At 45.5% G+C, this 263,508-nt stretch overlaps 1 protein-coding gene across 6 annotated transcripts; it reads left to right on the forward strand.

The window, feature by feature from the left end:
* The first annotated feature begins 49,485 nt into the window (after positions 1–49,485).
* ANKRD17 (ankyrin repeat domain 17) lies at positions 49,486–229,640 on the forward strand. 6 transcript variants are annotated; one of them, XM_073590404.1, is made up of 34 exons: positions 49,486–50,086; positions 111,663–111,816; positions 122,007–122,163; positions 123,644–123,791; positions 138,006–138,153; positions 138,247–138,480; positions 138,656–138,750; positions 138,827–139,064; positions 140,244–140,435; positions 141,917–142,026; positions 142,107–142,194; positions 142,964–143,091; positions 143,627–143,770; positions 143,910–144,012; positions 160,013–160,771; positions 168,482–168,627; positions 170,120–170,231; positions 170,489–170,634; positions 181,099–181,241; positions 183,845–184,058; positions 184,880–185,055; positions 189,162–189,324; positions 190,896–190,991; positions 191,548–191,664; positions 191,893–192,064; positions 192,382–192,814; positions 211,343–211,495; positions 212,606–212,755; positions 222,688–224,342; positions 224,501–224,686; positions 224,791–225,039; positions 228,466–228,647; positions 228,729–228,890; positions 229,013–229,640. In XM_073590404.1, the coding sequence occupies exons 1-34, from the start codon at positions 49,736–49,738 to the stop codon at positions 229,070–229,072; spliced, it is 7,764 nt and encodes a 2,587-aa protein (XP_073446505.1). In that variant the 5' UTR covers positions 49,486–49,735; the 3' UTR covers positions 229,073–229,640. The 6 variants fall into 6 exon arrangements, with proteins under 6 accessions (XP_073446505.1, XP_073446495.1, XP_073446514.1 ...); XM_073590394.1 differs by having other exon boundaries at positions 49,487–50,086; positions 168,479–168,627; XM_073590413.1 differs by having other exon boundaries at positions 49,487–50,086; positions 122,049–122,163; positions 168,479–168,627.
* Positions 229,641–263,508: the final 33,868 nt, after the last annotated feature.

The raw sequence follows: 263,508 nt of genomic DNA on the forward strand, positions 1-263,508 counted from the left end.
GAGACCCCAGGCAGCACCCCAGCCACCACCCCTGGTAAGCAATAAGAAGATGCATGGATTATAAGAAGCACCACCATTTTATTTAAAAAAAAATTTTTTAATTTTTTTCTCCATAAAATTTGGGGTGCGTCTTATAATCCGGAGCGTAATATAAAGCGAAAAATACGGTATATTATATTATATGTATTCATATATTATATATATATATACACAGTACAGACCAAAAGTTTGGACACACCTTCTCATTCAAAGAGTTTTCTTTATTTTCATGACTATGAGGCTGTGTGCCAACGTTGCGTTTTTTACGCATTTCCGCAGCACTTTTAGACGCGCGTTTCTGCTGCGGAAACGCTTAAGAAAAGCATCCCATGGAAACATAATGGAATCCGCACATGTTGTGCTAATGGTGCGTCTCAAGAGTCCAAAAGGGATTGACTATATGCAAAATTGTTACTGAAGAAACATGGAATCTTTTTAATGGAAAAATAAAAGTTATATTTTACTCTACCATTGGACTGATGGCTGGAGAAACAATACTATTTATTTATTTTATATATATATATATATATATATATATATATATACACACACAGTTGTGGCCAAAAGTATTGACACCCCTGCAATTCTGTCAGATAATACTCAGTTTCTTCCTGAAAATGATTGCAAACACAAATTCTTTGGTATTATTATCTTCATTTAATTTGTCTTAAATGAAAAAACACAAAGAGAATTGTCCGAAAGCCAAATTGGATATAATTACACACCAAACATAAAAAACAGGGTGGACAAAAGTATTGGCACTGTTCGAAAAATCATGTGATGCTTCTCTAATTTGTGTAATTAACAGCACCTGTAACTAACCTGTGGCACCTAACAGGTGTTGGCAATAACTAAATCACACTTGCAGCCAGTTGACATGGATTAAAGTTGACTCAACCTCTGTCCTGTGTCCTTGTGTGTACCACATTAAGCATGGAGAAAAGAAAGAAGACCAAAGAACTGTCTGAGGACTTGAGAAACCAAATTGTGAGGAAGCATGAGCAATCTCAAGGCTACAAGTCCATCTCCAAAGACCTGAATGTTCCTGTGTCTACCGTGCGCAGTGTCATCAAGAAGTTTACGCCCATGGCACTGTGGCTAACCTCCCTAGATGTGGACAGAAAAGAAAAATTGACAAGAGATTTCAACGCAAGATTGTGCGGATGTTGGATAAAGAACCTCGACTAACATCCAAACAAGTTCAAGCTGCCCTGCAGTCCGAGGGTACAACAGTGTCAACCCGTACTATCCGTCGGCATCTTAATGAAAAGGGACTGTATGGTAGGAGACCCATGAAGACCCCACTTCTTACCCCGAGATATAAAAAAGCCAGGCTGGAGTTTGCCAAAACTTACCTGAAAAAGCCTAAAACGTTTTGGAAGAATGTTCTCTGGTCAGATGAGACAAAAGTAGAGCTTTTTGGGCAAAGGCATCAACATAGAGTTTACAGGAGAAAAAAAGAGGCATTCAAAGAAAAGAACACGGTCCCTATAGTCAAACATGGTGGAGGTTCCCTGATGTTTTGGGGTTGCTTTGCTGCCTCTGGCACTGGACTGGTTGACCATGTGCATGGCATTATGAAGTCAGAAGACTACCAACAAATTTTGCAGCATAATGTAGGGCCCAGTGTGAGAAAGCTGGGTCTCCCTCAGAGGTCATGGGTCTTCCAGCAGGACAATGACCCAAAACACACTTCAAAAAGCACTAGAAAATGGTTTGAGAGAAAGCACTGGAGACTTCTAAGGTGGCCAGCAATGAGTCCAGACCTGAATCCCATAGAACACCTGTGGAGAGATCTAAAAATGGCAGTTTGGAGAAGGCACCCTTCAAATATCAGGGACCTGGAGCAGTTTGCCAAAGAAAAATGTTCTAAAATTCCAGCAGAGCATTGTAAGAAACTCATTGATGGTTACCGGAAGCGGTTGGTCGCAGTTATTTTGGCTAAAGGTTGTGCAACCAAGTATTAGGCTGAGGGCGCCAATACTTTTGTCTGGCCCATTTTTGGAGTTTTGTGTGAAATGATCAATGTTTTGCTTTTTGCTTCATTCTCTTTTGTGTTTTTTCATTTAAGACAAATTAAATGAAGATAATAATACCAAAGAATTTGAGTTTGCAATCATTTTCAGGAAGAAACTAAGTATTATCTGTCAGAATTGCAGGGGTGTCAATACTTTTGGCCACAACTGTATATATATATATATATATATATATATACAGTGGGGAAAAAAAAGTATTTAGTCAGTCAGCAATAGTGCAAGTTCCACCACTTAAAAAGATGAGAGGCGTCTGTAATTTACATCATAGGTAGACCTCAACTATGGGAGACAAACTGAGAAAAAAAAATCCAGAAAATCACATTGTCTGTTTTTTTTTTCATTTTATTTGCATATTATGGTGGAAAATAAGTATTTGGTCAGAAACAAAATTTCATCTCAATACTTTGTGATATATCCTTTGTTGGCAATGACAGAGGTCAAACGTTTTCTGTAAGTCTTCACAAGGTTGCCACACACTGTTGTTGGTATGTTGGCCCATTCCTCCATGCAGATCTCCTCTAGAGCAGTGATGTTTTTGGCTTTTCGCTTGGCAACACGGACTTTCAACTCCCTCCAAAGGTTTTCTATAGGGTTGAGATCTGGAGACTGGCTAGGCCACTCCAGGACCTTGAAATGCTTCTTACGAAGCCACTCCTTCGTTGCCCTGGCGGTGTGCTTTGGATCATTGTCATGTTGAAAGACCCAGCCACGTTTCATCTTCAATGCCCTTGCTGATGGAAGGAGGTTTGCACTCAAAATCTCACGATACATGGCCCCATTCATTCTTTCATGTACCCGGATCAGTCGTCCTGGCCCCTTTGCAGAGAAACAGCCCCAAAGCATGATGTTTCCACCACCATGCTTTACAGTAGGTATGGTGTTTGATGGATGCAACTCAGTATTCTTTTTCCTCCAAACACGACAAGTTGTGTTTCTACCAAACAGTTCCAGTTTGGTTTCATCAGACCATAGGACATTCTCCCAAAACTCCTCTGGATCATCCAAATGCGCTCTAGCAAACTTCAGATGGGCCCGGACATGTACAGGCTTAAGCAGTGGGACACGTCTGGCACTGCAGGATCTGAGTCCATGGTGGCGTAGTGTGTTACTTATGGTAGGCCTTGTTACATTGGTCCCAGCTCTCTGCAGTTCATTCACTAGGTCCCCCCGCGTGGTTCTGGGATTTTTGCTCACCGTTCTTGTGATCATTCTGACCCCACGGGGTGGGATTTTGCGTGGAGCACCAGATCGAGGGAGATTATCAGTGGTCTTGTATGTCTTCCATTTTCTAATTATTGCTCCCACAGTTGATTTCTTCACTCCAAGCTGGTTGGCTATTGCAGATTCAGTCTTCCCAGCCTGGTGCAGGGCTACAATTTTGTTTCTGGTGTCCTTTGACAGCTCTTTGGTCTTCACCATAGTGGAGTTTGGAGTCAGACTGTTTGAGGGTGTGCACAGGTGTCTTTTTATACTGATAACAAGTTTAAACAGGTGCCATTACTACAGGTAATGAGTGGAGGAAAGAGGAGACTCTTAAAGAAGAAGTTACAGGTCTGTGAGAGCCAGAAATCTTGATTGCTTGTTTCTGACCAAATACTTATTTTCCACCATAATATGCAAATAAAATGAAAAAAAAACAGACAATGTGATTTTCTGGATTTTTTTTTCTCAGTTTGCCTCCCATAGTTGAGGTCTACCTTTGATGTAAATTACAGACATCTCTCATCTTTTTAAGTGGTGGAACTTGCACTATTGCTGACTGACTAAATACTTTTTTTCCCCACTGTATATATATTACATATATATTACAGTACAGTATATATAATATATATATATATATATATATATATATATATATATATATATATATATAAAACTGAATGTGTGTGTGTGTGTATCACCAACCAATCACGAAGCATCTTTCATTTCACCAGAGCTGTTCAAAAGAAGCTGAGCTGTGATTGGTTGCTATGAGCAACAGTTTTACTTGCAACCAATCACTAAGCATCTCTCATTTCACCAGAGCTGGTTAAAAGAAGCTGAGCTGTGATTGGTTGCTATGAGCAATTTTTCCCACTTGACAATACCTCAGCAGACACCGACATGGTGGGAGAAATCTAACATCTTCGGGAACATAAGCTCCCAGCCATTGTCTGCCCTTCTGAAAGGAGCAGAGAGCACATGACAGAAATGAATCCCCCCCCTTCCGTGCCTATATACCCATCTCACATCCTCCATCCCAGAGGCACATCTTCCCTCTTAAAGGGATCATTGGTATGGAATTCAGAGCAAATCCATACAGCGCTTTGGTTTTGACCCCAGGCCTCTCTTAAAGGGATCCCCGAAATGGAAGTTAGGACCGTTCCACTCAGCTCTGTGGTTCTGACCCCAGGGTCTCTTAAAGGGATCATTGGTATGGAAGTTAGGGCAAATCCACTCTGCACTTTGGTACTGACCCCAGGCCTCTCTTAAAGGGATCCATGGTATGGAAGTCAGGGCAATTGCCTTCAAATGCTCTGTTACTGACCCCAGGCTCTCTTAAAGGGATCTCCTGTATGGAAGTTAGGGCAAATCCCTCAGCGTTCTGATTCAGACCCCAGGGTTCTATTAACCCCTTTCTGTCATGTGACGTACTATCCCGTCCATGTGCCCTAGGACTTAATTCCCAGGGACGGGATAGTACGTCACAGCGATCAGCGGCGCCCACGTGGTGAGCGCTGCTGATCGCGGCCGAGTATCAGCTGATAATCACAGCTGACATCAGGCACAATGTGTCAGGGGCGGTCACGGACCACCCTGACACGTTAACCCCTTGCACACAGCGATAAAACACGATTGCGGTGTACCGGGGGTTAAAGCGAAGCATCGGCAGAGAGGGGGCTCTCTCCGTGCTTCCCTGAGTCCCCCACAGCAACGCAATGTGCAGCGCTGCTGCGGGGGGCTCCATCCCTGCAGGTCCCCAAATCCAAGATGGCAACGGTGACCTTCGGGGGCCTACAGGTAGCTGGCTTCCTCATGCCTGCAAAGCGCAGGCAAGGAGGAAGCCTTGTGCAGTGCCTGTCACAGTGATCTGTGATGTGACAGATCAGCGATCTGTCACAGGACAGTGATGTCCCACCTGGGACAATGTAATAAAGTTAAAAAAAAAAGAAAGTGTAAAAATAATTTTTAAAAAATCGCTAATTAAAAAAAAAAAAATATTCCCTAATAAATTCATTTTTTGGAAAAAAAAATAAAATAAATAAAAGTACACATATTTGGTATCGCTGCGTCCGTAACGACCCCCCCTATAAAACTGTTCCATTAGTTAACCCCTTTAGCGAACCCCTTAAAAAATAAAAATAAAAGCAGAAGCAAAAAAATAATGATTTATTATCATACCGCCGAACAAAAAGTGCAATAACGCGCGATCAAAAAGACGCATATAAATATGCATGGTACTGCTGAAAACATCATCTTGTCCCGCAAAAAACGAGCTGCCATACAGCATCGTCAGCGAAAAAATAAAAAAGTTATAGCTCGCAGAATAAAGCGATGCAAAAATAATTATTTTTTATATAAAATTGTTTTCATTGCATAAAAGCGCCAAAACATAAAAAAAGACCTAAATGAGGTATCGCTGTAACCGCACTGACCCGAAGAATAAAAGGGCTTTATCAATTTTACTGCACGCGGAACGGTGTAAACGCACCCCCCAAAAGAAATTTATGAAACGCTGGTTTTTGTTCATTCGACGTCCCAAAAATCGGAATAAAAAGCAATCAAAAGATGTCACGTGCCCGAACATGATACCAATAAAAGCGTCAACTCGTCCCGCAAAAAATAATACCTCACATGACTCAGTGGGTCAAAATATGGAAAAATTATAGCTCTCAATATGTGGTGATGCAAAAACTATTTGTACAATAAAAAGCGTCTTTTAGCGTGTGACAGCTGCCAAACATAAAAACCACCATAAATAGTAAATCAAACCCCCCGTTATCACCCTCTCAGTTAGGGAAAAATAATAACATAAAAAAATGTATTTATTTCCATTTTCCCATTAGGGTTAGGACTAGGGTTAGGGCTAGGGCTGAGATTAGGGGTGTGTTGGGGTTAGGGTTGGAGTTAGAATTGGGGGGGTTTCCACTGTTTGGACACATCAGGTGCTCTCCAAATGCAACATGGTGTCTGATCTCAATTCCAGCCAATTCTGCGTTGAAAAAGTCAAACGGTGCTCCTTCCCTTCCACGCTCTGCCATGCGCCCAAACAGTGGTTTACCCCCACATATGGGGTATCAGCCTATTCAGAACAAATTGCAAAACAACTTTTGGGGTCCAGTTTTTCTTGTTACCCTTAGGAAATTAAAAAATTGGGGGCAAAAATATCATTTTTGTGGAAAAAAATATGATTTTTTTATTTTCACGCCTGGGCGTTATAAACTTCTGTGAAGCACTTGGGGGTTCAAAGTGCTCAACACACATCTAGATAAGTTTCTTGGGGGTCTAGTTTCCAAAAAGGGGTCACTTGTGGAGAGTTTCAACAGTTTAGGCACATCACTGGCTCTCCAAATGCGACATGACACCCGCAGACCATTCCATCAAAGTCTGCATTCCAAAACGTCACTACTTCCCTTCCAAGCCCTGACGTGTGCCCATACAGTAGTTTTCTCCCACATATGGGGTATTAGCGTACTCAAGACAATTGGACAACAACTTTTGTGGTCCAATTTGTTCTGTTACCCTTGGGAAAATAAAAAAAATTGGGGACTAAATGATCATGTTTGTGGAAAAAATACGATTTTTTTATTTTCATGTCGGGCATTATAAACTTCTGTGAAGCCCTTGGGGGTTCAAAGTGCTCATCACACATCTAGATAAGTTCCTTAGGGGGTCTAGTTTCCAAAATGGTGTCACTTATGGGGGGTTTCCACTGTTTAGGTACATTCGGGGCTCTCCAAAGGCAACATGACATCCGCAGAGCATTCCATCAAAGTCTGCATTCCAAAACGTCACTACTTCCCTTCCGAGCCCCGACGTGTGCCCATACAGTAGTTTTCTCCCACTTTTCGGGTATCAGCGTACTCAGGACAAATTGGATAACAACTTTTGGGGTCCAATTTCTCCTGGTACCCTTGGGAAAATAAAAAAAATGGGGACTAAAAGATCATGTTTGTTGAAAAAATACGATTTTTTTATTTTCACGCCCGGTCGTTATAAACTTCTGTGAAGTACTGGGGGGTTCAAAGTGCTCACCACATATCTAGATAAGTTCCTTAGGGGGTCTAGTTTCCAAAATGGGGCCACTTGTGGGGGTTTCCACTGTTTAGGTACATCAGGGGCTCTCCAAAAGCAACATGACACCCGCAGACCATAACATCAAAGTCTTCATTCCAAAAAGGCACTACTTCCCTTCCGAGCCCCGACATGTGCCCATACAGTAGTTTTATCCTACATATGGGGTATCAGCGTACTCAGGACAAATTGGACAACAACTTTTGGGGTCCAATTTTTCCTGGTACCCTTGGGAAAATAAAAAAATTGGAGACTAAAAGATCATGTTTGTGGAAAAAATACGATTTTTTTATTTTCATGCCCGGGCGTTGTAAACTTCTGTGAAGCACTGGGGGGTTCAAAGTGCTCACCACACATCTAGATAAGTTCCTTGGGGGGTCTAGTTTCCAAAATGGTATAATTTGTGGGGGGTTTTCACTGTTTTGGTACATCAGGTGCGTTCCAAACGCGACATGGTGTCCGATCTCAATTCCAGCCAAAAACGTCAAATGGCGCTGCTTCCCTTCCGAGCTCTGCCATGCGCCCAAATAGTGGTTTAACCCCACATGTGGGGTATCAGCGTACTCAGGACAAATTGCACAATAACTTTAGGGTCCTGTTACCCTTGGAAAAATAAGAATTGAGGGTGAAAAGATCATTTTTGTGGAAAAAATATGATTTTTTAATTGTACCTCTGTACGTTATAAACTTCTGTGAAGCCCTTGTTGGTTCAAAGTTCTCACCACATATCTAGATAAGTTCCTTGGGGGGTCTAGTTTCCAAAATGGGGTCACTAGTGGGGGGTTTCCACTGTTTAGGTACATCAGGGGCTCTCCAAACGTGACATGGCGTCCGATCTGAATTCTAGCCAATTTTGCATTGAAAAAGTCAAATGGCGCTCCTTCCCTTCTGAGCTCTGCCATGCGCCAAAACAGTGGTTCCCCCCCACATATCAGGTATCAGCGTACTCAGGACAAACTGCACAATAACTTTTGCAGTCCAACTTCTCCTGTTACCCTTGGTAAAATAAAAAAAAATGAACCTGAAGTATTTTATTTGTGAAAAAAAGTTAAAATGTTTATTTTTTTTTAAATATTCAAAAAATTCCTGTGACGCACCTGAAGGGTTAATAAACTTCTTGATTGTGGTTTTGAGCACCATGAGGGGTGCAGTTTTTAGAATGGTGTCACCTTTGGGTATTTTCTATCATATAGCCCCTCAAAGTGGCTTCAAATGTGATGTGGTCCGTAAAAATAAAATGGTGTTGCATAAATGAGAAATCGCTGGTCAACTTTTAACCCTTATAACTTCCTAAGAAAAAAAAATTTGAGTTCCAAAATTGTGCTGATGTAAAGTAAACATGTGGGAAATGTTACTTATTAAGTTTCTTGTGTGCCGTATCTCTGTGATTTAACGGCATAAAAATTAAAAGTTGGAAAACTGTGAAATTTTCAAAATTTTCGCCAAATTTCATTTTTTCACAAATAAACGCAAGTTATATGAATGAAATTTTACCACTAGCATGAAGTACAATATGTCACGAGAAAACAATGTCAGAATCATCAGGATCCATGGAAGCGTTCCAGAGTTATTACCTCATAAAGGGACAGTGGTCAGAATTGTAAAAATTGGCCCGGTCATGAACGTGCAAACCACCCTTGGGGGTTAATGCCGACTTTTATTCCCCATTGAATTGCATTCGAGTCGGTTTTCGGATGAAACTCCGACTTTTTTTGCCCTAGGCGGACCAGTTTCATCTGAAACAAATTTTGTTTCATGAAACCCGATCTGACCAAAGTCGCCCAACTCTAGTCACCACCCATCTTGAAAAGTTTTCCCCCTCCCATATACTAATGTGCAATAGCTAGTGTTGAGCATTCCGATACCGCAAGTATCGGGTATCGGCCGATACTTGCTGTATCGGAATTCCGATACCGACTTCCGATATTTTTTCAATATCGGAATTCGGCATCGGAATCGGAAGTTCAGTTGATTGACGGCCTGACGTCATCATGATGCGCGGTGTGTGCGCATCATGATGCGCCGTCATTTCGGGCCTTCCGGGGGTCTCTGCCGGCCTGCCGGGGGGCTGTGCCGGCCTGCCGGGGGGCTGTGTGGACTGCCCGGGGTCTGTACCGGCCTGCCGGGGGGCTGTGCCGGCCTGCCGGTGGTCTGTGCACCCTGTGGGGGTCTGTACCGGCCTGCCGGGGGGCTGTGCCGGCCTGCCGGGGGGCTGTGCTGATGTCCGGGGGTCTGTGCAAGCATCGTCCGATGGGACTACAAGTCCCATCGGGCGATGCCTGCTACCATGACAGTGATTGACACATTAGCCAATGATGGGACAGTAGTAGTCCCATCATCCGGCTAATGTGTTAAATGTTAAAAAAAAAAAAAAAATACTACATACATACTACATGCATGCTACATACATACTACATGCTACATACATACTACATATATACTACATACATACTACATACATGCTACATACATACTACATGCATGCTACATACATACTACATGCTACATACATACTACATGCATGCTACATACATACTACATATAAACTACATACATACTACATACATGCTACATACATACTGCATGCTACATACATACTACATACATACTACATGCATGCTACATACATACTACATGCTACATACATACTACATATATACTACATACATACTACATACATGCTACATACATACTGCATGCTACATACATACTACATACATACTACATACATACTACATGCATGCTACATACATACTACATGCATGCTACATGCATGCTACATACATACTACATGCTACATACATACCACATACATACTACATACATACTACATACTACATATATACTACATGCATGCTACATACATACTACATGCTACATACATACCACATACATACTACATACATACTACATACATACTACATGCTACATACATACTACATATATACTACATGCATGCTACATACATACTACATGCTACATACATACCACATACATACTACATACATACTACATACATACTACATGCTACATACATACTACATATATACTACATGCATGCTACATACATACTACATGCTACATACATACCACATACATACTACATACATGCTACATATATACTACATGCATGCTACATACATACTACATATATACTACATGCATGCTACATACATACTACATGCTACATGCATGCTACATACATACTACATACATACTACATGCTACATACATACCACATATATACTACATACATACAATACATTCATACAATACATACATAGACATACAGTACATATAACATAGAGTAACATACTTACCAATACTTGTCACATTGTTCCCCGAAGCCATTGTCTTTTCCGGAATAAATATTAACATAACAAACCACAAAAATACTCACCCACGATCCGAAGCAGTCCACGAGTGTGTCCCACGACGATCTTGGGTAGAGAACTGCAGCATCAGATGATGCTGCCGTTCTCTACGGGCTGCAGGAATCCAATGACGGAAGGTAGGTATCCTTCCGCACTGTATTCCTCCGCCACTTAAAAAAAAAAAAGTCCCTAGTCTCACTTTATGCCATTGCTGCGTGGGAAATTCCCACACAGCAATGGCATAAAGTGAGACTAGGGACTTTTTTTTTTAAGTGGCGGAGGAATACAGTGCGGAAGGATACCTACCTTCCGTCATTGGATTCCTGCAGCCCGTAGAGAACGGCAGCAACAGCTGATGCTGCAGTTCTCTACCCAAGATCGTCGTGGGACACACTCGTGGACTGCTTCGGATCGTGGGTGAGTATTTTTGTGGTTTGTTATGTTAATATTTATTCCGGAAAAGACAATGGCTTCGGGGAACAATGTGACAAGTATTGGTAAGTATGTTACTCTATGTTATATGTACTGTATGTCTATGTATGTATTGTATGAATGTATTGTATGTATGTAGTATATATGTGGTATGTATGTAGCATGTAGTATGTATGTAGTATGTATGTAGCATGCATGTAGCATGCAGTATGTATGTAGCATGCATGTAGTATATATGTAGTATGTATGTGGTATGTATGTAGCATGTAGTATGTATGTAGCATGCATGTAGTATGTATGTAGCATGCATGTAGTATATATGTAGTATGTATGTAGCATGTAGTATGTAGCATGCATGTAGTATATATGTAGTATGTATGTAGCATGTAGTATGTATGTAGCATGCATGTAGTATATATGTAGTATGTATGTAGCATGTAGTATGTATGTAGCATGCATGTAGTATGTATGTAGCATGCATGTAGTATGTATATGGTATGTATGTAGCATGTAGTATGTATGTAGCATGCATGTAGTATATATGTGTTATGTATGTAGCATGCATGTAGCATGCATGTAGTATGTATGTAGTATGTATGTAGTATATATGTAGTATGTATGTAGCATGTAGTATGTATGTAGTATGTATGTAGCATGCATGTAGCATGCAGTATGTATGTAGCATGCATGTAGTATATATGTAGTATGTATGTAGCATGTAGTATGTAGCATGCATGTAGTACAGTGGGGCAAAAAAGTATTTAGTCAGTCAGCAATAGTGCAAGTTCCACCACTTAAAAAGATGAGAGGCGTCTGTAATTTACATCATAGGTAGACCTCAACTATGGGAGACAAACTGAGAACAAAAAATCCAGAAAATCACATTGTCTGTTTTTTTTTCATTTTATTTGCATATTATGGTGGAAAATAAGTATTTGGTCAGAAACAAGCAATCAAGATTTCTGGCTCTCACAGACCTGTAACTTCTTCTTTAAGAGTCTCCTCTTTCCTCCACTCATTACCTGTAGTAATGGCACCTGTTTAAACTTGTTATCAGTATAAAAAAACACCTGTGCACACCCTCAAACAGTCTGACTCCAAACTCCACTATGGTGAAGACCAAAGAGCTGTCAAAGGACACCAGAAACAAAATTGTAGCCCTGCACCAGGCTGGGAAGACTGAATCTGCAATAGCCAACCAGCTTGGAGTGAAGAAATCAACTGTGGGAGCAATAATTAGAAAATGGAAGACATACAAGACCACTGATAATCTCCCTCGATCTGGTGCTCCACGCAAAATCCCACCCCGTGGGGTCAGAATGATCACAAGAACGGTGAGCAAAAATCCCAGAACCACGCGGGGGGACCTAGTGAATGAACTGCAGAGAGCTGGGACCAATGTAACAAGGCCTACCATAAGTAACACACTACGCCACCATGGACTCAGATCCTGCAGTGCCAGACGTGTCCCACTGCTTAAGCCTGTACATGTCCGGGCCCGTCTGAAGTTTGCTAGAGAGCATTTGGATGATCCAGAGGAGTTTTGGGAGAATGTCCTATGGTCTGATGAAACCAAACTGGAACTGTTTGGTAGAAACACAACTTGACGTGTTTGGAGGAAAAAGAATACTGAGTTGCATCCATCAAACACCATACCTACTGTAAAGCATGGTGGTGGAAACATCATGCTTTGGGGCTGTTTCTCTGCAAAGGGGCCAGGACGACTGATCCGGGTACATGAAAGAATGAATGGGGCCATGTATCGTGAGATTTTGAGTGCAAACCTCCTTCCATCAGCAAGGGCATTGAAGATGAAACGTGGCTGGGTCTTTCAGCATGACAATGATCCAAAGCACACTGCCAGGGCAACGAAGGAGTGGCTTCGTAAGAAGCATTTCAAGGTCCTGGAGTGGCCTAGCCAGTCTCCAGATCCCAACCCTATAGAAAACCTTTGGAGGGAGTTGAAAGTCTGTGTTGCCAAGCGAAAAGCCAAAAACATCACTGCTCTAGAGGAGATCTGCATGGAGGAATGGGCCAACATACCAACAACAGTGTGTGGCAACCTTGTGAAGACTTACAGAAAACGTTTGACCTCTGTCATTGCCAACAAAGGATATATCACAAAGTATTGAGAAGAAATTTTGTTTCTGACCAAATACTTATTTTCCACCATAATATGCAAATAAAATGAAAAAAAAACAGACAATGTGATTTTCTGGATTTTTTTTTCTCAGTTTGTCTCCCATAGTTGAGGTCTACCTATGATGTAAATTACAGACGCCTCTCATCTTTTTAAGTGGTGGAACTTGCACTATTGCTGACTGACTAAATACTTTTTTTCCCCACTGTATATATGTAGTATGTAGCATGTAGTATGTATGTAGCATGCATGTAGTATATATGTGTTATGTATGTAGCATGTAGCATGCATGTAGCATGCATGTAGTATGTATGTAGTATATATGTGGTATGTATGTAGCATGCAGTATGTATGTAGCATGCATGTAGTATATATGTAGTATGTATGTTGCATGTAGTATTTATGTAGTATGAATGTAGCATGTATGTAGTATGTAGTATGAATGTAGCATGTATGTAGTATGCATGTTGTATGTATGTAGCATGTAGTTTTTTTTTTTTTTTTTTTTTTTTTTACATTTAACACATTAGCCGGATGATGGGACTACCACTGTCCCATCATTGGCTAATGTGTCAATCACTGTCATGGTAGCAGGCATCGCCCGATGGGACTTGTAGTCCCATCGGACGATGCCTGCACAGACCCCCGGAGCCTGCACAGACCACCGGCAGGCCGGCACAGCCCCCCGGCAGGCCGGCACAGCCCCCCGGCAGGCCGGCACAGCCCCCCGGAGCCTGCACAGCCCCCCGGCAGGCCGGCACAGCCCCCCGGCAGGCCGGCACAGCCCCCCGGAGCCTGCACAGACCCCCTGGCAGGCCGGCACAGCCCCCCGAAAGGCCCGTACAGACCCCAGAGAGGCTGTACAAGGGCAGGAAAGGGTTTTTCTTATTCCGATACCGGAAGTCCCATAGACTTGAATGGGACTTCCGGTATCGGAATCGGCGATACCGATACTTTTTTTAAAGATCGGCCGATACCATCCGATACGATACTTTGAAGTATCGGACGGTATCGGTCAACTCTAGCAATAGCACAAAAAGAGGACTTGAAAATCCTCCAAAAATACGGCAAAAAAGGCAGAGATGCTTACCTGCCAAGGCTTCCAAACAAATGCACTACCAGGATGCAGCGGACCCATACAGTTAAGGTGGTGGCAACACAGGTGCAAGAATACCGATGAGACAACCGCTCACAATCCTACCAATCCATGGAGGGGGCAGCTGCTTCTTATATAAATGCACAATAAAGACTTGTACGTGGTGCTGTTCACACTTTGTATACTAGTTTTCTGACTGAGCACTCCGCCCTTCATCAAGTGGTGATTTTAATCGCATTCAATCACATGTTTGGTTCCTATCATCCTATATATACAGGCTTTATCATGTTACTAGCCAGAGGTCAGTTCACACCAGGCAGTCAGTATAGGGACCCATTCAATCTGAGATCACCTTGTCGCTGGTGAATGGGCTCACATCTTTTGGCCAAATTTTGTGCTAAGTATCTCATATGTTTTTCAAGATTACAAAAGCCATTATGCTATTCATATTTCACTTATTTCATATTTGATATGCCTTACAAAAGCCATTATGAAATGTATTACTAAAGCCATTTTGCTATTCGTATTTCACATATTTCATATTTGTTGTGCTACCATTTTCTAATTTAACACACTATGGCAATGCCACCTTAACTATATGGGTCCTGTTATGAATGGGTCACCGAGGAGGATGTCAGGAACAGGCTACGCCATCAGAAGAACAGAGAGGTTGGTAACTAAGCGGATTGCAGACCCCTGATCCTATCCGTACAACTAGCAGTAGCTGTGGAGCGTTCCTACGATGCCCTAGACGCTTCATCACAGCCGGAGGACTAACTGAGCCTAAAGACAGAAAGATGATATCTAAACTGCCCCGGAGCAGATTCCCAAAGGAATAGACAGCCCTCAAATATATATTGTCGGTGAGACAAGATGAGACTCAAACAAAGGCAGAGAACAGACTGAGCAAATGGTGGGGCCCAAGCTGGCTAGACAGGACAGAAAAGATACTGTCTGCAATCACGCACAAACCCCTGAAAAAGTCCAACACTACTGATATACAAAAAACCTGAGATCACACGATCTCACCCCCACTAGATCAGCACTCTGGTATAAACTGGCAGCAAAGCAAAAAGATACTAACATAACAGGGGACTGTACAAGCTGCAACACATGAAGCAGGGCCCAGCGCTGCCCCCAGCAGGGAGCACGCTGAACCCTAGCAGCAAAACAGAAAGCAAAAAAAAGACACAACCAGATTATATGCAAAGGATTAGCAAAAGAATCAATAAGCTGAACCATGCAGATCAGGCAGGGGACAAAAGAGCTCCAAATGCACACTGAGGAAATCACCAGCAACTTCCAAGAGCAGCCAGCTCAATTATATGCTCCCAGCCAGTAATCCCAGGTTTCCAATTATCGTCGTCAGGTGGGGCATTTCCATCCACCTGGCCAGCTCCACTACTCTCAGCAACTACCAAAGGGAGCAGAGGGAGTGTCGGCTCAGAACTCCAAGCAAGAGAATTCACAACAGGGTCCACTGCATCCTGGTAGTGCATTTCTTTGGAGGTCTTGGCAGGTAAGCATCTCTGCCTTTTTTGTCATATACTAATGTGCCACAAACAGGAAGTTGATATCACCAACCATTCCCATTTTATTTATGTGTATCCATATAAATGGCCCACACTGTATGTGTGTATATATATATGTTGTATATTATATGTGAATATATATATATATATTATATACACAACAGTTCAAAAGTTTAAGGTCACTTAGAAATTTCCTTATTTTTGAAAAAAAGCACAGAAGAACATTTGTGAGATGCAGAACAACTGAAAAGATGCTGGAAGAGTGCCTGACGCCATCTGTCAAGCATGGTGGAGGTAATGTGATGGTCTGGGATTGCTTTGGTGCTGTTAAAGTGGGAGATTTGTACAAGGTAAAAGGGATTTTGAATAAGGAAGGCTATCACTCCATTTTGCAATGCCATGCCATACCCTGTGGACAATGCTTGATTGAAGCCAATTTCATCCTACAACAGGACAATGACCCAAAGCACACCTCCAAATTATGCAAGAACTATTTAGGGAAGAAGCAGGCAGCTGGTATTCTGTTACCACGGCTGATCAGGAGATAAATCTCCAGAAGTGGACCCTCTGGACCGTGGCAGCGAGGGGCCCCGGGCGAGCTGCCAGGTGGAGTCGACCCCTATACAGGGATCGTTAGGCGCAGGCCCAGGGGTTCGGGTACCACGATAGCCGATACCAAGAGGGGCGGCTCAGGACGGACTGGAGTAGGAGTGCGGGACTGAAGCGTAGACAACAGAGTGAGATCACTGGAGACTAGACCGCAGTAGGACTGCAGGACTGGAGCATAGACAACAGGATGGAGCAGGAACATGGGAGGCAGGACTGGAGTAGGACTGGAGTGTGGATAGCTGAATGGAGCAGGCATACCGGAGGCAGGACTGGAGTAGGACTGAAGGACTGGCGTGTGGATAGCTGAATGGAGCAGGAACACCGGAGGCAGGACTGGAGTAGGACTGAAGGACTGAAGTGTGGATAGCAGGGTGGAGCAGGAACACCGGAGGCAGGACTGGAGTAGGACTGAAGGACTGGAGTGTGGATAGCAGGGTGGAGCAGGAACACTGGAGGCAGGACTGGAGTAGGGCTGAAGGACTGGAGTGAGGATAGCAGGGTGGAGCAGGAACACCGGAGGCAGAACTGGAGTATAGATAGCTGGACCCATGGAGCACCGGACTGCGGGGCTACTGCAGGGACCACGGAAGGCAGGACTGCGAGACTGCAGAGAGCACACGAGGAAACAGGGCCCAGTGTGCTAGCAAACACAACGTTCAGTCGCCTCCCTCAGGGGAGAGCAGCCTGATATGGCCCTGCCATTGGTCCGTAGGTGCTTCCGGGTCAGGGCATTGCCAGAGCACAAGTAACAGGATGGAGGCGCGACCGCTGCCTATGGCGCATGCGCTTTGCCTGTAGAGACCCCGTCGGCCGCGAGCCTGTCAGAAGGGACCGCCGTCGGTGTCGGGCGGCGGGGGGCTGCGGCGTGGGAGCAGAGGCCGGGTGAGTATGCAGAGGCAGCATGACATATTCTATCTGTAATGGAGTGGTCAGCGCTGTCACCAGATCTCAACCCCATTGAGCTGTTGTGGGAGCAGCTTGACAGTATGGTACGGAAAAAGTGCCCATCAAGCCAAACCAACTTGTGGGAGCGGCTTCTGGAAGCATGGGGCGAAATTTCTCCAGAATACCTCAGCAAATTAACTGCTAGAATGCCAAAGGTCTGCAATGCTGTAATTGCTGAAAAGGGAGCATTCTTTGATGAAAGCAAAGTTTGAAAGAGAAAATTACTGTCAAATAAAAATCTTTTTTTCGAACTTTGTCAATATCTGGACTAGATTTTAAATTCATTTGGCAACTCATTTGATTACTAAAAGTATGAGTTTTCATGGAAAACACAAAATTGTCTCTGTGACCCCAACATTTTTAACGGTAGTGTATATATATATATATATATATATATATATATATATATATTGTAGGGATTCGACTCGCTCAGGTGCAGCGGGAGACAATCATGAGGCAGGTTCTTCCCAAAGTTCATGAGGTTTATTTGCTCCATAAACCATAAATCAGCCTATCACCAAAATAGCCTCTAGCTTAGGCACAAAAGAACATAAACGTCCGTGGCTTCAGACTCGGACCGAGAGTCTCAGCACATGCTGGGAGGTGTAGTCCTCCCCATATACAACTAAAATACCCAGCTCAGGGCAATGTCCAGAGCAGCGCTCTATCTGCAGCCGCAGACACAGGAAGGCTTCTCCTTCCTTGGAACACAGACCACTCTCTGTAGTGTCCCACCTGGACACATGGAAGTCTGTCCACACTCTGCCAGACTTCCTCCACAGTCTCACATGTGCCAAACACCTCAATTACATAGCCCTGTAACCACACCCAAAGGGGATCACATGGCTATGACATCACCAAAGGTTGTATAGACACACAGGCTTCCCTGACACAGTGTAACAGAAAGATCAGCAGTACCTCTGCTGATCAATACACCCTGGAGCCTGCATCCCAAGGCCACCCACCTTGAGACCCACAATGGTCATTTAGGACCCTGCTCCTGTTACCACACTGAATGTGCCTGTACACCCGTCCTGGGACACCCACACAGCGCCCCCTAGCCGACACAGTGGTAACTACACCACATACCTCCCCCCTCTGTTCAAACTTGTGGGGTTGAACACATGACATCACCCAGGTATCTTGAGACCTGGCACCCATGTCACCTTGCCCTACAAGTCGAGAGGACCATCTCCGTCTGTTTCGGTAGTCAAACTGCCTCATATTCACGTTAGGCCTCCCCCGCCCCCAGCGGTCAGTATCTCGGCCTTGGGCTTTGGCCTTCCCGTCAACGTCCGTCAGTGTGATCAGACACTCTTTAGTCTCCACCTGTTTGCAGTGCGCTCCGTCACCCGACCTTTCTCTCACCGGCCGGCTCTCCCAGTTCACACTGTCATGAGTCCCACGTCCAGCTGGGCCAACTGGCTGGTCTGAGTCTGACCCTCTGTCACTATGTCCACCACCGGGTCTCATGCCTATGTTACTACGATTAGAACGGCCACTTGCGGACTCTCGACGTTCTTGCCTTCGACTACCTGTCCTTTCATTCCTTGGAGGATCCCTTCGGGTCCTTACACCTTGGGTTGGAGGTGGACGCCACCTGACGTTCTCTATCTGCTCATTCATCTGCAGTCGATCCTGTCTTAGCTGCTCAATCTCCTTCAGGTACGCTACCCGATATTCCAGGAGCATGCGAAGCTTCCCAATGCTTTCCACCAAACCAACCACAATGAAAGGAACCATGTCATCTTCAATAACGACTTGGATTTCACCAGGAGGTGGGATCCTCACTCTCTTCACACAGGATCGATTCACCATCTCCTGCATCACCTTTCCAAGTCTGCCAACGACTTTCCCCACCAGATTTCTGGGTACCGGAATTATGTCTTCCACAAAGCCCAGCCGACTTTGTGCTTCCCTTGCAAGCTCCAGACGTCGAGCGGCTTTCCTATTACGCTCCACGAGCATCTGTTTCGTGCGGAGACATTGTAGGTGCATCTCCTTCAGGACAGCCACCCTTCTCTCTGTGTCTTCCGTTTCTGCCAGTATCACCAACTGGTCTGTTTCTGGTGCCCAGCTCACACTATAGGCCTTTACTGCCTTTTTAAAGGTCTCATGCACACCTTCGCTGGCACACGCTTCTCGCACGTCTTCGGGTACCTCCATCACGCACTTGAAGGTCATGGACTTGCTCTCATCCTGGACAGATGGCTCTGGGTTCCCCACGGACACTTCCCTCAAGGTATCTGCCAAGACCGGGTGACTGTCTTGTGCAGCTCTTGGTTCACCATCTTCCTGAGATTTACAGTCTTCAGGACCCTTTTCCAAGATGGGCTTTGGCAGTTCTGCCTTGCTATCAGTCGGGCACGGCCGCTGTACGTCTTCACCCATCCACTTCTTCTGCAGAAGACCTTTTACTACTCCACTGAGTTCTTGCAGAACTTTATCTCGCTCCTCTGCCAGGTAGCGACGCTGATCCTCTCTCCTGAGAATCTCCTGTTGATGCTTCTCTTGGGCCTCTCTGAGCACCTCCATATCTTCCAACAGGGTCTTGTTCATGGTTTTACATGCTGACAGGTGACCTCTGAGCTCAGAGACTTCCTTCTCCAGCTCATCCACTCTGTGCTCAGCTGCTTGCCTTAGGACTCTTTCCCGTTCGACATGTTCTGTTACAGTCTCCTTTATCAGCTGTATCTCACGATCTTGTTCTCTTTTGGCCAGCACGTGTCTCACCACTACCTCTTTAATTATATCATCAAAGGGTACCACTGGGTCAGTCACCCCAGTCGAGTGAACCCTCCAGTTACCGTCCAGCACCAATGTGTCTAGTCCAGTAGTCTCATCTCCCAGCCAACCATCTGTCTTATCACGAGACGTCAGGTCTGTCAGTTGGGCAGATGTACTTCTTCCTCTGGTCAGTTCTACCTCTGACCTGTCCATGTCAGGAGCCGTCACTGTCTCAGTGTCCGCTGGCCCCACAGTCGAAGCATCTCCATCATCCGACCAAATGTCATCAAACAAAAGAAAGTCCCGGCCCCTCTCCCAGGCATAGACTAAGTCCCGTGGTATCCCTCTACCTTGGCACTCACCACCTTTGGTCCCCTCAAACACTACTGTGTCTACTGCGTAGTTCACCGTGACCCCGTGTTTACAGTGAACCCTGACGTTTTTCTCGGTCAGAGAGAAAACGAGAGGAGTTCCTGTCAGAGTCACCTGACTCTCTGAGTCCAGCCGACCAAAGGCTCCTTCCCGGTGCAGCATCACTGTACACATCTGTGGCCCATCATTACTACCTGGAAAGGATATTCCACATTCTGAAAAAGACCTGCACATACACTGCGGTACTCCAGACATACCTACTGAGTCACCTAGTGCTGTCACTTCTTCAAACTTGGCCCCTTTCTGGACCACCACCCCGCTTTGGGTTGCCACTCCAATTTGGGTCACCGCCCCCTTTTGGGACTCCACCCCCTTTTGGGTTACTACTCCAATTTGGGTCACCTCCCCCTTTTGTGACTCCACCCCTTTTTGGGTTACCACTCTAATTTGGGTCACCGCCCCCTTTTGGGACTCCACCCCTTTTTTGGTTACCACTCCCTTTTGGGTCACCGCCCCCTTTTGGGATTTCCCCATGTCCGTTCTGCAGAACTTCTTATGCCACAGTTCACACAGTACAGTTTGTCTCTCACGATACCACACAAGTCTTTGCTGGCACCACCACAGCTCCTGCTGTCACTGATCACCGGCACCTCCGGCTGCTGTTCACACACATACACAGCGGCTGGTGTCACTGCAGCTCCTGCTGCGCCATCTTCGTGGACCCGCCGATCCACCGGAAGCCGCTTGTCACCTTCGTAACCCCGCCGGGTTACTGGAAGCCGCTTGTCACCCTCAAAGATAAAAAAGCCACAAAAGTGCGCCCATAGGGCCTTACCAGTGCAGGTATAATGGGTTATGCAGCAATAATACAGGGTACTCACCCTTAATAGTTGTGTAAAGCCACAACTGCTGTATCCGCTTAGTCACATGCAATAAAGCTGCAGCAGGATGGTGTAGACAGACAGCGTCTGCTACCAATGCTCCCAGGGCAGATCCCTTAAAGAAAACACCAGGTCCCTGTGCTGCGAGACCTTCGTGACCCCACTGAGCCACAGCAAGCACCTTCAGGTTTTGCAGAGGAAAAGAAAAAAAAAAAAGAAAAAAAAAACACATGCACAGTCTCTCACATGTCCTGTTCGTGTGCCACTCAGGACGTACCGTCTCCACCTGAGACCGTCCAACACACAGGGCACACCGGGTGCTATTCAGGGAGCCGACCCTCCTCCCAGGGTCTCCCAACACACCAGCCTCACCAGGTCCAGGGGCTCAGCGGGTGCTCTTCAGGACATCCGTCTCCGCCTGAGACTGCCCAACACACGCCTCACCAGGTCCAAGGTCATAGCACGTGTTCCAGGGATCCGATTCCTCTCCCAGAACCTCCCAACACTGACCCTCCAGGACCTTGCTCACTGAACCCTCCAGGAACACAGTCTCTCACTGACCCTGGTCAGTGCAACACAGACTCCTGTCTGTTACCTGTGTCGGCCACACAGGTTCCTGGACGCCTCTTCTCCTCCAGAGGTATCCCACAAATTTTAATACAGTCACTTTCTCTGACCTCGGTCAGTATTACTCACGGTTGTCAGACCGTCTGCTCTCCTGGCTCAGAATCGCCAGCGCTGCCACACGTGCTTCTGGGAGTCGCTGCCCGCATTCTCCACCAATTGTAGGGATTCGACTCGCTCAGGTGCAGCGGGAGACAATCATGAGGCAGGTTCTTCCCAAAGTTCATGAGGTTTATTTGCTCCATAAACCATAAATCAGCCTATCACCAAAATAGCCTCTAGCTTAGGCACAAAAGAACATAAACGTCCGTGGCTTCAGACTCGGACCGAGAGTCTCAGCACATGCTGGGAGGTGTAGTCCTCCCCATATACAACTAATATACCCAGCTCAGGGCAATGTCCAGAGCAGCGCTCTATCTGCAGCCGCAGACACAGGAAGGCTTCTCCTTCCTTGGAACACAGACCACTCTCTGTAGTGTCCCACCTGGACACATGGAAGTCTGTCCACACTCTGCCAGACTTCCTCCACAGTCTCACATGTGCCAAACACCTCAATTACATAGCCCTGTAACCACACCCAAAGGGGATCACATGGCTATGACATCACCAAAGGTTGTATAGACACACAGGCTTCCCTGACACAGTGTAACAGAAAGATCAGCAGTACCTCTGCTGATCAATACACCCTGGAGCCTGCATCCCAAGGCCACCCACCTTGAGACCCACAATGGTCATTTAGGACCCTGCTCCTGTTACCACACTGAATGTGCCTGTACACCCGTCCTGGGACACCCACACAGCGCCCCCTAGCCGACACAGTGGTAACTACACCACAATATATATATATATACACTCACTGGCCACTTTATTAGGTACACCTGTCCAACTGTGTGTTAAGACTTAATTTCTAATCAGCCAATCACATGGCGGCAACTCAGTGCATTTAGGCATGTAGACATGGTCAAGACAATCTCCTGCAGTTCAAACCGAGCATCAGTATGGGGAAGAAAGGTGATTTGAGTGCCTTTGAACGTGGCATGATTGTTGGTGCCAGAAGGGCTGGTCTGAGTATTTCAGAAACTGCTGATCTACTGGGATTTTCACGCACAACCATCTCTAGGGTTTACAGAGAATGGTCCGAAAAAGAAAAAAAATCCAGTGAGCGGCAGTTCTGTGGCCGGAAATGCCTTGTTGATGCCAGAGGTCAGAGGAGAATGGGCAGACTGGTTCGAGCTGATAGAAAGGCAACAGTGACTCAAATTGCCACCCGTTACAACCAAGGTAGGCAGAAGAGCATCTCTGAACGCACAGTGCGTCGAACTTTGAGGCAGATGGGCTACAGCAGCAGAAGACCACACTGGGTACCACTCCTCTCAGCTAAGAACAGGAAACTGAGGCTACAATTTGCACAAGCTCATCGAAATTGGACAGTAGAAGATTGGAAAAACGTTGCCTGGTCTGATGAGTCTCAATTTCTGCTGCGACATTCGGATGGTAGGGTCAGAATTTGGCGTAAACAACATGAAAGCATGGATCCATCCTGCCTTGTATCAACGGTTCAGGCTGGTGGTGGTGGTGTCATGGTGTGGGGAATTTTTTCTGGGCACTCTTTGGGCCCCTTGGTACCAATTGAGCATCGTTGCAACGCCACAGCCTACCTGAGTATTGTTGCTGACCATGTCCATCCCTTTATGACCACAATGTACCCAACATCTGATGGCTACTTTCAGCAGGATAATGCGCCATGTCATAAAGCTCGAATCATCTCAGATTGGTTTCTTGAACATGACAATGAGTTTACTGTACTCAAATGGCCTCCTCAGTCACCAGATCTCAATCCAATAGAGCATCTTTGGGATGTGGTGGAACGGGAGATTCGCATCAGGGATGTGCAGCCGACAAATCTGCGCCAACTGTGTGATGCCATCATGTCAATATGGTCCAAAATCTCTGAGGAATGCTTCCAGCACCTTGTTGAATCTCTGCCACGAAGAATTGAGGCAGTTCTGAAGGCAAAAGGGGGTCCAACCCCTTACTAGCATGGTGTACCTAATAAAGTGGCCAGTGAGTGTATATGTCACTGACATCTATATATATTTATATATGTTTTCTATGTGTATATATCTAGTGTTTTGTGAGCTGTCAGTGTGATTTTACAGTAGCCGAAAATGAATTGCCGGCTTTTCAATGGGCTCTGATGCATAAAAATCGGACAGCACTCGCATGACTTTCATTGGTGAGTCTAGGCCGATATACGATGCAAATCGCAGCACGGCCGAGAAAAAAAATGGTGATGGGAGCTTCCCCATAGATTAACAGCGGTCCGAGTGCTATGCAATTTTTTTATCGCATAGCACTCATCCGCATTCCTCGCTAGTTTGATTCCAGCCTAATGGTATAAATATCCAAATGGCCCCTGACAGAAAAAAGTTCCATCCCAGCTATAGGGTTCTGAAAAACATGATAGATGGTGAAATCACCACCCAAATTCTGTATATCTGATAATATTACTCATTTAGATTTTTTGTTAGACTGTAGGAAGCATCCACCTACTCTTACCTATATACAGTTGAAACCAGAAGTTTACATACACTATATACAGTAAAAAGACACATAAGCATGCTTTTCTCAATATCTGTCATGAAATCAGAATAAATCTTTCCCGTTTTAGGTCAATTAGGATTTCCATAATTATTAATATTTCCCAAATGCCAGAATAATGAGAGAGAGAGAATGTTTTAAGGCATTTTTATTACTTACTGCAAAAGTAAAAGGTTAACATGCATTTCATTACTTCTCGTTTCAACTGTATTAGATTAGTGCTTCCCATGCTTTTATTTTTGTTTCCAGATCCATTTTCTCTCATACACCTTTCCCTTCTTGATATTTCCACCCTAATCTTTGTTATGTCTCTCTAAATAATAGAGCTTCCCTTCTTTCATCTCCACTAGTTAAAACCTGCTTTCTTGTTCCCATGCTCTCACATATTCATTTCTTACACACCCACTAAATACAGATTTATCCATTAAAACTTTTGCTTATACCTTCGCATTTTCTTTAACTTTTCCTGCAAATAGTCATTGATAAGCCGATCTACAAGTTCTTGTAACAGTGAGTACTTGTATGCATTGAGATCACATGTATACACAGGGCGTATCTTGAAGTTACTGGTCCATGAGACATCAACATTTATACCACAAAAGTGGCGTACAACACAACACAAGAATACTCCAGTAACATGTCTGTTGATGAATTGGGCTTAGTGAGCAAATTCAATGGAAGAGAGGGACCAGACCAGCCAAGCTGCTTGTTACCACTGTCCCCCAGATACTATCACACCTCTGTGACTGCCCAAGGACAAAAAAATCTGGGGACCTATTGTGGTGCAAGTGCCCTCTCATTGCATACAAGTCTGCCATGCCTTGTGGTTCAAGTTTAATTTGCCACCACAAAACGATTCTCAGCAGGCTTTCACACTCATCTCAAAAAAGGTATGGATGTGTCATCTTACTAAAGTTTGACTTTTATCCCTAACTGGCCTCACATTAACCCTTTAAAAGACCAAGTCTCTTTGTACGTTAATGACCAAGCCTCCTTTTTCAAATGTGACTTGTGCTACTTTATGTGGTAATAATCCTGGAAAGCTTCCACATATCCTAGTGATTCTGATACTGTTTTTTGTGACACATTGTACTTTGTGATAGTAATACATTTTCAAAGTGCAAAATTGTTTGCAATAGATTGCAGACGCCATGTCCCACAAGGAATTTACCTATGGATGTAGTGAACATCTTCAACACATTAGTGCTTCACAAAATTGCATAATTAGGGGCAGTGATAACGAAATATTACGATTTTTCAATGAAAATGTTGCTGAAGGCCCTCTTTTTATTAAGGATAACAAGACAAAATGGACCACATAATTTGTTGTGCAATTTGTTCTGAATACAGGATACTCCATATGTTATTATCAAGGAGGAACAAAGCGTTCAACTGTTGCCACAATAGTATGAAGATAGTATTTATTAACAAAACGTCACAAATAATCCATTTATATTATAAATATCACATTAAAAAAATTGAATGTATGGTCTTTTTCAACAAATACAATGTGACTAAATCCATAGTTATAAATAAATGACCAATGAATACAAGCAGGGATATAAAGATTACATTGGAGGAATGACAAATGTTGCAAACAATTAACCATATGTATTTTCAATATTGGGTGCATATGCCATGAGGTATAGTGGAAAAGTCCTCAATCAAGTGACTATCTAATGCCCATTATACACTATACCGCTCCATGCAAACAGTATCAAAAGGAATCTGTCACCCCATTTTCGGCCTATAAGATGCGGCCACCACCATCAGGGGCTTATTTACAGCATTCTGTAATGCTGTAGATAAGCCCCGATGTAACTTGAAAGATAAAAACAAGTTAGATTATACATACCGGGGGCGGGTCGGGTGCGGTGGGTGTTGCGGTCTGGCGCCTCCCATCTTCTAGAGTTGACGTCCTCCTCCTTACTTCTGCCGCGGCTCTTGCGCTGGCGTACTTTCTCTGCCCTGTTGAGGGCAGAGTAAAGTACTGCAGGGCGCAGGCGCAGGGAAAGGTCTGAGAGGTACGGCGCCTGTGCACTACAGTACTTTACTCTGCCCTCAACAGGGCAGAGAAAGTACGCCAGCGCAAGAGCCGCGGCAGAAGTAAGGAGGAGGACGTCATCTCTAGAAGATGGGAGGCGCCGGACCGGACGGCGACACCCATTGGACCGAATTGGATCCCCGGGTGAGTATAATCTAACTTGTTTTTCTTATCTTTCAGGTTACATCGGGGGCTTATCTACAGCATTACAGAATGCTGTAGATAAGCCCCTGATGGCTGTGGCCGCATCTTATAGGCCGAAAATGGGGTGACATATTCTCTTTAAAACATGCATAATAAGGTAAAGAAAGTGATAAGTAATTACCCATAAGTGTCAAACTCCCATCTTGACCCAGGTCACATACCCCGACACGCGTTTTTCGTTCAAAGAATACCGCTTCCATAGGGGGCGTGGCCTAATCAAAGTCTCAGTCCGGTTTAAATAGTGATCAATTCCGGTCACATGACCGCAGTCATTATGAAAAGTGCGCATGCGTGAAACATGGAATTACATCATCCCTGCAATTCAAACCTCAGTTTCAGCATCAAGAATACCGGTGACGTGAAGGGGCTGGCGCCTAGCACACCACAACGCAACACAGGTCCGAAGCCAACCAAGGCATGAAACGAACGACTAGTATATCCGCATTTGTAAACAACTAAGTATAAAAAAGTGACTATGTGGAACGAAATAATTAGACAAATAAACTATAATTAAGTATTTTTCCATAAAGTGCATTGTGCAATGTAGTGAATAAAGGATATTTACCCACAATCTTGGATAACATATAGCGCAAATACATTACAAGAATATTACATGATCAATAATGTTACCATGACATAAGCCAAGAACAAAGAAAAATATACAAAATATGCATTGAATACTATCAACTGAACAATTGGAGACACTTACTGGGAAACCATAAAATATGAGATCACAAAGAGAAACCCATCACTAGATAGCCACAAAACCCAAAATTATATATATAGTAAATATCATATATGACCAGTTACATTATTATGACAGTATCAATTATTCATTGTATGATGCGGATCTTGTTAATTCTTCTCAATAATGTTTCTTCCCTCTCATATTGATCTTCTAATCAAGAAATCCCTACAACCATACAAATACGCATCCATCGCACGCTAAAAAAAACAAAGACTAAGACAAAGATTAGTACTTGATGGAGACAATACTCTTAAAATTAAAAAATGAAGAGCCCTAGGGTAAAATAAAAAATTATACAAAGGAAGTAAATCCCTGTGCCTCATTGAGCCCCATAGGAGACATCGTGCCCAGTGTGGTAATCCATCGGCATTCCCTCTGTGCAATTTGTTGTGCAATTTCTCCTGAGTAAGCTGATACCCCATATGTAGTTGAAAACTCCTTTTGAGGCACAGTACAAAGCTCAGAAGGAAAGAAACGCCATATTACAGTGCATATTTTGCTGCACTTGTGTGAGGGTGCCATAGAATCATAGAATCGTAGAGTTGGAAGGGACCTCTTGGGCCATCTGGTCCAACCCCCTGCTCAAAGCAGGATTCACTAAATCATCCCAGATAGATGTCTGTCCAGCCTCTGTTTGAAGACTTCTGTTGAAGGAGAACCCACCACCTCTCATGGCAGCCTGTTCCACTCATTGATCACTCTGTCAAAAAGTTTTTTCTAATATCTACTCTGTGTCTCCTCCCATTCAGTTTCATCCCATTGCTTCTAGTCTTTCCTTGTGCAAATGAGAATAAAGATGATCCTTCTACAATGTGACAGCCCTTGAGATATTTGTAGACAGCTATTAAGTCTCCTCTCAGTCTTCTCTTGTGCAAACTAAACATTCCCAAATCCTGCAACCTTTCCTCATAAGACAGGGTTTGCAGACTGGTCACCATTCTGGTCGCTCTTTTCTGAACTTGCTCCAGTTTGTTGATGTCTTTTTTAAAATGTGGTGCCCAAAACTGGACACAATATTCCAGTACTGTATTCCATGTTGCATGTATTCCATGTACATGTATTCTAGTATTCCATGTTGCATTGACAAAGCCCTTGAGGTGCAGAACCCCCATAAGTGACCCCATTTTACAAACTAAACCTCTCAATGAATTCTTCTAGGGGTGCAGTGTTTATATTGACACCACAGGTGTGTCACAAACTTTTATACCACTGAGCAGTGAAAATAAAATAATTTACATTTTTACCACCAAAATTTTGTGTTAGTCCCAAGTTTTACATTTTCATACTGAGAAATGGGTAAAAATGGCATTAAACTTTATCCCACAATTTCTACTGAACATGTCAATACACTATATGTGGCTGTACAGTACTGCTTAGCTATACGGAGATCCTGGAGCGACGGAGCTCTATTTGCCTCCTGGAGTGCAGACTTTCCTAGAATAGTTTGTGGACGCCATATAGAGCCCCTAATTGCTAGAAGATCAGAATCTCCCCTCAGGTGACCCCATTTTGGAAATTATAAGCTTTTGGGAATTTATCTACAGGTGTAGTGATGATTTTGACTCCATGGGTGTTTTCCAGAAACAAGCAGCAGTGGATGTTGCTGAGTGAAAATTGCAAACTGCTGTTGTAGTCTAGTGACCAGAAAAACCATTACTAATGTATGTTATATGTCATATGGTGTGTTCTCTATTCCTTACATGATTACACTTGTGACACCGGCTCCCGTCTTGCCTTGGGAGGAGGTAAATTAGTTAATACTATGCTTCTCTCTCCTGCCTTGTTTTTGTATTACAACTTGTAGTACTATGCTGATCTCTTCTGCCTTAGTTTGGCATTGCAACTTGTTTTTCTGATTGGAAAATAAGTGGCAGTTGGAGGTGGGGTGTGTAGGACTGAAAAGGTCCAGTTACGGGCAGTTTTGGTGGCGAGAGGAGGTAGAAAATTGGGGCTCCTCGATTGGGACAAGCGGGGAGTTCAAATAGCACCCTTTTTGGAGTGCCCTGCATTTACAGCCACAGAGTGTTGGGACAAGAGAAAGAACTGCAAAACGGCGCAGCAGATTTCCGATACTTCAATCCGATTAAGGTCGGCTGATCCTCCCCCTTCACGCAGCACAGTTAGTCAAATGAAACATTATCGCCATCCTCCCAAGGCCGGGACTGAGAAAAGGCTTTGACTGACGCAATGTGTAAGGGAAATTTTATCTGCTACCCATGACTGTTATATTTAAAAAATATAAGAATTGTTACCAGTCTTCGGTAAAGTTCATCTTTCAAGTTTGCACGAGACCCCCGGTGTGTGCTTCTTTTCTTTTTCTATGCGTCATGGTGGTACAAAGAGGTAAATTACCTTGAATAGAGGTGGTCAAAGTCTGATCCCAGAGGACCTGCCACCCCCTTACGTACGTTTCCGATGAATGCTCCTTCATCAGGGGGCGTCCCCTGGCCCAGGCCCTCTGGGATCAGACTTTGACCATCTCTATTCAAGGTAATTTACCTCTTTGTACCGCCATGATTCAGTTATGGTCATTATGAATGTGATCAATGCATCATATTTTTCTACATAGGCAATTATTTATAGTTTTGCACTATCAATATTTAGTTTTTGTACACCTATATATAATTGCTACTATATGCCTTTGTCTGATCCCCATGTGGACCTAGCTTGCCCTTGTTTGTGAGGGTTTATTAACACCCATGTGTTTTACTTACATTTTTTATCTGCTCCCCATGTTTAAATAAAGTTTTGTACTATTTTTCATATCATTTCTGTCAATTGTTCTTTGTTGGAATTTCTTTCCTTCCCCCCTCTATATCACGTATTGTGACAATTGGCTCTGATTATATGTCCATCTCTGTACATATGATCAATTTTTTGATCATTTTGAATTAGAATTCTAATTCATGCCATTCATTTTTTCCACACATTAATGCACTGATACTTAGAGGTCTGTCATAATTTGCTACAGTCCTGAGGAAGCTGGTATAATATACGATGGCGTCGTACTCTCGTGGTCCTGAAGATGGTGGCGACTCCTCAGGATCCTGAAGCAGGTCTTGGGTCCAGGAGATGCAGCAATGAAGAGGGAAACGTCTTTTACCTCAGCGGTGAGTGTCCCAACACTATGGAGACTTGCAGCACTGCCCAAACACAGTTCACAATGGGCAGCCCATTCGCTGTGTCGACTCGACACACGCCTAAGTCCAGCTCACAGACCTTGTCTCTCACGGTCAGTGCAGTCGGCAGGGGCAGCTATGGCAGCTGTGTCAGCGAGGGCCGAGATGTCAGCGTGGACAGTGGGATGTCTCAGCGGTACTCAGTCGGTAGTCTCCTGTCAAAGCGCTCTGCCGTCGCAGGCTCTGCTCTACTCTGCCCAGTCGCCTCTCAGCTGATTTTACCCCACAGGTCTCTTGCGCGCTTGACGTTCCCGCCCAAACTCTTTAAGTACATTCATTCCTAGTTTGACAGAATGTCCATTAATTGGTCTCGTAACACCACATCAGTCAACCCTATTCCCAAGCCGTCTTATCTGACTATGGCAGTGTGAATTTCTTGCAACACGTTCGTATACTGGGTCACCATCTCCCCTTCTCTTTGACCCCGACTTACATCCGTGGGGTCCCCGTGAGACTCCTCCAGTATTTGAAATACTTTGTCAAGGGTATCTCGTTCCCGGGGGGGTCACAACATTACTGAATCTCTCGCCTCGCCATCATGGCAACCTCTGCCTGCAAGGCGGAGATCATAGGGTGCATTCTTATCATTCCTTTTATACGCTCAGTCCAGCTCCATAACATGGTGTTATTTCCATTAAATTTCGGAAGGTTATTTAACATTGTTCCCAGAGAGATACTGGATCTAGGGCCCTCCCCAGATGTTTGGTCTGCCATGTCCGTATGTTTAGACTGCATCCTGCCGACTACGCCAAGCAGCGGAGAGCATAGGATAAATGTGAGCCGAGCCTCTCTGCGATCTTTGAGAGGCAGAATGAAAAAATCAACAGCAGGTGAAGAATTGGTTTTATTTATTTTTTACAATGTTCCTCATGCGGTATAAGTAATTAGGTGACTTTATTCTTCGGGTCAGTGTGATTACAGCAATACCAGATTTATTCTGTTTTTTTTATGTTTGGCTGCTGTCACACACTGAAGATGCTTTTTATTGCAAAAACTAGTTTTTGCATCACATTTTGAGAGCTATAATTTTTCCATATTTTGGCCGACAGAGTCATGTTATGGCTTGTTTTTTGTGAGATGAGTTGACGTTTTTATTGGTACCATTTTCAAGCACATGACATTTATTGACTGCTTTCTCTCCCGATTTTTGGGAGACAGAATGAACAAAAAACAGCAATTCAGGAATTGCGTTTTGTTTTTTTTATATCCGTTCCGCATGTGGTAAAATTGATAAGGCAGTTTATTCTTTGGGTCAGTACGATTACAGCGATACCCAATTTATGTAATTTTTTTAGGTTTAGCGCTTTTACCCAATGAAAACTATTTTATAGAAAAAATAGAATTAGACTTCCCGGTAATTCGGTTTCTAGAAACCTTCCACGACAGAATAGGAGGTTGTCTCCACGCCCTATTGGGGGACAGGAAGCACAAGAGGTTAAAAGGTCCCTCCCACTCACCAGTGACTTATAACTTACACCATAGCACCGGTTACCTTAAGATTCTCAGAATTTATCCAAGAATACAGGGAGGGAATTAGTGCTGTCGTGGAAGGTTTCTAGAAACCGAATTACCGGTAAGTCTAATTCTATTTTCTCTAGCAACCTTCCACAACAGCATAGGAGGAATACCAACCTATACTGCACTGGGGGGGACAATGGCCTGAAGAACTTTTCACCCAAAGACTAAATCCCTGTTGGACAAGAGGTCCAACCTATAATGTTTATTAAAAGTATGCTAGGAGGACCAAGTTGCAGCCCTGCAGATCTGCTCGGAGGAAGCGCCTGCCCTTTCCGCCCATGAAGCTGAAGTAGATCGTGCCGAATGAGCCTTAACACCTGCAGGGGGTGTCATATTCTGCGCCAGATATGCCTCGGAGATGGCCCTCTTGATCCAGTTTGCGATAGTATTTTTTGTCACCTTCTTTCTCTTATTTCTGCCTGATGAATGGATGAACAAATTCTGGTCGATTCTCCAGGGTTAGGTGAAGTTTAGGTAATGCAGAATTATACGCCTTACGTCCCGCATGTGTAATGTTTCCTCTCTAGGGTTTGCTGGGTTTTGGCAGAAAGAGGGGAGGATAATATCCTGTGATCTATGAAAGTCGGACACGACTTTTGAAAGGAAAGCTGGATCAAGCCGTAGGACTTAGGTCCCTGTCACACATAGCAACGCACCAGCGATCCCGACAACGATATGACCTTGTCAGGATCGCTGGTGTGTCGCTACATGATCACTGGTGAGCTGCCAAACAGGCAGATCTCAGCAGCGATCAGGACAGCGACGACGCGAATAACAAGCGAGGGCATCGCTTACTCACCCGCTGCGTACCTTAGATACCAGTGTGCTGCTGCAGGGAGCTGGTAACCAAGGTAAACAGCGGGTTTCTAATCGCCGCACGGCCCTTAGAAACCCGCTGTTTACCTTGGTTACCAGCTCCCTGTACAAGCGCACTGGTATCTAAGGTACACAGCGGGTAACTAAGTGACGTGCACGCTTAGTAACAAGCGGTTTACCTTGGATACCAGGCTCCAGCTTGCAGATCACTGGTCTCCCGCCTGCCACACGCAGCGATGCGTGCTGGCAAGCGGGAGACAAATGATCAAAAAAATGGCCAGGGAATTCGAGCACGATGAGCGATACCCGGTAGGGGGGCCAGTCACTGATAACTGTCACACACAGCAATATCGCTGGTGAGATCGCTGTTGCGTCACAAAACTTGTGACTCAGCAGCGATCTCGCTGTGTCTGACGGGGGCTTAACGCATCAACCCTAATCGTTAGGTAGGGTTCTCTAACTGACAGAGCCTGTAGTTCTCCTATACGCCTTGCTGAGGTTATTGCTACAAGGAAGGCAGCTTTGCAGGAGAAGAGCTGAGGAGTACAAAACGTTAGAGGTTCAAAGGGGGATTGTGTAAGCCCTTTAAGCACTACATTCAGGTCCCATGGGGGAACAATACCTTGTTTCCTTGGATGTAGTCTGGTAGCTGATGTCATGAACCTCTTTATCCAACGGTGGTTGGCTAAGTCCTGGTCAAACATTGAGCTTAAAGCAGCAACCTGTACCTTGAGGGTGCTAGGCCTCAGTCCTAATTCAAGCCCCTTCTGTAAAAAAATCCAAGATACGAGAAATATTGGGATGTGCTGGGTCAGGAGGATTCGGAAAACACCATGACGAGAATTTTTTCCACACTTTACCATATATGGCATTGGTGACCGGCTTCCTAGATTTGTGCAGGGTCGCAATTACAGCATCTGATAGGCCCCTGGATTTTAGGATCTGGGCCTTAGTAAACAGGCGGCTAGCTTCAATCCCCGAAGATTCGGGTGGTGTAGGGGACCCTGTAGGAGGAGGTCGTCTTCTATGGGCAAGTGAACTGGTAAGTCTATCTGAAGCTCTGTTATCTGGGAAAACCAGCTCCTCTTTTGCCAAACCGCAGCCACCAGGATGGTCGGAGTTCCCGCTACTCTGATCTTCTTCAGAGTCATGGCCAAGATTGGAATCGGGGGAAAGGCATATACCAGACGGAAATCCTATATGTAGGCGAAGGCATCTATTCCCAGAGTTCAGGGAGAAGTATTTCTTTACCTGAGAATTTTGGCCAGATGCTAGCAGGTCGACCTCTGGGAGGCCCCACCTGCTCACTAGTCCTTGAAAAATTCTTCCGTTCAGATGCCACACGCAGGGCTGAATACATTGTCTGCTCAGGAAGTCTGCCTGAAGATTGGAGGTTCCCTTTAGGTGGACCGCCGTCAATGAAAGCAAGTGCCTTTCGGCCCAGAGAAATATTCATCCTGAAATGGTCTTTAGGCCGTTGAATTTCGTGCCTCCTGGTGTTTGAGGTGGGCTACCGCAGTCATATTGTCAGAGGAAATTTTGACATGATGACCCTGGACCAAATCTGTTGCTGTCAGGAGGGCCTGCTCCACGGCCTTTAGCTCTCTGAAGTTGGATGATCTTGAACTTATTTCCCGACTCCATAGCCCCTGGAATGGGATCCGGGATACTATTGCTCCCCAGCCTTTTATGCTGGTGTCTGTCGTCACTGTGACTAGGGGGAACTGAGAACAACTCATGCCTTTGCTCAGATTCTTGGGGGTCTATCCACCAAGCCAAAGAGGCTCCTACTCTTCCTGGAGTCAGAACTCTTCTGTTCAAAGAGCGATGGTGTCCGTTCCAGTTCCCCAGGATGTGTAACTGAAGCACCCTGGAATGAGCCTGCGCCCAAGACACTGATTGCATGCAGGACGTCATTGACCCCAGAACTGACATGGCTGACCGGAGGGTCGGGGACCTCTGCTTTCTGAAGTCCAAGATTTTTGAAATTATAGAATTCTGGTGATCTGCACTCTTGAGTCTAACCGCACTCCCAGAAATCTTCTCCTTTGAGAGGGTTTGATCTGGGATTTTTTTTATATTCGGAATCCAGCCTAAAGACTGAAGAATGTCCAGAGCCTGAGCTACCTGGTTCTCCATTGCCTAGTAGGGGGTACCTATTATCAGCAGGTCGTATAAGTAAGGTATGATGCAGATGCCCTGATTTCGAATATGGGACACGGTTTCCGCCATTACCCTCGAGAACACTCGTGGGGCAGACAATATGCCAAAGGGGAGCACGTTGTATTGGTAGTGCTTAGTCTCTAGACCCTCTTGAACTGCAAACCTTAGATACCTTCTGTGGCGAGGATAAAAAGGGATATGAAAATATGCATCCTTGAGGTCTATGGTGGCCATGAAGGAGTGAGGGCCTATCAAAAGAATGGTGGTTTTTACCAATTCCATTTTGAACCTGCAGTATGGGATGTGTCGATTGAGGTCCTTTAGATTTATTATTATTCTTGTCTCTCCTGTGGGCTTTTTCACCAGAAATAGCCTGGAATAATGACCCTTTCCGTGTTCTTCCACAGGAACTTGGGAAATGGTGTTTGCTTGTAATACGGCCTGTATGCCCGACTTTAGCACTGTCTGAGCTCTCCCGAGATGGCAGGGAGGTGACTCTCAGACCCCGGGGGGGGGGGGGGAACTCGAACTCTAAGAGAAGGAGCCTCTTTGATGACTTTGAGGACCCAAAGGTAGTTGGACACCGACTGCCAGGTGTAGAAGAAGTTTGAGAGTCTCCTGTTATGATTGGGTCACCGAGGAGGATAGCAGGCCCAGGCTAAGCCACAGAAAACCAGAGAGGTTGGTAACTAAGCAGATTGCAGACCTCTGATCCTATCCACACAACTAGCAGTAGCCGTTGAGCCTGCCTACGATGATCCTAGACGCCTCGGCACAGCCGGAGAGCTAACTAAGCCTAAAGCAAGAAAGGGGAAATCTAAACTGGCCCAGAGCAGACCCCAGACGAGATGAAAACACAAACGCAGGCAGGAAAAAAGACTGAGCAAATGATGGGGCCCACACTGACTAGACAGGACAGGAAAGGAAAGGCACTGTCTGCAATCACGCAAAAAACCCTGCAAAAAAGTCCAACACGTCTGATGCAAAAAATACTGAAGTCGCACGACTTCACCCACTATATCAGCACTCTGGTATATTCTGAAAGCAGAGCAAAAAGAGGCCAATCTAATAAGGGACATAAACAAATTGACACAAGCAGTAACATATAGATGGTGATTCAGCACAGCCCCAGCAGGAGCTGGCTGACCCACACAAAACTGAGATAGACAAAACCAGATCAAATGTAAACAGAATAGCAAATGAACACTTAGCTGAACATGCAGGGAGTGAGCTGGAAACTAAGACTTCAGGAGGTAGGAAAAAAATCACAAGCAGGGATAGAGGGAGTCGATTGTCTTAAATCCCAATCTGAAACCCCAGATCTCCAATCATCGTCCTCATCAGGTAGCAAGCCACTGTTAATCAGATCAGCTCCATTACCTCCAGTAACCATCAGAGGGAGTCCAGAAAGAGAACTCGCAACCTGTCAAGGTCCATGCTGGATCAGGACAGATAAATGCACAAAGTAACCTTTTTTTTCCTTGAGCTGTGTGCTCGGAGTTGGTTTTTGCCCCCGGTGGCCAATTAGGATTATTGCACTGTGGTGTCGTTTTTTCTAAGTTTTCCCCCTGGTGGTGGTGAGCGTCATTGCATTCTAGTTTCTTTTGTTTAGTGCAAATGGTTATAATGCAGGTGTGATTGCTGGCTCTGCTATAAAAGAGTCACAGGTGTTGCAATCAGTGTTGGTGATAGTGTTCATTTCAACCATCCTTGGTGGAGGAAGGAGCTGGAGAGCAGCTCTGACAGAGCCTGGTGTGAAAGGAGTCATAGGGGATTTCCTTAGCTCTAACAGAGCTTGGTGGCAGCGATCAGGAGGAGAGCTGCATGCTGGTAGTGGACTCTGTTGCCAGGAGCAAGTGCAACAGAGTAAAGCTAAGTTGTGTTTCCCCATTTGTGTTCTTTCCTTAGTGTGTATTAGTACAGCAGTGGGGCCAGTGCCTGCGCCACCCAGCTCCCTAGCAAGGGATAGGTGTAGGGTGTGCTAGGTCGACAGGTTCGTGATCGGTGCCCGGTTCGGAACCGGCATAGGGAACGTTAGGAGCGTTAGGGACACTGACTCAGGGGAGTGCAGGAGGTCTCCACGTCCCCTTTCCCTATCGCAGGGCCCACCGTTGTAACTGTTTCCCTACCCCTTGTCTTGTTTTAGTTACCGGCCTGCGAGCTGTGTCACACAGGACAGTATCACGTGCCGCGTCGTTGTTTTAGTTACCGGCCTGCGAGTCGTGTCACACAGGACGGGGCCTCGTGACATTTATCACCAACCTAACTTTTTTTTCTGCTGAGCCATGGACCCAGTTCAGCCCTTTGCCCAATTGCTGCAGACCCTAATTAATGAGATTAGGGGGCTGCACGGAGGGTTGGTGCGGCAGCTGCGGCTGTTGGTGGGCTTTGGGGGCTTGGTCCAGGAACAGGCACAGTCAGAACCCAAGATATCCCTCCCTGACAGATTTTCTGGAGGGAGAGATCAATTCTTGGTATTTCAGCAAGCCTGCAAATTGTATTTCAGGCTGTGCCCTCGTTCATCAGGGAGTGAAGAGCAACGGGTGGGAATCATTATGTCCCTTCTTAAAGGGGATCCCCAATCCTGGGCGTTCTCCCTACCGGACGATTCTCCATCTTTAGAGTCCGTGGACAAGTTCTTTGCGGCTTTGGCGCTTGTGTATGGGGATCCTGATGGCGTCGCCCTGGCGGAATCTCGACTCCGTAGGTGTAAACAGAGAGCCCGGGTTGCTGAGGAGTACTGCTCAGAGTTTAGGAGGTGGGCCACTGACACTCAGTGGAATGACGCTGCACTTAAGAGTCAATTTGTGCAGGGTCTGTCTCCAAAGTTGCAGGATACTCTGGTGCAGTACGCCGCCCCCAGGTCGCTGAAGGCCGCCATGTCCCTTGCCATCCGGGTAGATAGACGCCTCAGGGAGAGACATATACAAAAAGTGACCCCTGATGTCCTCGCTAGGGAGGAGGACCCACCAGTGCAGCCGGAGGAACCCAGACAGCCCGGTGTTGTTAATACAAAAAAGAGGGTGCCTGCGGCTCGTCGTGGTGGGGGGGTATGCTTTTCCTGTGGGAAGCCTGGCCATTTTATGAGAGCCTGCCCAGCTCATGCCAAGTCTCCTGACGAACCTATGCAAGTAGGAGGAGCTAGTTTGCGTACAGAGCTGCCTACGGTTCGGGGAGTGGTGTCGGCATGTTTGTACTGTGGGCAGACTGGTCACGTCCTGAAGGCTTGCCCATTGCGCGCCAAATTATCTGTGCCATCTGAGAAGTCGCATTCCCCTGGTCGCTTGGAGGGAGGCGACCAGGGAGTATACATTTCCTCCATTTTGCCCTCCCAAAGTACCATGTCAGCAGAGGTCTTGGCTGGCGGCATACCAGAGGTAAAAGATTGGCGGGCAAGGGAAGTAGCCAGCTGGGGGCACTCGTGTGAGGGCTGCTGCCTAGGAACTACTGTCTCTGCCATCTCTCTTCAACCTACCCCTTTCTCTCCAGTGAGAGCAGCAGATGTGCTGCAGAAGAGTAGGAGCAAGTCTCAACCCTCGCCATTAGCCAACCCTGGGAGGAGCAGACCTCGTGGTGGAAGGGGTTGGAGGGTGGTGTACCCCGTGGGGAATTGCAGGGGTGTGAGTGTGGTGACACAGGGGGACGCCTCTGTTGTCAATCCCAGTAAGAGTTCTCCAAGTGGTGACAAACGAACGAATGGCAATAAACGTTCAGGTCCGGACCTGTCTGTGAACGAGCATGTATGGGTGGCCACCAAAAAACATCCAGTGGAAGTGTGTTGTGGAGTCCTACAAGCTCATACCAAACATACACATACACAACCCGTTCCCCAGGTCAGAGCTTCGGAGATGTGTGTTGCCTCCAGAACATACGTTGCCAACACCAGCGGGCATGTTTGTCATAAACCTGAGGTGCAGGTAGTTGCTGGGGTGAACTCTGGATCTGGGCGTCCCCGCTGTAGGTGGTTCCCTGATGGGGAGCGGTCTTGAGGGTCCAGAGGCCCCTCATTAAGGGCAGGGTACTGTCATGGTCCATGCTGGTTTTTGCCCCTGGTGGCCATTAGGATTATTGCACTGTGGTGTCGTTTGTTCTAAGTTTTCCCCCCCGGTGGTGGTGAGCGTCATTGCATGCTAGTTTCTTTTGTTTAGTGCACATGGTCATAATGCAGGTGTGATTGCTGGCTCTGCTATAAGAGTCACAGGTGTTGCAATCAGTGTTGGTCATAGTGTTCATTTCAACCATCCTTGGTGGAGGAAGGAGCTGGAGAGCACCTCTGACAGAGCCTGGTGTGAAAGAAGTCATAGGGGATTTCTTTAGCTCTGACAGAGCTTGGTGGCAGCGATCAGGAGAGCTGCATGCTGGTAGTGGACTCTGTTGCCATGAGCAAGTGCAACAGAGTAAAGCTAAGTTGTGTTTCCCCGTTTGTGTTTTCTCCTTAGTGTGTAATAGTACAGCGGTGGGGCCAATGCTTGCGCCACCCAGCTCCCTAGCAAGGGATAGGTGTAGGGTGTGCTAGGGCGACAGGTTCGTGATCGGCGCCCGGAGCGGAACCAGCATAGGGAACGTTAGGAGCATTAGGGACACTGACTCAGGGGAGTGCAGGAGGTCTCCACATCCCCTTTCCCTATCGCAGGGCCCACCGTTGTAACTGTTTCCCTACCCCTTGTCTTGTTGTTTTAGTTACCGGCCTGCGAGCCGTGTCACACAGGACAGTATCACGTGCCGCGTCCTGTTGTTTTAGTTACCGGCCTGCGAGCCGAGTCACACAGGACGGGTCCACGTGACACAACCCCTCCGTCAATTTGACTAACTCCACTACCTTCAGTAATAACAAGAGGGAGGTCAGAAAGCGAATTCACAACAGTCTCCCCCCCACAGGGTCGGAGTCATTGTTTCTCTTGTTGCTGCTGCTGGGGGACAAGGATATTCTTACCCGTCCCCTTAGCATAGCTCCATCTTCCTGTTTTCCCCTTCTCTTTAGACTGGGAAGTCTGATTCTGGGGGGCTCGAAAAACCTTCTTCCTGGGGGTCTTTTGTTCAGGAAGAGCCTTCTTTTTATCCGTGGCCTTTTCAAGAATTTCGTCTAGGGCTGGTCCGAAGACATGTTCACCCATGAAGGGGATGGAGCAGAGCCTGACTTTAGAGGTAACGTCCCCACTCCACATCTTAAGCCAGAGCGCTCATCTGGCAGAATTAGCTTGAACAAGAGACCTGGCTGGAGCACGAATTATCTCCATGGATGCGTCAGCCAGGAACCCTGTACATTTCTGGAGTATGGGAAAGGAATCAAGAAGCTCACCCCTTGAGGTCCCCTGGGAAATATGGTTCTCAAGCTCATCAAGCCACCTGAAGAGGGATCTGGAGACACAAGTTGAGGCGATACCCGACTTTAACACCGAGGCAGAGGTCTCCCAAGCCTTCCTTAGAAGGCTCTCTATTTTACGGTCCATCGGATCCTTAAGCTGGGATGCATCATCAAAGGGAACGACTGTCTTCTTTACTACCCTTACTACCCTTGCCACCTGGATATCCACCTTCGGGATGTCCCATTTATATGCATCGCCCTCCAGGGGGAACCTGTGCCTAAGCTCCGATGGAGAGAAGTAGCGCTTCTCTGCTTATTCCCATTCTTGGGAAATCAAATTCACAATGTTTTTCTGCACAGGGAACCCCGCCTGTTTAGCCCCCTCCAGTCCTCCGAACACTCTATCTTGGGGAGACTCAGGCACCGGCTCGTCTTCTAGCCCCATAGTGGCACGAACTGCACTAAACAGCTCCTCCACATATTCTGGGGAAAAAAGTTATCTTCTGGCCTCAGGGATTTTAGGGGCTACTGTCTCTTCCCATCTTTCAGAGCCTGAATCATATGAGTGTTCTGACTCAGACGCCAAGTCTTCCAGCTGAAATCTCCGTTTTTTTGAGGGAGATGGACCCATTGATGAAGGAGGAGGAGTAGGGGGAGGGGAAAGGGTGGCAAAAGAGGTCTGAACCTCCTGTTTCACCAAGCTGCGGATCTCATCAATCAAGGAGGGGTGCTCGTCTCTGACCACTCTATCCGTGCATGCCTGGCACAACTTCTTTCTCCATGATGTAGGAAGCCTTTTATTACAAATGGCTCATTTGACCACTTTTTTGGTGGTGCCTTTATGGGAAGACTTGTCTCCCTATAAGAGAGGAGAGAAGTAGCTGGGAATTAGTAACCCCCTTCCTCAGGCCACCGCCATCAGGACCCATCCCAATAACACTCACTGTGGCTGGGGCAACGCTGGGCTCTGCAGATGCAGGGCAAGAACTCTCCATGCTGACAGGGGATTTCGTCTTACCTATCGGTGTCTTCCGGCGGGTTTATGAGTTAAACCTGCCCTCAGCGCTCATTCCGTTTTCCCCCCTCCCTGGGTCCGGAGCAGGCACAGGGTCTTCCGGTGTGCTCTGCATGCTGTCAGCTCTCCCGGAGCCTCCATAGGCTGAAACCAGAAGTCCCTGAGTTCCAGGGTGGAACGCATACCCCGAAAGTGGCCGCGCGTCTGTGACGTCACTTCCGGGACGCCGACAACACACACGGGAGGATCACTGGGCCGTGTTAACCCCCGAGGGGGCACGGGTGGGCCAGGAGGGTCCCGATTTCTTTGAAGACGGGAGCAGCACGGAGGAGGGGAGGCAGAGCCACCGACCACCACTGCCTGGCATTCCAAAACACGACAGGTACACTGCAGCAGCTGTCCATGGAGCATACCCCTAACCTCTACATGCCCCATGGGGGACAGGAAAAACACTGGTGAGTGGGAGGTGGGAGGGACCTTTTAACCTCTTGTGCTTCATGTCCCCCAATAGGGCGTGGAGGCAACCTCCGATGCTGTCGTGGAAGGTTGCTAGAGAAAAAAATTTTTTTACATTGCTTTATTCTGAGAGCTATAACTTTTCTTATTTTTCCGCTCTGTTTTTTGCAAGACAAGATGACGTTTTCAGTGGTACCATTATTATTTACATTTGTCTTTTTTATCACGTTTTATTGCACTTTTTGTTCAGCGGTATGATGATAAAGCATTGTTTTTTGCTCTTTTTTTTACAGCGTTTACTGAAGGGGTTAACTAGTGGGCCAGTTTTATAGAGCGGGTCATTACGGACGCGGTGATACCAAATATGTGCACTTTTATTATTTTTTTATTTACATAAATAAATGTATTTATTGGAAAAATATTTTTTTTTTTTGTATTTTTACACTTTCTAATATTTCTTTTTACACTGTTCCAGGATGGGACATCACTGTATTACATCATATCGCTGATCTGGTGTTCTGCAATGTATCTGAACTGTAGAATATCGAAGCAGGGAAGGAGACGTCTTAGGTCCTGCTCAGAGTAGGCACTGAGAAGCCACCTTAGGCCGGGGTCATACTTGCGAGTGTGGTGCGAGAAACTCATATGAGTCACTTGCATCAATACCTGGCACTTGGACCGGAGTGTGCTGCTGCATGTTTTTCTATGCAGCCGCACACTCCGGTCTGAGTGCCAGCGGCAGTGCCGGGTATTGAAGCGAGTTTCTCGCATCACACACGCAAGTGTGACCCCGGCCTTGCCTGAAGGACCCCACGGACATCTTGCGGCCGGGGGTCTCCATGGAGACCATCAGGACAACGCGTTGTCCTGATGAAAGCGCGCAGGGAGCCCACTCCCTGCATGATCCTCCTTGATGTACAGAGGCATCAGAGGGGTTAAATGACAGTGATCGGTGCTAGCACCGATCGCGGCCGTTGCTGCGAGGTGTCTGCTCTCACATAGAGCATAACCCATGAGGGTTAAGCCCCTGCAATGACCCCACATACACAATATTTTGTACAGAACAACAAATAACAGGATTAAAGTGGTGCACAATATACCACAATATAAACATGATTGCATTTTTGCGCTACGCCAGTCAAGCTGGCTTCATCAGGATTGATTGCTCCTGAAGAAGCCAGCTTGACTGGCGTAACGCGTTGGGCATTTCTCCTGAGCCCCTGCCTCTCCACTCACCCTGCATGAGCATCCTTGGTCATTTATCCATGCAGGTATTTGCCTCTGTGACACAGGTTGTATGCGGTGTTTTGCCTCCTCCATTCTAGGGGAATCTCTCATTTCATTTCAACAGCAGAATAGCACCTGCTGCATCCATTATGTAGTCTCTGCAGTGTTTGGTTTTATGGGAATTAGGCTGTATACTTTAAGTACACTTATATTGTGGTATATTGTGCACCACTTTAACCCTGTTATTTTTTGATCTGTACAAAATATTGTGTATGTGGGGTCATTGCAGGGGCTTAACCCTCATGGGTTATGGTATAAACATGATTGCATTTTTGCAATTTTAATTGTTTTTAATGTTTTTTGTGTGTTCGGGTGTTCCAATAAAGAATCTGTTATTATTTCTTCGGTGATCCCTGCTATGTACATGCCTCTTTTTCTCTATATGGTTTCATGGCTTTTTAGCATGTAACCGGTGATCCTGTGCAGTGGTGTCCTCTACTGTTTGTTCATGCTCTCACATAGAGCTCATAGAGCTGAAACTCATACCCGATCACTGCGGTGCTCAGTGTGAGACTGGGTAATCGGTGCGCCGTACCTGTACTGCTCTTTGCGGGAGCGCAGCAGTACATGTACAGCGCATGTTGGGAAGTGGTTAAAGGGGTGGTCTGGTCAAAACCGATAAGTCTGCAGAGGTAAAGTTACCCTTGCTTTTTGATATGGATCCTATCTGGGAATGGGTTATGTTCTTTGTATGCCTGAATTATATCTGAAATAAGGGGTCACACTTAGGTAGTTTGTGAATATATATATCTAATATATAAAGCTCAAAGTGTGTATATATGTGTGTATGTGTGTGTGTCAGTGTATGTATCACGAAGTTGGCGAAATGCCTCCCGTTCGTATTTCACTACAGGCCAAATCACAATGTTTCCTCCCTTGCCGTTATCACCACATCATTGAAGGATTGTAATTCCTGAAGCCCCTGTCTCTGTTTATGTGTCAGATTATCAAACTGACGGTACGTGGGCAATCTTTTAAGATCTTCCGTCACCATTTTGGTGAATACTTCTACCGCCGGGCAGAGGGACAAGGGGGGAAACCTTGTTGACTTTGGAAGTATTGTTTTTGGCAACCCACCTTGTTTTGTGGGATTCTGTTCCTCAAGTAACTCGTCCAGTATCCCAATGGCCTCTCTCTCTCGACGTTTTCACATGGGGCTGCTTATATGCGGGACAATGGAGGCTATATGGTTAGCCAGGTCCTATTTTAGCTCCATGGGATTCTTTACACAATGGGACCTTGTTGTATGACTCTTAAAGTTATGGGGGATTGCTAATTGGGGAAAGTCACTTTGACTGTTACCTTTGGTTAAGGGGGTTTTACACTAAGCAATATCGCTAGCAATATCGCTAAAACGTCACTGGTTTTGTGACGTTATAGCGATATTGCTAGCGATATCGCTATGTGTGATACTTACCAGCGACCGGCTCCCCCGCTGTCCATCGCTGATCGCGCGAGAATGTCCGGCTCCATTTCTCGTCGGGCGCTTCCTGCTGAGACTTCCTGCTGTGACGTCCAGCGACGCGTGGAGGCGGGCGGGAGGACGCAGGATTGCTGTGTGTGAATGGTAAGTATCGTGCGCTGCGTCGCTGCTGCATCGCTGTGAGATCTTTCTGTATGAAAGCTCACTAGCGATCATTTAGCGATGCACCAGCGATCCTGACCGGGTCGGATCGCTGGTTGGATCGCTGGTGCATCGCTAAATGTAAAAGGGTCTTTAGCCTGGCGCCACACATTTCCCGGTTTTGGTGTCTAATTGAATGCATTGTCTATATATGTGCTATATTTTTATCTTTTGTATGTAGCAATAAAGATTATATATTTTATCTAAAACTCCTGTGGTTCTCTGGTTTTCTACTCCAAATTAAATGTGAAAAAACGTGGATACTTTACTGATCCTCAGGTGGTAACATTTCAACGGTGACCCGTCTTTATCAAAGACGGGTCATCGTTGAAACGTTGCCACCTGAGGATCAGTAAAGTATCCACTTTTTTCACATTTAATTTGGAGTGCTGCCTATTTTTTTACTTTTATTAACTTGGCTGATTGGACACTGCTGAATAGGTTTTGCACCAATTGTATAATTTTTGTAGTGCTACCCTTTTTTTGATATATATATATATATATATATATACACACAGTCATATGTTAAAGTTTGGGCACCCCTATTAATGTTAACCTTTTTTCTTTATAACAATTTTGGCTTTTGCAACAGCTATTTCAGTTTCATATATCTAATAACTGATGGACTCAGTTATATTTCTGGATTCAAATGAGGTTTATTGTACTAACAGAAAATGTGCAATCTGCATTTAAACAAAATTTGACCGGTGCAAAAGTATGGGCACCTCAACATAAAAGTGACATATTTCGTAGATCCTCCTTTTGCAAAAATAACAGCCTCTAGTCGCTTCCTGTAGCTATTAATGAGTTCCTGGATCCTGGATGAAGGTATTTGTGACCATTCCTGTTTACAAAACAATTCCAGTTCAGTTAAATTTTATGGTCGCCCAGCATGGACAGCCCGCTTCAAATCATCCCACAGATGTTCAATGATATTCAGGTCTGGGGACTGGGATGGCCATTCCAGAACATTGTAATTGTTACTCTGAATGAATGCCTGAGTAGATTTGGAGCAGTGTTTTGGATCATTGTCTTGCTGAAATATCCATCCCCTGCGTAACTTCAACTTCGTCACTGATTCTTGCACATTATTATCAAGAATCTGCTGATACTGAGTTGAATCCATGCGACCCTCAACTTTAACAAGATTCCCGGTGCCGGCATTGGCCACACAGCCCCAAAGCATGATGGAACCTCCACCAAATTTTACTGTGGGTAGCAAGTGTTTTTCCTTACTGGGAAATTAACTGAATGGATGCTTTGAGCACTTATTTAATTCTTTATTAATAGGTATTTCTCATTGTGAGTTTATAATGGGTATTTATATTACTTTTTATGTGTGACCCACTTAGAGTAAAATATTGTATTATTTTCTGAATTTAATTTTATTATTCTGTAATTTTGGTCTGTTGTTCCCCCTTGAGGTATGTTTATGTGCATCATGGATATGTGGCCTTTTTATATATTTTTTCTTAATTTTTTCAATAAATATTAATTTTTAGTCTATTTATGGTTCGCTTCATTTTGGTGGTAGTATAATTACTGCCCCTTTGATCTGCATTTTGTTTTGTATCCTCATTAACTGTCGGCAAGCGCAGAAACCATCCACTAACCTTTCCTTCCATGCTTTGACTTTTCACATCCAAAAATTCTAACTTTGGACCCCCCAAATTGGATGTGAATTTCATATTTTCAGCACTCTTAATTGCGGGGTTTCGCCAATTTCATACCCGGGAACGGAGGGTATGTACGAGTTATACATGACCCGGTCATTGGGCGTGGCCTCACTCTCCACACACTAGTATACAGCAAGGCCACGCCCTCTGGACTGACACGCCCACTGGCCGTTCGCATCACTGGTTGGGTGCGGCCTCGGCTCTATACAAGTGTATGGAGCGAGGCTGTGCTCACTAACCGGGGGTATTTATAACTCCTACATACCCTCTATTCCGGGTCTGAAATCACCGCAGTGGACCGGTGCATGCGCAGGGGGGATTTACAAGGATTTACAAGCCTTATTGCTTTTGACTGAACAACCCCTTTAAGGCCTCTGTTACAGTATTCTAGCAACCTGTATCCGGTCCAATGGGCGTCACTGGTCTTGCTTTGGCACCCAAGTCATCCACACATCCCCAATCGCGCTCCTGCACAAGCGTACCTCGCTGAGGGCAGAGCAAAGTCCTGTAATGTGCATGGGCCTGGGGAGGCCAAAAGGCGCTGATAATCAGGAACTAAAGCTGGCCATTACAGTAGTTCACTGACCTCAGCAGGGCAGAGTGAACACCACATGTGCACAGGAGCGCGATTCGGGTACACCGTGTGAATGACGTAGGTAGTGTCATCCACGTGAAGCAAGCAGGAGGACGGCTTTGCCACGAGGTGGCTTATCGGTTTTGACCGGACAACCCCTTTAACTATTTCATGTCTGACATTGCTGTAATGGAAGCTTTAGGCTGAGTTCACATGTAGCAAAAACAAAGCATCCTATGGCATTCCGCACATGCTGTGCTAATGCTGCGTATTTTTCCGCGGCGGAATTGCATCGCGGAAAAATAAGCAGCATGTTCACTCTTTGTGCGGAATCGCGGGAAAATCCGCACACATAGGAATGCATTGTTCCGCTTACTTTGCATGTGGCTATAATAATAATAATCTTTATTTTTATATAGCGCTAACATATTCTGCAGCGCTTTACAGTTTGCACACATCACTCTCCCCGATGGGGCTCACAATCTAAATTCCCTATCAGTATGTCTTTGGAATGTGGGAGGAAACTGGAGGAAACCCACGCAAACATGGGGAGAACATACAAACTCCTTGCAGATGTTGTCCTTGGTGGGATTCGAACCCAGGACTGCAGCGCTGCGGCGCTAACCACTGAGCCACCCTGCTGCCCCACCATGTGAAAAGTAAGCAGAACATTTGCGGATGGTACCCAGGGCCTGGAGGAGATTCACCTCCAGGCTCTGGGTACCATATCCCTGTTAAAAAAAAAGAATTAAAATAAAAAATCATGTTATTCTCACCTTCCAGCGTCCCGCGCAGTGTCAGCAGGCCTCAGCGATGCTCCGGGGATCTTCCGGTCCCAGCGATGCCTTGCGACAATGACCTTTGATGACGTTGCGGTCTCGCGATACTGCAACGTCATCAAAGGTCATTGCCGTAAGGCATCGCTGGGACCGGAAGTTGCCGGGAGCATTGCGATGATCGGGAACGCTGCGCGGGATGTCGGAAGGTGAGAATAACATGATTTTTTATTTTTTTTATTATTTTTAACATTATATCTTTTTACTACTACTCAATGGTAAAAAGTTGGTCACACTCGTCAAACACTATATATGACGAGTGTTTGATGCTACAGATCGCCTGGAAAATGCTAGCATTCTGAAAGCGAATTATGCTTGCAAAACACTAGTTTTTCTGCGGGAAATACGTGGGAATTTAAAATGCGGATTTCTCGCATCTTTCCCGCGGAATGGAATTACGGAATTCCCGCGGAAATGTCTGTGGGAATTCCACACGTGTGCAGATAGCCTTATTTTCGAAGTCTGGGTTCACATGACGTTTTTTCCTACGTTCAGTGGCCCCGTCAAGGCTTATGTTTGAACCCCCCCTCGGCAATACGTGATCTTGGTGTGTGCGCCGACAGGGCCGATGACTATAACGGTGCAGCCGGAGTCACCGCGTGTCCTGTCATGCATCATTTTCTGCCGTACTACTGGAGGTAGGCTCCAAAACACAGCCTCCAACAGGAGCATACGGCTGAAAATGATGCATGACAGGACCCGCGGTCACTCCGGCTGCACCGTTAGGCTGGACTCACACACGAGGAACGGATCCGATAAAAAAACGCATGATGGGAGCAGCACCATAGAATATCATTGGGACGAATGCAATGCAATTTTTTATCGCATTGCATTCGTCCGATTTAATCGCTAGTGTGACTCCGGCCTTATAGTCGGCACACACCCCCGAATCCTGTTTTACAGGGGCGTTGAGATGTAAGCCCCAACGGGACCACTGAACATGGGCTAAAACACTACATGAACGCCCCACCTTAAAGGCCCTGAGATGATTAGGCAGGGGTTATCAAACAACGGACAACCCCTTTAACTCCTTCACAAAAAACTATACGGGAAAGTTTCCCAGAATTTTACTACCCTAGCAACCAATAACAGAGTTGCTTTCATTTTCCCCAAGTTTCAGAGATAAAAGCTGAGCTCTGACTGGTTGTTTGGTGCACCACCAGGGTCCTCATCCTACTGGCACACAGGTATAGCTGCCAGCCTCAGGTGGCACACGTCCCCCCGATTCTCCTCACCTGACCCCAAATGCGCGCACTCCACACCTCCCACCACAGCCAGCGCGTTCACTAGGCTGTCACGTGACCTAAAGAGGCGGAGCTTGGGGCTGGTGGTGGCGAAACGGGAGGCAGAGGACGGTGCACGGGACACGCAGTGTGCGGCGCCAGTGTAAATATACAGACACACAGAGGGAACGTGTAATAAATGCAGCCCCTGCGGTGAAGCAGCGTCCAGCGAGCACAGCAGCGGGGGAGGTCGGCCGCCCACCCACCTCTGTATAACCCGCCCTCATCGCGGGGCCGGTGTGTGAGGACACGGTGACGTCACAGCTCTCGCGAGATCCTGGCCCGAGAGGCAGCGCAGTGTCTGAGAGGAGGAGGCCAGGGAGACATGATGATGATGGAGCCGCCGTTACCGCCAGCCCAGGAGCCGCAGCAGAGCAGCGGAGAGGAGGAGAGCTCCGGCCGCCGGGCCGCCACTGACACCCCCGCCGACCTCAGCAAGTCGGCCCGAGGCCTGGTCAGGATGTGCGACCTGCTGCTGATGAAGAAGCAACAGCGCCAGCGGAGACAGCAAGGGGCCCCGCCGGCCTCACCCACCGGCGCCGGGCCCCCCGCCAGGAGCCGCCGGCAGAAGCGGAGCCGCAGCAGCCGCACCGCCAGCAGCAGCGACAGCGACAAGAGCAGCGACAGCGGCAGCAGCAGCCAGGACGACGACGACGAGGAGGAGGAGGTGTCCGAGGTGGGAGCCTGGGGAGTAGGGGGATGTGTGAGGGTCGCGCCTGGCCATGGCCCTGCTGCTGGGCCAGTTACACCCAGTGGTCAGCCTCTGCCCAGCCTGCCCTGGGTGATAACAGCGAGCGCTAGGCCGGTGTAGATGGGGAGATGACGGTGAGCTCATGCCAGCGGTCAGCCTACCCTGGGTGATAACAGCGAGCGCTAGGCCGGTGTAGATGACGGTGAGCACATGCCAGCGGTCAGCCTACCCTGGGTGATAACAGCGAGCGCTAGGCCGGTGTAGATGGGGAGATGACGGTGAGCACATGCCAGCGGTCAGCCTGCCCTGGGTGATAACAGCGAGCGCTAGGCCGGTGTAGATGGGGAGATGACGGTGAGCACATGCCAGCGGTCAGCCTGCCCTGGGTGATAACAGCGAGCGCTAGGCCGGTGTAGATGGGGAGATGACGGTGAGCTCATGCCAGCGGTCAGCCTACCCTGGGTGATAACAGCGAGCGCTAGGCCGGTGTAGATGACGGTGAGCTCATGCCAGCGGTCAGCCTGCCCTGGGTGATAACAGCGAGCACTAGGCCGGTGTAGATGGGGAGATGACGGTCAGCACATGCCAGCGGTCAGCCTACCCTGGGTGATAACAGCGAGCGCTAGGCCGGTGTAGATGACGGTGAGCACATGCCAGCGGTCAGCCTACCCTGGGTGATAACAGCGAGCGCTAGGCCGGTGTAGATGGGGAGATGACGGTGAGCACATGCCAGCGGTCAGCCTGCCCTGGGTGATAACAGCGAGCGCTAGGCCGGTGTAGATGGGGAGATGACGGTGAGCACATGCCAGCGGTCAGCCTGCCCTGGGTGATAACAGCGAGCGCTAGGCCGGTGTAGATGGGGAGATGACGGTGAGCTCATGCCAGCGGTCAGCCTACCCTGGGTGATAACAGCGAGCGCTAGGCCGGTGTAGATGACGGTGAGCTCATGCCAGCGGTCAGCCTGCCCTGGGTGATAACAGCGAGCACTAGGCCGGTGTAGATGGGGAGATGACGGTCAGCACATGCCAGCGGTCAGCCTACCCTGGGTGATAACAGCGAGCGCTAGGCCGGTGTAGATGGGGAGATGACGGTGAGCACATGCCAGCGGCCAGCCTGCCCTGGGTGATAACAGCGAGCGCTAGGCCGGTGTAGATGACGGTGAGCACATGCCAGCGGCCAGCCTGCCCTGGGTGATAACAGCGAGCGCTAGGCCGGTGTAGATGGGGAGATGACGGTGAGCTCATGCCAGCGGCCAGCCTGCCCTGGGTGATAACAGCGAGCGCTAGGCCGGTGTAGATGGGGAGATGGCGGTGAGCTCATGCCAGCGGTCAGCCTGCCCTGGGTGATAACAGCGAGCGCTAGGCCGGTGTAGATGGGGAGATGACGGTGAGCACATGCCAGCGGCCAGCCTGCCCTGGGTGATAACAGCGAGCGCTAGGCCGGTGTAGATGACGGTGAGCACATGCCAGCGGTCAGCCTGCCCTGGGTGATAACAGCGAGCGCTAGGCCGGTGTAGATGGGGAGATGACTGTGAGCTCATGCCAGCGGCCAGCCTGCCCTGGGTGATAACAGCGAGCACTAGGCCGGTGTAGATGGGGAGATGACGGTCAGCCTGCCCTGGGTGATAACAGCGAGTGCTAGGCCGGTGTAGATGGGGAGATGACGGTCAGCACATGCCAGCGGTCAGCCTGCCCTGGGTGATAACAGCGAGTGCTAGGCCGGTGTAGATGGGGAGATGACGGTCAGCACATGCCAGCGGTCAGCCTGCCCTGGGTGATAACAGCGAATACTAGACCGCTAGGCTGGTGTAGATGAGACAAGCCTGGGATGGGGAGATGATGGTGAGCACATGCCAGCGGTCAGCCTGCCCTGGGTGATAACAGCGAATACTAGACCGCTAGGCCGGTGTAGATGAGACAAGCCTGGGATGGGGAGATGATGGTGAGCACATGCCAGTGGTCAGCCTGCCCTGGGTGATAACAGCGAGCACTAGGCCGATGTAGATGGGAAGGTATGAGAGCCAGCCATATGGGGAGATGACTGTGAGCACATGCCAGTGGTCAGCCGCTCGGTTATCGGCTCATTGGATCGTTCGTGAGCGCTGTTAGATAATGGTCAGGGACTACTCTCTCCGTGTAAGCGGGATCTGCCGATAACGGCCATGTTGTATGGTCCATGGGATTGGGACGTAGAGGCGCACCCAGCCACTTGGCGCTGGTGTATGTGTAGGACAGGGCCTGCGTAAATGGGCTTTAGTCCTCTCGTATCTCTGTGAAACACTGAGTACGGCCACAATGCTCACACAGGTCTCCTGGCCCAATATTAGCAGCTCCCACACATGAGGCTGTACAGATTGGGTGAGGAGACCACCGGTGGCGGTTCATGCATCGCAGTCTGCACACAGATCGTGTGTCACCGACATCTGATGTTGGCCTTGAGGGCAGATCCATTGCCCATAACAAGCACAGGTTGACGCTGGAGCAAGTCATTTGGCACTGCCTTGATAGTGTGCGATCATCAGCCCTAGAATTTATCAGATTTGTGGGATCCTGGTCTGGTATCCATGTTTGTACCCCATGACAGCCAAACCAAGGTCCCGTGAACTTCCTCAGCTGGCAAACTGGGCGCCTCCGGTGTGGCAAATGCCGCTGATATTTGTTAGCATTCTGGTGGGGGATCAACGCTACTGAGGTAGGTGAATAGTGTGTTTTTTTTTTTTTTTTTTTTTTTGTTTAAATCCCTTACACCCCTCATTGCGCAGGGGCAAATGACTTCTCATTAAGGGTTAGTGGAAATCTCCTTGAATGCGGCGGCTGTTAGTCTGTGTGCAGCATCCATGATCACTGTGCGATTGTGTGATTGCTTATTCTCCTCCCTCACATATTTCTAATCTCTTGCTGGCAGCACATCTTTATAGAAAGGTAGGTGCTGCCGTACAGCGGCCACTTTACATCTTGAAAGATGTAATCCATGACAAAAGTATTTGTCATTAGATAGCCGGACATTTGTACACAGGACAAAAAACTGTAGCGAACGTTCATTCTGCCATCATCCCATGTAACGGGCCCTCAAGGGGTCTTCACCACTAAATAAATGTTTTGGTTTTTTTTTCCCCACAGGATAGGCGGTGAGCGTCTGCAGTGCTTGAGATCGGTGATAGTTTGCCCTCCTCCAGTAATACATTTACCACCTTTAACAGGAAGGTGCAGCATTCAGATACTGGTGCACCCGCTAACGTTTTCCTAGGTGTAAGGCTATGTGCCCACATTGCAGAAATACTGCGGAATTGTCCGCAGCATTTCCGCAACTCCCTGCCACGGGTAAAATGCATGTGGAATTCACATGTGTTTTCCTGCTAAACACAAGCGTTTTTAGCTTGCAGAATGCTTGCGCTTTTTCCAAGCGATTTGAAGGATCGCTTGGAAAAGTGATTGACAGGTTGGTCACACTTATCAAGCATAGTGCTTGACAAGTGTGACCAAATATATATATATATATATATATATATATATATATATATTATATTATATTTTTGCCCTCTGTCGGCCCCCAGAGTCCTCCCGCTCGTCAGTCTCCTCTCCTCCAGACCCTGGGAGCGCTACTTCTCTTACCTGCTTCAAGGTTTCCAACTGCCGAAGTGGTTGAAAGTAAGAAACGACTAAACATGCACTGCAGCAGTGTCGGTTTTACATAGCTGTACATTATTTTCATTTTTTGCTGCATACGATAACTTCAAGTGGCTTTCAGGCATAATCCATCTGGATAAGACATTGTGTGCAGACACCCTAATAAGTGTGAGTTCTGTTAATTGTAATGACCGCATTTTGAGAGAGTTCGAACTGACTTCTGTCTCATTACACCCCCCCCCCCCCACCTTCCATTCGGTATGTTTTATCTCCTCAACTTGCTGACAGTGTGATCCCCATTGGCCGGTCTGGCATCTTGGTACAGGGATGACACCGGTTTGCTTCTGTGTGTAGTTGATGTGATGTGATTTAAGGCTTCAGCATTGATGTGTGTGTGTGTGTGTACTTCTCATAACTGAGGGTTTCCACTCGTGTGTGGTTTTTTTTTTTTTTGTTTTTTTTTTAATACATTCTTGGATTCTTTCTGGATTATACTCTTCTCAACACTGAAATTGCAACAGCAAAAAAGAAAAATTGTGCAATTATGGAAATCACAGGATGGATAGACATGTTACTGACATGGAAATGATTTAAAAAAAAAAAATGGGTGGAAAAAACAATATTAAACAAACATGCACATGTTGTCTGTATGAATGTTCCGTCATGCTGAATGCGCTTGGTACTCAAATCACCAAGACCCATTGTTGTCAGCTCTTTCCAATTGCCAACCAGTGATGTCCCAGTTGTGTTTGCTGGGAGACTAGTCTAGAGACACACCAGGCCATGGTAGCAAGTTTCTGCCACCCCGGCTGCTAAGGATTCTTTTGCATTTACCGTGTTTTTGCTGGCCGTTTTTTTGCGCCCCCAATAGATTTCTATGGGGCCGCAAAATAACTTGCATTTTTTTGCGCAGAATGCGCAGTGCAAATGTGCATTAAAAAAAGCATGTGTTTTCTTGTTTTTTGCGCATGGTTTTTACAAAAAAAGCATGCGTTTTTAAACGCTGACGTGCGCATGACCGTGCGCACGTCAGCGCTTCCATACACTTTAATGTGTTTTTGGGTGAATTCCGTGCGCATGCGTGTTTTTTTTTTTTTTTTTTTTTTTTTAGACAGGTCGGACGCACCAAAAATGCAACAGGTTGCATTTTGTGCGCCTGGGCGCACACTAGAAAACGCTTGCGCATACAAACAATGCGCACCCATGTTAAATATAGGGAAAAACGCATGCGGATGTATGTGCAAAAACGTAGCGCAAAAAAATGCAAGTGTGAAACCAGCCTTACGGACACGACCCCCATTGAAAATCAACGAGGCCGCAAAAATAAACAGAAGTTTGTTTTTGCGGTGCACCGTCACTTCCGGTTTTGCAGAACGACGGTTTTTTCCCAATACTTCTTCCATAGTATTGGAAGCCTGAAAAACGGTGATCCGCAAGTTTTTTGCGGTCCGTTATTGCGGCAGACCGTGAAAATTGTGGCGATACGGCTCGCAAAAAACAGGCCACAAAAAAAACGGTAAGTGTAAAAAGAAGCTTACTGTTGCAGGAGCGACATTTGGCCTGGTATTTTAATTCTGTATAACCGTTCCTGGAACACTTTCATGTTTTCTCGTGAAGGCCTCTTCAAGGTGTTGCCTATGTGGTCTGTAGACCAATATCTGTCCATTATGTCCAATACAAAAGTGGGATACATGATTGAAGAGGATAGACCTCCATTGTTACCTTACTCTGCACATAGATGGCCTTTGAGAGCGACTTTTCCTTCTTGGTGGTGGAATTAAAAGGTGAGTAGTGTAAAATGTGTTTTGATTCTTTAGTGATTATAGAAGATAAGCTGCTGTCAGAAGTCTGCCAGTGGCTTTCTTTGCTTTCCCTATTTAGAACACACGAGTTTCTCTCAAGTCTGACCCTGGCTTAATAGAGGATGCTAGGCCCTCATTATGGCTTACAAATCCTTATGACAGGTACTGACTTATGAGTAAGGCCACGGCGACACGTTCAGTATTTGGTCAGTTTTTTATATCAGTATTTGCTCCATGCCTGGCTTTGGATTACAGAGGAAAAGTATAATAGAAACACGTCACCTCTTCTGCATTTATCACCCACTCCTGGTTTTGGATTACAGATACTTGGGGGTAAAAAACTTACCAAATACTGATAACGTGCATCTGTCCGCTTGTTGATCTGCCATATATCCACAAAATTCGACCGGGAGAGGGGGGGCTTTATGGGCCAACTATGGATATTTGTAACCACACCATGCTGGTAAAGGAAAAAACTATGTGTATACACTGTGTGTGTATGTGTGTGTGTGTATATATATATATATACATACATACATACATACATACATACATACATACATACATACATACATACATGCACGCACAGCTCTGGCAAAAATTAAGAGACCGCTGCAAAATTTTTCATTTTGTATGATTTTACTCTATTTTTCAGAAAATGAAAAATGGTCAAAAGAACAAAAAATGCAGTGCTTGCAAACCTCAAATGCTTAATAAAACAAGCTCAATCATTTAGAAACAACAATACTAATGTTTTAACTCGGGAAGAGTTCAGAAATCAATATTTTGTGTAATTACCATGATTTTTAATCACAGATTTCATACATCTTGGCATGCTTTCCACCAGTCGTTCACGCTGCTTTTGGATGACCTTATGCCACTCCTGCTACAAAAATTTAAGCAGTTCCTCTTTGATGGCTTGTGACTATCCATCTTCTGCTTGATTACATTCCAGAGGTTTTCAATGGGGTTCAGGTCTAGAGATTGGGCTGGCCATGACATGGATTTGATTTGGTGGTCCTTCATCCACACATTGACCTAGCTGTGTGGTATGGCGCATTATCCTGCTGGAATAACCAGTCCTCAGAGTTGGGGAACATTGCCTGAGCAGAAGGAATCAACTGTTTTCCAGGATAACCTTGTATGCGGCTTGATTCATACGTCATTTGCAAAGATTAACCTGCTCAATTCCATCTTGCTGAAGCATCCCCATATCACCGATCTTCCACCAAATTTCACAGTGGATGTATGACACTGTGGCTTGTACACCTCTCCAGGTCTCTCTCTAACCATTAGATGACCAGGTGTTGGGCAAAGCTGAAAATTACTCATCAGAGAAGATTACCTTACTCCAGTCCTCTATGGTCAAATCCTTATGGTCTTTGGCAAACTTCAGCCTGGATCTTCTTTGCTTCTCATTGATGAAAGGCTTTTTCCTAGCTTTACATGACTTGAGCACTGCCTCTAGGAGCCTGTTACGAACTATTCTTGCCTTACACTTCACCCCAGCTGCCATTTGCCATTCCTTTTGTAGGTCACTTGATATCGTCCTGCAGTTGTAAGTGACATTGGAATAAGATGATGGTCATCCTGGTCAGTGGAGAGTAGTTTTCGCCTTCTGCCGGTCTGTAGCTTTGTGTCCCCAATATCTGCTGCTTGACCTTATTGTAACTGACTGCTGTCTTAGAGATTTAAGAATGGAGGGAACATGGCGCTCACTGTATCCCTCTGCTAGTAAAGCCAGAATTAAGCCCTTCTTTTCCTCACTCAAGACTTTTTTTCTTTTCAACTCCTTTGGCATGGTTGTTATTTCATTCCTATTACGTTTGGGATATTACTAACACTTGTTTTGCCATCCAGCTTGTTCACAATCCTCTGCAATTGGACACCACTGCAGGATTTTTAATACTTTCCTTCATTAAATAAGATTTGGTTCAGGTGATCACCTAATCAGAAGCACATTAAGTAGAATGAGGTGTACTCTGGTTGGAATTCAACTGACACTGGAATGGAATGGCTGTCAGACATGGAGAGAAGCTGATTTTTATGAAACTGCAGTGGTCTCTTAATTTTTGCCAGAGTTGTAGATGTGTGTATTTTTGCTGTGTCCAAAATGCTGCATTGTAATTACCACAATTGTTCATCATTACATGCGGATTCACTGCATGTAATGACATTCAATTGGTCAAAATCCGCAGCAGAGGCTAGCGTTTCCGCTATGGAAATTGACATGCCGTGGCTTGTAAACCTTCACTACTGGGGATTTTATGCAGTGTTAAATAGACGCACAGTTGACTTGTTGTTTCTGTAAATCCTATCCACTGTGCTTGTAATGCAGAACACAGTGTTTTGGGTGCAGCTCAAATGCGCGGCTATTCCTGTATGTGGGCATGCAGCCTAACCCACCATGTGCAGAAACCCTTACTTGGGACAGTCTGGGTCTTGATAGGGTCCTGGTTTAGTAGTAACTAGGTGATTTGAGGTATGTTCTTACTAAACACTGGTATAATAATAAAACTGCATAGAGTGATCCATGTCCATTATTACTCAAACGTCACCACTGAGCAGTTATCAGCAGTGTTTCGTGTGCCACCAAATGGTGCTATGTGTTTTAGGAGATTTATCCTTCCCTGGAGGTAATTCCTGAAGGAGATGTATCCTCCGTAATACAGCATCCAATAGAGCATGCAACTTTTTTATATTCTGTGGGCTTCATACAGAATCTGTAACCTTTGCAGGAATTGGAGGCATCTGGAAATACAGCAGGGTCTCATGGGAATCTGTAAGTGCCCTATTATGGCTGGTACAGCTTGGAGGTTACAGCTGGAATACATTCATCTGTGTGAGGCCTAGACTGCATGCACACATCTGTATTTTTGCACACCAATGGTTTGTATGGAAAAAACATTGCAGAATGTACTAATCTGGCCCAATTTACAGGTTGCTCCTGCATTCGTCTGCTATGTGTCTGAGCACATGGACCTATGGATGTAACTTGGCTGAGTTGTAGTACGACCATCAGAAACACGCCGACTAGTTGTTACGATGCACATTGGCTGATCGATAGATGAAGTACACAAAAGAAAAATAGAACAGATCACTTCATAAATGTAGCTTTGTGGCTTAATAATTATTCCTGTTAGAATGAGAGCTGTTCTGATCGTTTTGACTGATGACCTGACCATATAATGTCTAAAGCAGCGTAAGGCTATGTGCCCACGTAGCGGTTTAATCCGGACACTGAAAACCGGACTCGTTCCCAGAAATCGCGCGGTTTTTTACAGTGATTTTGCCGCGATTTTCGCGTGCGATATTCAAGCACTTTCCAAGCGATTTGAAGCATCGCTTGTAAAGTGATTGACAGGTTGGTCACACTCGTCAAACATAGTTTGACAAGTGTGACCAGGTTTTTACTATTGAGGCCGCCTATGCGGCCTCAATAGTAAAACATAGAATGTAAAAAATCGGGGTATATTTACCTTCCGACGTCCCGCGCAGTCTCAGCGACGCTCCCGTTCCCAGCGATGCCTTGCCTGTGATGACGTTGGTCTTGCGTTGCTATAGCGATCTCACGAGACTACGTCATCACAGGACCTTGCCGCAAGGCATTACTGGGAATGCTGTGGCCCGGGAATGCAGCGGGGGACGTCGGAAGGTAAATATACCCTCTTTTTTATTTTTATTTATTTTTTTTTTTTCTTACAGGGGTATGGTACCCAGGGCCTGGAGGACAGTCTCCTCTCCTCCACACCGTGGGTACCAACCGCACATGAGACGCTTAACTTTGCACATGGTGGGCATAGCCACATGCGGGAAGTAAGAGATTCTCATGCATTCCTATGGGTGCGGAATCGCGGCAATTCTTTGCGATTCCGCACAAAAGAATGAGCATGCTGCGATTTTTTTATTTATTTATTTTTTTTCCCCGCGATGCGATTCTGCCGCGGAAAAAAGCGCAGCATTAGCACAACATGTGCGGAATGCCATAGGAATGCATGGGGTGCGTTCTGTACACGATTTTTAAACGTTTTCGCACCGAAAATCGCGGCATAAACGCTTAAAAATCGCATCGTGGACACACAGCCTAAACGCCTGATCTGACCAGCTAAAGATCAGAGGTCTGTGTCTTATTCTTGTTACTTGGGCATGCTGAACTAGTTTCATTTTTTTTTTTTTTTTCAGCTAATAACAGGACCAACAATTACAATGTGGGCTTATGTGTATGAATTCAACAAAGCTTTAGTGTCACTTTAACCTATGCAAAACTGGCATATAATGTGGAAATTGGCACAAGTAGCTTAATGGGAACATGTGACCATGAAAATGCAGTACAATCTGTACGCACCATGTTAGGGCAGTTTCACACGTCAGTGTCTCCGGTACGTGTAGTGACAGTTTTTTCACATACCGTAGACACATTCGAATGAATGTGTCTATGCAGATGTCAGTGTGTTTTCACGGACCGTGTGTCCATGTGCAAAACACACTGACATGTCCGTTTTTGTGCAACAGCATGGATCACACGGATCCATACAAGTCAATGGGTCCGTGTAAACACGTACCGCACACGGATGCTGTCCGTGTGCGATCCATGTGCGTTTTTAAAAGTCAAAGGGTTAACATTGAAAATTTACAAAAACACAGACAGCACACGGACTTACGGATAGCACACGGATGGCATACGTATGCACACGGACAGCTCCGGTACCAGAATTATCTGGACGTGTGAAACTGCCCTTATAGAGCAGGGGGGCTGAGTAGATTGAGATCTAGTTTTGTGAGAGGAGTGAACATAACCCCTTGTGTACATCAAATAAACCTCTGCACTTTCTGGGATTTTCGGTCCCATCAGTGGATGACAGCCACCCCTGTGTGCACACTTATACAGTCACTGGTAGGACCATCCACTGGACCTAAAATCCCAGAAAGAACAGCGGATTTATTGATTAAAACACGAGTGATACTGAATCTCTTCTCACAAAACTATCCATCTAGTCTGCTCCTCCTGCTCTATAACAGTGCCTGCAGATCGGACTGCATTTCATGGGGACAGGGTCCCTTAAATGCATCAATGGGACAAAATTCTTATGTCTTTTATGCCAAATTGCTCTGTGTACAATGTGGTTAGGTATGGCCTCCATACATATAAGTCAGCCTACCACCTGATGTGGTTGTACTATCCAAACTCTCCCCTAATTGATTTGAACTTGTAAAACCCTATATTTTTTTTTTTTTTTTTTGGCTTTCGTAGAACTTGAATGCTTGTCGAAATACTCCTGTGTATGGGGGAACTGGGAGTAATTGCTGTCTGTCTATTGTCAACCTTATGACATATTTAGTAATGGGCAAAATATTAACTTATGAGGCTATGTTCGCATGTTGCGTTTTTGCTGCGTTTTTTCCCTAAGGCAGTACCTGCTCTCTTGGCAGTAAGAAACTTACTTCAAAAAAGCAGGTTCTGCTTAATTTTTTTTTTTTTTCCCTGCGTTTGTCAGGGTACATTTGGCACTTGTGCATGCTGATGAAGTTTGGTGCGTATAAAAAAAAAAAAAAAAAAAAAAAAAAAAAAAAAATCTGATTCTACTTCATCAGGTTTTGGCACGAATAACGCAGCAAAACCTGATCCTTGCGTTTTTGCTCTACCCATCGCTTTCAATGGGTGAAAGTGACTTGCTGCATTTGGCGAAAACCAAAGTATTGCATAAAATCCTGGTGACAAAAAACCAAGCTGTGTGCATGCGATTTCTGAAGTCTCATAGGCAGCTGAAAATTTGCATAAAATTTTTTGAAAAAAAGCTTAAAAAAATGCCTAGTGTGAACTTAGCTTAAAGCTACAAAGCGGCTTCTTAACTTGCAGCTAACCCTGATGGCCTGTGGCTGCAGGCCTAAATCTGACAATTGGGCCAAGTTTCTACAATGTTAAATGTGAACAAGCCTGAAACATTTCTAAATGCGGTTTTTTTTTTGTTTTTTTTTTCTTGCATCTCAATTGTGTAGTGGACCTATGGAATCCATAGCCCACCCATGCCTGATGTGAGAGTGCACACATACTGGGGGTGCCATGGTCATGTGATTGGCTATAATTTACATTTAGGTTGCACTCTGGATAGATATCCCAGTGTGGTTAGAAGTGGAGTCGCTTGCTGAGATGTTCGGCTTTAAAAGGAATCTGTCACCAGGTTTTTGCTACCTCATCTGAGAGCAGCATAATGTAGGAAGAGACCAACCATGTATCATTTAGGCTGTGTTCACACACAGCGGTTTTTTTTAGCGGTTTTTACCTCGGTTTTCACTATAAAACCACTATAAAACCGCTAAAAATAAGCTGCACAGTCATTTCTATGCATTTTGCACTTTGTGTGCACATTGATGCGTTTTTTACCGCAAAAAAACGCATCGCGGTAAAAACCGCAGCATGCACATTAGTTTTGCGTTTTTTCCCGTGGTTTAGGCTTCTCCCATGCTTTTAGAAACCGCTGCGGTAAAAAACGCATCAAAAACGCGCAAAAAATGCACAAAAACCGCCGCGGAAAAATAGGTGCGGTTTCTGGGAAGGGATTCAGGTTTTTGTGCAGAAATTTTCTGCAACGTGTGCACATGCCCTTAGTTTACTGAGTGCAGCAAATGTGACAGAGTTTTTAGATGAAGCGTGAAGCAGAGCCTAGAAAATATACAAAAAGTTTCCCTCTATCGTGCTAAAGCATGTCAGTGTGAAATATATGAAATACAATAGCTACACGGCCTCTGAATACTAAAAAAAAAAAGCTTTCCACACAATTTGGCCAAGTTATGTCTGCCCATGACTGATGGGTCCCTATCCAGTGTGAATACCTCTCTACGGCCGGGGTCACGCTTGTGAGTGTGATGCGAGAAACTCGCGCACCAATACCTGGCACTGCTTGTTACTGCAGCTGTCCATGCAGACTGCACAGATCAGTAGTCCATACAATGTTTGCTGGTGGAGTACCATGTGACCAGACCTGTCCAATAGAAGAGCTGCAGTCCCATGTGAGGTTTTCAATTGGACAAGGCTGATGGACAGGTGTGGTCACATGTTCTTCCAGCCGCAGCCATTGTATGGCCTGTAGAACTGTGCAGTCTGCGAGGGAAGCTGCAGCTACAAGAGCGGGAGGAGAACTTGTCTTGCCTATATATTGTACAGAAAATCATGTGCCCAACCTCGTTATCCGATTCTGCAATCTGCTAATGCGCAACAGCGAGGCTATAGGAGGCAAACAAGGCAGAATTTGGTGAAATCCATGTGCAGGAATGCCCCATTTCCATGCATTTAAGTTGTTCAAGTGGACCTCCCCTCTTTAAGTTCCTTTTGAGTTGAATGTCTCTCTTCTCATAAAAAATTGTGGGAGCATTATGTGGTATTCTGACACTTGCAGAGGAGTTTTAAGGCTGTAAGCTATAGTTTTAGAATCTCATGGTGAAATGTATTCTGCATTAGCTGATTGTGATTTTTCTTTATGACCAAACGACCCTTTAACCCCTTCATGACCTTTGACGCCACGTAGGCGTCATGAAAAGTCGTGCCACAACGACCCATGACGCCTATGTGGCGTCATGACTTTAAAGCCCCCCTGCGGGTCGGGTGACCTAGGTCACTGAAAGGTCACCCGACCCGCAGATACAGGGGGCTTTGTTCTTCGCCACAGGGGCGTGGCTTCGCCCCCACGTGGCTACGATCGCTCTGATTGGCTGTTAAAAGTGAAACAGCCAATCAGAGCGATAGTAATATTTCATCAATGAAAATTGATGAAATATTACAATCCAGCCATGGCCGCCGCTGTCATCTGCCCCCTCCCATTCCCTCTGCTCCCCGCCAGATTCCGATAACCCCCTCACCCCCTCTCACCTCCCCCGGCACCTTCTAAGTCCCCCTGTCGCTCCCGGTGTCCGGCGGGTCCGGTTCATGGGCGCCGCCATCTTAGAAAATGGCGGGCGCATGCGCAGTGCGCCTGCCCGAATCTGCCGGCTGCAGATTCCATTCTTTCATTTTGATCACTCTCACAGTGATCAAAATGAAAGAAAAAGTAAATAAACCCCCCGATTATCACCCCCATAGGTAGGCACAACTAATAAAATAAAGAAAATATTTTTATTTTTATTTTTCCATTAGGGTGAGGGTTGGAAAGAGGGTGAGGGTTGGAAAGAGGGTGAGGGTTGGGGCTGTGGTTAGGGGTGTGTTGGGGTTAGGGTTGGAGTTAGAATTGAGGGGTTTCCACTGTTTAGGCACATCAGGGGGTCGCCAAACGCGATATGGTGCAACCATTGATTCCAGCCAATTTTGCGTTCAAAAAGTCAAACGGTGCTCCCTCCCTTCCAAGCCCTGACGTGTGCCCAAACAGTGGTTTACCCCAACATATGAGGTATCAGCGTACTCAGGAAAAAAATTGCACAACAACTTTTGGGGACTAATTTCTCGTGTTACCCTTGGGAAAATAAAAAATTGGGGGCTAAAAAATTAATTTTGTGGAAAAAAATGATTTTTTCATTTTCACGTCTCTGCATTATAAACTTCTGTGAAGCACTTGGGGGTTCAAAGTGCTCACAACACATCTTACATACGTTCCTTGGAAGGTCTAGTTTCCAAAATGGGGTCACTTGTGGGGGGTTTCCACTGTTTAGGCACATCAGGGGCTCTGCAAAAGTAATGACGACCGCAGACTATTCCATCAAAGTCTGCATTTCAAAACGTCACTACTTCCATTCCGAGCCTTGACGTGTGCCCAAACAATGGTTCCCCCCCACATATGGGGTACCAGCGTACTCAGGACAAACTGGACAACAACTTTTGGGGTTCAATTTCTCCTGTTACCCTTGTGAAAATAAAAAATTGCGGGCTAAAAAATCATTTTTTGAGGAAAAAAAGATTTTTTATTTTCACGGTTCTGCGTTATAAACTTCTGTGAAGCACTTGGGGGTTCAAAGTGCTGCTCACCACACATCTAGATAAGTTCCTTGGTGGTCTAGTTTCCAAAATGGGGTCACTTGTGGGGGGTTTCCACTGTTTAGGCACATCAGAGGCTCTGCAAACGTAACATGATGCCCGCAGACCATTCGATCAAGTCGGTATTTCAAAACGTCCGAGCCCCGACGTGTGCCCAAACAATGGTCCCTCCCCACATATGGGGTATCAGCGTACTCAGGACAAACTGGACAACAACTTTTGGGGTCCAATTTCTCCTGTTACCCTTGTGAAAAAAAAATTGCGTGCTAAAATTCATTTTTTTTTTTTTTGAGGGAAAAAAAATGATTTTTTATTTTCACGGTACTGCATTATAAACTTCTGTGAAGCACTTGGGGGTTCAAGGTGCTCCCCACACATCTAGATAAGTTCCTTGGGGGGTCTAGTTTCCAAAATGGGGTCACTTGTGGGGGGTTTCTACTGTTTAGGCACACAGGGGCTCAGCAAATGTAACATGACGCCCGCAGACCATTCATAGAATCATAGAATCATAGAATCGTAGAGTTGGAAGGGACCTCCTGGGTCATCTGGTCCAACCCCCTGCTCAAAGCAGGATTCGCTAAATCATCCCAGTCAGATGTCTGTCCAGCCTCTGTTTGAAGACTTCCATTGAAGGAGAACTCACCACTTCTCGTGGCAGCCTGTTCCACTCATTGATCACTCTAACTGTCAAAAAGTTTTTTCTAATATCTAATCTGTGTCTCCTCCCATTCAGTTTCATCCCATTGCTTCTAGTCTTTCCTTGTGCAAATGAGAATAAAGTTGAGCCTTCTACAATGTGACAGCCCTTTAGATATTTGTAGACAGCAATTAAGTCTCCTCTCAGTCTTCTCTTTTGCAAACTAAACATTCCCAAATCCTGCAACCTTTCCTCATAAGACAGGGTTTGCAGACCGGTCACCATTCTGGTCGCTCTTTTCTGAACTTGCTCCAGTTTGTTGATGTCTTTTTTAAAATGTGGGGCCCAAAACTGGACACAATATTCCAGATGAGGTCTGACCAAAGAGGAGTAGAGGGAAATAATGACTTCACGTGATCTAGACTGTATGCTTCTGTTAATACATCCTAGAACTGCATTTGCCTTTTTTGCTGCTGCATCACACTGTTGACTCATATTCAGTCTGTGATCTATTAGTATACCAAAGTCTTTTTCACATGTGCTGTCACTTAGCCCTATTCCTCCCATTCTATATATGCTTTTTTCATTTTTATTGCCCAGATTCCATCAAAGTCAGCATTTCAAAATGTCACTACTTCCCTGCTGAGCCCCAACGTGTGCCCAAACAGTGGTTCCCCCCCACATATTGGGGTACCAGCGTACTCGGGACAAACTGGGCAACAACTTTTGGGGTCCAATTTATCCTAGTACCCTTGTGAAAATAAAAAATTGCCAACTAAAAAAATTTTTTTTAGGAAAAAAGATTTTTTATTTTCACTGCTCTGCATTATAAACTTCTGTGAATCACCTGGGGGTTCAAAGTGCTCACTATGCATCTAGATAAGTTCCTTAAGGGGTCTAGTTTCCAAAATGGGGTCATTTGTGGGGGAGCTCCAAAGTTTAGGCACACAGGGGCTCTCCAAACACGACATGGTGTCCGCTAACGATTGGAGCTAATTTTCATTTCAAAAAGTCAAATGGCGCTCATTCCCTTCTGCGCCCTGCCGTGCACCCAAACAGTGCCCCCCCCCCCACATGGGGTACCAGCATACTCAGGACAATCTGGACAACAACTTTTTTGGTTCAATTTCTCCTGTTACCCTTGTGAAAATAAAAAATAGCATGCTAAAAAATCATTTTTGAGGAAAAAAAATGATTTTTTATTTTCACTGCTCTGTTATAAACTTTTGTGAAGCACTTGGGGGTTCAAAGTGCTCACTACACATCTAGATAAGTTCCTTAAGGGGTCTAGTTTCCAAAATGGTATCACTTGTGGGGGAGCTCCAATGTTTAGGCACACAGGGGATCTCCAAACGCGACATGGTGTCCGATAACGATTGGAGCTAATTTTCCATTCAAAAAGTCAAATGGCGCTCCTTCCCTTCCGGGCCCTGCCGTGCACCCAAACAGTGGTTTATGACCACATATGAGGTATCGGTGTACTCTGGAGAAATTGCCCAACAAATTTTATGATCCATTTTATCCTGTTGCCCATGTGAAAATGAAAAAACTGAGGCTAAAAGATAATTTTTGTGAAAAAAAGTACTTTTTTTTTTTTTTTTTTTTTTACGGATCAATTTGAGAAGCACCTGGGGGTTCAAAGTGATCACTATGCATCTAGATAAGTTCCTTGGGGGGGTCTAGTTTCCAAAATGGGGTCACTTGTGGGGGAGCTCCAGTGTTTAGGCACACAGCGACTCTCCAAACGCGACATGGCAAGCGTTAAATATTCCAGCATATTTTCCATTCAAAAAGTCAAATGGCACTCCTTCCCTTCTGAGCCCTGCCGTGCGCCCAAACAGTGGTTTTTGACCACATATGAGGTGTCGGTGTACTCAGGGGAAATTGCCCAACAAATTTTAGGATCCATTTTATCCTGTTGCCCATGTGAAAATGAAAAAATTGATGCTGAAAGAAAATTTTTGTTGGAAAAATTAAAATGTCCTTTTTTTCCTTCCATGTTGCTTTAGTTCCTGTGAAACACCTAAAGGGTTAATAATCTTCTTGAATGTAGTTTTGAGTAGCTTGAGGGGTGCAGTTTTTAGAATGGTGTCACTTGGGTATTTTCTGCCATATAGACCCCTCAAAGTGACTTCAAATGTGAGGTGGTCCCTAAAAAAAAAATGGTTTTGTAAATTTTGTTGTAAAAATGAGAAATCACTGGTCAACTTTTAACCCTTATAACTTCCTAACAAAAAAATATTTTGCTTCCAAAATTGTGCTGATGTAAAGTAGACATGTGGGAAATGTTATTTAGTAACCACTTTGTGTCACATAACTCTCTAGTTTAACAGAATAAAAATTCAAAATTTGAAAATTGCGAAATTTTCAAAATTTTCGCCAAATTTCTGATTTTTTTCACAAATAAACGCAAAAATTATCGATCTAAATTTAACACTAACATGAAACCCAATATGTCACGAAAAAACAATCTCAGAATCGCTAGGATGCGTTGAAACGTTCCAGAGTTATTACCTCATAAAGGGACACTGGTCAGAATTGCAAAAAATGGCCAGGTCATTAAGGTCAAAATAGGCTGGGTCATGAAGGGGTTAAAGAAAGCTGCAATAGTTTACATTGCAGCTGTCCTTAACCCCTCCATGGCCGGAACGGTTTCGATTTTTCGTTTTTCGCTCCCCTTCTTTCCAGAGCCTAACCTTTTTTTATTTTTCTGTCAATATGGCCATGTGAAGGCTTAATTATGGCAGGACGAGTTGTACTTTTGAACAAACGCGCTTTTTTTTTTTGCTAGGTTCACTGCATGCTTAAAATTGACCTGCCATTATGATTCTCCAGGTGATTACGAACTCCTAGACACAAAACATGTCTAGTGTCTAGGTTCTCTTTTATCTAAGTGGTGGGAAAAAAAAAAAAAAAAACTTTGTTAAAAAAATGCGCAATTTTCCGATACCCGTAGCGTCTCCATTTTTCGTGATCTCGGGCTGACGTTTTTAATACCACTTTTGTGCAAATACATTCTTTTGTTTGCTTGTTACATTTTAATGCAATGTCGCGGCAACTCAAAAAAACGTAATTCTGGTGTTTTTAATTTTTTATCTTGCTATGCCGTTAATCCTTTTTTTTTTTTTTTTTTTGATAGGGCGATTCTGAATGCGGCGATACCAAATGTGTGTGTAAATTTTTATTTTGGGGCGAAAGGAGGGTGATTTGAACTTTTTGATTTTATTTTTTTTTTTATTTTTTTTACTTTGGCATGCTTCAATATCCTCCATAGGAGGCTAGAAGCATGCACAACTCGATCGGCTCTGCTACATATGGGCGATTCCGCTCGCGGGCACATGTCAGCTGTTTATAACAGCTGACATGTCGCGGCTTTGAGGTGGGCTCACCGCCGGAGCCCACCTCAAAGCAGGGGATACCGACCACTAACATACTATCCCGTCAGCGGACAGAAAGGGGTTAAAGGGTTGTCTCTCAGTATTTGTGACCCATCCATGTCAGCTTCTATTTGTTTTGTAAACATTGCATGAGGTGGGAAAGTGCAGGCCCAGTGCTACAGCTCAGCTGCGATGGTGGCCATTTGGCATTGGAATGGAAAGAATTAGAACTTTTTTTTTTTTTTTTAATATGAGAAAATCACTGGTAAAAAAACTGATATTTTTTTTTACTTGTACATGAAGAAAAGGATGTCTGAACGAGGCCTTAGTCAGCGATTGGTAAAACCATTCCACTCAGAACTAACAGGCTTTCACCAGATATGTCACGAGTATCTTTTTTTTAATATTTTACCCATGCAGATGCAAAATTTTGAAAAGCGTTTCCCAAAAAAATTTTAATTATGCAAATTGTCTCTTCAGAGAGGAAGAAGAATAGAACTCTAGTGCCACCTATTGGAAGTAGCATCCAAAAAAAGATTTAATATGCTCCTGGCCACATCTGTACCAAAATTCAAGTTGGAATCTCCACAGGATTATACTGCAAAAAAATAACAATGTGCAGTGTCAACTTGAAATTCTGATCAGCTCAACCTTTGGTCTCAAAGCGTAGGGTCTATATTTTCCCCGCCAAAAAAAAGTTTAAAGATATGTCTTGATCATAGATTAGAGCAAATTTGTTTGGGTCCCTGCTTATTCGACAAGCTATAGTGCTTACTGTATAAGCTGCATTGGGAACCCGGATACCTGGAGCGCGCCAGCTGATCGGCGCCGCAGCTGCATGTGTTGCAGCTGTGTCAGTGCATATGCATGTAGAGCCCAACACTCTACTATCTATAAGACTCAAAAGAAAGAAACCGCACCCTAAGAATTCGATGCATAAAAAATATGAAAGTTTTATTAGATTAATTCTAAAAACAGTCAACATGTATAAAGGAATGTGACAGTGGTAAACCAAGAAGATGGAACCAACTGAAGACTCAGGAAATGTAGCTGGTTGTGTATAACAATATATAACACAAAAGTGCTAGTGCATGAATGAAAATCACAGAGCCCATAAAACGGACCACAATATTAGTCATGCTACACAGGGCATATTAACGATGTCAAAGCAGGCTGTATGCCAAAACAGTCAATATATAAGTAAAGATGTGTGCACATAATAAGTAGTTACCCAGCAACATACCTGAGACCCAGTGGTGCCACCACCCCAACGTGCGTTTTGGCGCCGTGCCTTCTATTGTCTGTTTTGGCATACAGCCAGTTTTTGTAAAACTGCACTGTAAAGCCTAATACTGTCCCTTGCTACATCTGTGTCCTATATCTACACTAAGCAGAGAGGAAATTAAAAAAACAACTCTTGAACCAGGAGGAACAGGTCCAAGTGGAGGAGAAAGTGGATATGGCTGTATAGGTGGAAGGGTCGGAGGAGGTAGCCAACTGTGTGTGTTGTGTGTTGTGTGTGTTTTTTTTTTTTTTTTTTTTATATTTCTATTTGGGGAGGAGGCCCCCCAAGTCAGACTCATTACGAGTGTAAGAAACACGATTCCGGCATCTAAGTAGGAAAGGGTTCTCTACCGTTGGATCAGTCTGAATGTGGAATGCCCGACCACAAGAGGCAGTAATGGCACACTATAACAGCTTTAAAAAAAAAAAAAAAAGGGGTTGGATGATCTCCTCAACATACATAATTTTGCAGGTTCTAGTTAATTGGGTGACAAAATGAACAATTGGTGGAGAAAGGTTGAACTTGATGGACCTAGGGTCTATATGCATCTAAGAGTTGGAGACTGGCTGGGTGCGACTATTAAAGTTGTCTAGTAGTCATACAAAGATATGGATAAGTCCTGTGGGATCCACCCCTGGTTCATTTAAAAGGAATGTTAGATTCCCCACGTTGGATGTGGACAGGAGGATGCACCTTTCTGTGGTGACACCCTCTTTCATGCTAAGCACATTCTGACAGTACACTTGCCGCAGGGCAGACAAGCACCTCCAAGGCCTAAAGGGCAAGCTCAGGCCATGTGTCCAGTTTGTAGACCCAGAAGTTAAATGGAGTAGACCCATCTGTTAGTACTTGGAGATGTGGGAACACATAGTCTTCTACCATGTTGTAATACCGCCTCCTGCTAATACAGACTATCAGAAGGTGGTTTCGGATGTTGTGGTGTGTTCATAAGTTTTTCAACCTTTCGGCCATATTAACCCTGCCTTTCCGAGGTGCTGGCGGTACCCCTGCTGTGTTGGCGACTTCATCCTTAGCCTCTTCCTTGTTCCACTGAGCGCCTGCTGTCAGGTGGGAAAGTCCTTAGTAGTTTTTCTACCAGAGTGTGCTTGTATTCACTCGTTTTGCTGTCCATATCTGGTGACGGAAGTTATGATGGTACGTTGTACTTGTAGCGGGGATCCATCACGGTGGCCACCCAGTAATCTGCAGTAGTAGTAAAACGGGTAACTCAGCGGTCATTCCACAGGCACTGCAGCATGTATGCCAGGCTGCCTAGAGACGGCAAGCTGTCCTTAGTGGGAAATATATTGTCTAGTACTCTATCCCGCCCCCCCTCCCATCCACGCTGCTGCTCCTCATACAGTCTCTCCAGCATGTTCAAGGTATAGTTCCACCTTGTTGGTACTTCGCATATTAGCCGGTCACCGGGAAGGCAGAAATGACGCTACAGGGTGAGAATGCTGAAAGTGCGCAAACACTGCCCCACACTTTCAGCAGGAGCTCCGAAATATGTGGGTGGTTTTTCAGGAAGCTCTCTCCAACCAAGTTTATTACATGCGCAAGGCAAAGGATGTGCTTCAAATTGACTGAGATTTAGCCCGTTATCACACACCACCAGGCCGTGCTTGTGGTTCAATTGTACCAACCACTCATTCGTCTGCTGTTTGATCCTAATCCACAGCTCCTGCCCATTGTGGTATTTGTCCCCCAAACAAAGGAGTAGTTTCCCCCTGGCTGTGCTGAAGTTGGTGGTGCAGATCTTCTTGTGACCGAATGAGGAGGCAGTGGAGCAAGAAGAGTAGGAGGAGGAGGCAACCTGGACAGAAGCGTTCAGCAATACTAGGTGGTGGTAGGACATGAGGTAGAACACCTCTACTTTGCCCCAGCCACCACTTCATTTACCAGTGTTCAGTTAGGGAGATGTAACCTCCATGACCATGCTTATTGGTTCACATAACAGTGGTTATGTGGACCTTGCCACTGATAGTTTTGCACACTTGATTTGGTCCGCAACATGTTTATGCAGGGCACGGATGGCCCGGTTGGGAACAGTGTACTGTGGGACAGCCACCACCATCATTTTTTTAATTTATTTATTTTTTAAACTGTCCATCTCCACCAGCAGTAATGGCAGCATTGCAAATGACAGTAATTTAGAAATGTCACTCAGGACCATGGCTCATGGGTGGGTAGCTTGGTATCTCCTCTTCCTTTCAAGGATTTGGTAGATGGAAAGCTAAACTCTTTCATGGACATGTGGAGATACTCCATGGTGGTGGTGATGCTATCACATCCTCTCTGCGGGGAGGCAGGTGGCCCTGTTGATCGTGAATGGGAGGAAGAGGCTGAGGACTGCAGCTGAAGAGGGAGCAGGAGGAGGCTCAGATCTGTCATGCTTTTTAAGATGTGTACTCCAGTGCCTCTTGTGCTTGGAATTCAGATGCCACGTCATACAGGTGGTGCTCAGGTTCAGAACATTTATGTCTCGCTTCAGGGTCTGACGGCACACAGTGCAAACCATCTATCGTTTGACAGCACATTCCCTGAAGAAATGCTACTCCAATGAGATCTTTTGAGCGGTTTTTGATGTGCTTATATCAGCGGCGCAGTGGGCAGTAACAGCCGATGTACAGGCTAGGGGCTGCCTACTGTGCCTTTGCAATCTGCTCCTGCTTTTGCTGTTCTCTTGTGGCAGTATCGCCACAACCTCTTCCTCTGAACTGCGCATGTCACAAGGATGGTCTCTGATCCATGTAGAGTATAGGACCTCCTCATTCTTCGCATCATCTTCGGACTCCTCAACCATGCCCTCCTTGCCAGTCTTCACACTGCATAAAGACATTGCAGTTGGCAACTGAGCTTCGTCATCATCTGACATGTGCTGTGGTGGTACACTAACCGTGTGCATTAGCCCTTCCAAGTATTCATCAAACCTAAGAAGGGGTTGGTCATCAGTGCACTCAATATCTTCCTCTTCTGAGGCAGGTGGATGGTCACAGAACCCCAGCCAGCAGAGTCCTCAAAAAGCAAAGAGACGTATGCATGACTTGAGGCCCAGACTGCGTGGCTGATTTGCAAGGGGGGAGGTGGAAGCTGGATGACCATGGTCATCCGTTGCCAATGGTGCACTTATTGTACTGGACCGGGTGGAAGATAATGCCACTCTCAGCCATACCCCTTTTCAACATCTTGTGGCTTCACCATTCATGCTTTGGTGTTCGGGCCTACAAAAGGACGCATAACATTCTGTCGCCTGCGTGCACCAGAGGAAGGTGTTGTATTTGGGACGTAGAAGATACAGAATGACCACATCCTCTCGCCGCATCCGTTACACCACCATCTAAAGCTACACCAGCACTACCACGTCACTTACTTGATGCTCTCCTCATTTTTGGAAGTTTATTTTGTATACACTACTTGCAAACAGATGGCGGAGGAGTAGATATATTTGCAGTGGTCCTGAAAATTGATTTCTTTGGCCTAGAAATGGCAACAAGTTGGCCGATTCCAATTTATTTATTTTCTAGACTATAAATAGACACCAGTCAAGAAAAATTAATTTTTGGGCCTAGAAATGGCAACTACATGGATATGATATATTGATTTGCAAAACTACTAGAAAAAAAACACAGCGGTCTTCAAAAATTATTTGGCTTACTAATGGCAATAAGATATGGGTGTAGAGTACACGCAGCAGAGTTTCACAGGACTAGCAAAGGACTACCACAGACATAGGTTGCAGAGTGCATACAGCTACTTAACCCCTTCATGACCAAGCCTATTTTGACCTTAATGACCAGGCCATTTTTTGCAATTCTGACCAGAGTCCCTTTATGAGGTAATAACTCAGGAATGCTTCAATGTATCGTAGCGATTCTGAGATTGTTTTTTTGTGACATATTGGGCTTCATGTTGGTGGTAAATTTAGGTCGAAAATTTTTGCGTTTATTTGTGAAAAAATCAGAAATTTGGTGAAAATTTCGCAATTTTCAAATTTTGAATTTTTATTCTGTTAAACCAGAGAGTTATGTGACACAAAGTAGTTACTAAATAACATTTCCCACATGTCTACTTTACATCAGCACAATTTTGGAAACAAAATATTTTTTTGTTAGGAAGTTATAAAGGTTAAAAGTTGACCAGCGATTTCTCATTTTTACAATAAAATTTACAAAACCATTTTTTTAGGGACCACCTCACATTTGAAGTCACTTTGAGGGGTCTATATGGCAGAAAATACCCAAGTGACACCATTCTAAAAACTGCACCCCTCAAGCTACTCAAAACTACATTCAAGAAGATTATTATCCCTTCAGGTGTTTCACAGGAACTAAAGCAACGTGGAAAGAAAAAAATGGACATTTTAATTTTTCCAACAAAAAATTTTCTTTTAGCCTCAGTTTTTTCATTTTCACATGGGCAACAGGATAAAATGGATCCTAAAATTTGTTGGGCAATTTCTCCTGAGTACACCGATACCTCATATGTGGTCATAAACCACTGTTTGAGCGCACGGCAGGGTCCGGAAGGGAAGGAGCACCATTTGACTCTTTGAATGGAAAATTAGCTCCAATCGTTATCAGACACCATGCCTAAACATTGGAGCTCCCCCCACAAATGACCCCATTTTGGAAACTAGACCCCCTAAGGAACTTATCTAGACCCATAGTGAGCACTTTGAACCCCCAAGTGCTTCACAAAAGTTTATAACGCAGAGCCGTGAAAATAAAATTTTTTTTTTCCTCAAATTATTTTTTAGTGCGCAAATTTTTATTTCCACAAGGGTACCAGGATAAATTAGACCCCAAAAGTTGTTGTCCAGTTTGTCCTGAGTATGCTGGTACCCCATATGTGGGGGGGGGACCACTGTTTGGGCACACGTCCGGGCTCGGAAGGGAAGTAGTGACATTTTGAGATGCTGACTTTGATGGAATGGTCTGCGGGCATCATGTTACATTTGCAGAGCCCCTGATGTACCTAAACTGTGGAACCCCCCCCACAAGTGACCCCATTTTGGAAACTAGACCCCCCCCCCAAGGAACTTATCTAGATGCCTGGTGAGCACTTTGAACTCCCAAGTGCTTCACTGAAGTTTATAACGTAGAGACGTGAAAATAATAAAAAAAAATTTTACACAAATATTTTTTTAGCCCCCAATTTTTTATTTTCCCAAGGGTACCAGCAGACATTAGACCCCCAAAGTTGTTGTGCAATTTTTCCTGAGTACGCATATGTTGGGGTAAACCACTGTTTGGGCACTCATCGGGGCTTGGAAGGGAGGGAGCACCGTTTAACTTTTTGAACGCAAAATTGGCTGGAATCAATGGTTGCACCATGTCGCGTTTGGAGACCCCCTGATGTGTCTAAACAGTGGAAACCCCACAATACTAACTTCAACCCTAACCCCAACACATCCCTAACACACCCCTAACCCTAATTCCAAGCCTAACCCTAATTCCAAGCCTAACCCTAATGGAAAAATAAAAATTTCTTTATTTTATTAGTTGATCCTGCCCATGGGGGGGTGATAAACGGGGGGTTTATTTACTTTTCATTCTATTTTGATCACTGTGAGTTTACCACAGTGATCAAAATTAATGAAAGGAAATTGCAGCTGGCGGGCGCACTGCGCATGCGCCTGCCATTTTCCAATATGGCGGTGCCCATGGTCCAGGACCGCGGGACACCGGGAGCCATAACAGCACTCTGTGAATACCGGGGGGTGGGAGGAGGGGCGATCGGAAGCCGGGGGGAGCGGAGGGAAGGCGGGGGGGGGGGGGAGATGATGACAGCGGCGGCACATCGCCGCTGTCATTCAGTGGCAGGGGGCAGATCGCCCCGTTAACGGGTGGGGGTGTCGGGTTGCTGTCACCAGCCATGTCCGATGCTACAGCAGCGTTGGACACGACTGGATTGTAATATTTCATCAATTTTCATTGATGAAATATTACTATTGCTCTGATTGGCTGTTAAAAGTGAAACAGCCAATCAGAGCGATCGTAGTCACTTGGGGGGTGAAGCCACGCCCCCTACGGTGAAGAACAATGCCCCCTGTATCTGCGGGTCGGGTGACCTTTCAGTGACCTAGGTCACCCGACCCGCGGGGGGGCTTTAAAGTCATGACGCCACATAGGCGTCACTGGTCAGATTGGCACCAGTTTTCATGACGCCTATCTGGCGTCATTGGTCGTGAGGGGGTTAAAAGGACAATACTCCCACAGGTATGGGTGCAGAGTACACAGCGTTGGTCTTTGCAGAGTGCGCAGTCACTGTCCCTCGCTCCAGCTGCCTCCTATACCTACACTGAGAACATAATGACAATACTCCGCATCCTACCTTTATGCAGACCTGTTCACGTGTTGCGCCAGCCATTCAGCCATGCCATTACTTGGCATGCCTGTGATTGCTCCAGGAGCGCCCACAGTCTAAGGCCGGGTTCACACTTGCGTTTGGGTTGAGTGCGTACGGCTGTATACTTATTCCCTTAAGCTCCGCCTACTTACACACTTCCCTTAAGCTCCGCCTACTTCCTCATGCATCTTGCATATCTATCTGTAACATTGGGTACGTAGGGACATGCGTTGTATGCGGATGCATCCGCGTGCGTCGTTTTGACGTGCCCACTGACCGCACAGAAAAGCAACAGGATGCATGCGGAAGTAGGCGGCGCTTAAGGGAGGAAGTGCGCAGCCCTACACGCTCTACCCAAATGTAAGTGTGAACTTGGCCTTATAAAGCTTGTTGAAAGGCTGCACACAGCCATTCAACAAGCTTTTAAACTGGCAAACCCGAACAGGAAACTGGACATTCAGTAAAAAGTTTGGGTTCACTCATACCTACTTGTGACATATCAAACTAATGCTAGCCCAAGATATGATAAAAATGTAAGGTCCTACAAACCTAAAATTCAAACTTTTTCCAAACTTTAGAAATTCATAATAAAAAATAATGAAGATAAATTTAAAACTTTTGATTTTTAATTCACTAAAGTAGCACTTCAAAAGACACCAAAGAAAATAAGGTAAAAAAAAATCAGATTTGGATCGCGTGAAAACCAGTGACCTGTACATGCTTATTGTAAGCCAAAAAATGTTAATGTGGTCTAAAATGGTATGCACCATGTTACAGATGTCTTTTTGTTTTTTAGTTAAAGGGTTTTTCAGGACGTCCCTCCTGACAGCACCATGGAGGTTGTCCTTCCATCCTTATAGGGACAGGAAATGCACGAGAGTTTAAAAGGTCCACTCCCAGTGTTTTTCCTGTCCCTGTAAGGAAGGACGCGAGAGACTCCATGGAAAGTCAGCAGCTCCGCTTCCAGCGTTACCTGGTGGGCTCGGGATCGGAGGTCCAAACTCTGCCTTCCCCCTGTCAAGAGGTCTGGGGCCGACACCCTTCCAAGGGGGGTTCCTCTGCCAGCTCCACCGCTGGCCGCCGCATCACTTCCGGGCGCCACAGGACGACAACTTCCAGTTGCGTTGGAACGCATGAGAACCGGACGTGAGGAAGACGGTGATGTCAGACGCGGCAGAAGCCGGCATGCCGCCGAAGAATGGGGACCACACTGCCCAATCATGGGAAAGTAGGATACATATAAACTGCCTTAGCCCCCCGGGAAAAAGCTCTGTATGACAGCAATGGAGGACGCAGTAAGGTCCAGTGATCACCCTGAACCACCAATGTCTGTAAGTCTGTTAATGGGGGCACGACTTGTGGGACACAAGACAGGAGAATATTAAAAAATTTCCTGTGCTTTACATTAGGGGGAAGCAGCACCAACTACCCTGGCAGAGGCATTTAAGAAATCGGGCAAATCCTTGGGGAAATCCAAGAAGTGCGCCATCTGTTCTATCAGTCTACCAGAGTCTTGGCAAAACTCCTATGCGAGGGATGCACCCTTAATGTTATCAGAGGCGAACAGGCTTCTCTTTGCTGAGATGAGCACCATGGTCAGAGAGGAGGTTCAGGCCTCCTTCTCAGGGCTCCTATCTGCCCATTCATCCCATCAGGCCCGTCCTAAGAGACCAAAATGGGAGCCTGAGCAATCCTCGACTGAGGAAGTCCAATCATTACGTTTGGACCTGGAGGAAGAGGGCTGAGATCACCTCAGAACCTCCTGAGGTGGGGAAAAGATATCTCTTTTCCTTAGAAAACACGGACGAACTGCTAAGTGCAGTAAGAAGCACAATGCATATCGAGAGAACCCCAAAGACTCAGTCTGTCCAGGATAAAATGTTTGGGGGACTAAGAGCACGGATTCGTCAGGTTTTTCCAGTTAACGATCACATCCGTACAATGATTTTGGGGGAATGGGAAGACGCTGAGAAACGGCTAGTCGTCCCTCGAGACTTCAGGCGCCGGCTACCGTTAGATCCAGAGGACATTAGCACTTGGAACGAGGTTCCTAAGATTGACCTTCCAGTGGCCAGAGTGTCGAGAAAGACTTCAATTCCCTTTGAAGACTCTTCTAGCCTCAAGGAGCCCATGGACCGGAAGACCGATGGACTTTGTCCAATGCGGCTCATAGAGCCATATGGATGAAGACCTGGTCGGGTGACTATCAGTCAAAAAACAAATTGTGCCATACCCTTCTCAGGTGGTAAGGTGTTTGGACCAGTCTTAGACAAGATTCTGGAGAATGCCACTGACAAGGGTTTCCGGAGGAAAAAACAGATATTTTCCCTTTCAAAGATCCTGTTCTTCCCAAAGGCAGCAATACAGGGGGAAAGGGAAATCAGTTTGCTGGGAAAACCCAAAAGGGGGAAAGAGTAGAGCCCCTCTATATCGCTCCGGACCAAGTTCAAGGAGTAGAAGACAATGACGCCAGACCTGTGTTGGGTCGCCTCAGACAGTTTTCAGATGCATGGGGGGCTCATCTCTCAGAATCTGTGGATCCTAAACAGTCTCCCAGGGTTATATCCTTGAATTTACCAGTTCCCCTCTGTCACGATTCGTAATCACAAATCCCCGGTCCAAAGCTATCATAGACCCTACTTGGTCAGACGTAAAGGATCTGTTAAGATCAAACGTGGTGGTCCCGGGCCCTCAAACAGAAATGGGTCAGGGCCATTATTCAACCCTTTTCACGGTAAAAAAAACCTTCAGGGGAGAGTCGGTGGTCTTTTCAGAATGGAGTCCCTAAAAACCACCATTCCTCTGATAGGCCCATCGTGCACATTACGGCATTCTGTTCTATTAAGTGCGTACTATTATGTTCCCACTCGCCCTCATTTTCAGAAGTTTCTTCGGTTTGCACTAAATATAAGATACGTACTACCATTTTCAGTTCCAGGCTCTTCCTTTTTGGTCTAGCTTTAGCACCTCGGGTCTGTATGAAGCTGGTCGCCGAGATCGTGGCACATTTAAGACAGAGGAGTGATCATCGTTGTCATACTTGGACGATTTCCTCTTAATATCCCGCTCAGTGTCCAAATTAAAAAGACAGCTTGACTTGGTGATCTCCACGCTTCAAAGTCTGGGTTGGATCCTGGACAGGGAAAAATCAGACCTACGACCTGGGACCATGAAAAAATTCCTGGGAGTCATCTTAGATTCCAGGGAAAGAATTTCGCTATTACCAGAGGAGAAGAAGAAATCCGTCAGGAACAAAATTTCAGTTGCTGCGAGATCGAGTCTCCATAACAACCGCAATGAAGGTCCTGGGTACATTGACAGCATGCATACCGTGTGTAATGTGGAGCCAGGCCCACATAAGGGGACTGCAGAGGGCAGTCCTTTCATAATGGGACAGGTGGCAGACCTCCCTGGACAAAGAAATTAGTCTTGCTCCGGCTCTGAAATCATCACTGAGATCGTGGACCAGTCGCCGGAACATCAGTCAAGGAGTACCTTGGATCCTATCACCATGCGTGACTATCGTCAGATGCCAGCGGAGGAGGATGGTTGGAAAACATCAGTTCACAATCCTCAAACTACAGAGAATTATGCGCTATGTGGTTGACTCTAAAAAGTCAGTCACGTTTACAAGATCAACATATAAAAATCATGTCGGACAATATAACCGCTGTGTCGTTTCTACACCACAAGGGAGGCCTAAGACACAGGACTCTTCAAGCCGATTATTTAAGCAGACAGGAGGTCCGAGCCACCGAGTGGGAGCTGAAGAAAAAAATATTCATGGACTTGTGTCATCGGCGGGAAACCCCCCAGCTGGACCTCTTCGCATCAAGAAGGAGTGCCAAACTATGAAGGTTCTACTCCCTCCAATGGACCACCCCGAGGGATCGATGCCTTGGACCAGAGATTGGAAGGAGGTTTGCTATACGCCTTTCTCGGGCCGTAAGCCCGTTAGATGTGCAATCTACAATAAGATTTGGAAGAAGTTCTGCTCGGAATGTGGTAGTTCCCTTCCCCCCCATAAACCCGTCCTATCCAAACATTCCCCAAATCCTTGACTTCCTCCAAGCAGGATTTAACAAGGGACTGAGTCCAAGCACATTAAAAGTTCAAATAGAGGCCTTAAATAATTTCTTTGATTCCTCCTTGGCCTCTCACCCGTGGATAGCGTGTTTTTCAAAAGCCATCCAGACTGATCATACCACAGCTCCTTTTGTTCTTGAGACAACGCCTCTGAATGCCCCACAGAGGATGGGGAAACGGTCAGTATTAAGAGTTTTCTTTTACTTTTTTTTTTTTTTTTTTTATTGTAGCACGGGCATTGTTTGCGGCTGCAAATCATATCAGGGGTCTGATCACCCAAAGTTACACAATTGTAAGGACATTATGATGCAGCTTGTTTGGGTGATCAGACCATGGCATATCAGTCCCCAGACAGAGGCCAAAAGAACATACGACTAAATGGGGGTTATGGGAACATCTGGAAATGCTCTTGTTTGATTAACCCCTTTGGGACTGGTCTTTCCTCCAACTCACCCACTCCACACACCCTTCCATTCTTATTTTTTCTTTCCCTTCTCCATTGGAGACATGTCCTGCCTAGATCTGTTTTGCATATTAAACTTGCCAGTGTAAATCAACGCCTTTTGTGGGGAAAAAAAATTTCATGCATGTCTTTTCCGGCTTTCACGGTTTCATTTGCTTTTTGCACGAAAAAAAAACTGATGTGTAAAGCCAGCCTAAAAGGAAGGTAAATTAAGAATTTTAGGCCGGTTTCACATTAGCGCTTTTTAAGCGCACGCACCGCCGGGGGTAGCTCCGCCCCCGAGCCGGCTCTCTGCCCGGCGTGCCCGCCCCTTGCTTGTAGCGCCGCCTACTAGTGGACAGCAGCGCCTGCAATCGGCGCACCCTATCTTTAGCATAGGGTGCGCAGATCGTGCGCAGGCCGTGCGCTAGTTGCGCTTTGACCTGCGCTGCGTACTTTTGACGGTGCGCCGTGCGCGCCAAAATCCAAAAAGTTTGATTTTGGCGCGCACGGCACACCGTCAAAAGTGCGCAGCGCAGGTCAAAGCGCAACTAGCGCACGGCCTGCTCACGATCTGCGCACCCTATGCTAAAGATAGGGTGCGCCGATCGCAGGCGCCGCTGTCCGCTAGTAGGCGGCGCTACAAGCAAGGGGCGGGCACGCCGGGCAGAGAGCCGGCTCGGGGGCGGAGCTACCCCCGGCCGTGCGTGCGCTTAAAAAGCGCTAATGTGAAACCGGCCTTACAAATTTTTTTTTTTTTTTTTTTTTTTTTTTTTTGCTGAAGCAGGTGTGTACGAACAGTAGGGTCACACCATTTAAAAAGTTTTTCTGCCAGAAAATCTGCCTTGGAAACATGGAGAGGTATTTGCTGCTCGGAGGCCCTGTTACACATACAGCGGCTGGCGAAAGTATTCACCCCCATGGCATTCTCAGTTGGATTAAGGTCTGGGCTTTGACTAGGCCACTGCAAAACACGTCTTTGTTTCTTCTTAAATCACTCGAGTCTTTCTTTAGCCATATGCTTTTTGTCTTGTTGGAAGGTGAACCTCCGTCCCAGTCTGAAATCACTTACAGATTTTGCTCAAGAATATATTTGTGATTCACACAATCTGTCTTCCCTTGACTCGGACTGTTTTCCCTGTCTCTGCTCCCAAAAGACATTCCCACAGCATTATGCTGCCACCACCACATTTCACTGTGGGGATGGTGTCCTTGGGGTGATGAGCTGTGTTGGTTTTGCGCCAGACATAGCATTTACCTTGGTGGCTAAAAAGTTCCATTTTGCCTCATCTGACCATACATTTTCTCCATACATTTGGCGAGTCTCTCGCATGTCTTTTGTCAAACTCTCAAGATGAACTTTACAATTTTTGTGTATAATTGCAGGCTTTTTTTCTGCCCACTCTTCCAAAAAGGCCAAAAGCCACCTCTATAGAGTGTACGGCTTATTGTGGTCTTATAGACAGACACTCCAGTCTCAGCTCTTTCAGGGTTACCTTTTGGTCTCTGTGCTGCCTTGCCTGGGCTGAGAGTTTTGATGGGCGACTCTCTCTTGGCAGGTTTGTTGTGGTACCATGTTCTTTACATTTGATGGTAATGGATTTGATGGTGCTCTGGGTGATCATCTAAGATTGGGATATTTTTTTGAGCCAACCCTGACTTTGACTTCTCAACAACTTTGTCCCTGACTTGTTTGGAGATCTCCTTGGTCTTCATGGTGTTTGGTTAGTGGTGCCTCTAGCCTAATGGTGTTGCATCCTTTGTGGCCTTTCAGAAAAGGTGTGTGTGTATATACTGACAGTCCATGTGACTCTTAGATTGCATGTAGGTGGACTTCCTTTCATTAAGCATGTGACTTAGGAAAATAATTGCTTGCACCATAAATTTTTAGGGGCTCTGTAGCAAAAAAAAGTGAATACATATGCACATGTCAATTTTTAGTTGATCTCATAAACTTTATGCCTTTACTTTTCTCACTTCACCAACTTAGACTAGTGTTAATGTAACACACGTCAGATTTTAAAAGTTTACGGTAAACACATTTAAACTAAATGGGTTAAAACTTTCCCAAGCTACAGTAAATCATATTTAACCCCTTCCCGACATTTGACGTACTATCCCGTCCACGGTACCCAGGCCCCTATGACCGGGGATGGAATAGTACATCATAGCGATCAGAGGCGCCCCCCTTGGGGAGCGCTGCTGATCACGGCTGGGTGTCAGCTGATTATCACAGCTGACATCCGGCACTGTCAGGGGTGGTCACGGACCGCCCCCGGCACGTTATCCCCTGGCACACTGCGATCGAACACAATCGCAGTGTACTGGGGGTTTAGGGAAGCATCGGAAGGTAGGGGGCTCCCTCCGTGCTTCCCTGAGACCCCCACAGCAGCGCAATGTGCAGCGCTGCTGTGGGGGCCTCCTTCCCTGCAGGTCCCCAGATCCAATATGGCGGCGGGGGCCTGCAGGGAGCCGGCTTCCTCACTGCCTGCAAAGCACAGGCATTAGGAAGCCTTTTGAAGCCTGTGACAGGTCGCTGATCTGTCACATAACAGTGATGTCCCCCCTGGGCCAGTATAATAAAATTAAAAAAACAAGTGTATAAATAATTTATAAACAATCGCTAAATAAATTTAAAAAATGCAATAGAGTATCAGGAGGACATCACTTAATATAAAGTAGGGATACTCCTGCGATCAGCATAAACAAACTGTGAAAATAGTAGAAAAAGCTATTGACCAGACAAAGCAGGGATCACCATAATATAAATTTTATTAAGGACACATGAACAACATCAGATAAAACCAATTAAATGTCATACAAGTGACAATGCAAAAAACGCACACAAAGGGCTCATAATAGAGCCAAACAAAGCACCCCCCTAGTGAGCAAAAATACCTGGCTTTATGGTTGCATAAATGTAGACAATGAGTAATAACCAATACGTAAATTATATGGTCAAATAGATGAACAGTAAAGGTAGCTAGATCCAAATAGCTGAGAGGTAATATAATCGGGAGCACCTAATAAATTATAACTTTGCCCACTGAGCTAAATACGCCATAATAGTCACAGATAAAGGATAATAATATTGAAAGAGCATACGTGGAAGTTATACAGAACCTCAATGAACATAGTTGCATGGGTGCATTTAAATGCTCCAAAACACTACCAAAAATTTGGTTAGATTACGCAAAATATAAGACACAAATATCAATGTCTATACAATAAATTAACCACTTGCACATAATATGCTCTAGCCAAACAGAGGTCAGTGCAGAGGATATTGTAAACAGCTAAAGAGGTAGACAGGTTCAATAGACACCATACCAAAATAAAGCTGAGAATGGTCATAAATTCTCAAATGGATAATAGAGACTAAATCCTGCCCGCCCTGGTCTAATCAGTTACGCTCACATGGGGGAGCTTGTGGAGTGCCCGACGCGTGTCGCCACTGCAAGGTGGCTTCGTCAGGGGCTTCGTCTACATTAAAAAATGACTTAAATGAGGTATCGCTGTAACCGTACTGACCCGAAGACTAAAATCGCCTTATCAATTTTACAGCACGTAGAACTGTGTAAACTCGCCCCTCATAAGAAATTCTTGAAATGCTGGTTCATTCTGCGTCCCAAAAATCGGAATAAAAAGCGATCAAAAAATGTCACGTGCCCGAAAATGGTACCAATAAAAACGTCAACTCGTCCCTCAAAAAATAAGACCTCGCATGACTTGGTTGGTCAAAATATGGAAAAATTATAACTCTCAAAATGTGGTGATGCAAAAACTATTTTTACAATAAAAAGCGTCTTTTAGCTGCCAAAAATAAAAAACCCGCTATAAATAGTAAATCAAACCCCCCTTTATCACGACCTTAGTTAGGGAAAAATAATAAAATAAAAAAATGCATTTATTTCCATTTTCCCGCTAGGGTTAGGGCTGAGATTAGGGTAAGGGGTGTGTTGGTTAGGGTTGGAGTTAGAATTGGGGAGTTCCACTGTTTGGGCACATCAGGTGCTCTCCAAACGCAACATGGCATCTGATCTCAATTCCAGCCTATTCTGCATTGAAAAAGTCAAATGGTGGTCCTTCCCTTCCAAGCTCTGCCATGCGCCCAAACAGTGTTTTACCCCCACATATGGGGTATCAGCCTACGCAGGACAAATTGCAAAACAACTTTTGGGGTCCAATTTCTCCTGTTACCCTTAGAAAAATAAAAAATTGGGGACAAAAATATCATTTTTATGGGAAAAAATATGATTTTTTATTTTCACGCCCGGGCGTTATAAACTTCTGTGAAGCACTTGGGGATTCAAAGTGCCCACCACACATCTAGATAAGTTCCGTGGGGGGGGGGGGGGGGGGGGTATAGTTTCCAAAATGGGGTCACTTGTGGGGGGTTTCAACAGTTTAGGCACATCAGAGGCTCTCCAAATGCGACATGACACCCGCAGACCATTCCATCAAAGTCTGCATTCCAAAACGTCACTACTTCCCTTCCTAGCCCCGACGTGTCCCCATACAGTAGTTTCTGGTATGGGGTATCAGCATACGCAAGACAAATTGGACAACAACTTTTGGGGTCCAATTTCTCCTGTTACCCTTGGGAAAATGAAAAAATTGGGGACTAAAAGATCATGTTTGTGGGAAAAAAAACATTTTTTTTTATTTTCACGCCCGGGCGTGTTAAACTTCTGTGAAGCCCTTGGGGGTTCAAAGTGCTCACCACACATCTAGATAAGTTCCTTGGGGGGTCTTGTTTCCAAAATGGTGTCATTTGTGGGGGGTTTCCACTGTTTAGGCACATCAGGGGCTTTCCAAACGCGGCATGGCGTCCAATCCCAATGCCAGCCAAAAAAGTCAAATGGCGCTGCTTCCCTTCCGAACTCTGTCAAATAGTGGTTTACCCCCACATGTAGGTATCCGGGTACTCAGGACAAATTGCACAATAACTTTTAGGATCCTTTTACCCATGGGAAAGTAAAGATTGGGAGTGGAAAGATCATTTTTGTGGCAAAAATATGATTTTTTTTTAAATTTTACGGCTGTACGTTATAAACTTCTGTGAAGCCCTTGTGGAATCAAAGTTCTCACCACATATCTAGATAAGTTCCTTGGGGGTCTAGTTTCCAAAATGGGGTTACATGTGGGGGGGGGGTTCCCACTGTTTAGGTACATCAGGGGCTCTCCAAACGTGACATGGCGTCCGATCTCAATTATTCCAGCCAATTTTGCATTGAAAAAGGTCAAACGGCACTCCTTCCCTTCTGAGCTCTGCCATGCGCCGAAACAGTGGTTTCCCTTCCCCCCCCCCACAGGTATCAGTGTACTCTGGAGAAATTGCACAACACAATAACTTTTGCAGTCCAATGTTTCCTGTTACCTTTGATAAAATAAAGAAAAATTGGACCTGAAGTAATATTTTTTGGGAAAAAAAGTTAAATGTTAATTTTTTTTTTTTAAACATTAAAAAAAATTCCTGTGAAGCACCTGAAGGGTTAATAAACTTCTTGAATATGGTTTTGAGCACCTTGAGGGGTGCAGTTTTTAGAATGGTGTCATTTTTGGGTATTTTCTATCATATAGACTCCTCAAAGTGGCTTCAAATGTGATGTGGTGCCTAAAAATAAAATGGTGTTGCAAAAATGAGAAATCGCTGGTCAATTTTTAAACCTTCTAACTTCCTAACAAAATAAATTTTTTGTTCCAAAATTGTGCTGATGTAAAGTAAACGTGGGAAATGTTACTTATTACGTTTGTGTGCCGTATCTCTGTGATTTAAGGGCATAAAATTCAAAGTTGAAAAATTGCGAAAGTTTCAATTTTCGCCAAATGTCCGTTTTTTTTTTTCACAAACGCAAGTTATTTGAATGAAATTTTACCACGAAGTCCTGTTTCACACTTCAGTTTTTTGTGTCAGTTAAAATCCGCCAAAAAGGCGGAAAGCGGATCCGTTCCTAACTGATGCCACCGGATCCGTTTTTTTTTTTTTTTTTACGGATCCGCCGAATGAAGAATTTTAAAGGAACCGCTGCCCGGGAAAGAGAGAGAGAGAATTGTCCACCCGAAATGATTTCAGGGTTAAATTTCCTCCTGACTTCAATCCTCCGGGCATGCGCTGTATAAAAATGCGGATCCTGCAGTACAAAAAACGTTACATGGTCCGTCCAGGCATCTCGGCGGATGCAAAAAAATTGACGGATCCGCAAAAAAAGGATCCAACGGATGGCCATCCGTCAACATCCACCGGTAATGCGAGTCAATTGGGAAAAAAACAGATCTGCCAAAAAAATGACGGATCCGTTTTTTTTTTGCAAAAACGGCGGATTTTGGCTGATGGTCAAAAACGGAAGTGTGAAACAGGCCTAACATGAAGTACAATATGTCACGAGAAAACAGTGTCAGAATCAGTGGGATCAATGGAAGTGTTCCAGAGTTATTGCCTCATAAAGGGGGACAGTGGTCAGAATTGTAAAAATTGGCCCGGGAGTTAACCTGCAAACCACCCTTGGGGGTAAAGGGGTTAATATGACCAAATCTTACATGTGAATAATGCAAGAAAAGAAAGGCATAGACCAGAAAATAAATATATATATATATATATATATATATAATCTAAATTTATTATTCATAGAGTGCTGTGTGCCACTTGACAAAAACATAAGTATATTTGCATAGTGCAAAATGAAAATATCCAAAACGACAGCTAGCTAGATAAAGCACAGACCTGCTCTCTGGTTATAACCATAAGTGCAATGTAAATAATATGGACAATGCTTATCATAAAAAAAATACATAATATACATAATATGAAAAAGTGCTAAGTGCCAGTAATCAAAAATAGTTAGTAAGGGATATAAAATAATTTGCTCAGTGCACAATAATTATCCCCAAGCTACCCATAATACTTATAAAAAGACATATTCGTTGTAAAGAAAGTGCTTAACGTCAATAAGTTAATGAAAGATAACTTCAGTGCAAAAATAAATTGTCTCCAAACTAGCTGTAATATTGCATGAAACAAGATTGCACAATATAAATGCGGCTATCAGAAGACTTACATATATGTAAACGCTGGTGTGCAGGTACCCTGGCTACCCCGACAGCGCCGTTTCGCCTTATGGCTTCCTCAATGGGCAACGTGTGTGTGTGTGTGTAGTGAGCGCGCTCAAATATAAATATCCCCGCAATCAGCTGCAGTCAATGTCGGCGTTACCGGTACCTCATTGCACGTGCGCCGTTCTCTGAACTTCCTCCCATACAAAAAGTGACTTCCCGTTCACCGCTCCTGGAACGCAAGCGTGAAACGCTACAACGTCACCATATTGAGCAGGACGGGAAGCCAAGGGATTGTCCTGAGCAATGCATGCGCTGACCAGACACCGAGATTTTTGGGAAGCTTTGATGCCATCCTTCTGTCCCACCACGATACAAGATCAGATTCCATGTGATGTCCTGAGGAGAAGCTTTTAGGAGAGGGTTGATGGTAGGTGGAAGATGATGGGCTTCCGTTCCAGGTGTTGGGAACCAAATTTATGTGATGCCAATCATCAGTTCGTTTTTATCTCGAGTCTGCAAATTGAGATTCTGGTTTGACTTTTTTATCCTAAGTCATGTGGCAAGTCTCCTTTAAATAGTCGATATTGACTTTTAGGATTGCTACTTCCAATAGGTGGCACTAGAGTTCTAATTCTCCCTCTCTGAAGAGGCAATTTCCATATTTAATTTCCCAGAGGTGCATTGTAAGATTTGTCTCCTCAACTTGACATGCCCGGCTTGAAATGTCTCTCTCCGCAAGGAAAAAGTTACCATCTTGGATCCTAATTAAACCTTAAGAGCAAAAAAAAAAAGCTGCAGCAATAGTGTAACATTCTGATGCTCATACAACTCCCTTTTTCTCTGGGCCAGTAAAGTTCTGTGGGTGCGATAGAATCTTTCCACGGTTGGGTATAGAAAGGGTGAACTTCAGCACTGCACAATAATCCCAGTATTACAGTGCGCCAGTGTAATGATTCTTCTGATATGGCTGTCTGTACTGGTGAATATCCGCGCTAGAACTGGATCAAGAGTGTGATATCATTTGTTCAGAATTGTATATAAAGTACTGATTGTTTCCCACTTCTCTCTGAATACAAACAATACATTGACTCTGAGGGTGGGGGGGAGTATTTCATCACTATGTAGTAGAATCTTTACACAGACTCCATTACACAAGATTTTTAGTTGTTGTTTTTTTGTATGGGGTTTTATTTATTCTTGTATAGCGCCAACGTATACCTCAGCGCTTTACAGGGATCCTCACTGTTCCTATTGGGGTTCACAATCTGTGCTCTCAGTATGTCTTTGGAGTGTGGGAGGAAACCCATACAAACTGCTTCCAGATGTTGTCCTTGGTAAGATTTGAACCCAGGGCCTCAGCGGTGCTAACCACTGAGCCACATTTTCCAATAAAGGCAAATGTGGAAACATGACAAAACACCCTAGAGCAGGCTGCATTATGAAAAAGACAAGTTTTGACTATTTTCATTTCAATACTGTTCTGTGTACGTTTTCCAACAAAGGGTTTGTTCAAAATGGGTAAAATTGTACAGTACTTATACCAAACGAGCAACTTTGCCATTTATCTCTTAGTAAAAAATCCTCTGTCAAAAACAGTTGTTTATTGTTGTAGTGTAAAGCTTGGGGCCAAAGTTACCATAGCTCCCACTCGCCGAGTCCAGCCTGGCCGGATAACTAGGTAAGGAGCAGGTGCCATGAGCTAGGTAAACTCTCTTAGGCCTCTTTCACACTTCAGTTTTTTGTGTCAGTTAAAATCCGCCGTTCCTAACTGATGTGAACGGATGCAACAGGATCCGTTTTTTGACGGATCCGCATAATGAAGAATTTTAAAGGAACCGCTGGCCGGGAGAGAGAGATCTTTTCGTCCGCCAGAAAGGAGTTCAGGGTTAATTTTCTCCCTGACTTCCTTTCTCCGGGCATGCGCAATGGAAAATGCGGATCCAACAGCAAAAAAAAACGTTGCAAGGTCCGTCCAGGCATGCCGGCGGACGCAAAAAATGTGGCGGATCCTCACAAAAACGGATCCAACGGATGGCCATCCGTCAACATCTGCCAGTAATGCAACTCAATGGGGAAAAAAACGGATCCTCAAAAAAAAAAATGGCGGATCCGGTTTTTTCAAAACCTGGCGGATTTTGACTGATGGTCAAAAACGGAAGTGTGAAAGAGGCCTTAGCCTGCTCGAGCTGCTCTGAAGCTGACCAATGGATTCCGGCAGCTCCAGTCCACCTGTGCCCATACTCCCATGCCACTGTTAGCAGCCTAGAAGAGCGCTTGGTTCAGGGCAGTAGCCTGACCTTGCTGCTGGTTGGAACTATCAGGGGCGCAGTGCCCCAAGCAGAGCACAAGTTAGTCTTGGGAAAAAACCTTGTTAATCTCGGTAGATTCATTCTGCCCTAAAAAGACAACCTAAAATAAAGACTGGCTCCCTCATTACAAAGAATCTCCATTCTCCTGTGCCCAGCAGGTGGCTGCCCCTACGACCTTTCCATGCACAGGCCATACAGAGCTAGCTCTATACGCAAAGGCAAAAATGTAGCCTACTGCGGTAAGGAGCAATGTTAGTATTCCAAGGATTAGCGAATTTTTCGTTTTGAGGTCTTATTTATGCTTCCCCCCCCCCCCCCAACAGCCACAACATCTTTTACATTTTTTCATTGCCATAGATGTATGAGGTCTTATTTGTGGGTTTTTTTTTCTTTTCTTTTTTCTTCTTAGGACGAGTTGTAGTTTAAATTACGGTACATAATTTATTTTGAGGAAAAAAAAAAAAAAAAAAAATGCACTGGATAGCCAATTCCAAATGGGGGGAAAAAATTGCAATTCCACCACTGTTTTTTGGTATTAGTTTTTATGGCATTCCTTGTGCGGTCAGTGTGACCTTGGCTGTATGATTCTTAAGTTCACTATGAATATTGCATTTTTTTTCCTTTGAAAAAAATTTCCGCATTTTGGGGAAATGAACATTATTTTTTTTTTTTTTTTTTTTTATTGTCATGGAATCATAGAATCGTAGAGTTGGAAGGGACCTCCTGGGCCATCTGGTCCAACCCCCTGCTCAAAGCAGGATTCGCTAAATCATCCCAGACAGATCTGTCCAGCCTCTGTTTGAAGACTTCTATTGAAGGAGAACTCACCACCTCTCGTGGAAGTCTGTTCCATTCATTGATCACTGTCAAAGTTTTTTCTAATATCTAATCTGTCTCCTCCCATTCAGTTTCATCCCATTGCTTCTAGTCTTTCCTTGTGCAAATGAGAATAAAGATGATCCTTCTACAATGTGACAACCCTTGAGATATTTGTAGACAGCTATTAAGTCTCTTCTCAGTCTTCTCTTCTGCAAGCTAAACATTCCCAAATCCTGTAACCTTTCCTCATAAGACAGGGTTTGCAGACCGGTCACCATTCTGGTCGCTCTTTTTTGAACTTGCTCCAGTTTGTTGGTCTTTTTTTAAAATGTGGTGGCCAAAACTGGACACAGTATTCCAGATGAGATCTGACCAAAGAGTAGAGGGCAATAATGACTTCACGTGATGTAGACTGTATGCTTCTGTTAATACATCCTAGAATTGCTTTTGCCTTTTTTGTTGCAACATCACACTGTTGCCTCGTATTCATCCTGTGATCTATTAGTATACCAAAGTCTTTTTCACATGTGCTGTTGCTTATCCCTATTCCTCCCATTCTGCTTAGCCCTATTCCTCCCATTCAGTCTGAGTGAGGGTTTCTTTTTTGCATGTCTGCTAACCTTTTTAGTGATAACAGTTTAGGGTCATGTTACTTTTTATTGCATATGAGTGTTGAACCACAATTTTGGCTTTATTTTCTTCATTGTTAGCGTTGGGTTATATTTTATATTTTGAGCAGACTTACAGATTCTGTGATACGAAATATGTTTATTTTTTTCCTTTTGTAATGGAGAAAGGGAGGGGGATTGACTTAATTTTTTTTTTTTTTTTATTTAAAAAGAAAAGTAATCCCACCTGGGGATTTGAATTTATGATCTCTTTATACTGCCATATGAAAGTGTTGCAGTATACTGGATAGGATAAATAATTATCTCCTATGGAGCAAAGTGTGTGGCAAAAATGGCTGGTTTTGTTGCAAACATATGTTTGTGTACTAGAGTCAGATCTATAACATGACATGGCTTTGCAGGATTAAAGGGGACTATACACAGCAGATTGATATAGAAAGAATATTTGGCCATTGTTATTTGTAAATTGGGCAACAACTTTGCAGGGATTTGGGAAACAAACATGCTTGGTTTCTAGATTATGGTGGGCCGACTCTAGATGATGATACTTGTAGTAGATGTCTGTTTTATGACATGCCATGACTGGGTGCATGTTAAGCCATTAAACAAGGTGTAAAGTGTACAGGTCCCTGTACACATTAGGGGAAGTAATGCAGTTTGCCTATAGCAACCACACAAGCCTCAGAATAACAAGCTGGAATAAGGATCCTGGAGCTAAAGTTTCTCCTTCCTAATTTGGTTTAAAGTGTGGCTCCTAGTGTGCCTGATTTAAAGGGCTTGCCAAGTATCTGAAAAACGTTGTCACATAAAGGGTCTCCATCGGCAGCCTTGCCTCATCCTGATGGTCCACCCACACATGCTCTCTCTCCTCGAAGAAAGCTACATACAGCAGCCAATTACCAGTTGCTGTTTTTCGCATCCAGCATAGATCTTGGCGATCTGTCGAAAAGCTCCCGTCGCCTCTGTTTTGACGTGCCAGCACAATGACGTCATCAGCTGGCACCAGCACGCAACAGCTTGGACGCGCTGGCCACCGGTAGAAATGGAGACTGCAGCAGACACCCGGGGGAATGGGAGCTAGGTGATTTATTTATATTGGGGTGTGTGTGTATGTATGTGTATATATATATCTAGATAGAGAGATAGATAGATATATATAGATATCCCGTATTTTTCGCTTTATAAGACGCACCTGATTATAAGACGCACCCCCCAAATGTGGTGAAGGAATAGAGAATTTTTTAATAAATGGGGTCCGTCTTATAATGCCAGTGTCCGTCTAACAAATCATATAGGGTATATGTCCCTCATAGCCCCCCCATCCTAAAATTAGCCCCCTTAATCTGGATATGGCCACCTTATATTGAATATAGCCCCCTTGTGCTGGCACACGGCCCCCCTGTGGCTGATACACGGCCCCCCTGTGGCTGGCACACTGGCCCCCTGTGGCTGGCACACTGGCCCCCTGTGGCTGGCACACTGGCCCCCTGTGGCTGGCACACTGGCCCCCTGTGGCTGGCACACTGGCCCCCTGTGGCTGGCACACGGCCCCCTGTGTTAGATATCGCCTCCATGCTGCTGCTTTTAGTAAAATAAACTCTTTCCTTACCTTCTCAGCGCTGTCCCTCCTCGTGTCTCCCTCAGTGTGGTTGAGCTCCTCCTCCACTTCCTGGTTCTCAGTGCCGGTCATGTGATCAGCACAGCAGAGTGATATCATCTCTGCGTGCCTGATGACAGCGGCAGCCGAGACACTGGGAGATCAGCGCTGGAGGAGGTAAGGAAAGAGTTTTTTATTTTACTATGGGCAGCAGCATGGGGGAGATATCTAACACAGGGGATCATGTGCGATCAAAGGAGGGCGCAGGCAGCTATAATATGCGCCGCTCCCCCAGCCAGTCACCGTGGTGCGGTTTCAGCACCATGGTGATGGACAGCGGCAGTGCATATTATATGAGCGGGAGCAGGAGATCAAAGGCTCCCTCCGGCAGCTTTTACCAGCTCACAGCACCGCTCCAAAGCTGCCCCCACCTCCCCTGGACCATGCAGTGTGTGTGTGTGTATATATATATATATATATATATATATATATATACACACCCCCCCTCCCCCGTATATTCGGATTATAAGACGCACCCCCTACTTTCCCCCAAAATTTGGGGGAACAAAAGTGCGTCTTATAAAGCGAAAAATACGGTATATATCTATCTCTAGAGATATGTATATAGATATATATATATATATATACACTCACTGGCCACTTTATTAGGTACACCTGTCCAACTGTGTGTTAAGACTTAATTTCTAATCAGCCAATCACATGGCGGCAACTCAGTGCATTTAGGCATGTAGACATGGTCAAGACAATCTCCTGCAGTTCAAACCGAGCATCAGTATGGGGAAGAAAGGTGATTTGAGTGCCTTTGAACGTGGCATGATTGTTGGTGCCAGAAGGGCTGGTCTGAGTATTTCAGAAACTGCTGATCTACTGGGATTTTCACGCACAACCATCTCTAGGGTTTACAGAGAATGGTCCGAAAAAGAAAAAAAATCCAGTGAGCGGCAGTTCTGTGGCCGGAAATGCCTTGTTGATGCCAGAGGTCAGAGGAGAATGGGCATACTGGTTCGAGCTGATAGAAAGGCAACAGTGACTCAAATTGCCACCCGTTACAACCAAGGTAGGCAGAAGAGCATCTCTGAACGCACAGTGCGTCGAACTTTGAGGCAGATGGGCTACAGCAGCAGAAGACCACACTGGGTACCACTCCTCTCAGCTAAGAACAGGAAACTGAGGCTACAATTTGCACAAGCTCATCGAAATTGGACAGTAGAAGATTGGAAAAACGTTGCCTGGTCTGATGAGTCTCGATTTCTGCTGCGACATTCGGATGGTAGGGTCAGAATTTGGCGTAAACAACATGAAAGCATGGATCCATCCAGCCTTGTATCAACGGTTCAGGCTGGTGGTGGTGGTGTCATGGTGTGGGGAATTTTTTCTGGGCACTCTTTGGGCCCCTTGGTACCAATTGAGCATCGTTGCAACGCCACAGCCTACCTGAGTATTGTTGCTGACCATGTCCATCCCTTTATGACCACAATGTACCCAACATCTGATGGCTACTTTCAGCAGGATAATGCGCCATGTCATAAAGCTCGAATCATCTCAGATTGGTTTCTTGAACATGACAATGAGTTCACTGTACTCAAATGGCCTCCTCAGTCACCAGATCTCAATCCAATAGAGCATCTTTGGGATGTGGTGGAACGGGAGATTCGCATCAGGGATGTGCAGCCGACAAATCTGCGCCAACTGTGTGATGCCATCATGTCAATATGGTCCAAAATCTCTGAGGAATGCTTCCAGCACCTTGTTGAATCTCTGCCACGAAGAATAGAGGCAGTTCTGAAGGCAAAAGGGGGTCCAACCTGTTACTAGCATGGTGTACCTAATAAAGTGGCCAGTGAGTGTATATATCTATCTCTAGATAGATATATATAGATATATATAAACGGCCATGGGTAGAATTGCGATCCACCCGCGGCTGTTAACCCGTTAAATGCCGCAGTCAAACTGACAGCGGCATTTAATGCGAGCTTCAGGCAATGGCGCTGGAAATCCGTCCATTGGTGACCCATGTCTCGTGACAGCGGGTCACCGATGGGTCGGCATGACAACCAGAGGTCTTCTGCAGACCTCTATGGTTGTCAATGACTGCTATGAGCGCCACCCAGTGGTCGGCACTCATAGCAAGTCAGCAATTCTGCTACAGTACAGGCGATCTGATCATCGCCTGTATGTAGCATAGCCGAACAGGTTATTGGCCATGGCAGATTCTAGTCCCCCATGGAGACTAAAGAAGCATGCAAAAAAAAACCCAAAACACCGCCCTTTCGCCCCATTAAAAGTAAAACAATAAAAAATCAAACACATATTTGGTATTGCCGCTTTCAGAATCGGCCGATCTAGCAATATAAAAAAATTCAAGCGATTGCTAAATGGCGTAATGAGGAAAAAGTCAAAATGCCAGAATTGTTTTTTTTAGTCGCCGCAACATTGCATTAAAATGCAATAACGGGCGGTAAAAAGATTGTATCTGCACCAAAATGGTATTAAAAAGTCAGCTCGGCATGCTCCCGGTGGTCGGCGTTCATAGCAGATGAACTTTTTTGTTACACATAGTGGGCTGGATGTGTAACACAAGTGATCAAGATGATTGCAGCTTCTAGTCTCCTAGAGCAGAGTTCCCTAACTCCAGTCCTCAAGGCCCACCAACAGGTAATGTTTTCAGGATTTCCCTTGTAATGTACAGGTGATGCAATTATCACCTCTGGGCAATACTAAAGGGCCTGTCACACTAAGCGATATCGCTATAACGTCACTGGTTTTTGTGACGTTATAGCGATATCGCTATGTCTGATACTTGACTCCGACCGCTCCCCCGCTGGTTATCGCTGATTGCACGGCCTGGGTTGTTTCTCGTTGTCAGCTTCCTGCTGGGCTTCCTGCTGTGATGACGAGCGACGCGTGGAGGCGGGCGGGAGGACGTCTTCATCGCCTCGTCTGACAGGTAAGTAGCGACCCCTGCGATGTCGCTGGTGAGATCTGCCTGTGTGGCAGCTCACTAGCGACCACTTAGCGATGCACCAGCGATCCTGACCGGGTCATATCGCTGGTCGGGATCGCTGGTACATCGCTAAGTGTGACAGTACCTTAAGGAAATCCAGAAAACATGACCTGTTGGTGGGCCTTGAGGACTGGAGTTGGGGAACCCTGTCCTAGAGAGACAATTGAAGCAAGTAAAAAGTAGGAAATTTTTTTTAAATATTTTAAAAAGTAAAATATAAAAGTTCAAATCCCCCCACCCCCCCTTTTTGCCCCATTCAAAATAAAACAATTCTAAAAATACATTTGGTATTGGCCGCATTCAGAATTGCCCGATCTATCTTATATAAAAATAATCTGATCTGTAAACGGCAACAAAAAAAGCCACCACTTAAATAAAAAACCTACACAACTTTGGGATATACAAACTTGTAATGACCTGGAGAATCATAATTGGCATTTAGTGAACTTGGTAAAAAAACAAAAAAAAAAAAACTTCAAAAAACAATTGTGAATTGCACTTTTTTTTTTTTGCAGTTTCACTGAAGTTAGAATTTTTCCGTTTTCAAGTAGACTATATGGTAAAACCAATGGTGCTGATAAAAAGTACAACTCGTCCCGCAAAAAGCCCTCACATGGCCATGTTGACGGAAAAATAACAAAGTTATTGCTCTGGGAAGAAGGGAGCGAAAAACGAACGGAAATGTCCCTGGCCCTTAGGCCTGTTTCACATTTCCATTTCTTGCCGGAAGGCCAAATCCGCCAGAGCTGTTAAAAACGGATCCGCTGCCGTTGTGGGCCAAACGGTCGTCTCTGGATCCTTGTTGTGTACGGATCTGCTGGAGTTGGCATGTGGGCGAAAATTTAAAGAGAGGTTCTTTTTTCGGCACTTCCAGAACGGGATTTAGGGTTAATATGCTCGGCAGGGAAAATCTGCCGGCCATGCGCACTATAAAATAGGGGACCGTTGCTGCAAGAAAAAAAAGTTGCATTGTCCGTCTCTTCCACCCGGGAGACGCTAAAATTTTCACGGATCCGTCAAAAAACGGATCTGACGGGCGAACATCAGTCAAAATCCGCCGCTAATGCAAGTCTATGGGGGAAAAAAACAGATCCGCCAAAAAATGGGCGGATCCGTTTTTTTCTAAAAGTGGCGGATTTTGACTGACGTCAGACAACTGAAGTGTGAAACAGGCCTTAACGGGTTAGTCCGCCCATGTACAAGCTGTTTCTAGTTTCAGGCTCTCCCTGTGATATATATATGCTGGTTGTGATGTCCGGGATGTTGCCATATTTCAGCTGAAGCTTCTTGTGTGCAGGCATGAGGCCACAATGCTGAGTAGTGCTGGATCTCTCCTGCCTGGTTTCGCTTTCCCCTCTTCCTGCAGGTTCTATTATGGCTTTTTTTCCTATAACATTGCATTTTATACTCCCATAGCATTGTCTTATCTCAAGGAAGAACAAAAATCTCCACATCCCTGAAGTTCAGCAGGCCGGATCTCCCCCTCTTACATTTGTCTGGGGAGGAGGCTCTCATACTCAAGCTGTTAGTCTCGCCGATATCAGTGGGTTTGTCGAAGCTGAGACAGATGTTTGGGGGTCTTTATGCTTGTATCCCATTGTCCAGGTGACACATACTGCTGATATTTGTAGCCGTAGGTAAGCGTGGCTTGAATGCATGAGTTTTTGGGAACACTGAAGTGCTAAGGCCTCCTATGTGACACACTGGATTAAAGTTGATGAAAAATGATTCAACTAAACCTATTGTTCTTTAGGAGAGAATGTAACCACAAATGTTCGTTGACCAATCAGACTCTCATTGTTTGAAATCACGTTGACCATGTGGGATTTATTTATTTTTTTGCTTGTTTTCAGCACCAGTGTGGATGAACAATCTTTATGAGAACATTATTTCAATGACTGTCTATGAACCATCCTTCTTCAAAAGAACATTCCCAAAATGCTTGCTCCTTCTTTGCCCCTCTTTAATATCTGTGGCAGGTTGAGGCACTATGGATCATACAGGTCTGCGGGGCATCCCTATGGTCCGATTGTTTTCCCAGCTACACACAGTGCGGGTGCAGTAGTGATGTGGCTTTTAGCTCTGTGTCCCAATTTCGAGCAAGGCTATTTTGCCCCCCTCCTGATCAGGGACACTTTTGGATTCTATCATACAGGCCCTTTTATATTTTTTTTTTTTTTTTTCTTTCTCTACAGCTCTGAAGAAATATTCCTAATTTTGGATGTTCAAATATTTTTTGCCTTTTTATTGCATTCCCCTTTCTGTAAACGTATTTTATATATGGTGGGGATAGAAGCAGTGATTTAGATTCAGTGTCTGTTTTGTTTTTTTTCCCTTTTTTTTATTTTGGCTATTTTCAACACTAACCTCCATAAAGCAGTTTGGGGGCATTTTTTTTTTTTTTTTTTTTTTTAATATTTTAGGTATGAATACGTTCTTTTAACTGCTTATTTTCTCTGTCACTTGATCCCAATTGCTGGGGATCTTCAGCTGCCTGCACAGCAGAGCTGACTGGGTTTCCTAGGACCCAGCAGTCCCTGCTCGCTGCCTACACTGAGCGATCACTGGGTCATAGAAGGCGGCACTGACTGCTTGCTATTCTGTATACACAAGCTCTGTGTATACAGTGATGGAGAAGGTAAACCTGGTAATAAACTGTCTTCTCTGGGAAGTGTGGCTGCACAGGTGGCATTGAGACAGTTGTCAATGTTGTGCAAGCTGATTACTTTGCGTTGATGATCTAAAAACGTCAGTCTGGTGTGAAGTGTGGACTGTTCAGACATATGAAGTTTCTGGGCATTCCAGAAGTAGTCATTGTGCAAGAAAACGAAAGATTGCAGCGGCACAGGGCTGCTCCAGTAACAAAGCTGCAGCATGAGTGCTGCGTATAAATGCAACCTAACAGTGAGATGGCGGGTAACGCAGGGAAAGTTGATGATGGAAGCCATGAACCAAAGGCAGCCAGGAGTGGTGTGCGATCAGGTCTGTTCCAAGCAGCAGGACAGCCATCTATGTGATGGAGCTGCACTGACCATACAACAGGACAGTGGTAGCAAGTATTTGAAGTCTGATTATATGTACTTGCTTAATCTTGCAGTTGGGAATCAATTTAACAAAATATGTTGATGCAAAATTGCTCGTATAATTGTGGATAAGAAAAGCATAGTATGAAGATTGCTCTGCTCCCTTACTCGCACACACTGGCCAAAAATATGTATTGTGCTGTTTAGTTGATTGGCGATCACAAGGAATCCATTGGATTCAGGGTAGTTTCATATTGTTTTGCAGTGCACATTAAAGGAATACATTGGGAGGGTCTCCCCAATATATAATTTATATAAACCCAACATATTCTGCAGCACTTTATTGCCTGTACATGTCTTCAACAATTGTAAAGACATTACCAAGTAACCCATAATTCAACAGTTCCAGAAGCAGTGAGGGCCTAGCTCGCAAGCTTACAATCTATAAGGAAACAGGTGGAGAACAATGGTAGAAAGTGCTTATGTACGGTCCAGCCATCATTCTAATAAGGCTGTGTTCACACACAGCGTTTTTTAGCGGTTTTTACCTCGGTTTTCACTATAAAACCGCTAAAAATAAGCTTCCCAGTCATTTCTATGCATTTTGCACTTTTTATGCACATTGATGCGTTTTTTACCGTGAAAAAACCGCATCGCGATAAAAACCGCAGCATGCTAATTTTGCGGATTTTTCCACGGTTTTGGCTTCTTCCATGCGGTTTGAAACCGCTGCGGAAAAAAACACATCAAATCCGCCGCGGAAAAATAGGTGCGGTTTCTGGGAAGGGATTCATGTTTTTGAGCAGAAATTTTCTGCAACGTGTGCACTTAGCCTAAGGGTTGCATGATCTGGTTATAAGTCGGTAACTGTGCAGTGGATGATTTTGCAAACTCCCCTCTCCCGCTCTCTGACAACAATCTTCTTTCATTCTCTATCAAGAACTGCCAGGCTGCTCAGGTCACCCCCACTGTCCAGACTTATAGAAACATACAGGCCATTAACACCCAGAAACTTATGAAGAACTTGCAGTCTTCATTGGCCCCTATCTCCTCCCTCTCATGTCCTGATTCTGCATTGAAGCATTACAATGAAACACTTCAAACTGCCCTGGATGAATTTGCACCCCCTATAAATAGAACACCACAACACAGACGGCGACAACCCTGGCACACGGTGCAAACACGTTTCCTGCAGCGGTGCTCCAGTTGCGCCGAACGTCTGTGGAGAAAATCCAATCTACCCGAAGATTTCATCCATTATAAGTTTATGCTTAGAACATACAACACTGCCCTTCACCTCTCCAAACAAACCTATTTCAACACCCTCATCACCTCACTGTCCAATAACCCGAAACGTCTCTTTGACACTTTTCATTCTCTACTCAATCCAAGAGTACAGGCCCCAACCACGGAGCTCCGAGCTGACGATCTGGCCAATTACTTCAAAGAAAAAATTGACCAGATCCGACAGGAAATTATCTCCCAATCACCTCATACCATGCACTGTCCTCCCTCCCCCACTGCATCTAACTCACTCTGATTTTGAACCAGTCACAGAAGAAGTAGTAAGCAGGCTCCTTGCATCTTCTCGCCCAACTACTTGCACCAGTGACCCATTTCCGTCACAGCTCCTCCAGTCCCTTTCCCCTGCTGTCACCCCTCACCTAACTAAAATATTTAACCTCTCTCTCTCTTCTGGTATTTTTCCCTCCTCATTTAAGCATGCCATCATACATCCACTACTTAAAAAACCATCCCTCGACCAAAACTGTGCCGCTAACTATAGACCTGTCTCTAATCTTCCCTTCATCTCTAAACTCCTGGAACGCCTGGTCCACTCCCGTCTTATCCGCTATCTCTCAGAAAACTCTCTTCTCGACCCTCTCCAATCCGGTTTCCGCTCTTTACACTCCACTGAAACTGCCCTCACTAAAGTCTCTAATGATCTGCTAACAGCTAAATCAAATGGTCACTACTCCATGCTAATTCTCTTGGATCTCTCTGCAGCATTCGACACTGTGGATCATCAGCTCCTCCTCACTATGCTCCGTTCCATTGGCCTCAAGGATACCGTTCTCTCCTGGTTCTCCTCCTATCTCTCCGACCGCTCCTTTACTGTATCTTTTGCCGGTTCCTCCTCCTCTCATCTTCCCCTTACTGTTGGGGTCCCCCAAGGATCGGTTCTAGGCCCCCTCCTCTTCTCCTTGTACACTGCCCCTATTGGTCAAACAATCAGTAGATTTGGTTTCCAGTACCATCTCTATGCTGATGACACCCAATTATACGCTGCTTCTCCTGACATCACGCCAGCCTTTCTAGAAAACACCGGTGATTGTCTAAACGCTGTGTCTAATATCATGTCCTCACTATATCTGAAACTGAACCTGTCAAAGACTGAACTCCTTGTGTTTCCTCCCTCTACTAATGTACCTATACCCGACATTGCCATTTCTGTGTGTGGTTCCACTATTACTCCCCAGCAACATGCCCGCTGTCTTGGGGTCATACTTGATTCCGAGCTTTCCTTTGCCCCCCACATTCGATCACTGGCTCGCTCTTGTCATCTGCACCTCAAAAACATTTCTAGAATTCGACCTTTTCTTACCTTTGACTCTGCAAAAACTCTTACTGTTTCTCATATTCATTCTCGTCTCGACTATTGTAACTCTCTTCTAATCGGTCTCCCTCTTACCAAACTCTCCCCTCTCCAATCTGTCTTGAATGCTGCAGCCAGGATCATATTCCTCACCAATTGTTACACCGATGCCTCTACCTTGTGCCAGTCATTACACTGGCTACCCATCCACTCCAGAATTCAGTATAAACTTATTACCCTCACTCACAAAGCCCTCCATGGCTCAGCACCACCCTACATCTCCTCCCTTGTTTCAGTATACCACCCTACCCGCGCCCTCCGTTCTGCTGATGACCTGAGGTTAGCATCCTCAATAGTCAGAACCTCCCACTCCCGTCTCCAAGACTTTACACGTGCCGCGCCAATTCTTTGGAATGCACTTCCCAGGTCAATACGATTAGTCCCCAATCCCCACAATTTTAAGCGTGTCCTGAAAACTCATTTATTCAGACTGGCCTACCACCTCAACACATTAACCTAATCTATCCCTGTGTGGCAGAGCCAAAAGTTTTACCATAACCAGGTTCCCCGCATCTTTCTCCCACATGCTTTATGCATCCATTAGCCCTCTGTGTCCGTACTGTCACACACCTAACATTATGGCTGGTCCATACAATCAGGGCAACTGTTACCACCCACCTTTCGTGTCTACCTCTTGCCTCATAGACTGTAAGCTTGCGAGCAGGGCCCTCTTTCCTCTTGGTATTTGTTATAATCTACTGTATGTGATTATTGTTATGCTGTAATGTCTATTGTCTGTACAAATCCCCTCTGAAATGTAAAGTGCTGCGGAATATGTCGGCGCTATAAAAATAAAATTTATTATTATTATTATTATTATTATTATTATTATTATTATTATTATTATTATTATTATTATAACTGTACTTAGATACTAAGTGCTATAGGGTGCATGGAGGATGTGGAGACAGATGAAAAGGAGGGACAAAATTCTGAGGGAAAAGGGAGGAGTTTGATTAGTGAAGTGATAAGCCTGTCTAAAGAGATGTGTTTTTAAAGCACATTTATTACAAATGTGGAGGATAGATCAGATCTTCCAGGGTAGTGTATTCTAGAATAGTGGTGCAGCTTCAGAGAAGTCTAGTAGATGGAGGTTCAGATTGTGGAGGCTGTTGGTCTTTGGTTGCAGAAAGGAGAGCATGGGTAAAGGAAATCATGGGTAGAGTGATGGACAGTGATGAGGGAGAAAATGTGGAGTGATGCAGGACTGGAGAGCTTTGTTGGTGAGAGAGTTTATATTGGACTCTCTAGTGGATGGGTAACCAGTGCAATGACTGGCACAGGGTGGAGGCATCGGTGAACCAGCTGAACAGAAATAAAACCCTAGCTGCCGCATTTAGGACAGATTGGAGAGGAGAACATTTGGTAAGAGGAAGGATTGGTAGCGTTGCAGTAGTTCGATGCAAATGAATGAGTTCAGGAAGAGTTTTTGCAGTTTCAAAGGTGAGAAATGGTTGGATTCTGGGACCGTGTGAGGTGTTTTTTTTTTTTTTTTTTGATGCAGGTAGCTTGAGTGATTGAATATAAGGAATAAAAGAAAGTTGTGTCAAATATGACCCCAAAACAGTGAGCGAGCTGCTTGGGCGTAATTTCAATATTGGGTGTAGGTAGGTTAGTAGAAGGAGGAAACAGGAGAAGTTGAGTTTTGGAGAGATTCGGTTTCTAGCACTTGTTATAGCATATAGATATACAATGGCATCCGTCACTAAAGGCTTCTATGAAAGAAAAGCCAAACGGCTATGTGTTTTCGAATGATCCATCTTCTTTTCACAGGACAAATGGCTTCTGTCAGGTGACCAGTGAGCCAAAGTTAGGGGCGGCAGGGTTGTATACAAGTAACTGGTGTATATACCCCAGTGACTGGCAGTGGCCACTACTCTGTTCAGGGAGCTGCTGCCAGCACGGAGTACTGCTCCTCTGTGGGGGTGTTGTGTGTCAGAGACCCACCAATATAATATTTAAAGTTTATCCCAAAGAGAAATCATCCGTGTAGAAGTTGTGGATGAGCTCTTTCCAAGGAGCTGGTCACGGTGGTGTTATTCCGCAGGATATTGCTGCGGTCTAACGCCCCATATATAATAGATAAGGTGGCCAAACGGCGACCTTTCCGGAGGGCTCCTGGCAGTCAGACATGCTGAGCCTTCTCTCCTAACAGTCTGTCGGGTGGACCCCGTGCACCCTACGGCCATTGGTAGTCTGTGACTGGAAAAATCTGCAGCATGTGCACAGCGGTTTTCATTTACATTGACTTTAATGGTACTGTACACCGCAGCAGAATCCGCAACGTGTGCACATGCAGTATACAAGCTAGGTTGCTATGGGCAACGGCATCAGGTATCCTCCCAATTGTAGGGGTTGTGTCCGGGCTGCCCTGTGTGTGGAGGTGCCATGGAGCTCGCCCACAGCTGTAGCTGCTCCCCAGGCCTCTCGCTATGTAGTGCAGGACCTTTGTAGCACGGCCGGGCGGAAAAACAAGCGTGTGACTTTAAGATCAGAGTGCGTGAGTCACCCCTGTGTGTGGTGGTAGCGGCCTGCGCCGTGACTGCAGAGCTGCTCGGGGCGAGAATAGAACGTTCCATTTCCTGTTCCCTGGCTGACAGAGGAGGGTTCCTGCTGGCACCGAGCTAATCATAGTGCAGCAGGCTCTGCTATGGCCGTGTGAGGAGGAAACATGGTGGAGGCGGCCGCCGACATGGAAGCATATGTTCTGGAAGACATCCTGGAGGTACGGCCGAGGCCTCCATTACATAAAATGCCTGTGACCTTTAGATTAACTCATTAGAAGGTGGGGTCTGCGGAGCCGCTGTCCTGCCTGTGTCCGGGCCTAGAGGGGGAGCCCACATGACTCGCCTGGCTGCTGCATAGCTGGTGGGCACAGCCTCCTCAGTGGCACATCGCCCTCTAGTCTGAGGGCCTGTTAGGAGTCACCAAGCTTTCCCAGCCTCCTGAATGTCACGCTGTCCGCTATGTAATGTATCCTGTTTATTGTGGGTCTATTCAGTGTTACCCAGCTTTTACTGACTTCTTAGACATGTTGTCCACTAGCCGGTGGGCCTATTAGGTTCCACCCAGCTTTCCCAGACGCCTGAATGTTATGCTGCCCGTCTTGTCACATCTGGTCTGTGGGCCTGTTGGGTGTCACCCAACTTTCCCCGAGTCCTGAATGTCATGTTGCTCTCTAGTCTGTAGACCTATTAGGTGTCATCCAGCTTTTCCAGCCTTCTAAATGTCATGCCATCCACCTTCTAATATATCCAGCCTGTGGTGGGTAATTCGGGGTCAACTAGTACTCCCAGGTTGCTTTAATGTCATGTTGTCCTCTAGTCTGTGGGCCTGTTGGGTGTCACCCAGCTTTTCCATACTCCTGAATGCCACTATATATTGTATATCTCCCCCTGTCTGGGAAAGCTGGGAGTCATCCACTCTGCCCACAGAGTCCTGACTGTCGTCCACCTCGTTATAGATCCTCCAGAATGAAGCGGCCATTGGTTCCTCATGTGCTAGAGACACTGGGTGATCCCCTCTTCCATGTCAGGGCAGCCCAGGGCCTCTGATTTTAGGGGAAGGACCCCTGACACTTGGCTTTGTGAACAATGAGCAGCAGTCCTTCCTTCTCTCTGCCTGGAGCTGACTTGGCAAGACCAGAGATGCTCTAGCTTTCAGCTGTACTACATAAGCAGATGAGTCACCTGATGTTCGGGTGGACCTCTCCCAGGGTCATCAGCGGAGTTAATGGAGAATAATCTGCCGCCAGTCTTTAGCTTTTAGGTTTGATGTCCCAACTACAGCATAGCTTCGCTGTTGGGCGCGGGTTATTGGTCTTCCAGCCTTTTCCATTATCGTAAGGCTGTTCATACACAATATTTTTATTTATTTTTTTGCCAGCAGTCATAAGGAATATGGTATCTAAATGACCATCATGTGACAAAAATTGGTTAAAAATCCTGCCGCTGTGCTGCTTACATCTGCCCGCTCAGTGGGGCTTCTGGGATATTGAGAATCTGGTAAATGTGTGCTATAGTGTTACTGGGTTCTGCAATGCAGGTCTGGTCCTGTGGCTTGTATATGGCTTTTACTGTGTTTCATCTCTTGGCAATGGCGGCTGACTGTCACAGCGTGGCCCATCAGTGGGGTCTGACTGTACTGTGTGACTTCTGTCTCTGGTCAATCCTGCAGGGGAGGCACCGCTTGCCAGGCCTCTCGGTACATAGAGCAATCCCTCACCACTTTAATATTTTGCTGTCTTTCTTGCATACAAAGCCCTGAACTTTATACTCCGTTACGTATTAGAAGGAAATGTGAGCAGCGAGTGCATTGTTGCGACATATGTGAATGCCTCGTGGTTGTATAACGTGACGTACGGTCAGTCCCTGACTGACTATACATAAGTGCGTCGGCTGTGATAGAAGTTTGGACCCTGACTGGCACAGTGGAAGATTGGGTTAGCCCTCTGAGCTGCTTGCTGCCATTTTTTCTTAATAACATCACTGTTTTCTCTGCTGCAGACCTAGCAGTTACCAGAATGCTGAGCTCTGTACAATCCCGCCCACTCCACTAATTGGTAGCTTTCACTGTACACTGTGCATAGGCAGAAAACTGCTTATCAGTGGTGAAAGTGGGGATATACAGAGCTCATGACTGCAAACTATCTGGTTGCAGGTTTTACTAGTCCCTTGCAATCGTCTGCTGATTAAAACTGTGAGGATAATTACAGCGAACAGCACAGTTGACATGTTGCTGGAATTAGGGTCTCTGTCTCTGCATCATGCTGCTTAGGGCAGTTAAAAATCTGGTGACAGATTCCCTTTAAAAAAAGTAATGCATGACTATGGAAACAACTGTTCTCCTCTAGTAACAGTACCACCCAGGTGCTTGGTTTGTGTCTTTGGTTGGATTTCCAGTACTCATTGCTCTATTAGGGCCTGGTATCTGAGTTCCTAACTAACAGTACTCCGATGCTCCGCAGAGTCTTGTTCATGCCGGTCTTGATTAGGGGACATGCTGGAGTCAGATGCTCCTGATTCATGAAGAGATGCGTCTGACAAGTGGCGTACACTTATGTGCAGTACACCAGACATCTGACTCCAGTCAGGGACAGGAGTGATATTTCTAGCATAGGAACGCCACCGCTTCTCACGAGCTTTAGGCTAAGTGTCCACGTTGCAGAAATTCTGTGGAAATGCCCGCAGCATTTACACAACTCCCTGCCGCGGGTAAAACGCATGCGGAATTCGCATGCGTTTTCCTTCTAAACACAAGCGTTTTTAGCTTGCAGAATGCTTGCACTTTTCCAAGCAATTTGAAGCATCGCTTGGAAAAGTGATTGACAGGTTGGTCACACTTGTCAGGCATAGTGCTTGACAAGTGTGACCAACTTTACTATTGAAGCTGCCTATGCAGCATCAATTATAAAAGATAGAATGTTAAAAATAATATAAAAAATGGGTATATACTCACCTTCTAGCGGCCCCCGGAGCCTTCCCGGTCATCATTGTCGCTGGCGGCAAGTTCAGTTCCCAGGGATGCCTTGCGACAATGACCTCTGATGACGTAGCTGTCTCGCGAGACCGTACGCAATGCATCCCTGGGAACGGAAGCTGCCGCCAGCGACAATGACGACCGGGAAGGCTCCAGGGGCGCTAGAAGGTATATCCCTATTTTTTTTTTTTTTTTATTCTATTTTTTTACAGGGATATGGTACCCAGGACCTGGAGGAGAGTCTCGTCTCCTCCAGACCCTGGGTACCATCCGCACATGAAGCGCTCAATTTACGCATGGTGGGCATAGCCACATGAGTAATGTGACCGTTTCAATGCAATCCCATGGCGGCAGAATCGCGGCGATTCCGCAGAAATAATGGACATGCTGCAGATTTTACCGCCTTGCGATTCCACAGCGGTAAAATCCGCAGCATTGACACAGCAACTGCGGAATCCCATAGGATTGCATGGGAATGCGTTTTTAAAGCGTTTCCGCGGCGAAAACACTAAAAAAAGCAACGTGGGCACGCAGCGCTGCCCGTTTCAGAGAACATTGGGCACACTTGGCCAGGCCAATCATTCTTGTGTATGGTGTAGTCTAGACAGATGGTGTTTGGCAAAACTATCTTTTACCCGACCAATATCTAATATGTATGGTGACCCTTAGTTTAAAGTTTAACTTTGATTTCCTTTCCAGTAGTAGTGCCCGTTGCTAGACACAATAGTGTAGTAAACTTTGTTGTTTCCGGGTAAAAAGCCTGTTACTGCCGGAATGGAGATCATAGTCCAAAACTTTTAGGCTGTGTTCACACGGGTTTTTTTGCGTTTTTCCCGCGGATTTACCAAAAAATCCGCTCAGACGCTTAAAAGAAGCTTCCCATTCATTTTAATGCATTTTGCACTTTTTGTGCATATTGATGCTTTGGGTTTTCTTTGCTGCCTCTGGCACTGGTGGACTGCTTGACCGTGTGCATGGCGTTATGAAGTCAGAAGACTACCAACAAATTTTGCACCAGTGTGAGAAAGCTGGGTCTCCCTCAGAGGTCATGGGTCTTCCAGTAGGACAATGACCCAAAACACACTTCAAAAAGCACTAGAAAATGGTGTGAGAGAAAGCACTGGAGACTTCTAAGGTTGCCAGCAATGAGTCCAGGCCTGAATCCCATAGAACACCTGTGGAGAGATCTAAAAATGGCAGTTTGGAGAAGGCACCCTTCTAATATCAGGGACCTGGAGCAGTTTGCCAAAGAAGAATGGTGTAAAATTCCAGCAGAGCATTGTAAGAAACTCATTGATGGTTACCGGAAGCGGTTGGTCGCAGTTATTTTGGCTAAAGGTTGTGCAACCAAGTATTAGGCTGAGGGTGCCACTGCCAATACTTTTGTCTGGCCCATTTTTGGAGTTTTGTGTGAAATGATCAATGTTTTTCTTTTTGCTTCATTCTCTTTTGTGTTTTCATTTAAGACAAATTAAATGAAGATAATACCAAAGAATTTGTGTTTGCAATCATTTTCAGGAAGAATCTGAGTATTATCTGACAGAATTGCAGGGGTGTCAATACTTTTGGCCACAACTGTAGCCTTAGTCTCTACCTCATTGATGTTGATGGTGCCAGCATGACGAATGTCTGAACTGAGCAGGGCTCTCCTGATTCTGTGTATCACTAACCAGAACACATACTCTCACCATTTTGGATTTCTAAAGCATACAAAATCTGTCAGTCTTTCACCATGGACATCTTACCAGTTGCCTTGTGAAAAGCTACAACTACAGTTGGGAGGATCGATTTGTGGGACTCCTGAGCATCAACCAGATCAGTAATCTGTGACCTCTGCCACTCTCTAACCTCTTTGCATCCCTAGCTCTTCTTTTGATTAGCTGGTCTGGTCATCATTGCGGTATGACGCACTCATCATCGTTGCGGTATGACGCGCACACAATGTCACCGCCAGTCTGGCTAATCAAAAGAAGAGCCAGGAATTCTGAGAGGTAGAAAGATGTGCTTCCGTCCGGCAGTCCTAGATTAGTGACCTGGCTGATGGACCGGAGTCTTGTCAATTGATTTGCCAATCACTAGCTACAGCAGTCAGTGTTTCCTGTAATGGCGCATGCATAGATCATTGGTCAACATTCTCGGCAACGCTCGCTGACCTAACGATGCCTGTGATCACCGAACGATCAAAGTGCTTGTTCATCAGGTGTTGGATAATTCATAAAATTGGGGTGTGCTGCCAATGGCATGATACAGCATGAGGAACAGTCGTTCTGTGCCTGGTGGATTTTCACCCAGCCAATAAACAAAAAACACAAATGACTTGTGTGTCGTCTATCATTGCTAGTTAATATTGTATGTAGCATTCCGATTTTGGCCTGTCGGTGCACTATTAGCTTGGATGCCTTTGACCTGCGTTCTTTTATTTTATCGATCAGTGTGACAGAAACGTGACCATTATCGGTAAAGAAAAGTATTGATTTCTATCATACTCCGATTAGAGGGGTTCTCAGGGTTAGGGGCATGCTTCACTTTGCAGTATGTCTTCTGTAGTAATCCGATCACAGGGCTGATGTGGAGCTTTGATTGGGATCAGCAAATCCGTATGCATGTGACAGCCGTCACCAGTGCTGCATCTATGAGCGTGTGCACATAATACATGATGAATGTGCGCAAAACCTTTTAAGGAAAAAAAAAAATCTATCTTGGTCAGTATCCCTTGATAAAGTAAGATTAATAATGCAAATTTTGTTTTGGGCTGAATTCACTCATTGCATTTTCCCTCCAGGGGTTTTCTAAAATTGCTGCAAAACAATGTTGCGATTTTGGAGACCCGCACCTTAACCTGCACCATAGATATTCCCCAGTTTTCATCTGTCCTTATGTGGGACTTGGTCTGACGTGGAAACGTTACTTGCTTGATGCGCTATGGCTATCTTGTTAATAGCTTGCTGACGTATATGATGGTTGTAAGTCAGATTTCGGGCTGCTCGGCAGGCGGTTGTGGCGCTGTCCATCTGTGCATAGGACAGGAAAATGCTATTTCATTTGCCAGTCACTGCCGATTCTATAGAATGGCTGCTCGCTACTATTCTTTATATTGAGCTGGCATGTATTCTTATGAAGATAACGGCTAAGTATATGTTGTTTGCTAATGTCACCCCAGTGGGTGGGATACAAAATAGTGGGTTCTGTTGTGTCCTAGCACTATAAGATGGTCGTTATGAGCACTGACACATTGTATGGTAGCCGCCCTGAACACTTGCTGCTTTTAGCAGCATGTTAATCCGAGCGTTGGTAAATTGTGCAAGTCCCTCATATGACTGAGCGGCCATCCTAACAGCCCACTGATCGCTGGTCTGGTGCAGAGATCAGTCCTCTTGGCTGCACTGAGGTCGTGAAAACCTCGTTAAGGCTGTGTTCACACGCTGCGGATTTTGCTGCGGTTCCGCAGCGGTTTTGGCCGCTGCGGACCCGCAGCAGTTTCTGCTGCGGTGTACAGTACAATGATTCCCTATGGTAATCAAAAACCGCAGTGCAGACGGTGCGGAATTATCCGCGCGGATTATCTGCGGTTTTCAATCCGCAGAAAGAATTGACATGTCAATTCTTTCTGCGGATTCTCCTGCGGTTTGCCATCTCCTCCATTGAGGAGATGAAAAACCGCAGGGCAAAACCGCAGAGCAATCCGCAGGTAAAACCGCAGGTCTTTTGACCTGCGGTTTCACCTGCGGATTGTACAAAATCCGCGCGGATGAATCCGCACCTTTTCCGCAGCGTGTGCACACAGCCTTAGGTGAAGAGTTGTTTGCAACCAACCGGCCAAGTGTTTGAGGCCTTAATGGCAAACCCAGTTGGCATCTATTTCAGTAGCTCTATCTTACATCCAAACTCTGTTTTTCAGATGTATGTGCTGACAGGGCAACTGACTGTAATGATGTAGACGAAGTCACACTGCTGTTGGACATTTTTTGCCGTGTTCCTTAATTTGAGGGGGACACCAAATTGTGGCCCCCTGAAATAAACAGATACAGCTGAAAGTGAGGTGAGACCCCATTAGCCCTGATTCATCAAAGCTTATATCTGTAAAAATCTTTGAGAAGTCCCAAAAATGTTCTTAGAATAGAAGACTGCACTAAAATTTTGCGACTTTTGACATTCTCATGCCATTTTTTTTCCGGATTCACCCAATTGGACTGAGCTGGGCAGAAGGGCAGCTGCTAGGAAATCGGTCCCATTGTAATTTGTTTCCCCAATATCGGATCATAGGAAAGCTATTGTGTGCATACACTTCCCCTTTCACTTATGGGATGGAGAAATGAATTCCGACTTCAGAAAACCCATTAGATCTCTCCTTGAGCTGTTTAGTGTTAACTTTTTTTTGTCTAATGCTGCTTTCTTTTCTTACAGGTGGAGTCTTTCATTTTGGACCAAGATGATTTGGAGAACCCAATGCTGGAGACGGCATCCAAGCTCCTCCTATCAGGCACAGCCGATGGAACAGATTTAAGAACCGTAGATCCTGAGACACAGGCGAGATTAGAGGCACTCCTAGAAGCTGCAGGTACGGACACACATTTCTACTTTTAGAAACTGCTCAATGCTTTTCATATTCTTCAGATCGTGGCTCATGTTGGTATGTCTGGTCAATAAGGTTTCATTTCACAGATGGGAAAGCTCTGATTAAAAGAACACTTCAGTTTTGTCTTTATTGTCGCCTCTGATACCAATCAGTAATGAGCGCATTAATATATTTTCCAGTGCGGTCTCCTGCCATTCCCAGCACTGCACTGGTTCTCTCCTAGAGCATGCGGCTGCAGCTGTGACCAGACGCCAATCGCAGCGTTTGCGTGGACTGTAAGTCACGGTCTCATTGTGAGTCTGCGAATCCGAACGAGGCTCTCATAGACTGGTAATAAGGCCGTGTTCAGTATTTTACCTTACTATTTATAAGCCAAAACCAGGAGTGGAACAATCGGAAGACAAGTGTAATAGAAACACGTCACCACTTCTGGATTATCACCCACTCCTGATTTTGGCTTATAAATACTGAGGGAAAAATAGTGACCAAATACTGAACTTGTGAACGTAGCCTTACAAACATTGAGGTAACATACTGAACATGTGAACGTAGCCTTACAGATATTGAGGTAAAATACTGACCAAATACTGAACGTGTGAATGTAGCCTTACAAATACTGAGGTAAAATACTGACCAAATACTGAACATGTGAACGTAGCCTTACAAATACTGAGGTAAAATACTGACCAAATACTGAACATGTGAACGTAGCCTTACAAATACTGAGGTAAAATACTGACCTTGTGAACATAGCTTACAAACATTGAGGTAACATACTGACCAAATGCTGAACTTGTGAACGTGGCCTTAGCAAAGAGCTAACAGTCCATGATGTCAGCAGGCAAGAAAAATTAGCAGTCACATGATGGAAGGGGATCGGCGCAGCGCTGGAAACGGCAGAAGACCGCGACCGTTAATTATTTTAATGAATTCAGTACATTGCTGATTTCTAACAAAGGACCACTCTAGCTTGCTTTTTTTTTTTTTAAATCTTATGACAAGATGTGTGAAAGCAGACTTCAAGTTGGTGCTAGTTGTGTTTTTTTTTTTTTTTCTCGTTTTCCCCCTCCCCTTCTTTCACCACTTAAGGGTGTGTGCACACGCTGCGGAATCCGCTGCGGATTAATCCGCACGGATTTTGCAAAAACCGCAGATAATCTGCAGGTCAAAAGACCTGCGGATTATCTGCTGTTTTGCCTGCGGTTTGGTCCTGCGGATTCACTATCTCCACAATGGTGGAGATAGGAACCCGCAGCGGTTTCCGCAGAAAGAATTGACATGCAATTCTTTCTGCGGATTCAAAACCGCAGCAAATCCGCGCGGATTTTTCCGCAGCGTCGGCACAGCGTTTTTTTTTCCCCATTCATTTGAATGGTACTGTACACCGCAGCTAAAGCTGCTGCGGGTCCGCAGCGGAATCCGCAGCGTGTGCACGTACCCTAAAGGGGTTGTCCCTGAAAGGAATATTAAACAGAACTTGTCACTTTGGATAATGCTATTAACCTTTTAGATGTAGGCTTAATTTGCAGGCTGGTAGCATTAAGAAGCTATTTGGCTGACAGTCTGGCACCCAGGAAAAAATTTAACTTTCTCTTGAGATATTATTCGACATGACGAGTAAACTACTCTGTTGGATCTCGCATAAAAAAACCACCTTTGATTTAGGCTGTAAAAAGAAAAAAAAACACACAAATTCTCCGATGTGTAGGTATTACTGTTACATGCTTTTTATGGTGTCCCTACTGTTTTTTTAACCCCTTATTGACATGATGTGCAGTTACCTTTTATGCCGGCTTCCTGACACTTTCCCAGCAGATGATGACTGTGATATTCAGGCTTCCTCTGCTTTTTACATCCGGGGGAGGATTCCTTGAAAGTGACGTTTAGATGGGCCTGTCATTCTAATACTCCCATCACCACCTCCGTGACGCAATTGCTGTGCCAGAGGTCTATCGTGACTTTACTCCTGTAAAAGCTAGCCTGAAGCTGTCGTCCATTGGAGACTGATTTTCACTATACACAGCAGTACTGTAGTATTGCTGTGTATAGTACAAACGATTGGATTATCGCAGGTTCAAGTCCCCTATGGGGATCAATAAATACAGTATAAAGTGGAAAGAAAAAATGTTTTTAACAATATGAAAAAAATGTAAAAGTTCAAATCACCTTCCTTTTCCCCTATTAAAAAATACAAAAAATACACTTGGTCCATTAAAGTCCAGTTTATTAACACCTTTACGATGGTATAATTCATAGGTCGTTTCCTGGCATTTGGTGAGTGCTTCCGCGCTAAGCCCTCATGTTCTGACAGCTGATATCATTAGCCGTCATGTGCCCTTAACAGCCGCGAGTGGAATCGCGATTTACCCGCATCTGCTAACATGTTAAGTGCCGCTGTCAGTCTCTGACAGCGTCATTTAACTTGCACAAACCGGATGTGTCAGTAGATCCACCCCTGTCACATGATTGTGGGACACAAATGAGTTGACATGAAAACCCGGAGTCTCCAGGAGACTCATTTGGTTGTCAGAGCCACTCTGAGCGTCACCTCGCTGATCAATTCTGCTACACATAGTGGTGCAAGTGAAAAGTAAAAACTATAAAATATTTTGTCTCAACATTTCAATAACAAGCAATCAAAGAATCGTATCTACCCCCAAATGGTATTGATAAAAACGTCACCTTGTTCCGCAAAAAATAAGCCCTCACACAGAGGCGGGAGAATGGAGACGCTACAGGTCTCGCAAAATGGACCTATTTTTGGGGGGCTTTTTTTGTACAAACGTTGGATTTTGTTTTTCACCGCTTAAAAGTTAAAGAACCTTAGTATCTGCAAACTCATAATGACCTAGAGAATCATAATGGCAGGTCAATTTTAGTCTTTATTGAACATAATTTAAAAAAATAAATAAAAAATGGAAAATTTTTTTTTTTTTTTGCAGTTTTACTGCACCTGGCATTTTTTCTCCATTTTCCGATGCACTGTATGGTAAAATCAATGGTGTAGTTCAAAAGTACAATTTGTCCTGCAAAAAACAAGCCCTCACATGGCCATATTGACGGAAAAATAAAAAAGTTATGGCACTGGGGAAAAGGGAGTAGAAATGGAAAATCCCAAAGTGGTGAAGGGGTTAAATTATTAAATTGAACCCACCAGTAGTTTTTCCATATATTGAACACGGTAAATAAAAAAAAAAAAAGTCAATTAAAAAGTGGTATGGCCCTCTTTTTTTTTTTTTTTTTTTTTTTTTTTGCAATTTCTCTGCACTTCATCACAATTTATTAGAAAGCAGGGAATAAAGTTAAGTGTCTCTAAAAAGTACAACTTGTCCTGCAAAGATTAAAAGGCCCTCATGTGGCTATATAAACGTAAAAATAAAAAATGTTATGGCTTTTGGAATAAGGAGAGGAAAAAATGAAACCGCAAACATAAAAATTGAAAAGGGCTATGTCAGGAAGGTGTTGCTGTCCTCTCGATGGTGTTCGGTGCTGGTTAGGAGAATCCTCTTCCGGTGCATCAGTTCTTATTGGCTGGCCTGCTTTATAGCAGGGATTACTCCACCGTCCAGGTACTATGAGATCACAGACATTGGATATGAGGTGGACATCTGAGAGGGGTCTAAAGAACAGCAGGGAGCGCCACAACTGTTTTGTAACTAATCTCAAGACACAGCAGTAAAAATGACTGCGATTTCCAAATATATTTTTTAGAGAACAAGCCCTTTTAAGCCGAATCCTTGTAGGCTTTTCACCTTGGAAAGACACCTGAATAGTTTTGCTTCCTTGTGTTGTGTAAAGCAGCTGTTGCCTCGTACGCCTCAGTGGACGCGTAGCCGGCTAGTTTCGGCTTTCAGAGGCTATTTTAGGTTTATGATGGGCTCCACTGTGTATTTCAATGGAAGAAGCTGCATCCACTCGCTTTTGCAGTCATCTTTGCTTCCAGTGTCCATTCTCGCTTTGAGGTTTTCCATAATCTTTCATATTCTGAGAGTACAAAAGGAAGTCACATTTACTTTTTCTTCTGTGACTTTGGGAAAGTGACTACATGTGATTGAGCCCTAGTGTGAGAATGTGGGAGATGAAAAGGAGGGTCTTCAGACAGAGTAGTTCCCTGATATATTCATGGCTTCTGTATGAGCATTGTCCCATGGAAAGACAGAAGTAACTTTACTCTGCAAGTCTTATCGTGAGCTTTGGTTACAGCCTGTATTCTGTTCTTGGCTCAATCTGTTCAGAACTTACATTTTGGGAAGTCAAAAGTGTATCCAGCAGGAAAGAGGAGTCCTTCCTTCATATCCTCCATCTCTTTTCAATCCATTGCTGGCTTAAAAACTGCCACAAAAGCGGTCTAAATTCTCATAGTGCAGTGTTTTTGTTTTTTTTTTGCCACCGATTGTTTCTAATGATAAACTGTGAATGGAGATTGTGCGGATTTAGAGTTACAATGTAAGTAATGCGTTTCAAAAGTTACTTAAAGGGGTTGTTCAGCCTTAGGCTACAAGTATGCAGTCACTGTGACGTCCGCCTTGTGCCGGCAGTGTGAGCTGTAGGCGTATGACCGCACATTTGTAATTTCCACACTTGCGATCACGTGACCGCCGGCACCAGGGAATCCTCACTGCGCACAGTGTTAGGATTTACAAGTCTGCAGTCACATGGAGAGACTGCAGACTTGTAGCCTAAGGCCGGACAACCCCTTTAACAATTTATGTAGATTTCATTTATAAATAATCTGTAAAATGGTGTGAAATGTGGATTTCTCGTTCGCCTTATTGGGGGACACAGAGACCTTGGGTGTATGCTGCTGCCACTAGGAGGCTGACACTATGCACAAAAAAAGATAGCTCCTCCTCCGCAGTGTACACCCCACCGACCGGCAGAGAATTCCTCAGTTTAGCTTAGTGTCAGTAGGAGGTGGACACGGGTCTTTTATTAGACCCATATCTACCTCGTCGTGCGTCGTTCCTTTTCAGGTTCTACGGAGGGATACAGAGTGAAAAGTCACATCTGTACTCCCACATGGAGTCTGCAAGTACGGCGTGTACTGCCACCCCGTATCCTTGCAGTTCTCCGCGGCAGGACCAGCCAGACGGACGCCGACACCAAGACGTGCCAGCGACTCCAGGGGTCCTTGTCGCCAGTCTCCCTCCCACTCGCCTACCAGAGCCTGTCGGTTGGATGAGACGCAAGACTTCTTCAGACAGGTAACGGATCGTGGATGGGTGAGTATTAGGCCCCGGCTTCATATTTATTTACCTGGCTGCCCATTCCCGACGGTCACCTCTTCAATGGTCACAGGGGTAGGCGCTGCGGTCGCTCGCAGTCGCCACAAGGCTATAGGCAGCTCAATGTTGCTGGGCATCCCCCCCCTTCCCTCCCCCCTTTCTGGGTACAGGGAGCACAGGGTTTTTTCCCATTGGGAGCGACTTGCGACTGCGGCGTCCCACTTTTTCGGTGGGGAACCCGGGCCTCCTCTCCCGAGTCAGGGGAAGCGCTTTCGGACAGGTCATCTGAGGGGATTTTAGAGCTGGATTCAGACCAGGATGCAAGCATGAAGGTCACAGTGCAGGACCTCATTGCTGCGATCCATCATACCTTCGATATTGCTGACTCCCCTGCGAAATCCTCAGATCAGGAGGTTTCGTTCAGACGGGCAGAAACTCCCTCCAGGGTTTTTCCTTTCCATTCCCAGTTTGGGAAAATTTTTACCAAGGAAAGAGAGGATCCGACCAGACTCTTTCAAAGAGGAAAACGTCTCGGCATACTCTACCTATTTGCTAAGGAGCTTACGGACAACTGGTCGGCCTCTCCCTCGGTCGATCCGCCCGTGTCCAGGTTATCCAATAACACGGTTCTCCCGCTTTCAGGCGTGGCGTCCCTAAAGGATTCTAATGACAGGATTATAGAATCCCTGGCGAAGTCTGCCTTTGAAGCGGCTTCAGCGGCGGTGTGTCCAATCTTTGCTTCATCCTGGACAGCAAAGACCATAGCCACGTGGGCAGACGACCTTCGGCAGGGCATCTTAGATAAGGCGCAACCGGAGCATTTGGCCAATCTCGCCAATCAGATCTCCCATGGCGGGGACTATCTTCTCTCCGCTTCCTTGGATGCTGCATCCTGTGCAGTTCAGGCGTCAAGCAACGTTATTGCAATTCGACGTACACTTTGGCTAAAGGCATGGCAAGCGGACTTGTCTTCTAAAAAGTCCCTCACTAACCTGCCTTTTCAGGGGGTGCGCCTCTTTGGGTCCCAATTGGACCAGATTATTATGGACGCCACCGGAGGCACGAGTTCACTCCTCCCTCAGTCCAAGCCTCGCAGACCCCCACTAAGGCGTCAGTTTCGACCCTTTCGGACTTTCCGCCGTTTCAATACGGCGGACAACTCCTCCAGCCAACAGAGACCGCAGGCTCGCCAGGAGAGAAGGAAAGTTTCCTTCAGACCCACTCCTTCCTGGCGACCCCACTCCTCCCAGGGCAGACCGTCTAGATCTGGACGGTCTACTTCAGCATGACTATCATCGGGCACGCGAGGGGCCTTTCCAATTGGGAGGTCGACTTCTTTCCTTCAGGGACGTTTGGCTGGCCGCCGTGGAGGACGCCTGGGTCAGGGAGGTCGTATCCTCAGGATACAAGATAGAGTTCGTCTCTCTCCCACGGGATCGTTTCTTCGAATCCCGGCCTCCAAAGGATCCAGCCTTGATCCCGGGGTTCTCTACAGCTATCGCCGATCTCCTCAGTTCCGGGGTGATTGTGCCCATTCCCGAATCGGAGCGCTTCACGGGGTTCTACTCGAACCTGTTTGTAGTGCCGAAAAAAGACGGCGCAGTTCGACCCATCTTGGATCTCAAGCTGCTCAACAAGAGGGTCTGCCTTCGCCACTTCCGCATGGAGTCGCTTCGCTCGGTCATCGCCTCCATGGAGGAGCAGGAATTCATGTGCTCAATAGACATCCAAGATGCCTATTTACATGTTCCAATTTTCTCCGGACATCAGAAGTTCCTGCGCTTTGCGATTCGACAGCACCACTACCAGTTTGTCGCACTGCCCTTCGGTCTTGCCACCGCTCCCAGAGTCTTCACGAAGATCATGGCTGCGTTGATGGCTTTGTTGAGAGTCAGAGGCCTCGTTCTTTTCCCGTACCTAGACTATATTCTGATCAAGGCTCCCTCATTCCAACAGGCTCACCAAAGTTTGTCAATCGTCCTGGACACTCTTTCCAATTTCGGGTGGATCGTCAACAGGAAAAAGTCCTGTCTGGTTCCTACCCAACGCCTGGTCTTTCTAGGTCTTCTGTTCGACACTCGTCGGTCAAGGGTCTTTCTCCCACAAGAAAAGATTCTCTCTCTGCAGCAGGAAGTACGATCGCTGCAGACCTCGCGATTCCCATCCCTCCGTACAGCCATGAGGGTCCTGGGAAAGATGGTCGCGGCGATAGAGGCAGTTCCCTTTGCCCAATTTCACGCCAGGCCTCTCCAGCAGGCCATTCTGTCGAAGTGGAACAGGTCGCCTCGGTCCCTGGATCGCCCTGTCCATCTTTCTTACCGGATCAAGCGGTCTCTCAACTGGTGGTTGTCGTCACCTCTCATTCTATCGGGTCGATCCTTCCTTCCCATTCACTGGCAGATAGTAACCACAGATGCCAGTCTCCTCGGTTGGGGTGCTGTGTTCCGCAACCACACTGTTCAGGGTCGATGGTCGGATCGGGACTCAGCGCTACCGATCAACGTTCTGGAGATTCGAGCGATCCATCTTGCTCTGGTCCACTGGGAAAGGCTCCTCAAGGGACTGCCGGTACGGATTCAGACAGACAACGCCACAGCGGTGGCATATGTCAACCGCCAAGGGGGAACACGGAGTGTTTCAGCCCTGGCGGAGGTGTCCAAGATTCTTCGTTGGGCGGAGATTTCCGTCCCGACAATTTCCGCGGTTCACATTCCCGGCGTAGACAACTGGGCCGCCGACTTTCTCAGCCGCGAGGGTCTCGCGGCGGGAGAATGGTCCCTACATCCGGAAGTGTTTCATCTGCTCTGCCTTCGGTGGGGAACCCCGGATGTAGACCTCATGGCGTCTCGCCTCAACAGGAAAGTCCCACAATTCGTGTCCAGGTCTCGGGACCCTCTGGCAGTGGGCGCCGACGCCCTGGCCGTTCCTTGGTCCCAGTTCGAACTTCCCTACCTGTTCCCTCCTCTGCCTCTTCTTCCCAAGCTGTTGAAGAAGATCAAGGCAGAAGGACTTCCGGTCATTCTCATCGCCCCGAATTGGCCCAGAAGGTCTTGGTTCGCGGACATTGTCAACCTTCTCGCGGACGCCCCCTGGAAGCTTCCAGACAGAACAGATCTGCTGTCTCAGGGTCCGATTTGCCACCCCAATTCTCGGCCGCTCAATTTAACGGCGTGGCTGTTGAGACCGAGGTTCTGAAATGAGCAGGATTTTCCGACCACGTAATTCAGACCATGATCCGAGCCAGAAAGCCATCATCTTCCAAGATTTACTACCGTACTTGGAAGGCCTATTTCACTTGGTGTGAGACCAATGACGTCGCGCCCATGTCCTTTTCGCTCCCTTCAGTCCTAGCGTTTCTTCAGGCAGGATTGGATGCGGGGCTTGCCCTCAGTTCCCTAAAGGGTCAAGTTTCGGCGCTGTCCATTCTGTTTCAGAAAACGTTGGCTTCCCGTCCTCCGGTTAAGACCTTTCTTCAGGGCGTGGCTCACACGGTCCCGCCGTACCGGGCGCCCGTGGATCCATGTGATCTTAATCTGGTTCTTGAGGTTCTACAAGGTCCGCCCTTTGAACCCCTCAGGGATATTTCCCTTTCTCTCCTTTCTGGGAAGGTAGCCTTTCTGGTGGCCATCACCTCCGTCCGGCGCGTGTCGGAATTGGCAGCTCTTTCGTGCCGATTCTCCCTTTCTGGTTCTCCACCAGGATAAGGTAGTTCTGCGGCCTCCGCCCTCGTTCCTTCCGAAGGTGGTGTCCTCGTTTCACCTCAACGAGGATATCGTGCTCCCGTCCTTTTGTCCGAATCCAACTCATCCCCGAGAGCGGTCCTTGAACAAGCTGGACCTGGTTAGGGCGGTAAGAGTCTATCTGTCTAGGACGACTTCCTTGCGAAAGACAGAGTCTCTTTTCATTATCCCTGATGGAGCGCGGAAAGGTCACCCGGCGTCAAAAGCCACCATTGCTCGCTGGATCAGATCGGCTATCCTGGAAGCCTACCGTGTTAAGCGTCGCGGAGCCCCTCCTGGTATCAGGGCCCACTCTACTCGAGCAGTGGGTGCCTCCTGGGCGGTGCGCCACAGAGCTTCCGCACTGCAGCTTTGCAAAGCTGCAACATGGTCATCGGTTCACACGTTTGTGAAATTCCACAGAGTCCACACCTACGCTTCGGCGGACGCCAGCCTAGGTAGACGGATTCTGCAGGCCGCGGTGGTGAGTCCGCTGGCCTGATGGAAGTTTGTTTCCCATCCCAGGGACTGCTTTGGGACGTCCCAAGGTCTCTGTGTCCCCCAATAAGGCGAACGAGAAAACAGGATTTTTGGGTTGCTTACCGTAAAATCTGTTTCTCGGAGCCTTCATTGGGGGACACAGCACCCTCCCATGTTTTACAGCTCCTGTTCTTACTTTGGTTGAATGGTTACAGTTGAGTTGTTTATGTTGTCAACCTATTCTGTTACTTCTCCTACTGCTTTCTCACTAACTGAGGAATTCTCTGCCGGTCGGTGGGGTGTACACTGCGGAGGAGGAGCTATCTTTTTTTGTGCATAGTGTCAGCCTCCTAGTGGCAGCAGCATACACCCAAGGTCTCTGTGTCCCCCAATGTAGGCTCCGAGAAACAGATTTTACGGTAAGCAACCCAAAAATCCTGTTATCCCCTGTAAATGAGCTTTCTGTTTCTTTAATAATGGAAGACTTATACCAAAGCCTGCTTTTTTTTTTTTTTTTTTTTCTTTAATAACTTTTTAAATGGAAGTAGCCCTTCTTCATTAGCTGTTCTGTGCTGCCAAGCAGACATCTGTCCAGCATGTGAAACATGACTTGAATTGCCAGCCAGTACGCTGTGAGCATAGCCGTACGTTAGTTTTGCATGACCGAACTAACAGTAGGCCTTGTCCCTATTTTTGTTTGGTTTCTTACATTTACCTACTAACTGGCTTGGCGACTTGTGCTAACAAGGAATTGGTAAATTATCCACTGCTGATGGTAAAGCGTTCGCAGATCCTGAGGTGCTTCGCAGATTGACGTCCTCGGTCAGCTGTGCGTTGGATGAAGCTGCTGCTGCACTTACGAGAATGAGAGCGGAGAGCACCTCAAATGCAGGGCAGACGGACAAGTGAGTATATTCTACAAGTTGCATATTAATGCTCATAGTATCATTTTGAAACATTTGAACATCAACGATGGGTTCAGACATAGTTAATTTTTTGCTGGATAGGTATTGGTAGAACCATGTAGTATGTCCTTGGTCCAGCTAATGCCACTGTCTCATATCCAACATTCAGGGTCTGAGTAAGAGCTGTAATTTATGGACTGTCCTGAATTCCGCTACCTCGTATATGCCTAGGAGTCTACGTCACGGTACTCTGACCTAGCCAGCACATAATAGTCCTATACCTTGACCATAAAAAACTCCATCTGTCGGTATCTGCTACATCTCTACCAACCGAGCTGCAGCATATGGAAAGGACCTGTTCTTGAAGGCAATACTATCCCTGTGCCCTCATGATGACCCTGACCACCTATGTCCAGCTGTGATAGCCTTGCTCAGGTAAGCTGTCGTAATGTGGCAGCTAACCTTGCTGATTATGGATGTAGGAAGAGCCACGCTGTCCCCAGATTTGCCCACTGCAGGACATAGAGAAACTTGCTGTTCATTTTCTATTCAGATGCAAAGTATATAAAGCATGCTCCGTCAAGTTGAGTTTTTGAGGAGTGTGGAAACACAATTCCGGCTTGTGTATGACAAGCTATCAAATGCAGTCTTTACGGGGGGGTTGTCATCCATCGATGACTGGTCTGATCTCTGGAGCCGAGCCTGCGCCCTGCTGCTTCTTGATACAGCCAAGGGTTTACTCTACCACCACTCCCAATTATACCCCTTCATGGCAGTCATGTGCAAAGATGGGGCTTCCGTAAGTAATTGTGGATAAATGTAGATTGAGAAGCCACTTTAATCTATTTGCACACAGTTTTTGAAGCATTTTTAGAGCAGAAATTGAGCTTTGTTTCGTCTCTGTTAATGCTCCGAAAAGTTGGCAAAAAAGGCTGCTCGTGCACATACCGTACAGGGAATCTGTCACCAAGTTTTTGCAACTATATCGGATCGCATGATGTAGGGGAAACCACACTGATTCAAGCGATTGTATCATTTACTTGGCTATTTGTTGCAGTTTTGATGAAACTGCTGATTTCTATGCAGTAGATATAGCAGTTCTCTGAATTCTGAACACACCACTGATTGACAGCTGTCTATGTACACTGCGCGTAAGCAGAAAGCTGCAACTCAGTGGTGGGAGTTATACGGAGCTCACGACTATGTAGGGCTAGTGATAATATGCTTAAAGTGATTTTTATTAAAACAGAAGGCCAGTACGTGCCACATAACTGGAATCCGGGGTCTCTGTCTCTACTGTGCACTGCTCTCCAATTAGGGGGCAAAAACCTGGTGAAGGATTCTCTTTACGTTTTTAGATAAAATTTCCCATGGCCATCCCTTTTGTGCATTGGCTTGCGTTGGTAGCACTCTTCACTACATAAAAGATGGCAAGACAAGTGGTTTCTGGTGTTGTGTAATGATCCTCTTGCTTTGACAGCCGCAGTTTAGCAGAAGCTTGCTCTGAAGGAGATGTCAATGCTGTGAGGAAGTTGCTAATTGAAGGCCGCAGTGTTAATGAGCACACAGAGGAAGGGGAGTCCCTCCTTTGCCTCGCCTGTTCCGCTGGATACTATGAACTTGCACAGGTCAGAATCTATATGATTTTCCCTTTATAATCCACTTTTTCTAGATGACCCTTCTGACCACTGCAGACTAATCCCTTTTTGAAAGGCCTTTAATATAAAAGGGCTATGGTGTCTTACTGTAATATAGAAAATATTTTAATTCACTGATTATTTTGGGAAAGAAATAGAAGACCACAGCCTGATATTCAGCTCTGCCTCTGAAGGGCAAATATTTTCTTAATGTAAAAACTAGAACAGAACAAACATGTTACCTCTCCTAACTCCAGCTTGTACGTGATTTATCCTAGTGCTAACTAAATGCTATTTTTTCTAGACTCTCTGTAAACATTTCACAGCCATCTCACAGGTACACAGACGTATATAAGCACACACTATAGATAGTCCCCTTTAAAGGGTGCCTGTAGCCAGGCTTTCCCAATATAAAGTATGGCCACCACCTTCAAGGCCTGTTTTACAGTATTTTAGAAAGCTATATGTAAGCCCTCTATCCCCTCTGCATAGCACAAAAACACATTTATTACTCCCCCCCCCCCCCCCCCATCTACGTGAAGGCAGGAGGACTGAATTGCACCTGGAGAGGAGGCGCCGAAAACCCCCCCCCCCCCAGCAATGCCCACCAGACTGCACGGTGGGGGGGGGGGTGTTAGAGTAATAAAAGGTATTTCTCTATTGCTTCATTGGGGGCCACAGGTAACCATGGGTGTATGCTGCTGTCGCTAGGAGGCTGACACTATGCAAATAAAACAAAAACTGACGACTCCTATGTAGCATACACTCATTGACCGGCAGGAAGTACCCAAGTTTAAGCTTAGTGTCTGTAGGAGGCGGACCTGGATCTAACACCAGATCCGCAGTGTTTTTTCTTTCAAAGGTTTCTGTGTGAATTTATTAATCCTTTTCCCTTTGTTTTTCAGATACAGCTCGTCGGGTAACAGGGTGCAGAATTCTCACCGTTTTCCCACATTTAAGCGACCGAGAGAGCAGTGTGGTATCGCCCACACCGCCCGCTGGCAGGAATTTGTCCCCTGTCCCCCTTTCGGGGTGCTTCAGGGTGACTCTTGGTGGCCAGTCCTTGCCTTATCCCCCCTCCTCACCCCTCTCCTCGGAGAGGGCTGAGAGGAAGACTGTGGTCACTGGTGGTGGCCTTCCCCCTTCTGGCTAAGGGGTTGATGCCGTCTTCTGCACCGTCCGGAGACGGGAAGGAGGATCTTCATTCCCAGGACCCTCTCACTCCCGAGGGCTTCTGATGCGATCCTCATCTATCAAGAGGAGCCAGATTCAAGCAGGTGGTAAGCCAGTGAGCTTCCCCGGCACAGCTTCCCCATTTACCGGTGTATAGACTGAATGATAGGTGGACCCGGGAGGAAAGTGGCCTAAAATGGCGCTAAAATTGAACCTGAATGATAGGTGGACCCGGGAGGAAAGTGGCCTATCATTCAGGTTCAATTTTAGTGCCATTTTAGGCCACTTTCCTCCCGGGTCCACCTATCAATTTTTGTGCCCTTTTTAGGCCACTTTCCTCCCGGGTCGACCTATCATTCAGGTTCAATTTTCGCGTAGCGTGCGGCCTCGGCATTTTGCAGGTCGTCGTCTTCCCTTCGGCCATTTTATGTCAGGAGCACGCCCCCGCCTCTCCGATATGTCTCCTATCAGCCATACTCATCGTCCAAACATGCCCCCTACCGGGCGTGTTTAGTTTGCCTGACGCGACTCTCCGGCGAAATCTTATTATTTCACCTTTTCCACTGCCGGGCACGCCCCCCTATCTGCGCGTCACCCTGGCGCCGGTGTTTGGGCTTTTTGCAGGTGACACACGCCTCCTCCGCTTGTCAGTCTTTCAGGCCGCAGCTTCCGCCTTTCGCGCTCTTTCGATGGGAGGCGCGGCGCTGGGTCAGATAATCCTGGTTAGGTCCAGGACACGCCCCCAAGCGCAGCTCCGGCCGGATCACGCCCACCGCTCCGTAGCGTGGCGCTGTACCTGTCTCCCTGGCTCTACAGGTCCGGTCACTACCGGCTCCCCCGCCGTGTCAGCCATTAGAAGGGGCATTTTTCCTTGTTTTCGCCGGCCGGCACATTAACCTGAGACGGCGCGGCTTATCGGGTTGTTCGGCTAATTGAACCCCCGGCTTTGGGCCTTCTCTCCTGGCGTAGCCACACCCTCTTACCGGCCTCAGGCCAGTCAGTGACCCTCGGCCAATCAGTGCGCGCCCTGAGCATTACAAGCCAGATCGGCATGCACCTTAGGCTTAACCACGTCCCCTTCCGATAGCCGCGTCTATTTTTATTTAATCAGTGAGTGTGCTTCTCCAGCTCTCTCTCCCTGTCACTCGAGACATGGCCCTAGTATAGTGTCTCAGTGCCTGCAAGTATAGCGTCTCAGTGCCGCAAGTTTGTGATCATGCACTGTAGTTTTGTGCACTGTCACCATCTGCCTCATGACCCAGAGGGCACAGCGGGCGGTGTGTCTGTAACAGCGGACGAAGATTCGTGTAGCAGGCACCCATCTCTATCCGGCATCGGATCTGGGAGACATTCCAGCCTGAGCAGTACCATCTCGGGTTCAGGTAGGACCAGCCCAGGCTGGTTGTTTTTTCTACCTCATAGGGGCTTATCTGTCCCCGGCAGCAGTTTTTGTCTCCTCTTTGGCCACCATCTGTATAAAAACAGTGGCTTTCTGACCAGTCTGCATTATTTGCGCTCGTACTGCAGCTCTTCCACCGTGTCCGCCCTATAACAGTCCCCTAACACCCAGGACAACGGCACCCCCCCCCCCCCCCCCCCTCCGGAGTGGACTGCTGCCATGTCTGTCGTTATCTGACCTGACAGAGGTTCCATAGTCAGCGACCTAGGTCCTGGAACGCCTTTGGTTTCCATCTACACTACCAGAGCTCCGAACAACTTTTATGGTGGTTCGCACGCACCTGTCCACTATGTTCACAAGGACATATCTGGTACGGAACAAGGGAAGCGAGACCAGGTCCCTCGACATCTGCCCAGGGGGACGGCACTCCCGTCCCTCCGGAGTGGGCTGTTGCCATGTCCCAGCCGGTCCTCAACCGGACAGAAGATTCAATTTCTGGGATGAAAACGCTCCCCTCCCTCCGGAGGAGCTGTTGCCATGTTTGTCAGTCTCTGTCTGTCGGCCTCGGATCTGACTAGAAAATTCACAGTCCCTGGTACAGGTCCTGGAATCTATGCCGCATCTGTCTGCCGCCACCAGTGCTACGAACACCTCCCATGGTGATTCGCATGCACCCAACCACGACCTGCACAGGGACAGATCAGGAGAATGATCTAGGAAGCGGACTTTGTGTGGCTCCTCATCCAGTTCACCGGGCCTCCTCTGCAGCATACAGAATGCCCCTCTCTACCCGTTCCCCCTCCTCGGAGGCGGATGTCGGGTCGGATGTAGCTTCTCAGTCACAGTCTGACTCGGAGGTGGATCAGACTTCTGGGACGCTGGACATGGCAGCCTTATTTCAGCTGTTGTTCAAACCCTCGAAGTAATAGTGGAGCATGTGACTGCTCAGGACATCTCCGTTTCATTCAAACGTATGAAATGACCCCCCAGCATTTTTTCCCAAAGAGTTTGAGGCTACCAACTCTAGACACTGGAAACATCTCGGCAAACGCTTCCCGGGACGAAAACGTCTGGACATTCTAAACCCTTTTCGTTCAGACCTGGTCAATATATGGTCCGATCTGCCCTTTTCACACTTAGCCTCTCAAACAGTTCTCTCCAGTCCTGATGCGGCGTCTCTCAAGGACGCTACGGACAGACAGATTGTGGCCTTAACTGTATTGGCCTTAGAGGCGTCATGCACTTCTCTCTGACCCCTACAGGGGAGCTAGCAGATCTAGCTCTTTGGGACCAAACTGGTCCAGATCACTTCTGATGCCACCAGAGGTGAAAGCACCTTTCTGCCTTTTCTCTGGTGGTTCCTTACAGCAGGACTGTTCCTCCTGCACAAGGGGAAAGAGGGAAACCTTCCTTTAAGCTATTCCTCACTGGAGGCCTAGGACCCGTCTCTAGGTCCTCCGGAACCCCCTATCACAGATTCTCCTCTAATGACGGGTCATCCCTACCTGGGTTCCTTTCCAGGGTTGAAGGCAGTTTTCTTCTTCTTCGTCTTTTCACGGAAACTTGGTTGCCCTAGGTCGACGACGCCTAGGTCAGGGTGATCGTCACACCCTGCTACAGGATGGAATATTGTCGCCAATTCAACACTCTCATGGGTCCTCCAAGCTGTCTTGTCCCTCCCTAAGCTCAGGTGTCATTGTACCCGCTCCTTGGCACAAACATGTTTTGTTCTGGGTTCTGCTTGAACCTCTTCACAATCTCAAAAAGGAAAAAAAACCCCAAAAAAAAAACCTGATCTTAGACCTCCAGCTGTTGAATTGCTACCACCTTCGGTTTCGTCTCCTCAGAACGGAATCCTGGAGCTTGGTGATCCGCTCCATGGAGCAGGGGGTTTTCTTTGCTCTGTGGACTTTCAGGATGCTTTCCTGCACTTTTCCGTTTGTGTACGCCATCGGAGGTTCCTTCGGTTTGCGATACAGGAGCACCATTACCAGTTCACGGCACTCCAGTTCAGCCTGGCGTCCGCTACCAGGGTCTTCACAAAGGTCATGGAAACTGTGCCTTATGCCCAGTGTCACCCCCGCCCTCTTCGGTTGGCCTCCGGTCTACCTGGGATAAGAGAATTGTTTCCCTTGACTGTTTCCCTGGATCGGCCAGTGCTTTTGCTTCTCATTGTGAAGCAGTCCCTCTCTTGGTGGACACTATCTGTCTCTGCCTTGCGCAGGAGGTCATTTCTCCAGCTCTGTTTTTCTCCAGCTCTGTTGGCAGTTCATCAACATTGATGCCAGCCTTTAGGATTGGGGAGCGGTCTTCTTCAATTTCACAGCGCAGAGTCGCTGGAACGTTCAGGAGACCCTCCTCCCCATCAATCTCTTGGCAATCAGGGCAATCCTTCTTACCCCCCTCCGCTGGCAGTTTCTTCTCGCAGGCAAGCCAGTCCGCAGTCAGTCGGGACTATGTCACAGCCGTTGCTTACGAAAACCACCAAGGCGGGACTTGCAACACACAGATCGTGGTAGAGGTAGCATTGATCCTGCGTTGGGCGGAAGGCCATGTCCCTGCCATATCAGCAGCCCACATTCCAGGGGTAGCCTACTGGAAGGTCCATTTTTTTTGTATCATTGGGTGTTTGCATCAGGCGAGTAGACCTCTCAACTCCGACGTCTTCAACTACATTTGTTGGAGGTGGGGCATTCTGGATGCCCACCTAATGACTTCTCTAACAAACCAATGGGTTCCCCAGTACGTTACCAGGTCCCAGGATCCGAGGGCAGTCGGTTGTGACTCACTTGTGATTCCGAAGTCCCAGTTTCAGATGCCTTTTCTGTCCCCCCCTCCTCTTCCCTTTTTCACAAGAGTCAAAAGTAGTTTTGACAACTACAAGCTGATAAGTCAGACCTGGTACCCGGAGCTGGCGTACATACTCATGGACGCCTCCTGGGGCTTTCCTGGCCATCCGGATATTCTTCCGCAAGGCCCCTCTTCCGCCACAGTTCAGTCGCTTCAGTTTAACTCCATGGCCTCTGAGGCCTACCTCTGAGAGGGACTGGGTTTTTTTTTTTTTTCCCCATCAGGTAATTCTGACCTTGCTTTGGACGAGAAAACCTGCATCCCCAGGTTTCTACTACAGTTACTACTGTTTCTGAAGATCTGATTCAGGTGGCGTAAGTACAACTATTTGGTTCCGTTAGCATTATGGCTACCAAAAAGAGAAATCAGGGGAGTTCTGAGTTGGCAGCATTATCCTGCCGTCCTCTGTTCCCTTTCATTCCACTTTAGTGCAGACATTGTTCGTTCTTCTCTAGGTCCCGCTTGTCCCTCTCCGGTCCGTACTCTGGATAGCTCCTAGAGCACTTTCTCGCTAGACCTCGACTTTAGAGGTTTCAGGACAGCGTCCTAGTCATCTCCGCACATTCTTGCAGAGTTTTACGAAGATCGCACTTATGTCTTGTATGACGTAGGCTTAGGAAGGAAAGATGCTGCTGGCGGCGGTATGCACCGACCGGCCTCAGTCCTTTTTTTTTTTTTCCCTGCATTCTTTCTGTTCCCACCCTTGGGGACTGCTTTAGGACGTCCCATGGTTACCTGTGTCCCCCAATGAAGCGATAGAATAATTTTTGGTACTCACCATAAAATCTTTCTTGGAGTCTTCATTGGGGGACACAGCATCCTCCCTATTTGTTTGTACTGGTTTTCTGCCTACGTGCCTTGGTTGTTGAGCCGGTACATATGTGGAGTTTATTGGTTGCTTTAACACTTAACTGAGGTACTTCCTGCCAGTCAGTGAGTGTATGCTACGGAGGAGGAGTCAGTTTTTGCTTTATTTGCATAGTGTCAGCCTCCTAGCGACAGCAGCATACACCCATGGTTACCTGTTGCCCCCAATGAAGGCTCCAAGAAAGAGATTTTACAGTGAGTACCATTCTTTTCTTTATTGCTTCGTTGTGGGACACAAAAAACCATTGGTGTATCCTGCTGCCACGAGGAGGCTGACACTATGCACAAAAAAGTTGCTCCTCCCCAGCATATATACCTACAAACTGGGTGTCAGTAGGAGGTGAACAAGTCTTTCACTAGACCCATATCTACCTGGGATTTTGTCACCTTACAGTTACGTTTTCCCTTTTCTTTTTTAGATTGGTCTTCTATTCTACCTCTGGAGGGATACAGTGTGAACAATCATGTAATCCAACGTAAAGACAGAGCGTACGGTGTGGACTGACACATCATATCCTCATCTGTCTATCCCGCAGAACCCTATCTCCTAACACATCAAGAGCGTTCAGGTGATCCACAGAGTGGTCACGGCGTCTTACTCCTCCCTGCTCTCCCACCAGAGCCTGACGGTCTCAGTACTCACAATCTGGTGAGGTTCGGACATCTAAGTATTCTTCAGAGACCGCTTCAAGGATGGATAGAGACCGTTTTTTTTCCCACAGGTCCCCTTTCCCACCCTCTTTATTAAAGGGAACCTGTCACCCCCCCGCATGCGTTTTTAAGTGAAAGAGCCACCTTGTGCAGCACTAATGCTGCATTCTGTCAAGGTGGCTCTTTTATTTAGCGTCCCTTCCACCACCGAAATAAGTTTTGCCAGCAGGACCTGTGATGACGTCAGCACCATGTGACCAGTAGGGGCGGAGCTCAGAAGAGCAGTGGGTGCCAGCAGGACCTGTGATGATGTCAGCACCATGTGACCAGTAGGGGAGGAGCTAAGCAGGGCAGCGGTGCAGCAGGCACTAGAAAAAGAAATGAACGCTGAGAAGGCGGCACCAAATTCAAAAGCTGGACATGACTGACGTATGTGAGGCGTCTGTGTCCAGGGGGAAAAGCCCTGCCCCCCCTGACAAATATCAGGTATGTCTGACCAGTTTTAAAAACGATTATTTTGGCGGTGGAAGGGATTCTAAATAAAAGAGCCACCTTGACAGAATGCAGCATTAGTGGCGCACAAGGTGTCTCTGGTACTTAAAAACGCCTGCGGGATTGACAGGTTCCCTTTAAGGACTCCAGTATTCCAGAGGTGATGAGAAAAAGGTCCATCAGCTGTTATCGGAAGAATCCAGTGCAGCCTAGGGAGCCCATAAGTGTGTGCATATTTGTTTGGGCACAGTTTTATTCTGCATCTTTATAGGCTTCCGCACTGCCCACCCCTCGCTGACCTCATTCACTGATTTAGGCCCTGACTTCGTTGCAGCCTAACCTTGGCGGCTAACCCCGCCCCTTCCCTCCTTGTCGTGCTGGCTTTTTTTCATGCCCAGCTTTACTTCAGGAGCCTCTCCAGTCGGTCTTCCCGAGACCTCAGCACTGCAGAACCCTGGTCAGCTTTCAGTTCCTCAGCTTTCCTGTGGGTAAGCTCTGCAGACTGACCCTCTCCTCAGCAATTTTTCCTTTCTGTCCCCTAACCTCTGGCTTTAGTGAGTCGGCCTTCTTCTGTTTTGTCTAATTCTAAAGGAGACCGCTCTTGCCCTCTGGCCCCTACTACCCTAGTCAAGCACTTTTGGCTGTTCTTGTAAGTGCAGACTTCCTTCAGAGCAATCTTCTTCCCTTTGTCAAAATTGCAGCAATCCCTCTTTCCTTGCCAACCAGGAGTCCTTCACTGCTTCCTTCAGATTGTGACCCCCTTTTCTCAGCGTGGGCAAACTGTCGCAATCCGTTGCAGATCTCACCAAGGTGTCTTAGACCTTGGTATCCGTGCTGGACCATTGCCTATCCCTTCCGGCGCTGCTGCCTGCAGATGCCATGGTCCACCTTTTTCCTCATTCCATGGCTTTCAGCAATGGCCAAAAGAGGGCTAGGCAGGAGATTTGCTCCAGATTCCCATCTCACTCACTGGCCCATCTCAGCGGGCGGCTTCCTAGTTGTTCTCACCGTAGTCGCCAACGGAACCGGACTCTGGCAGATTCTGAACCTGGACCCTGACCAGGCCTCTATCATGAGGGATATGGTCGAGAGTCTAATTATGGCGGTCAACCAGACCCTTAATATCAAGGATGCTCCTACGTGTAGTATAGGTGGTGTATTTCAGTTTCCCCCACATCTCCTATCATAAGGACTTTGAGAGGGTCTGCTCCAGAGAGCGGGAAAACCTGACCAGACACTTCCAGAGAGGGAAGCTGCTCAGTATCCTGTACCCCTTCACTTCAGATCTTACTGAAAATTGGACTGCATCTCCTCTGTGGACTCTTTCAGACTTCAAACTGTCCACCAACACAGTTTTCCCCTTACGAATGGAGCAGCACTCAAGGATCACAGCGATAGACTCATGGAGTCCTTTGAAAAGTCGGCCTTTGAAATGGCAGGTTCCACCCTATGCCCTGCATTTGCTACCACACGGGTGTCAAAATCTGCATGGCCCAAGCAACTTAGCCAGGGCATCCTTGCGGGAGCCATGTCTGATGACTTAGGCTATGTGCACACGTAGTTTTAGGTGCTGCGGATTTTTCCGCACGGATTTGGAAAAATCCGCAGGTAAATTCTCAGGTCAAAAGACCTGCGGATTAGCCTGTGGTTTAGCCCTGCGGTTTCACTCCTCTACAATGGAAAAGGTGTGAAACCGCTGCGGATTCCGCACAAAGAATTGACATGCTGCGGATTTGAATCCGCAGCAAATCCACGCGGAAAAAAACGCAGCATGTGCACAGCGTTTTTCAGTTTACCATTGAAAGCAATGGTACTGTACAACGCAGCTAAATCTGCTGCGGACCCACAGAGCTGAAACGCTGCGGATACGCAGCAGAATCCGCAACGTGTGCACATAGCCTCAGCGGACCAGATCTCACAAGCGGGGGAAACTCAGTGGCCACCCCCCTGGACGCCACCTCTAGTGCTGCTCAAACGTCTAGTAATATAGTGGCCATCAGCAGGACCATCTGGCTAAAGGCGTTGCAAGCTTACTTGCCTTCCAAGAAGTCTCTGACCAGTCTCCCCTTCCTTGGGTCACGACTGTTTGGAACCAGGCTGGACCGACCATTTTATAACCGCAGGGTAAAGCTCTCTTCTACCTCAGGCCAAACCTCGGCGCCCAACCATGCTAAAATTTCAGATGTTTCGGTGCTGCTAATTTGCGAAAGACTCCCGCTAGGGGAGGCAGCAGGACTGAGAGGAAAGAAGGCCCTCCCAACAAACCGGCAGCCTCCTGTGCGATGTGCAGGGCAGATCCTCCAGGAGCAGACCTAGCAGATTCACTTCCACATGACTCCCAGTCTCCCAGGGAGATTCAAGGGGTGGGCGGGCGTCTCCTGTTCTTCAGGGATGCTTTGCTCACCTCTGTCGAGGCAATTTGGGCCAGAGGGAGGTGGTATCTTCAGGAATACAAAATTGAATTCTGTGACCTTAAAATGTTTTTTTTTCTCTGAATCTTGCCCACCAAGGAACCACCTGCTTTGTACCAGTATTTACGCCACCATAGGCTCTCTCCGAACAGGTGTGTCATTGTTGCCATCCCACCTCAGGAACATTTTTCAGCAGTTTTCTATTCAAACCTCTTTGTAGTTCCGGGTCTGTTCGACTCATCCTGGATCTCAAGTTGCTGCTCAAGAGGAGCCACCTACGTTATTTCAGGATGGAATACCTTCTTTCAGTAATGACTTCCATGGAACCACATGCTTTCCAGTGTTCGGTGGATATCCTAGACTTCTATCTCCATGTCCCAATTTTTCCAGGTCATCAGAGATTCCTTCTGTTTGCGGTACAACAGGGCCACTTTCAATTCGTTGCTCTCCCCTTCTGCCTGGCAATCACAACCAGATAATGGTAATGGCAGCGGTGATAGCCATCTTGCGGACCAGGGGTCTAGTGGTCATATTTAACCTCAACAATATCCTTGTAAAAGCTCCATCCTTCTCCCTAGCCCAGGAAAAAAACCTGTCCATCACTGAAAACACCCTGTCTCTGCTAGGTTGACTTGTCAACAGGTCAAAGTCTTGTCTAGTTCCAGCCCAGCATCTGATTTTCCTGGGTTCACTGTCTTCAGGCCTTCATGCGGTTCTGGGCATATTTGTTGCGGCTGTGTAGAAAATTCCCTTCACCCAGTTTCACACCAGTCCACTTCAGCAGACCATCCTGTCCCAATGGAACCGGTCTGTTCTTTCCCTGAAGTGTGCTGTCCGGATCTCGTCTAGAGTGTGGACGTTCCGAACTTGATGGCTGTCCTCCCGCCCCCCTCATTTAGCAGGGTTGCGATTCTTCCTTCCAATTCACAGGCAAGTGGTTACAATGGATAGCAGTCTCCTCGGCAGGGAAACTGTTTTCCTCATCCTCATGGTCCAGGGTTGCTGAAAGAGACCTAGCTGCCAATCAATGTTCTTGAAATCAGAGCCATTCTTCTGTCCCTTCTTCACTGGCAAGACCTTCTTGGGGGCCTACCGGTGAGAGTCCAGAAAAACAGTGCCATGGCGGTGGCATATGTCAACCACCAGGGAGGAACTCATGAATTCTTTGGCCATGACTGATGTCTCCAAGTTTCTTCTGTAGGCAAAGATATGGCTCCAGCAATTTCAGCAGTGCACATTCCCAGCGTAAACAACTGGGTATTGGGTCTCCTACTTTCTGAGTCACAAGTGTCTCGTGGTGGGAGATTGGTCTCTGCATTAGAATATTTTCTGACAAACTTGTTTACGATTTAGCACTTTTCATGTGGATCTCATGGCCTCCAGTATGAACAGAAAGGTCCCGCAATCCTCTCACGGCGGGCGTTGACACACTGGTGATACCCTGGTCAGTTTGCTCTTCCTTATCTGTTCCCTCCTCTTCCCCTGGTTCATAGGTTGGTAAAGAAAATCAAGGCAGAAGGGGTGCCTGTCATCCTGATGTCACCAGATTGGCCCAGGAGGGCCTGTGGACGCTCCTTGGAGACTCCCTGAAAGACCAGATCGTCCTTCTCAGGGCCCCATCTGTCAGAATTCTTGGTCACTTGATTTGACTGTGTGGCTGTTGACCGCGGTTCTAAGGGTGCCCGAGTTTTCGAAACGTGTGATTCAGGCAATGAATCGGGCTTGAAAGCCGGCATCGTCTTGCTTCTGTTATAGGTCTTGGAAAACCTTCTTCCATTGATGTGAGACTAATCACACAGCGCCTTTGGTTTTCTCTCTTTGAGCTGCTCTGGCCTTTCTTCAATCGGGGCTTGATGTAGGTCTAGCTCTCAGTTCACTGAAGGGCCAAGTCTCTGTGTTGGCTTTTCTTTTCCTAAAGAATTTTGCTTCACGTTCTCAGGTCAGAACTTTTCTTCAAGAGGTCTCTTTGCCTTGTCTCTTAGATGGTTTTTTCTCGCGGCCATTACTTCCATAGGCGGGTTTCTGAGCTGGCAGCTCTTTCATGTCACTCACCCTTCCTTTTTCTGCACCAGGATAAGGTGGCTTTACTGCCTGTTCCTTCCTTTCTTCCCAAGGTAGTTTCCGCTTTTCATCTCCATGAGGACATTGTCCTCCCCTTTTTCTGTCCATCTCTAGTTCACTCTATGAAGCGATCTCTTAACAATTTTGACCTGGTTAGGGCGATTCGCTTTACCTTTCTGGGACCATCCCCTTCACAAAGGATCACAAAGAGGCTTTCCGGCATCCAAGGCTACATTTGCTCTCTGGATCCGGTCGACTGTCTTGGAGGCGTACCAGGTTAATAAGAAAGCACCTCCTCCTGGGATTAAGGCCCACTGTACCTGAGCAGTGGGGGCCTCCTGGGGCCATTGGACATCCGCTCAACAGCTGTGCCAAGTGGCGACATGGTCTACTCATTCGTTTGCCAAGTTCAACATTGTCCTTACCTATGCATTGGCTGATGCCAGTCTAGGTAGGAGAATCTAACAAGTGGTAGTGGATAGTTCTCTGACCTGAAAGGAATTGTACGGTTTTCCCTCCTTAAGGATTGCTTTGGGACCACCCATGGTTCCCTGTGTCCACATTGAAGCGATGGAGAAAACAGGATTTTTGGTTACTCACCATAAAATCTGTTTCTCGGAGCCTTTATTGGGGACACAGCACTCACCCAAGCTTGACAGCAGTATTGACTTTTTATATTCTTACGGTTTGGTTGTGTATTGCTTTTTGTTCTTTACAGGTTGCTTCTCCTATTGCTTTCTCATTAACTGATAAACTTGGTGCCAGTTAGTGGAGTGTACATTGCTAGGTAGGAGCTGGGTTTTTCTTTTTTTTTTTTTTGTGCATAGTGTCAGCCTTCTAGTGGCTGCAGCATACACCCATGGTTTCCTGTGTCCCCCAATGAAGGCTCAGAGAAACAGATTGTATGGTGAGTAGTCAAAAATCCTGTGTTTTGCAGAAAGGACTGGGGTCTTATACTCAACTTAGGGTACCGTTACACCTAGCGATGCACCAGCGATCCCGTCCAGCGATATGACTCGGTCAGGATCGCTGGTGCATCGCTAGGTGGTCGCTAGTGAGCTGCCACACAGGCAGATCTCACTAGCGACATCGCTGGGGATGGGGATCGCTACTTACCTGTCAGACGGGGCGATCCTGCGTCCTCCCGCCCGGCTCCACGCGTCGCTCGTCGCGTCCAGGAGCTTCTCGCGCGATCAGCGATAACCAGCGGGGGAGCCGGTCGGAGGTAAGTATCACATGCAGCGATATCGCTAGCAATATCGCTGCAACGTCACAAAATCGGTGACTTTACATCGATATTGCTAGCGATTATCGCAGTGTGTAACGGGGGCTTTACTAAAATACTTTAAGAGGCCTTAAAGTTGAAGGCCATACTTTATTTGGGTAAACCTAGTGACAGGTTCCCTTTAAGGGTATGTGCACACGCTGCGGCTTGGGGTGCGGATTTGGCCGCGCGGATTTTGTAAAATCCGCAGGTAAATCTGCAAGTCAAAAGACCTGCGGATTAGCCTGCGATTTTTGCCCTGCGGTTTTTCATCTCCACAATGGAGGAGATGGCAAACCGCAGCGGAATCCGCAGAAAGAATTAACATGTCAATTCTTTCTGCGGTTTAGAAACCGCAGGAAAACCGTGCTGAAAAATCCGCACCGTCTGCACTGCGGTTTTTAATATCCATAGGATATTATGGTACTGTACACCGCGGCCAAATCCGCTTCGGAACCGCAGCAGAATCCGCAGCGTGTGCACACACCCTTACGGTGTTTTCTGAACTGTCAGAGGACAAGGAAAAAGTGTAATTAAAATAGTAAATTTCTCCACAATTGCGGTGCTGCTGCTCTGTTGTCCCTACCGATCTGTGTAGATTACAGCAGGATTAACACGTTGTACACTACACATGATACCAGCCACCATATATATAGTTCATTCATGTGTTTATTTGTCCCAACTCCAAATTTCCCTTTTAATGTTAAAACTATTAAGCAAAAAATGGTCTTTTGCTAATGTTATTTGCGGCTTTGTGCACATGGCAGTAATGAGGACTTGCAGGAATTGTAGAGGAAGATATTGAATTAGTTTGGGTGGAGAAATGGCAGATAGTATTAGAAGCTTGCTTGCCAGTTGGGGAAAGAGAATGAGAAACATACAAACACCCTAAATTCCAAGTAAGCCATTTCTCGCTCCCTAACAAAAGTATACACGCAATAAAGGGCAAGAAGGAATACTGAACCCTTATCACTCATTACTCTTATGTTCAACCTGTTTGTAAAATTGCTTGTTTGTTTCCCCCACCCTTTCTAAAGGTTCTTTTGGCTATGCATGCAAATGTGGAAGATCGAGGTATAAAAGGAGATATTACGCCTTTAATGGCTGCTGCTAATGGGGGACATGTTGAAATTGTGAAGCTGCTCCTAGCTCATGATGCTGATGTGAACTCCCAGTCCTCCACAGGTTTGCGGTTTATTGTTTATCCTTGGTTGTCAAATCTTTATATTTTTATATTGTGATCATTGTGTCATTTCTCCTTGTCTCCCCCTTATGCAGGAAACACAGCACTTACCTATGCATGTGCTGGCGGCTATGTAGATGTTGTAAAGGTGCTGCTGGAATCGGGTGCTAGCATAGAGGACCACAATGAAAATGGTCACACTCCTCTTATGGAGGCGGGGAGTGCTGGGCATGTGGAGGTAGCCAGAGTCCTTCTGGAGAATGGTGCTGGAATTAATACTCATTCCAACGAATTTAAAGAGAGTGCACTTACTTTGGCGTGCTATAAAGGTAATTATGATTGCAATATGTGGAAACCTTGTACCATATAATTGTAAATTGCACTTTCATTCATTTTATACTTCAACTTTTATTGTAGTTTGGACTATGTGTCCGGTTTGAGTGTATAAGTTTGTGTTTTGTACAGTTTGCCCAATGCATGTGTGTTTTGTCGTCTTTCCTACAGGACATCTAGAAATGGTGAGGTTTTTGTTGGAAGCTGGGGCCGACCAGGAACATAAAACGGATGAGATGCATACTGCCTTAATGGAAGCCTGCATGGTAATGGGACCCTTTAGAGCTATCCGATCCATCAGCGTTTTATTATGCATGTATTAACAATTTTTGTTATATGTAGGATGGCCATGTAGAGGTGGCTCGACTGCTGCTAGATAGTGGAGCCCAGGTGAATATGCCAGCTGACTCGTTTGAGTCTCCATTAACGCTCGCAGCTTGTGGTGGCCATGTAGAGCTGGCAGCTTTACTCATAGAGCGAGGTGCCAATCTGGAGGAGGTAAATGATGAAGGCTATACACCTCTCATGGAAGCTGCACGGGAAGGACATGAAGAAATGGTAGCGTTATTGCTTGGGCAGGGTATGTATTCTCGTATGTGCATGTTTTCACATGTTTCATAATGAGATTGGTTAGTTTTCTATTTCAGTGTCTTAAATGGGCAAGGATATGCAGTTTGTCACATCAGTGCTCTTTTCTCCTTTCTGACAGTTTTTTCTCTTGCATTGCATTAGTTATAGTTTTTTTTTTTTTGTCTGTAAGTCTCATTAGGAACTTTTCACTTCGACTTGCAGCATCTTTAGGCCCTTTATGATGGGTAATGAGTAGTGAGGAAGCGAACATGCTTGGATAACGTCTTATCCGAGCACACACGGGTGTTATCAGAGTATCTTGGGCCTTCTCGTATATTTTCGAGTCCCTGTGACTGCATGATTTCCAGCTGTTTGACAGCCTGAACACATATGGGGATTCCCTAATAAACAAGCAGTCCCTTCATGTGTTGTGTTTAACAGCGGGAAATCATGCAGCCGCAGGGACTTGAACATAATATCCGAATATTTGGGGCGTGCTCGTATAACATCCAAACATGCTCGGATAACATATTATAGCAGTTCTCGTGTGATTGCCTAAAAGCTACATAATTCAGCATGTTTTTATAACTTTGTTCACTAAAGCAACCAGTCTTTGTGTAGTTGAGTTTTTTTTATAATTATGTATTTTTCATAATTATGCCTTGTTCACACCAAGCATTGTTGGACAGTTAAAAGTTACATTAAAGGGGTTGTACACTATCTTGAACAACCCCTTCTCAATGCCTACTTTACCCACCTCTACAATTATAATACTTATACTCCCCTCTTGTGCCGACACCATTCTTTGTGGTCACTGGTTCTCCCGAGGGGTCTCATGACATAACGTATCCCTGTGGTTAATCGGCACTGGATTCACATTCCCCTCGTTTGGACATAACTGACACCTGGAGGAAGTGATGGCTGCGGCTGCTCACTTTCCACGGATGTCTGATTTGTCTGACGTCAGTGCTAGTGTTTCACCTTCATAGAGAACAGAAGGTTTGTCTAGAATTGCTTTAATCTAACACAATAGTATCCTCCTCTTAGACATTGCATTTTTTTTCCCTAACTCAAAATTTTGATACACACTTAACTATCCTTCGTTATAACCACACACTTGATCTATCCTTTTCTAATGCAAACATGGTCAAATAATTAGCTTCTTTTTGACTTGCTATCTGTTCTTTAGGTGCCAACATCAACGCACAAACTGAAGAGACTCAAGAAACTGCCCTTACGCTGGCCTGTTGTGGAGGTTTTCTAGAAGTTGCAGACTTCCTCATTAAAGCTGGAGCAGATATAGAGCTAGGGTGCTCCACACCATTAATGGAAGCAGCACAAGAAGGTCACCTAGAGCTGGTCAAATACTTGCTTGCCGCTGGTATGTGCTTAATACTTTACTAAATTTTTACATTGTATATTAAAAATAAACAGAAAAAAACATTAAACTGTCCTATTGTTTAAATCAGTCTTTTGTGTTTAAATGTTTGGTTTTTTTTTCTATTGTAATTTTTGGCAGTTTTTTTTTCTTAAATTATATAAACTATATTAAAAAAAACCCTTTGCAATTTTCACATTGTCCTCTTACATTGTCTTGTATTTAAGAATCTAATAAGCGTGTGCAGAAGTCATTGTGACGGAAGGGGGAACAGGGTAATGTTGAATGGTGGATCCTGTGTTATCTTCAGTGTTTACAGGTCTCCCTGTCACTGTAATCCTGCCTTTACTGATGAGGAGAAACCAAAAAAAGGGAGACACCGAACAAGGGTCAGAAAGTAATAGGACAATTAAAATTAAGGCTTAAAATACCTTTATTAGTGAGTGTAAAATATAGCACTACAAATGAAAAGAGGTGCCAGCATAGATAACGAAATGACGCATAATTACACCAAATGATTAGTCAATATTACAAATGAAGAATCAGTATTAAAAATTGATGAATGTTAAAGACTAATAGGCCAGGTGTTATTTACAAAAAATTGATATAAGCGTTGCAACAAAAATGATAAACGAGGAAAAAGGAGACTCAAGAACCCATCATATACTGTAAGTGTGACAAGGGATACAAATGTGTGTGTATTTTACCCTCACTAATAAAGGTATTATAAGCCTTAATTTTAATTGCCTATTACTTTCTGACCCTTGTTCTGTGTCTTCCTTTTTTGGTTTCACATTATTTCCGAATGGTCTACCATTCTCTCTGATACAGCAGATATATATCAACTTACTGTCTCTACATTAATAGTGATATACATCGATTGCTGTCCAGTACATGCTTTTTCTTTGCTGACAAGGAGCCTACTGAAAATTTCCTGAAAGGACCTGAAGTATGAGTCTAAAATCCCAGTGGCCACTGAAAAAGGCAATATTAATGACCACTGAAAAATGCAATATTCATTTTTTTTTAATTAATAAAAATTATCTGGGGAAAAAAGGAAAAGCATTCCCCAAAGCAGTGGGAATGTAAAAGGACATGTAACACACAAACCTGATGTAAAAAGTAGGTGATTTTCGGATGATGGTTTCCCGTTAAGATAAGTAGGCATTAGTGATGAGTGAACGTGCTTGGATGACATGTTATCAGAGTATCCCAGGCGTGCATGAATAATACAGTATTTTGAGTCCCTACGGCTACTTGATTCGTGGCTGTTGGCCTCAACACATGCAGGGATTGCCTAACAAACAAGCAATTCCCTTGTGTTGTGGATAACTGCCACAAATTATGCAGCCGTGAGGACTTGAACATAATCGAACATGCTCAGATAACACATTATCTGAGCATGTTCGCTCATCACTAGTAGCAATTACATCAAAAACTTGAAATTTTAAAACTGCTAAATTGTTCTACACTTTGTTTTATAGGAGCAAATGTGCATGCGACAACTGCAACAGGTGATACCGCTCTGACGTATGCTTGTGAAAACGGCCATACCGATGTGGCAGATGTACTGCTTCAAGCTGGGGCGGATTTGGCAAGTTTATGACCCTTATATATTTGGCCTGTACTAAATAAGAATTGTTCAAGATGTTTAAGACTTCTGTTTTGTTAAAGGAGCATGAATCTGAAGGTGGTAGGACCCCGCTGATGAAGGCTGCAAGAGCTGGTCATGTTTGTACTGTTCAGTTTCTCATTAGCAAAGGTTTGTTAGCAGTTGAAAACGCGCCATTGTTATTGCTTCAAATGAGCTTTCTCTAGTTAGAACAGTAGTGGTCCCAATGGTTAGACCCCTCCTGGTTAACATTAGTCAATCATTCTGTGGAGTGGTGGTGTGGTACGTGTCTGTGGCTGTGTAATACTCCTTTAAAATCTATGGTTATGTGCAGCCTGGATAACAGACAACACAAAGCCTCATTCAGAAGTCTGTTTTTTAGATGTGAATTTCATGAAGAGAACACATGCCCATTATAACCTATGTCTTTCCTTTTTTTGCAGACTGTCTGCAAAAAATAACTGAGATGTGAAACATTTTTGTTTTGCCTCTCTGCTCAAAATGACCCATACAAGTCTATGGGTTCATGAAAACTCTTAACACATATTGCTAACCATGTGTTTGTTTTTAACATTGTAATGTATCTGAGAAGCATTGTCGTTTATTTTTTCAGACGATAAAATCGCTAATGAACCTCTGATGATAACTGACCAAATATTGTTGAAAAAGTAGTTGGTTTTTACGTGTAAGAAAAATCGCTGACATCTGAAATGAGGCCTTAGTGTTAGATGAGCGGAGTCCTATATTTTAGTTCAATCATAAATCACAATTAAAACAAAAAAGACAAGCCAAGACTGTTCTTTTTAAAGTAAATCTTAAGGAAAATAAAGGCCCTATCTTAGCTACAGGGATTATGCCTCTGTAATGTTGAATGCGGATAAACTAGTGTATATATTTTACATTCATGCTTTAATTTTAGGTGCAAACGTGAACCGCACAACAATGAACAATGACCATACGGTCCTGTCTCTTGCGTGTGCTGGAGGTCATCTAGCTGTGGTCGAGTTGCTTTTAGCACATGGGGCTGATCCAACGCACAGGTTAAAGGTAAAAAGTTTTTCACTTTTTTTTTTTTGTCCAAGTCAAAGCTTGTTTTACATGAACCCAAGGAAAAACTTACTACAGGTATGTCAGCATAATAGAAACTCCTTTTTTTTCCAACACCTTACTATGGAGCAATATAAACAGACCAGTTTAACAGTCTGTGTATGTGCAAGATGTAGCATATCACTTACTGTTTGTAATGTGAATAACTGCTGACATAAGGTTGCATGCACAAATATTAAGCCTCCGCTCTTTACAAATTGAAGTCTGTAATTTTGGATACATTTAAGGGTCAGTTAACACTGCATTGTACTCTTAATTCCAGTGTTAACATTCATAAGAATATATATCCAACCCATTATAGTGTGGGTTGCTGACCTTTGTGTGTGGGGGGGAGGGGGTTGCTGGCCCTAGTGTATGCAGCCCATGGTAATAACCACTTTCATTTTAGTTTTTGTACCAAACTCAGAAAATGTAGCACTTTTAAATCTTTTAAAAAATACTATAATAGTTTATTACTTTTTTTTTTTTTTTAAAGGATGGTTCCACAATGTTAATTGAAGCTGCCAAAGGAGGTCACACCAGTGTGGTTTGCTATCTATTGGATTATCCTAATAACCTACTCTCTGCTCCCCCGCCTGACGTTACACAGTTCACCCCTCCCTCCCATGACTTGAATCGGGTAACATACTGTTTTATGATGTGTGTAATTACATGCATGTTGTGTTAAAAACAATTCTTTTGTTTTCTTGCCTCCAGTAAAAAAAAAAAAAAGATTTTAAAAAATAACGCATTTAATTCCATGATTGCTAATCTTCTAGGCTCCCCGTGTTCCAATGCAGGCACTGCCAATGGTCGTACCACCCCAAGAGCCAGACAAACCCCCTGCAAATGTTGCTACAAACCTTGCCATCAGAAATAAAGGTCAGTGTCCTCATCCCCAGGCTTCTTCTACTGCGGAGTTCTATTAACCCGTGTATACGCTGATGGTCACAGTATGCTCCATTGCGTCTGTTTTTATATATGTTAATGAGACTTGAGGAATTCAGTGATGGTGATGGCTACATACTGCAAAAGAGTGAGGATGATATGGTTAATTAACCTTTTCACGCCATTTCCCATTACAAATCCTTTTAGTTGTTGCAATAATTGTTTTTAGATTCACTATGTTTCGTCTAGTTTCTAAGCTGCTGTTGGCCTTTGAGTCCCATTATCTGAGTCAAAATCAAAACATTTTTTTTTTTAAAACCTTTCTATTACTGCATTCAAGTAAATGATTGCATCTCTTATATAACATGTCAGAAATATTGCATTTCCTATTTTTTTTCTTTCAATAGTTAACTCTTGAGTGACTTTGTAGTACTAGGAGCAGCAATGGGCTTCTCCCTGCTATAGTCTTGACAGCTCGCTTCTGTAGCGTGCATATTCCATATTGACTTTCTATCTGGTGCATGGTTAGATGAGTGCGGACCGTCTAGTGAAAGCTAGAAAAATGGCCCTCATGAATTTCCAGCATTAGATTGCAGCCGAACCCAGAACACTTAAGCACTGAGTGTGTAAGCCCAAGTTTTATTTCAGTTAACTCCCAAGTTTTTGATTAGTCAGTCATTATTTGCAGAAAATAGTATTGGATCCTGGTCCGGACGAGTGCATACGTCTCCTTAATTTGCCGACGCTTAAACAGGACCTGTCACCAAGGCTAGTGTTTGCCTTTATTCCCTCTGCTTCCCTGAGCATGTGGTCTCTGGACCGCCCATAGATTATAAATGTCTAGACGGTCCTCGTTCTATTTCGCAGTGATTTTCTAAAACGTCCCTGCATTGTAGAGCATCTGTATGTCATTGTGCAGCTGTGGGTTCAGGGAGTCAGCTGTCAGATACAGCACTCCCTGTAGCGAAGGTAGACATGATTTATGATCATGTGTACCTTAATTGTGTACAGATTAGGAAGCAATTATTGTGCTTTCTCCTATGGACCCAGAGATCATATGTTAGGGAGAGAACGGTATCTGCTTAGTCAGACCCAAGAAACCTATGCTGCTGTGTAGAAAAAAAATGATTTCTTTATCGCCTTATTGGGGGACACAGATAACCATGGGTGTATGCTGCTGCTGCTAGGAGGCTGACACACTATGCAAAACAAGAAAATTAGCTCCTCCCCGGCAGTATACACCCACCGACAGGCACCAAGTACCTCAGTTTGTGCTTAGTGTCTGTAGGAGGCGGACCGGGATCTCCCCAGATCCGCATTTAATCTTTTTCTTTTCAGGTTTTTTTTTTTTTAGTTGTGTTTATTAATGTTTTCCCTTTATTTTCCAGATACAGCATCAGGAAACGGGATGTGAGTTCATCCTGCTTTTCCAATTAATGCGGCTGAGCGAGCAATGTGGTATTGCCCACATCGCAACTCTCAGGCCCGCAGGCAGGACCTTCCCCTATCACCCTCGGGTGCTATGGGCCATGGATGGGTGCCCGGTCCTAGCCGATTGCCCTCCTCATCCCTCTCCCAGGACAGGGCTGAGAGGAAGACGGCGGTCGCCAGCGGTGACGTTTCCCCTGACACTGGGATGGGAGCCGTCTTCTGCACCATACGGACTGGGTGCGGGCACTGAGGATCGTGTGTCCCAGCGGCCTCCGCTCTATCGTGGGCCCCTGCGATCATCCTCTTCAGGGACATCAGGTAAGCCTATCTGAATGTTCCCTTCAGTCCCGCTCTCATAGACCTACCATGGACCCATTCAACCCTGTCTGCAATCACAGCCAGTACAGCGCCGTTTCTCATATGCGCCCTGCAACCCCCACACACGCTTTCAGAGTGGTACCTCTCTGGGGGGGGGGGTTCCCTGTTTGAATTCCCCGCTCCTTTGGCCAGCAGGCGTGCGCTTCTGTCCCCGGTACCCCCTTCTCCAGCCCATCTCTCAATCTGCGGTGGTATGCGCTGGTTATTGGCCCTGGGCGCGCTGTTGCTAGTGAAAGCAGAGGGAGCGCTTTCACTTTCATTTTCAAGCTCTGTCTTCCCTCTCCCTGCGCACGCTTTCTTCGTGTGCTTCTTCAGCCTATCTCAGGGCTGCTTTCGCTTCAGCCCTGTCAGCATGACATTAACCGCGCCCTCCTCCTCGGGTCTCAGCCAATCGCGTGGTACAGCGGCTAAGCCCCGCCCACAGCCAGCGTCTCTTTCCTGTCTTTGCTGAGCATCTTCCTCCCTCTTCTCCGGATCTTTTCCAGAGGACACAACGCTGTTCTGTCTGCTTCTGAACCTCGGTAGGTTCGACACTGACTCTCCCTGACACCTGACTTAGCTTCTCCCCCGCAGTTTCATTCAGGTAGTATTTCTACCACAGAGACTTATGCCCAACCCTACAATGGCTTTCAGTTCTAGACCCACCGCTATTCACTACGCCTGCGTGCGCTGTAGAAAGAAGTGGGCATCAGGTCAGTCGTCACCCCTCTGCCCGTCCTGCAGCCCTTCCTCCATGTCTTCCCCTCAGGAGCACTCCGAGCCCCGGGTGGAGACCACCCCACCCCCTGAGTGGGCCGTGGCGATGTCTCAGTCGGTTTCTGATCTGACAAAAGTGTCTCAATCGCTGGTCCAGGTCTTAGAGCGGTTACCTCAGTTATCTGCAGCCACCTGTGCACCGACTGCCTCTCACGGTGAGTCGCCAGCACCTGACCGCGACCCTCAGACGGACAAGCTGGGTAGGGGCTCTAGGAAGCGGGTCCTGTCTGGCTCTTCTTCCAGTTCGCAGGGTCCCTCCGCTTCTCTCAGGCTACGCTCTTCGTCTCCATCCTCAACAGACGATCCTAGGTCAGACGATTCCCAATCTGGATCTGACTCCGAGGCGGACAACATAGCTAGAACTCGGGATATGGTAGATAGTCTCATATCGGCTATATACTAAACACTCAAGATCAAGGAGGATAAGGCACCCCCGCAGGAATGCTCTGTTTCATTTAAGAAAGCGAGGCCTCCATCTCAAACCTTTCCTAATAACAAAGATTTCGACACTTCCTTAGCCAATCACTGGCAACATCCTGAGAAACGTTTTTCAGGCCGCAAGTACTTAGATGTACTATATCCCTTCGATGGGGATCTAGTCACGAAAAGGACCAAAGCTCCCGAGGTAGATCCACCAGTTTCTCGTATTTTCCTCTAAGACGGTTCTTTCCCTTCCGGACGGAGCTTCTCTTAAAGACCCAACAGACAGGCAAATGGAGTAGTTGGCTAAGTCAATTTTTGAGGCATCCGGCGCCTCCCTCTGTCCTATCTTCGCCTCCGCTTGGGTGGAGAAGGTCATTTCAGCTTGGGCAAAAATTCTGCGCAGGGGCATTTCGGCGGCAGCTCCTCGGGACGAGCTGGCAGATTTAGCAGACCAAATTAATCATGCGGGCAAATACCTTTTGGCCACCTTGGACGCGGCTGGGTGCGTAGCTAGAGCTAACAGCAATATAGTGGCCATATGCCGCATTCTTTGGTTCAAGTCTTGGAATGCGGACACCACCTCAAAGAAGTCGCTCACCAACCAGGCATTTCACGGCACTAGGCTCTTTGGCGCCAAGCTGGATCAATGATCTCGGATGCCACTGGTGGAAAGAGCACTTCCCTTCCCCAGTCCCGCCCTAGGAGGTTCTTTAACAGGAAGACTTCTCGGCCATTTAGGTCCTTTCGCCCCTTCTCTCCCGCAGAAGGTTCATCCCAGCAGGACCGGCATCCTGCTTCCAGAGACCGGAGAAAGCCTTCCTATAAGCCGGCTCCCCGCTGGAGATACAGAGGTCAGCCCTCCAGGTCCTCAGGCTCCCGATCCGGCAGATTTTCATCTAAGCGACAGGTCACCCCCACCTGGAAATCTTTCCAGGGTGGGAGGCAGACTTTCCTCTTTCAAAGACGCATGGCTATCCGTTGTCGACGACGCTTGGGTCAGGGAAATCATCACATCCGGATACAAAATCGAGCTTCCCCCCCCCCCCCCCCCCAAACAGTCGCTTCTTTCTGTCTCGATCCCCAAGACAGCGATCACAGATTCCAGGGTTCCTTCAGGCCGTCTCCTCCCTCCTTTCCGCCGGGGTCATCGTTCCCGTTCCTACAAACGAACAGTTTTTAGGGTTCTACTCGAATCTCTTCGTAGTCCCGAAAAAGGATGGCTCTCTTCGTCCAATTTTGGACTTCAAGTTGCTCAATCGCCACGTGAAGATCCGCCACTTCAAGATGGCGTCTCTGCGTTCGGTAATAGCCTCGATGGAACCTGGAGAGTTTCTCTGCTCTGTGGACATACAGGATGCCTATCTCCACATCCCCATTTCTCTGCGGCATCAGAGATGCCTCCGCTTTGCGATTCAGGACAATCACTATCAGTTCACGGCCCTCCCCTTCGGACTAGCCTCCGCTCCCCGTGTCTTTACGAAGGTGATGGCAACAGTCATGGCCATCCTTCGATCCAGAGGGATTCTTATCATTCCTTACCTGGACCTTCTCCTGATCAAGGGCTTGTCCCGCCAAGACTGTCTTCACAGTCTTCAGGTAACCTTGGATACCCTCAGCCGCCTCGGATGGATAGTCAACAAGGAGAAGTCCATCCTGCGCCCTACCCAGCGTCTGACCTTTTTGGGCATGGAGTTCGACACAAATCTGGCCCGGGTGTTTCTGCCGAGGGACAAGTTTTCAACCCTTTGCAAGGGGATCCAGTCCCTACGACGCTCGAGGATCATGTCCCTTCGGTCCTGCATGAGGGTCCTGGGGAAGATGATAGCTTCCATGGAAGCAGTGCCCTTCGCACAATTCCACTCTCGCCCTCTCCAACTGTTCCTCCTGTCAGTCTGGGACAAGACCTCGTTTTCTCTGGACTGTCCCATTCCTCTTCCGCTCAGTCAATCGGTGACTTGGTGGACATTGCCGGCGTCAGTTCTCTGCTGAACGTCTTTTCTTCCGCCTCGATGGCAGGTCATCACCACCGATGCCAGTCTCCTAGGATGGGGGGCGGTTTACCATCACAAGACGGCCCAAGGGCGCTGGAACGCCCAGGAAACAGTCTTCAGTCAGATATGCCAGCGTTGGGGCACCCCGGACGTCGATCTCATGGCATCTCTGATGAACAACAAAGTTCCTCACTTTGTAGCCAGGTCCAGGGATCCTCTAGCCGTCGGTTGCGACGCCCTAGTAATTCCGTGGTCCCAGTTCCAACTGCCTTACCTGTTTCCTCCCCTTGCCCTCATCCCAATAGTGGTCAAAAAGATCAAGTCAGAGGGCATTCCAGTCATCCTAGTGGCTCCAGACTGGCCGAGACGCCCTTGGTACGCGGAGTTGGTGAACATGTTCGCGGACGTTCCCTGGAGGCTTCCAGACCGTCCAGATCTTCTCTCTCAAGGCCCCCTTTACCACCAGAATTCTCAGTCTCTAACGGCATGGCCGTGGAGGCCGCAATCCTGAGGGAATCGGGGTTCTCCAGCCGGGTCATTCAGCCATCATCAAGGCTCGGAAGCCAGCTTCCTCCCGCATTTACCATAGGTACTGGAAAGATTTTTTTCCGTTGGTGCGATGATAGCGATGTTTTTCCACTGTCATTCTCCATTCTATCCATTCTTGGTTTCCTCAATCTGGTTTAGATGCGGGCCTATCACTCAGTACTCTCAAAGGCCAGGTGTCTGCCCTAGCAATCCTCTTCCAGAAGGATCTAGCTTCCTTACCGCAAGTGAAGACTTTTCTCCAAGGAGTCGCCCATGTGGCTCCTCCTCATCATTCTCCGATAGATCCATGGGATCTCAATCTTGTTCTTGGCGCTCTCCAGAAGGCGCCGTTCGAACCAATCCAGGACATCCCTCTGTCTTCTCTTTCATGGAAGGTGGCTTTTCTGATCGCCATTACCTCCATCAGGAGAGTTTCTGAGCTGGCAGCCTTATCCTGTCGTTCTCCGTACCTTATCCTCCACCAAGATAAGGTTGTTCTCGGGCAAGTTCCTTCCTTCCTTCCAAAAGTGGTATCTCCCTTTCATATTAACGAAGATATCGTCCTTCCATCGTTTTGTCCTGCGCCTGCTCATCCTCTGGAAAAGTCGCTCCACAAACTGGATGTAGTGAGAGCCTTGCGTGTTTACCTTACCAGGACCGCTTCTTTTCGCCAATCTGATTCCCTGCTGGTCATTTCTGAGGGTCGCCGGAAAGGTCTTCCGGCCTCCAAATCCACGATTGCTCGCTTGATTCGGTCTACCATCCTGGAAGCCTACCGACTTCAGGAGAAACGGCCCCCTCCGAGAGTGAAAGCCCACTCCACCCGGGCTGTAGGGGCTTCTTGGGCTGTGCGACACCAGGCTTCGGCCTTACAACTTTGCAGGGCCGCGACCTGGTCGTCTTTGCACACCTTTGCGAGGTTCTACAGGGTTCATACCCAGGCCTCGTCTGATGCAGCTCTTGGTAGGAAGGTTCTGCAGGTGGCGGTCGCACACCGGCCGACCTAAGCCCTTCCTTCTGTTGTTCCTTTATTGCTGTTCCCACCCTCGGGACTGCTTTGGAACGTCCCATGGTTACCTGTGTCCCCCAATAAGGCGATAAAGAAAGAGGGCTTTTGGGTTCTTACTGTAAAATCTTGGAGCCTTCATTGGGGGACACAGCACCCTCCCTGTTTAAGTTGTACCGTGTTGGGTCTTCGAGTCCCTTGTTGGGTTGGTACATATGTTGATAGTTTTGTTTGCTTCTCCTACTGCTTTCTCACCAACTGAGGTACTTGATGCCTGTCGGTGGGTGTATGCTGCCGGGGAGGAGCTAATTTTCTTGTTTTGCATAGTGTCAGCCTCCTAGCAGCAGCAGCATACACCCATGGTTATCTGTGTCCCCCAATGAAGGCTCCAAGAAAGAGATTTTACGGTAAGAACCCAGAATCCCTCTTTTCTCCTGTAACTGGTGCTAATATACCAGCCCGAGTTGCATTGGAAATTTGCAATAAAAAAAAGTATTGTGTTCAAATCCCCTACCCCCCAAGTGTAAGACCTTATAGGGGGCATAGTGTATAAAATATATAGGGAAAAAAGCATAATTTAAGAAAACTAAATTTAAGCAAAAATGTATTTTCAGCCACTCCCCCAATGAAAAAAATTAGTTAAATAAATTTCTATGTAAATGAGAGCACACTTTTAAATCTTTTCAAAGGTCCTTTTGCATTTGTTCAAATTTAAAAGAAAAATAAGACCTTTTAGTTTTTCTTTATATTTCCCCTGATATCAGCAATGAAAAGGAATTTAACAATGACATAAAAATTAAGCCCCACCTATTGTGGAAAAAAGACAAAAATTATTTTTTTTAAATCTGAACGAGAAGTTTTAATAGCTGTTTAAAGCACTTGTAACCATAAAACCTGAAAATGTTCCTGATCATGCACTGGTTAATTAATTTTAATTCTACAGAATGGTTGCTAAGTTGTGGACTTTTTAGTTAGTGCCATTTTTACGATCTCTGCTAAGGGGGCATGGCTCGCGGGATTCTTTTGGGTTGTGGCTCGCGGGAGTCTTAACTGTTCTGTGAGCATTGCTCCATTGGTATTGATCATATAATTCAGCACTAAACAAAACAAAATATTTTGGGAGACGTATGTCAGATTTAAAATAAATATAAAAAAAAATGCAATACTCAATGGAGAAGCAAAAATAAAACAAGCTAAAAAAAACCTGGCCACTTTAAGAGGAATGTGCCAGAAATTTCATGCTGACTGAACCTTGGACAGCATGGAATCCAGACAGATTTCCTCATTAAAGTGTTTTTTTGTTTTTTTTCTTAAACTCTGCTGAGTTTCAAACAAAATAAAGCTTGAAAATGAAGCCTTGATACTCTTCACTCTCCTGGCACAACGTGGTTGACACCCGTCAAGCAGAGTTTGGTTCATTGGAATCAGATGGAGTCAACCAGCGGGAATTTCCCTAAATCTACAGCATTTCGGAATAAGCCATAAATCACTGTAATGAGGGAGCCTGTCTAGATTTCATCCTGCCCGTGGGTCAGACAGCATGAAACTGCTGACGGGTTCACTTTTTAAGCTTTTGATCCAGTAAGGGTTCAAGCTGACATATAGTCATGTTAGGGAGTGTGGCTGGTCTTCGGCAGCTCAGCTTAAAGACCCATTTTGTTCTCTCCCTTTTGCAATATGGGAATTGCTCCTCATCGATTTACCTTACAGCTCGGATTTTGGTTACCTTTTTGCTTTTTGAAACTCTAACGCTTCTCTGAATAATGGTTATGTGCAGCATTTCCCTTTTAGCTGTTCATATTTCTCATTAGTATTTTTTTTTTTCTATTGTAATTTTGTTTCCCTTGTCTTACCAAAGCCATACTGGGTACCTGCATCTTATTTTTCCAGTTCTTTTACTTTTGCTATAAGAACTCTAAACATAACTTACCGTATTTTTTGGACTATAAGACGCATTGGACCATAAGACACACCTAGGTTTTAGAGGAGGAAATTAGAAAAAAAAATTGAAGCAAAAAATGTGTTCAGTTCTGTAGCAATAACCCCTAGCCTTGTGTGCAGAGCCCCCCCTCATCCCTAGCCTGGTATGCATGGCCCCATTCGAAAAACATAAAACAATAAAATTAAATTATCCTTCTTGCCTTCCTGCGCTGTCTTGCTGCTTCCTGTTCCGATGCTAGCAGCTGATTTATGCTTGTAAGCAGCGCGTGGGAGGGACATCATATGCTGCTTACAAGCCGTAATACAGCTGCTGGAATACTCACTGCTCCATACGCCAGGACTGTGTGCATAGAAAGCAGTGAGTATTCATTGCTCTTTAGTAGCGAGCACGGTGTCAACTGCTGGTTTCCTGCAGCTGCTGGGCGTTTGTGTGTGCCCGCTACTAAAGGGAATGAATATTCACTGCATTTCACGCCTATGGGAGTGGAGAGCAGTGAATTTTCATTCACTTAAGTAGCAGGCACACGTGAATGCCCGACTGCTGCGGCTAACAGCGTGTCTGCTGTTAAAGAGAAATGAATATTCAATGCTATCCTCTCTCATGGACGTGGAATGCAATGAATAGTCATTTCTGTTTAGCAGCAGGCACTGGAGTTGGCTACAGCTGCCAGCTCCTGCCTCTGTGACCCGCTGCTCCGCCGATGCCGCTCCCCTACCTCCCCATCACAACCAGAAGAGCAGGTATATCCGGACTATAAGACGCACCCCCCATTTTCCTCTACATTTTTTGAGGGAAAAGGTGTGTCTTATAGACTGAAAAATACGGTAGGTTGAAAAGCAATCATAACTGTTTTTTCACTGTCTCTTTTCTTGATATGTACTTTTGCAACCTTTGTTCCATTTCTCTTAAAGCAGCAATACCAGCTTCCTAAAGAGGGCCAGTCACCACTACAAAGATCTGTTTTAGTAAATACATGCATTCCTTTATAAAATAACTATGGGGCATCGCTACTTCAAATTGTCTGTGGTTCCATGTTTTTGCTGCTTGTAAAATTACAAATCTGTGCAACTAAGATGTTGCTTTTTCACCTAAACATTTGAAAGGCTTACTACTTTTTTTAAATATTCTCTTTGGTGTTCATAAGTAGAGCTTTTTTGAACGCTTTTAAATCTTTCTCCTCCCCCCTTCTAACTATGAGTAATGCCAGTTAGCCTAAAAAATTAAAAAATTTTTTTAGAGCTATGTGCCCACGTTGCGTTTTTTTAAGCGTTTCCGCCGCGTTTTTTCCGCAGCGAAAACGCATTCCCTTGCAATCATGTGGGATTCCGCAGTTGCTGTGCCTATGATGCGGATTTTCCCGCTGTGGCAGCCATAGCGGTGAAATTCGCAGCATGTCCATTATTTCTGCGGAATCGCGGCGGTTCCGCTGCCATGGGATTGCATTGAAACGCTCACTTTATGCCCACTATGCGTAAAGTAAGCGCTTCAGTGTGGATGGTACCCAGGGTCTGGAGGAGAGAAGACTCTCCTTCATGCCCTGTGTACCATAATCCTGTAAAAATTAGAATTAGTATAAATAGTGATATAATTTCCCTCTTATGACCCCCAGAGTCCTCCTGCCTCTCAGCCATGCTGCCAGCATCTTCCGTTCCCAGGGATGCATTGCTTGAATCACCTGAGATGATGTTGCGGTCTCTCAGGCGTGACGTCACAAAGGTCCTTCGCGCAAAGCATCCCTGGGAACGTAACAGGAGCCCGCTAAGGGCATCGGGGGCCGTCAGAAGGTGAGAATAACCTCTTTTTTTTTTTTTTTTTAACATTCTATCTTTTACTATTGATGCCGCATAGGCAGCATCAATATTAAAACGTTGGTTACACTTGTCAAGCACTATGCTGTGTGTGACCAACCTGTCAATAACTTTTCCAAGCGATGCTTCAAATCGCTTGAAAAGTGCAAGCATTCTGCAAGCTAAAAACGCTTGTGTTTTGCGGGAAACCGAATGCGAATTCTGCATGCATTTTACCCGCAGCAAGGAGTTGCGGAAATACAACGTGGGCACTTAGCCTTAAAACGCTTTAGGAAATAACTCTTCCAAACAGTTTGCCGAGAAAAAGCTTCCAAAAAAAATTCTCAAGGGGTGCCATATGGAAAAAATCAATCTGCATGTAGCCTAAACAAGTTCACATGCCACAGATTTGCGTTGCAGATACCACTCCCAATTATGTAGAAGTTTACAATACAATTTACAGTAAATAGTTTTCTTTATAAACCCAGTTACTTGTTGGAAAAAAACCTCCGCCCGAAAGGGAGAGTAGTGCGGATTTCAAATCTGTAGCATGCTTGTTATTTCGTTATTAGGCTATGTTCACACATTGCTTTTTGGCTGCCTTTTCATGCAAATTTTACATTACCAGAAAAAGCTATTGGGTTTCAGAAATCTCATGCCCAAGCTTGTTTTATTTTTTGAGACTGGGAAAACTGCTACATTTCTTTTAAAACTGCAGTATGTACAGTTTCAGAGTTTTTGCATTTTTTTCCCACCAATAGAAAGCAATGAGCAAGTGCAGAAAATGCCGCCGGATGTGGAACCATTTATTTTTGTGATCCACCTAACCGAGTTTAAACTATAATGGCTTGGTATCCTCAAAAGAGCATGTGTGAAAGTAAACATTGTCAGACCAACTCAATGCCTGACCATGTGTTACAGGGAATCTGTCACCAGGAAAAAGCAGTCCAGTCTGCTTGTATCATGTTATAGTGTAGGTGGAGCTGAGCAGATTGCTGTATGGTTTTGTGAGAAAAGATTGATTATAACTTGTGTTTTCATCATTTAAACATCTGCTTTCTGAGATTTTTGGTCCAGTGGGTAGTCCTACCAGTGACTAACAGCTTTCTTTTGTATATGTGTGCATATAGTGGCAGCTGTCAGTCCCTGATAGGACCGCCCACTTGACCGAAAAGCCTAGCAAGAGTAGAAATTTCTATGATGAAGACACAAGTTATACTGAGTCTTTTCTCAAACTGCATATCAACCTGCTCAGCTCTTCCTGCTCTATAACATGGTGCATGCAAACTAAACTGCATTTTCATCCTGACGGGGTTCCCTAACCATGCCCTATCAGTTCAACCCCCCCCCCCCCCTGCTGTTTTTACACTTGCAATTGTGTCTCTTTTCATGAACTCAAGTAATCTTGGTTGGCAGCTGCACTTCACACATGAATCCAACTTTTTTTTTGGTTCAGACTAGTCACTGGTTTTAAAAAACTTAAATTATTTAGGGGATAAAGTTTATTTATTTTTTCTAAATTGTCCTTTTTTCAAAAAATGTTGGTTTCACATATTTTGTGCATTGGTTGCCTATCACCTTGTATTGTTAATGCCTTCACTGTGGAAGTAAAGCTCTACTTTGGGATCCTGAAAAATGCAGAAAAACCGGTGTTTTGGTTGCAGCTCTATTTTTTTTTTTTTTTTTTTTTCTGCCAGAGATCAGTTTTTGATTGCAGAAAACAACCAGCAACAAAAGCAACGTATGAACTTAGGCTAATGCAGATTTTAATTGAAGTTTTCACCGTATTCAGTACTTAGTAAATGGAGTAGGGTGAAATCCGCCAATAACACGTGGATTATGTCTGCGGATTTGTTGGCATATGCACAGTGTAATTTTTCTGCAACGTGTGAACATAGCTTAGCACTGGCAGCACTCATTGGGCAGTGTAAGGATATGCTAGGACTCGGCCCCAGCTTGTGACTCAATAGAGAAATATCAGAAAGCAGAGTTGGAACAAAAGGCGCTTAGAATTATTTAAGTAACAAATGAATATACTAAAACAGACACGTCTGAAAGAGTGACTGGTCCTCCTTTAAAGCGAATCGGTCAGCAGGATTGTGCTCAGAAAACTACAGACCATGTCATGTTGCTGCTGTTATTTTGATTTAAAATGATACCTGGTTGAAGAAATCCGTCTTGTTGTTCTATAATCAGGGTTAGAAGTAATTATATGCCCGTGCTTCGTGTGGTGCTGTAGAAACAAAATTGACTCACAGATGGGTGGAATGAAATCCCGTAGGGAGAGACAAATAATTAAAAATAATTAAAAAAAAATTTGATATATATTAAAATATATATGTTGCTGTATAAATAAAATAAAAAGTTACTGGAACACAATATTCAATAATAAAATGCCTTTATTACAATATTGGCACAACTTGAAGTGCATAAAATAGTAAATACAAAACTACATTAGCAATATATATATATACCCATCCATAACATGAGGCTTGATTAATGAACCAGGTAAATTATTATTTATTTATATAGCACCATTGATTCCATGGTGCTGTACATGTACGGCGCCGTTTGTTTACATAGAGACGGCGTCTCATAGTAACTGACATCTAGCTTACCCGGAAGTAATTAATCACATGATGTGTCTTACCTTGTAACTTCCGGGTTACATTGACGGCGCATGCGCTGTTGAGTTCCTTGCCTGTGATTGACTTTGCTATAAATAAACCTTGCGCACGCACTGTACATTAATTACCCCCCCCCCCGACGAATATTTTTTAATTATTTTTAATTATTTGTCTCTCCCTGCGGGATTTCTTTCCACCCATCTGTGAGTCAATTTTGTTTAGATATACCGGATGGTCTGCCATCCTCATTTTTTTTTTGGAGGGGATTGATTCAAACATATTTTGTGAAGAAATATATGACTTTATAAACTCACGTTATTAATTTTAATTAAGTTTGAATTCTGTTTTCGCCAATTATTTTCTGTTTTTTCTGTGTGGTGCTGTAGGCAGAGTCTTATCTTCCTAACCCACTGGCCCCGCCCCAAAGCACAAACCTGTTCCTCATCATAGAGACAGACTGTGCTTCGGGCAGGTCTTTTGTCTTTTCTTGGTTTCTCTGGCCTAGAGCACCAAGATAAGACTTTGCCTACAGTCACGCCTAGAACGGGCATCTCATTAACTGAAAACTTTTAACACTGATTGCACAAGAACTACAAGACTGATTTCTTCACTCAAGGAATCATTTTAATCAGTATGGCACCGTCAACCAGACAATGCCTGTAGTTTGCTTATCTTTCTGACAAGTTGGCTTTACGAATTCTTCGATGCCAGGAGGCTTGTAGAAAGTGTTTTTACCTGTGAATTGAAGAAATAAGGATTGCCTAAAAGAGAACTACCAGAACCGCAAAAATAGTTTCTCGATGTACAACAGCAATGTGAAGATGATCAATGCCTGAAATTGAGGCTGATGGCTGGCATCCCCTCTTCTCTGTACAGTGTGTGCTATGGGCATTTTTTACTATGCACATTGTGCCCTATAAAACTGAAGCCACACAATGTCCTCATCCCACCTGCCGTGCATAAAGGATGATTTGGATCCATACGTTGGCCCTTTGAGGCTGATTATTCAGCTCATAGAACAGAGTGGATGCCGTAGCTGCATCAGGCCCATCACTGCAATTTACAAGTGCATTAATGGACATCTTAAAATGATTCTTATTGTATATAATCGGTGTTGAACAATTGGATGTTCTCACCTCATATTTCAAAGCTATTACATAATAGTGTTTATGGGTTGGGCATATCCACGAAACATGCATTGCTTGTGGATAATTTCTGCAAAGTGCCTACTGCTTTAATATTGGACAGAAAATCAGTGGGGATTGTATATAAAATGCCCAGAGTGGACGTATCATTCAAGATAACACAAAAAAATAATATATATATGTCACCTGACCTGAGAACCTTTGGATAGAGAGTTGAGCAATTGGTGGGGGTTTTTGGGACCCGGGCCTCGCTGATCTGCTTGTTATTAAAAGGGCACTTGGATATATAGACCTAAAATATATGTATTTATGAATGTTTGTTTAGTTACTATTGGCATTATCCAATTCCCTGATTGAACTTGGCCAATCAATATCTGGAGTTTTTTTTTTTTTTTTAATATATTTAAACAGAATCTATCACCAGGTTTTTCCAATATAAACTATGGCTACCACCTTTCCTGTCTCTTGTAGAGTAGTCTAGCAAGATGTATACAAGTCTCCAATCACCTCTGCATGGTCCCAAAAATACTCTTATCATCCCCACATCCATAAAGCACAGTTCGATGGGCCTCACTGGTTTTGCTTTGGTGCCAACTCGTGGCAAAGCCGTTCTCCTGCTTGCTTCACGTGGATGACACTACCTACGTCATTCACACGGTGTACCCGAATCGCGCTCCTGTGCACATGTGGTGTTCACTCTGCCCTGCTGAGGTCAGTGAACTACTGTAATGGCCAGCTTTAGTTCCTGATTATCAGCGCCTTTTGGCCTCCCCAGGCCAATGCACATTACAGGACTTTGCTCTGCCCTCAGCGGAGTACGCTTGTGCAGGAGCGCGATTGGGGATGTGTGGATGACTTGGGTGCCAAAGCATGACCAGTGACGCCCATTGGACCGGATACAGGTTGCTAGAATACTGTAACAGAGGCCTTAAAGGGGTTGTTCAGTCAAAAGCAATAAGGCTTGTAAATCCTTGTAAATCCCCCCTGCGCATGCACCGGTCCACTGCGGTGATTTCAGACCCGGAATAGAGGGAATGTAGGAGTTATACATACCCCCGGTTAGTGAGCACAGCCTCACTCCATACACTTGTATAGAGCCGAGGCCGCACCCAACCAGTGATGTGGACGGCCAGTGGGCGTGTCAGTCCAGAGGGCGTGACCTTGCTGCATACTAGTGTGTGGAGAGTGAGGCCACGCCCACTGACCTTGTTATGTATAACTCGTACATACCCTCCCTTCCTGGGTCTGAAATTTGCGAATGAATCAGGGATTCATAAGTCTGCAGTCACACAGATTGACAGCAGACTTAACGGTTTTGACCGGACAACACCTTTTAAAGATGGTAGGGGTAGTTTGTTGGGTAAAATCTGGTTCCCTTTAATTACCATATCACACATTTTTCCTACATAAAGCTGGTATTGCTGACTAAAGTAGAAATCTAAATGTAATATAATCTGTCCCTCTCTAAGAATATCCATATTTTGTCATTGGTAACCCAAGGTTGGGATCATTTGCACACACGTGTTGTAGATTCACGATCTCCCCGTTACATTACTAACATAGCTCTGCAATCTCTGTCTAATGCTCAAACTGTGGAAGCAAAGTGGCGGTGAAATTCCTTACTTGGCAGGAGCCTGTTTGTTTTCCTATCTCCCTTTGGGTGATGGCCTTTGATGTAGTAGTCTGATGGAAATGGACTGTAGGGTTCTAATCTAGACCTATAAAAGCATGGAGCATAAGACCTATTACCTGTGACTGTGCCATAGTAGACAGGATTATTCTCACTGTTAAGTTTCGTAATACTATGGGAATGCATTGTACTGTAACCACTATGGGTTTTCCATTTGTATGTGTGTCAAAGTGTGGGTGTAGTTCCTGTGCCTGTAATATCTGCTCCCGCCATATCTGGCAGTGGCATTCATGAGGTTGCCATTCCTTTTGCGCTTCCATTTGGTTCTGAGGGGTTTCTTTTTCACACAGCTGCATCTAAGCAGAAGTCCAGTGGCCATGTGCCAGAAAGCGGCCAAGATGCCCAGGGATACATCAGCAGTCAATCTCCAGAAAGCATTGTAGAAGAAGCTCAGGGGAAGCTCACCGAGTTGGAGCAGAGGATCAAAGAAGCCATTGAAAAGAATGCACAGTTACAGTCCCTGGAGCTTGCTCATGCAGATCAGCTGACGAAGGAAAAGATTGAGGAGTTGAATAAAACCCGCGAGGAGCAGATCCAGAAGAAGCAAAAAATACTAGAGGAACTACAAAAAGTAGAAAGGGAGCTCCAATTAAAAACACAACAGCAGCTTAAAAAGCAGTACCTAGAAGTGAAAGCCCAGAGAATTCAGCTCCAGCAGCAGCAACAGCAGCAGTCTTGCCAACATCTTGGCCTGCTAACTCCAGTGGGGGATGGGGAAGAGATCACAGAGGTAGACTATGCTCACTTACAGCAGGTTGACACCATCCTACTCAAACAGGACTCCCAGCAGACTGCAGCAGTACCTATGGGATTTACTCCCATGCAGCCGTTGGCATTGCCTCAAGTTTTGCCATTGGCATCAGGTTCATTATCCCCTGGGCCCATTGCAAATCTTGCAGACCTCCAAGGAGTTATAGTGGGACAGCAAGAATTGGCGCAAGCACAGCTAACTGGGCTGGGGCAAGGTGTTCTGGCAGAAACGCAAGAAGGGTTAATGATAGCCAGTCCTGCTCAGACTCTCACTGACACTCTGGATGACATCATGGCAGGTGGGTATGATGGTTCACAATGGCTCTATGTGCTTTTATTTAAATTTGCCAGTAATTTCTGTGTACATTGTGACAAGTCTTGCATTAGTTTCTTTAGTTTCATCCTCTTTAAAAGATGCATTTGTTCCGAGCTCTCTCAAAATGTATTTTTGGGTCTTGTCATTAAATCACTTGTGTGTGAACAGAAAGAGGGCAGACTTACCATTTGGCCTAATTCTTGTGGTGCAAAGTTAGACTAGGCACTCTTACAATGTATCGGATTTGTCAGTGGTTCCTGCTGGATAATAAGTTTGGCGCATCTTTAAACTGCCTCGTCTTAAAGGCATTGTCCAGATTGGAGAGCAAAGTCTCCTGAATCGTAACTGTAGCACTTGACCCCACGTATGTGATTTGTGTACATGCGGTCACTTGCTGACATCTCTCAATTCACTTCTATTGAGAGAAGCCAGATGAGACCATTCGTCACGTGACCACATTTATGGAAATCGTACCTGCAATTCTGGGAAATCGTGCATCGCACGCTGTCGCATAGGCAGACGGTGCTCTCAAACCTGGGCAATCTCTTTAAGTTTATACCATCTGCTAGTTGACTTCGTGCCAGAAACTTGGACCAAAATTGTCACATGGTAAGCCTCACCCTGTTCAGCAAAGCAGTGCCCCTTTTCTGTGGAGCCACACCCTTTAGCCCCTCAGTTAAATTTGTAATAAACATAGGTATGTCCTGCACTGTTCAGCGCTGTTAGATGGCATTTTCTGCAGTGCACACATGGGATACCAATCGGTGTCTACTAATGGGCAGCAGTGATCACAAGTCCCCCTGTCGGGTGGAGGTGTTCACGCTGGAGACCATGAGCGCAGCAGCCCATGTATTGTGAACAACAAAATTACCGGGAAGAGGTGAGGTCTGTGTGTGAGGTAAGTAATGAAAAAAAAAAAAAAACTAACTGGGAAATACAGCATTTTAATTAAGAGGGGGTTGTCCACTGCTTTGTGGCCTTTCTTGGATAGCATGCCTACTTTATGAAACGTCCACCAGAGTTTACACTAGTTTTGCAGTGCATTTATGTTTTATGGTGACCATCTGAATGCTACTGTGCTTGTGGCATGCTGCTATCAATGACACGAACTAGAGCAATGCGTTTAGGAGAGTTGTTCAGTGCTATGGCTAGGTTGTGTGATGCCAGATCTGGGGAGAAAATGCCTCAGTGCTGCAGTGCACAACTCCATGTTGGCTAGTGCTTCATTGTAAGACAGTCCTGCCCACAAGCTGATGTCTTTTATTTAGTGATGTAAATTGTTTTTCTGTGAATCAATGATTCTCTCATCTGCATGTCCACATTAAAATGCGTCACGATTCCTCATTAGTGAATACCATTTGGAGTGCAACCGAAAACAGAGTGCCCATCTTCTGGCATCCCACGGTTATCAGCAGACTGAAGGGCCACGGTGCTCAATAAAACTGTCCCTTTAATTGTTTACCAGGCACAGCGCCATCCATTTGGTATTGGTTTGTGCTTGGTACTACTGCTCTGCTGCTGCAATACCAGGCACAGTCACTATATAGTGTACAGCACGAAACGGAAAAGGAACTGGGCTCTTCTCAGTCTTTAGTCCAGTGGTGGGATGAAGTAATCCCCCCTCCTTCCTCACCAAACTTTGTATTAATGGCCTTTTATTATAAAAGTCCTTGAAAATCCACTTAACGTTGTAGTCTCTTTTAAAGGAGAATCATTAAATGCAGCTGGAAAAATCCCTCAAGTCAGGTAGTGTCAACTAACGTTTAAGGTTTTTTTTTTGTCTTCCATGCTATAATTTCCTGACCCCCAAGATTGCTATAACAGTCTCCAGAAATGTGTCCATATCTCGCCTATAAATGTGAAGCAGTATGTTCACACTGCGTCTTTTTTTCAAGCAGGTCAGATAGAATAACTAGAGAGACAAAAAAGCACAAAGTAGGGTTTCATTCAGTAACTGAGCAATATAGAAAATCAAAGGTGCGCTCACCTGATGGGGTTGTTGTCACAACTCCTATAGAAGCATGTAAAGTCTGCAGCAGGACCACCAATGAGCTGTGGTGTTAATAGATGAGGAATACTTTAGTTCAGAGTCCGTGCTGCCCAAATCCAAAAGTGCGATCACACATAAAGATGACACATGAAAGCGGTTTATTTCATCAATGCATTTCAAGGTTTTCAAACCTCTTCATCAGAACATCATCATGTGGTTTGGTCCTGATGAAGAGATTTGAAAACCTTGAAACGCGTTGGCGTATGTGTGATCATACTTTGAACTTTTCGCAGCAAGGTTTCTGAACGACCGTATTCCTCTTCTATTGCAGTTTTTCAATCCAAAGACTTTTTAGTAATAGCCCCTGTTCTCTGGAGTTTTGTAAGCCTTGAGCATCTTAAACGTATTTTTTTTTCCTTATTTAAAGCGTATATTATGCATCTATTTTCTGGACATGGAGAAAAAAAAACAAAATAGCATCTTCATAGCTTCAAATGTTCAGAGTCCTGGGCTCATTTCAGACATCTTTTTAACCTTCGCATTGATTTCTATTGTAAATTAATGATGGCCTTCCTAGCTGAACACGGCAGAAGCATGTTCATGGCACTATTAACCGCTTGGCTTATTTCAAAGCCTGAAAAGTGTTAACGAATTTCAAAAGCCAGAATTATATGAATAGCAAGTTGTTTTATAACTTTTTTTTTTGTTTCAGCAGACCCGCGGTGTGAACATACTTACTGTAACAAATATGTTAATATTTTTGGAGTTCAAACTTCTAAGATTATCCTGTGCACTGCAACTGAAGCACGTTCATTGTGTAATAAGTTGTATATTTTCTGTATCAATTCCTCATGGATTTGTACATCTCTGCTTGCAGTGAAGTAACAGCAAATTTGTATTGTTTTACTCCCATGGAATTATTTGTCCTAGTGCATGGCTTCTGATAAATCGGAGATCTGAGACTGTTGCAGTTGACCATGTAGCGGAAACTTTCCTAAATAGTTGTGCAGCCCTTGTCTGCCGCCAGGTGGGTGCAGTTTTGGCTTACCATGTTACCTCATCTTAACTGTCCTGTGGCTGCTAGAAGTCCTGCTCTTCTGTGATCATCACAGAATTTGTCACTAAGTAAATGAAAGTTTCCTTTCACTGACCCCATGCAGAGATCTTCAAAACTATGAGAACTTGATTATATACAGAGGGGAAAATAAGAATTTGATGCACTGCCAATTTTGCAAATTTTCCCACCTATAAAGAATGGAGAGGTCTGTAATTTGTTTCAAAGGTAAAGTGAGAGACAGAATCTAAAAATACAAACCAAAAAAATCACATTGTATGATTTTATTTTGCATTTTATTGCTTGAAATAAGTCTTGGATCACCTACCAGCCAGCAAGAATTCTGGCTCTCACAGACCTGTTAGTTCTTTAAGAAGCCCTCCTACTCTTCGCTCATAACCTGTATTAATTGCCCCTGTTTGCACTAGTTATCTGCGTAAGAGACACCTGTCCACACAATCACACTCCAACCCTCCACCATGGCCAAGATCAAAGAGCTGTCTAAGGACACCAGGGGAAACATTTTAGACCTGCACAAGTCTGGGATTGGCTACAGGTCAATAGGCAAGGAGCTTTGTGAGAAGGCAACAATTATTAGAAAATGGAAGAAACACATAACTGTCAATCTTCCTTGATCTTGGGCTCCATGCAAGATCTTGCCTTGTGGGGTAAGGATGATTCTGAGAGAGGTCAAGAATCTACACAGAACTACACAGAATAACCTGGACAATGACCTGAAGAGAGCTAGGACCATAGTCTCAGACTTTATGATTAGTAATACACTATGCTGTCAATGACTAAAATCCTGAAGTGCACGCAAGGACCCCCTGCTCGTGCCAGGATATGTCCAGGCCCATTTGAGATTTGCTAATGACCATCTGGATGATCCAGAGGTGGCATGAGATAAGGTCATGTGGTCAGATGAGACCAAGATAGAATTTTTTGGTATCTACTCTACTTGCCATGTTTGGAGGAAGAAGGATGAGTACAACCCCAAGAATACCTTACCAACGGTGAAGCATGGTGGGGGAAGCGTTATACTTTGGGGGTACTTTTCTGCAAAGGGGAAATGATGACTGCACTGTATTGAAGGGCATATGAATGGGGTCAGGTATCGCAAGATTTTGCCCAATAACCTCCTTTTCCCTCAGTAAGAGGATTGAAGATGGGTCATGGCTGGGGTTTCCAGCATGACGATGACCCGAAAGACACAGCTAGGGCAACTAATTAGTGACTCCTCGTAAGTAGCATTTTAAGGTCCTTGAGTGGCCTAGCCAGTCTCCAAACCTGTACCCAATAGAGAATCTTTAGAGGGAGCCGACACTCAATGTTGCCCAGTGACAACCCCGAAACCTGAAACATCTGGAGAAGATCTGTATGGAGGAGTGGGCCAAAATCCAAGCTGCAGTGTGTGCACTTGGTCAAGAACTACAGTAAACTCCTGACCTCTATAATTTGCAAACAGAGGTTTCTGTACCAAATATTAAAGTGAACCTGTCACCAGGTTTGGCCAATATAAGATGTAGCCACCGCCTTTCAGGGCTTATCTGCAGCATTCTATAATGCTGTAGATAAGCCCGATCCGACCTGAAAGATAAGAAAAATAAGTTTTATTATACTCACCTGCAGGGTGGTCCAGTCTGATGGGTGTTGCAGGTCCTGGTCTAGCGCCTCCCACCCATCGGACTGCCCCGCATTATAGAATGCTGTAGAAAAGCCCTGAAAGGCAGTGGATGCATCATATTGGCCAAACCTGGTGACAGGTTCACTTTAAGTTCCCTTTTTCTATTGTATCAAATACTTTTCATGCAATAAAATGCAAATTATGTAAAAATCATACAGTGATTTGCTGATTATAATTTTAAGATTCTCTCAGTGTACCTATGATAAAAATTACAGACCTCTCCATCCATTCTTAGTAGGTGGGAAAACTTGCAAAATCGGCAGTGTATCACTGTAACTGGTCATTTTATATAATAAAGTGCTTGATTTGCTGCAGTTTTGCTGAAACTTAAAGGAATTGTACCATGAGAGGACCCATGTTTTTAATATTTATCGCCCCCCCACTTTGTAAATATCACTAATCAAAAATAGCATAAAATGTCTCTCTAAGCCTCATTCACACGTCCATAAATGACTTGAGTATATCACTGAATATAAATGGCACATGTTCTTTGTAGCTGGGAAAAAAATGATCTAAATTACTCATTCAAGTCTAAAGGCCTGTGAAAAGTGGAGTAATGAATGGAAATTTTGTAGGTTTGCTTTTTTCTCTTATTTCAGTGAAAATCAATTAAAACTCAAATCCAAAACAGAGTAATGGGTCTGTGTTTTTACATACAAGAAAAATCCTTAACGTCTGAGTGAGGCCTTGAGCAAATTATGCAAGTTGCTGACTTTCCTTTAGAATAGAGATGTGCACAGTTACACAATTTTATTGTGTAATTGACTAAATAGGTGGCCTGCCCTGCTATTAGCGCCCTAGACCTTATTTAAGAGTAACTATTTTTTTTTTTTTTTTTTTTATTAATACTTTTGTTCAGCATGGATAGTTATGAAACTTTCCAAACCAGTTTATTGACTCAGTTCCTGTAAATAAATTGTATGTGAGCAGCGTCCAAACCTGTGTCTCACAAACTCTGTAGATAAGAAAAACACTCAAAAGGACCCAGGTGCTGACCCTGTCACTGCCATCATCTGTACTCCAAATGAGTATGTTCTGAAATCCAGCTGGGGAAAAGCAAGTATGTGAAAGCCACTTACATGGAATTAACTTCTGGAAGTGACAAATCTAATAAGGTGATTTGCAAAACTTCCATGCTTGACAGAATTATTACCACAATAGTGACCAATTCAGTTGCTCTGTAATAAAGTGCGTAGAAAGGTTAGTTTCCTTTTCCCTCCCTGTAATGGCTTGTATAACACTGCAGGGCATTGCCACAGTTCCTGGCATTGTGGCTTCTACATGATATGATATGAGGCAGGTTTTACGTGTACTGAAGTGTAGTCTACATGCCTGGTAATGTAGGTGGCTCATAGGTTTAGCGCTCCACAAAGAGTAACAGTCGCTTTAATTTTTTATTTTCTAACTCAACGAGAGTAAGCAATATGTATCAGAGAAATCTGCTCCTGTCTCCACAAGGACTGATTGATCCTTCATTTTCCAAATCCTAAATTCCTGGGTAAAATCTGTATGCAGTGAAGACAGATTCTTACAATACTGAGATGAAGAACAATTGCTACTAAGATGTCTTCAGAAGGGAGCTGCTCTGCCTCTATCTCCTCCCCACTAAATAGTATTGCATAAGATGGCGGTTGCTACAGATAAGATTCTATGTAGGACAGTGTTCCACAAACTCCAGTCCTTATGGCCCCCAACAGGTCATCTTTTCAGGATTTCCTTAGTATTGCACAGGTGTGCGAACATGTGGCATTTTCTAATGTCATGAGTATTCTTTCACCTGTGCAATATTTAGGAAACCAGGTAATATCTGTTGGGGGCCATGAGAACTTTGAGTTTGGTAAGCATCGATATAAAAGGGAGGAGGCCATTTCTTCTCCTCCCTTCTACATAGAATCTTATCAGTAGCAGCTCTCATATCCTATCTCAATAATGTAATAATCTGTCTTCACTGAATACAGATTTTACCCAGTAAATTGATCAATTGGAGAATGAAAGGTCCATTCTGGTGGAGAGAGCAGATGTCTCTGATCAGATCTACTACAAAAATGCTTATTGGCTTGTGTACTATTGGGTTATAAAGTACAAATTAAAATGACTTAACTCTTTAAATTACAGACCTAGAGGGAAGTTGGGTAAGTATATGGAAAGAATTACATTCACTAACAAGGCCCAGAAATTAAATTACTTCATTGCCCTAAGCTTTCTGGTCTATATGATTGTTACTATTGATGAGAGAACATGCTTCTGATGTATTGTCCAAGCACCCTTGGGTGCTAACCGAGTATCTTGGGCGTACACGAATAATATGTTTGAGTCCCTGTGGCTGCATGTTTTGTGGCTGCCTAACAGGCAACTCCCCCGCATGTGTTGATGCTGTCTAACAGCTGGGAGACATGAAGCCTCAGAGACTCTAGCATGTTGTTCAAGCACACCCGAGATACCCGAATAACACCCAAGCATATTATCCGAGCACGTTCGCTCATCACAAGTTGTTACTTGATGTATAAAGGTGACTGTCCTAGTCATACGTAATGGTATTGCCTGTGAGCACGGAGTGCTGTGTAATCTTTTATGGCCACTTCTTCCTGAGTAACTACTTTATATTCAGAAGTATTGAAGCATGGAAATGCTTCCAGTATCCAGGTCACGTTGCTTTAGCATTTTAATGCTTTGGCTATTGATTGTTAGGTTTAGGTTCTCCCCAAATCTTCGTTATTGAACAGCTCACCAGACCCTTGGGGCCTCCAAGTGACAGATCCGGCAGAGCATTGTGGCTTCCATCATACAGGAGCCACAATTCCGATAGTCAGAGTCATAATGCAGAGATGGTAAATTTTTTTTTTTAGTGATTTTGAGCATCTACTTGTCCAAGTTTTTTCTCAGACCTTGAAATAAACTTTTAATGCAACTGCGTGCCTTACTCTTTAATAGCACTACTAAGTTGAGCTATTTTATTCAACAGCAGTGAGTGGAAGAACGTCTGCAATCTCAAACACTCCTACCCACAGCATTGCAACTTCCATATCCCAACCTCAGACGCCAACTCCAAGTCCCATTATATCTCCTTCAGCCATGTTACCAATCTACCCCTCCATAGATATTGATGCACAGGTAAGATATATGTGATAAGCTGCTCCCATGGAAGTGGCCGGAAAGTAACACACCCATGTGTAGCCACCCTTAAATTTATCTTTTTGACTGAATATGGAAGCCACCTTTCACATACTCCTTTTCCAAATAGCTGCAGTTCTCAGGGGCGGGAATCCGATGCTATCAGACTTTCATGATCTATGTTGTGCTGGTTCCATACATGTCCAGTTTAGAATTACCCTTTTAGCTATACATTGTTTCCTGTTGGTTTTTACGGTCAGAATCTGGGCATTATGCTTGTAATAACATCTTTAGCTACCCCACTGACAAGTACCGTATATACTCGAGTATAAGTCGATCCGAGTATAAGTCGACCCCCCCTAATTTTGCCACAAAAAACTGGGAGAACTTATTGACTCGAGTATAAGTCTAGGGTGGGAAATGCTCCATAGATTATTCCCCCATATGGTGTCCTCAGAAAAAGCTCCATAGATTATTCCCCCATATGCTGCCCCCATAAGAAGCTCCATAGATTGTTCCCCCATATGCTGCCCCCATGCTGCTGCTGCATGTAAAAATAAAAAAATGACATACTCACCTCTCCGTCACTGGGTGTCAGATTCTCACCTGTCCTGCGTCCATGGCTGCTCACCGCTATCTGCCACGTCATCAGTCAGTGACGTTCAGACTGCAGGGGGTGCGGCGCGCACTAACCACGTCACCGCGCCCTCTGCTGTCTGAAGTCACTGACTGATGACAGACAGCAGCAAGCAGCCATGGACGCAGGACAGGTGAGTATCGCTATACTTACCCGTCCTGACGCTGTCTTGAGCCCCCAGCTTCTCCGCGCTCTCTTCCTGTCTTCAGCGGTTATGTGGTACCGCTCATTAAAACTTATGAATATGCGCATATTCATGAGTTTTAATGAGCGGCACCACGTGACCGCTGAAGGCAGGAAGAGAGCGCGGAGAAGCTGGGGGCTCAAGACACAGCGTCAGGACGGGTAAGTATGACCTGACACGTCCGACCCCCTTTGTATATGACTCGAATATAAGACGAGAGGGGGACTTTCAGCCCAATTTTTTGGGCTGAAAATCTCGACTTATATTCGAGTATATACGGTATTATGGTACTGATGTACGCTACTAATTTCCACAAAGATGTGTGGAGAAAAAAATATATATATACACATCACTTATTTATTCCCTAGTGGCCCTGATCAGTGATGTATCTCACAATATGTATATATAGTGGATACATCACATCCTTCAGTCAGAGGTAATGTGAACAGGGCCGTCCTCAGATAAGGTTTACTTTCTGTTGAGCAGAAATCTGGAGGTGAGTGAGCAGAATCGAGCTCCTGTGTCTGGGTGGGCAGGATGATTGGTTTCCTTTAGTAGCATTAAGCTAGCCTATTTTTCGTTTTGGTTGCCCTGTTCACTATCTGTATAGCATCTGTTAGGTTGAGTTGTAAGTCTATGCATTTTAATGAAGTGGTTCTCTTTTCTAATAGACTGAAAGTAACCATGATACCGCTTTAACCCTTGCTTGTGCTGGTGGCCATGAAGAGCTGGTGCAGACTCTTCTGGAAAGGGGAGCCAATATTGAACACAGAGATAAGAAAGGTAAAGGTACTCTTCCATTGCAAACGGCAGATTTACAATCTGTAGCTTGGATGCCATATTAATGGCCATTGCAGTGACTACGTATCTATTGCTAAATATATGATTGGATCCTGTCTGAAGAAAAAAAGTATTTTCTCTGATGGTATGTTTCTCTACATATAAGGGATTGTGAGCACCACCTAATGAATTCTGTATATTGTATAATTTTCCCAATGTATTGCACTTTTCAACCTTTTTTTTTTCTGTTTAAATTATAGGTTTTACACCACTTATCTTGGCAGCTACTGCTGGTCATGTTGGCGTTGTCGAGATTTTGCTGGACAATGGTGCTGACATTGAAGCTCAGTCTGAAAGGACCAAAGACACACCATTATCATTGGCCTGCTCTGGTGGCAGACAAGAGGTAACAGACTTTGACATGTATGAGAAACCAAACTCTGGGCTCTCGTGGGAGGCAAATCCCAAGGAGACCAATAAAGTGCAATACAGCTCCAAACTAAAATCATAAATTTATTCAAAGTTTTAAAATACAATAGTAAAAAGCAACAATTCCTCATCATTGTCAGAGCACAGTTGTGTCAAAAGCAATCTGTGTCCAATAGGGATCATCTAAGTATAACCTCCTATATTATATATTTTAGGATAGATATGAGAATGCAATGGGTAATATGGGGCACACTGTGAAATTTATATCATGCATCAGTGAATCTGTGTGTGTGTGTGTGTGTGTGTATATGTGTGTGAGACACACATATATATAATTCACTCTCATTCCCTTCTTACTCTGTCGCCTAATTGGGGGACACAGAACCGTGGGTGTTATGCTGCTGTCCACTAGGAGGCGACACTATGCATAATCTGAAAAAGATTAACTTTGGCTCCTCCTCTGCAGTATACACCCCTGGACGGCGTCAGCCTTCTCCAGTTTTTGCTTAGTGTCGCAAGGAGGCACACCTTTTTTCTTCCGTTTTTTTCCTTTTTTCGTCCGGAAATACAGATGAAGAAAAGTGGGTCTCCAGCGAGACTCCGGCATGGCTCACTCCTCGGTCCCCTATTAGGGGTACCCGGTTGAGGTCGAGGTGGCTATTCCCCATGTCGCTCCCTCCCCAGTCCCTCGGGTCCTGGTTCGAGGTCGAGACCCCCGCTCCTTCCCCAACCCCTTTAAGGGGTCTGGGTTGAGGTTGAGGCGAGGATGAAGACCCCCTGACAGTGACAGACGCACCCTCCCTAATCCCCCGCAGGGGGCATTAGGTTGAGACGCCTCAGGTAGGGTCGGAGATCAGGCAGCATTCCGCAGCTTCCAGGGACCCCAGGCCGGTTGAGGGATCCTGTTGGGGCCGGGGGAGGGTGCGGACTGGATGGCACAGCAGAGACAGGGCTTTTCTGCATCCCTGTCTCTGCAACAGCAGCGGCTCCATAGCGCTTCAGGGGCCCCCCATACAGAAACCGCTACCCCTGCTACCCCCACCGGTATCCAGTCGACCATTCTGGGGGGGTCTGGTACAAATCTGCCCCCCCCCCCCCCCCCCCGGACTACCGCGCCCTCCTGGGCATCAGGCCTCTAATTTAGACCGCGGCTTCGGCCTAGCCGAAGCCACCGCCTTTTCCCCGGCCCGCCCCCCGGATGACCAAAATGACACGCTGGAGTGTAATAGAAGGGGCGGATTAAGGCAGAAAGGGCGCGTTTTTACACAGCCCAGCGCGCCCTTTTCAGCTCTCCTCCCCCTCCTCCCTCTCCTCAGAGTCCCGGTGGCCATTTTTTCTGGATGAGATCCAGGAGAGGAGCATCACAGCGGTCTCCGGGGGGCACAGAACTGGGATCTGTCGGCGCTGGACCTAGGGGCACACCGGTGGGTTAAGCTCACAGCTGGGTTCTCATTACTCAGCTGTGAATCTATACTTCCTATAAGGCTCTCTGTGGGTTCCCTCTGCGTAGCCACCCCTGTACGATCCCTTATAGCCAGCCTCTGTGCACTATGCCGGGCTCAAGGAAGAGAACCAGGCAGGAATGTTTCTATGCATTCTGCACAGCCTGCAAAGCCACGCTCCCTAGTGGCAGCACGTATCCGCACTGCCGGGACTGCATCCAGAACTCTGGGTCAGAACCCCAGGGAGTCCCTACTGACGCTTCAGTGTCACAGGCCACGCCGGAATGGGCAACTCAGATGTCACAGTCCATAGACAACCTAACTGCTACATTACTGCAAGCTCTGCAGAGTCGGGCCCCGGCTATGGACGGTACACAGCAAACGCACAGCTTGTCTCAGGAACATGCTGCTTCCGACTCTCACAGACGTAAGCGGACCCACAGGTCTCGATCACCTGAGTCGCACTATAGCACAAGGTCGTCCCCCTCCAGGGAGAGAGAGCGTCATTCCAGGTCTCCTGGGCAGTCCCCTGCCACAGACACAGTGCAATTTACCACAGGGATCCCCCACCACAGAAGACCCCCGCCCCAGGTCGCCCTCCAGGGATCACCTTAGCGAGGCACAGGATTCGGAGGGCATCTGTGACTCCGACTCAGATAATGAAACGGTCAGGTCCGTGGTCCCTTCTCCCCCTAGCAATACAGCGCTAGTTGAGGACATAATTTCTGCCATTCATCGGGTGCTAAAAATTCCAGAGTCGGCCCCGGAAGTCCCAGAACATAGGATTTGCTTCGAAAGTGTTCAGAAACCACCCAAGGTCTTCCCTAATCACCATGAGTTTGAGAAAATACTTACCAAACAGTTTGCGCAGCCTGAGAAAAAATTCGCTAATCGCAAATATTTGGAAGCAAAGTACCCCTTCCCACAGAAAGACACCAAACAATGGACAGATCCACCTGAAGTGGACCCTCCGGTTTCTAGGCTAGCAGCGCAGACTTTACTCTCTCTGCCGGATAGCTCAACCCTCAGGGACGCAGCAGACGGGCAAGTAGAACGCATGGCTCGTTCTATTTTCGAAGTGGCAGGCGCCTCTCTGGGCCCTGCGTTTGCTTCAGTTTGGGCAGCCAAGGCCATCCTGGCTTGGGCCAAAAAACTACAGGAGGGTCTTCAGGCTTCAAATCCTGAGCTCTCGGACCAAGCAGTCCAGATAGCAGTGGTAGCAGACTACATGATTCATGCAGCCCTGGATTCCGCCAGAGGTTTAGCGGGAATAGCATCAAACGCCATCACGATCCGACGCATCCTCTGGCTGCGAGAATGGAAAGCGGATGCGGCCTCAAAGAAGTCCCTCACGCGACTTCCGTATTTTACTGGAAGACTTTTCGGCGAAAAGTTGGACACCATGATAGCCAATGCCACTGGGGGTAAGGGTACCTCTCTCCCTCAACTAAAACCGAAACGCACGTTTAAACGAAGAAACCAGACGCGATTCCGATCCTTTCGGAATTCCTCGGGCTGGTCCGTTTCGCGCCTAGTGCAAAACCGCAACCGTTCTCCACGCAGAGACAACCCACGGACGCAGCAGCGACCGGACAGGGCTTGGCAGTCGAAAGCAGGCCAAGCGAAACCCAAGGGAGGAAAACCTCAGAACTTCACTTCATCATGACTCGAGACCTCCGGAAGACACCCCACCAGTAGGCGGCCGACTTTTACTCTTTCAGCAAGTCTGGCTGCCTATTACAGAAGACAGGTGGGTCAGGGAAATAGTGTCTTCCGGATACAAGATAGAGTTCACTTCCGTTCCACCGAACCGGTTCTTCCTTTCTATTCCTCCAACACCACCAGAAAAGGCTCGTGCTTTCCACCAAGCGGTTTCCTCTCTCCTTCAATCAGGAGTTGTGGTGCCGGTTCCCACGAACGAGAGATTCCGAGGATTCTACTCAAATTTGTTCGTAGTCTCCAAGAAAGGAGGCGGCGTCCGACCCATACTGGACCTAAAACAGCTCAACAATTACGTACGGGTCCGTCATTTCCGCATGGAGTCCCTCCGGTCCATCATTGCATCCATGGAGCAGGGAGAATACCTCGCCTCCATAGACATACAGGATGCGTATCTCCACATACCAATTGCTCCCGCCCACCAAAGGTTTCTCAGGTTCGCGGTCAACCAAAACCACTACCAGTTTGTCGCCCTTCCGTTCGGACTCGCCACGGCTCCAAGAACGTTCACCAAAGTCATGGCGGCCACCATGGACGTCCTGCACTCAAGAGGCATCCTAGTCGTCCCGTACCTGGACGACCTCCTCATCAAGTCTCCCACTTTCAAAGACTGCGAGGTCAGTGTCTCAATCACACTAGACACTCTTGGTCGCCTGGGATGGCTAGTCAACCTACAGAAATCGTCGGCTATCCCAACTCGGACTCTTAACATTCCTGGGAATGGTATTCGACACCGCCAGGGGCCTGGTGCTCCTTCCCAAGGACAAGACACTGGCCATCCGTCTGGGAGTTCGCACACTCCTTTGCAGTCCTCCTCGATCTCTCCGGTTTGCCATGAGAGTCCTCGGCAGGATGGCAGCAGCAATAGAGGCAGTGCCATTTGCCCAGTTTCACCTCAGGGTCCTTCAACTATCCATACTCAGATCTTGGGACAGGAACCCCTTCTCCCTCGACAGGGAGTTCAGGTTGACGTCATCAACCAGGAGGTCCCTGCATTGGTGGCTCAAACCAACCTCGCTTACACGAGGGAAGCCATTCCTCTCAGGACAATGGAAGATCCTGACTACCGATGCAAGCCTGACAGGCTGGGGGGCGGTGCACCTACATCACAGGGCACAGGGCAAGTGGTCACCGAGGGAAGTGACATTGCCCCTCAATGTTCTGGAAATCAGGGCCATCCTCTTGGCACTGAGAGCATTTCATCACTTGCTTGCAGCCTCGCACATACGGATACAGTCGGACAATGCCACGGCTGTGGCATACGTGAACCACCAAGGCGGGACCCGCAGCGCCCAGGCGATGAGAGAAGTGGCTCATATCCTCCGCTGGGCGGAAGACACGAGGTCGGTACTTTCTGCGATACACATTCCGAGTGTAGAAAACTGGGAAGCCGACTTCCTCAGCAGGCAAGGAATGGACTCGGGGGTGTGGTCTCTCCATCCCGAGATTTTTTACCAGATCTGTCAACGCTGGGGAACCCTGGAGGTGGACCTAATGGCATCCCATCTCAATACCAAGGTCCCCAATTTCATGGCCAGGACACACGAGCCGCGGTCGCTCGGAGCGGATGCCCTGGTCCAGGACTGGTCCCAGTTCCGACTCCTGTACATTTTTCCACCCCTCCCCCTAATCGCCAGGGTCGTGAGGAAGATCAAGTAAGAGGGAGTTCCGACCATCCTCATCGCGCCAGACTGGCCCAGACGTACATGGTACGCCGACATCGTCGAACTTACGGCAGACGCCCCCTGGCGTCTACCCGACCGTCACGACCTTCTGTCTCAAGGTCCGTTCTTCCACCAGAATTCAGGGGCTCTCAATTTGACGGCATGGCCCTTGAAACCTGGATTCTAACCCAGGCAGGTTTTTCACCGGCAGTCATTGCAACTATGATCAGGGCAAGGAAGCCTGCCTTCGCCAAGCTCTATTATCGTACCTGGAGAGCTTTCTTTTCTTGGTGCGAATCTCATGGACAAGTCCCACTCCCTTATTCCCTCCCGAAGGTACTAGGTTTTCTTCAATTGGGCCTAGATGCCAAGCTATCCTTAAGTTCGCTTAAGAGTCAGGTGTCGGCGCTTTCAGTCCTTTTTCAAAAGCGCATTGCTATTAAACCGCAAGTAAGGACTTTCATCCAGGGAGTTTCCCGATTGGTTCCTCCCTACAAACGTCCGCTGGATATGTGGGACCTCAATCTGGTCCTGACAGCATTGCAAGCTCCACCCTTCGATCCTCTTAGAGGAGTTCCACTCTCCATTCTGTCTCAGAAAGTGGTTTTTCTAGTGGCGATCACCTTGTTACGCAGAGTGTCGCAATTGTCAGCACTTTCCTGCAGACGGACTTTCCTAGCCTTTCACCAGGACAAGGTGGTTCTCCGCACGGTACCATCCTTCCTTCCGAAGGTTGTGTCCAACTTTCACCTTAATGAGGAGATTTCACTGCCTTCACTTTGCCCGGTTCCAGTTCATAGAGTGGAGAAGGCTCTGCATACGCTTGACCTCGTCAGAGCATTGCGGATTTACGTGTCCAGGACTGCACCTTTCCGGAAATCTGATTCCCTCTTCATTCTTCCGGAAGGTAGTCGCAAGGGGTTGCCGGCTTCCAAGGCTACCCTTGCCAGGTGGATCAAGTCCACCATACATGAGGCCTACCGACTTAACAGTTCCCCTCTTCCGGCCGGTATCACGGCACACTCAACACGGGCAGTAGGGGCCTCCTGGGCCATTCGGCATCAGGCTTCGGCACAACAAGTGTGTAAGGCGGCCACTTGGACTAGCCTACACACGTTTACGAAACACTACAGTGTTCATACCCAGTCCTCAGCGGATGCGAGCCTGGGTAGACTGGTTCTGCAGGCGGCAGTACCCCAAGTCTAGGGAGCTGTCAACACAATATTCGTCCACTGCTTCCCACCCAGGGACTGCTTTGGGACGTCCCACGGTCCTGTGTCCCCCAATTAGGCGACAGAGTAAAGGAGATTTTTGTGTACTCACCGTAAAATCTTTCTCTTAGCCTTTAATTGGGGGACACAGCTCCCACCATGTTGCCCTTACGGGCCGTTGTTTACTGTTGAGTTCTCATATTGTTCTTTGAGCTCGTACATAGTAGCCTTCTTACAGGCATGGTTATGTTATTTGGTTACGTTCCTCCTTATGCTTTGGCACAAAACTGGAGAAGGCTGACGCCGTCCAGGGGTGTATACTGCAGAGGAGGAGCCAAAGTTAATCTTTTTCAGATTATGCATAGTGTCGCCTCCTAGTGGACAGCAGCATAACACCCACGGTTCTGTGTCCCCCAATTAAAGGCTAAGAGAGAGAGATTTTACAGTGAGTACACAAAAATCTCCTTTTTGAGATCCACACCATAATGCTCTTCCATCCCCCTCCCCCTCAGTGTAGCGGTCATATACCGGCCCACAGGCTCACCATACCCACTTCCTTGACCATTTCTCAGCCTGGCTGCCGCACTTCATGTCCTCAGAACTACCAACCCTTAGATTTCAATATCCCCATTAACATCCCCACTTCCACATCTGCATCCCAGCTTCTATCACTAACCACTTCTCTTGGCCTGTCACAGCTCTCAACCTCTGAGACACACAAAGACGGTAACTGTTCAATCTCCTACCTAAATAACTCACCGCTTCCCCTCTCTGACCACATTCTCTCCTTCAACCCTGTCTTATGAGGAAAGGTTGCAGGATTTGGGAATGTTTAGTTTGCAAAAGAGAAGACTGAGAGGAGACTTAATTGCTGTCTACAAATATCTAAAGGGCTGTCACATTGTAGAAGGATCAACTTTATTCTCATTTGCACAAGGAAAGACTAGAAGCAATGGGATGAAGCTGAATGGGAGGAGACACAGATTAGATATTAGAAAAAACTTTTTGACAGTTAGAGTGATCAATGAGTGGAACAGGCTGCCACGAGAAGTGGTGAGTTCTCCTTCAATGGAAGTCTTCAAACAGAGGCTGGACAGACATCTGACTGGGATGATTTAGCGAATCCTGCTTTGAGCAGGGGGTTGGACCAGATGGCCCAGGAGGTCCCTTCCAACTCTACGATTCTATGATTCTAAGTCTTTGCCCACCCCAGCACACTCCTACCTACCACATATTCAAGAATCTACAACCATTAACCCTCATACACTTTCAGATTCCCTACACTCATCAATGTCCCCCAATCTCCTCTTATTCCTGTCCTGATCTGGCTGTTCATCACTACAGCGACACTCTTAGAAGCACCCTTGACCAGGTAGCGCCACTCACCCTCAGAACTTCCAAACACAGAGTAAAACAGCCCTGGCTCACGTCGTAAACTCGATTTCTCCAGCGATGCTCTAGAAGTGCTGAACGCCGATGGAGAAAAATCTGCACACCAGAAGACTTCATCTACTTCAAATTTGTGTTAAGAACCTATAACTCTGCCCTTCACCTCGCCAAACAGACCTACTTCACCACCCTGATCTCCTCACTAGCCAACAACCCCAATAAACTTTTTCACACCTTTCACTCCCTCCTTAGGCCAAAAGCACAAGCCCCTATGAGACATTTGTGCAGATGACCTGGCCTCCCACTTTATAGAGAAAATAGATAATATCCGTCAGGAAATCCGCTCCCAACCACCAAGCGCTGTGACTCCCATTCCTCCCTGCAGTTTCCCTGGCTCACCTTCCACATGTGATCCCATCACAGAAGTCGTCTCCAGACTCCTCTCTTCTTGTCCCGACTACATGCACTACTGACCCCATTCCATCACATCTTCTCCAGTCTCTCTCCAGTCGTCACAACTCACAATCTTTAATCTCTTCCTCTCCTCGGGCAATTTCCCATCCTCCTTCAATATTTTGCTACTCCATTACTAAAGAAATCCGCTCTCAACCCATCCTGCACAAACTACAGACCAATCTCCCCTTCATCCCTCAACTTTTGGAGCGCCTAGTCTACTCCCACCTTACCCGTTACCTCTCCACTCACTCCCTCCTAGACCCTTCACAGTCCGGCTTCTTCCCACTACATTCAACAGAAACTGCACTCCTCAAAGTGACCAATGACCTTCTGACAGTAAAATGTAACGGTGACCACTCTCTGCTCATTCTTCTCGACCTTTCTGCAGCTTTCGACTCTGACCATTGTCTCCTCCTCTCTAGGCTCCAGTCACTAGGCATTAAGGACACTGCTCTGTCCTGGTTCTCTTCCTATCTTTCTGACCGCTCCTTCAGTGTTTTGTTCGCTGTCTCCACATCATCTCCCCTTCCTCTCATTGTCGGTGTACCTCAGGGCTCAGTCCTTTGCCCCCTTTTCTTCTCTCTCTACACGGCCCCAATTGGTCAGACAATTAGCAGATTTGGCTTTCAGTACCATCTTTATGCTGATGACACACAACTAAACACGTCATCCCCCGACCTTACCCCCGCGGTACTACAGAATGCCAGTGACTGTCCAGTCTCCAACATAATGTCCGCTCTCTGTCTGAGACTTAACCTCTCAGAAACTGAACTACTTCTGCTCCCGCCGTCTACTAACCTCCCTAAATCTGACATTTCCCTCTCCGTGGGTGGTACCATAATAACACCCCGGCAACAGGCCCGCTGTCTGGGGGGTGTTTGACACCAATCTCTCCTTCACATCCCATATACAATCTCTTGCCGCTTACACCTGAAGAACATTTCCAGAATCTGCCCTTTTCTCACCATGGAAACAACAAAAACCCTCACTGTCGCATTGATACACTCCTGCCTGGACTACTGCAACGCTCTATTAATTGGCCTCCCCGTTACTCGACTTTCCCCTCTACAGTCCATACTTAATGCAGCAGCCAAGGTTATCCATCTGGCTAATTGGTCCTCGGACGTGTCTGCTCTTCGCCAATTGTTGCACTGGCTACCCATTCATTATAGGATCCAATTCAAAGTACTTGTTCTCACCCAAAAAGCTCTCCACAGTGCGGCACTCACCTACATATCTGCCTTCATTTCTGTCTATTCGCCTAACCGACCGCTGCTCTCTGCAAGCTACTTTCGCCTAACCTCTGCACTAATCCGCACCTCCCACTCCCGACTCCAAGATTTTCCCGCGCTGCGCCAATCCTCTGGAATACTCTACCCCAAGAAATTAGGACTATCCAAAATTTGCACAGTTTTAGGCGCTCCCTCAATACGCATTTGTTCAGAGCGGCCGAACACGTTCACTAATCGGTTACTTTGTGTAAGTGTGGGTGTGTAGCCCATTCACTATCTCCATCTATCCCTCATTTGCTCAAGATGGCTGGACCATCATTGTAAATACACACCTGTACTCTGCATCTCCCCCATCTCATTGTAGATTGTAAGCTCTCACGAGCAGGGTCGTCTTATTTTGCTTTAATTATTGTATTGTTAACGTTGTTACTTATGACTTGTGTTTTGAAACTGTTAAGTGCGGCACACATAAGTACACCTGCACAGGAGTGCGACACGAAACAAGCATCATTGCAGGAAGATGGGAGGCGCAGTGCATACCAGGATAAGAATGGGACCATGCATACCAGTATAGGAATGAGGGCGATCAGTCCTGCCTGGAAGAGGGGGACCATTCTTGCCAGGATAGGGATGATGGGGCCATGCATACCAGTCTAGGGATGATGGGGCCATGCATACCAGTCTAGGGATGAGGGGGCCATGCATACCAGGATGGGTAGGAGGGGCTATGTGTATCAGGATGGGGATGAGGGGACCATATTTACCAGGATATGGGATGTTAAGTACAGAATTTACCACATTTTTTACTTCAGTTTTTTCCCTGAATTTCCTCCTCTAAAACGTGTCTTATGGTCCGATGTGTCTTATAGTCTGAAAATATATATATATATATATATATATATATATATATATATATATATATATATATATATATATAGCGACGACTACACCTGCAGTTTGTTTTCTTTGAAGATTCTTGCCAAGATTTGCCCTCTGTGCCAAGATAATTATACAGACCATATTGGCCTTGTCCGAACCTGAGCCCCTATAGGTGTGCGCCCATCATTTTTATGCACCTGTGAATTGGCAACCCATCTTCTGCCCTGAAAAGCTACCAAATTTTGTGCCAGTGTCTGCACACAGCCCGCATGCCATTTTATTAACCTGGCTTACGGTAAATAGGCATTTATCGCATAGTTATTTTCTTTCTGAAAGGCTTATTGAGACTTGCTACTAAACAAAAAGAAAATGATCATAAAATGTTACTTTTGTAAATAAGCCAGTATGGTTGGATTCCTGATCTGTGGAATTATTGTATTGATATTTAGGTGGTTGAGCTGCTGTTGGCTCGAGGAGCAAATAAAGAGCATAGAAACGTTTCAGATTATACCCCTCTAAGCTTGGCTGCTTCCGGTGGTTACGTCAACATTATCAAAATCTTGTTGAATGCCGGTGCAGAAATCAACTCGAGGTATGTGCTTTATTTTCTTGTCCATATCTGGTGATGTGATGAAATATCTTGCCGTGTTTTGATTGAAATCAGAAAAGATGTTCCCTTATATTACAAAGTGTATATCTAATATGAGCAAATGAAACCTGCCCGCATACAGGTGCATCTTGCAAAATTACAATATCAAGGTTATGTTCAGTTTTTCAATACAAAAAGTGAAATTCATATATAGTCATTACAAACAGAGTGATCTATTTCAAGTGTTTATTTCTGTTAATGTTGATTACAGCTTACAGCCAATGTAAACCCAAAAGTTATTATCTCAGTAAATTAGAATAATTAACAAAATACACATGCAAAGGCTTCCTAAGCATTTACAAAGGTCCCCTTAGTCTGTTTCAGTAGGCTCCACAATTGTAGGGAAGACTGCTGACTTGACAGATGTCCAGAAGGCAGTCATTGACATACCACAAGGAGGGTAAAGGTCACGTTACATTTAGCGATGCACCAGCAATCCCGACAACGATACGACCCGGTCAGGATCGCTGGTGCATCGATAAATGGTCGCTAGTGAGCTGCCGAACAGGCAGATCTCACCAGCGACGTAGCAGCGGTCGGCGGTTGTTACTTGCCTGTCAGACGACAGCTCTGGTGACGACTTCCTCCCGCGTCCATGGAGTCGCTCGTCGGTGCCAGCAGGAAGCTGACGACGAGAAATGGACCAGAACGATCTCGCGCGATCAGTGATATCCAGCCGGGAGCTGGGTCGGAGGTAAGTGTCACATGTAGCGAGATCGCTAGCGATATCGCTGTTGCGTCACGAAATCGCTGACGCTTTAGCGATATCGCTATGTGTGAAGGGGGCTTTAGCCACAAAAGGTCATTGCTAAAGAAGCTGGCTGTTCAGAGTGCTGTATCCAAGAATATTAATGGAAAGTTGGGTGGAAGGAGAAAGTGTGGTAGAAAAAGGTGGACAAGCAACCCGGATAATTGCAGCCTTGAATGGATTAAGAAAAGGCCATTCAAAAATTTGGGGGACTTTCACAAGGAGTGGACTGCTGCTAGAGCCATTGCTTCAAGAGCCACCACACAGACATATCCAGGACATGGGCTACAAGTGTCGCATTCCTTGTGTCAAGCCACTCATGACTAATAGACAATGCCAGAAGCGTCTTACCTGGGCCAAGGAGAAAAAGAACTGGACTGTTGCTCAGGTGTCCAAGGTGTTGTTTTCAGATGAAAGTAAATTTTACATTTCATTTGGAAATCAAGGTCCCAGAGTCTGGAGGAAGAGTGGAGAGGCACACAATCCAAGCTGCTTGAGGTCTAGTGTGAAGTTTCCACAATCTGATTGTTCGGGGAGCCATGTCATCTGCTGGTGTAGGTCCACTGTGTTTTATCAAGACCAAAGTCAGCGTAGCTGTCTACCAGGAAATTTAAGAGCACTTCATGCTTCCACAGTGCCAAAACTGCCAATATCTGGTTTAAAAACAGTATCACTGTGCCTAATTAGCCAGCAAATTCGCCTGACCTTAACCCCATAGACAATCTATGGAGTATTGTCAAGAGGAAGATGAGACACTAGACCCAACTATGCAGACCAGCTGAAGGCTGCTATCAAAGCAACCTGGGCTTCCCTAACACCTCAGCAGTGCCACAGGATGGTCGCCTCCATGCCACGCCGCATTGATGCAGTTATTGATGCAAAAGTAGCCCCGACCATGTATTGAGTGTGGTTACTGAATATACATTTTAGCCAACATTTCGGATTTTAAAATCATTTTTCAAGCTGGTGTTATAAAGTATTCTAATTTACTGAGATAATGACTCCTGGGTTTTCATTGGCTGTAAGCCATAATCATCAACAATAACAAAAATTAAACACTTAAAATAGATCACGGTTTGTAATGACTCTATGTAATGAGTATCACTTCTTGTATTGAAAATGTTTTGATATTCTAATTTTGTAAGATGCACCTGTATGTTCTTAATAGTCCTCTAATGAATGCTTTTATTCTAACGCTTGTATGTGGAAATGACTTAATCTTCAGTTTTCTGCAACGACGGTCATAAGATTTCATGGATTTAAATTTAAGTGTTCTGACACCATATCCTACAATTTAGCACTGTTATGCATTTAAAGCTGACTGCTATTTCTCCTATACACATGAAAGTTGTAGACTGCACTCCAGGGGTTGATATGAAAGATATGAATAAAGCTTTATTTAATTATAGGTAATGCACTGCATATATAGTGACATTTTGGCTAGTTATTTGTGCTTCATCAAAAGAGATTGCAATGCTAACACTGCTAAAGGGATAAGCCCCTCGATACTATGGGCGGTAGCGTTCCCTTAGTTGGGGATATGCACCTCGGTGCTATGGACATAATGCTCCCATAGAAGAGGAGATAAGCACCTCGGTGCCTTTTGGCATAATGCTCCCATAGAATAAGCCATGCAGCCTTTTATACCCCCATGCACAATGCTTAGACGTATCCTGTCACTATACTATAATGGTCACAATAGTGGAGGACAGAATGTAATTCTGGAGTTGGGTTCATTCTATGATTAAACTAGTGCTCTCAAATGAGCGAGAAGTCACATGTTCCCTGTCTTTCCCAGAACTGGTAGCAAGTTGGGAATATCGCCATTGATGCTGGCAGCCATGAATGGGCACACTGCTGCTGTTAAGTTGCTCTTGGATATGGGTTCAGACATCAACGCACAGATTGAAACCAATCGAAACACAGCACTTACTCTGGCCTGCTTCCAAGGAAGGACCGAAGTGGTTAGCTTGCTGCTCGACAGGAAGGCTAATGTGGAGCATCGAGCAAAGGTAAATGCAAGCGGAAATAGATTATTCGTGTGACTGCCCTACACGTTCACCACTGTATCTTTTATTAGGAGTCTGTGTGTCCTGCACGAGTATTTTCTCAAATGTTGTACCACTGCCTCCCACCAGATTGGTAGTTAGGGAGCAATGTTAAACTGAGGAATGAATATATACTGAAAACATGTTGCTGTCGTGCAGTATTGATGATTAAAGGGAACTTGACAGGTCCCCCATGCCCTCCAACCCACCAGCACTTGTGTATTTCTTGTCGGATACCCTGCCTAACTAGCTCTTTATAGTGATTATCACATACCCTACATGTTCAAAAAAATTTTTTTAATAAAGTTGGCTTTTCCTTTGCTAATTAGGCTTTTGCCTAGTTGATGGGGCATTGTTTTCCCCAGACTAGTCAGCTCTCTTTACATGTTATCATGCTCCTGTGGGCATAACCTGATTTGCCAAAAGCCGGCCTCATCACCAACTCTCTGCAAATCTCTTGCATGCGCTGCTTTCCTCCTCACGTCATTGCGCCGTTGAAGCCTGGTGTACGCTTCCTGGCTTCCGAGGCGCACTGCGCATGTCCGTTGGTCAGGAAGACTTCTTTCTCTAGGATTCCCTTTAAATCTGACAGTTTCTCCGAGTAACTTTTTTTTTTTTTTTTTTTTACCTTTTGTTATATTTTATACCTATTAATCATGTAATTTATCCGTAGTCTTCACAAATGTCTCAACTCAACATATAATGAACTGCACTGGGTGCAATATTAGATGATTACTCTGGTGTCAAAATTCACTGACCTGTCTATCACTACCGATTTCTTACAGACAGGCCTAACACCATTAATGGAAGCTGCATCTGGTGGTTATGCAGAAGTGGGACGAGTTCTCCTTGACAAGGGTGCTGATGTTAATGCCCCCCCTGTGCCATCCTCCAGGGATACAGCTTTAACCATTGCTGCAGACAAGGGCCATTACAAGTTTTGTGAGCTACTTATTAGCAGGTATATACAGAAACCGATATCGCTGTATACAGCATTCTCAACAAAACTGTGTATGTTAATTACCCCTATGCATCTATATTTTTTACATCTTTTGGAATACTTGATAAGAATCACATGTTCATTGTGCATGTAAGACTTCACAACCAGATGACTTGTATTGCTGACGTTTGCTTTGTCAGAGGCTTACTTTCTCGTTCGCCTTATTGGGGGACACAGAGACCTTGGGTGTATGCTGCTGCCACTAGGAGGCTGACACTATGCACAAAAAAAGGTTAGCTCCTCCTCCGCAGTGTACACCCCACCGACCGGCAGAGAATTCCTCAGTTTAGCTTAGTGTCAGTAGGAGGTGGACACGGGTCTTTTATTAGACCCATATCTACCTCGTCGTGCGTCGTTCCTTTTCAGGTTCTACGGAGGGATACAGAGTGAAAAGTCACATCTGTACTCCCACATGGAGTCTGCAAGTATGGCGTGTACTGCCACCCCGTATCCTTGCAGTTCTCCGCGGCAGGACCAGCCAGACGGACGCCGACACCAAGACGTGCCAGCGACTCCAGGGGTCCTTGTCGCCAGTCTCCCTCCCACTCGCCTACCAGAGCCTGTCGATTGGATGAGACGCAAGACTTCTTCAGACAGGTAACGGATCGTGGATGGGTGAGTATTAGGCCCCGGCTTCATATTTATTTACCTGGCTGCCCATTCCCGACGGTCGCCTCTTCAATGGTCACAGGGGGGCCTTTCCAATTGGGAGGTCGACTTCTTTCCTTCAGGGACGTTTGGCTGGCCGCCGTGGAGGACGCCTGGGTCAGGGAGGTCGTATCCTCAGGATACAAGATAGAGTTCGTCTCTCTCCCACGGGATCGTTTCTTCGAATCCCGGCCTCCAAAGGATCCAGCCTTGATCCCGGGGTTCTCTACGGCTATCGCCGCTCTCCTCAGTTCCGGGGTGATTGTGCCCGTTCCCGAATCGGAGCGCTTCACGGGGTTCTACTCGAACCTGTTTGTAGTGCCGAAAAAAGACGGCGCAGTTCGACCCATCTTGGATCTCAAGCTGCTCAACAAGAAAGTCCGCCTTCGCCACTTCCGCATGGAGTCGCTTCGCTCGGTCATCGCCTCCATGGAGGAGCAGGAATTCATGTGCTCAATAGACATCCAAGATGCCTATTTACATGTTCCAATTTTCTCCGGACATCAGAAGTTCCTGCGCTTTGCGATTCGACAGCACCACTACCAGTTTGTTGCACTGCCCTTCGGTCTTGCCACCGCTCCCAGAGTCTTCACGAAGATCATGGCTGCGTTGATGGCTTTGTTGAGAGTCAGAGGCCTCGTTCTTTTCCCGTACCTAGACGATATTCTGATCAAGGCTCCCTCATTCCAACAGGCTCACCAAAGTTTGTCAATCGTCCTGGACACTCTTTCCAATTTCGGGTGGATCGTCAACAGGAAAAAGTCCTGTCTGGTTCCTACCCAACGCCTGGTCTTTCTAGGTCTTCTGTTCGACACTCGTCGGTCAAGGGTCTTTCTCCCACAAGAAAAGATTCTCTCTCTGCAGCAGGAAGTACGATCGCTGCAGACCTCGCGATTCCCATCCCTCCGTACAGCCATGAGGGTCCTGGGAAAGATGGTGGCGGCGATAGAGGCAGTTCCCTTTGCCCAATTTCACGCCAGGCCTCTCCAGCAGGCCATTCTATCGAAGTGGAACAGGTCGCCTCGGTCCCTGGATCGCCCTGTCCATCTTTCTTACCGGATCAAGCGGTCTCTCAACTGGTGGTTGTCGTCACCTCTCATTCTATCGGGTCGATCCTTCCTTCCCATTCACTGGCAGATAGTAACCACAGATGCCAGTCTCCTCGGTTGGGGTGCTGTGTTCCGCAACCACACCGTTCAGGGTCGATGGTCGGATCGGGAATCAGCGCTGCCGATCAACGTTCTGGAGAATCGAGCGATACATCTTGCTCTGGTCCACTGGGAAAGGCTCCTCAAGGGACTGCCGGTACGGATTCAGACAGACAACGCCACAGCGGTGGCATATGTCAACCGCCAAGGGGGAACACGGAGTGTCTCAGCCCTGGCGGAGGTGTCCAAGATTCTTCGTTGGGCGGAGATTTCCGTTCCGACAATTTCCGCTGTTCACATTCCCGGCGTAGACAACTGGGCCGCCGATTTTCTCAGCCGCGAGGGTCTCGCGGCGGGAGAATGGTCCCTACATCCAGAAGTGTTTCATCTGCTCTGCCTTCGGTGGGGAACCCCGGATGTAGACCTCATGGCGTCTCGCCTCAACAGGAAAGTCCCACAATTCGTGTCCAGGTCTCGGGACCCTCTGGCAGTGGGCGCCGACGCCCTGGCCGTTCCTTGGTCCCAGTTCGAACTTCCCTACCTGTTCCCTCCTCTGCCTTTTCTTCCCAAGCTGTTGAAGAAGATCAAGGCAGAAGGACTTCCGGTCATTCTCATCGCCCCGAATTGGCCCAGAAGGTCTTGGTTCGCGGACATTGTCAACCTTCTCGCGGACGCCCCCTGGAAGCTTCCAGACAGAACAGATCTGCTGTCTCAGGGTCCGATTTGCCACCCCAATTCTCGGCCGCTCAATTTAACGGCGTGGCTGTTGAGACCGAGGTTCTGAAATGAGCAGGATTTTCCGACCACGTAATTCAGACCATGATCCGAGCCAGAAAGCCATCATCTTCCAAGATTTACTACCGTACTTGGAAGGCCTATTTCACTTGGTGTGAGACCAATGACGTCGCTCCCTTCAGTCCTAGCGTTTCTTCAGGCAGGATTGGATGCGGGGCTTGCCCTCAGTTCCCTGAAGGGTCAAGTTTCGGCGCTGTCCATTCTGTTTCAGAAAACGTTGGCTTCCCGTCCTCAGGTTAAGACCTTTCTTCAGGGCGTGGCTCACACGGTCCCGCCGTACCGGGCGCCCGTGGATCCATGGGATCTTAATCTGGTTCTTGAGGTTCTGCAAGGTCCGCCCTTTGAACCCCTCAGGGATATTTCCCTTTCTCTCCTTTCTTGGAAGGTAGCCTTTCTGGTGGCCATCACCTCCGTCCGGCGCGTGTCGGAATTGGCAGCTCTTTCGTGCCGCACTCCCTTTCTGGTTCTCCACCAGGATAAGGTAGTTCTGCGGCCTCCGCCCTCGTTCCTTCCGAAGGTGGTGTCCTCGTTTCACCTCAACGAGGATATCGTGCTACCGTCCTTTTGTCCGAATCCAACTCATCCGCGAGAGCGGTCCTTGAACAAGCTGGACCTGGTTAGGGCGGTAAGAGTCTATCTGTCTAGGACGACTTCCTTGCGAAAGACAGAGTCTCTTTTCATTATCCCTGATGGAGCGCGGAATGGTCACCCGGCGTCAAAGGCCACCATTGCTCGCTGGATCAGATCGGCCATCCTGGAAGCCTACCGTGTTAAGCGTCGCGGAGCCCCTCCGGGTATCAGGGCCCACTCTACTCGGGCAGTGGGTGCCTCCTGGGCGGTGCGCCACAGAGCTTCCGCACTGCAGCTTTGCAAAGCTGCAACATGGTCATCGGTTCACACGTTTGTGAAATTCTACAGAGTCCACACCTACGCTTCGGCGGACGCCAGCCTAGGTAGACTGATTCTGCAGGCCGCGGTGGTGAGTCCGCTGGCCTGATGGAAGTTTGTTTCCCACCCCAGGGACTGCTTTGGGACGTCCCAAGGTCTCTGTGTCCCCCAATAAGGCGAACGAGAAAACAGGATTTTTGGGTTGCTTACCGTAAAATCTGTTTCTCGGAGCCTTCATTGGGGGACACAGCACCCTCCCATGTTTTACAGCTCCTGTTCTTACTTTGGTTGAATGGTTACAGTTGAGTTGTTTATGTTGTCAACCTATTCTGTTACTTCTCCTACTGCTTTCTCACTAACTGAGGAATTTTCTGCCGGTCGGTGGGGTGTACACTGCGGAGGAGCTAACCTTTTTTTGTGCATAGTGTCAGCCTCCTAGTGGCAGCAGCATACACCCAAGGTCTCTGTGTCCCCCAATGAAGGCTCCGAGAAACAGATTTTACGGTAAGCAACCCAAAAATCCTGTTTTTTTCGCTCAAAGTATCTGATGTGTAAGGCAGTGTTTGTTGAACAGGTTTCTTTTTCCAGGGGAGCTCACATTGATGTGCGAAACAAAAAGGGGAATACACCACTTTGGCTGGCAGCAAATGGAGGGCATTTGGATGTTGTACAACTGCTTGTTCAAGCTGGAGCTGATGTTGACGCAGCAGATAACAGAAAAATAACCCCACTGATGGCAGCTTTTAGAAAGGTATTTTTATTGCAGATGGGAATTACTTCAAAGGGATGGGAATATTGAGATATTCTTTAACTTTATGATCAGTAGAGATCTGACTTTTGAGACTGTATCGATCCTAAAGTTGAATTGATGCAGTGCTTGTTCATCGCGGCATGTCTTCCATGGGCTTTCCTGTACAAACTGGCGTTTGTACAGGAAGGCTAGGCACCCTTTTAGGTGATCTCGTCTGGCTGATCAGTTCACAGCTCAGCAACATTCCCAGCTACCTGACTAGAAATGGAAGCGATGGACCCTTTCAGGTGGTTAGTTCTGTGGTTTTCCTGCACATTCAGGTGGCTTGGAGTTTTACTTGTGCGGTGGGCTTGCTGCGGTTTCCCTGCATAGTCAAGTTGCTGGGAGTGTTGCTGTGCGGCTGGCTGCAGTTTTCCTGCACAGTACAGATGGCTGGATGTGTGAAGGGCTGGCTTTGGTTTCCCTTTGCGGCTGGTTGCGTTTTCCCTGCTTAGTCAGTAGACTGGGAGTGTTGTGCAGTTGGCTGGCTGTGGTTTCCCTGCACAGTCAGTTGGCTGGGAATATTGCTGTCCAGTGGGCTGGCTGCAGTTTCCCCGCACAAACAGGTGGCTGGGAGTGTTTCTGTGCGGTGGGCTGGCTGCGGTTTCCCTGCACAGTCGAGTGGCTGGAAGTGTTGCTCTGCGGTTGGCTGGCTGCGGTGTCCCTGCATAGTCAGGTGGATGTGAGGTGATCTGACTACGGTTTCCCTGCTCAATCAAGTGGCTGGGCGTGTTTGTGTGGTTGGCTGGCTGCGGTTTTCCTGCGCCATCCAAGTGGCTGGCTGTGTGGAGGGCTGGCTGCGGTTTCCCTGCATAATTTGGTGGCTGGGAGTGTTGCTGTGCAGTTGGCTGGCTGCGGTTACCCTGCATAGTTAGGTGGTTGGGAGTGTTGCTCTGCGGTTGGCTTGCTGCGGTTTTCTTGTACGATCCAGGTTGTTGGGAGTGTGGATGTGTGGAGGGTTGGTTGTGGTTTCCCTGCATAGTCAGGTGGCTATGAGTGTTGCTTTGCGGTTGGCTGTCTGCGGTTTTCCTGCATGATCCAGGTGGCTGGCAGTGTGGCTGTGCGAAGGGTTGTCTGTGGTTTCCCTGCATAGCCAGGTGGCTGAGAATGTTGCTGTGCGGTTGGATGGCTGGGGTTACCCTGCATAGTCAGGTGGCTGAGTGTTGCTTTGCCTTTGGCTGGCTGCGGTTTTCCTGCACAATCCAGGTGGCTGGCAGTGTGGCTGTGCAGAGTGCTGGCTGTGGTTTCCCTGCATAGTAAGGTGGTGGCTGGGAGTGTTACTCTGCAGGGATATGTCAGAATGTGACATTGAAATATCACTATACCATTGCTGCATAATATTTATTCTCTGAAACTGCCCAAAAGTTAGACCATCACCTATCATAAAGTATTGGCATACCCTAGCAATATGACCTCACCAAGTACTGTAATTTAGTTTTCATTATACACACTTAGTGGAATATCTGTACATTTCTGCATATGGTGTAGTAGTATCGTTATGCAGTTAACATTGTTTATATTTTCCATTTTAGGGTCATGTTAAAGTTGTGCGTTACCTTGTGAAAGAGGTAAACCAGTTCCCATCAGATTCTGAGTGCATGAGATATATTGCAACCATTACAGATAAGGTAAGGTGATATTAACAAGCTTGTTGGCATTTGTGGTACAAACGCGCCTAACAAATCTATTTATGCTATAGTAATTGCTTTTTTTTTTTTTTTTTTTTTTACAGTTGAATGTGGTAACGGTCATTTTTACACTTTGATATTTTTAAGGATTTTATCTTCATAACTGATTAAAATATTGTCTTGTGAAGTGTGTGAGGGTAATTACAGTATTAGACTTCTGTTTCTATCAGTTGTACTCACGTTTCTGTTTTATAGGCATATTTAGGAAAATCAAACTCCAATAACTGGTGCACATCTGCCTAGCTGGTAAGGTTGTAAGCACCCAGTGTGGATCAGTTGAAACTTGGATTAAATTTTAGGTCTAGAAATGCCCACCTGCCTCTGGCTTTTACAAGTGGCCATGGCTACCAATAAGATTAGCGTCATCTTTCAGCCCTGGTTTACAAAAAAAAAAAAAAAAATTGCTTGGGACTGTTGAGATTTTCTACAACAGGTTTAATTTTCGAAACCTTTTGTGTTCTCTAGCAGGCAATCTTTTTATGTATTGTGTTTTCAGGAGATGTTGAAGAAGTGCCACCTTTGTATGGAGTCCATTGTACAAGCCAAAGACAGGCAAGCTGCTGAAGCTAACAAGAATGCAAGTATCCTCTTGGAGGAGCTGGATTTAGAGAAGGTAAAAGTTTGGACTTGGGGTTTGAAATCTGAGAAAGCAAATGCATGCAATACATAAAGGCAAACGCCTAAAAATTGTGGCTTGTTATATAAAGTATATAAAAAGATCAGTGTAAATGTACCATGTTAGTGTGAACATTTTTTATGTACCCTAACGTGTGCCAAAGCCATTTTTAATTTGTGAATACCTATTGATATAGTATTGATTCTTTTTCAATTATAATTTTAGCTAAGAGAGGAAAGCAGAAGATTAGCTTTGGCAGCAAAGCGTGAAAAGCGCAAGGAGAAGAGGAGGAAGAAGAAAGAGGAGCAAAGAAGGAAACTTGAAGAAATTGAGGCTAAAAATAAAGAGAACTTTGAGATCCAAGCTGCTCTTGAGAGAGAAAAGCAAAAGGTTGAAGGTAACTAAGGTCATTTTGGCCAGTAGTTGGAAAGTAATCATGTGTGCAATAATTGTATTTGTCATATAAATTGAGGACATATTATGACTGATAACCAGCCTCAGCAGAACGGTCTTAGATGGTTAACACTGCCTTGGACAACTCCATTGCTGCTTACATCACAGAAGTAAGCAGACAAGCTTAACCTACTGGATTTTCTGGTCATACATAAAAAACTTGTCATAGTTCTTGGTTATAGAACTGTTGGTAAAAGATTTTGCTGTACCTCGTATGGAATTTTTTCATTTTTTACATTAACTTGATTATTTGTCCAATAGATGAGCCACAAGTGTTAATGGAACCGCCTAGCGCCACCACCACCACCACTATTGGGATATCTGCTACATGGACCACGCTGGCCTGTTCTCATGGAAAAAGGAATAACACTATAACCACAAACAGCATGAAACGGAAAAGCAGAAAGAATAAAATAGCTGAAAATGTGCAGATAATCTTTGAGGACCAGCTCCCCATATCATATGGGCAACAAGAAAAGTTAAATGGAGAGTCCAAAAGTAGCAGCACTTCCGAAAGTGGAGACAGCGACAACATGAGAATCTCGAGTTGCAGTGACGAAAGCAGCAACAGCAGCAATAAGAGTGACAATCATTCTTCTGCCCATGATGGGAGTCTGCTCAGCAAGAAGAAGCCGTCTGTTCTGGTGTCCTCCCCAAAGGAAGAGCGAAAAGTCCCTTCTAAATCCTCAGTCAAGTGAGTTTCAGAGCTGTAAAAGGTTTGAGTAGTTGCGTAAGACGTGGTCCAGTGATATAACTCAACAGTGGAGCAAGTGAGGTTTCATGGCAAAGGTGTTTTTTTTTTTTTTTTTTTTTTTTTTTTTAAAGTCCTTCTTAAAGGGGTATTCAATTAAATTTCCATTTAAAAAAAAAAAGTAGATATGGGATTAAGGACAGAGCTATGACAAAGTGTAAACCTCCTGACTTGCAGATGCTGGAAAATGTGAAAATGCAACTCTGGCCCCCTCGTCCCCTTCCTGGTATATATGACCCCCTCGTCCCCATCCTGGTACATATGGCCCCCTCATCCCCATCCTGGTATATATGGTCCCCTCATCCCCATCCTGGTATACATGGCCCCCATTCTCATCCCCATCCTGGTATACTTGGCCCCCATCCATATCTCCTTCCTGGTATACATGGTCCCCATCCTGGTATACATGGCCCCCATCATGGTGCTCCCACAAAGAAGGAAGGCACGTAGAAATGTTTTTTTTCATCTCCCTCTCAGCGGCATCTGGTGCTGATGCCAGCAGCTGATTTCATCGTGTAAGCAGTGCATGTGGTCACTGCCATGCGCTCCTACACACCAAGGAACCGGGCGTGGGGAGCAGTGAATATTTCCTTTAATAGCGGGCACACGTCATTGCCCAGCAGCTGCAGGAGTCGGTGGCTGCTGCTTATGGCCTGCTATTAAAGATGAATATTCCTGTTCCACATGCCCATAGTCCCTCCCACCTCTCAGTGCCAGCTTCAGTGCATACAGGTGGGAGGGAATATGGGTGTGGGGAGCAGTGAATATTCATTTTCTTTAACAGCGAGCACAGTGTTAGGCTGGTTTCACATTTGCGCTTTTGTGCGCTGCGCATCGTGCGCACCCGTGCGCATGCGCACTGCGCACCTATGTTTAACATGACGTGCGCATGGTCTTGCGCACGGTTGCGTTTTCGTGCGCATGCGTTTTTTTGTCTTTTGCGCCAGGCGCGCCAGACGCAACATGTTGGATTTTTTGGTGCGCCCTGTCTCGGCAAAAAAACGCTTGCGCACGGAATGCGCAAAAACACATTGAAGTCTATGGGAACGCATGCGTGAGCATGGTCTTGCGCACGGTTGCGTTTTTTTGCGCATGCGTTTTTGAGTGAAACAAGTCTAGAATGTTCTCTAGACAATGGAAAAAATGTCACACCTAAAAACGCATGTGCATAAAAAAAGCAAACGCATGTAAAACGCAAGCAACGCTGCGTTTTTTTGACGCATCAGCGTGCGCATGATGTTAAAAAAACGCGCGTTTGTTTTGCGTTTTTCTTTGCGTTTTTTTATGCGCACGATGCGCTGCGCAAAAAAACGCTAATGTGAAACTAGCCTTAGCTGCAGCAGAAGCTCCTGCCTCATGTGACCTGCTTTGCCGCTACCCCATGCACAGCCATACTATATTTTGGAGGAAAAATGTGTGTCTTATAGTCCGAAAAATACTATAATTCTTAAGCATAACGATGTTTGTATCAGTTCTCAAGGAAACATTCTGGTGATCATACAGTAAATCACAGCCAAAGATTTCATGTGGTGCTGTGTTGCAGCAAATGTTATCAAATGTGTTGAGTTTTCTGTTTCACTTGCCATAGACATCAATGTAAATCATACATGGACGAAACTTGCCTGCGATTTGGCTTTTTTTTTTTTTTTTTATGAAATTACAGCTCTAAAATAATTGTATGACAGCAAGTCACAGACAAGTAGCACAGATGGTTTTTGGTCACGCTAAGAATTGCTGCCAATCAGATATTTTCAGCAGCGGCTGGAAGTGATCCATTACGGAGCGTAACTGTACAACTGTCAGCTATTGTAACCGGGTACTGCACACCTTCTATTGTAATGTACTGATCACTTCTGGCGAGCACCGAGAACTGATCAGCAGGGGTGCCAGATGCACCCTCGCCGATCTGATATTGATGACCTTAAGTCCTGGACGACACTCTTTAGACTCGCAACTCTACCTTTAAAGAGAACCTGTCACCAGTTTTGGCTGATATAAGTTATGGCCATCACCTTTCAGGGCTGATATACAGCATTTTATGTAAGAGAAGAAAAATTACTTTTATTATACTCACCTACGGGGTGATCTGAGGGGTATTGCTCTTCTTGGTCCGGCGCCTCCCATGTTCATGCAATGCTGCTCTCCTGCGCAGGTGTACTTCCCTGCCCTTTTGAGGGCAGAGCAAAGTACTGTAGTGCGCAGGTCCTGTTAAAGGTCAAAGATCTCCGATGCCTGCGCACTGCAGTACTTTGCTCTGCCTTCAACGGGGCAGAGAAGCACGCCTGTGCAGGAGTGCTATGCTGGGTAGCCTGTGTAGCTGATGCAGGAACGCGTCATCCACATGAAGCAAGAAGGAGGACCGCCTCACAAAAAGATGGGAGGCTCTGGACCAAGACTAGCGACATCCCTCTGACCGAACCGCCCCGTAGGTGAGTATAATTTTTTTTCTCGCTTCATTTGGGAACACAGGTAACAATGGTTGTATGCTGCTGTCGCTAGGAGGCTGACACTAGGCAAAAATAGCTCCACCTCAGCAGTATACACCCACAGACAGGCACAAAGCTTAGTGTCTGTAAGAGACGGACCTAAATCTGCTACCAGATCCGTATTTTCCTTTTCAGGTTCCCTGTGTGTTTTATTAACCTTTTCCCTCTGTCTTTCATGTTCCTTTTTTCTTAGGGTAACAAGGTGTAATTTTCTCGTCTCCCATGACGGCACACATGAGAGAGGGGATCCGCCCAGTCAGGACAGGAACCCTACAGGAGATAAAAGGGCGGTACCTCTCCATCGCTTCAGTTGGGTTTCCTGTCCTGACAGGGACCCGTGTGCTGAAGACCGCGGTCAAGGAAACATACCTGCCCACCCCCGTGCCAGCGTGGAAGATCAGACAGAGCCTGTGCGCGTCGGGGGTGGAAGCGCCATCCACGGTTCCCCCGGGGGCTCAGCGTCCGAACTGGCGTCAGCGCAGCACGGTCAGGGGTCCAGGGGCTCTTCCGTGCCTGCCGCGCCGCCCTCCTCCCTCTGCCGGCATCCAGGAGGGGTGGCCGCTTCCGGTCGCTCCCCTCTGACGTCACACGCAAGGCATGCTGGGAATGGGCGTGCCCGCGTGACGGGGGCGGCGCCAGATCCAAGATGGCGGCGCCCATGAAAAAAATGCCGTCCGGCAAGAAATCATCCTGGCGGCGTGGCAGGGGGGGAGGGGATGTCAATGGGCACAGGAGGAGGCAGAGAGTGCAGTGGATCACTCTTAAAAAGAGGGATGACCACAGAGGATGCACTCATGCCCAAAACTTCACAGATGGAAATGGGGCAAGAAGAGCAGCGGTGGCGGCAGCAGCAGCGGGAGCTCTCGCCAGATGCCTTGCCAAGCCACCAGCATACCAGGAGTAGCCACTCGAGTGGAGGGAGCGGCAGTCATAGACACGACCGGCATGACTCTGCGACGTCCAGAAAAAACGTCACGAGTGCATCTAATGAGCCTCTGAGATCGGTACCCTTGATTAACAGCGGTGGTGAGTGATCTATGTGAATGTCACCCTTATGGTAACTGAGTTCCATTTTTTCTGTTTGATCACTAGGGGTCGAGGAAGTCTAGCGGGAAAACAAAGACTTTCCTAGCAGACGCCTCGGCAGATTCCGCGAGATTAACAGCTAGAGCGGCGAGCTTGTCAAATGCGTCAAATGTGGCTTAAAGGGTGTCCGGGGGATTTGCCATCGAAACATAGACTGTGTTCCATTCCATGTGACGGCCAATTCCTCTTCGGGAAAAAACTAGAGGAAATTTTGGAACATGCGGGGAATAGGAAGAAAAGCTTTCCCCGATTTCCAGGGGAACCCAAAAAGAAACCCTTTCGGAGGAGAAGGTTTAACGGGTCGTCCCCCGGGAGATAGTAAAAATTGGGACTTTAAAGAAAAGAGAGGATTGGGCTATATGTTTAAAGGGCCCTCTGCTTCCTCCAAAAAACTCCCCAATGACATCAGGTAGGGGGTAAGGCTTTCTCTCTTCCTTTCCGCCTGGACAAATATTTCCCCCACTACATGGGTCCTAAGCATAATCAAGGACGGTTTAAAAATAAAATTCTCCCGTCCGCCCAGGCAAACCTTTATAATAACACCCCGAAGGAAAGCCCAAGAGCAACAACTGGCCCTGGAATCAGAAGTCTTGGTACTAGTGCAAGAACAAGTCCTACAGGAAGTCCCAGTTCAAGAAGAAGGAAGGGGGTTTTACTCCCCCCTCTTTTTAATACAAAAACCAGACTGCTCTTGGAGGACCATAGACAACCTGAGGAGACTCAATCAGTAGGTAGACAATTGCTCCTTCAAAATGGAGTCAATCAATACGGCCACAAAAATCCTGTTCCAGCACTGCCTCATGGCAGCGATACTTAAAAGATGCCTACTATCATAGCCCAATCCATCGGTCGTATTGAAAGTACTTGAGAGTAGCGCTCTGTGTCCAAGGTCAGGTCAAACACTACCAATACGCAGCCCTTCCGTTCGGCCTGTCTACAGTCCCCAGAGTTTTCACCAAAGTGATGGCCGAAGTAATGTCATTTCTTCGTTCCTGGGACATAGTGATCGTCCCATACCTGGACGACTTCCTTGTCGTAGGGAGGTCGGAGAACCATTGCACATACCAAGTGAAGGAAGTGATATCAACTTTAATAGAGATAGGATGGATAGTAAACATCCCCAAGTCGAGATTAACACCAGTAAAAGTCCAATCCTTCCTAGGGTTAATACTGGACTCCGAGCGACAGCGCTGCCTCCTACCAGAGAACAAAGTGACCAAGATAAGGGGCCTAGCTCGCACAGCAATACAAAGGCCGGCTATGACACTGAGCAACGCGATGTCCCTTTTAGGCTCGTTGACATCATGCATACCCGCGGTAGCATGGGCATAGTACCACTTAAGACAACTGCAGTGGGAAGTTCTGTCCGCACAAACAATTGAAAGGGTGTTTAGAGGGCGAACTATGTCTCTCCATGGCTGTAAGAGATTCCCTACTCTAGTGGACTGTAGAAGGGCATCTAACAGCCGGTGTCCCGTGGCAGAAACCAGTCGAGGACATCATTACAACCGACGCGAGTGCCATAGATTGGGGAGCACACCTGAGATCCCACTCAATACAGGGAACCTGGTCCTCGCTAGAAAGGGATCACGGTTCAAATGTAAAAGAACTATGGGCAGTAGAGAAAGCCGTAAAACATTTTCTCCCCTTGCTTCGGGGCCGCCACACTCGAGTCATGACGGACAATCGTGCAGTGGTAGCCTACATCAACCACCATGGGGGAACGAGATCTCGAGGCCTCATGGAAATATCAAATCTACTTTTCCATTTAGCAGAACAACATCTGTTATCCATCACGGCACTGCATGTAAGGGGTGTCGAAAATACACAAGCAGACTTCCTGAGTCGCAGGCACCTAAGACGGCGAAAGGTCCCTAAGCCCCCAAGTTTTCCAACAAATAGTTCAAGCTGGGGCAAACCGGAAATGGACCTGTTCGCCACCTCACGCAACAGGATTGGTTAGGAAGTTCTGCTCACTGAATCCAAAAGAATACCCCCTTTGCAGTAGATGCCCTTCAAATACCCTGGAAGTTCTCCCTGGCCTATGTGTCTCCCCGATGACAATGATCCCGGTAGTAGTCCGGAAAATCAGGGAGGATCGAGCGAGAATAATTCTTATAGCTCCGTTTTGGCCGAGGAGGCCTTGGTTCTCCCTTCTGAGACTCATGTCAATGACAGATCCATGGATCTTACCGGAGGTTCCAGACCTGCTTTCCCAGGGACCTGTGGTCCACTCTCAGGTGAAGGGCTTCCATCTGACAGCCTGGAATTTGAGAGGGTGCTACTGAGTCGCCAGGGATTTTCACCAGGGTTAGTCTCCACCCTGTTGAAAAGTAGGAAACCTATAACATCCCAAATCTACAGTAGAATGTGGAAAAAGTTCCTAGACTTCCTGGGGGGAACCTTTAGGGGATGTAGCTCCAGTGGGACCTATCCTAGAATTCCTACAGTCGGGGCTGCAACTCGGGTTAGCCACTAACACCCTCAAAGTCCAAGTCTCCGCTCTGGGGGCCCTATATAACTGCAACCTAGCATCCAATAGGTGAGTGTCCCGGTTCATAAAGTCCTGTAGTAGGTTGAGGCCGGTCATTATCCCAAAGATACCACCCTGGGATCTGAATCTAGTCTTGGAGGCTTTAACCAAAGATCCCTTTGAGCCATTACAAGAGCTATCACCAAAACTACTCACACTTAAAACTATTACTGATAGCCTTAACATCAGCCAGTAGAGTAAGCAACCTACTAGCTCTATCTATATGCCCTCCATATACACAGGTTTTGGATGACAGAGTGGTTCTAAGACCAGACCCAGCCTCCCTCCCCAAGGTGGTCCTCAAGTTTCATAGAACTCAGGAGATCTCCTTGCCATCATTTTGTGATAATCCTAGAAACCCTGGGGAACAAAAGTTCCATACATTGGATGTAAGGAGGGCCATATTACAATGTCAGTGGGGGAAGGATCAGTTTGTAGCCTTTCAGGGTAGTAGAAAAGGGTACGGGGTAGCTAAGAGTACCATTGCCAGATGGATCAGGGAGGCCATTATGTTATCCTACTCTGCAAGTGGCGCTCCGGTTCCAGAAAGCATCAAGGCTCACTCCACCAGAGCCGTGGCTACCTCCTGGGCAGAGAAGGCTGAGCTGCGGGAGGATTAAAGCCGGCGATAGCGGGCACCTGCACGGCACGCTCCCTCATGATCTGGCTGCAGCAGTTGGAAGAGAAACTAGCATCAAGGGTCCCGAGAGAGAAGATATTGGCAGATGTGTATCTCTTGCATGGGGCAGCAGCTTTTTTAGCGGATACCTCGGCGGATTCTATGAGGTTAACGGCCAGAGCAGCAAATTTGTCAAATGCTGCTAGACGAGCACTGTGGCTTAAAGGCTGTCCGGGTGACCTGCAATCTAAGGCTAAACTGTGCTCTCTCCCCTGTGATGGGAGATTCTTATTCGGAAAGAACTTAGACGACATCCTAGAGAAAGCGAGCGATGGGAAGAAAGGCTTCCCCAGGTTCCCAACAGAGCAGAGAAGACGGCCCTTTCGTAGAGGCGGAAGGTTCAATAGGGGGCGTCCTCCGGCCGATAGGAGATGGGAGGACAAAAGGAAAAAAGAGTCAGGCTTTATGTTTGGTGGAGGTACTTCCACCTCGAAAAAGTCCCCACAATGATGCCAGTATTCCAGTAGGGGGGAGATTGGCACTCTTTTACCAGGCATGGGAAAAGATCTCCTCCAATACCTGGATCTTAGGCATCTTAAAAGAAGGCCTGAAAATCCCCTTTGTTCACCAACCAAAGCCCGTGTTCGTAGTTACCCCTATCAGAAGAGCGGCCGAAGAACAGTTGGCCTTGGAAACAGAGATCCTGAACCTAATAGACAAACAGGTCCTCTACGAAGTCCCGGACACACAGAAGGGAAGAGGTTTCTATTCACTTCTTTTGATCAAGAAACCGAACCAATCGTTCAGGACAATTAAAAACCTCAGAGGACTCAATCGGTGGATAGGGAATCAGACCTTCAAGATGGAGTCAGTGACTACGGCCATAAAGCTACTACATGAAGATTGCTTTATGGCTGTAGTCGATCTGAAGGACGCATATTATCATATCCCTATCCATCCAGATTACCAAAAATACTTGAGGGTAGCACTTTATATCCAAGGCATACTGAAGCACTTTCAGTTCACAGCTCTTCCGTTTGGTGAATATATAGCCCCGAGAGTTTTCACCAAGGTCATAGCGGAGGTAACGTCTTTCCTTCGAATTCAAAATACAGTCATAATACGCTATCTGGACGATTTCCTCATAGTGGGCAACTCCGAGGACCAATGTACTACGCAGTTGAGTCAGGTGACCGACACCTTACAAGAATTAGGATGGATAATAAATTTCAAAAAAATCAAAACTACAACCCCTAAAGCAACAGACCTTCCTGGGATTTATCCTGGACTCAGAACGACAACTGCTTCCGGAGGCCAAAAAAGAGAAGGTGCGGAACATGGCCTTGTCAGCCCGAGACCAACCTCAGATGACGTTGAGGAAAGCAATGTCTCTACTAGGCACTCTGACGTCCTGTATTCCTGCGGTCAGGTGGGCTCAAATTCATACCCGTCAACTCCAGTGGGAGATACTAGCAGCACAAAGATCGCTAGGACGGCGTTTAGAAGGAGGTCTAGAGCTTTCATTAGAGACCAGAGACTCTCAACTGGTGGCTGGACAGTACAAATTTGACCACGGGGATACCTTGGGACAAACAGGCAACAGATATGATTTTAACGGACGCAATCTCCCTGGGGTGGGGGGCGCACCTAAGGGGTCACGTAGGCCAGGGGTTCTGGACACCTCAAGAAAGGAGGGCATCCTCCAATCTCAGAGAATTGTGGGCTGTGAACAAAGCCCTAGCCCACTTCTTTCCCCTACTCGGGGGTCGCGAAGTCCGCATTATGTCAGACAACAAAGTGACGGTGGCATACATCAACCACCAAGGGGGACAAAATCATACTCCCTAATGAAAGCAGCAGACGACATCCTGGGAACAACACTTACACTCCTTAACAGCCTTACATAAAAGGGGCAGAAAACATAGAGGCCGATTTTCTAAGCCGCAATACTCTGAGGCAGGGAGAATGGGTCCTAAATCGGTCCATTTTTCAAAAGATAACGCAGCTTTGGAGAGTACCAGTGATAGAACTCTATGCCAATAAACACAACAGGCAAACACAAAGGTTTTGCTAGGAAAAAGCAATTAGTTCCAGCTGCGTGTAAAAAAATGTCTTCTTTATTTCAACATTAAAATTATGTCATCTTCATAGTATGCCATACACACGGACACGGCAACGCGTTTCGATCTGTAAGATCTTTGTCAGAGCCATAGAGATACACTGATCTCAGCTGCATATATACTGCATTTGATCCAATGACATGCACAAAAACAATCACATGACAATTAACTCATTAAAATTACATAGCAATGTACAAAATAAATTAAAATACATGTTGCAAAAGAAAAATATTTATCTTTTCAACAATAATGAAGCATTAGGTCATTTCGTTTATTTAAACCATTCGGGGATCGGACATCTAGGTGATAAATCCAAAAAGCCTCTCTTGTTAACAGGCGTCGCTTTGAATCTCCGCCGCGGAAAGGAATTTTAACCTGTTCTATTCCTTGCACTTTAAAACTCGAGATGTTTCTAGCATGGTGCCTAATGAAATGCTGCGACACAGCTGATATATTACGATTCATGTTATTCGTATTTTCAATATCATGTAGATGTTCCCTAATGCGCATCTTCATTTTTCTAGATGTACACCCTATATATGATAATTTGCAAATGGTGCAATCTATCTTGTATATTACATTAGTTGAATTACAATTAATATATTGTTTTATGGTATATTGCACTTTATTTGCCGCATCAGAAAATTTTTTTGTAACATTTGCATGTCTACATGTTTTGCATTTTGTAGCTCCACATCTGAAAAAACCATTACAGGTTAACCAGGTTTTATTAGTTGTATTTTTAAGGGCGTCGCTTTCCGCGGCGGAGATTCAAAGCGACGCCTGTTAACAAGAGAGGCTTTTTGGATTTATCACCTAGATGTCCGATCCCCGAATGGTTTAAATAAACGAAATGACCTAATGCTTCATTATTGTTGAAAAGATAAATATTTTTCTTTTGCAACATGTATTTTAATTTATTTTGTACATTGCTATGTAATTTTAATGAGTTAATTGTCATGTGATTTTTTTTGTGCATGTCATTGGATCAAATGCAGTATATATGCAGCTGAGATCAGTGTATCTCTATGGCTCTGACAAAGATCTTACAGATCGAAACGCGTTGCCGTGTCCGTGTGTATGGCATACTATGAAGATGACATAATTTTAATGTTGAAATAAAGAAGAAATTTTTTTACACGCAGCTGGAACTAATTGCTTTTTCCTATTGATCACACGTCAGTCAAGACGGAGCTCCGAGGTCTGCGGTCTACATTTGGTGAGCTGGCTTTTGTTTGTTTTTATACAAAGGTTTTGCTCCCTAAACCCAAGGGAAGATCCATGGGCAGTGGACTCTCTGCACATTCAGTGGAACTTCAAGCTGGCCTATGCGTTTCCCCCAGTCGCTATGATCCCAACAGTGGTCAAGAAGATCAGGACCGATCAAGCCAGAGTAATTCTGATAGCCCCATTCTGGCCAAAAAGGCCCTGGTTTGCTCTACTACGGAGAATGTACGTCTCCGATCCATGGGTTCTGCCAGAAATCCCGGACCTCCTAGCCCAGGGCCCGATATTCCACGCGCAAGTCAAGGGATTCCATCTGACGGCGTGGAATTTGAAAGGTCGCTTTTAAAGGGTAGAGGGTTCTCCCCGGGGTTGGTGGCCACCCTGCTTTAAAAGTAGGAAACCAGTGACAACTAACATCTACGGCAGAACATGGAATAAATTCCTACAGTTCCTAGGTAAGCCGTTAGAACAAGAACCCCCTATTAGTGTCTTCTTGGAGTTTTTGCAAGCAGGTTTACAGCTAGGATTAGCGGTAAATACACTTAAGGTTCAGGTATCTGCACTAGGGGCTCTCTATAACTGCAACTTGGCAGCAAATAGATGGATAGCCAGATTCATCAAATCCTATCATAGGGCTAAACCTATTCCAATACCCAGGATAGCTCCTTGGGATTTAAACCTAGTACTAGAGGCCCTTACAAAAAACCATATGAACCATTACATCAGCTCCCTGTAAAATTTCTGACCCTAAGACAATCATGTTAGTGGCCCTTACTTCAGCCCGTAGAGTAAGCGACCTGCAGGCTCTCTCAGTAAATCCACCCTATACACAAGTTTTTCAAGACAGGGTGGTGCTAAGGACAGACCCCGCTTATCTGCCTAAGGTAGCATCAGATTTCCATCGGGGTCAAGAGATTATCCTCCCATCCTTCTGTGATAATCCAAAGAATCCAGGGGAAGAAAAGTTCCATAGTTTGGAGGTTAAGAGAGCCCTACTAGAATACATATCTGTCACCAGCCAGTGGAGAAAGTCCCAGTCCCTATTCGTAGTTTTTCAGGGTGCCAGGAAAGGCTATGGGGTTTCGAAAGGGACTATTGCTAGGTGGATTAGGGAGGCCATTAGTGTAGCCTACTCAGCTAGTGGTATCCCGATACCTGACGGCATCAAGGCTCATTCCACCAGAGCTGTAGCAACATCCTGGGCTGAAAAGGCAGAAGTATCGATTGAACAGATTTGTAAGGCCGCTACCTGGGCCTCACCTTCAACCTTCTTTAAGCACTATAGATTAAATCTATCCTCCTCTGCTGACTTAACCTTTGGTAGAAGGGTGCTGCAAGCGGTGGTCCCTTCCTAAGGTGTTTCGAAGTCTCCAAAAGTCTCTCAGGTGGTGCTGTCATGGGTGAAGGGAAAACCACCATGGTTACTTACCGGTAGCCGGTTTTTCCGGAACCCATGACAGCACCCGTATATTTCCCCCCCCTTTTCACCGTATGGGTGTGCACAATTAGCAGGGTGCATTGTGTGATGTGGTGTTGGATTAACATGTAACTAACTGGGAAGTCCTCTCAATGCTCTGTAACCCAACTGAAGCGGGGGAGAGGTGCCGCCCCTTATATCTCAGTAGGTTCCTGTCCTGGCGGGGCGGATCCCTCTCTCATGTGTTGCTGTCATGGGTTCTGGAAAAACCGGCTACCGGTAAGTAACCATGGTGGTTTCTTTGTTCTGTAGACATCCAGGATGCTTATCTTCACTTTCATATTTGTGTTCAGCATCAGAGTTTCCTACGGTTTGTGATCCAGGAAGATCACTGTCAGTTCACTGCTCTTCCCTTCGGCCTGGCTTCTGCCCTGAGTTTTCATAGAGGTCATGGGAGCTGTCATGGCCTTCCTTCTCCCCCCAGGGATTCTCATAATTCCTTACTTGGATGATCTTCTGATCAATGGGCCGTCCCGTCGAGAATGCAAGCAATGTCTTCATATCACTCTGGACATTCTGGTCTGTCTCGGTTGGCTTGTCAACAGAGAGAAGTCCTCCCTGACACCAGCTCAGCATCTGATGTTTCTGGGTATGAGGTTCGACACGGCCCAAGTCCCCGTGTCTTCCTTCCAAAGGAGAAGTTTTCATCCCTCTGCCAGGGGATCCTCACTCTAAAACGACCAGCTCCCCCACCCCCCCCCCCCCCCCCCCCCCCCGCGGTCCTGCATGAGTGTTCTGGGGAAGATAATTGCCGCCATGGAAGTCGTGCCTTTTGTCCAGTTCCATACCCGTCTTCAGACTGTCTTCCTGGACCAACCCGTGCTTCTGCCTCTAAAGGTGAGGCAGTCCCTGACCTGGTGGATGCTATCCTCATCATTCCTACAAGGGAAGTCCTTCCTTCCAGGGCTGTGGAGTCGGAGTTAGTTTGGGTTGGAGTCGGAAGAAATGTACCTACTCAGACTCCAGCTTTAAAAAAAAAAAATGTATTAATATTTCATAATTGAACTTTCATATGAATTTTATAAATGTTACGCAAATATGTATGTTCTATCAAACTATGAACAACAGTGATAAGCAGTTCTGCTGGAGATAGACATTTCTTACTTCTTGTGTGTCACTGTTCTCCACTGCCCTTATCTAATCTTATACTTGGTTAACCTCATGCTGCCCCAACCCCCCTACTTACAATGTATGAAACTGAAAGTGAAAATGTGTTGCAAATTCTTAGTAGTAAAGCTCCTCTAGACTAGATCATACTAGGTGTGCGTCTTCCAAGCATCTCACAGCTGCCTGCTACTCAGAAGAGGAAGACCGTAAGAAGTATTCTCCTTTCAACAAACTTTGCATCAGTTAACTGAGAGTACATGAGAAATAATAACAGTATTACTGACCACTATATCAGTTGTACGACCTGGCAATAATTTTGTACAATTGTTTTTAGGAAAAACAATTGTCATTTGGATTTGTGAATGCAGAATTAAAAACCTGGGAATGTCAAAGAAGCATCACATTAAATCAGCTGTATTTGAACATTTCACCATCACTCAAGATAGAAAACATTATGTCTGTCAGTGTATGACAAATGATCCAGACGAAAACAAATGCTGTGAAGCCAAGATGAGTGCATATTCAGGCAAAGATAAAAATGCTGAACCAGCCAAAAATTATCAAAAGTAATGCTCTCAAGACAATCAAATAGAAAAACCCAGGATCAACCTCCAATTGAAGTTCAGACCAACACCGGAGCATTCAAATAGTAAAACATCATTTCTTTTATTAGTACAAATTTCAGAAATTTAAAAGACATACATGTTCACAAGATTAGTGCAAGAAAAAAGGGACCAATAACTCCCATTATATGTACTTTGCTGCATGGTATTGAACCTCATAGCTAATAAACAATCAAATTGTATATGCTGATAGAGACCTATACTAAAGTATCTGCTGTTCAATGAAACATGCACAGTATTTTCACTACACAGCTGATGCCCATCGGCTAAGATAAACACTAGCCTGGGCTATCCTAATACTAGACCAAAGATATGTTTATAATTTATAACTAACTAGAAGGTATATCTATATTAACTAATTAGCGCTAAAGCTACTGAGGCCATTACCTGGATCCTGGCAGCGTTGGTAAAAGTCCCATGGGAGACAAATCCCTCCACCCCATGTATTGTAACTGAGGAGCAAACTGAAGTTGCTTCAGATGAACAGCAACATGATAGTTTAGATCTTGTTGAAACTGTGTCTATATGTTCTTTCATTCATCACATGCGCTTTGTTGTGCATACGCTACAACTGGCTATAAGAGACAGTCTGCAAGAAGGACATGCTGCTGCACTGATTAGCAAGGTGAGAAAATTGGCTACTGTTGCCAGAACCCCTAAAGTTGACTCAATTTTGAAGAGACGTGCTGGGAAAGGGGCAATTATTGATCAAGCCACACGATGGGGCAGTACTTAATGATTCAGCGCTTGGTTGAACTGAAAACCTTTATTGTAGACATGGCTAACCCTCAACTGACGCTAAATGAAAGTCAGTGGAATCAGGTGACTGAGCTGGAAAAATTGCTAGAGCACCCATTTACAGTGACTAAAAAATTACAAGCAGAGGACTTAACTCCAGGTATTTTCTTAAAGGAGTGGAAGAACCTGATGTTTCGCCTGTCCCAAAGAGGAGGGTTAATTGCAAGTGGCATTGCTACATCATTGGAACGGAGAGAGGAGCTACTATTACAAAATAACATTCTTTTGGCAGCTGTTTATGTAGACCCAATGCATTGGATTCTTCTAGATGATCAACAGCTAAGTAAAGGAAAAGAAGCTCTGTTTGAAATAGCAGTAAGGATGAAAGGGTTGCAGAACAGTCAGGAGGAACAAGAAGAATTTGGTCATCCTGCCACATCTTCACCCTCATCATCAACTGATGAAGAATTTAATTTCGAAAAATATTTGGATCACAATGACCGTGCAAAGCGTTCCCGCATAGAAGAAGAGTCATCCCCATCAAGCAACACAGCCAGTACATTTCAGCAGAATTTTTCATGTGCACTAAAAGAAATTGAGAAATTTGACCGTTCATCAAAAATAACAGTGCAACAAGCGATTCCTCTGTATCCTGACATTGTCAGAGATGTTGCCCGAGTGGTTACTGCTTTGCCACCAACACAAGTTAGTGTAGAGAGGTTGTTCTCTGCTCTCAAAATAATTAGATCAGATTTGAGGGCATCCATGAAGGAGGATCTGACAGAGGCAATACTTTTTCTGAGGACAAATTTATAGATTTCTTCTTATTAACTGCTTAAAAGTGTTTATTGCATATTTACTTACAGTTTAGAAAAGTTTATAAAAGTTATTTGCTATATTCTAATTGTTTTCTAATAAATGTAGTTTTTGCTCTAAGTGGTCTGATTACTTATATGATGGTGAGAAACTGAATAAGCACGATGTTTAATATTTTACAACAGTAAATTTGTTATGAATTGGCCATTTATGAAGGAGCCGGAGCCTGATAAAATCCAGGAGTCGGGAGTCGCAACTGTGGCTTACCGACTCCACAGCCCTGCTTCCTTCCCTTCCGGTGGCAGGTCATCACCACCGACACCAGTATCCTCGGTTCGGGAGCGGTCTTTCTTCATCACACGGCGCAGGGTCGATGGAACGTCTAAGAAGCCGCTCTCCCCATCAGTCTTCTGGAGATCAGGGCAATTTTTTTGCCCCTTGCGGCTAGCAGTCCCTCCTCGCTGGTCTGCAGACAATCGAACAATGCCACTGCATTAGCTTACATAAACCATCAAGGAGGGACTTGCAGCAAACAGGTGATGGCAGAGGTAGCAAGGATTCTACGATGGTTGTAGCGTCAAGCTCCCGCTACATCAGCCGTGCACATCCTGGGGGTGGAAAATTGGGCAGCTGATTTTCCCAGTCGTCAGGGTCTTGCATCGGGTGAGTGGTCTCTCAACCCCCCCCCCGTTTTCAACCAGATATGCCGAAGATGGGGAGATGGGGCACACCCGACGTTGACCTGATGGCGTCTCAGAGGAACCACAAGGTTCCTCAATACTTAGCTAGGTCCTGGGATCCACTAGCCATCGGCTGCAATGCTCTAGTAATCCCATGGTCTCCATTCCAGCTGCCTTATCTTTTTCCACCTCTCCTCTTGATTCCGAGAGTCATGAAAAAGATAAAGGCGGAAGGGATTCCTGTGATCCTGATAGCTCTAGACGGGCCTGGTACGTGGAGATGGTGAACATGCTCATGGACGCTCCCTGGAGGCTTCCAGACCGTCCAGCTCTGCTCTCGCAAGGCCCCCTCTTTCACCAGAGTTCACAGTCTCTGAATTTAACGGCATGGCCATTGAGGCCGCAGTCCAGAGGGAGGTTGGTTTTTTCCCATCAGGTCATTCAGACCATAATTAGGTGAGAAGACCAGCATCCTCGCTTAGCTACCAGAGATACTGGAAGGCATTCTTCCAGTGGTGTGATGACAAATTTGACCCCTTTGTCCTTTTCCCTTCCTTCCATCCTGTGTTTTCTACAAGCGGATCTTGACTCGGGTCTATCATTCGATACTCTTAAGGGGCAAGTTTCCGCTCTGTCAATTCTTTTCCAAAGAAATCCCAGGTTAAGACCTTTCTTCAAGGAGTCACCCACTTGGCATCTCTTTATCATCCCTGATAGATCAATGGGACCTTAACCTTATCCTTGGCACACTCCAGTGTGCTCCTTTTGAGTCCATTCAAGACATTCCGTTTTCTCTCCTGTGTTGGAAAGTTGCCTTCTTAGTTGCCATTATGTCCATCAGGAGAGTTTCTGAGCTAGTGGTATTATCCTGCCATTCTCAATTCCTGATTCTACATTAGGAAAAGGTGGTTCTCAGACACGTTCCTTCTTACCTAAGGTGGTCTTTTCATTTCACATTACTGAAGACGCTGTCCTTTCTTCTCTGTCCCTCTCCGGTCTATCCCCTGGAGGAGTCCCTCCACAAGTTGGATCTGGTAAGAGCTATTCGAGTCTCTTTTAAGGACTGCTACCTTTCACCACTCTGATGCCTTGTTTGTCATCTCTGCAGGTCGTCGTAAGGGGCTCCCAGCTTCTGGGTCCGCTATTGCCTGTTGGATTCGGTGGGCAATATTGGAGGCATACTGCGTCCTGGACTAACAGCCCCGTCCGGGGGGGTGAAGGCTCACTCGGGCGGTGGGGGTTTCGTGGTCAGCTCGTCAGCAGGCCTCGGCTTTACAGATTTGTAAAGCTGCAACCTGGTCATCTTTTCACACCTTTGTGAGGTTTTACAGGGTTCATACTCATGTCTCGTCTGATGCAGGCCTGGGAAAGAAGGTGCTGCAGGTGACAGTTTCGCACTGGCTGACCCAAGTCTGTTTTTCTTTGCATTCTTTGTTCCCACCCTAGGGACTGCTTTGGGACCTGTTTGGTTACCTGTGTCCCCCAATGCAGTGATAAAAAAGAGGGTATTTTGGTACACACCGTAAAATCTTTCTTGGCGCCTTCTTTGGGGGACACAGCTCCTCCCTATCTGTTTGTACCTCTATTGGGCCTACATGCCTTTGTTGTTGGGTTGGTACATATGTTGAGTTTTGGTTGCTTCTCCTACTGCCTTAACACTAAGGCCTCTTTCACACATCAGTTTTTTGCCGTCAGGCGCGATCCGGCTTTTTTTTGTAAAACCGGATCCGGCAAAATGCAATGCCGGATCCAGTTTTTCCCCATTGACTTGCATTGGCGCCGGATCGCATTGCGTTTCATCCGTTTTTTGCCGGATCCGGCAACTTGTCTCATTCCGGCGTCTGGAAAAAACGGCTACTGTAACGTTTTTTGTCTCCGGCGAAAAAGCCGGAAGTGCCGGATCCGGCGCTTCCAGCTTTTTGCTACAATGAAAGTCTATAAGCGCCGGAATGCGCCGGATCCAGAAAAAGACGGATCCAGCCACCGGATCCGTTTTTTTTTTAAGTCTGCGCATGCTCAGATCTAATTGGCCAGCCCCCGGAAACAGATATAACCTGCCAGACGGATCCAGCAAAAAAAACGGATCCATTTCTACAGTTCTCCAAAATTTATGCCGGATCCGTTTTTTCTAAAAATAGCCGGATCCTGCCTGACGGCAAAAAACTGATGTGTGAAAGTAGCCTAACTGAGGTACTTTGTGCCTGTCAGTGGGTGTATACTGCTGAGGAGCTATTTTTCCTTTTTTGCCTAGTGTCAGCCTCCTAGCAACAGCATCATACACCCATGGTTACCTGTGTCCCTTAATGAAGACTCCAAGAAAGAGATTTCACTTTGAGTACCAAAAATCCCTCTCTTCTTCTCTTACAGGTCAGGTTGGGGGCTTATATACAACATTATAGAATGCTGTATATCAGCCCTCAAAGGTGATGGCCGTAACTTGTATTGGACAAAACTGGTGACCGGTTACCTTTTAAATAGGTTTTGGGGAATTCATCCATGCCACTGATGTCTGTATCTACCTGCAAGTATCTTGTCCCAGAACAGATGTGTCATGGTTATGTGCAAGTGCTCATCTGTGATTTAAATCGGTCAACACAGGCTGTAAACTAGAGTTCAAAAAAGGAACGTCACCCTTTTAGTAGAACCCCTCTCCACCCAAATGTAACGGGGAGCACTTGCACTTTTTTTTTTTACTGGGTGACAAAGTAAAGAAAAGATTGTGCCATGGAGGGAAATAGTAAGAGTCTGTGCCAGATCATCTTTGTCTCTTCAGCTTTTCCCCTTTCTTACATGAAGAGCTAGAAAGTAAAACCTTTCATTCTTTGGCCACCTTTAGAAGTCATAAAGTATTGCATATGTCTGTGGCAGTAAAAGAGAGCATCATAATGCCTGTCTGTTATCATTCTCTTAATATAGGATTGCTTGTTGGTAATTTTATTTATTTTTTTTTATTATGAAGGTTATCAGATTCCATAATGGAAACAAACAATTCATTGTCCACAAATGTCAAGACGGCCCCTTCTCCACTGTCATCTCCTAATGGGAAGTTGACCATTGCCAGTCCTAAAAGAGGACAGAAGAGGGAAGAAGGTTGGAAAGAAGTGGTCAGAAGGTATTTGAAGCCACTCTCCTTGTGCATAATCTTGATATTTAGTCACCAGCAGAAACTTTTAGTATAAAAATCCATTTAACCCATAAGCTCTGAAGTGTAGAGGCAAATATCCTGATTCCAGTGATGTGTCAATTACTGGCTGCTTGGTGCAGTTTTGATAGAACCTATCTTCTCTGCTGTAAATGCAGCAGTGATCAGATTATTGAGCTGTGTATAACTCTGCTCACACCACTGATTGTGCAGTGTACATAGGAAGCTGCCAATCAGTTGTGGGGACTGGGTTACACTAGCTGTATTGGCTTGCATTTGACACCTAATCCAGAAGTCATAATCGCCTGCTGATAAAACACTGTGAAACTACAGAAAGCTAATGAGCAAGTGACACATCTCTGGAATCAGATTCTTTGACTCTACATTATGCTATTCTCCTGCGTGCAGCTGCTCACTTCCAGTAATTGGGTTGGTTCAGGTAGCTGTTGGGCCACCACTCACTACAGAATGTGGTTGTAATCCCTTCTTGGCTCTTTTAACAGCCTACTCTGTAGCGTAAGTGTGATATATCAGACTGTCACTGTGCCTAGGAGTGATTTATAGGCGCACTCGCAGGATAGTGATTAATGACTGTATACAAGCGGCTGCAGGGAAAATATAACTTCATTTTCTCCCTGTAGCTGCTGCTTCAATAAGGTGTTTTTTTTTTTTTTTTGTTTGTTTGTTTTTTTTGAGGTGTCCAAGCCATTGAAAAGGTTTAACTATTTCAAAGCTAATCTACAATAGTAGATGGTTTATTGTATTGTCTCCTACATTTGTTGTGTATTTATTACTGGCTAATAGCTTTTCCAAAGAATATAATGTATATACTCTAGTATAAGCCGAGGCACCTAATTTTGCCACGATAAACTGGGTAAGCTTATTGACGCGAGTGTAAGCTGGGTATGCATTGTCCCCTCATCCCTGTCCTGGTATGCATGGCTCCCCCGTCCCCTGTTTTCAACACAAAAAAAGTGCTGAAAAATTTATACAAGTATTTAACGGTAGTTAATATAAATCTTGGCATAGTTGTTGAGCATTCTCTTACTGTCACCGTCACTGGTTTCTTGTTTCTTCTAGGTCAAAGAAAGTGTCTGTTCCATCAACAGTCATTTCACGAGTTATAGGCAGGGGTGGCTGCAACATCAATGCTATCAGAGAGTTCACCGGAGCCCACATTGATATAGACAAGCAGAAGGATAAAACTGGTGATCGAATCATAACTATCAGGTAAAAGACATGGGGTGGCACGAGAAAATCACAGAACAGAAATCAGTGTGCTTCTGGTTTTGCATTGTGAAATACATAAAGCATGACATATCAGTTTTTGCAAGCAGCCTTGAAATTGCAATGAGAAACAGACTTTCTAAGACCCGGTGTATGTATGTTTAACATGGGTCACTTTGTACTAAATCTATCTTTTTGTACTTAATTTAAATGTTACCCCTCTTTGGTAACTGAGACTCATCTGTGCAGTCAAGCACAACTTTACAGTCTTCTAATAGACCTGTAAAAATGAATAGTGTTCTAGTCATAAGTTTTCCATGCAGCTATTAACCCCTTCATGACCTTTGGCTTACATTTACAACAATGGTAGTGTCCCTGCCTTTGATGCAACTAACAAATAGTCGCACTCTGCAGCACCACAGCATGAAAATAAATTGCATTACTGCTCTAGAAAATAGAAAAAAATTGAGACTACTTAGTGATTCACGTCACTGCCCAAACACATTTGGTATCGCTGCATTCGTAAAAGTCCAGTCTGTCAAACTATTAAATAGCCCAAAGGGGTCAATCAGTTAGATGGGAGTAAAATACATATAAAGCCTACAAAAGTACTTTCACAATATATATGCAAATCAATTTATTTTACAATTTACTGAACATTTCTGTAATGAATATATATTTTTATTTATATTCCAGCCTCTTATATGCTGCAGTTCATCTTTTGAATGTTTTTCTCTATTGCTTTATTGGGGGACCCAGGAGCCATGGGGTGTATGCTGCTGACACTATGCACAAAAGGAAGTTAGCTCCTCTTCTGCAGTCTACACTCCACTGACTGGCACTAGGCTACTCAGTTTAGCTTAGTATCCGTAGGCGGTGGACACGGGTCTTTCATTATACCTCCGCGTGCGTCGTTCCTTTTCAGGTACCCGGAGGGATACATTGTGAATAGTCACAACTTTACTCCCACAAAGAGACTGAGTACGGTGTGTACTCCCGCCCCGTATCCTCATGTCTCCACGGCAGTACCAAGAGCCCCTAACAGAGAAGAGTGTTTAGGTGACCCGGATCCGGTCCTTGCCCCCATTTCCCTACCCACTCGCCCACCAGAGCCTGTCTGTTTTCGGTGGCGAAGACGTTTCACAAAGCACCAAGTTCGGACGTCTTACATCTCTGGATTAAGAGGCACTTTCTCCCTCTCCACCAGGTTCCCAAAGAAGAAGAAAGGATGAAGAGAGAAGATGGAGGACACAAAACTTCCCCCGTGTCCTTTTTTTTTTGTTTTGTTTTATTGGCCCTTTTTAGAGCGCTGGGGCGTTTGGAGGTTAAGGGCCTTAATTGCAAGCAGGATAGGGTGCCGGACTACCTTCCTTTTGGTGCTCACTGAGTCCTCCGCGCCGCTTTCCCCTGCTCCGGCGGTCAGGACAGTAAATTTAGGCCCCGGCTTTTCGGGCCCAGCTCTCGGCGTTTGCTCCACGCCCTTTTTCTCCTGCATCCGGGCAGGCTTTTCTCCCGACCGTCTTGTCTTCTGCCCGGCATTTAGCTCCGCCCCCTCCATCGGCCTCTATATGAGCGCTGACCGCCGCCATCTTGATACCACCGGATATGGCGGCTGTCTCCGCCTCTTCCCCAGGGTCCCTCAGAAAGAGCACGTCCGGAGAAAGCGCGCTTTTCTTCCTGCTGCGTGCGCTTTCTTCACTGGCACCTGTGACTGGATGCCTAACACCTTCTGGACGCTCCGCAGACACTGCCTGATACCTGCAGGGGCTTGCATCGCCCCGCTCTGCCGCCAGCCTCTGTGGTTTGTGAGTAGCTGCTCTGCAGCATGACACTCTCCTCTGCGCCTTCCTGTCCCCTAACCTTCTGGCACCTGTTAGTAGGTCAGTCTCATCATGCCCAAAGGAGAGCGTTCTCGCCCTCATAACTCTTCCTCCTCTTCTGCTCTGTTCATTCATTTTGTGTGCGCTTTGTGTAAGTCCAGGATTCCTTCGGGTCAGTCCTCTCCCCTCTGTCGGACCTGCAGCAACCCCACTGTATCTGCCGTCCAGGAGCCCCTTTCTGTCCCAGACGACAGCGAAGTACCTATTCCAGGCTGGGCTGCCTCTCTGTCGCAGTCCATTGCATACCTCACCAAGGTGTCAAAGACCCTGGTGTCCGTACTTTGACAGGTTGCCCTCTCCTACGCCCGCAGCTGCTAGTGGGTCACAGGAATCACTGTCTGGGCCTTCTAACGCGGACCGCAAGAGATTCAGACAGGAGCGCCTTTCTAGGTCCTCTTCCCACTCCATCTCACCCCCCCCGGGCCTTCCCGGCGGTCTGCCTCTCCCCAATCTTCCTCTCCCGAGTCAGGCGAGACGTTGTCGAACTTGCCATTGGAGGATGAATCGGATCTGGATTCGGACTAAACTTCTAACATGAGAGATTTGGTCCAGAACCTCATTGTGGCGGTTAACCAGACCTTTAACATGAAAAACACCTCTACGGAACCTGCAGATCAGGCGGTTTCGTTTAGACGGTCAAAACCATCTTCTAAGGTCTTCGCCCCTCATGGAGAATTTCAGGAGCTACTCACCAGGGAAAAGGAGAACCCGACAAGACGCTTTCAGAGAGGAAAATGCCTCGGAGTCTTATATCCCTCTTCTCCTGAGCTCACTGCTAATTGGACAGCTTCTCCTACCGTGGACCCACCAGTGTCCAGACTGTCCACCGGCACGGTGCCCTCACTTGCTAATAGAGCGTCCCTCAAGGACTCCAATGACAGGATCATAGAATCCTTTGCAAAATCAGCCTTCAAAGTTGCCGGTTCCACATTATGACCGGCTTCCACCTGGGTCTCGATGGCCATTGCCAAGTGGGCCAAACAACTCCGTCATGGCATTTGTGCTGGAGCTTGTCCGGATAAATTTGCGGATCTCGCCGACCAGATTTCGCATGCAGGAAAGTACTTGGTCTCGGTCTCCCTAGATGCCGCTTCTTGCTCAGCTCAGGTGTCTAGCAATATTGTGGCTATTCGCCAAACTGTCTGGCGTAAGGCCTGGCAGGCGGACTTATCTTCAAAGAAGTCACTTACCAGTTTGCCTTTTCAGGGATCTCATCTATTCTGCTCCCTGCTGGACCAGATTATAAAGGATGTCACTGGGTGCACGAGTTCTTCCCTCCCCCAGTCTAAACCCAGTCTGCCCCCTCTGAAGCGGCAATTTTGGTCCTTTCGTCATTTCACGGCGACAGAGGCTTTTTCCCACCAGCACCCAGGGTAGACCCACCAGATCTTCCTCGACATGACTCATGTCAAGATCCCTGAGTATCTCCCAAGCTGGGCGGTCGTCTTCTCTTCTTCAAGGACGTTTGGCTAGCTTCGGTGGAGGACGCATGGGTCAAGGAGATAGTTTTCTCGGGATACAAAGTAGATTTCACTTTGCGGCCCCAAAACCGATTCTTCAAATCCCGTCCTCCAAGGGACCCTTCTCTGGTCTCGGGTTTCTTTGCAGCCATCGGCTTCCTTCTCAGTTCAGGGGTGATTGTGCCTGTTCTGGAGTGGGAATGCTTCACGGGTTTCTATTTGAACCGGTTTGTGGTGCTAAAGAAAGAGACGGCATGGTGCGGCCCATTCTGGATCTCAAGTTGCTCAACAGGAGAGTCCGCCTGAGACATTTCAGGATGGAGTCCCTCCGTTCTGAAATTGCTTCCATGGAGGCACAGGAATTCCTGTGCTCCATAGACATTCAGGATGCCTATCTTCATGTCCCTATTTTTCCAGGGCATCAGAGGTTTTTGTTTTGCAGTACATCAGCATCCTTTCCAGTTTGTCGCCCTACCGTTCGATCTTGCAATAGCACCAAGGGTTTTCACTAAAATCATGGTAGCCTTGATGGCCATTTTGAGAATCAGAGGTCTTGTCCTCATCCTGTACCTCGATGAAGTCCTCATCAAGGCTCCGTCCTTTTTTCAGGCCCAAGACAGCCTCGCCATTGTTTTTGACACCCTTTTCCTATTTGGGGTGGCTTGTCAACAGGAAAAAGTCCTTCCTTGTTCCGACTCAGCGCCTGATCTTGTTTGACACCTGTCGAACAAGTGACTTTCTCCCCAAAGAAGTGAGAGTAATCCTCCAGCAGGGAGTTCGCTCCCTACAAAGTGTTCGGCTTCCTTCCGCTCAGCCATAAAAGTTCTGGGGATGATGGTGGCAGCGTCGGAGGCGATCCCTTTTTCCCAATTCCACTCAAGACCTCTTCAGCATGCCATCCTTTCACGGTGGAATAGGTCTGTTCTCTCCCTGGATCGTCCATTTCGGCTCTTACCAAGTTAAATGATCTCTCAGATGCTGGCTGGACTCCCCTCTTATCCTCCAGGGCAGGTCCTTCCTTTCCGTCCACTGGCAAGTGGTGAAGACTGATGCCAGCCTTCTCGGCTGGGGAGCAGTATTCCGTCATCTGACTGTCCAAGGATGTTCGGTGAAGGAATCCTCTCTGCTGATCAACATCCTAGAGCTGAGAGCTATTCTTCTGTCCCTCCTCCACTGGGAAACGCTTCTCAAAGGCCTGCCAATCCGAGTTCAGACGGACAATATCACAGCGGTGGCATATGTCAAGCACCAGGGAGGGACCTGGAGTTCCGTGGCAATGGCCGAGGTAACCAAGATTCTTCTCAGGGCAGAGTCGACTTTTTTTCCGGCGATATCTGTAGTTCATATTCCTGGCATGGACAACTGGGCCACTGATTTTCTCAGTCGTGAGGGTCTCGCGGCAGGAGAATGGTCCCTGCATCAGGAGATCTTCCATCAGACCTGCATCCGATGTGGGACTCCGGACGTGGACCTCATGGCGTCCCGACTGAATAGGAAGGTCCCACGTTTCGTCTCCAGGTTCCGTGGCCCGATCGCGGTGGGTGCCAAGTCTCTGGATCTGTTAACTCCCCTCCCCCTTCTTCCCAGGCTGTTGAAGATCAAGCTGGAGCAGGTCCCGGTCATTCTCATCGCGCCGGACTGGCCCAGAAGGTCTTGGTTCGGGGACATAGTCAATCTTCTCGCAGACGCCCCCTGGAGGCTCCCAGACAGACCAGATCTTCTATCCCAGGATCCGATCTGCCACCAGAATTCTCGGTCGTTCAATTTAATGCCGTGGCTTTCGAAACCGCAGTGCTAAGAGCGTCCGGTTTTTCTGATCGTGTGATTCTCACTTTGATCCCGACTAGTAAGCCGTCATCTTCCAGGGTCTATTATCGCACCTGGAAAGCCCATTTCTGCTGGTGTGAGTCTCAACGCATTCCGCCTATGTCCTTTTCTCTGCCCTCCATCTTGGCCTTTCTCCAGATGGGATTGGACACTGGTCTGGCCCTCAGTTCCTTAAAGGGTCAGGTGTCAGCACTTTCCATCCTTTTCCAGAAGAATCTATCCTCCCGTTCTCAGGTCAGAACCTTTTTTCAATGGGTTGCGCATGCAGCTCCCCCTTACAGGACACAGGTGGACCACTGGGATCTCAATCTAGTTCTGGAGGCTCTGAGGAGTCCTCCCTTTGAACTGCTCTGAGAGTTTTCCCTGTCTTTTCTGTTTTGGAAGGTGGCATTTCTGGTGGCCATCACTTCCATTAGGCGTGTTTCGGAGCTGGCCGCCCTTTCTTGTCGCCCTTCCTTTTTGGCTCTGCTCCAGGATAAGGTGGTTTTGCGGCTTCCTCCTTCCTTCCCAAGGTGGTGTCTGCCTTCCACCTAAATATGGATATTGTCTTCCCCTCCTTTTGTCCAGCTCATTCTCTGGAGCATTCATTGAACAAGCTAGATCTGGTGGGGGCGGTGAGTCTCTGGCCAGGACCGCCCCCTTTCAGAAGACGGACTCTCTTCGTCATTCCTGATGGTGCTCTAAGAGGTCTTCCGGCCTCTAAGGCTACGATTGCTCGCTGGATCAGAACGGCGATTTTGGAGGCTTACCGGGTCAAAAACTGAGTGCCTCCCTCTGGGATCAGGACTCGCTCTACCCGGGCAGTGGGCACCTCCTGGGCAGTACACCATAGGGCTTCTGCCCTACAACTTTGCAAAGCGGCAACTTGGTCTTCCATCCACACGTTCACCAAATTTTAATAAGGTCCACCACACCTACCCTTCAGCGGACGCCAGCCTAGGCAGAAGGATCTTGCAGGCGGCAGTGGTGAGTTCTCCGACCTGAATGAAGCTTCATATTCCCTCCCCAGGGACTGCTTTGGGACATCCCATGGTTCCTGTGTCCCCCCAATAAGGCGATAGAGAAAACAAGATTTTTTTTGTTGCTTATCGTAAAATCTGTTTCTCTGAGCCTTCATTGGGGAACACAGCACCCTCCCATGTTTAACAACTCCTGTTCTCTCTTGTGTTCTATTGTTCTGGTTTGTGTTGTCTGTTTGTTCCTTTATCTTGTTTTCTCCTACTGCTTTCTCACTAACTGAGTAGCCTAGTTCCAGTTGGTGGGGTGTACACTGCAGTGTCAGCCTCCTAGTGGCAGCAGCATACACCCCATGGTTCCTGTGTCCCCCAATGAAGGCTCAGAGAAACAGATTTTACGGTAAGCCAATCAAAAATCCTGTTTTTGTTTTCCTGTTTAATAAGGATTACTGATTTGAATATATATTATCAATTGGAATACTTTTTAGGCTTTATTAAATTAATCCGGTAAACAGCATAGAGAAAAAAAATTAAAATTCCACAATTATTTTTTTTGCCACTGCAACATTGCAATAAGGTGATTAAAATATTGTATCTACCACACAATGGTATAAAAAGTCAGCTCAGTGTACAAAAAAAGTAAGCCATCATATCCCAAAAAAAAATACGTTACAGGTGTCGGAAAATGGCAATATAAGCGTTTTTGTTTTTTTTTTTAACCATTTCAGCACACTTGGATTTTTTTTCCCACATTCCAATTTATCACATGATAAAATCAATGTTATTCAAAAGTACAAAAAAAAGTTACAGCTCTAAGAATAAAGAAAGGAAAAAACTAAAGCGCAAAATCATCCACCACTCCCTGGAAAATTGCAAGGTCATGAAGGGTTTAACCCCTTCCCGACCTTTGACGCCACATAGGCGTCATGAAAAGTCGTGCCAATACGACCCATGACTCCTATGTGGCGTCATGAATTGATTGCCCACCTGCGGGTCGGGTGACCGGGGTCACTGAAAGGTCACCCAACCCGCACACAGAGGACCCTTTGTAGTTAACCCCAGGAGGCGTGGCTTAGCCCCATGTGCCTACGATCGCTCTGATTGGCTGTTAAAAGTGAAACAGCCAATCGGAGCGATAGTAATATTTCAATCAAATTTGATGAAATAGTACAAGCCAGCCATGGCCAATGCTGCAGTAGCATCGGACATGGCTGGAGACCGAGACCCGAAACCCCCCCACCCACCCCCCTCTACACCGACTGGCGGGAGCGTTTGGCCGCTGCCGTCACGATCTGCTCCCCCTCCCTCCCATTCCTCCCAACCCCTCCCGGTACCTACTACCGCCATCTTGGAAAATGCAATCTGCAAGCTGCTGATTCATTCATTTATTTTGATCACTGTGATAAACTCTCACAGTGATCGAAATAAAAAATTAAGTCACAGTCCCCCTTATCACCCCCATATTTAGGGACAAATAATAAAATAAAGAAAATATTTTTATTTTTCCGTTAGGGCTAGGGTTACGGTTGGAATTAGGGTTACGGTTGGGGTTAGGGTTGTAATTGGGCTTAGGGTTGGGGTTATGGTTGGAATTGGGGTTATGGTTGGAATTGGGGTTATGGTTGGAATTGGGGTTAAGATTGGAATTGGGGTTAAGATTAGGGGTGGGTTGGGATTAGGGTTAGGCTTGTGGTTAGAGTTAGAGTTGGGATTAGGGTTAGGGGTATTTTGGTATTAGGGTTAGGGGTGTGTTGGGTTTAGGGTTGGAGATAGAATTAAGGGGTTTCCACTGTTTAGGCACATCACGGGGACTTCAAACGCGACTTGGCGCCACCATTTATTCCAGCCAATTTTGCGTTCAAAAAGTCACAGTGCTCCCTCCATTCCGAGCCCCGACATGTGCCCAAACAGTGGTTTACCTCCACATATGGGGTATCCGCGTACTCAGGAAAAATTGCACAACTTTGGGGGTCTAATTTCTCCTGTTTCCCTTGGGGGAAACAAAAAATAGTGGGCTAAAAATAATTTTTTCAGGGGAAAAAAATATTTTTATTTTCACGGCTCTGTTATGAACTTCTGTGAAGTATCTGGGGGTTCAAATTGCTCACTATGCATCTAGATAAGTTCCTTAGGGGGTCTAGTTTCCAAAATGGGGTCATTTATGGGGGAGCTCCAAAGTTTAGGCACACAGGGGCTCTCCAAACATGACATGATGTCCTCTAACGATTGGAGCTAATTTTCCATTCAAAAAGTCAAATGACGCTCCTTCCCTTCTGAGCCCTGCCGTGCGTCCAAACAGTGGTTCCTCCCCACATATGGGGTACCAGCGTACTCAGTACAAACTGGACAACAACTTTTGGAGTCCAATTTATCCTGTTACCATCATTGGGAAAATAAAAAATAGCAGGCTAAAAAATCATTTTTGAGGAAAAAAAAAATTGTTTTCATGGCTCTGCGTTATAAACTTCTGTGAAGCACTTGGGGGTTCAAAGTGCTCACTACACATCTAGATAAGCTCCTTGGGGATTCTCGTTTCCAAAATGGGGTCACTTGTGGGGGAGCTTAAATGTTTAGGCACACAGGGGCCCTCCACACGCGACATGGTGTCTGTTAACGATTGGAGCTAATTTTCCATTCAAAAAGTCAAGTGGCTCTACTTCCCTTCTGGGCCCTGCCGTGCGCCAAAACAGTGGTTTATGACCACGTATGCGGTATCGGTGTACTCAGGAGAAATTGACCAACAAATTTTAGGATCCAGTTTATCCTGTTGCTCTTGTGAAAATGAAAAAATTGATGCTAAAAGAAAATGTTTGTTGGAAAAATTAAAGTGTCCCTTTTTTCCTTCCATGTTGCTTTAGTTTCTGTGAAGCACCTGAAGGGTTAATAATCTTCTTGAATGTAGTTTTGAGTAGCTTGAGGGGTGTTGTTTTTAGAATGCTGTCACTTTGGGGTATTTTCTGCCATATAGACCCCTCAAAGAGACTTCAAATGTGAGGTGGTCCCTAAAAAAAAAATAGTTTTGTAAATTTTGTTGTAAAAATGAGAAGTCTCTGGTCAACTTTTAACCCTTATAACTTCCTAACAAAAAAAAATTGTTTCCAAAATTGTGCTGATGTAAAGTAGACATGTGGGAAATGTTTTTTATTAACTATTTTGTCACATAACTCTGGTTTAACAGAATAAAAATTTAAAATTTGAAAATTGCGAAATTTTCAAAATGTTTGCCAAAATTCCATTTTTTTTTTTCACAAATAAACGCAGAAATTATCGACCTAAATTTACCACTCACATGAAGCCCAATATGTCACGAAAAAACAGTCTCTGAATCGCTAGTATGCGTAGAAGCTTTCCTGAGTTATTACCTCATAAAGGGACACTGGTCACAATTGCAAAAAATGGCCTGGTCATTAAGGTCAAAATAGGCTAGGTCATGAAGGAGTTAAGCAGTATTTTGGCACTTCTCGCTTCTGCGTTGGGAGGATGAGATTACAACTACAGTTATCTGCCATCTCATTGATGCCGTGTATCTGTTTTGTACATTAGAAAAGGACAGACCAATATAGAAATCTACCTGGGAACATGCCTTGTCCTACTCATGGTAATAAAGATCTTCATTTTTATTCGAGCTTCTGAGGACAACAGATACTCCATGTTTGTACTTGGGCACACTTAAAATGGGTGTCCACAGCACAATGTCACCTTTTGCAATCACAAAGCTCTAAACAGCCTTGGTCCTGAAATGGTTAACGTACTGTCTGTTTATATATAATAAGGTCTCTGGTTAACAACCTGTTATTTATCTCTCTTCCTAGGGGAGGAACGGAGTCCACCAGACAAGCCACACATCTGATAAATGCACTTATTAAGGATCCAGATAAAGAAATAGATGAACTGATCCCAAAGAATCGCTTAAAAAGCTCCTCCACAATCTCAAAAGCAGTATCTTCAGCCTCCTTCACTGTATCCTCTGCTAACAGCTCAGTTATGGGAATCAAAGTTACAGCGGTCACAGTCTCTTCGTCATCACAAGCTGCCTCCACCCTCACTGTGCCGGCTATTACTTCAGCATCTCCTCACAAGCCCCTGAAAAATCCAGTGAATAATGTGCGACCAGGATTTCCAGTGTCTTTACCCTTGGCTTACCCTCCTCCACAGTTTGCCCATGCTTTACTGGCTGCTCAGACTTTCCAGCAGATCCGCCCTCCACGGTTACCTATGACTCACTTTGGAGGACCATTTCCTCCAGCCCAATCCACATGGGGCCCCTTTCCTGTCAGGCCTCTAAGTCCTGCACGAGCTACCAACTCTCCTAAATCTCACGTGATGCCTCGCCATACTAACCAGAATATCAGTAGCCCTCAGGTGATTCCAGGAGTCCCTTCGTCTACTAGCCTGACGGCTACCACAAACTCTGCGGCCTCAGTGCCTGTCTCATCTACAAATGGAAGTCTCAACTCACCTTCAGTCAGGAGACAACTATTTGTCACAGTGGTCAAAACCTCCAATGCTACTACAACCACAGTCACCACAACTGCAAACAATCACATCACCACACCAACAGCCTCAACCTGCCCTGTACCCACTGCCAAAGAACATCATCCCATGTCATCACCCTCATCACCCTCTCCACCATCCATGCCTGGAGGGGGATCTAGAAGCAGCCCCTCTGATTGCCTGACATGTTCTCCAAACAAAGGGACCTCACTTTCTAATGAACAGGATTTGGTTATTCAACCTGTCATGGAGATCACCAGCTCAGGCAACAGTAAGCAAGCGAGCGCTACCTCTGGGACTACCACAATGCACTCAGCTCATCAACACCCCCCAGTATCTGTTTCACAGGATTCCCGGCCTTTGCTAATCCATTCACAAATCCCTACTGCACCAGACCCAAGAATGGCACCACCTCTTAACTTAGCAGTCAGTGGTCCCAATCACCAGTCTGTTCCCATTCCTTCTAATATCCCAGCATCCTACCCCCTGACCCAGTCCTCTATAGTGTCTACATCTTCAGCTGCTAAAATTGAATCCCCTGTGGTTAGATCTCTTTTACATGGAACAAACCCTACACATAAGAACCAAGTCACAGTTCAGAATTCCCCAGTGTCCGGTATTGTTTCTCATCCAAATATTAAGCGACCCCAAAGTGTACCTTCAGGTCCACATCCTTCCAATCTAAGTACACAAAGTGCTGCTCAAAGTTCCAGTCATCCTTCAGCTAAGCCCATGGCCCCCAATTTCAGTTCTCCTCTCCCCTTCAGTCCGTTTAGCACACTCTTTGAAAACAATCCAAATCCTACTCATCCTTTCTGGGGTGGGTCTATGGTCTCCTCTCAGTCTACGTCAGATTCCATGATATCCACTCAGTCTTCATATTTGCCAAATCCAGAGTCTATGCTTCCATCTGATACTTCCAAAGCACCAGGTTTCAGGCCGCCGATGCAAAGGCCAGTTCCAAGTCCGTCAGGTGAGAGATCTATGTAGTGAAAAGAACCATGATACCTAATATACGATGTTTGGCTCAATAATGTGCTGTACGTTTGTTTTCTACAGACTTATACAGCAATGTAATATTCCGCTCTGGTTTTGGCTATATATTAAAGTTGTTCTTTCTCCCTTCATAAGGTATTGTGAACATGGATTCCTCTTACACGTCTGTGGCATCATCCAATACGCATTTGGGTACCTTTGCCTCAAACCTCTCTGGAGGTCAGATGTATGCCCCCGGAGGAGCACCTGCCGCTGCTAATTTTAACAGACAACATTTTTCTCCTCTTAGTTTACTCACCCCATGTTCATCAGCATCTAGTGGTAAGCAATGGATGCAGGTGCACAGTGTAAATTGGGACTTTCTTGAAGCTTGTTTCATGTTTTTTGTGATATCTGTAGATTGCTACATATATTTCTTTTCGTAGATTCTTCAGCCCAGGCTGTGTCTACTGGCGTTCGAGCACAGTCTCCTTCACCTTCAGGAGTTCCTATGGTGTCAGAGAAACCCAATTCTGTGCCTCATGACAGAAAAGTCCCTGTGCCAATTGGAACTGAGCGATCTGCTCGTATACGGCAGACGGGGACTTCTACACCATCTGTAATTGGGAGTAACTTGGCAACATCTGTTGGACACAGTGGAATATGGTCTTTTGAAGGAATGGGTGGCAGTCAAGGTAAATAAATACATCCATCCGAATCTCCATATTCCTTAGTCTTGATGTAGATTACTGTTCCTAAAGAGCATTGAGCAATCAAATTGTGTCAAAAAAAATCATAAAACGCCTTAATTAGGTCACAAAGATTTTAAACTAGTGGATATTGGTTTGTATTGCTGTCTTGAAGTGACCCTCCATCTCTGAATCTAAATGTGACTATACATTTCCAGTATATTGTCCCAATATCTTGTGTTTTTGGTTCGGAAGTCGCTGCCTCCCTGTCAGTTTAGCAGCCTGTTTTCTTTCTTTTTTTTTACTAAATGACCACTGGAGAAGCATGGTGAGTGCTGTTGTAGGTCTGAATCGTGCCTCCCGTGTGTGTGCAGAATTTGCTGTCAATCAGTGTACCAGGGAGTGATTATAGCCACCACTCGCCATGTATTGAGTGGTAACTGTCAGCTCCCTGCGCCGCCCAGATGACTGCGTGTCCATATTTTTGGACTATTAAGAAACACGCCAATTTCAGACAGCTGAAAATAATCATTTTTCCTATTAATATTTCCCATGTGGTTTAAAGAGGAAAGGTCATTATCCCTAATTTTAATGTACTAGGGCAGAGTAGGGAGGTAATAAATCTATTTTTGGGGTCTCTCTGTATTGTGTGTATTATACGCTACTACATATGCACATATACATACACACAGCTCTGCTACATGCACACTTCATGCACATGTAGACAAGCACAGAATACACATGTTGACTGGCACCAAATGAGACACCAAATCTGTGCGAGAAACTCATGGATCCGTGTAAGATTTGTACTAGAGATTCCACGGAAAGTATAGGTCGTATTTTTCCAATATGTACTTGCTGTGTGAGTGGGATTTGGGACTCTTGGAGCCAGATACATCAGCATAGAAGTATAAGGGTGTATGCACACGTAAGCGGTTTTTGCGTTTTGTAAGCTTTTTTTACTGGCAAAAACGCTTACAAGAAGCATCCCATTCATTTTAATGTAGTCTGCACTTTTTGTGCATATTGATGCATTTTTTTCCGCCAAAAAAAAGCATCGCCGTAAAAAACGCAGCATGCTCATTAATTTCGTGGAAAAATCTGCATTTCTAACTATTTTCTATGAGACTGGGGACGCTCCGGGAAAAAAAAGCATAAAAAAGAGTGTTTTCTGGGAAGGAGTCTGGTTTTCAGTCAGGAATTTTCTGCATACGTGGGTACATAGCCTAAAGAATCCTACAATCCTCTGAAGCTGCTCCGTGATCAAATTGGTATGTGTTACTAAGTACCAGAAGGGCTCATTCAGATGAGCATATTATACCATACGGACAAGTTCTGCACGTTTAGACAATCGTAAGCATAGGTAAAATGTGTTACACTAATTCTGTACCCGGTGGAAAAAACTAAATTATTGCAGGATGCACTGACGTAAGGACCATTTTATAGCTATTTTAGAATAGGTATTTATTTAAATAGAAAACCTATTCAACATAAAAGCCTGTATAATGACCTGAATAGAAAAACGACACCTATGTAATAAGGATGAAACTCACTCTCTCGCTGTAACAATGGCAGGAGGTTTGCTCATTACTAAATTTGTAGTGAGCGGACGCAAGTACAGACAGGCACACAAACCTTGCCCTTTCTGATCTAGACCTGAAAGATGGCTGCATGAGCAAGCACATTTTCACAATTAACTCGGTCACATGAGCCGAAAGGTCTTTGACATAAAGGATTTTACCACAAACAAAAGTTAGTTTTATTCACTAGATCTTGGAATAATAATTTCCACAATAGGATGTAATTTAATAAAATGTTCCCGTGCCAAGATAATCTTATAAATGTCCCGCTGCTGTGCACTGTGTAATGGCAGTGACTGATTTTGCTGGAACGTTGTCTGATAATACCACATCTCCTGGGCAGGGGAGGAAGCAAACATCACAGCACGGGATCATAGCCCATTCTCTCTGTGATGTAAAACATTTCCCTGCCTGATTTTAAGCAACGTTTTACCTATAAGAAACAATCAACTGTGCGCCCCTGCTGTAATGTCAGTAGACTCTTTTGCTTTCTCCACTCCCCAGGAGCTGTGGTATGATGAGACAATGCCCCTGTATGGTGAGACACAGCCATTACACAGTGCACAGCAGGGGCACACTTATAAAATTATCTCAGCACAGGAACATTTGTTTTAATCACATCCAATTGTGGAACATGTTTTTATTCCAAGGTCTAGTGAATAAAATGAACTTTTGTTCGTGGGAAAACCCCTTTGTGTAGAAAGTCCTTCAGCTGCTTGGCTCCTTCCGCCTCGATTCATGTCACAGTGGCTTCCTCTGTATAGATCAATGCAAAGCAGGAGGAAAGATAGGAGCTCTCTCTGATTGGGAAGAGTTCTCCATCACAGGAAGCTGCCTCCAGACAATAAGATGCACACAATTTTTAGCAAGAGTTTTTCTTGTTAAAAGTACATCTTATAGTCTGATAAGTACAGTAACTTCAATTTCTCCCTGTAGCTGCTACTCCAGTTTGTCTGCCAGATATGACTTAAAGGGAGTCCGGTAGACTGATCAAACCAAGTACATTTGATACTCCCTTGGCATGGCAAAACATTTAAGTGCATCTTCCTATGGTGTCACCTACGTTTTCAAACTGTCTTAACCTGCCCCCCCCTCCCCCCCCCCCCCCCCCCCCCCCACACACACACACACCTCTTTAATTCACAACTCTGGCTTTATGGAGTCAGAATTGCAGAAATAGATGGGACAGAGCACTTTAAATGTTTGGTCACACTAAGGGCTCACTGAGCACCAGTACTTAGTTTGAATAGTCATTCTGTGCACATAGACTCCATTCAAACGTTATTTGCACATTACTACTATAGCTGCAGGTAACTAATGTTTATGGAGGTGACTTGTTCCCTTTTAATAAGAAATTGCAGTGGTATTTAAAAAAAAAAAAAAACAAACAAACAAAAAAGTGAAACCTTGAGGGGTTATATTACTGTTGTAATTTTTTTTTGTTCTGATTTGATTGACATGAATTTATTTAGAGGTTGTTTGATTACTTGGAGGTACACCTTAGACAAACTTCAAACCATATGTGTATGGGGGTATCCAGATTGTCCCACAATGGCAGAAATTGGGAGCCAAAAGATCAGGCATTTTGCATTTCAACATGCCCTAGTCTTCCTAATCTTGGTACATCTGGCAGTAGCTAATTCATCTCACCCATAAAGAATCATGCCACGCGTAAATGTGTATTTGAGGGATGGTAAGATGGGAGGGAGGTGATGTCCACTGAAATCTCTCAAATGACAGCCATGTAAGGTGTTTAGCCACTGTACCATTTCAGTTCTACATTCACGTCTAATGATGTACTTACTGATTTAACCTTCTGCAATATATTGATACAAATTTCACTTTGCTTTAGATAAAGTATCAGACTGGTGCCACACGGGCATGGGAAATCATATGATGCACAGGCCCATGTCTGATCCTGGAGTGTTTTCACAACATCAAGGAATAGAGCGAGATACATCTGGCATTGTAACGGCTTCAGGAGCATTCCATCAACATGTGCCTGCTGGCTACATGGACTTTCCAAAAGTTGGGGTAATGGTCTTAATGATAGAATATCATTGCTAATATAGTTTTCTATTTCCTTTCATATCAAATTGTATTGTTTCCTTGTAGGGCATGCCATTCTCCATGTATGGAAATGCTATGATTCCGTCTGTAGCTCCAATGCCAGATGGCACTGGGGGACCGATTTTCAACGGCCCTCATGCTGCTGATCCGTCTTGGAATTCACTCATAAAGATGGTTTCAAACTCCACAGAGAATGGGCCTCAAACCGTAAGTTATCGAGCAAAAAGAGAAAAGCCCGATGTAGGATCGCAGTGCTAAGGAAGCATTGCCTTATGCATATAAAATGTCTTCAGTTGGTTTTATGAAGTGCTATGTCCTTGTTCTTGCAGGTATGGACTGGAACCTGGAATCCCCACATGAACAGTGTACACATGAACCAGATGGGTTGATAGGAATTACCTCGCTAGCATGGGAAATCCTTCAGCGAGTAGGGAAATTAAAACACAGATACCTTCATACCACAGTGGCAAAAAGATGAAATACTCCCAGATCACTTTACTGAAGTGCTTGACTGAAGTGTGCAGGCTTTTTGCTGATGAAATTACTAACTGACCTTTTTCTGTGACCGTTGTGACAGCCCAATTCTCATTATCACAAATTTCATTATAGTTCGCCCTCTCCCACCTTTATTTTATTTCCCTTTTTCTTTATACTTTTTTCCCCTCCTTATTTTGTTTATGAACATAACTTTATTTTCCTTGAAGCTGTTTGGCTGGTTGGTTTTAGTACTGTAAGCTGCTTTTGAGCAAACACAGAAAAATTAGCAAAATTATGTAACCGATTCTGAAGTTTTAGAATGGCAAATGTACAATTGTTTACATAACAGAAATGGCTAAGCAGAGAATTCAGTATGTCAGTATAGAGGCTCTACATGACGTAGACTTAAATTAATGTGAGATGTACCTTCATATTCAGAAATCTGGATGTTTCCTTCATACATTAAACTATTAATAAGCATATGTTTTCTGCTTGATTCATTTTAAACTGTACTAAACGGGCTTATGTGTTTAACATCCTATCTGGTATTTTCAGCTTAAAAAGGAAATGCTATCCAAAAGTAAAAATTGCCATGTTTTGTTTTAAAGGGAACCTGTCACCACGTTTGGCCAATATGAGGTACGGCCGCCACCTTTCAGGGCTGATATACAACATTATAGAATGCTGTATATCTGCCCCCAATCTGACCTGTAAGACAAGAATCACCTGTGTACTGATCCGGTCCCAGGGGTGTCTATGTTCTTGGTCGGCGCCTCCCATTTTCTGACTATCACCGCCCTCCTCCTTGCTTCATGTGGATGACGTGTCCCTACTTTGTCTACAGTCTATCTTTAAGGAATTTTATGTCTGTCTCCTATCTGTTTTTGTTACTTCCTCCACCAGATGTCTGATCCCTCACACTGGGTATGCTGCAGTCTAATCTGGATTCTGTCTCACTTCTGGTCAATGGTGATCATCCTGTGTTATGTAATAATGGACTTCTCCAGACATGCTGTAAATGAGATTGGTTACAGCTGGTAAAAATCTTAGAGATGGTCTGTATTATCTCTCGATCTGTACATGTAATCTTTGAAGTGTATGTACAGCGGCTGAATCACAGCCGATAAACTTACATGTAGCCGATCTGCTGTTATTTGATAGACACTTTTTTACTCTGTCGCCTAATTGGGGGACACAGAACCTTGGGTGTTATGCTGCTGTCCACTAGGAGGCGACACTATGCATAAGCTGAAAAAGATTAACTTTGGCTCCTCCTCTGCAGTATACACCCCTGGACGGCGTCAGCCTTCTCCAGTTTTTGCTTAGTGTCGCAAGGAGGCACACCTTTTTTTCTTCCGTTTTTTTTTCCTTTTTTTCACCGGAAATACAGATGAAGAAAAGTGGGTCTCCAGCGAGACTCCCGGCATGGCTCCCTCCTCGGTCCCCTATTAGGGGTACCCGGTTGAGGTCGAGGAGGTTTTTCCCCATGTCGCTCCCTCCCCAGTCCCTCGGGTCCTGGTTCGAGGTCGAGATCCCCCTCCTTCCCCAACCCCTTTAAGGGGTCTGGGTTGAGGTTGAGGCGAGGATGAAGACCCCCTGACGGTGACAGATGCACCCTCTCTAATCCCCCGCAGGGGGTATTAGGTTGAGACGCCTCAGGTAGGGTCGGAGATCAGGCAGCATTTCGCAGCTTCCAGGGACCCCAGGCCGGCTGAGGGATCCTGTTGGGGCCGGGGGAGGGTGCAGACTGGATGGCACAGCAGAGACAGGGCTTTTTTTTTTGCAACAGCAGCGGCTCCATAGCGCTTCAGGGGCCCCCCATACAAAAACCGCTACCCCCACCGCTATCCAGTCGACCATTCTGGGGGGGTCTGGTGCAAATCCGCCCCCCCCCCCCGGACTACCGCGCCGCTCTGGAGCCCTCCTGGGCATCAGGCTTCTAATTTAGGCCACGGCTTCGGCCTAGCTGAAGCCGCCGCCTTTTCCCCGCCCCCCGGATGACCAAAATGACACACTGGAGTGTCATAGAAGGGGCGGATTGATGCAGAAAGGGGGCGTTTTTACACAGCCCAGCGCAACCTTTTCAGCTCTCCGCCCCCTCCTCCCTCTCCTCAGAGCCCCGGTGGCCATTTTTTCTGGATGAGATCCAGGAGAGGAGCATCACAGCGGTCTCCGGGGGGCACAGAACTGGGATCTGTCGGCGCTGGACCTAGGGGCACACCGGTGGGGTAAGCTCACAGCTGGGTTCTCATTACTCAACTGTGAATCTATAGTTCCTATAAGGCTTTCTGTGGGTTCCCTCTGCGTAGCCACCCCTGTACGATCCCTTATAGCCAGCCTCTGTGCACTATGCCGGGCTCAAGGAAGAGAACCAGGCAGGAATGTTTCTATGCATTCTGCACAGCCTGCAAAGCCACGCTCCCTAGTGGCAGCACGTATCCGCACTGCCGGGACTGCATCCAGAACTCTGGGTCAGAACCCCAGGGAGTCCCTACTGACGCTTCAGTGTCACAGACCACGCCGGAATGGGCAACTCAGATGTCACAGTCCATAGACAACCTAACTGCTACATTACTGCAAGCTCTGCAGAGTCGGGCCCCGGCTATGGACGGTACACAGCAAACGGACAGCTTGTCTCAGGAACATGCTGCTTCCGACTCTCACAGACGTAAGCGGACCCACAGGTCTCGATCACCTGAGTCGCACTATAGCACAAGGTCGTCCCCCTCTAGGGAGAGACAGCGTCATTCCAGGTCTCCTGGGCAGTCCCCTGCCACAGACAGACAGACAGTGCAATTTACCACAGGGATCCCCCACCACAGAAGACCCCCGCCCCAGGTCGCCCTCCAGGGATCACCTTAGCGAGGCACAGGATTCGGAGGGTATCTGTGACTCCGACTCAGATAATGAAACGGGCAGGTCCGTGGTACCTTCTCCCCCTAGCAATACAGCGCTAGTTGAGGACATAATTTCTGACATTCATCGGGTGCTAAAAATTCCAGAGTCGCCCCCGGAAGTCCCAGAACAGAGGATTTGCTTCGAAAGTGTTCAAAAACCACCTAAGGTCTTCCCTAATCACGATGAGTTTGAGAAAATACTTACCAAACAGTTTGCACAGCCTGACAAAAAATTCGCTAATCGCAAATATTTGGAAGCGAAGTACCCCTTCCCACAGAAAGACACCAAACAATGGACAGATCCACCTGAAGTGGACCCTCCGGTTTCTAGGCTAGCAGCGCAGACTTTACTCTCTCTGCCGGATAGCTCAACCCTCAGGGACGCAGTAGACCGGCAAGTAGAACGCATGGCTCGTTCTATTTTCGAAGCGGCAGGCGCCTCTCTGGGCCCTGCGTTTGCTTCAGTTTGGGCAGCCAAGGCCATCCTGGCTTGGGCCAAAAAACTACAGGAGGGTCTTCAGGCTTCAAATCCTGAACTCTCGGACCAAGCGGTCCAGATGGCAGTGGTAGCAGACTACATAATTCATGCAGCCCTGGATTCCGCCAGAGGTGTAGCGGGAATAGCATCAAACGCCATCACGATCCGACGCATCCTCTGGCTGCGAGAATGGAAAGCGGATGCGGCCTCAAAGAAGTCCCTCACGAGACTTCCGTATTTTACTGGAAGACTTTTCGGCGAAAAGTTGGACACCATGATAGCCAATGCCACTGGGGGTAAGAGTACCTCTCTCCCTCAACTAATACCGAAACGCACGTTTAAACGAAGAAACCAGACGCGATTCCGATCCTTTCGGAATTCCTCGGGCTGGTCCGTTTCGCGCCCAGTGCAAAACCGCAACCGTTCTCCACGCAGAGACAACCCACGGACGCAGCAGCGACCGGACAGGGCTTGGCAGTCGAAAGCAGGCCAAGCGAAACCCAAGGGAGGAAAACCTCAGAACTTCACTTCATCATGACTCGAGACCTCCGGAAGACACCCCACCAGTAGGCGGCCGACTTTTACTCTTTCAGCAAGTCTGGCTGCCTATTACAGAAGACAGGTGGGTCAGGGAAATAGTGTCTTCCGGATACAAGATAGAGTTCACTTCCGTTCCACCGAACCGGTTCTTCCTTTCTATTCCTCCAACACCACCAGAAAAGGCTCGTGCTTTCCACCAAGCGGTTTCCTCTCTCCTTCAATCAGGAGTTGTGGTGCCGGTTCCCACGAACGAGAGATTCCGAGGATTCTACTCAAATTTGTTCGTAGTCCCCAAGAAAGGAGGCGGCGTCCGACCCATACTGGACCTAAAACAGCTCAACAATTACGTACGGGTCCGTCATTTCCGCATGGAGTCCCTCCGGTCCATCATTGCATCCATGGAGCAGGGAGAATACCTCGCCTCCATAGACATACAGGATGCGTATCTCCACATACCAATTGCTCCCGCCCACCAAAGGTTTCTCAGGTTCGCGGTCAACCAAAACCACTACCAGTTTGTCGCCCTTCCGTTCGGACTCGCCACGGCTCCAAGAACGTTCACCAAAGTCATGGCGGCCACCATGGACGTCCTGCACTCAAAAGGCATCCTAGTCGTCCCGTACCTGGACGACCTCCTCGTCAAGTCTCCCACTTTCAAAGACTGCGAGGTCAGTGTCTCAATCACTCTAGACACTGAGTCGCCTGGGATGGCTAGTCAACCTACAGAAATCGTCGACCATCCCAACTCGGACTCTAACATTCCTGGGAATGGTATTCGACACCGCCAGGGGCCTGGTGCTCCTTCCCAAGGACAAGACACTGGCCATCCGTCTGGGAGTTCGCACACTCCTTCGCAGTCCTCGATCTCTCCGGTTTGCCATGAGAATCGTCGGCAGGATGGCAGCAGCAATAGAGGCAGTGCCATTTGCCCAGTTTCACCTTAGGGTCCTTCAACTAGCCATACTCAGATCTTGGGACAGGAACCCTCTCTCCCTCGACAGGGAGTTCAGGTTGACGTCATCAACCAGGAGGTCCCTGCATTGGTGGCTCAAACCAAACTCGCTTACACGAGGGAAGCCATTCCTCTCAGGACAATGGAAGATCCTGACTACCGATGCAAGCCTGACAGGCTGGGGGGCGGTGCACCTACATCACAGGACAAGTGGTCACCGAGGGAAGTGACATTGCCTATCAATGTTCTGGAAATCAGGGCCATTCTCTTGGCACTGAGAGCATTTCATCACTTGCTTGCAGCCTCGCACATACGGATACAGTCGGACAATGCCACGGCTGTGGCATACGTGACCCACCAAGGCGGGACCCGCAGCGCCCAGGCTCATATCCTCCGCTGGGCGGAAGACACAAGGTCGGTACTTTCTGCGGTACACATTCCAGGTGTAGAAAACTGGGAAGCCGACTTCCTCAGCAGGCAAGGAATGGACTCGGGGGAGTGGTCTCTCCATCCCGAGATTTTTTACCAGATCTGTCAACGCTGGGGAACCCCGGATGTGGACCTAATGGCATCCCATCTCAATACCAAGGTTCCCAATTTCATGGCCAGGACACACGACCCGCGGTCGCTCGGAGCGGATGCCCTGGTCCAGGACTGGTCCCAGTTCCGACTCCTGTACATTTTTCCACCCCTCCCCCTAATCGCCAGGGTCATGAGGAAGATCAAGCAAGAGGGAGTTCCGACCATCCTCATCGCGCCAGACTGGCCCAGACGTACTTGGTACGCCGACATCGTCCAACTTACGGCAGACGCCCCCTGGCGTCTACCTGACCGTCACGACCTTCTGTCTCAAGGTCCGTTCTTCCACCAGAATTCAGGGGCTCTCAATTTGACGGCATGGCCCTTGAAACCTGGATTCTAACCCAGGCAGGTTTTTCACCGGCGGTCATTGCAACTATGATCAGGGCAAGGAAGCCTGCCTCCGCCAAGCTCTATTATCGTACCTGGAGAGCTTTCTTTTCTTGGTGCGAATCTCATGGACAAGTCCCACTCCCTTATTCCCTCCCGAAGGTACTAGGTTTTCTTCAATTGGGCCTAGATGCCAAGCTATCCTTAAGTTCGCTTAAGAGTCTGGTGTCGGCGCTTTCAGTCCTTTTTCAAAAGCGCATTGCTATTAAACCGCAAGTAAGGACTTTCATCCAGGGAGTTTCCCGATTGGTTCCTCCCTACAAACGTCCGCTGGATATGTGGGACCTCAATCTGGTCCTGACAGCATTGCAAGCTCCACCCTTCGATCCTCTTAGAGGAGTTCCACTCTCCATTCTGTCTCAGAAAGTGGTTTTTCTAGTGGCGATCACCTCGTTACGCAGAGTGTCGCAATTGTCAGCACTTTCCTGCAGACGGCCTTTCCTAGCCTTTCACCAGGACAAGGTGGTTCTCCGCACGGTACCATCCTTCCTTCCGAAGGTTGTGTCCAACTTTCACCTTAATGAGGAGATTTCACTGCCTTCCCTTTGCCCGGTTCCGGTTCATAGAGTGGAGAAGGCTCTGCATACGCTTGACCTCGTCAGAGCATTGCGGATTTACGTGTCCAGGACTGCACCTTTCCGGAAATCTGATTCCCTCTTCATTCTTCCGGAAGGTAGTCGCAAGGGGTTGCCGGCTTCCAAGGCTACCCTTGCCAGGTGGATCAAGTCCACCATACATGAGGCCTACCGACTTAACAGTTCCCCTCTTCCGGCCGGTATCACGGCACACTCTACATGGGCAGTAGGGGCCTCCTGGGCCATTCGGCATCAGGCTTCGGCACAACAAGTGTGTAAGGCGGCCGCTTGGACTAGCCTACACACGTTTATGAAACACTACAGTGTTCATACCCAGTCCTCAGCGGATGCGAGCCTGGGTAGACTGGTTCTGCAGGCGGCAGTACCCCAAGTCTAGGGGACTGTCGGCACAATATTCGTCCACTGCTTCCCACCCAGGGACTGCTTTGGGACGTCCCAAGGTTCTGTGTTCCCCAATTAGGCGACAGAGTAAAGGAGATTTTTGTGTACTCACCGTAAAATCTCTTTCTCTTAGCCTTTAATTGGGGGACACATCTCCCACCCTGTTGCCCTTACGGGCCGTTGTTTCCTGTTGAGTTCTCATATTGTTCTTTGAGCTCGTACATAGTAGCCTTCTCACAGGCATGGTTATGTTATTTGGTTACGTTCCTCCTTATGCTTTGGCACAAAACTGGAGAAGGCTGACGCCGTCCAGGGGTGTATACTGCAGAGGAGGAGCCAAAGTTAATCTTTTTCAGATTATGCATAGTGTCGCCTCCTAGTGGACAGCAGCATAACACCCAAGGTTCTGTGTCCCCCCAATTAAAGGCTAAGAGAAAGAGATTTTACGGTGAGTACACAAAAATCTCCTTTTTTTAAACTCTTTATTGAAGGATTCCACAACATAGTATATCAAACATAGAACATTACAGTATAAAGTCAGAATCTTTCATAGTGACATAACTATATCATATTTTCAATAATAAGAAACAAATACAACACAGTATTCTGCACAATACATTATACCATTCATTGCATCTTCTAGTTTACAGGGTCTATTTTAGGTAAGCTCGTACCAGGTCAGATTATAGAAGAGACATATTCTAAAGTTCACACAAATCAAAACCTGCATGGTCTAGAAGTGATATACATCAGGGATTATATATCGAAATCGAAGAGACCATAGCATTAGGAGCCAAGTGTGTCAAAGGGGAATCACACCACCTTTCCCAGATCTTAAGGAACTTCTGGGGACTTTTTCTGTTTTTATACAATATGTTCTCATAAGCGATCATGTCATTTACTAATTTCTTCAATTGATTTATTGAAGGGGACCTCCCTTTGATACACTTTTGTTTAGGCCTGTTTCATACTTCCGTTTTTGTGTCCGCCAAACGGATCCGTTTCCGTTTTTTTGACGGAAACGGATGCCAACGGATCCGTTTTTTGACGGATCCGCGGTAACCGTAATGGAAGTCTATGGGACAAAAAAAACGGATCCTGCAAAAAATGGCGGATCCGTTTTTTTACGGAAAACGGATTTAGACGGATTTGAAAAAACGGAAGTGTGAAACAGGCCTTACACAGATTAGCCGTAAATAAGATGTGTATCTTCACGTTCTCAGCAGCACATTTTGTTTACATTGGATAATGTGCTGCCGAGAACAATGATTTGTATAGGCAAGCGTATCATTTCACCAGATCCTGATCCTGCTATGCATGGCCCCTACCTTATCCTGGTATGATTGGCCCCATCCTAGTCCTGGTATGCATGATCCCATCCTTATCCTGGTATGATTGGCCACATCCTGGTCTTGGTATGCATGGTCCCATCCTTATCCTGGTATGATTAGCGCCATCCTGGTTTGCATGGTCTCATCCTTATTCTGGTTATGTTTGGCCCCATCCCGGTCCTGGTATGCATGGTCCCATCAGAAAAGATTAAAAAAAAACAAAAACCATTACACTTGCCTTCCTCCGCTTCCTCGCAGTGTCCTGCTCTGTTGCCAGCTGCTGCATAATGCTTGTAAGCAGCGCATGGCAGGGACGTCATGTGCTGCTCACAAGCAGAGCACAGCTGCCACAATACTCACTAGGACTATTCATTGCAGAGACCAGTGCATATTCTTAAGATTCATTTCTCTTAAGTATTGGCACACGTGATCACCGGCAGTGGCAGGAAGGCTCCGGCTGACACTGCGCGCTACTGAAGAGCAATGAATACTCACTACTCTCTTCCATGAACTGTCACGGTGAGTATTCCGGCAGCTGTGCTCTAAGATGCACCCCCATTTTCCTTCACATTTTGGGAGTAAAAAAGTGCGTTTTAACCTACCGTATTTTTCGGACTATATATCAGAAATGGGCCTGACTGCTTTTCTGCACGATTTTAGAATTGCTGTGGCTGCCCTTTGCACCTCAAATAACTGTAAATGGTTATCTTAGTTTTGCACGGACCAAAAAAAAGCACCTTGAGAGTTTATGCACATTTAGTCTAATTGTCCCCAACTAAGCAATACATATAGATATGGAAACAAAATTCTGCATATATTTTATTCCCAGACCTTAATGTAAGTACTTCAAGAATGTTGTGCTTAGACCTAGCATACCATTAGATCAAGGAGGTCTCATTGGCACTCCCATTTTGCACACATTGTCAGTGGTGAGAGTCCCATTATATACAGCTATAGTCCCAACTGTTAAGATTAACCCCTTCATGACCCAGCCTATTTTGACCTTAATGACCTGGCCATTTTTTGCAATTCTGACCAGTGTCCCTTTATGAGGTAATAACTCTGGAACGCTACAACGCATCCTATACGGAAGAAAATACCCAAAAGTGACACCATTCTAAAAACTGCACGCCTCAAGCTACTCAAAACTACATCGTAGAAGATTATTAACCCTTCAGGTGCTTCACAGGAACTAAAGCAACGTGGAAGGAAAAAATGGACATTTTAATTTTTCCAACAAAAATTTTCTTTTAGCATCATTTTTTTTCATTTTCACATGGGCAACAGGGTAAAATGGATCCTAAAATTTGTTGGGAAATTTCTCCTGAGTACACCGATACCTCAAATGTGGTCATAAACCACGGTTTCGGCGCACGGCAGGGCTCAGAAGGGAAGGAGCACATTTGACTTTTTGAATGGAAAATATGCTGGAATATTTAGCGCTTGCCATGTCATGTTTGGCGAGTCGCTGTGTGCCTAAACACTGGAGCTTCCCCACAAGTGACCCCATTTTGGAAACTAGACCCCCCCAAGGAACTTATCTAGATGCATAGTGATCACTTTGAACCCCCAGGTGCTTCACAAATTGATCCGTAAAAAAAAGTACTTTTTTTCACAAAAATTATCTTTTAGCCTCAGTTTTTTCATTTTCACATGGGCAACAGGAAAAATGGATCCTAAAATTTGTTGGGCAATTTCTCCTGAGTACACAGATACCTCATATGTGGTCATAAACCACTGTTTGGGCGTACGACACACAACATGAGCAAAAGCTCCAAAAACGTGACAAACCAGGTCCACAAATTGATATAATAAAATATATGAATTTATTGGCATATATAATACATACAAGGACATATAGCAAAGGAAGGGGAGACAGAGATACTGTCACATCCAAATCCACATGGGTAACAAAAAGGGGCTGGAACAAGATAGCCCAACTGGCAGATATTATAATATACTCATATACAAAGTAGATATCATGAGAATCCACAGGGAGATGTAGTAATCGCTACACTGTGCTCATTTTATGCAAGTTACCAAGAGGCCATCAAGGAGCGTCATGACGAAAACTAAGTAAATACAGTGTACCTGAGGACAGTTGCCAGCGGCTACCAACATCCAGACACCCACCCACATATATGTACATATATATATATATATGTATATTACTTTGATGTTATGTCCATTACGCGATCGCTTTATAATGTGAACCGCCTGCACTTTGTGCAGTTGTTACCATTTCCTTATATGCCGCATTACCTCATTTTGATTCCTAAGTGGCCCCTCCGCTGACGTGACGCATGCGTGTCACGCACCCTCACTGTCGCGCGGCTCTCGGCGTCTCCATGCTTCAGGGGTTGCCTTGGTGATTCCCTGCTGCATGACGTCGATGCCGCTCGCCACGGTGGGAGCTGGGATGGCGGATGCGTCACTTCCAGTCAGACGGCGTCGCCACTTCCGGTTTTTGCCGGTACATATACAGCGCTTGTTTTGCTCTGTCACGCCCCCTGATGAAGGACTGACCCTCCGAAACGCACGTCGGGGTGGGTGTCTGGATGTTGGTAGCCACTGGCAACTGTCCTCAGGTACACTGTATTTACTTGGTTTTCGTCATGACGCTCCTTGGTGGCCTCTTGGTAACTTGCATAAAATGAGCACAGTGTAGTGATTACTACATCTCCCTGTGGATTCTCATGATCTCTACTTTGTATATGAGTATATTATAATATCTGCCAGTTGGGCTATCTTATTCCAGCCCCTTTTTGTTATCCATGTGGTTTTGGATGTGACAGTATCTGTCTCCCCTTCCTTTGCTATGTCCTTGTATGTATTAAATTATTATTATATATGCCAATAAATTCATATATTTTATTATATCAATTTGTGGACCTGGATTGTCTCGTTTTTGGAGCTTTTGCTCATGTGTTTCAGGTTGCGATAGGTCCACTTTTTGCCATATGTCTTAAATACTCTTTGCGCTATTAGGCTATACATTATTTATGATGACAATTTGTCATGAGCACATTATTAATCTGTTTGAGCGCACGGCAGGGTCCGGAAGGGAAGGAGCACCATTTGACTTTTTGAATGGAAAATTAGCTCCAATCGTTATTGGACACCATGTCTCATTTGGAGAGCCCCTGTGTACCTAAACATTGGAGCTCCCCCACAAGTGACACCATTTTGGAAACTAGACCCCTTAAGGAACTTATCTAGATGTGTAGTGAGCACTTTGAACCCCCAAGTGCTTCACAAAAGTTTATAACGTAGAGCAGTGAAAATAAAAGATCATTTTTTTTCCTCAATGATTTTTTAGCACACTATTTTTTATTTTCACAAGGGTAACAGGAGAAATTGGACCACAAAAGTTGTTATCCAGTTTGTCCTGAGTACGCTGGTACCCCATATGTGGGGGGGAACCACTGTTTGGGCGCACGGCTCAGAAGGGAAAGAGCGCCATTTGACTTTTTGAAATTAAAATTAGCTCCAATCGTTGGCGGACACCATGTCGTGCTTGGAGATCCCCTGTGTGCCTAAACTTTGGAGCTCCCCCACAAATGACCCCATTTTGGAAACTAGACCCCCTAAGGAACTTATCTAGATGCATAGTGAGCAAGGTGCTTCACAGAAGTTTATAACGCAGAGCCATGAAAACAAAAAAACATTTTTTCCCTAAAAAAAATATTTTTTAGTCCACAATTTTCCTAAAAAAAAAAAAATGATTTTTAGCCCGCAATTTTTTTTTCACAAGGGTAACAGGAGAAATTGGACCCCAAAGGTTGTTGTCCAGTTTGTCCTGAGTACGCTGGTACCCCATATGTGGGGGGGGACCATTGTTTGGGCACACGTCAGGGCTCGGAATGGAAGTAGTGACGTTTTGAAATGCAGACTGATGGAATAGTCTGCGGTCGTCATTACGTTTGCAGAGCCCCTGATGTGCCTAAACAGTGGAAACCCCCCACAAGTGACCCCATTTTGGAAATTAGACCTTCCAAGGAACTTATGTAGATGTGTTGTGAGCACTTTGAACCCCCAAGTGCTTCACAGAAGTTTATAATGCAGAGACGTGAAAATGAAAAAATCATTTTTTTTCCACAAAAATAATTTTTTAGCCCCCAATTTTTTATTTTCCGAAGAGTAAGAGGAGGAATTAGTCCCCAAAAGTTGTTGTGCAATTTTTCCTGAGTATGCTGATACCCCATATGTTGGGGTAAACCACTGTTTGGGCACACGTCGGGGCTTGGGAGGAAGGAAGCACCGTTTTACTTTTTGAACACAAAATTGGCTGGAATCAATGGTTGCACCATGTCGCGTTTGGAGACCCCCTGATGTGCCTAAACAGTGGAAACCCATCAATTCTAACTTCAACCCTAACCACATCCCTAACCCCAACACATCCCTAATCCCAACCATAACCCTAACCCCAACACACCCCTAATCCCAACCATAACCTTAATTCCATCCCTAATTCCATCCCTCTTTGCATCCCTAACCCTCACTGAAAAATAAAAATATTTTCTTTTATTAGTTGTGCCTACCTATGGGGGTGATATTCGGGGGGGGTTATTTACTTTTTATTTCATTTTGATCACTGTGAGTGATCAAAATGAAAGAATGGAATCTGCTGTCATTCAGTGGCGGGGGGGCGATTGCCGGTGGGGGTGGGGTCGAATCGGTGTTTCCAGCCATGTCCGATGCTACTGCAGCATCTGCCATGGCTGGATTGTAATATTTCATCAATTTTCATTGATGAAATATTACTATTGCTCTGATTGGCTGTTAAAAGTAAAACAGCCAATCAGAGCGATCCTAACCACGTGGGTGCAAAGCCACCCCCCCTGGGCTTAACTGCATGTTGTCCTGTATCTGCGGGTCGGGTGACATTTCAATGACCCCGGTCACCCGACCCGCCAGGAACGCTATTTATAGCATGACGCCTACGGGGGCGTCATGGGTCGTTTGGGCACGATTTTTCATGACGCCTATGTAGGCGTCATGGGTCGTGAAGGGGTTAAAGAAAATACCAAAAGATTCCAGTAAATATTTCTATGTGTAGGAACACTTTACTGCCATATGTAATTTGTATTACAATGTACTGGCATTACAGCTGTGCTCAAAATTTTACAAACCCCGAAAGAGTTTTTGCTTTCTTGTCCTTTTTCAGAGAATATGAATGATAGCGCCAAAACTTTTTCTCCACTCATGGTTAGTGGTTGCGTGAAGCCATTTATTGTCAAACTACTGTTTTCTCTTAATGACAACCCAAAACATCCAAATCACCCTGATCAAAAGTTACCCTGGTGATTTTGGCCTGATAACATGCACAGAAGTTGACACATATGGGTTTGAATGGCTACCAAAAGGTAACATACTCACCTGTGACATGTGTGCTTGTAATCAGTGTGTGTGTGTGTGTGTGTGTGTGTGTGTGTGTGCACATACAATCTGAGTGAGTTTCTGGGATCCAGACAGACTCTTGCATCTTTCATCCAGCCACTGACGTTTCTGGATTGTGAGTCATGGGGAAAGAATTGTCAATGGATCTACGGGAAAAGTTAGTTGAACTGTATAAAACAGGAGAGGGATACAAAAAGATATCGATATCAAGAAATTGGTAGTGCCAGTCAGCAGCGTTCAAACTGATTAACAAATGGAAAATTGGGGGCTCTGTAAAAACAAAACCACGGTCAGGTAGACTAACAAAAATTGTGTCCGCAACTGCCAAGAAAAATGTTCGGGATGCAAAGAAAAACCCACAAAAAACATCAGCTGAAATACTGGACTCTCTCCGAAAACTAGTGGTGTGGTGGTTTCAAGATTTACAATAAGGTGGCACTTGAAGAATGGGCTGCATGGTCGAGTTGCCAGAAGAAAGCCATTACTGAGCAAAAGCCACAAAGTATCTCTGCTACAATACGCAAAACAGCACAAGCCTCAAACTTATGGAACAAGGTAATTTGTAGTTATGAGGCGAAAATTGAATTTTTTGCCAACAACCATAAACATTACATTTGGAGAGAGGTCAACAAGGCCTATGATGAAAGGAATACCATTTCTACTGTAAAGCACGTAGGTGGATTGCTGATGTTTTGGGTGATGTGTGAGCTACAAAGGCACAGGAAACTTGGTTAAAGTTGAAGGAAAGATGAATGCAGCACGTTATCGGCAAATTTGCCATCATCAGCCCGGAAGCTGCGCATGGGACATACTTGATCGTTCCAACATAACGATACAAAACACAAGGCCAAGTCGACCTGTCATTGGCTGCAGCAGAACAAAGTAAAGGTTCTGGAGTGGCCATCTCAGTCTCCTGACCTCAATATCATTGAGCCACACTGGGGAGAACTCAAGCTCGCAGTTCAAGCTACACAGCCCAGGAATTTACAGGAACTGGAGGCTTTTTGCCAAGATGAGTGGGCAGCTTTACCATCTGAGAAAATAAAGAACCTCATACACCACAACTGCCACAAATAACTTCAAGCTGTCATTCATGTTAGCGGGGCAATACATGATATTAAGAAATGGGGTATGTGAACTTTTGATCCGGGTCATTTGGATGTTTTGGGTTGTCATTGTGATTTAAAAAGTGAAAACAGTAGTTTGACAATAAATGGCTTCACCCAACCACTAACTATGAGTGGAGAAAGTTTTGGTGTTATCATTCATATTCTCTGATGAAGGCAAGACCGAAACGTGCGTTGGGGCGGGCACACACTCCTCTGGATCCTTACCCGTAGCTGCACACTGTGCATAATTTTTTTAGGTAAATATTACCAACTATCAAAGTACCGTAGCTTATATGGGGAGAGATGATGGATTCTCTATAAGTGAAGTTAATGTTGGTATCAAATATACTACATGTTTATTTGATTGTGCATTTATCAATTAATAACATGGTGATGTATTTATTGCTTACTGGCTAGGGTATTCACTTTTTTTTTTTTTTTGGGGGGGGTGCCCCATTGCAGCAGATATCCACAACTATGATGTAAGTTTATGTATTTTCCCAGTTTCCTTTTTCTACCTGTGTCAATTTTATATTTTCCAATAATAAAGATATAATGTTTTATTGATTTGGACTAGTACATCATTGTTCCCTATGGTAACTGGTTATGCGGCTCTGAAAAGCCAAGAAAGCAAAAATTCTGCAGGGGTATGTAAAAATTTGTATATTGAATTAAAATGCCATCATAAGATTACAGTTCTAAAAAAAGCAGTCATTTTGTTGTACTTATTAAAAAAAAAAACACTTTTTATAAAATTGGAAACGTAAATTTACAGTGATGAGGGGACTCTCAAGGGCAGTTTCTGGACACTTTTGATGGCTATACTGGGCTCATGGAGTGCTATTTAGTGAACAAAAGCATCGACGTTGCCGATGCTTGCGCTACTGGTTCTTAGACAGAGATCCGCTCTGCCCTTGGAGCCTGGCACAGCAAGAGCTATGGACGCTCAAGTTACAATGCTAAAAAATTAAATAGAAATAAAACTTCTCCAGATATCTTTTATGATCTCCTTATATATGTATAAAGCATCTGGAAAAAAAAAAGGAAATCTACCATGACAAAAAATAAAAACCCACTTCGATAACATTTCATTGCATACATTTAACAAAACAAACATACACATTAAATATCCACATGACTAATGACCAGGGAAATTAAATTCAACAGGTTATTTCACAAAGAAAAATGGATTTTCTGGCACTTCATCCACAAAATTAATCTTATTAGAACAGGAGGATCCATCAGGTTGATGAAACCTTGTGTTTCTGGCGCACACTACACCCTTACTTATAAATGAACTGAGCTTCACCATCAGGAATTGGCACCCGTTCACCAACTTTTCGATGGCTCTCAAACAATATTGGCATGGTGAGCTTGCTTATTTTTTCAACAGGTTCGGTTTGACATGAAAACAGAAAAAAATCTAAGCCATCAATGGTGTTTAGTATTTGTTGTGAACATTTTTTTAAATTACATGTACTTCTAAAAAGGTTTTAACGTTTATTTAAAAAGATTACCAGTAGACAGCGGTCCCAGAGGCCAAAAAATTATGGCTGCTGAAAATAGGAAAGGCAAAAATAGGGAACAAAAAGTCATTAGTTTTAAGCTGGTCACAAAAGGGTTGAGAGGAAAGAAACACCTGTATAATCACTATACAGCATCTATTTTTTGTACAAATGCAAAAACGTGTTACTTTTTTTTTTTTCATCATGTAAAAAAAAAATGGCATCTGCAGGCCGTTACAAGAATACTCAAAATGGATCGAGCTTTTAAACTAGATCTGTCAGATATCCCAATACAAACAGCATACATAGTTTAATAGATTTTTTAGACCGAATAAGGATGCTCTAATGCAGGGTTCCCCAACTCCAGTCCTCAAGGCCCACCAACAGATCGTGTTTTCAGGATTTCCTTAGTATTGCTCAGGTGATAATTGCTTCATCTGTTCAATACTAAGGAAATCCTGAAAACATGATCTGTTGGTGGGCCTTGAGGACTGGAGTTGGGGAACGCTGCTCTAATGTAAAATCCAAAAATCCATGCTAGAATGGCTGTATAATCTTGTGCCCACCTGATATGACTAACAGCTCCTTCTAGAATGGTTTTATGACCCTGATAATGACCTGGATGTTCACTGTAAGTATACAAGCCACATCAGGTCTAAGATTTAATATACACACAGGTTGTGTTGTGAAATCGAGACTATAAAGAACTTAAGCTCACTGAACCAATTCAGATAATAGACTGAACATACAATTCTGAAATACAGAAGCCATGTGGAGTTTGTGTAAGACCTCTTTAAAATGTCTGTTATACATTTACGTGAAAAAGTGGTACTGGTGTCATCAGTGTATGGTCCACGTGTCTGTGCCATCTGTGTGTCCAGTATTTTTCATGGATGAATAAATTACAAAGCTTATCGTCTAGTTTTTAAATCTAGTCTACACACGGTTGCCATCTGTGTTCTCTGTTGTACGTGGTTTTCACGGACCCATAGATTCGTATTGGCCTTTCATCCGTGATACTGGAACAAATTAACATTTAGACACGAGTATTCATGGACACACGGTCTGTGAAAAAAAATGGACATGTGAATAGTACCATAGACTGTGTTTTTTATCCGGGAAAAACAGGATGGAACACAGACGTTTGAATGAGGCCTTAGTCACTGCTAGTATTAAAGCATTGACTTAAAAGTTGAATGTACAGCTCTGGCAAAAATTGAGATCACCACATCAAAACCCTGTCATGGCCAGCCCATTCTCCAGACCTGAACCCCACTGAAAACCTGGAATGCAATCAAGAGGATGATGGATAGTCACAAGCCATCAAACAAAGAATTGCTTAATTTTTTGCACCAGAAGCAGTGTGAAAGACTGGTGGAGAGCATGTCAAGACGCATGAAAGCTGTGATTAAAAATCATGGTTATTCCACAAAATATTGATTTCTGAACTCTCCCTGTGTTAAAACATTAGTATTTTTATTTTTAAATGATTAAGAACTTGTTTTCTTTGCATTATTTGAGGTCTGAAAGCACTGTTTTTTTTTAATTTTGACCATTTCTCCTTTTCAGAAAAAAAACAATATTGCTTGGAAATTTGAAGACATATCAGAAGTTTGTAGACTAAAAGAACAATTTTACATTTTACTCAAAACTATACCTATATTCTGTGTGCCCACATTAGCCTTTTTTAAGCGTTTTTCCATGCAAAAACGCTTAAACGCATACATTAAGCATCCCATTCTTATAATGCATTCTGCAATTTTTGTGCACATGATGCGTTTTTCCCTGCAAAAAAAAAATGCATCGCGGTAAGAAAACGCAGCATGTTCATCAATTTTGCGGAAAAAAACGCTTTTCCAACCATATGAGAATGTGGATGCTCCGGTAAAAAACGTGCAAAAAAAGCGTTTTTCCTGGGAAGGAGTCCGGTTTTTACTCAGGAAATTTCTGCATACATGGGGAAATAAACATAAAGAGAAAAATCAAACAAACTGAACATTTGAAAGTGGTCTCTTAATTTTTGCCAGAGCTGTATATGTATTAATTGCCTGAAATAGCATTTACACTCGTAAAATTGCTCGTACTCCAGGAACACTGTTTATGTTGGTAGCCAAAGTTTTACATCATTTCTTCAGGTGACGAAAGGGAGTGTAACTTTAGTGGTAAGTACTTCTGAATTGATTTTTTTGAACTGTGCTTAACAAAAATGCTGGTCCGTATTTTCAAAGGTCATATGGTGGAAGTACCGTTGTGTTTATAATAGATATCACTAATGTGTTTTACTTTTTTGGGCAGAAAAGATCATACAACAGGAAAAAATTATTGACTAGGTGTAGGTGAGTAATGGGCAGCCAAAAGAATCAACAGTCATGACATGCACACTTCTAATAGGGTGTAATTGACTAAGGGGTGTTCTAATTAATAGCAATGCAGACTTCAATTAGTGAGGTAATTCATTCTGTGAAAAAACAGGTGTCAATTATGACCCTTATTTAAAAGAGCATCAAATGTACTTGCTGGTTTTAGCCCTTGCTCAGTGCGTATAAAGGGTCGTTCCCCATTGTACTGAAGGAGAAAGAACTGATCAAGACATTGATTGGAGAGGGGAAAACATAAGTGCTGGAAGTAATTGGCTGTTCAGCTAAAAAATAGTGTTCAGTGCTTTAAAATTGAAAACAAAACCTGAAAATGCGATTCTATGATCTAAGTGGATGGTAGTATTACTTTTCCTACCGCAAGAATGGCAAAGAAGCATCCAATGATAGCTCCAGGGAGTTCAAGGAAGAGCTTCAGTTACCTTTCAGTCCTGCAACCATCAGAAGGCGCCTACGTGGAGCCTAAATATTTGTAAGAAACCCTCGTAAAGTACCATTGCTTAAAAAGTGTTGAAAAATTTACAGTTTGCCAAAGAACACGTTGATTGGCCTAAAGAGAAGTGACGCAACATTCTATGGTCAGATGAGAGCAAGATTGTTCTTATTTGGGTCTAAAGGCCACAGACCGTTTAGAGAAGACCCATAAACATTGAATTCAAGGCACAGTACACTGAAGTCTGTAAACCATGAGGTGCAAGCATAAAGGTTTGGGGATGTTTCTCATACTATAAAGCTGAGGCCATTTTTCACATACCAGGCAACATGGACCAATTTAAATATATCAAAATACTGGAAGAGGTCATGTTGTATTATGCTGAAGAAGCCACATCCTGGGTCCAGACCAACTAAATTGATATTATGAAGTGGCCAGCTCAAACCAATTGAGAATTTGTGGAGTGACCTAAAAAATACATGTGGCTTAGGGCTCATTCACATGTCAGTATTTGGTCAGTATTTTGGATCAGTGTTTGTATGCCAAAGCCAGGAATGGAACTTACCAAGAAAAAAATATAATTGAAAGACTGATGTCTGTTCTTTGTTTTGGAGACACTCCTGGTTTTGGCGTACAAATACTGATCAAAAATACTGATGTGTGAAAGAGGCCTTACATGTTTCTTTTAGTTCATCGGATGAGGAATCCCTGGATGTCAATTCTATTGAAGCTCATGTTGAAGTCACTCCAAGTGAAGTCTCATATCATCGCAAACCAAATAATCGCATTTTGTCAAACGTAAAAGGGCAGAGGCTGTAAACATTTCAAACTCAACAGGAATGACCATCCGTCGCAGGAAGAATTTTTGAAACCAGAGACATCACTTAGTGTTTTAAATCTATCTGATCATGCTTTGACTATGACACAAATTGACGTATTATCCCTTGGTTTGGATCTTGTGCTGGATCAACAATTTATTTCAAACACTTTTGGACATCATAATAAGTTCATCGGGAATCTTACAGTTAAACATTTTTTTTTCAACCGAGTGCATGGTAAGTGATCAGAATTTTTCTGTTCCTGATAATGAATTTTGGAAATTAAAATGTGCGGTACAAGTTGCTCTGAGAGATCTTCAGGATTTACATACAATTAGTTCACCAAATAAGAAGACTGTGAATATTAACTTCACATTTGGCCACCAGAAACCCCTTTTTACCCTGTCTACTCTAGGGTTGACTGATCGTTTTCAAACTTATGGAAAGAGAGTTAAGACATTTGGACGTGATTACTAAGGCTAGTTTCACATTTGCGCTTTTGAGCGCAGCGAAGGCCTGCGCACGGCCGCCGCTAAGCCCTGCCGCGCCTCTGCCGGTAGCTCCGCCTACCGGCGCATGACACTGCATGCGTCCTGCGTCCCCTATCTTTATCAATGGGGGCGCAGGCTGTGCGCAGTATGCGTTTGGCTGCGCATGCTTCCTGGTCACGGTGCGCCGACCAGCGCCAAACGCAACCTGCTGCAGTTTGGTTGCGCTCGGTGCACCGTGAAACGGACGCATGCGCAGCCAAACGCATACTGCGCACGGCCTGCGCCCCCAATGATAGATAGGGGACGCATGCAGCGTCATGCGCCGGTAGGCGGAGCTACCGGAGGAGGCGTGGGCGGGGCTTAGCGGTGGCCGTGCGCAAATGTGAAACTAGCCGAGTACCAAACAACATTCCAATTTAAATCCTTCAGTCTGCAGCAGTTAAAGAATTGAAGCCCATGCTTGAATTAAAATGGCTGACAAGGGTGGTGTCATATGGTATACAGTCTATCTAGAGTCTAACGCATGGGTATAATAAGACACATGAGACATAAGCTTCTTAAGCATTTCTTGTATTACTTCATACAAGTAGTGCAGTAGCAGGATAGTTGCAGAGTTAGGCAAACAACCAACGATATTCAGAGTCCATTACTTTCCTGTCAGAAGTAGCTGGCAAGCAGAAGGGTTCTGTGTCCACAAATGGTTCCAAGCAGAGGAGATCCAGGCTTCACAGACCAAGTCACAAACTGGGAATAGAGCTGATTCAGGAGCACAGGTGAATCAGCTGGAGCTGATTAAAAGGACAATTGGCAGGAAACAGGGCAGGGACATCATAGCTGAGTACTCCATGTTATTTGAGGGCAAAGTCACTGCACATGCCAGGAAACAAGATGGCCAACGACAAGCTGAGGACTCCATATTGGTTGAGGGCAAAAGTCACTGCACAGTCCAGGAAACAAGATGGCCGACACACTAAATGCGAAGATAACGGATCTAGCATAAAAGTCCGAAAACATTACATTACTCCCCCCTTAAGGACAGCCTCCGGATGGCCCCAGTCCAGGCTTTCCCGGGTACCTCTGATGGAACTGGCGGAGTAAACGAGGCGCATGGAGATTGGAGGCTGGTTCCCACGAGTTGTCCTCAGAAGAATAGCCTTGCCACTGTACCAGGTATTGCACCCCGTTTCTACGCAACCTGGAGTCCAGGATCCTTTCCACGACAAACTCCTCCTGGCCATCGATGAGGACCGGAGCAGGAGGGGAAGAAGAACGACCAGGGAAAGAATTGGGAGTTGCAGCCTTCAGTAGAGAAACATGAAACACAGGGTGAATCCTCATAGATCTCGGCAGTTGAAGGCGACAGGCAACGTTACTGACAAGCTTAGTAATCTTATAAGGCCCGATGTACTTATGACCCAATTTGGATGATGGTACTCTCATCTTAAGGTTCTTAGTTGACAGCCAAACCAAATCTCCTACCTTGAAGGTTGGTGCAGGTTTACGAAACCTATCTGCCGATTTTTTATACCTGTCCTGAGCGGATTCCAGATTCCTCTTAAGTAGATCAAGGTTCTGTTGTAGAGATGTGATTCTGTCGGCTACAGCTGGGAGAGGTGTGTCTATGGGAAATCGAGGAAGGATGTTAGGATGATAACCCAAATTGGCATAAAAGGGTGACAACTTAGTGGAAGCGCTCTGCGAATTGTTGTAAGAGAATTCAGCCAGTGGGAGCAAATCCACCCAGTCATCTTGTAGGTGGCAGATAAAACAGCGGAGATACTGTTCTAGGGTCTGGTTAGTCCGCTCAGTCTGTCCATTTGTCTGCGGATGAAAGGCAGAAGATAGATTAACTTTGATGTTTAACGCAGCACAGAAGTGCTGCCAAAACTTTGAAGTGAATTGCACCCCTCGATCAGATACAACCTCATCCGGTACGCCATGCAGACGAAACACATTTTGGATGATCAAGTCCGATGTGTGTTTCGCAGTGGGTAAACCCACACACGGAATAAAATGGGCTGCCTTTGTTAACCGATCCACCACCACTAGAACTGTGTTCTTCCCTTGAGAGGTTGGCAGCTCCCCAATGAAGTCCATTGATATGGATCCCCATGGACGGGTGGGAATGGGTAGGGGTTGTAAAAGACCTGTAGGCGACGAACGTGGAGTCTTGCATCTAGCACAGACTTCACAAGAAGTGACATAATCCAGAACGTCTCTTCTGTACGTGGGCCACCAAAAGAAGCGAGACAGGAATTCTTGAGTCTTCAGAACTCCTCTATGCCCCGCTATTTTAGAATCGTGGACGAGTTGCAGTACTTTCCCTCTGGCCGCTTCAGGAATATACAGGCGTTGCCCCTGAATCCACACACCATTCTTATATACAAGACTTACTTCACAAGATGGTTGTGCCAACCAGGGATCCGTATGGTATGCTTCCTTGATATCGTTAAGCAAGTCTTGATTATGGATCACCCCCAGGAACCTGGAATCAGAGATAACAGTCTTATGAAACGTGAGTGGGATAGTTTCATCTGAGTAGAGTCTAGACAACGCATCGGCCTTTCCATTACGCGATCCTGGTCTATAAGAGATAACAAAACTGAATTGGTTTAAAAAAAGACTCCAACGAGCCTGGCGAGGAGTCAAACACTTAGCCGATCTGATAAACTCGAGATTGCGGTGGTCAGTCAAGACGATTATCTGCTGTGCAGCTCCCTGAAGGTGGTGTCTCCATTCTTTGAAGGCTGCGATGATGGCCAACAATTCTCTATTACCCACGTCATAGTTTCGTTCTGCAGGAGACAACCGCCGAGAAAAGAAAGCACAGGGATGTAAGACTTCTTTCTCGCCTGTCCTCTGGGAGAGGATAGCTCCAATGGCACTGTCTGAGGCATCCACCTCTATTATGAAGGCACGTTCAGGGTTAGGATGCACCAGAATAGGTGCCGTGGTGAATTTCTGTTTCAGGCGGGAAAATGCTTCTTGAGCCTGGGGGGTCCAGGTAAAAGCAGAGTTAGGCAAACAACCAACGATATTCAGAGTCCATTACTTTCCTGTCAGAAGTAGCTGGCAAGCAGAAGGGTTCTGTGTCCACAAATGGTTCCAAGCAGAGGAGATCCAGGCTTCACAGACCAAGTCACAAACTGGGAATAGAGCTGATTCAGGAGCACAGGTGAATCAGCTGGAGCTGATTAAAAGGACAATTGGCAGGAAACAGGGCAGGGACATCATAGCTGAGTACTCCATGTTATTTGAGGGCAAAGTCACTGCACATGCCAGGAAACAAGATGGCCAACGACAAGCTGAGGACTCCATATTGGTTGAGGGCAAAAGTCACTGCACAGTCCAGGAAACAAGATGGCCGACACACTAAATGCGAAGATAACGGATCTAGCATAAAAGTCCGAAAACATTACAGGTGGCCTTGTGGTTATGGACACTGACACAGAGGTCAGATCAATTCTCTTTTGGGGGAACCCACTGACCACCACTGCCGCTAGCATACAGCAGCAACTATGTAGTTACAACACGCATTTAGCACAGCTCCTAAACGGAGTTCAAGCTGCACAATTTGTCAACAGTTGCGATATAGTCTCTATCATAGAGAAGGCAATTAATCTTTATTGAATATAAATACCTGCCTGTTTTTGGCTTGATTATTAGCAGGCAATTGAATACTTTCTACCAGTTTGTCTCTTCATCTTTATTCTTATCCTCGCTTCTTCTACGTCAAGCAGTCAGACTGAAGAAGGTACTCGTGGGACCAAAACGTTTCATTGCCGACTGCAGAATAAAAATTAACAGATTAAGACTCAAGTTGAGTGCCAAGTTTTTCTTACTATTTATCGGGGGTTTGGGTAACCTACTTCAGCATCCATATAGTAGTGCCACGATATATATTTATACATTGGATCAATTTACTGACATCATCTGGAGTGATTTTTTTCATGATTAAGTTGTAACACCTCTGTATATGTCCATTCCTCAAAATGTGGCTGTCGAGGCACTTGAATATCATTTAAAGTGATTTTTCATCTGATTTGTGCATGTATATGATCCAGGTTACACACTTTCTGATGAACCATAATTATTTTTGCTTTGACAGCCAGTGCTATTTACAATGCAGAGGAGAGTCGATGGGTTGGAAATACTCGCCAATTTAGTGATGGCTTATTGTTTTTGTACACTATTGACAATCCTTTTTTTGTCACATTTTCTGGTATAGCAGATACATTGATGACACATTGATCATTTATTCTGGTGATGTATCTTGCCATACCAGAATTCATCCGGTACCTTAATTATAACCAATTTTCTTTACACACACTGCTAATTTGTCTTCTATTTCATTTTTGGATTTACAAATGGAAGGTGTGCATGGAAGGAATATTGTCATATCCTCATTTTCCAAGCCCTTATTGGGCATTACAATTTTACATGCGAACAGTAGTCACCCCCCAACATACAATTAACCCCTTTACCCCCAAAGGTGGTTTGCATGTTAATGACCAGGCCAATCTTTACAATTCTGATCACTGTCTTTTTTATGTGGTAATAACTCTGGAACGCTTCCATGGATCCCGGGAAATGCTGTATAGTATATCTTGACTTCAGCAAAGCATTTGACAAAGTATCTCTCACAATCCTTATTGAAAAAATGACTAAGTATGGAATGGACAAAGGCAACTGTTAAGTGCATTCATAACTGGTTTAGTGATCGGACCCAAAGAGTGGTCGTAAATGGCTGCACATCCAGTTGGAAGAATGTCTCAAGTGGGGTACCACAGGGCTCTGTCCTGGGCCCTGTATTGTTCAACATCTTTAACAATGATTTAGATGAAGGAATAGAGGGTAAGCTGATTAAATTTGCTGATGACAAAAAGCTAGGAGGGATAGCTAATACTAGAGAAGAGAGAGAGGATTCAAAAAGATATAAATAAACTGGAGCAGTGGGCAGCAACTAACAGAATGGTTTTTAACAGGGAACAATGCAAAGTACTACATCCGGGCAATAAAAATGAAAAAAGCATATGCAGAATGGGAGAAATAGGGCTAAGCAAAAGCACATGTGAAAAAGACTTATATGAGTCATCAGTGTGATGCAGCAGCAAAAAAGGCAAATGCAATTCTAGGATGTATTAACAGAAGCATACAGTCTAGATCACGTGAAGTCATTATTGCCCTCTACTCCTCTTTGGTCAGACCTCATCTGGAATACGGTGTCCAGTTTTGGGCACTACATTTTAAAAAAAGACATCAACAAACTGGAGCAAGTTCAGAAAAGAGCAACCAGAATGGTGACCGGTCTGCAAACCCTGTCTTATGAGGAAAGGTTGCAGGATTTGGGAATGTTTAGATTGAAGAAGAGAAGACTGAGAGGAGACTTAATAGCTGTCTACAAATATCTCAAGGGCTGTCACATTGTAGAAGGATCATCTTTATTCTCATTTGCACAAGGAAAGACTAGAAGCAATGGGATGAAACTGAATGGGAGGAGACATTAGATATTAGAACATTTTTGACAGAGTGATCAATGAGAGGAACAGGCCGCCATGAGAGGTGGTAAGTTCTTCAATAGAAGTTTTCAAACAGAGGCTGGACAGACATCTGTCTGGGATGATTTGGCGAATCCTGCTTTGAGCAGGTTGGACCAAATAGCCCAGGAGGTCCCTTCCAACTCTACGATTCTAAGACATTGTTTTCTCATGACATATTGTACTTCATGACAGTGGTAAAATTTCTTTGATATGACTTGCGTTTATTTGTTAAAAAACGGAAATTTGGCAAAAATTTTGAAAATTTTGCAACTTTCAAACTGAATTTTCATGCCCTTAAATCAGAGTACTTAAGTAACATTTCCCACACATCTACTTTACATCAGCACAATTTTGGAACCAAAAGTTTTTTTTGTTAGGAAGTTATAAGGGTTAAAATTGACCAGCGATTTCTCATTCCCATTTTTTTTTTTTTTTTTTAGGGACCACATCTCATTTGAAGTCACTTTGAGAGGTCTATATGATAGAAAATACCCAAAAGTGACACCATTCTAAAAACTGCACCCTTGAAGGTGCTCAAAACCACATTCAAGAAGTTTATTAACCCTTCAGGTGCTTCACAGGAATTTTTGGAATGTTAAAAATAAAAATGAATATTTAACTTTTCATAAAAAAATTAACTTCAGGTCAAATTTTTTTATTTTACCAAGACGCTTTTTATTGCAAAAAAATTTTTGCATCACCGTATTTTGACAGCTATAATTTTTCATATTTTGGCCCACAGAGTCATGTGAGGTCTTGTTTTTTGTGGGACGAGGAGTTTCTATGTTTTGGCGCTTTTATACAATAAAAACTCTTACACAAAAAATTATTTTTGTATCTTTTTGTTCTGAGAGCTATAACTTTATTTTTATGGTGGAGTTGGGGGCTTGTTTTTTGCGGGGCAAGATGACGTTTTCAGTGGTACCATGTTTATAGCCGTCTGTTTGATCGCGTTGTATTCCACTTTTTGTTTGGTGGTATGATGATAAAGCATTTGTTTTTTTGCCTTGTTTTTTTGACGGATCTTGATGAAGACATGTCGAAACGCGTCATCTGTTTCTGAAGTGTTTTTCTACATGCCCGGCAATCCTGTGCCATTCATGTTTTAACATAATGGATTAAAGGTTATATTTTAGTCTGCTATGTACTCGCTGTTTTTTTTTTTTTTTTTTTTTTTCCCTCTCTTCCCAAGTACGTTTGCTCTATCGAACCGTGCTGAATGCCAGCTTCTTAATGAAGACTTCACAGAAGAGTGAGCTGACTTTGGTTCGATTTTTATTTTTTTTTTTTTTTTTTTTTTTTTCCCTCGCCTTAAGACAGGTGTGTGCCTTTCCAAATCAAGTCCTATCAGTTTAATTAAACACGGCTGGACTCCAATGAAAGAGTAGGACCATCTCAAGGATGATCACAAGGAAATGGACAGCATGTGACTTAAATATGACTGAGCAAAAGGTCTGCATACTTATGACCATGTGATATTTTGTTCTTTTTTAATAAATTTGCAAAAATTTCTATATTTGTTTTTTTCCATCAAGATGGGGTACATTGTACATTAACCCCAGGAGCTATTTTCAGTTTTGCATTTTTGTTTTTCGCTCTCCTCATTCCCAAAGCCATAACTTTTTTTTTTTATTCCTCTGTCAATATGGCTTATGTGAGGGCTTATTTTTTTCCGGACAATTTGTACTTTTGAACGACACCATTGGTTTTATCATTTGTACTAGAAAACGGGAAAAAAATTGCCAGTGCAGTGAAATTGCAAAAAAAAAGCGCAATCCCACACTTGTTTTTAGTTTTTCTTTTTTGCTAGGTTCACTACATGTTAAAACTGACCTGCCATTATGATTCTCCAGGTCATTACGAGTTCATAGACACCAAACATGTCTAGGTTCTTTTTTTTTTTTTTTTTTTTTTTTTATCACAGTGGTGAAAAAAATTTCCAAACTTGCTAAAAAAAAAATTTTTGCCAGGTGTCTTTTTGACACCTCTCCATTACTAAGCTGGGCTTAATGTCACCTTACAATAGAAAGGTGACATTAACCCCTTATTACCCCACTTGCCACCACTACAGGGCAAGTGGGAAGAACCCGACAAAGCTCCAGAATAGGAGCATCTAATAGATGCACCTTTTCTGGGCAGCTGTGGGCTGTTGTTTTTAGGCTGGGGGGGACCCATATTCATGGCCCCTTACCAGCCTGAGAATAGCAGCCCTCACCTGTTAGATTTGTCGGGTTGGTTCAAAATATAAGGGGGACCCCATGGCGGCTTTTTTTTTTTTCATTCTTCCCTGCTCGCGCTGTTGCCAGCAGAGCAGGGACAATGACAACCGTGTTCAGCACCACATGCAGGGGAACAGCACTTACTGTAGTTCTGCTTCCCCAGCGGCCGTCTGTGAGTTTCTGATGCGGCACACGTGTGCCACATGGATATCTCCGGCATCAGAAATACTGTATCTGGACGTGTTAAACTGCCCTAAGTGAGAGCACAGCATAACTGATCTTCCCATGGGGGCCTTATCAGGATACTATGACTCACCTGAACAGTACACTACGCAGAGTGTCATCTGTTTGTAGGTCTGACCAACTGTGGAAAGTAGTCGGATCACAGTAAGGTACCACTCGTTATGAGTGGATCGTCTGGGCGACCTTCATTATTCAAGAAGTCTCTGTTGCCCACAAACCCATTACCCTGATTGTCACCGCATCAGAGCATCGGAAAGACCCGACGCTAACCATCAGAATTGGTGCATCTAATGGATGTACCATTTCTGGGGTGGCTGGAGGCTGGTCTTATTAGGCTGGGAAGGGGCCAATCATAGACCTTTACAGCCTATTAATATCAGCCCGCAGCTGTCTGCTTAGCCTTTGCTGGTTATTAAAAATACCATGTCATTTTTTTAAGGATCCCCCATTTTAATAAGTAAGCAGACAGCTGGAGGCTGATATTGGTAGGCTGGGAAGGTCCATGGATATTGGCCCCTTTCGAGCATGAGCCTACTTTCTCTTAGCTGGTCATTAACCCCTTCATGACCTGATGTAAAGGTATGTCATAGGACATGTCCCTCCCTTTGATCGGTTGTCATGTGCCCCTATCAGCCGCAGGTGGAATTGCAATCTACCAGTGGCTGTTAGCATGTTAAGTCGGCGTCAGTCTTTGACAGCGACATTTAACTTGTGCAAACAGGATGCATGTCATAAACTCCGCCCATTGGCGCCCGTCACATGATCACTGGACGCCGATGGTTTAGCAAAGTATCCCCGTGCTTGTCATTGTAGACCTATGAACGCCAGACCGTGGTGTTTTTATTATTTCTGCTACAGTGAAACTCTATGTGCATCACAGGTGAGTTGGAGGACTAGTTTCAAGTCTCTTAACCCCTTCCTGACATCAGACGTACTATCCCGTCCATGGGACCCGGGCCCCTATGCCCATGGACGGGATAGTACGTCTACCGCGATCAGCGGCGCCCACGTGGTGAGCGCCGCTGATCGCGGCCGGGTGTCAGCTGATTATCACGGACCGCCCCCGACACGTTAACCCCTTGCACACCACGATCAAACATGATCGCGGTGTACCGGGGGTTAAAGGGAAGCATCGGCAGGGAGGGGGCTCCCTCCGTGCTTCTCTGAGCCCCCCACGGCAGCGCAATGTGCGGCGCTGCTGCCGGGGGCTCCTTTCCTGCAGGCCCCCGAATCCAAGATGGCGACGGGGGACCTGCAGGAAGCTGGCTTCCTCAGTGCCTGCAAAGCGCAGGCATGAGGAAGCCTTGTGCACTGCCTGTGACAGATCGCTGATCTGTGATGTGACAGATCAGCGGTCTGTCACAGAACAGTGATGTCCCACCTGGGACTACTTAATAAAGTATAAAAAAAAAGTTAAAATAATTTTAAAAAAATCGCCAAATAAATTACAAAAAAAAAATAATATTCCCCCAAATAAATCCATTTTTTGAAAAAAAAAAAAAAAAAATAATAAAGGTACACATTAGGTATCGCCGCGTCTGTAACGACCCGCCCTATAAAACTGTCCCATTAGTTAACCCCTTTAGCGAACCCCATAAAAATAAAAAACGAAGCAAAAAATTATTTATTATCATACCGCCAAACACAAAGTAATAACGCGCGATCAAAAAGACGCATATAAATATCCATGGTACCGCTGAAAACGTCATCTTGTCCCGCAAAAAATGAGCCGCCACACAGCATCAGCGAAAAAATAAAAAAGTTATAGCTCGCAGAATAAAGCAATGCAAAAATAATTTTTTTATATAAAATAGTTTTCATTGCATAAAACCGACAAAACATAAACGACCTAAATGAGGTATCGCTGTAACCGTACTGACCCGAAGACTAAAACCGCTTTATCAATTTTACCGCACTCGGAACGGTGTAAACGCACCCCCCCCAAAAGAAATTCATGAAACGCTGGTTTTTGTTCATTCTGCGTCCCAAAAATCGGAATAAAAAGCGATCAAAAAATGTAACGTGCCCGAAAATGGTACCAATAAAAACGTCAACTCGTCCCGCAAAAAATAAGACCTCACATGACTCAGTGGGTCAAAATATGGAAAAATTATAGCTCTCAATATGTGGTGATGCAAAAACTATTTTTACAATAAAAAGCGTCTTTTAGCGTGCGACAGCCACCAAACATAAAAACCGCCATAAATAGTAAATCAAACCCCCCGTTATCGCCCCCTTAGTTAGGGAAAAATAATAAAATAAAAAAAAGTATTTATTTCCATTTTTCCATTACGGTTAGGGTTAGGCTAGGGTTAGGGCTGAGATTAGGATTAGGGGTGTGTTGGGGTTCGGGTTGGAGTTAGAATTGGGGGTTTCCACTGTTTGGGCACATCAGGGGCTCTCCAAATGCAACATGGCGTCTGATTTCAATTCCAGCCAATTCTGAGTTGAAAAAGTCAAATGGTGCTTCCCTTCCCTTCCAAGCTCTGCCATGTGCCCAAACAGTGTTTTACCCCCACATGTAGCGCATCAGCCTACTCAGGACAAATTGCAAAACAATTTTTGGGGTCCAATTTCTCCTGTTACCCTTAGGAAAATAAAAAATTGGCAAAAATAATTTTTGTGGAAAAAAATGATTTTTTTATTTTCACGTCCGAGCGTTATAAACTTCTGTGAAGCACTTGGGGGTTCAAAGTGCTCACCACACATCTAGATAAGTTCTGTGGGGGGTCTAGTGTCCAAAATGGGGTCACTTGTGGGGAGTTTCAATAGTTTAGGTACATCAGGGGCTCTCCAAACGCACATGACACCCGCAGACCATTCCATCAAAGTCTGCATTCCAAAACGTCACTGCTTCCCTTCTGAGCCCCGACGTGTGTCCATACAGTAGTTTTCTCCCACATATGGGGGTGTCAGCGTACTCATGACAAATTGGACAACAACTTTTGGGTCCAATTTCTCCTGTTACCCTTGGGAAAATGAAAAAATTGGGGACTAATTGATCATGTTTGTGGAAAAAATACGATTTTTTTTATTTTCATGCCCGGGCATTATAAACTTCTGTGAAGCCTTTTGGGGTTCAAAGTGCTCACCTCACATCTAGATACGTTCCTTAGGGGGGTCTAGTTTTCAAAATGGGGTCAATTGTGGGGGGTTTCCACTGTTTAGGTACATTAGGGGCTCTCCAAAGGCAACATGACACCCGCAGACCATTCCATCAATGTCTGCATTCCAAAACGTCACTGCTTCCCTTCCGAGCCCCGACGTGTGCCCATACAGTAGTTTTCTCCCACATATGGGGTATCAGCATACTCAGGACAAATTGGACAACAACTTTTGGGGTCCAATTTCTCCTGGTACCCTTGGGAAAATAAAAAAAATGGTGACTAAAAGATCATGTTTGTGGAAAAAATACGAATTTTTTAGTTTCACGCCCGGGCGTTATAAACTTCTGTGAAGCACTGGGGGGTTCAAAGTGCTCACCACACATCTAGATAAGTTCCTTGGGGGGTCTAGTTTACAAAATGGTGTCATTTGTGGGGGGTTTCCACTGTTTAGGTACATCAGGGGTTTTCCAATCGCGACATGGTGTCCGATCTCAATTCCAGCCAAAAACGTCAAATGGCGCTGCTTCCCTTCCGAGCTCTGCCATGCGCCCAAATAGTGGTTTACCCCCACATGTGGGGTATCAGCGTACTCAGGACAAATTGCACAATAACTTTTAGGGTCCTGTTACCCTTGGGAAAATAAAAATTGGGGTGAAAAGATCATTTTTGTGGAAAAAATATGATTTTTTAACTATACCGCTGTACGTTATAAGCTTCTGTAAAGCCCTTGTGGGTTCAAAGTTCTCACCACATATCTAGATAAGTTCCTTGGGGGGGTCTAGTTTCCAAAATGGGGTCACTTGTAGGGGGTTTCCACTGTTTAGGTACATCAGGGACTCTCCAAACGTGACATGGCGTCCGATCTGAATTCCAGACAATTTTGCATTGAAAAAGTCAAACGGTGCTCCTTCCATTCTGAGCTCTGCCATGCGCTGAAACAGTCGTTCCCCCCCACATATCAGGTATCAGCGTACTCAAGACAAATTGCACAATAACTTTTGCAGTCCAATTTCTCCTGTTACCCTTGGTAAAATAAAAAAAATTGAACCTGAAGTATTTTTTTTTGTGAAAAAGAAGTTAAATGTTCATTTTTTTTTTTTTTTTGAATATTCAAAAAAATTCCTGTGACGCACCTAAAGGGTTAATAAACTTCTTGAATGTGGTTTTGAGCACCTTAAGGGGTGCAGTTTTTAGAATGGTGTCACTTTTGGGTATTTTCTATCATATAGACCCCTCAAAGTGGCTTCAAATGTGATGTGGTCCGTAAAAATAAAATGGTGTTGTAAAAATGAGAAATCGCTGGTCAATTTTTAACCCTTATAACTTCCTAACAAAAAAAAAATGTTGGTTCCAAAATTGTGCTGATGTAAAGTAAACATGTGGGAAATGTTAGTTATCAAGTTTTTTGGTGCCATATCTCTGTGATTTAAGGGCATAAAAATTCAAAGTTGGAAAATTGCAAAATTTTCGCCAAATTTCCGTTTTTCTCACAAATAAACGCAAGTTATTTGAATGAAATTTTACCACTAACATGAAGTACAATATGTCATGAGAAAACAATGTCAGAATCACCAGGATCCATTGAAGCGTTCCAGAGTTATGACCTCATAAAGGTACAGTGGTCAGAATTGTAAAAATTGGCCCGGTCATGAACGTGCAAACCACCCTTGGGGGTGAAGGGGTTAAGGAAACAATTTAAACAAGTAAAAAGCAGGAAAAAATGTTTTAAAAAATCTAAAATAAAAGTTCAAATCATCCCCCTTTTGCCTCATTCAAAATAAAAAAAAAATACACATTTGGTATCGCTGAGTTCAAAAATGTCCACTCAAAATATAAAAATAATTTAATAAACGGCGTAATGAGAAAAGTAGTAAAATCTCCAGAGTTAAGTTTTTGTTGTCACTGCAACATTGCAATATAATGCAATAACAGGCGATCAAAATATCTACCCCAAAATGGCATCAATAAAAAATTAATCTTGGCACTCAAAAGATTAACCTTCACCCAGACCAAGATCATGAAAAATGGAGCCATTTTTTTATTCTTACAAACTTTGGATTTTTTTTCACAACTTAACTAAAAAATAACCTATTCATATTTGGTATCTGCGAACTGATAATAACCTGGACAATCATCATGGCAGGTCAGTTTTAGCATTTAGTGAACATGGTAAAACAAAAACAAACAATTGTGGAATTGCACTTTTATTTACAATTTAACTTCACTTGGAATTTTTTCTTTTTTTTTTTCCCTGTTTTCCAGTACACTATATGGCAAAATTAATGGGGTTGTTCAAAAGTACAAGTTGCCCCTCAAAAAATAAGCCCTCACGTGGCCATATTGACCGAAAAATAATAGTTAAAGTTAGAAGGGAAGCAAAAAATGAAAAAGCCAAAAACTGAAAATCACAAGGTCGTTTAAGGGGTTATTTATTATGCTTTGTTTATATAGTGATATCTTATTCCGCAGGACTTTACATGCATTATCAGCGCTGTCTCCATTGGGGCTCACAATCTAAATTCCCTATCAGTATGTCTTTGGAGTGTGGGAAGAAACCGGAGTACCCAGGCAAACACAGGAAAAACATACAAACTCCTTGCTGATGTCCTTGGTGGGATTTGAACCCAAGACTCCTGCGCTGCAAAGCTGTAGTGCTAACCACTGAGCCACCGTGCTGCCCGGAGGAGTTAAAAATAGAGTGGACACCACACCGTTTTTTTTCAGTTTTGTTACCCAAATACATGTACAATATGGCACTAATTATGTATCTCACTGACATCTATTTATTGTATTTATCAATTCTATCTCTTATATAAGATTGCTTTATTAGTTGGAAAACATGCTTTGAATTACATAAAGAATTACAGTATGTAAAAGATTGTTAAGAACGCATTGCATACGGTTGCTAGTTGAGAAAAATTGCATTGTACTCACGACACTCATCCTACTTTTCTGGATCGTCAA

The sequence above is a fragment of the Dendrobates tinctorius genome, unplaced genomic scaffold (assembly GCF_039654945.1).
Source record: "Dendrobates tinctorius isolate UK_male_01 unplaced genomic scaffold, ASM3965494v1 ptg000011l, whole genome shotgun sequence".
Taxonomy (NCBI): domain Eukaryota; kingdom Metazoa; phylum Chordata; class Amphibia; order Anura; family Dendrobatidae; genus Dendrobates; species Dendrobates tinctorius.

Bases quoted from the DNA above. Each gene is read 5' to 3' on its own strand.
- ANKRD17 (XM_073590394.1), top strand. From the start codon at position 49,736: ATGATGATGATGGAGCCGCCGTTACCGCCAGCCCAGGAGCCGCAGCAG. The intron at 139,065-140,243 runs GTATGTATTCTC...TCTGTTCTTTAG, and splicing joins AGCGTTATTGCTTGGGCAGG to GTGCCAACATCAACGCACAA. The intron at 144,013-160,012 runs GTCAGTGTCCTC...TTTTTCACACAG, and splicing joins CCTTGCCATCAGAAATAAAG to CTGCATCTAAGCAGAAGTCC.